The 288358-nt window shown below is 40.3% G+C and overlaps 1 long non-coding RNA gene across 2 annotated transcripts; it reads left to right on the forward strand.

Moving 5' to 3' along the window:
• The first annotated feature begins 100434 nt into the window (after nt 1–100434).
• LOC125884041 (uncharacterized) lies at nt 100435–229500 on the forward strand. Of its 2 annotated transcripts, XR_007448640.1 has the most exons (5): nt 100435–100591; nt 147550–147630; nt 153165–153332; nt 166467–166578; nt 229379–229500. It is a non-coding gene; the product is annotated as an uncharacterized LOC125884041 (long non-coding RNA). The 2 variants fall into 2 exon arrangements; XR_007448641.1 differs by lacking the exon at nt 147550–147630.
• The last annotated feature ends 58858 nt before the right edge of the window (nt 229501–288358 follow it).

Here is a 288358-nt window from a genome sequence, read left to right on the forward strand (position 1 = left end):
TCCTCTGCTGCTGTCATGCTTCTATTGGGAGGGACAAATGCACATGTTCTAAATATATTGGGATACGTGTCCCCCCGTTCTGGTTCCCCAAAATCTTTGCCTATGTGTCCGCCTCTGCTCAACTACACTTAAGAGGAAACTTTTGTACATTTGAATCCAATATATCTATTTGACAGCATTTGTTAGTTACCCTGCAGATTCCAAATATTAATACCCAATATAGATTAATTAATACCTGAAGATATATTGTAAAAAAAAATTAATATATATAAAGTAGTTTATATAGCCTACTTTACCAGATGCAGCAGTAGTGGTTCTTACACCTTAAGGTATCTTACTATATAATGACGAAAACTCTGTCTGTGTGTCTGTTCCATGTTTTTCTCCTCGCTGACTTTGTCAGTCCATGTGAAATTTGGCACAGTGGTAGAGGGTCATGGGAGGATGAGAATGAAGCAATATTACATCAATTGGCCAAAGGGGGGCGCTATAGCAACCGACTGAAATTGCAAACTTTGAATGGGCATATCTCATGCCCCATATGTCGTAGAGACATGAAACTTTGCACAGAGATGCCTCTCCTCATGAGGAACACATTTGCCTCAAGAACCCATAACTTCCGGTTATATAGATTTTCCACCATTTTGGATTTTTTGAAAAACACTTCAAATGGATCTCTTCCTAGGAAGTTTGAGCGATCTGCATGAAACTGGGTGAACATAATCTAGGGACCAATATCTAAAGTTCCCTCTTGGCAAAAGTTGGAAAACTTACTAAAACTGAGCTTCTATAAGGCAATGAATATTGCGGAGGGCGTGGCTCATCACATAAAGGTGTATAACATCTCAAGGGTTTCACCCATCACCACGCAACTTTGTAGGCATATGACCACACATAATCTGAGGGGACCCCTCCATTATTGACCCCATCAAACAAAATGGGGGCGCTAGAGAGCTAATTTCTTATCTAGGCCTAACCGCCACATGGATTTTTACTAAACTTGGTAGATATGTAGAACAGGACACCTCAAGGTGACTGGAGAAATTTAACTCTAATTGGCAACTGGGTGGCGCTATAACAACAGAAAAATGCTTAAAAATGGCTAAAATGTGACCGATTGCTGTGGCTTAGTCATCCCAATGGTTTGGGATGACTAAGTCATGGTATGGTATGCTGTACTCAATGGGTATGGACTAGTCATTTTTAATACTGTTTTTGGGCGCTACTACAGAGTGAGTGTTTTTACTTTTGGTAGCCTTCTTGAGGATAAGTAATACTATATGTGCAATAATCCAGTTGTGCATTGTTAAGATTTATACGTAGGCTTTAATGCATTTGTTTAAAAGCAAAATTCACAAAATTTAATTTCTTGACTAAACCTTAATATGACGAGAAACATGACTATTGTACATTGTTCCAGAGCACAGGTCTTTACAGTCTTAGAATTTTCTGTGTGTTATTTCTATCTTAAGGCAAAGCTAATTTATTTGTGTTGTGCCTTTAAACAACAAGGCAATTTGAAGTGCTTTTTATAAAGTAAAGAGGACATATAAAAGGAAAACAAGGCAATTTAAAAACCTACATATAAAGGACTTTAAAAGAGTGAAACAAAATAAGCTGAATCAAACAGTATAAAACAAATTACAGTGCTGCTATATTGCATTTTGGCTGGAATGAATTTAGTCCCAAAGTAAAACTTAATAAAATGCAGCTGCAAACAGAAAAGTCTTGATTTAAAAGAACTGAGAGTTGGATCAGACTTCAAGTTTTCTGGGAGTTTGTTCCAGATATTCGTTTGTAACAGATGGAAAAGATAAAAACAGAGTTTGAGAAAGACGCACATGTCCGTTTAAGACCAGATATTCACTGCTTGATATATGTGGGCTAATATTCCAAGAGCTGCCAAATACTGAAAACACAAAACTACTGTATTATCCACTAACAGCTTTAATATCATCAGAAGAGTTTAGAGAGAACTGAATGCATTAGTATGGGCTGCTGTTTATTAATTCTGGGGATTATTTGTTTTGGAGTCACCTAGGTGGACGTCTGAGGTGACAGCAGCAGCTGTTAGCAGTTTCAGCGTGGCACAACATACCACGCAACAGTAACAAGTCTGTAGTCACACAAAGGAGTCAGTGAACTATTGTGCGCCGAACAGCAGAACAATTAATTACAGCCAGTGTGGTATGATGTGTAAATGAAATAAATTTCCCATCAAATTATCTGGGGAGATATCAAGCAACTGAACTGCAGAGAGGAGTGCTGAGCATCAGTAGGCAAGGGGAGAAAGTTGGAATAATTGGAACAACGTCGCAGCCATTAAAGAGGGAGTATGCATTAAGAGAGGGGAGCAGGGGCAACTCTGAAAGCTGCATTTTACCTCTGGTATTGTTCATAGTCTATACATCCTCCTACCCTCTTTGATTACTTTAATATTTATAGTGTTAACCTGACTTTAATCAATATTTTCATAATGAAAATGAATCAACTGACGATGTGTCTCAGGGTGCTTTTACATCGTTCATTTGCCCCCTTAGTGCAGTTTGTTTGGGCAGGTAACAACCGGACTGAGACCTTCTTGAAGAGGTGGTCTTGGTCTGGTTACAAACAAACTCTGGTGCGGTTTATTTGTGGTGAGAACGTATTCCGACCTTGATCCAAACCAATTGCAGTCACATTACACATTGTTTGAGCCCGATCCAACTTCGAAGTCGTCGAAATCCGGAGCTTGGGCTGTGACTCGCGGAGTCAGAAACCAACAAAAAAGGGTTGGCATGATACGTGGCTGGTTGTCGTTATAGTTTAATGGCATCCGGAGGCATCTGGGAAACGCAGCGGGACAAGGAAGATAGTTAAGGCAGTAAAGTCTGGGGCAGGCGGAAGGTGGTGGATGGGTCCAACAACCACCGACTTTCATCCAAAGGGAGTGGTGTTCGTGTCTCGTAAGATTCTCAAGCCAAACCCTGTTCGTTTTTCCTGAACCTAACCATATGTGTTTGTTGTTGAAGGAGAAAGAAACATCAGTTTGCAGTTTTATATCGACCTTGTGTGTTGATTTTTAAAGACACTGTATGTAAACGTTACATTTCCTGTAAAAATAGAAGTGTATCTTGAAAGAAGAAAATGAATGTATCAGGCAGAACTTGACACACTGTCCCAGAACATCAACAACCTATGCATTCAGGGTACCTTACATGTCATATGTGGACGTGGAAAGTCCATGACCAAACGTCAATATGTGTCGAGGTCGGGGTGAGAATGTGTTGATTGTTTGGGTTAAACATGAGCATGTTACAGTCCTGGAGGATTATTAATGTGCACCTCCTCCTGTACTGCCTTAATATGCACATTCAGCACATCCAATGCATCAAAACATTGTTTTCTAGTTGGAGCCGCGCCTCGTTTTCAAACTGTATGGTTTGACTAAAATGAACAATGACAGCAATATAGTCCACGATGAGCAGCGCTAACATCAACCTGCGTAGTTGTCCCTCCATTGTGACATTAGAAAGTGTCACATTTATCTTGCAAGTGTACTCTTCCTCAAAGTTTGCTTTACTTCCTGGATTTTTCCCACATGGAAATTCTGACCAATCAAGAGCAGCTTTCTCACACAAGGCATTTGACCTGGTCCGCTTGTAAATGCTGCCGTGAGAACACGAACCAACTCTAGGCAATTATACAACTTTGAAACAGAATTTGTCCCTGATTCAGACCAAAGCAAGACAACTCTAGGTCTGAAAGCACCCTTAGAAAAGTTAAAGTACAAATAGACTAGTTCTTGCTTTAACTTATCATTATGATGTAAATGTTGATTGCGGAGTGTAACAGCTATCGAATAATTACATCATTGGCATGTAGACTGGCACCATATAAGCCTCGCTTTTGTCACTTTCACAACTCAAGGTTAATATGAGTGTTACATTATGGAAATGACAGTTTTGTAAATGTTTATCTTATTGCATGGTATGTTAAATTCCTTTTAGAAAGTTAGCTAGCTAGCATAAATTCCAAACATTAGCTAGTGAACAAAGTCTCTAGGAACAATACCGGGCTTTGAAGCTAACTCTCATAGTGACCAAAAGTGGAATTATGCTGTGATGTGATGCCACTGGGCCCAAAAAACTTTTTCCCATAGACTTAAACTGTGAAAGAGAAGTCTGGAAATCAGTGGATACATTTTTAGAGCGTCAAAAACCCCGCAAAATGACTTGTTTCACTATCAGGATTTGATCCATTTGGTCCGATAACATTTTGAAAGTCTTTGGCAAGCCAGGAGATTTAATTATTTTATCTCCATTCAAATTAGCAGTCACATGTCCCGTCATAAATCTGTAATGTTCTTGCTCTGTGGGCCCCATAATGCTCAAGATGCGGGTTATTTCATACCGCTGAAATAGAGCGATTTTGGCTGCATGTGCCACTGGGCAACTTTTTTAGGAATGAACAGGACCCGCTTTGAATGCCTTATCCAAGGTCTGTTAATAAATCTAAGTAGTACCGCTCATTTTGAGCATATTCCACTTGCGTCTTTGCATCAAGTTAGGATCCATTAATGTTCCCATCATCTGTTGATGGAAAATTTCTAGTGTTACCAGTGTTGACGCTATATATGACCTTGTTCTTATCGTACAAACGTGTGTATTGTATCGATCTTCTCACCTGACTCTTGGTCAGAAAGCAAACAAGCATACTCCTCAAAATGCCTGTCTCACTATGATTGTATGTGCCATCTCAATATCTCATGTGTCACAGGATTGGAAGTACTCTTGACTCCAACTTGAAAATTTTAGGCCATCAATCTCCATTTTATGTGCTCTTTGGAAGTCGCCTGGACATAAAATTTTATACTGTCAAAAAAGAAAATAAATCACATCAAACTACATTTTCATGCCCAAAACTGGAAAGCTGATTGAGACATAAATCCATATTATGCTTAAAAACATTCAAATTTGGTCGTAAAAAAGATATGCTGTTAGACCAACACTGGATCCAGGTTGTCATTTTTCTTCCTACTCAAATGCAGCCAAGCAAGAAGAGAAGCGGGTGTTTCCTCCTGAAGACAGGGCCCCTCGGAGGCTCACGTCCCACAGGGCCTATCTAAGTAGCGTTTTGAGACGAGATGCACCAGGATTTATCCCGAGGGACAAGGTAGCTGGCAGCCCGGTGGACCAACACAAGCACTCTCCCTGGAGCTGTGCAAAACATGCAAGAGCTGTGCAAGAGATGTAAATTGGTTTACTTACAGCGTGGTATATTTACAACATGCTGCTGCTGCAAGAGAACGGACAGGTTGTCACTTATCACACAGGCGTGGCTCAATTTATGGGAGCTTACATTTTTATCTGGGTCCTTACATGTATTTTAATGCTACAGAATTTTGCGGCATGCTCACAAGTGTCAGTGTAAGTATGTATCTTTAGTTAACATGCTGAGGCCTAGTTTTGCAGCCGATGTGAGGGCAGAATAATATTTCTTGTCATGAGGGAATCAATCAAACGCACTCTGCAGTTCCTCAAAGTCACTGTGAGTGGCCTAGATGCAGGCAGGCAGCCCACGAGAATCAATTTACTGCAAATGCAAATAAGAAAATAGGGGTCACTATTTGTAACCTCAAGTAAATAAGGCCAGCGTTGAAGGCACTTGTGCTGTATGTCTTGTGTAGCATCAACTGAGATGGCTGTTCAGCGCCAGAGGAGCATTGATGTGGAGTAGCTGGACAGATATTAATACTTTTCTTCCTTAGCTCGACATGAAGCAGGAAAAGGGTCAAATTAAAGTTTTGATTAAATTCACAAAGAGCTCAATTCAAACTCAAGAGAAGGGCTAATGCCGAAAGTGTTATTACGTTTGTCCAGTGCATATCTATCTGTCTTTTCTCGTGCTATCACTGATTTTCAAAAAGCCCTTTCATTTGCGAACCAGAAAGAGAGGAGCTGCGATTGATTTGGTGACTCGCATTTAGTCCCCGGCGCTAACTTTCCAAGCTATATATCCACTTTGCAACTCACACTTATCATCCCTTTTCAACCCCCTTTAGAAAGTTTTAGCTTTTAAGCTTTGGGGTAAACACTAATTGAAAATAGTTTATTATCATATTAAAGGACAGGAGACACTTTCATGTTGAGGTTTCACAATCTTTGACCTTATCAGCAGCGACAATAAAGTAAAAGCTCTATGACAAGTTGCTTTTCATCTTCGTAACCACCTTTTTCAGTCGAGATCAAGGGCAATAATATTGCTAAGTAAGCTAAGCAACAACGTTTCTCCGGTGTATTGTGGCACAAGAGCTTACAATCAACTCTTTATGAGAGGGAGAGTCCGTTCCATCCACTAATAACCTCCAAATGAGCCGTCTGTCGGTACTCGGTGTCCTTTCAGGTCCCGTCACACCTGTAGTTTGGTAGACTCAGTGCGTGTTTGTGTCACTCTGCAGTTACACCTCCAAAACACATTTAACACACACAAACATTTAACAAATGTAACGTTACATAATTTGGCTCCATTACAACTCACAGGATTCACTGATAAAACAACTGTCTTATACTAAACATGTTTTCAAAAAAATATATAACATGCTAATGTTATTAGCTCAAGCCTATGGCATTTTACATTGTATAAATTAGCCTAGCTGCTAGTGGACTTTTCCTCTTCTCATATGAATCCAGGGACAGCAGCAACATTTAACAAAGGTAGCGTTACAAAATTCAGCTCCGTTACAGCTCACAAGGTTCACTGACAAAACAACTGTCTTATACTAAACACGTTTTCCAAACAAATACAACATGCTAACGTTATTAGCACAAGCCTATGGCACTTTACATTGTATAAATTAGCATAGCAACTAGCAGAGATTTCCTCTGCTCATATGAAGCCAGGATAAATCACACACAAGACTTAAAATACTATTTTTGTGGAGGCTTTATTGTCTTCACAATTTATTGTTTGTTATCTGTGAAATTAAAGTAAATAAAAGCTTTGTTTCCACTGAGGGAAATGGTTTCAGCTTACAGAAATAGACAGGAGGTCTGCGTCACTGCGATGTGTAGTTATATTTCTGGGGAGGTGCACGCCAGGCTAGGGTTCTTAGGGGAGCTTCCCAGTGGGCAGTTACTCTCAGCGAGTCATCAGAACTGTTTGGTCCAAAAATGACTATTGTTACACACTTCATTTGCTTTTGTTAGCACCAAAGAACACATGTCTTCCTTTGTCTCATCTGCTTTCGCTTATCTTAACCAGCAGTGACCACTAACTGTCCATGACTTCTGTTTTGTTGTACTCATGACTCCTGTCTGTATCTCAAATTGCCCCTCTGAGACATCAAACCTTACCTTACCTCACCTCGCCCCCGCACTGGCCTTAGAAGGACTGCAAGCTCATGGGGAGGAGTTTTACAGTTTGATGGCTACAGGTAGAAAAGATCCCCTGTGGCGTTCTGTGAGGCGAGGTGAGGTGAGGTGAGGTGAGGTGACTCATTCTGTGGACGATAAACGAGGCGCTGACTTCCATCTGTGTCACTGGTGATAAGGAAATACAGTGAGTGTTGGGCGGAGCAGTGAGTAACAATAACCCTGCCCACATTTAAGAGTTCTGTTTGAGGTGGAAACGCTAAGCGGACCTAGGGTCTGGGTACCACGCCTGGAGAGTTACATTCGGTTTTCCATTCCGAAAGTGTCTGTTGAAAACATGGCTTTTCTCGTCTTTTGTGTCCTAAGTGATATCTCATGTTTATTTTATTTATTTATTTTATTTATTTAGAGGACAGTGCACATTAATGAACATTGCTGTAAATGTGCTGGTGTTAGCCAAAGGCTAATTTTCAACTGTAGTCCTCCGGCATGATGTTAAAAAGACCTCAGGCCATTAAAAAACACTGTGTTCAAGAACTGAAGAAGTCTCTTGGATGACAGGTGAAAAGTCTTCAAGAAACTTAAGCTAGTCCAGTCGCCTACGATATAGCACTAGGGTTATCATGACCTGAATGACTGAGAATTTGCACCAACATGTTCCTTTGCATCTCTTTGTGGTCATTTTGAGTCTCCTCCTGGTCGGCATTTGTTGATTCAAGTGATAGTTCGCAGGCCAAGCGGGCCCCTGACACTCTGGGCCACTAAGCCTGTGCCAGGTAGGCGTGTTCAGTAATCCATCCACGGACGTAATGCCCCAGAGTTCTGATAAGACAGACCAAACAGCTGAGGTGTGAAAGCCCCGTTAATACCATCTTTCCTCTGCCACCCAGCACATGTATTCTTTTACCTTTAATGACAGTGACATGATCGTCAGTCCCACTGAATCCTCCTGGTCCTCCACACAGATATCCTGATGGTCCACGGCCAGTGATAAGCTGCTTATTCTCCGAGCTAGACAACACAGTGCCCGGAGCTATTCAGTATGCAAACAAACAATTGACATGGCTGCTCGACAAGGTGCCACTGGGGATTCCCCTTCAGCAGGCGCAGCAGGAGCAGGTGTAATGTCAGCCTCGCCCGCGCCTTTAAAAATACACTCACAGACTGATAGACACTACATCTTCCTCCGAAAAAAAAAAAATGACTTCCCCGCAGGCCTGTCAGAGGGCAACAACAGGAAATTTCAGGAGCAAAAAAAAAGAAAATCTAAAAAGCAGGCCAAAAAAACGTGAAAGAGAAATGGAGAGACCTGTTGTTTGTTTTGTGCCGCAGCCTTCACAGATACGGAGCGAAGGAGAACATAATACCAAATGATGCTTGCCTGACGTGCCGTTGTCTGTCTGTCATTGATAAAAGTTGGGGAGCACAGATATTTAAATGTGAAGCCTGGGTGTTTTTCTCCTATCAGGATAACTGTCTGATCGGGATTTGCTGGTTGGAATCACATGAAAACAAATCTGAGGGCTTGTGGTGCTCATGAATTACAGCGACACATTCTTATTTATTTATTTTTCCTTTCGGAGACGCTACAGATCATACCCTAATCCCTCTGTGCTGTCTATGCAAATCACATGTCGCTGGGTTGATATCCATTCTCCTGCTCGGCTCTGGCTGGACACGAAGCTCTCTTGTTGTTTACATCAACTCTGACTCACAGGACTATCGGGTTTATGCAGCCATGTTGTGTGGGAGTGAAGGAGATACAGTAACAAAGCCATCTGAGTAAACTGGCCTGAATCAAACATACTGTATGTGTGCCCTTCATTGCTTTGTGATCCTGACATGCCCGTCACCCCGTGCTCTCCGTGTGTACTCCATGAGGCATAATCAAAGCCAAGAAATGACTTGTAGTAAACGCATAAATGCCAGCGCTCAACTAGTTGCATTATTGTGTGCGTCGCAGCCCATGAATGGTCTTTATATTTGGAAAACCCTCGCCATGTTGTCAGCTCCGATAACCCAGTCTGACGGCTCGAATATATATAAGCTGCGAAGGTTTAAAGGATGAAATGAAGGAACACATCAACAAATCATATTTGACAAGTTTTGTTCTTCCTCCGGAGGGAGAAGGAAAGGGCCTTTAAAGAGAAATGAAATGGATAAAAATACAGATGTTCGTCTCCCTCGGAGGAATTAAGGCTCAGAACTTCCCTCTTTCAAGTCAAACGCAATCTATTTCCACTTTGATATCATTCACTCCAGTTGAGGAAACTCAGAATGTAAACTGACCCGTGTGTCAGTATTATTGTATTATCCTACTCTATGTCTTCCTGAATATAAAACGCTGTGAAAGAGAATGATTGCATTGTAATACATCTCTCTTCTTCTTCTTTTTTTTTTTTCCTCTCACTGTCGTTGGCTCTCGCGCAGCCAGGAGTGGACTTCCTGCTCTATGGGAGTCTTTCACTGCGAGAGACAAACATGATCTCAGCGCCGCAGCAGATGTTTCATCTACAGTTACTGTAAATATGGCATGCGTTTCCAGGATGCAGTAATAAATATTATCAGTGTTATTTGCTCGCTGTAATATGACCTCTTGCAAAGCGATAAACAGAATTTGTTTGTCTCTTTCTTGTTGCCAGGTCTCAGCTTTGTAATATCTCTGTCACATACAGGCCCTGTGATAGTAAATACTGTCTGGTATATAAACACAAACAGGAATTTCAGGATATTTATGGTATTTAAAGGCATTTTTATACAGGCGGGCAGTGTGGTGGTGCCGTGGTGAGCAAGGGGTTTGACTTTCTGCCTTGCTGTACCTTGTAGAAGTGTACTCAAGGGTGTGTTAGTACATAGTGACCTCACTGCTGGGTGTGGCTACAGATCCCAATACGCTATTCAGGAAATCACACCCCATTCTCATTCTGAATTCGTCAAATACCACTGCTTTGTCAGTGATTTCGGCTTTAAACACCAACGCATGATACGCCAGCAAATGGCGCCAGTTTGACACGCCACCAGCAACAACGTCAAATAAGGGGCTAGAGAGGGAAGGTGGATGGGTCCAACAAACCTCCGAGATTCCAGGGGTACAAACTTATCAGGGGTTAAAAAGGTGACCTTGATGAAGTGCACACGTGGACGGCAGGAGGATGGGGGGAGATGCTAAAAATGGGAATCGACACACAAATTGACCTTTTCCACTGTCACTTTCAGCCCTGCCAGGTCAAGCAATGTCGCGTCGATTCATATTTTCATGATCAGTTTAGATGCATCCTGCTATGCCGAGCTGCACCAGAGATGGACCTTCTTCGGGGTAGGTCCAAAGGCCGGGCCGCCCACCCTTAAGGAGGTAGCAATGACGTCTCGCCAACCGCAGCCAACCCCAGACGACCCACTTCTTGCTGATAATACTTACATAATTAGACCTGCTCTTAGTTATGCATGATTTTAAATTCAGGACTTTTGCCTGTCGTGGAGACTAGATCAGTCGCCCTCCTCTACTGCAGTAAAGAATTTAAAGATTGCCTGTTTGTCGCATTCCTGTGGTAAACGCTGCATCTCATTGTACTGACGTTCATGTCAATCTCTCCTCATCCCTTACCTGAGAAGCACCGCTTCTTCTTAATTTTACTTTTGACTTAACTTCCGCTGTGCTAATCTACTTCAGCAATGTGCCACCGCAGACTTGCGCTCTCTTTGCAGTAAGCACGAAATTCTTCTCCATGGTACCCGACCAGCATCACTGATAATCGAGATGAGCATTGCACCAGATGAAGCAAGCTTAATGGTAGTGCCGGCAGACAACAAGGGTCAATCAAAGCATTGCGATACAATTGTTGATGGTCATAAGTTGCAGTACGCCACCGGGCATGGATAGTCGATGCAAAACGACTTGTTTTGATGTTTTGTAGTGACGGCAGTTTGTAGCGAAGTTGGCTTTATTCAGCAAACTGCCATCATTTACCTCATTTACCAATAACCCAGTGACCTTGTTCCACGTAGCAACACAGTAGGCTTTTTACTCTTCACTAACGCCCTACCAAGTATTTCGTAGTTATTTAAACATAAATAATATAAATACAAGGAGGTGGGGAACAAATGTGGCATTGAGAAAAGTCTCTCAAAATAAAGAAAAGTAGTCCTCTGAAAAAGCTCCTTTTTCAAACAACAAAAACCTATTTATTCATTTATTGACCTATATTGACTCATTTATACATTTATGTTTGCATTTATTTACACATTAATTTACTCATTTGTTTATTTCAGGATTTTTGCTAGGTATTTAGACATATAGACAGTTCTTAAAACTAAGTTTGGTGAAGAATAAAAGCCAAAGAGATGAAAACTACAGAATAAGGATGTGGAAATGTATTTCATATATTTTCTATATGTCACTGAAGGCACGACAGTTACATTGCCAATGCATAATAGGTTAAAAACATACAACATTTTCCTGATTTATGGTGACTTTAGGTGTAAACCACGCCCACCTCTGGTCTTCTATCTGAATACAGAGACAGAATTTTTTTTGTGTGTGTTGAACAGATGCAGATAATGACTTCTCTGTACACCTGTAAAGGTGCAACAGCAAGTGAAAACTGCTTTTCAGCTTGGTGTTAAGTTATTCTTATGTGATATAACAATCACATATACGGAAAAACTGCCAGAAAGTTGAAGCTAAGTTCATAAAGTGTTTGAGTGAAAAGAGATGAAATATAGTATCTTGACAATGATTCAGATTTTTCTTCTTGAATCTCAGTAATAGTCTTGCTGAAAACAAAAGTCATCAGTAGGACTCTATAAATATACTTTCAGTCCATGTTTTTGACAATTCAGACTGCTGCACACAGTAAAAATCACACGTCAAGGTTGTATCTGTAGTTTTTTATCACTGGTTGTCAAAAAAACTGTCAGACACTGTCATATAATTACGCCTCAAAAGATGAACTCAAGAGGAAGTAAACCCTTTCACCAATTCAAGTTTTAATTAAAGTAAAAGAGTTGTCTTGATACAAAATTCTGTTTATTCAAACAACAATTAAAACTTTGCTTGTTTACTGTCCAAAAGACTGTGATGGAGGAGGTTAGCAGATGGCAGAACACTCCTCGCTACCTGTATGATTGCATAATGGTATTTTACAGTATGGTGTCGAGGCTCTAGCCAAGCATAAACAAAGCTGTTGTTGCATGAGAAAAGGTTTCACGGAGCCACATGGTTGCTTCTGATACTGGGCCGACACTGAGCTGCTTCACTGAGCAGTAGCTCTGATTCTCAGATTGCTGCAAGACAAACAACCCAAAAGTCAGTGGGATCACCAGACAGAGAAGGAGGGAAATATAGGGAAAGTGAAATAAAGAGTGAGAAAACCCAGGGAGCGACTTCTAAAGCTTTGACTTGTATCTCAGACTGTTACAGTTAAATGCTCAGTGTTTTGGGACAAGTTAACTCCATGAACACCGTTCCAGACTCTAAAGGAAAGTTAACCTTTTTAGGAAGTACACAACTTTGCCCTCTTCATGAGAGTTACATTCAAAGATGAATAACCTACCACTCTTGACTTTGTACGGTAATATATAAAGCTGCAGGTTAGCTTAAATTAGCATAATGAGAGGAAGCATATAAGTATACATAACTACATAAATGGCAATATACCATGTTAATTAGTGAGCTTAAGTGGTGCTGTTTGGTAAATTGTATTACCTTTGGACAAACCCATGCTAGCTGTTTCCTGGTTTCAGGCTTAATGATAAGCTAACCAGCTGCTAGCTGTGGAATTCATATTTACCGTAAAGACACAACAGAGGTATCTTATAACTCTCAGTATAGTTAATAAAATGATTTCCCAGAATATCAAACTATTCCTTTAATAGGGGTAGAATTTTGTTAACTTATCGGACAGAGCTACTGCTAGCTGTTACACCATTTCCAATCTTTAAGCTAAGCTAACCAGCAGCTAGCTGTAGCTTCATATTTACTGTAAAGCCTCAAGAGTGGTATCTTCTTCTTCTAGGTATAGATATTAAAATCATCTGCCAAGATATTAAACAATTCCTTTAAAGGGATAAGATTTTGTTACCTTTGGACAGAGCTGAGCTAGCTATGTCCCCCATTTCCAGTTGTTGAGTTAAGCGAACTAGCTGCTAGTTGTAGCCTAGCCTAGTATATAGGCTTGCATACAGAGACCTGAGTGGTTGACCAAGACCAACTTGCTATTTCCCCCTATTTCCAGTCTTTGAGCTAAGCTAACTAGGTGCTAGCAGTAGGTTCATATTTACTGTTTAAGACACACGAGTGGCATCTTCTAACTCTAGGTATAGTGAATAGAATAATTTCCCAAAATATCAAACTGTTCTTTGAAAGGAATAGGGTTATCTTACCGCACAGAGCTACGCTAGCTATGTCCCCCGTTTCCAGTTGTTGAGTTAAGCTAACCAGCTGCTAGTTTAGCCTCACATGGGCTAGCAAACAGAGACCTGAGTGGTCAATGGAGACATGCTAGCTGTTTCCCCCCATTTCCAGTCTTTAAGCTAAGCTAACCAGCAGCTAGCTGTAGCTTCATATTTACCATAAAGACACAAGAGTAGAATCTTCTAACACTTGGTATAGTGAATAAAATCAATTCCCCAGATATCACGCAGTTCATTTAAAGGCTCAGAATTTTGTTTCCTCTGGACAGAGCTAAGCTAGCTGTTTCCCCGTTTCCAGTATTTAAGTGAAGCTAACCAGCTGCTAGCAGTAGCTTTATATCTTTTCGTAAAGACACACAACTGGTACCTTATAACTCTAGGTATAGTGAATAAAATAATTTACCAAAATCACATGATACCTTGTTATCCTACAGGACAGAGCTAAGCTAGTTATGTCCCCGGTTTCCAGTCGTTAAGTTAAGCTAACTCTGTTAGCTAACGCTGTTAGTTGTAGCCTTATAGGCTAGTGTACAGAGACATGAGTGGCAGACGGTAGTCTCAGGTCTGGCTGGGCCGACTCAAAATATTGCTGGGGGGAAACAGGTTTTGGTGTAACACGCCCACAAAAATATTGCCTACAGGATGCAAACCATGGCAGAAAAATGGCTACATCCCTGCAAGATCAAACACCGCAAAAGTTAGTAAAGGACGTATTGAAAATGGTTGAAAACTGCTACACAGCCGGAGGTGGTAGGGCGGGACTTCAGCGGGTGGCTCGTTCCGCCCAGTGAGAGGCTGATCTATGCAGCGAACTTCCGCCCCCTCAGACTAGGTAGTCGGAGACAAGCTTGCAGTTTCCCCACGTTCCCAGTCTTGAGCTAAGCTGTGTATTTGGTTAATCTTAGTTCTGTTGTTTGATGATGTCGTTTAATACCCACTGATTTGAACTTTGTTTTTGTAAAGGCCTATTTATTTGGGGAATTTTTGTTTGAGGATTTTTGTTTTTGTTTAACGCGATAGTCAAGACAATCAGGTTACAGCGTTATCCTGCAACTCTCCATACATCCTGCAATCAATTTTTAAACCAGCCAAAGCACCTGGATCATCAAACAGTGAGAACAATGAAACCAAAGACAGCAAGCTTATCATATCTTTCATTGTGGCGTCTCTCGGTGGCTATTTTTGAACTCATTTGGAAGTCGTAATATTAACATAGTAAGCTTGGGAATGTTTTTTCCAAGTCTTTGGAATAGCAGTCATTGGCTAGCAGTAATAGTTGTGGTAATAATAATATAGTCAATTCAATTTCCTGTCATTGTCACTTACTAGCACCATGTTTGGCACATCTGTTTGAGTATGAATCGAGTGCAGCTTTTTGCCTAATGAAAAATGGTCCAGGTATTTATATGGTATCTCTGAAAAGGTGTAAAAAATGATTTACTACCTGCAGCAGGAGAGTACTTCCTGTTTGAATATGAATATTACAACACCAGAGGCCTCTGTCTTTGTCACATTCTGAATCTATCAAGTCTACATCAGGCTTGTAAGTGCGTTCTGTTATCAATGTTTAATGTATAATATCTAACGCAGGAGTCATATATGCTCCATCTGAATCTTTACAGCTAAATATTTTAACCAAACAACAGAAGAAGAACAATCACATTCCCTCCCACGTTTTATAGCTGTGATCCACATCATGTCTGGCCTGATAACAGCAGATGTGTTAGTGATTTTATGACTTGATTGCCTTGTGCAACGTCGGAGTTGTCAGGCATTTGTGGATAAAAATGAACATGTTTTCCTTTCCCGTGCATCTCTGATTTGCTGTAAATGCAACTGATGTTTATTTCTTTGGAAATGAGTTATTGGCATATTCTCAAATCCGAGCTTTTCCAATCCCCCGTCCACAGCTCTGCTCGACAGCTCAGCGATCAATCACTGGCAGCTCTCCTCCTTCCTCTCCTGCTCTATCCCCTATACGGTGTGTGAGTCAGCCCAGATTTTCAAGAATTAGAAACTCATATTATCTGGGCTGTCGACACAAAAAAGTGTTTACTTTGCCTTCGCTGCTTATTTGTAAAAAAAAAAACCTTGAGAATGTGGTCAAATAAATATAGAGAAGCTCTCTGTAAAAGGCTGTGTTTGCAGTTTTAAATATGTGTCTTTGAATCATAATGAGTCATGAGGAGAGATCGACGAGCTGATAGTTTAATTTACATTTGGATTGTTTATTACTTCATATGCATGGCGTAAAAAATAGTATTGGATGCCTGCTCTTAGCAGTGGTGAAAAGAAGTGATGAAAAATGATGCAAGGATTGAGATGATTTTCCTTGATTCTACAGACCATTGGGGATTTCTCTCGGCAGACTGGTGCGGAGCTCGGCTTAAATCTAATAGAAAAGTCCTCTGTCTAATGCCCCTTTGGTCCGAAACTGCTGAATAGGAGTGAAAATCATCTGTAAGACTGCGTCTCCCTCACCCACTTCCCACTTTTATGCCTTCAAAATGGTCAGCGTTTTACTTCAAGTGTGTCAAATCTGAATGAGGACATTATTCCTCTTTTTTGAGCCCTACTTTCTTTCCGAGGGCGACTGCAGCGGCTTAAATGCCTCATTAGGCATCGGGGGAAATTTCTCAAAGGATAACAATCATATCCGCCAGTTGGGATTGGTCGGACACCTCGAATGAGATTTATAACTGCCCGCACTTGTCCAAGCGCTGGTAATGAAGTCACTGATGATGCCCGTGAAACAAGAAAGGGTGGCTCGTGATCAAGGAAACAGGAATTCCAGCAAGACTAGACCATCATTATTCCAGTTATCAGCAGTATGGACATGTAAAAAAGAGACAAAATAACATGCTGTTGTTAGGCCCCTAAAAACAGGGAGGAATCCTCAGACTGGGTGTTTCCTCAGTGGGAACTTTATTGGAATGATTTTGACGTACATTTAATTTTCTCAACTGTTAAACTTATCACACTTTAATTTCAATTGCATTGTGATTAAAAACAACACAATAAGCTAATCATGGTGACTTTACATTGTCCAGTGGCAGCCCACAAAAATTTAGATTGGTTTCTTATTTTACAGTCGATATTGCTTAGTATCTGATGTGCGTAGAGTGAAACTGCTACACATTTTGAGTCTCACAACAGTCCTGTTGAAGTGTCTTATTGATCTATGCCGATTCATTAATCTTCAAATAGGTTGGTTGTCCTTTTTCTTTTGACAAATATCCTGAGACCCGACCTTTTGTTTGGGACGCATGTTTAATTGCTCCTAGCTCTTTGGGATTAGTAGGACCCAAGAAGTATGAAAAAATTAAACACTGTCAACAATAATTAAGTCCTAATGTCCTCAAATGAGACAATAAAAAAGTCCCAATGTCCTCAAATGAGACGATAATAAAGTCCCAGTGTCCTCAAATGAGACGATAATAAAGCCCCAGTGTCCTCAAATGAGACGATAATAAAGTCCCAGTGTCCTCAAATGAGACGATAATAAAGCCCCAATGTCCTCAAACGAGACAGTAATAAAGTCCCAATGCCCTCAACGAGACAATAAAGTCCCATTGTCCTCAAACGAGATAGTAATACAGTCCCAATGCCCTCAAATGAGACAATAAAGTCCCATTGTCCTCAAACGAGACGATAATAAAGCCCCACTGTCCTCAAACGAGACGATAATAAAGTCCCAATGTCCTCAAACAAGTACTTCCTAATTAACAGCATCTTAGCTTGTTGCTGTTGCTAGAATTGGTCATTTGTTGCCATTAACAAACTACAAACTTTATCATAACTAAACAAGTTTCAACCATAAAATGTGATCAGGTTTTGGATCTTGTCCACTTTTGTGTCGGGATCAGCTGCAGACTAACTTGGCAGAGCAGAGATGGCTGCCATCTTGTTTTAGAGTGTTGTGCTCTATTCTGACCCACAATCCTTTGCGCAGTTGATGATACATAACAACTGAGCTGCAAACAGATGACAGCTTGATGGCTGATTTGACAGCTGTCAGAAGTTGCTATGACAAAGGAGAGCGCGTTCAAATAACTGATGACCAGCAAATAGTAATAATATGAATATTGATTGTTTAAGTGAACAAAATAATCATAAATATCACAGACAATGAAAAGACTTAACTACAAAAAAACAATGAGAGAGAGCTGAGAGAGTAATTTCACTGTTGCAAATATTATGTTAGAATCTACAATCTGTACAGTCATAACTTTAAAACTGAACTACATACATCACAAAGTCACAACAGCAGAGCTCTTGGGGTTGATCTCCGTCTCTGGCGAACTCCATACATGGCGGTTGTTTTATTTCTACGGTAAAGGATATAAAAGCAAGGGGTCAAAGTTCAGGGCATGATATTATGAGAATTAAAATGTAAGAATGCTTATATAAGTGTAAGTAAAAAGAAAAAGTATGCAATTAGGAACAAACGCACAATAACAACTTCTGGTAAGGCCTCACCCACTCTTGGGTTCAATCAATCAATTAATCAAACCATTGTTTACTCAGGGAAAATTGACTGAGCATTACGATGTTTTACAGCAGCGCCCTGAGTTCACATTCAATAAGCTAGAAGGATACAAATATATAATATCAATCTCAATTAAGTGATAATTAAAAGTCCATAACACAAATAAGTAGCAGCAATGTCTATCAAGTTTTATAAACATCAGTATAAAACCGTAAAAAGAAGAAAAAATTAAATAATAGCAAAAGAGTCTGCTGTAAAGGACAACAATAAAAACAGTAATATGTAGGCAATCATGTCTGTCAATTAACCAAAACAGGAACACTGTAAAACAATAATATCATGTAGCATAGACTTGGAATTATCTACCGATACATACCTGTCGACCTAGTTTAAATCCCACCCACTTCTGGATTAACCTCCCTCCTTCCAAGTAGGGATACAGATGATTTTGTTCAGAAGTTACTGGTGGGTCGGGGTCCAAAAGTGGTTGGCAAGTCCATTCTGAATGGACCGCAAGTGACCCCCAGTTGGTCAAGTTTGTATGGAACAAACTTTATTTTGAAGTCCGGTGAATTTCCAGGACAGAGCCTTTATTTGTGTGAGTGACTAACAGACAGCTACTTGACAGAGACAGCAAACTAGCTCGACGACATGGCCAAACGCAAGTTTATACGCTGAATATTTTACATCTACATCCCAACCCTCACCTATGGTCATGAGCTCTGGGTAGTGACCGAAAGCATGAGGTCGCGGATAGAAGCGGCCGAAATGACTTTCCTTCGTGGGGTGTCTGGGCTCAGCCTTAGAGATAGGGTAAGGAGCTCTGACATCCGGAGGGAGCTCGGAGTAGAGCCGCTGCTCCTTCACGTCAAAAGGGGTCAGTTGAGGCGGTTCGGGCATCAGATCAGGATGTCTGTGGTGTCCCGGGTTGCTGGGGAGAGGGACGTCTAGGGTGCTTTGCCCCGCGACCTGGCCCCGGATAAGCGGATGAAAATGGATGGATGGATGGATGGATATTAAACTGTGTGGACCTTGACCTGATGACTAAGGAGAAATCTGGACCCTGTGGCTGGACCAGTTGGGAACCACTGATTAAAATGGTTAAACAGATGCAGATACAGACAATGGTGTACTCACTCATCCATCGTAATTCCAGTTTGGTTTTAAGCATTTTGATGATTATCAGAATAATATTGTGAATCATAATTATTTCGGCCAGGCAAACTGTCATATGACATTTTCACATCGGCCCATGCCTTTGTTGTATGAAGAGATATCATCATTTATTTAGGATTTTCCATTCTCCACACCTCTGTTGTATCTTAAAAAATTAAAGGTCAATATAATTTACTGTAGTTTTGCCTGTAATGAAAAACCTCTCACTGTTCAGAGGTGTACTATCATTCCTTATTGGACAGTGGCCTTTGATAATAGCCTATACTTTATTGCAAAGGCCACAGGTTCATTGTGTCAAACCTATTTACTGCCCTCATCATGTAAAATAGCAATTTAACAGCCATGGCTCTGCATCAGTGATACTACTGTAAGATATCACTTCCTATAAATAAAGTAGGCAAACTAAGTTGGTATGATTCTGTCTGTGCTGCTGACATTTCGGCCTCGGATACCTCAGTGGAATTTTGGGTAATATTTAGCGGGGCGTTTGATGGGAAGCAGCTCGCCAATTGTCAACAAAACAAAACCAGGAAATAAATTAGACGATGAGGGGTGAGGGGCGATGCAGGCTTGGGAGAGAAGACTGAGTGAAGATCTGCCAGTACGCCTTTGGAGGGCATGGCAAGGACGGAGAGGCGGGCGCCAGCGGTGAGGGCGATCCTCAAACAAACGCCTTCACCGGTGAGGGGATTAAGCCTTGGGCTTTGAAAGTTAGAGTGGGATTGAACTGTGCAGCCCTGTTGAAAATACAGCAGCTTCTTTTTTCTCCCTTGAATGTTCCAGATGCCTCAGATTGGATCTGGTGTATGTTGGTGGGAAAAAAAAAAATCCACTCCCTTTTCATTGAAGTTGTGTGCAGGCAACATTTCCAGCATCTATTGAGGTGCAAATATTTGTATCAAGTATCAAGCTGGAGAATCTCCCTGACCGTGTCACAACATCGTACAGTATGGAAGACTCGAGGGCTTCAATTGATCACACCAGCTGAGCACTGAAAGTACAAGTATCCCATAACCAAACCCTAAGAAACGGGCAGATATGAGACTCCGCAGTGAGCAAGCAGGGGGTAAAATATTCCATACATTTTGCGCAGATCATCCGAAAAGATCATGGATATATTGGATCGCCTTGTTTTCAAGATACACCTCTCAACACAAAGATTAACACAAGCTGTGCTTCGGCGCTATCTCCTATTTCTCACTTTTTTCGCTCGGCACTGAACAGACCTTGCTACAGTGCAATGTTGTGGGGAAAATTGAATGAACAACCCTCCCTGGGAGACTAATAATATCATGGATCCTGAGTGCTTGCTCTCTGTGATGAGGCCTAACAGAAGGCTTGACAGGAGAAAATGATGTGTTGTTCTCTGCTGGGATAACAGTCCAGGTCCCCCTCAGACGATTGCAGCTGAGATATGAAGTGTACATAAACCACAGGTTTTTTGGATCCTCAAGGGTCCGCAGGGGGAAGAGAAAACTCGTAGAGCAAGGGAAATGAGTGACACCGAGGAGCGAATGGGGCTGCTGAGAGACCCTCAAGTACCATGTGTGCATGTGTGCGCTCTGTCACTCTCTATTCACATACAAATAGAAAAAGCACTCACTTCAAAGAGTCTAGAAATTCAAGACACACTTGAAATGAAGTATAGCAAATTACTTCATAAGTTGAATCCTCAACACTTCTATGAATATTTCATCACTGAGCAAATTTTCCTCTTGCAGGAAGGGCTGGGGGTGGGCGACACTGATGGCAGCAACGGTCAAAATCACTTATTACCGATACATTTTTCTTTTATGTTAGATATGTACATAATACTTAAAGCCCAAGGGAGCCTGATTTGTCACAGCTGCTGCATGTGTAAGGAGCAACTTCAAAATAATTTACTATTGAGAGTATGTCTAATTATATTAATTATAAATATTATTAAGAATCGTGTGAAGTAGAAAACATCTACTCAGGATATATCTGATTTGTGCTTTTTATTACATCGGCAACATACAAGCATTGCATTAAAAAGCCATGAGCAGCTCCCAAACTCCCCGACAAGCAAACTCGGACTGTCCTACTGAGACCACTGACTACAATAACAAACAAGAAGTAACAGGTTCACAGAAGTGGTGCTGCCTCTGTAAAAATATTTTACGAACTGATGAGAGCTAAGACATTTAGCTAAAACACACACACACACATATATTAAGTTAGCAACAACAAGAACTAAATCACCAAACCAAGGTAACAGACTGTTCTCCTTCTAAAAACAGCCATATTTATATTTATTGTTAGGCGGCGACCTCTAGTGGCCATATTGATTATGACGAGAACAAAGTCAGGTGACGTTTTATAAAGAGAAATAAAGGTTGCGTAGTGGAGGAGGAATGAAACAAACACATGACTTAAATGCAGCGGACCAGGTTTCCTGTCCCGTGTGTAAGTCCATTTTGACTTATTTTAAATGGCATATGTAAATTAACTTATACAACGTACTCTCATACAACATTTCATATGATATCCTGTGAATTAGCGCCACTCAAACAATGTTACTAACTTAACATAAAGGCACGTACTTGACATAACGTTATGGAGGTTAGGTTTAGGAAAAGAGATATGGTGACAACTTATAATCAGTCAAAGTTCACACATTTCCGAACACCAGTCTCCTATAGGAAAGTCCCATGTTTAGGAAAAGAAATTTGACTTATGTACTTTTACTCGCTGCAAACAAACCTACGAACTTTACATTAAGTATGTAACTTAATGTTAAATTTGTGACTTTACATTAAGTAAGCAATGTGACAATGCCTGACCACGTTTCTTTTCCTAACAGTGACTTACGTAACTTTACTTGTCTAAAATAAACCTATGTAAATTTACATAAAATATGTAACTTTATGTTAACTGTGCAGTGTAATGATGCCCGACCAAATTCCTTTTCCTAAACCTGATGTAACTTTTCTTGACTTAACCCTACCCTACATAACTTTACATTAAGTACTTATCTTTATGGTAATTACGTAATGTGTCAATACACAATCATGTTTTTTTTCCCTAAATCCACAGGTCTGTCACTCAGCGTCATTCGCCACCCTATCCTGCTTCAGTAGAGGAACGCTTCCATCTTTCCTCCCATCAGTGCATTGGTCGGGTGATCTTAGCCTTTCCAAATAGGTGGGTGATACACGTATAACTGCCTCACAATTACATAGGATATGTAAGAATTATGTTGCTTACTTTTCATAGAAAAATGTATGAGTGGTGCATGAGAACAGCCAACAACAGACACAAAACAACCACAAAGAGACACAAAAGTACAATAAAGAGACACAAAACAACCACAGGAGACACTAAATTACAACAAAAAGACATAAAACAACCACAAAGGGACACACAACTACAGCAAAGAGACACAAAATTTCAAAAAAGAGACACCAAACAACCACAAGGAGACACAAAATTACAACAAAAAGACACAAAACAATCACAAAGAGACACAAAGTTACAACAAAGAGACAAGTACTTTAATAAGGAAATTACTTAAAATGCCTGTTCCTAGTGTACAGTGGCACTTTCTCCTGCTAAAAATCACCAATAAAAGCTTCTAAATGCAATCGCACATGTTCTGGCAAGAATATGATCTGAAATCGGGGAGAAAATAAAAACAGGGACAGAGTTTACATGTTGCCCTGACTTTAGCATGTAGCTACATGTAGCAGTGTAGGTCATTTAAACAGCTGAACTAGCATGCCTGGAGCAGATGTAAGTATAAAGAAAACCATCAAGAGCTGACGTCAGCTTCTCTCTAAGGTGCAAAAAGCACTGGAAACAGGATTCAGAAAAGTCTGATGCTTGGGATTCGTGCTCACAGGGATTATTTTTTGATGTTTACCTCATTATTTGAAACTTTGGCCACTTTTGATACAGATATTCAACACTGTAACATTGTTTAAGGTATAAGACAGAAAATTAGGAAAAGCATCATAGGCCCCCTTCAATTCCATACATACGTTGGAGTCACAATGGCTCTCAAAGACCACCATATACAGCTAATAAAGAGTTAGAAACTAACTGTACACCTGCACCTGTAACTGCCCACTGATGAATAAAATAGGTAGAGTGAACACCATCAAACTTTTAGCGAGCCAAATATCCAGATATTTTTCTCAGGAGTTGGCACGACAAACCAAGTATAAACCAAGCAGCTGCCGGGCTGGCAGCTGGTAAAAAACAAGTCCAATGTAATGCCCGTGTTGTTCTGTGTCTACTAAATGTGTAAGCAGGCAGTTGTGTGCTAACATGCGAGCCATAAACTTGATGAATGATATATATCAAGGTGTGCTGCTGTGAGCTTGTTTTGGTCTCTGTCTGCTCCCCGGTTGTCAAAAGTCACCAACAGCAACTTCAGTATATTTTTAATGGAGTCATATGTTTTAAAAATCACCACCGGAATAAAAAACCTTGTCATTAATTATTCAAACCACTGTAGGTGTTAAAACGACACCACAACTGCGTGGCCTACCTTTCGTCTCAGATTTCATTAAGCGATTTTGATGGATAGTTTAAAAGATATTGCCAGAACGCCCCCGTGTTTTTCAGTTTGAAAATGAAAGCAAAGACGGATGACAGCTCAGCTAGTGATGTTTGTTTAGTCAGGTGTAGCAAAGGTTCAAGCATGCTGAGAAATAGATTTTCTCCTCATAGATTACTGCAGTCGCTTTTAAAGAGGACCTATTATGCTTATTTTCAGGCCCATGCTTGTATTTAATGTTTAGTCGCTGTAATGGTCAGAAAACCACTTTATTTTCCTCAGACTGTCTGTGCTGAAACACCTTTATTTACCCTCTGTCTGAAACACTCTGATTTAGTGCCTGTCTCTTCAAATCCCACTCCCAAAAAAGCCCAGTGTGCTCTGATTGGTGAGTGTTTACAGGTCTTCCGTGGCACTTTCAGCTATTAAAAATCAGTAATACATATTCCAGCAGGAGTCTGATCCAACAGAAATTAACAACACCAGCAACCAAGACTACATGTTTCCCTGACGTTAGCATGTATTTATGTTAGCCGTGTACTAGCAGCTGGGGAATATCCGTAACGGAGAATAGCGGCATTTTTTACCGGGGAATGTCTGTAATGAAAAATGAAAATAAAATAAAATCACAAATAAAAACTACAAAACAAAACTGGACAAATTCTGTAAGATCTGAAGTTTAGAGAGAATTTTACAACACTGGCAACCAAGTTTGCATGTTGCCCTAATGTTAGCATGTAGCTACATGTTTGTTAGCACTGTACTTGCAGCCGGGGAATGACTGTAATGAGAATAGCAGCACTTTCTACCCTCACCAATAAAATCTTCTAAACACAATCCGACGTGTTCCAGTGGTAATACAATACAAAATCGTGAAGAAACATCAGCGGCCAAGATTACATATGACGTTAGCATGTAGCTATATGTAGCAGTATACTAGCAGCGGGGTAATGACTGGCGAAAAGTGGCACTTTTTTACCGTGAAAAATACCGATCATAGCATCTAAATACAACTGGACATATTCCAGCAGGAATCTGATCTGACATAGTGGAGTAGTTTACAACATCAGGAACTAAGTTTACACGTTTCCCTGACTTAAGCATGTAGCTACATGTAGCCTATGTTAGCAGTGTACTAACAGCAGAGGAATGGCCATAACAGAGAATAGCGAAATCTGGGAGAAATTAATAACATCAGCAAGCAAGATTTCATATTTCCCTGATGTTAGCATTTTCATATATGTTAGCAGTGTACTTGCCCCCCTATGGAATGACTGTAACGGAGAATAGCGGCACTTTCTAAAGAAATATCAATAAATGCTGCTTAACACAATTGCACATGCTCCAGCAAGAATATGATCCGAAATCAGAGGGAAATTCACAACATTGGCTACCAAGTTTACCTGTTTCCCTGATGTTAGCATGTAGCTAAATTTAGCAGTATAGGCTACGTAATCTAAACATGGGCAAAAAAGCGCCAGTGCCTGGAACAGATGGACCATATAAAGAAATCTGGCATATTATGATGTCACACTGTAGCCAGAATAGGAAGTGTTCAGAACAGTAGAAACCTAAAAATTTTGTTCACAGGGATTACTTCTACCAAAGTTTAACTCGTTATTTAAAACTTTGGCCACGACTGACAGCATTATATATGGGACACAATAAGGCAAAGCATTATAGGTCCCCTTTAAAGTAGTCAAGTGAACACTACTGGATGTACTGTGGGTAAAAACTAAGTTTAATGCTTTCCGCTATGCTGTTTTCTATAATTCTCATTACCTCCACAACCTTTCCTACCTCCTGACCTATTTTCTAGCTTCTGATAATCACAGCTGAATTCAGAGTGAAAAGGGGAAGCTCTGTCTGTGCCAAATATGTGCAAATTAAACAGTTAAGGTCTCCAGAGAGCTCTCTTTAGATCTGTTTAAGCTCTTTACTTACACTTCTTCTCACAGGTAAGAGGTGAATTCTGGGTTTGCCGATGTACAGACTGTGTCAATCTAGTTTTCTTGATTTTAGTGTAAATACAGTAGTCATATCTACAGATATGCCAATAATACAACCAAAACATATCACCTGGCATTTGCCTCACACAAAAACATATGTTCCAGCGCTTTATTTGCTTTTAATGTTCTATTAAGAAACATTTTAGGACGAGCAAGGGCAAGAAAATCAAAAGTTTGAGCTCTGGCTTATCGGCGTATACAAATCTCCCAACTTGTAAATTGGACGACATGGGAAAACCCTTGGCAATACATTAGAAGAGTGTTCAAAGCCAAGGCATCCCATCGATTTGACCTGTGTGGGCCCTGCAAGTGTGAGCCATTAGTATATTCTCAGATGCTGTTTTCAGATTTGTTTGTGCAAACGAGGTCCCAAGATGATTGCGTGGTAAACAGATCCAGGATTTTTACAGCTATCAATCTACGAGATAGCAGGGACACCATAACCTGTCCTTGGGCATTCATGCTTTTCTTACATGCTGCTGTAATAGTCCTCATTTTCCCTCAGTCATTTTTCTGAGTAAAATGTTCCAAACATTTGCAGTGCATTTTCTTCTTCTCTTCTGCAATTAAATTTCCAACAGACTTGTTCGAGAGTGTTTCAAAAGGCTTTTTGTTACACACATAAGAGCGGCTTTACCAGCCATTTTGTCAGAAGTGAGCTGCATATTTATTTTACAATAGGCAGGTGATGAGTGCATCTTCTTCTTGAGGGATTCGTGTTAACGTTAGATGTGCTGATACATTGGGTTGACTGTTGGCTTTCATTTCTTACAGGAAAAGGAACAAGACATAAGTATTCATAGGAATATTGTACAATATTCAAAGATTACTTGGCAGATAATCTCTTGACAAATAAATAATACAGATGTTTACTATTTACAGTACATCTCACTGTGCCACACGTACAGTACACTAATGATGCCTGCTTTTCACAGAGCTTTGAGGCCATTTTTGTTTTTATCTGATCGATTATACAGCCGTGCAAATGTAGTTGTGTAAAAATGATCTCCCATTGGCAGCACATTTGACTTCACATATTTCAATACTTGCAACTCTATGTGTACAGGAGGGGAACGTAACATGGGAACTGCCCATTGGTCTGACAACCCATTGGTTCGACATCCCATTGTTCCGACCATATTAAACCCATTGTTCCGAAGTCCCGTTGTTCCGAAATCATCATGATGCCCTGTGGGTTAAAATGAAAAAGAAAGTGACAAACACGTAAGCTGTGAGCCTGCTTTGCCTCAAGCCTTTCCCAGCTGACCCAGAGCCGGTCGCGGCGCACCATCAAGGTAGAAATACACCCGCCGGGAGCCGTGGACAGTCGGATTAATGGGATGTCGGACCAATGGGCTGTCGGACCAATGACATGGACCCACGTAACATTATATATGTGGTCCTGAGCAGTGGTGGAATGGTAAAAATTTAAGGTACTTGTACTTCACTTGAGTATGTCCCTTTCATGCTACTTAATACCTCTACTGCATTAATTTGACAGCTTTATTTACCAGATACTAGTCGGATTAAGATTTTATGCACAAAACCTATAAATAAACTTTTTGTAGATTAAACTACCTACGAGTATATAATAAAATAGTTGGATTAGCCGCGGCGGCTGGGGTTCGAGTCCGGCCTGTGGCCCTTTGCTGCATGTCATCCCCCTCTCTCTCCCCCTTTCACACTTGTCTGTCCTGTCCATTAAACGCAAAAATGCCCAAAAACATATTTTAAAAAAAATAAATAAATAAAAATAAAATAGTTGGATTAGCGCCACCTTGACCAACGACCAGTTGGACACACCCCTGCCAACTACAACACCAAAGGCCTACTTACATTTATATTACAGATTAGCTATACTAGTATGACAGTAGTAACTTTTACTTTCGATAGACAGCCAAAGTTTGTTTTTGGGGCCCATGTGGGTAGTAAATGGGCTAAAAAAAAAAAAAAAATGGGCCCAATATTGGATTGTCCATGGGTTCCATATGGCCCCATGCCTATTGCCCACATTGATGACTTTACCCAAGTTGGCCCCACATGAGTTATACTAGGTTTACCTGGGTACCAACTGGGTATGGGCCCAAAATGGTGGGTAAACACACCCACCACAACCTTGTCACTGCAAACCTAGCGTACTAAAAATACTCCTTTACAAGCAATTCAAAATGTACAACTAGGGCCCATGTGGGTATTAAATTGGCTGAAAATGGGTCCTATATAGGACTGTCCATGGGTTACAGATTGGCCCCATGCCTGTTGCTCATGAGGGTGGATTTGCCCAAGTGGGCCCAAGACAAACACTTTTCTTGGGCCCATATCTACTTGGAACCCAGGCAGCCCTAGTGGAACCCGTGTAGGGCCCACTTAAGTAAATTTCTTTCATTTTCAGGCTGGTTTTGTGGATTTGGAGCTAAATGTTGTGCCTGGGGAACGTCGTGTATTAATGACACTCGTTACTTGGAGACGTTGGAAAAAGATATATGTTTCTTCCCTGTTCCAAAACCAAAATCAAACCCTGAAAAGTGTAGGGTTAGCTAGCTAGCTACTGAAGATATAGCCTACTGAATGTATACACATGCTGCTTTTGCTTTTTATTGATTATAACAGTGAAACAAAGACCGACCCTGCTGTACAGGAACATCATTCATCTGCACACACTGTGATGCCACACAGCTGGTTCAATATCAGCAAAGTTTCCCTTTATATTCATTGTCTCGTGTGGCGATCAGCAGTGATGTGGTGGTTCACTTTTACACTGTGATCTGTAGCCTATAGTTCGGCTTTAGCTTCTAACTATCTTTGTCTTTTTAACCTGTTGTTGCTGCTGAGTCAGTTTGATATCCTGGATATATCCTTCAAACACAGACTGTAGACCCCTCTGTCTGCTTCTCTCTGGAATCACTCTTTCAGTTTTCCAAAAATATGATAATATTTCTCCAGGGTGTGCAGTTAGTTACAGTGTGGGCTCCATGCTTACTCCGAAAGCTTGTCACACCATCACAAAGGGACAGGGCTTGGCAAAAGTCAATTACAAGAATTATCTAGAGTGCTCATGATCACCCTGGGTCGCCTGGCACAGATTTGCACTCTTACCTAGTGCACTTTTCTAGTTCCCTCTATATTAAGTTTCCCTGCAAAATGTGTTTGCTATTTCAAATTAGTTGTATATAAACTGAATTTTTGGGAGTCTGGGCTTAGTTTAAAGCCTCTTGAGGCCAGTTTGTGATTATAGGCTATATAAAAAATTGACTTGTGTTGCGTGTAAGGGACACAGGCCTCATGGTTTGAAGGCAGCATATTACTGCTGTTTTATTCTTCTGTTTGAAATTATGCGTAACATACTGAATGGAACATCCACATTATGGAGGTGTGGGTGTGTTTGAGTTTTCAAACTGTTAAAAAAAAAAAAATCCTCCAGGGCGTTTCTATAATGGACAGGTCCAGCTGGCTCCTGATCAGAATGTAACCTGTTGTCTTAACCTTCATTAAAACAGAGAAACAGCTGTGTGAGTAAGGATCCCATTTGATGTAGATGAGTCATCTGAACATACAGGGTTTAGAAACTGTGTAGTTATAGATGTTGTAGCTTACAATAATTGTAGAAGAAAAAATAAGATTCAAACAGTTCAGATTCCAACCAAAATCTCATTCTTAAAGTGTTAGTTGTCATCTTGATAAAACAAAAAATAAAATACAAAGTGATTACATTTCAAGACAAATATAGTTCATTGAAAATAATAGCAAATAGACATAGTGTGGACATACAGATGATAGACAAGAATTAAAAGAGAAAAAGACAAAAAAAAGTAAAGCCAGGATGGCCGTTATCACAGTCCTGTAATTACACATATCAGTTGCGCAGTTTCCACGATCCAATATAGGCCTTTAAAATGTTTTTAATTAACCTAATGAAGCCACTTATACCATCTTTTGAAATGTAATTTAACTATAATTTCATACATGGTTTGAATTTCTTCTTCATGTTCCCCTTAAAATTCTGTGTACACGGACGCAATTTCTGTAACAATAATTGAGATGTAAGCTTCAGGGCGTAAACTGAATATCATGTATAATTAGTCTTTACCCAATAATACAAATTAAAAAAGAAAAAGTAATTATTAAGTCTCAGTGTCCTAAATGTTTGATTTGGAGAAAACTTAAAAGTATGCTAAATTATACATGAGTTGTTTTTCCTCCGTGGACAACAAGAACTTGAAAAATCTGACCAAAATATTTATCTAAACAACCTTTAAGTGATACAAAAAAATTCAATTAGTGAAGTCAGTATGTTTGAGATTCAGCATTATTTTACATGACTTCACAGTGTACAACATTTATTTGGCATTCATTATGCATCCGTGCCGGCGATAGCCATGGCCATCCATCTGTACGTCTGTCCCATTTTTGTGAATGAATGCGGTATCTCAAGAGCACTTTAAGGGATTTTTATTTTCAAAATTGACACAACTGTCCACTTGGACTCAAGGATGAACTGATTAGATTTTGTTGGTCAAAGGTTAAGGTCACTGTGACCTCCTCTGCCTCATTTTTGTAAGCGGAATATTTAAAAAATATGGGTAGGGAATTTTTTCACATTTGGCACAAACATTCACTTGGACTCAACGATGAACTGATTAGATTTTGTTGGTTGGTGGTCAAAGGTCAAAGTCTCTGTGACCTTGTCTGTCTCATTCTTGTGAATGTCATATCTCAAGAACACCTTCAGAGAATTTCCTTAAACTTGGCGCAAAAGTCCACTTGGAGTCAGTGATAAACTGATTAGAATTTGGCAGTCAAAGGTCAAGATCACTGTGACCCTATCTGTCAGATTCTTGTGAACATGATATATGCTTTAAGGGATTTTTCTTTATATTTGGCACAAATGTCCACTTGTATTCAACAATAAACTGATTAGATTTTGGTGGTCAAAGGTTAAGCTCACTGTGACCTTGCGTCCGTCTTATTCTTGTGAACGTGATAGTTCAAGAACACCTGTAGGGAATTTTTATTATATGTTGCAAATGTTCGCTTGATCACAACAATGATCTGATTAGAATGTGGTGGTTGTATGTCAGAGGTCAAGGTTACTGGAATGTTATCTGTCTTGTTCTTGTGAACCCGATATGTTAAGAACACCTTCAGTAAATTTCTTTACATTTGGCACAACTGTCTACTTGGACTCAACGAACTGATTAGAATTTGGTGGTCAAAGGTCAAGTTTACTGTGACCTCAAAAAAAATGTTTTTGGCCAAAACTCAAGAATTTGTACACTAATTATGACAACATTTTACAGGAATGTCTGATAGTATAAAATAATGAAAAGATGACATTATTTATCCAAAAGGTCAAGGGTAAACTTCACTTTGACATCATAATGTTCTGCAAAAACACTTTTCTGGCCATTACTCAACACTATATCTCATGAACAGAAGGAGAGCCATTTGGTCAGACACTGAATTGGTGACCCTAATCTTGGGTGTCCACCATGAAAATGTGCTGATTGTATAGATCGTCTGTGCTGCCTGGGGGAAGATGTGTGTGAAGCATCCATGTTTTTAAGAACATGGATGTAAATGTTAAATGCAACTTGACTGGTGCAAGGCGGTAATTCTAGTTCTTCTTGAGTGTTTGGTAACTTGGGTACTAGGCAGGGTCTAACGTAGCTTCAGAACTTAACAACAAAAGCAGGACAACAACCATTTTGATTCCTATCTAGTTACTGTTGCTTCATTTTAGAAAAAGAGTTTGTGCACTTAGAGTGTTGATAAAGACACACTTTGCATGTTTTGATTTTTGGAGTGTCTATTGACCCCGATTTTCTGGCAAGCAAACCAGAAGAAGTTTAGAAGCATAATACTTTGATCAGAGACAGGTGTCATGATGGAAAATAGGAGTAAATGTCATCCAAGTCATGTTTGTGCCAAAGGCTGCTGACCATTCATGACAATAGAGGATCAACTAAAATAGAAAATTGCTGGTTGGTGCATCTGCTGCTGCAGTTTGATTTAGAAGATACTTGTATTTTAATAGGGTTATAGGAGAATGCAGAAGAACACCCTGTGAGACCATATATAATGTCTGAAACTGGTAATTTATTGGATTTTATATAGGAAACCTGCAGGCAGTGTGTGTATGTCTCTCCACACTCTGCTAGTTCCTGAGTCTGAGCGCTGGATAACAAGGTAAAACAGTACAAAGTGGATTGCAGCCATGCAACAACAAACCTGTATGAATACAAGTTGAGGGATTAAATTTTAATATCTATTTTGTTCTCATTATGCTTAGATGTACATCTTTGATAGACAAACGGCCCTGTTACAGACGCTGCTTCAGATGTTTGTCTTAGCCATTTCCTCGCCAATTTCCAAAGCAGTTGGCACCCATCAACATTCTAACAATGTGCCTTGGCACTGAAAAGCCATTTGCAACTATTTCAGAGCTGGAGAAAAAAAAACAAAAAAAAAAAACAAGCGTCTGCTGTTTTTAGTTTCATTCTGTTCTCAGACTGAGCATCTGGAGTTTCTTTTTGAGGAGATTCAAAAACAAATAGACTGTAAGGGCTCCAGAGTTTCAGCAGGTCTCTGAGAGAGCCATCTCTCTATCGCTCCTTCCCCTCCATACCATGCTGTTTATGAAGATTACACTGCATCCAATGTACTTTATAATCAGTATGTTCCTGCTTTCTTCACGTATTTTATTAAAATGCATTATGCAGAAAATAAAATGTATGAAAGACTCACACATGGTAGAAATACAGTCTTAGAAAGGGTTCCGGGAGGATTCTTCCTGAGGGGCTGAGTTTCTACCCAGAACCATTTTTTGAGGAAAGGGTTTTTCAAGGGTTTTGTTGTTGTTGTTGTTGTTGTTGTTGTTAGACTAAGGGTGCATTCTGAAATACTCACTACAAGTTCCGGAGTCCACTCTGGCACAAACTGGACCATTTGTAAATTTGGAGCGCTGTTGGAATGTACCGTTATGTTATTCAGAACACCACAATCTCGGAGCAGCAGAGCTTAGTCTGGGTACTCTGTTGGGGGAGACGGAGCACTGGAATGCTGAGCAAAGGGAATGTGTGATTAATTTAATGGTTTGTTAATTCGCGTAGAAATAGAACGCTCTGTTTCTTTAAACAACAATGCTTTCATTTTAGTTGAGAGCATCAGATTGGAATTACGAACGCAACCTACAGATTCCAAAAAGAAACCAATTTCATCCAAAGAACCCTTTATTGATTGAAGGAAGGGGTTTTTTAAGACTAAGGGTTTCATTAAGATGCTGATGCAAAAAGGCACACTTTAGCGGCAGTATAAGATGACCCAGGTGGCGATGCTCCAGGCTTCTACCACAGTATAAAGAGGAAGAAAGTCCGCATTGGGCTTGCAGGAGTGGAGGTAGATGAGTTCAACAAACTCTGGACTGTCACCAGGGCCCGCTGTTCTTGTTCCAGTGTGAAACAAGTTAATCGTGTTGTTCTAGTAACAACGTAGTGTGGTAGTATGTTTAGCATACTGTTAGTTATGTTTGTCACGCGACATTTTATTTAGTTAGTAAAAAGTATACTTATTGTAAGCTTAACAATGATGTTTTTTTCCCTAAACCAAACAAGTTCTTTTGAGAACTTGGCCCAAGGAAGTAAACCGTCAAACAAAGTTTCTTACCTACGTTCTTAGTTTATTTTTTAAAAGACTATATGCATTTAAAAAGCAGAAACTGTACGTTGAAAGTTTATTTTGAAAATACATGATGTATAAAAGGGCGGCACGGTGGTGTGGTGGTTAGCACTGTTGCCTCACAGCAAGAGGGTTGCCGGTTCGATCCCGGGCATGGGAGCCCTTCTGTGCGGGGTTTGCATATTCTCCCCATGTCAGCGTGGGTTCTCTCCGAGCACTCCGGCTTCCTCCCACAGTCCAAAGACATTGGGGACTAGGTTAATTGATAACTCTAAATTGTCCGTAGGTGTGAATGTGAGTGTGAATGGTTGTCTGTCTCTATGTGTCAGCCCTGCGATAGTCTGGCGACCTGTCCAGAGTGTACCCTGCCTCTCGCCCGATGTCAGCTGGGATAGGCTCCAGCCCCCCCGCGACCCTCAAGAGGATGAAGCAGTTAGAAGATGAATGAATGATGTATAAAATGAGTGTAAACTGGTAAGCCCACCCTTCATGTCCAAAACTCACACAGGAGGGGTACCTAGTGAGTCATAAATTGACACAATGGGCCACTGACCAATCATTGGTAATTGACGAGTTGGGAGTGAGAATGCATTGCCTGGGTGTTTTTTTTTTGTTTTTTTTTTTAGCACTCTTAAGGTTAAGGTTTTGGAAAGAACCCCAAGGCGGGTTTTGGGGGGAACCATTGCACCATAGAAGGATTCTCTGTAGAACTTTTCATATAATTTTAGGTATAACCCTTGGTCAAAGGTTCATCCAGGAACCAAGAAGGGTTCTCCTATGGAGACTAGCCTAAAAACCCTTTATGCTTCTAGTAAGCGCCTTTATTTCTGAGTGTGGAGAAAGAAAACATCTTCCCAACATTTTTGCCTTTGAATCATTAAGACATAGGAGGCTTGCAACATCCCTTTAAACCATCACTTATTAGCAATGCTAATGTGACCCCAAGTGATGTCTAAGTGAAAGGGAATCGTTTGAATAATGCACCTGTGCTCACATCCTCCCACCCAGCTCCACCAAATTTCCACAAAAAGAGCAGTTATGCATAAATGTGGCCCCGTGGGAGTGGTTGCTAACACATAGACACCGCCTCTGTAACCCTGCTCGTCTTGATCTTTCAGCGGGATAATCAGCAAGGTGATTGCCATGAAAAGTGAGCAAACTTCACAGAAGAGTTAAAAAAAAAGTAGACAATCTCTGTTTCAACAAAGTTTCACAAGAAAAATCTTTGCACTGAAAAAAAAAAATATTTGCCAAGATTAATACAAAAATTCGAGTTTCCTGGAAGACAAAGTGAGTTGCTGATTGCCATGCCACACCTTGTCACCTTGGAGTAATGCTCACGTAACATTTCAAAATCGACTTCCACTTCCCATTTTACTCCCTGGTGAGATAACAAGAAAGCAGTTTTCTCAGTCTAATTCTCAACATTACGATTGCTTGTTTTTTTCATTCTGACTCCCTGCTTATCACCTAAAACCAATCACAGGGTGGCCTGATAAAAGGATATAATTAGAAAGTGGAAAAATAACACTCCCGCTCAGAGTGTAAAATGACTGCTCTGTAACCAAAGTGGGCCAAAAGAACACACCTTGGAGCAACAGTGAGGCTGTGTGGATCCAGACTTACCATTTTGAGCCATATTTAGTTGAAATATGGGATTAATTTTTAGGGCTTTTAATGGAGATACACTAAATACACTCTCAGTATGCTCTCTTTGTTTTGCACAAGGTATTTGTGATAGAGGTATTTTTGATTCATTGATACCAACTGTCAGCACATTTTCAAAAGTGTTGCACTTAAGTAGCATTCTCAGTCCAATTTCCAGTATAAAGGCAGGCATTCTACATTCCTGCAAACCACAGATATGTAACATCTGTCTGTTATTATGTAGTGAATATGTCGAAACCTTTCATTCTGTTGTTTAAACAACGCTGCGGTTATAGTGGTTTAAAATACCCACTTTTGGTGGCAGATGTCTCTTAAAAACAACCTGTTATTTTGTTTGTTTGTCTCTGACAGTGGTCTCTAGTGTGCAGCTTTGCCTAGGTGTCATGCCATCCTCCATCCCCTCTACATCTTCATGACAAAGTCAGCTTATATACATGTAATCAGAACTACGACCCTTAAAAAACATTGATATGATGTGTATGAAACGAATAAGTAAAACGTAATCATGGTTTGCGGAAATGTACAATACCAGATTTTCTTGTTGTGACTGGACTGCTACTCTGAGGTGCATATTAGTGTATACTCCACAACATTTCAGTAGGTTCAAACAGTTCATATAATAACCTACGAATTAACGCCCCTCAAAATGCATTGCGTAGTTAATATTAAGGTACATACTTAATGTAAAGTTTGATGGTTTAGTTTAGGCAATTCATTCTCACTCAGACCTTGTCATATATCGACATTTGGTCATAGACTTTTCACACTGAGATACGACATGTTGTTGACATTCCACCGTGTCAAGTTCTGCCTGTTAGACATATTGTCTTTTTCAAAATACACCTTTGTTTTCACAGGAAATTTACCGTTTTTATACAGTCTCTTTGAAAATACACGCATCACATCTGTACAACAATAAGGATTGAGGTTGTTTCCTTCAACAACAAATGCATGTGGTTATGTTTAGCCAACACACATACGTTGTTGGGTTAAAGACAAATAAGTTTGGTTTTACAATCTTTTGGGAAGCATACACAGGCCTCCGGGGTGAAAGTTGGTGAAAATCCACCAGCTTGTGTCCCTCTGCGTTTCCCCCTGACGCCGTGGGGTGCTGTTATACAAAAACGGTGACTGGCCGCATATAATGCCGATGTGAAAGGACGGGTAGACTTCAGAGTTGAACGGGGTTGTGTGGTTAGGTTTAGGAAAAGAAATGTGGTGAGTATGAAACATAAAATGACTCCAAGTTCACACGGTTCCAAACACCGGTCTCCCCTTTTTTTTTTTACGCCCGTCAGTGCTCAGTCACATGAGCAATGTCCACATATTTGGGAGGAGTGCCTTACTTTTTGTAGGAAAACGTACAAACAGTGCATGAGAACAGCTTGAGTTACTAGTTACTTTTTATATTAAGATTTTACGTTCAACTACATATAAAATATAAATACAACACAAAATAGAAGACGGTACAGTGTTATATTAAAGTAGTGGATCAAACTTTATGGCTTGTGACCCTCACAAAAAGTGTCCTGGGGCCCTTTGTTACACTTCAGTTGTGTATGAGTGGCCATTTCCCCTCAAATCTTGCTCGGATGGTTTATTTAAATAGTAGTTTAAGGCCCAAAGAGGTCAAATCATCCAGTAAATATAAAACAAAGCAAAAATACCACTTTGTGTAGCAGAACCTTTTGTTTATTTGCTTGTTTTCTACCCCATTAATCATCATACAATCCCTTAGATTTATCTTGTGCCCCTCTGGAGGGAGTCCAACCACTGGGGTTGGGAACCGATGGCCTAACCTACGGATTAGTATACACAGTAGTTGAGACTAGTTCCACCTTGACCAGCAATATAATGTGATGTCCATTAATATGTCATGGGCCACTTTCGGTAGAACAAGTACTATGCACATTAAAGCTGTAAGATCATTCACCTGATGTATCCTTTTGAATGCAGGACTTTTAATGGAGTGTTTTTACATTGCTGCATTGGTACTTTTAGTTGGGTAAAAGATCATAGTACTTCTTCCACCACTGTAGATACCCTTGTAAGCCAATATAAATGCAGGAAAGCGGTTATGTTAAAAATCCCATGTACCCCTGTGACCCTTTGACCATTTCTCCAAACACCTCAACCTTATGAATAAGTCACATCCGTAGATTTGAGTATGAAAATAGGTGAGCAGAGGGTGACGGTGGCTGGCTGCCAAGTGAAATAGGCTGTACAGTGCTTAAGCATGATGGATTGGTGGCACTAGGCTGGCATAATAGCCCTGTAGTGGACCAGACCCCTGTTCAAAGAACAAGCTTATACATCATGATACTGCAGACATCCAGCTAATACTCAGCCCCCACATGCTACAAAGGTACCGGTTTCTACATCCACAAACTTGATGGATTAAGACAAACAGGTTATTTATGGACTGAGCCAAAGCTTCGGGAGCTTGTTTGTGCCTTGCCCACACATCTGTTTGCTGAAGGGGAAAGAGGCTGGACAGTGAGGACCTCCGAATCTAACATTACCCTGCGAGCAGCTGGCATGAAACAAATCCAAGTCAAACACCAAACTGAAGTTGTGTAAAGCAAGTTGATATGGAAAAATAGCTTTTTGTCCTTTCCTCAACTTAAAGAGATCTTTCTCTTTTTTTCAGTAGACAGTGTGTGGGCTAGATGAGAGCAGTTACAGTGTGAGCTTGTTTCAGCTTGAAAAGCTAAAGGGGAAAGAAATATTTTTACTTTTCCTTTTGCACAAAATGCACATAGCATTACTGTACTGTACACTGATGATCACCGTACTGCCCTTTTTGTGGGAGAGACTGTGTTTGTACCTTTTGTCCTTTGTGACTTGCTATGCGCCAGACAGTGCAGAAGCTAACTGTTGTTTTTCTGCTTCGTTAACTTTTCTTTCAGTCCCCAAAGGAACACATGTCTGACTGCAGAGTTATATTAGTGAATTTACTTACGTTTAACAGCTTAAAGCTGTTTAGCTCTTCTATAATCTGCAGCAAAGATAAAGAAAATGTCTTCCAATGATCCCAATATAACATTAATCGCTAGCTAACGTTAATGACTAGTTAACGTAAATGCTGAGTGGTTGTTCACGCATACTTGTATTAGTTGAATTACTTACCTATTAACACCTAAAAGCTGTTAAGATCCTCTCTAACCTGCTACAAAGATAAAGAAAATGTCTTCTGAGTGCAAAGTTATATTAGTGGATTTACTTATCTGTCTTACCTTAAAGCTGTTATGCTCTTCTATAACCAGCAACGAAGATAGAGAAACAATGCCACAGTAAAACCAAGCAAACATTTATCGGCAGCTAATGTTACTTACTGGCTAACATTACTTGGTAGCTAACGTTACTTTCTGGCTAACATTTCTTGGTAGCTAACATTACTTGCTGGCTAACGTTAATTACTAGCTAACATGAATGCTGAATGGTTGTTAACACATAGAAGTTAAATGCAAGTTGATATGTAAAAAGAGCTTTTGTCGTTTTATAAACATAACAATATATTTGTTTTTAGTAGATACTTTGTGGACTAGATAAGAGCAGTAAGAAATAGGGTTGCAACAGTGTGACATTTTCAAGGTCCGATGACCGTCTCAATATCATAGATAAGCAAATGCACATGGTATGATAACCATGAACGTGTATGACGATATACCTTAGAACCAGTACATCGCTGCAACCCCAGTTACAACATTAGCTTGTTTCAGCTTTAAAACCTAAAGGGGAAAGACATATTTTTTCTTTGACTTTGTCCTAGTTTGTTAGTTAGTGTCCTAGCCAATGTTTTTCTACTTTGTTAACTTTTCTTCTCGTCCCCAAAGGAACATGTCTGAGCACAAAGTAATATTAGTTGCTTTACTTATCTTTAAGCTGTTAAGCAATTCTATAACCTACAACAAAACAGCTACGATAATTGCTAGCTAACATTACTCACTAGCTAACGTAAATGCTGAGTGGTTGTTGACACATAGTATTGAGTTAGAAACAAATATTTATGGTTTTTGAATATGTTCTTTTTTGTCATAAGACTTGGCAAAAATTTTGTAATGTACTTTTGTTTTTTGTATTGTAGTTTTATGCTAACTTTTTCATTAAACATCCGAAGCTGAGAAACTTGCTCTCTACTGTTAGCTATCTGTCAAGCCAGAAGCCACACACCATGCAAGCTCACAGGGTAATGTAATAACTTTTTTGGAGTCAAATTTAATGGCCTGTTGGTATTTCTGAAGTATGAAGAGTTTTAAAAAGGTAAACAGTAGTTAATCCAGCAATTTAAAGTTGGAGTGGTGTCTCATCAAGCTGAGAGAAGAAGCTAACACTACAAAATTTTGGAGATGATAAAGGTAATTCCTTACTAATAATTAATGGGGACCCAGGTTTATTTTCAAAATTAAAATAATATGACAGACTTAGGTTGAGTTATTATCAATTTAAATGCAGCATATTATATGTGGTGACCTCTGTTGTTTTCAGGAGTTTCAGTCTGTATGGCAGAATATATCCATCTTGCTGTTTACATGGAATTTCTTCTTTAGAAAGACTAGTCGTTACACATGTTCAAATCATCTAATTATGGTCATGTGCCTCCTAAAACTTTTCGCTGCCCAACCGACTTTCTAGGCTTTAACTTTCATTCTTATCCTATAATTATAACAACGACCGGCCGTGTGTCATGCCAACATGAAAGTATGGCTTTGTTTTATCGTTGTCTGATGCCGGAAGATGCCCAAGTGCCGGATTTCGACAACTTGACCACCTCCCCAAGTGGACTTTGTCACTCTTTATAATAGGCTGCCTTACCTCCTTCTTTGCTCCCAACAGCATTTTAGCTCATAGTTCCTCCTTGCTCACAATTGCGTGAGTTATACACGAATTATAGTGTCTTATTTTTAGTAGGTATTTAAGAACGAAGAGTGAATGAGAACAGCCAGAGAGAAGGTGTCATTGAAATTTTGAGGTCAAGGATGTAGCAGAGCCTCTTGGTGATCAAAATGACTGAACGTGTGAAGCGCCAGAATGTTTTTATTTATTTGATTACATGTTAGGCGCTGGTTCGAGTCACTGAGTCCCATGATATGCAATTTATGTTCAGTCAGTTGTGTTCCATGTAGAATTTTATATTGAATCTTTTGGATTTTAGCATGTTTACATTACATTGAGCTTGTTATCCTTGTGACATTAGCACTTAGCTCAAAGCGCCACTGTGCCTGCTAGCATGTCTGCAGACTCTTAGCAGTGTTGTCCTCGAGACTGAAACCGCTGGGATGCATTTTATGTGTGGCACTGTTCTTGTTACACTCCGAATGTTTTGCACTGAGCAGAAATCCCAGGACGCAGGTTTTTGAGATGCTGCATGCTTTATCATACGTTCCACTGCTCATGCTTTACACTCATGCATTATTTACATCTAACTCTTCAGACATGTAACAATCTGAATACATGTGTCTGTGTGAAGGAACAAGCTGTTTACACAAACAGAGATGTACTTTATCAAGCACAGGTACAGCTCCCAAGCTTGCCCTTTGGCTGATTTGTTAAGTTAATGAGAGTTTACTAATATGTCAGCGGGAGCCTTATTAATAAAATTGATGGGTCACGCTTCATCTTCCTTCTCCTGATACCTGTGTGAGTTGTATGAGACTTACGATGATGCATTCAGTAGGTGTAATCTTGGATCACAGATCTGGGATCATTTGTGTCATATTTGGAACACATTACATTCTTGTGCTTCTCTTGGAAAATTGGGATTGCCTCGATAAGCATTCTCAACACCTTACCATGATATTCTCATTATTGATTGTTTTTGTCAAATTATCCGAGGCTCAAAATCGCATATAACCATAACACTGAAATGTGGAAGACTCAACCTCAAGTATTTTCGGAGGTGCATTCCTTTTTTCCCCGAGTCCCACATTTGATTAAAAGTGAGACTGCATTACTAATTTGCAGCGCACACATTTCAATGGCATTACGTTTGAAGTGAGGAGGAAAATCTCCAGTTCACTTTAAATCTCTTCGCTTGGTAAACCTTTTGTTTTCTAATAATTTCCACACCAGAGAAGGTGGGCTGAATACCCTAATCTCATAAGCGGCTTAATTCAGATACTGTGACTTCATTACATTCTCTGCTGTTTGTAAACTATTCTCCTGAAAACTGCAAGTTGCTAAGGTTGACTGGAAGACAGGGTGTATAAAAACCGAAGAGAAAGCCTTTGTTTCTCAGACAAAGCCAGGTGTGCAGGTACACCATACTCCAGAGGCTGCAGGTATATTAAAAGTTTGACCAGAGCTCGTAATAAAAAACCTTTGGCTCCCACTGTGCAATTAAGCGGTGGCTGAAACTATTGATTTGATCTTTTGTTTTGTCCATCCACCCACCTGTTACATTGCTCGCTGGGGAATCATCACCAACCACAAACACAGATGCCCAGAGAGAAAAGTGTTGGTTGTGCACTGCAAAAAAATGTCTTTCTTATCTCTCTTTTTTATAAAAACATAATGTTCTGTCCACACTATTTACATTGTGAGGACAGATAAACTAAATATTAGAGGCACATCTAGTGTGTTGCATCAGCACCACAAACCACATCCTCAAAAATGACCATAAAGATGAATCAGTCTGAAATAATTTGAACAAATCTTTGACATTTTAAGCTTCATGAAGGTTAGATTGCATTAGTTTAACAAGTTGTACCCAATAAACTGACTGTTTAGTGCGTATATTTACATGTATAACAGGGGTGTCAGACATATGGAGTCCAATCCGTCCCACTGGATGACTTTGCGCACCTGATGCGCTTGTGAAAGCTAAGGGCACATATGTTCAACATTAGATACAAAGACAGATAGACATGGCCTTATCTCTGTACTGTGTGTTTATTTCATCCGGACTTGTGCATGTTTTCCGAACACTTGTAGATAGGGACAAAACGGAGCAATAAAACGAAGATCATGGAGGTAGTGTAGTTCAATCAAGGTACAACCATAAGAAATGATGATGTATTTAATGGCCAAACAGACAACCGCCATCTGTAACACTGCCTCCATCATAAGGTAAAATAGTACGTACTCCTCCGCTATTGCCTCAGTTATTGTTGTGTGAAACTTTTGACCCATGCCAACATAAGGACGCATGATGGAAGTATTAGGGCAGTGATGTTTACAGAGTTTGAAATGGATGTATCTATTTTCGCATGTAAAGGGAGTATGAATGAGCCTGAAGAGGTGTCAGGTTTTAGGAGCAACTTAAACAGTGAGGGCCCTATTTTACACTCGGAGCAAAGCAGCGCAACTGTCATTGCTAGTTTCAGACTGACGCAGTTCTCATTTTCACAGTCTGCAGCAACATTGTGTAGGTACTTGGGCCAATCTGCGGACCAATGGGCATGTAGGTCTTTAAATGAGGTGTGATTGGGAACATCGCTAGCGTATTACTATTTTGAGGCAGCAGTAAGTGCTTGTACCAGTGACCAACTAAAATCTGATCTAAAGTCAGAATGGCGCAGCACTTTCCTACTATTTAACAGGTGCATTATTCAGATAGGAAGATAGGCCTACATAGGCAGGTTCACAACATGTGTACTCTGCTTGTTACACAGACACAGATGTGCGGATGGGTTGTGGGTGAAATAATGCATCATTAATGAGGAAGATGTTTAATACATTTTCTGAAATGTGAACATAGCAGAGATCAGAGCAGAGCTGCTGTCAGAAGCTAAAATTTTTAATTCTGTTTCCTCTGTCAAGTTTATGACTACAGTTGTTAGTTTTGCTGCATAAATTTCCCAGGATATTTGCTGCAGTGACACTACTGCTCTTACTGCATCACGCTCAGAACCCACCTATAACAAATTAAGGGACTAAGTGCAACCTCTTTGTCCCTTACAATATTTTTAACCACTGTCTTTTATTGTTTTTATTTATTTTGTCATTTGCTATTATTGCTATTGTATAGCTGTATATGTCATGTGTCAGCTGGTTGTCATTATCTGTTTTTAAAAGCACTAAAGGAGTGGCATCTGTACTCTCATATCATTGATATATGACAAGAAAGCTTTCTATTCTATTCCTTGATCCTTACCTGGTGCCCAGATTATGTGTCCTTTAACTAGCAATAATGGAATTCCCTAAATAGACTTGCGCCACGCAGTTTAGACGATGTGCTATAGATCATTTAAATAGGGCCCTGAGTAGCCTACTTCATGTGAAATGCTGCTTTTGAGGCTTTTCCACTCTGATCAGTTTCAGTTCCCTGAAACAAACAATGAATACTTTGTGTGGTCGTATTTAAAGATATAAAACATTGTGCAAAATATTGTTCACCAGCAGCTTCAGTACAAAACAATCTGTGTCAGACACAGATTTGTAAATGGTTTATAGGGCAGGGGATAACTTCACTTGCTTCCTTTCTCCTTCTGGGGGGGCTCCTCTTGATGAGGTGTCAGACGGCAGCTCTGCTCTGATCTCTGCTACATTCACCTGCTTCCTTGATAGCTTTTAGTGTGTTGAAATCGCACAAATTTTTCTGATGACATCCCATGTTTTATATCATCTGTTTTGTAAATGGATGATGGACGTTGTCAGAATGTACTTCTTTACCCTAGAAAAAGGGGGAAAAAATGAAGATGTTATTTTTAGGTCATTATGCAATGGTTTTACTGATCTTGCCCACTTGAGATCACATTGGGCTGTATGTGGCCCATGAGCCAAACTGAGTTTAACACCCTTGATTTATAATAAACACATTATATTAATATATTTAAGATAAATCAGCAAGTTGCATTCGATTCATTGTCATTGTTCAGATATTGTTGCAGTCACTTCCAAGACTTGTACGACTAAAAAAATATGAAATAATTTCTTCAGTTCTTCAAGCCCGAGTCATTTAAATGATTGAGTATTTGATTTAATAACTGGACGGATTTGTTTTCAGTCTAGTGTTTCACTCATTTACCATTTCTGAAGCTTTTTGTCATTATGGGTAGAAACTGTTCTCACTGTTTCACCAACTATTCACAGTGGTGAATGTGGGATTTCAATAAGCAGCTGCAAAGGTGTGACTTTTAATTAATTGTTAATTTGTACAGTTGCTAGGAGTTTTTTGTGCACATGTCTGTGTGTTGATTATAACATTGCATATTGACACTGCTGATACAGAAATAAATAATACTGTAGTGTCAACATACTTGTTATACCAACTTGTGTTTCTGTCGTTAGCTGCAAGAGCAGAAATGTAAATGATAAGCCAACACTAGATTTATTGCTGTTGTGAGTCATTTTGTGTCATTACAAAGCTGATAATTGAAAACCTTGACTTGCTGGCGATGCTATGAAAAGTCAGGGGATCGACAAAATCATTAGCGACTGTTCTTTATTTATCAGAGGAGGGTTTTTTTTAACCTCCCCCAACCTATAAATATTTTTCCTTGAGCCTCCCTGATTGACTGGTGGAAAATGCCTGACCTTCCATCCACCATGAATTAGTTACTAGACTTTTTTTTTAAAACTTAACCTTTCGATGAAACTTAAAAGAAGCAAAAGATGAAATCCTGGAGTTGGAAAAAAGCCCTTTTTTTTACTCTTGTTGTACTGGTTCATTAGTGCGGTTTAATGAATGAATGAATGAATTGTGACTATTTTAAAATCAGATTTGATTATGTTTTTTTCTGAAAGAAGCCTTTTTTTGCAAATGATGTATCCAAGGACCGTCGGATATTTGAAAATCCAATGATAATTTCTGTTTTTACACTTCCTGGCTAAGACAAATGGTGGCGTCAACAGGATGTCAACAACCAACGCACTTTGCACATTAATCGCAACATGGAAAGTCCATGATCAAATGTTGATATGTGACGAGGTCTTAGTGAGAATGCATTAACTCATTTGTCAAAAATATTTGGCAAACAGTGTGGCTAATCAACAATGTCAGGAAATTACTTGAGAAAATATGAAATAGAAAATGCCAAAATACACTGTAGGAGGGCCTTTAGTGTTTTTGTTTGCAGAGACAGAAAACAGCATGGGGGATATAGTTGTTCAACACAATGTTTGGCTGTGTTACTGTAATTAATATAAAATGATTTATAAGTTTATTTTAAGTTAAAGTTGAGATAATTGAAATTAGGTATGTACTGTTTGATATTGGCAGCTATTTGGGGGATTTTCTTACTTTACTGAAAGACTTAATAGGTAGGCTCATGTCTACTTTATCAACCTGATCACTGTGAAGGTTAAAAAAATCAAGTAAATGTATCAATAAATGTTTCATTGCTGTTTGTCCATTAAATTTAGCTTTAAGGTGAACTATCAGAATCAAAAAGTGAATATATCGATATTGGTATCGGTTAGCGGCCAAATGAGTTGTATATCGGATATCGTCAAAAAATCCAATATCACGCATACATACTTCTTAAGGTTTTAAACACACACTGGAGGTTTGATTTATATCTAAACCAAAACTGGATTACGTGCTTCAATCCAACTTCAGAAACCTTTTTTTTTCTTTGAACCACTTATTTTCAAAGTTTGATTGAATCCCATGGCTGATATCTGATCACATTTGCTCTGTACATCTGGGCCAGGACATTACCAACCCTTCAGCCTCACCATGTGGCTGAAATGTCGACACACTACTCCAACTCTTCAAGCTGTATGAAATGAAATGAAATGAATCTATATTTCAGATGAGATGTTTGTAAGCATATGATGTTTCATCTTAGCTGATCTGACATCATGTTTCGTACAGATAGGGCCCTTCGTGGCAGAGACAAATCGTTAGACGAACAAAACACAAACAGGTCTTGAGGCCACTCGTGGTTGATTTGTTTGAAGTTTGAATGAAGAGGAAGAATTTGAAATCCTCGTGCTTACAAGAGGTATGATATTAGCTTTCACCTGCTGAGCTGTGTTTTGTTTCCCAAAGCCCACCCATGCTACACCCAAGGCTTTTTATCCACCAGAATTATATCAGCTAAAGAGGCTGCTGTATAACAAATTGCGTACTCCAGTATAAAATATGAAAGTGGAACGTGTGTCTGCAAAAGCAACCAAACAATCATGAGGCAGTCTCAGAGCAGCTGTGCCTGATGAGGACAGATGTCTGCGTCAGGTTGTAAACGGCTTCTTTACTGTTTACAGCGTGAGCCTGCTGCCTCCTTGCCTGCCCCAGTCATGCATTTTGATTAACTCAGAATGCGAATTGAGTCCTGCCAGGATCGCTGTGACAACCCCGGCAAAGACCTCATGAAAGGGCAAATTGACAGTACTCCAATCACTGCACTTTAATTTGTCAGGTTGGCAAAGGTCATCACTCAGACAAATATAGCTTGTGATACTGAGCCTTGCCTGTGGCCAGGCCTCCCACACACGTCGGTCACACGGAGCTAGAGCGGCTACTAAAACATGATATAAGGATATTCCAAGATGCATAATTGAACAGTTTGCACCCAGCTTGATAGCTGGAAATCTGCTTCATTAATCAACTCCCACAGAGTTATGAAGGCACGAGGAGGGGAGGTTTACGCTGGCACAGAGCAAACATAATGGGATGGCACTGGATGCCACAGACAATATGCAGACTTCAGTGGCAGCTGTTGGCATATGAAATATATGTTAGAGGTTATAAATGATATACATTTTATACATATTGGAGCAACAAACATAATGTAAATGACCAAATGTTGTGTTACTTTTATTTATTATTATCCCATTTAATCCCATTTTTTCCCAGACATAAAACTATCCAAGTCATCTGTCACTGAAAACCCTTTGAAATAATCAATCATTATTTTTTAAATTATTATTTTTTAAATCATGGAAAAGAAGGTGAAAAGTGTGTTTTATGGTCAGTCACAATCTGACTTCTTAAATCCCTTATACATACATATATCACCACTTTGTCAGTGGCCTTTTACAGTCAATCCTTCTGTGTTTGCTGTTGACGTTCTGGGACGCGCTTCCAATACCACTCTAGGGTTTGTTGGACCTATCCACCACCTCCTCCTACCCACCCACGGCAGCATATCATAGCAACGCCAAAGGTTACATCCGTCCGAGTTACATACTGCTGCGAAAACTGGCTTTTGGCGTCATATGTCTGACGCTGGAAACATTGACAAATAATATGGTAAATGGTAAATGGACCTGCATTTGTATAGCGCCTTTCTAGTCATCTAGTGACTACTCAAAGCGCTTTTTAACACTACAAGTCACGTTCACCCATTCACACGCACATTCATACACTAGTGGCCGAGGCTACCATACAAGGTGCCATCTGCTACTCAGTTTTAACACACTCACACACCGGTGGAACAGCCATCGGGAGCAATTTGGGGTTCAGTATCTTGCTCAAGGATACTTCGACATGCAGCCTGGAGGAGCCCGGGATCGAACGGTGCTGTAGCATTGTTCCGACCTCTCATTGTTCCGACCTCTCATTAGTCCGACGTCCTGTTGTTCTGATATGTGATTATACTAGGCTATACTGTATTTGTGTACCATAGGGGATCAGCAACGCAACAAAAGTAGGCTACTGGTTGAGATACAAGTGCCATAGAGGAGAGAGTGAAACACCATAACCTCCTGTTATTAACTCTGGGGTCGGGGTTGTGTGGGGAGCTCTCCGGTGCTGAAAGGCTCCCGGCGGGCGTATTTCTGCCTTGATGGTGCGCCGCGACCGGCTCTGGGTCAGCTGGGAAAGGCTTGAGGCAAAGCAGACTCACGGCTTATGTGTTATGTGTCACTTTCTTTTTCATTTTAACCCACACCATGATCTTTTCCTGACCCTAACCAAGTGGTTTTTGTGCCTAAACCTAACCAGACCTTAACCACAGGGCATCATGATGATTTCGGAACAACGGGACTTTGGAACAATGGGTTTAATATGGTAGGAACAATGGGATGTCGGAATAATGGGCTGTCGGACCAATGGGCAGACCCCGATCGAACCACTGATCTTTCGATTGGTGGACGACCCGCCTTACCTCTGGGCCACAGCCGCGCTATTTTATACATCTTGGAGCGACAAACATAATTCACATAACCAAATGTTTTGTGTCTTCAGTGTTATTTAACAATAATAGCATTTTTCAATCATGACAATTCTGAAATGTTCTCAAAACATGTCAGTTGTATAGCAGGTAGCAGGTTGGCATTCAAACAGACATGTCAACAACGTGGTCTCACAGAAACAAGTGAAACAACCACGAACAACACTACACTATGTGGTGGTACATAGTGTTGAAATTACGTAGTGGCATGATGGAAAAAAAATTCCGATGATAAGTTAAGTTGGATCCTTAGTTTTGCTTGACACAAATTTCCTGGTTCAGCAACGTCACTGCCCATTGGCAGTGGTTAATGTAACAACCACATAGGCAGTGTAAAGAGCAATAATGTCCATGCAGGGAGGAGGTCAGGATGGTGGATCGGTCAACCAACCTGGTCACCCTGCGAAGTTTTCAAATACCAGTGCTTTGGCGGTGACTTCAGGCATCAAACACAGACTGAAAAAGCTGTCCTTTCACGTCGGAATGATACCCGGCTGGTATCAACCACTGACTTTCATGCCGGAGGCCAGTGTATGCTTACTGTTAGTTTGTCAAGCTAAACCCTGTTCTTTTTTCTGAAACCGAACCACATGCGTTTGTTGTTTCAATTTGCAGTCTTGTACCAACGTAGTGTGAATTTTTTAAAAAGAGACTGTATGCAAACTGCACATTTCCTGTGAAAACAGTGTCCCAGAACATCGACAACCAATGTACCCAGGGTACCTTGCATGTCATATCTCACCATGGAAAGTCCATGACCAAACATCAATATGTGACAAAGTTGGAGTGAGAATGTGTTGGACTTTTTGTTTGGAGATCGCTGTTCTTTTCCCATGTGAAATTAAAACTCAACATTGACTTCTTTGGACTTAATGTACCTACATCCTTTATGTAGTTACATCACATTACATGATATAGTTACGTCACTTTACGACATACTTGTGTTCCGTATACTACAAGCATTGGTATTTTAGCCGAAAATACAACCTTTTTCTAACCCTAACGAGTAGTTGTGGTCAATTCACGCATTTCGATCACATTGAGATGGCACTGGATGCTCTGAGCCTGCAGACTGTATGCAAAACTTGGAATATGGAATATGTTGAGGGCTATGATGCGCATGACCAAGGATCTTGTAACGCCTTGTTTTATGTAACAATAATAGCATCAATTAGTCACAACAGTTCCCAAATGTTCTCAAAACATGTTTATACCACGTTGGCATTCAAACAGACATTTCTATATTGAGGTATTTCTGTGATTGTGCTCAGTGTAATTAAATGTGTCTCCAGCTCTACTGGATCAAACATTAAATGCAAAATCACTCATGTCTAAGTGTGCACAAAATCCATGCTGGTGTCCAGCAAAGCCAATTAAACCAGGTCATCTGGTGCATTACTGCCTGTCTGCCAGGAAAGTCGACTTTTAAGAGATGCACACTCTTGCTCTATATGGAGTTTTGATCCCGCTCCTTCAATGTTTGGCTCACGTTCGCGTCTTGGCACTTATGGATTGATATGAAGTCAGCAAAATATTTGATAATGGCCACTGAAGCCAGAGCATATTTTCAGCTGGCTGCTTGTATAGCCAGTCACTATTTCAGACAGGGCGTTATGAATAGTAAATGTTGTCCAGTGCCAAATGTTAATAGAGGTCAGGGAGGAAAACAAACAAGCATAAACAGATTTTAAACAAGAGTAGTGACACCATGAGAGGACAATAAAACAACTGGTATTGATAGCCAGGCCAAGATATGAAGCACTCGTGGTGTAACATGGAGAAAGCCAGGAGAAATAGGGTTTGTATTGGGCACATTATGGTCTTGTCAAGGCTGGAAAAAAATACAGCAGTTAATCTAACAAGCTTCACCACAGATCTTAGAAATTAGCATGCATAGCATATATCCTTGGTGTATGTGTTTGAGTTGCATACTTATTTAGAAGAAATTTAAATTTGCATTCTTCAGTGGCCATGAATTTGGAGTCTGCCAATTGTCCCGATGGCTTATTATTCCAGAGACAGAGTGTTATCACAGAAACAAACGCCCATTACCTTGAAAAGCAGTTTCTCCATAAATAAGTTCCACGTTCTCCCAAACACATGAGCAATTATTATGCAGATCAGACCCTCCTACTATGGGGAAAGCATGTAGTCGTTGCCTTCCTTAGTTGGCTTCAGTAGGTTTAGGCAAGAGGGGTAAAATTGGTTAGGGTTGGGGTAAGAATATCAGTGTGGGCCAGCCAGAGGCAGAGTAGAGTAGACACACCACTGACCGTCCAGCTGCATTTGTGCAACTCAAAGCCAGGTGTTTTGTAGCAACATGCCGCTCAAAGCTGGGTGTTTTGTAGCTACACACTACTGACTTTCTGGAGAAGTTAGCACCATTCAAATGTGGGTGTTTTGTAGCTACACACGGCTGCCTAAACACAGCCTTGGTGGTATTCAAAAGTGGGTGCTTTACAGTGACATACCACTGCCTTTCTGGCCGCATTTGTGCCACTCAAAGCCGGGTGTTTTGTAGCAACGTGCCACTCAAAGCTGGGTGTTTTGTAGCTACACGCTGCTGCCTTTCTGGAGACGTCAGCGCCATTAGAATGTGGGTGTTTTGTAGCTACACACCGCAGCCTTTCTGGAGAAGTTAGTACCATTCAAATGTGGGTGTTTTCTAGTGACACACCACTGCCTTTCCAGCTGCATTTGTGCCACTCAAAGCCGGGTGTTTTGTAGCAACATGCCACTCAAAGCTGGGTGTTTTGTAGCCACACACTGTTGCTTTTCCGTAAATGTTAGCGCCATTCAAATGTGTTTTTTTTGTAGCTACACACTGCTGCCTAAACACAGCCTTAGTGGTATTCAAAAGTGGGTGCTTTAAAGTGACATACCACTGCCTTTCTGGCCGCATTTGTGCCACTCAAGGCCGGGTGTTTTGTAGCAACGTGTCACTCAAAGCTGGGTGTTTTGTAACTACACACCGCTGCCTTTCTGGAGAAGTTAGTGCCATTCAAATGTGGGTGTTTTGTAGCGACACCGCTGCCTAAACACAGCCTTAGTGGTATTGAAAAGTGGGTGCTTTAAAGTGACATACGACTGCCTTTCTGGCTGCATTTGTGCCACTCAAAGCTCGGTGTTTTGTAGCAACTTGCCATTGAAAGCCGGGTGTTTTGTAGCTAAACACTGCTGCCTTTCTGGAGACGTTAGCACCATTCAAATGTAGGTGTTTTCCATCGACACACTGCTGCCTTTTCAGCTGCGTTCATGTGGCTCATCCATGATCTTTGCCAAAGTTTGACCAAGCAGTTTTGTTGCCAAAACAGCCGACCCCTTTATGTGAGTCACCTCAAATGACTAACACCAAACACCATATTTTCCTAACCTAAGCACAATATGACATGTATGGAAGAGATCACATTAGTTTAAGAGAGTGCAATCAGAGAAACTGCCCATTAACCAGTTGGGGGGCCGACCTCGTTAGCCATTGCTTGGTACCATCTGTGATTTGAGCACTGCATACGATACTCTGTGCTGTTATTCAAACCACTGGGTAACCCGCAGGGTCCTTAAGTTACAGGATTACTTGATGCTGTCAGTTTTGAGTGTCTGGTCGGTTGCTGTCACCAAAGCTGGACCCAGTTCAACTGCACAATGCTCCTTCCAAATGCTTAATGTTATAAAGGAACAGTTTTAATCGGCAACAGGTGGTAGCCAATAGTCTTTTGTTGATATTTGTCAGTAGCAAGGTCGGGTTTCAAACCGCTGCCATGGAAAATGCTCACCAAGAGAATGGCTGCACGTATATGTCACAAAACAGCTTCATCCTCTTTTGAGAAATAGAATAATATGCACAGTAGCTGCAGTACTGTTAAAATAAAATGTTCTTCCTCCCACAAAAAGTGAGTCCAGTTCGACCTTAGAAATTATGTTTTCATAGTGTTTGGACAACAAAAAGCTGAGTGTCTTTCACAGTACAATAATTTAATGTAGCGAGTAGAACACAAGTGTGGACATAGTGTTATGACTGTAGCAATGTGTTTCCTTGTCAGGTGCAGCGCTGAGGTTAACAAGGCCAGACCTCGGTTCACGCTAGTCTATGCCTGTTGCCATGGAAGCCAACCTGTGCCTGTGGAGAAATGTTCCCCGAAAATTCGACCATTAGGAGGAGGTAATGATAGGTAGCGCGAGTCCTGGGGAAAAAAACAGTGTATACTTTCTAAGAATAAAGAAGCACACTCGTTTCTAAAAGTGGGTCAGGAGTCACCATGAAATCCATTATACTATTATACAAATGGAAAATAACACATGGGGGAGTATAGGTGCTGCAGAATACAACCATGGGTATCCTTTTACACTTTAACACCGTGGACGTGGCGCCGAAGAAGAACCATTTACTTTGATTTTACACGTAAAAGAAAACTATTGTGTGGTTTGATGGTTAAACATTCATCGCTGTGTCTTTCCTTTTTGCATCTACGACCACATGCTGCTCCCTCTTCTTTACATAAAGGCCGTTCTCCTGTGGGAACTTTTATCTTTCACCCTCCAGTTGAGATTTATAATTTGGATCACAGAACGGGAGATGTCGAGGAGAGAAGAGAGAAATAGAGGAAGGAGTGTGGGTGGTTAAAGACAGATAATCCATTTTAAGGCCTCCCCATAGGGAGGTTCTGTTGTGTTGTGCTGCTTATTTGTTTTCCGAGGAAGAAGTTGCTTCGCACCTCTTGTGGTTCCTGCAATGGGCTCGTAGTGAAAATGACACTGACACGGACGGCTTTTGATTTGGGAGAGGATGGAGGATATAAATTCTGCAGGAGAACTGAGGGGGGGTTTCCTAAGTGAATGTCCCCGTGTTCAAATGGCCTTGCTGGCCCCCGCAGAGTAGGCTATCTATCATTCGGGTCACTCTCATTGACAGCTGTTCTCTTTGGCTCCTATCAAGGAGAAAATGACCACTACAGCTCAGAGGCTTCTCACACTGCTGCTGTATAGAAATGTGTCGGTGTTCACATGTGTGCTCGAAGACTTTGCAACAATGGTCAAAAATTGGCCGTAATTCTCAGCATATCTAATTAGATCTTTGATGAGGGCGACTTAATTGCTGTGGATTTGTGTAATTTCAACTCAGATTGATCTCTCTTTGCATAAAAACCTCTTAATCTTACATATACCATACCAGAAATTTCCACATTTGCATTACTCTGTAAGAGTATCGCCCATATCTTCTAACATCTGAGCAAATGTGTAATAACCGCATGAGAAAACGAGGAGGGGTTCACACACAGCGCTCTTACAAATGCATGAGATCAGTCAGAGAAGCTCTATGGGGTCCGTTCATGCTAGTTCCATGCTGCTTGACCAGACAAATCATATTATAGATCATATTATAGATAGAAATTTATCCTTTCTCAAGCCACTCTCTAGCTCTGAAATATGCACTTTGATCCAAAGCATTAAAGTCTGATGGTGTAAGAGGAATAATTAAAAAGGAAATGGACATACTGGATGAAAAAAGTGGAATAAATGCACTTTGACTGGAATTATTGTAAACGGTAAAGTTGTAATCCTTCAGATTTTCATCACATCAAACCCATGTTTTGACTCTCTTTATGGATTGTACTCGTTCTGCTGTAATCAATAAATTATGGAAGCCCATTTCCACCAGTGTGATGTATCAGTGTGATGTGATGTAAGCCAGCAAGATGAGAAAAGTTCCGGAAATAATGACTTAAGTGGGATTTATATGTGTGCGTCAGCTCTATGCAGAGCCTACAGCTGGCTTACGCCATTGTGAGCATTTTGTGTCACTCTGCAGTTGCACCTCCAAAACACTAGTCGGCAGGGGAGGTTTCTGTGAAGTACTGTGAAGTTTAGTTAATTCAAAACACACCCAAAATACACATTAAACACACATTAAACATGGCTTAATAGAGACAATTTCAAACACAAGTACACAAATCAGCTTCACTGTAACTCACAGCATTCACAGACAAACACTTGTCTTTATCTGGACACATTTTCCCCACAAATACAACATGCTAACGTTATTAGCACAAGCCTATGGCATTTTACATTGTATAAATTAGCCTAGCAGCTAGCAGACTTTTGCTCAACTCATATGAAACCAGGGACAACAGCAACATTTAACAAAGGTAACGTTACAAAATTTGGCTCCATTACAACTCACAAGGTTCACTGACAAAACAACTGTCTTATACTAAACACGTTTTCCAAACAAATATAACATGCTAACATTATTAGCACAAGCCCATAGCATTTTACATTGTATAAATTAGCCAAGCAGCTAGCAGACATTTTCTCTACTCATATGAAGCCAGGGACAACAGCAACATTTAACAAAGGTAACGTCACAAATATCGGCTCCATTACAACTCACAAGGTTCACGGCAAATACTGATATATCCATTTTTTCCTCTACCTAATTTGAGTGAAGGGAAGCACGATATTGGATTTTTGGACGATATCCGATATGCCGATACTGATCTCGATACATCCATTTTTTTCCCCAACCTAATTTTAGTGATTATCAATTTTCTTCTGTAGCGGAATTAACATCATATTATGCATACATACTCTTGTCATGATAGCCCACCAGCAGATGGAGACATGAAATACAATACTTTTCAATATATGTAATATTCATTCACTGTGCAAAATAAGAGAAGGCATGTTGGCCGATTCTCATAGTTCTTCTTAGAGCCGGTATTTGTCGATACTGATAATGTGCCAATATTATGTGCAACCCCCTACACTGTACGGTTATAAACTTATTAGCTATGTAGTCAACCCTCTGTTAACGTAGCGTTGCATTAGCTACCAGCTAACATTTATGTCAAGATATTGTTGCCAAATATGGCAAGAAATAATCTTAAAAAAAAAAATGCAATGTGGACACAGGCCCTTAGATGTTAACTAAAAAATTGCCAAATCCTGATTGGTGCAGGGAAGTCATGACGTTACCTTTGCTCACAAAACCTCTCGTGTGAAATAATCTGTTTTAACATTGACAGATTATTGTGTTCACATCACTCTAAAGCCCTGTTTCCACCGAGCAGTCCGGTTCAGTTCAGTTCAGTTCAGTATGTATTTTTTTCCATTACCACAGTAAAAAGTTGTGGATGGTACCAATGGATCCGTTCCGTACTGTCCCCATGTTTGGTACCCCCTCTGTTGGGGTACCTAGCACACAGATCTGGTACTAAAAGGTGGAGCTGTGAACACTGCAGTCTGATTGGTCAATAGAGGACGGTCACTCTGCTCAGGGCTGAGTTGTGGCTGGTTTTGAGGCTCATGTAACCACTGTTCATACTGTGGAGAGTTTTATTAGTGAACTGTAACTGAACTGAAGACGTGAATCAGTCAACACACCTTAAATTTCACTGTGACAACTTTGACCATTACTTTAGTTAGTAAATAAAAAGGCGTCATGGAGCGTTGCTCCTGTGGGCTACAGCAACACTAAACCCCTGAGCTTGCCTGAGAAGGACTAAATGCACAAACCTGCTATTTTTAAATATCCCATGCAGAGAGACTCTCACTGCAGCCTGTTCTATTTTGTTCTGAAAATGTTGGCGTGCAGCCTCGTTCTGTGGACGATAAACGAGGTGCAGACTTACAGTGAGTGCTGGACGGAGCAGTGAGTGAAAAGTACTATTTGCGGTGGAAACACTAGGGTCTAGGTACCATGTCTGAAGGGTTGTTTTTGGTTCCAAAGGTACCATACTGAAAGTGTTTGGAAAAAACGGGGCTCAACTTGTAACAAAGTATTTCTAAAGTGTGGTATTGATGATTTTAGTCAAGTAAAAGGTCTGAATGCTTGTTCCACCACTGAACAACACATTGTATATGCATGTATATGAGTGTTCCTCCTGTGTGAAGCCATTGTGTGTTCTTTATCCATTTCCAATATCACAAGAGAGCGGTTTGACAGTCCAATTACAGGCAATCAATAATCATTGAAAGTGCGTCATTGTGGCAGCGAGCCTCTCTCCGAGTTATCAGTCAATTTACAGAGTGCAACAATTACACAGCTGTATATTTGTTTGCACTTTGAGATTTCTCATTTTTCATGTACGACTGGAGCCCTCTGAACGTGAACGGCGGCAAATGAATCGAGAGCGGAATGATTGCAGAGCTGTCACTTGATTTGGATTTGTAAATTGTCTCCTCACACCTGTCATTTCAGGTTCACTTGCCTGTTAAAAAACCCAATCAACAGTCTCGCTATACCGTAATTTGTCAACCACGAACACAGGCTTGCTTTGACACCAGAGGCCACTCTGATTGTTCAGCTTGACCAAAACCGGCAATTTCATAAACAAATACATAAGTATAAGCTTCTCAGCGTGACGCTTTTATTATGAGAACGCTACCTACTGTTTATGTTGTCTGCACATTCATTGGAATGTATTTTAAATGTACAATAAAAGAATGAATAGCCAGGGAGGTTATGATATTCTGTTGAGATAAAACTGTGCAGGCCTACATGTCTCATATGAGAAGAGAAGTGTGTGAAGCTTCAGGGTGTAAAATTCACAATAGCCTCAGAAAGTTACAACAAATCTCAGGGGGAGATTGACACTCCCCGGTATCTGCCTGAGTGCCGCCCACATGGCACATTCGCAGGACAACAAATCAAGAGGCACTTGCAAGGACAAGCGCTGTGAAAATGAAAGGGACACATAAAGCCCTGTTCTCTACCAGGGCTGTCAGAATCCACCAACGGAGGTTCTCTTCTTCATAAGCCTGCCTGAGATAAAGTTATTACTTTGTGGAAGGGAATTACTGTAACAAAAAAAAACAAACAAAAAAAAAAACAGAGCCCTCAGGCAGTAAGGAGTTGTTTGTCTCACCTGCGCATTTTGTCTAGATTCCTTCCATTTGTTTCATCTAAATTTGGCCCTGGAGCGATAGCATGTGGTGACGGGTTGCCCTGCGGACAGGTTCAGATAAAAGACCGAGGAGGAGCAGCGAGAGCAGAAACAGCACAGGGGTGATTGACTCGGGATTACCAAGTCAACTAAGGTGAAATTTGTGTCAGTAGAAGGCAGATAAGCTAATAGGCTGGTGAATGAGGAAACGTTTTGGCAATTACAGACACAGAATTAAACAGCATCGATGTGTTCAACATGAATATTCCACTTTAATTGCTTAATATTTCCTGGTGCCTGTCCTGTCTAACTGTGCTCCGGTCTTAGATATGATGTCTAAAGCTTCTCTTCTTTCTCACGCCACATTCCCAGACTTTTTTATTTTCATTTTACAACTTCAAATGATGAATTAAATGACATCATTTGAGGCAATTTGCTATACTCAGCTCCTTTTGGAGCGACAAAAAGGCTTTATTCAACTTTTTTCGTAAATACATCAGTAGGGTTACATTGGTTTCAAGGTATACTGTGATATAAAAGGTGACGGTGATCATACATACATTTTCTTATCTACAATATTGAAAAAAATGCAACTGGACGGTTAATCTTTCCTTAACTGTAGTCATTTTCCAAGGGGAGACTTTTTACACGTGCTTATGTTGACAAATGGTTCATGGGTAACAAGTGGTTAATACATTTAAATTGTTTCAAATTTCAATTATAGTAATAAAGCGTTTGTTTAGCCAAAAATAACCCTTCCATTTTCAATCCTTTAAGGGTCATTCTGACAGATATTAATATAAATTCTGTTATACCGTGATACCGGGATATTTTCTGGGACAGTTACCTTACCGTGAAAACCTCATACCGTTGCAACCCTATACAGTAGCAATCCAAGACCTGTGCTGATGTCGATGGGTGAAATTCCTTTTTGATCCGCCAATCATTTTCTCGATTAATGGTTCGGTTGATATATTGTCAGAAATTAGTAAAAAGGCTCATGACAAACATGAGAAAAGGTTATTTGTGAGGCTGAAACGTCCTGATTTTTTGGCACTTTTAGATTAAAAAACAATGACCTTAAGTTGCCATCCTTTGGCAACACCTGCATCATAATAAAAAAAACATATTTCGTTTCACCATTTCAAAGCTTTTCGTCCGAAGTATCTGCAGCAATAAGCAGTACGGCCAGCACCAAAGAGACAAAATTACAAACTCTAACACTAGATCACATGTATACACCATTTCCTTTGGTTCCCTCATGCATGTCAGGGCCATCTGAATCCAGCATGGCAATGGCGGACCCCGCCACCAACAATGAAAACTACAATAGAGAGAAGTTGTCACTGTACACTTTGAAACCTGGAGCGACATCACTTTACTTGTGCTGCTTCGCAAGTATTTGAACCCTTGAACCCTGAGCTAACTGGTGCAATTTATTTAAAAAACATGGGGAAAAAGGCAATGAGCAACTTTGTAAGACATGTCCCACAAATTGCGAAGAATAATAGATTGAGAAGATTATTTTTGTTACTTTTTAAAATTATGTTTGAGAATTATTATCATTTTCAAGCACTTTTTCCAGGTCATTTCCTTGTTTGTTTGTTTGTTTGTTTGTTTTTTAACGTTCTTTTTTATTTGTATTTTTTTTTTTTTTTTTAAATTTCTTGTTTTTAATTTTCTTTTTTTTTCCCTTTTCTTTTTTTTTTTTACTAATTTCTTGCAATTTTGGGGGGGTCATTTCTTCTTTTGTTGCTAGTTGCCTTTTTCCCATGTTTTTGAAAGAAATCAAGCGAATTTGTTCAGGTTTAAAAAGCTTAAATGACAGCAAATTATTTCTCTGTAGCTTGACTAATTCGTGAAACAATTATTTTTATTATACACAACAAAATTCCATGACTTTTCCAAAGCTTTTTTTAAAATTTGTTTTTATTTTATTTCTTTATTCTTAATTCTTAATATTTTTAATATGGAGGTGGACTCCAGCACATAAAGGAAAATAGCAAATAAGTTAAGAAGGATCAGGGTCACATAATCACAGGGCAGATTCATAATTATGTCGGTTTATCCTCCATTTTGATATGAGTCCATAACCGGTACCAGGGAGATACTCCTTTCTCCTGATTGCCATTTATCTACTGAGCATACATTCATAAGACGTTGTTCCCACCATTGGATTAACCCATTCTTTCAATATCGGGGCCTTTTCCAAAACTTTTGACGATTTTACCAATTCAACGACTTTTCCAGCCCTGGAAAAACAGATTGTGAACTTTGATGACTTTTCCAGGTTTTCCATGACTGTGGGAACATTGATCATATGTGCCAAGACCGTGGCGATTATTAAAAGCAAGACACAGCAGGACATCTTTGATACCACTCAAATCTGAACTGAGGAATAACCGTAACCTTCGTTGTTTTAACTGATGAAACAAAATGGTTGGTCAAGGCCTCTCCAGTGATGAACAGTTGACTAATATAACTTTGATGTTTCTGGTAGTTCATTATCTGCTGGTGTGCTTCACAAGCTCAGAGTGGCCATGACGGATAAAATAGTATACGAGAGTTTGAACAGACAGTTGTAAGAAAAACAAGGCCATTAAACTTCAGGTTGATCATTAGTTCCTATTTACCATCACATCCTCTGTATCTGAGCTCACAGGCAGAGTGATAATCATCGAAGGAAGCCGAGCCACTCCAACGCAGGAAAAAGAAGTACTTAAAGTGAGATGAATATCCTCTTATGATATTCAGTATTTCTCCTGTGACACTTCCACCCTTGTTCAAACTGAAAAGTGGTTGAAAACTTTTCTCCATCCCTTATCTTCCCAGGAGAGATTTACACTCAGACATTGAGAGAGCCTGTCCTGGCCCTGAGGCGCACACTACCTGGTAACTAATGAAAATGAAACATTTGTTCTTTAGGGCACCTCTCAGGCACACAGCCGAGCCTGCTGTTAGGCTCACACTAAAGACTGCACACCCTTTGATAGATTGGCGGGAGGGGGGGCAAGAGCTAACTTTAGCCCTTAATGGTTTGAAATATGCTTGCGCTACAGTTTTTTCGCTGTGAGGCCAAATGATATCCCCTCTCTTGATGATTTATCAAGCCCATTCAGAGCCTTCTCGTCAGGGACAAATTGGCTCCTGCCTCGTGCAATGCCCTTGATGGATAATCGTCTCATTTTTCTTGATTATTCTATCTATATGGCTGTTGCTTAAAATCAAAATGAATATCACAAACATAATGCCCCGGCCATTCTGGCCTCATATATCTTACATTATGTGATGGGGCTGATAATGGTCAGTGATTATGGCACTTCACAAACCAAATTAAGTGACAGCTTATAGAGGTTCCAGCGCAATTTGACCTTTGACCTCGAAGGCTTGGCTCTGATCAAATGTAGCTCCTGAATTTATGGTGACGGCCATAAAAATGACGGCTCAAATTTCATATTTGCGTGCCCAGTTTTGGACTCAGTAGCGGTATTACTGCAATCTCATGTAGGGTTGCAACGGTATGATATTTTCACAGTACATTAACAGTCTCAAAAAATATCGTGGTTTCACGGTATTACAGAATTATTAGCATCAATCAGAATGACCCTTAACCAGTTTAATCCCAATTTTTTCCCCAGACATAAAACCATCCAAATCATCTGTCACTGATAACCCTTTGAAATAATGTCGGTGAAGATTCTCAGTCATCCAGGTCACGGTAATCGTAAGTGCTATATGGTAGACTTGCTTGAATTTCTTGAAGACGTTTCGCCTCTCATCCAAGAAGCTTCTTCAGTTCTAATGACTGGTACGAAGTTGCAGGCTTTAAACCCTGTGTGCAGAGTCGTAGGAGTCACGTGAGCTCTTAGTTTCAGAGTCGCTAAGGTCACCAGCAAGCAAGTCCAGTTGCCTACGATATAGTAGTTATGATTACCTTTGAAATTATCATTTTTTTTTACATTTCTGTGGAAAAGTAGGTGAAAAAGTGTTAAACGGTTGGTCACAATTGTGAGCCGTGGGATCACGTGTTGTATCTGCCATTTACTGACCAAATTAACAATCTCCTATGCAGTCACCAAAATTCTTATATATCCAAGATCAGTTATTAACACATTTAAAACGCACTGGGTCACTGGCAGTCCCCACCATTGCTACTAGATACTATCATATATTCTAGAGTGACTACTTTACATACTAGAAACCGTTAATGTATCACTGCTTTGTCAGTGGCCTTTTACATTCACATATGACATCCCAGGTATCCTTGTGCGTCTGCTATTGAAGGTCCAGGATGCATTACCAATACCATGACATTAAGAAAAGCACATGGTTAGGTTTAGCAAAAAACTTCTTGGTTTGACATTCAGGAAGCGAACACTCTGTTCCTGGGTGAAAGTCCTGGGTTTGTTGGACCCATCCACTATGTATCCTACCCACCCTCTATGGACTTTCCTGTTCCTTATATCACGACGTTACCAGCAGCATTTCAGCGTTTTTAACCTGACCACGTCCAATACGGTATCATACTGCCCTGATAGGTGCCATCAAATCATAATAGCCCCAAAGGTTGCGGTACATACTGACGCATAAGGTGGCTTTCAGCATCAGGTGTCTGACGCCGAAATCATTGACAAAGCCGTGGTATTCGACAACTTCGGAATGAGAACGGGCTGGTGGGGGAGATCATAATCACTGATACACTTGTTCCTGTCATGATCTGTTTGCTTAAGTTCAGCATATGAATTCAACAGCCTGTCTCCCCCTCATAGTCTGTATCTGACCCATCACTATCACAGTCACTGAAGACAGCATCTCTTATGACTTTGAGGGACTCGCTCGCCCACTTGTAGCCTACATTTAACACGAAGGTTCCTACACATGGACACACGCAGTCTGGTCAGCGAGCAAGAGATTAACATTAATGTTACCGACACAACATCACCATAAAACTCTGACTAGCCTACCATGTGCATTTTAAAGAGAAGCCAAGAGACCTGACAACAGCTAGCAAAATAATAGAGTACTGAATGTAGCTCAGAGAAACGTACAGGCATTTAGCAGACAACAGATTAACTCATTTTGCAGCAGCGTCACAGCAACAGCATCAACAGGTATGAAAAATATACAGGGACAATATGTAACATGAAGCCCAAACCAAGCTGCTACAATAAACGAAAAAGGCCAGATGCTAAAATTAAGTTGTATTCCTACATGTTTGAAGTTCATTCTACACCCCCCTGGTGGATCCTGAACATGTAGCTAGCTGCTAGCCTCTGTCGTTGTAACCTAAATGCCAGTAGCTTAGCAGACTTTGCTGCTGAGGTTTGTTTGCTTTCTTACTTCAAAACCTGAAAATGTGCCGATGTTTTCGTTTGCTCATTTCTAACTACTTTTTCTTGCTAACACATAAGATAAGTAACACAATATTGCTAGCATCACAGTTGAGCGCCAAAAATGATTAGCATACACTGACCTCTGGCAAGTGACATGTGCCCCAATCGTCAGCATCCAAATGTATTTGCTTCACAGCGATCGGACACAACCAAAAAATCCATCTCAGGCACATTCGTCAGTAAAAAAGAACCCAAAAACGCAATCTGCTGCTTTAATCACAATTTTATTTTCAAGACAGAATAATAAATCACTGACAAAAATGCACACACTGGGCGTAAAGGATTACAGCTGCTGGTGCCGTACACCCTACACCTTCACTTACACTGCGTTCGAAACCACATTAAAAAAATCCAGCGATTTAACTAAATATGCTGCCATATTAAACTTGATTTTATAATTCTGTGAAGAAACTCCATACTTAAAACAGTTTAAATTGGTGTTGGACAAACCAAAGCTCTCTATTAAATAAGATGCTTACATAAGGTTTTTTTGTTTGTGTGTTTACAGTATTAATATATTTACCTTATGAGCACTTGATAAAATTAGACTAACAAGTTCTCTGTTGCAAATAATAGTCGTGTTTATTTTGCTTTTCCAAGAGGCCGACCTTCCATTGACCTCTATCAAAACACCACGGTGACCCCTCACAATGAAAAACATCATTATGTTTCAAGATGGGAGGCTTCCAGGAGACAAAATATCAAAACTAATAATAACGTTTATATTAAAAAAGTGATGAAAGTGACATGAGTTTACTTTATTTGCAAAGTCATAACGCAATGTCTTTCAATTTAGAGCACATTAATATCTTATTTCATGCTTTCTCTGTCTGTTCCACTGGGCTGCTTTGTCCTTTCATATATTTGTGTTTTCGTCCCAGGCATATTCTTATTCAAAATAGGCAATTTTATTTTGACAGCTATTTGTATGTAAAGTGCGAGAGGGTGGGGGGTAGGCGGCGGTGGTGGTGGTGGTGGGGGATGGTTGGAGGGGGGCCTTGTCATTGCTCCTGTACTTTGCTATTTGCTGAAGCAGCCTTTTTTTCTCCCGGAATAGTCTAAGACATCCTCCCAGTGGATTAGCCGTTATTCCTCACAATACATCCTCAGCAAGGTAAAGTTGAGAAATAGAAAAAGGGAAGGGAAAGCATTTTCTGGCAGCTGACTCACTTTCAGACTACTATTTTCTCTCTGGCGTTATGTCACCTCCATCTTTTTAGAGCTTTGCATTCTATGCATGTACGTCTACGTTTATAATTATTTTCATTCATTACATATATTATGGTATAACACTGAACGCCTTGCCAAGCATTTAACATGCATTACTCTGATTCTAATTGATGGTCATCAGTTAGTCGGACACCGTTCTTTCTCGATCAGCTGGGCAGAGTCAATCAGCCACTGAATAAAAAGAGTATCATTTTCAATTCTACAGCTTCACTATAACAAGCACGCTGACCTCAAGCTGTTTATATCATGATGGGGACAGTATACATTACAACTTGATGTCATATCTCTTGAGAATTGACTTTGGTTTGATTGAAATAACCTCAAGGTGTCAGTTTACTCCAACAGAACTGCTTCTGGAACAATCCAACATTCACACGCACTCCATGCAGTGATTGACCAGCCACATATAGCCCCCTTTTACACTGCCTCTTCAAGGCCAAAAATGTATGACATTATGCTGCCTCGCCGTTCTGTATAAAATGTACGATTGCAGAGGGGGGGGGGCAGAGTTTGACGTCAACAAAATGACGTCAGTATGAATGGGACAGCTGGCATGACGGGTTCATGGGCAGCAAGGGATGGACGTTCTTGTTATTGTGTGATCCTTCCTTGGAAGGACCTGAAGGATCCTTGACTTTGAAAAACAACAGTAGTCTCAGCTAAAACCAACAAACCTGACCATCTGTTGCAGGCCACATTTTGGCCTTCGTCATGGCTCAAAAACTGACATCCATAGAAAAGTTTGGCCTCAATTTGATTCTCAGATGTGTTATGATCCACAAAGTTAGGCACAATATGAGATGAATAAATCACCATTTTTGTTATCTCTGCCGGCATCTTCACTGTAAGGGAGCCAGGAGGGACCATTCCGCTGGGAGCAGCTGACCCGGTTTTGCACGGTGTCATATTATTATAACCTCCCGAGACCCTGCGTCCTCATATGAGGACATCACATTTTGTATTTACTTGACCTTATACTTTATTCTGCTTAACTTAGACCTGTTGTCCTCGTTCGTGGACACTTTTTTTGTGCCATCTAGTGGTGATACACTAATCCATGTCAAAACAAGATGGCGGCCATCTCTGCCAAGTTAGTCTGCAGCTGATGCCGACACAAAAGTGGACAAGGTCCAAAACCTGATCACATCTTATGGTTCAAACTTGTTTATTTATGATAAATAATGTTTGTAGTACATTGGAACTTGATTATCGTCTCGTTGGAGGACATTGGGACTTTGTTATCGTCTCGTTTGAGGACATTGGGACTTTATTATCGTCTCGTTTGAGGACACTGGGACTTTATTATTGTCTCGTTTGAGGACATTGGGACTTCATGATCGTCTCGTTTGAGGACATTAGGTCTTTATCATCGTCTTGTTTGAGGACATTAGGACTTCATGATAATCACGTTTGAGGACACTGGGACTTTATCATCGTCTCTTTTGAGGACATTTGGACTTTATGATCATCTCGTTTGAAGACATTAGGACTTCATGATAATCACGTTTGAGGACACTGGGACTTTATTATCGTCTCTTTTGAGGACATTTGGACTTTATGATCATCTCGTTTGAGGACATTGGGACTTTATTATCGTCTCGTTTGAGGACATTGGGACTTTATGATCGTCTTGTTTGAGGACATTTGGACTTTATGATCATCTCGTTTGAGGACATTAGGACTTCATGATCGTCTCGTTTGAGGACACTTGGTCTTTATCATCGTCTTGTTTGAGGACATTAGGACTTCATGATAATCACGTTTGAGTATACTGGGACTTTATCATCGTCTTGTTTGAGGACACTGGGACTTTATCATCGTCTCTTTTGAGGACATTTGGACTTTATGATCATCTCGTTTGAGGACATTGGGACTTTATTATCGTCTTGTTTGAGGACATTGGGACTTTATCATCGTCTCTTTTGAGGACATTTGGACTTTCTTATCGTCGTGTTTAAGGACATTTGGACTTTATGATGGTCTCGTTGGAGGACATTTGGACTTTTCTTATCGTCTCGTTTGAGGACATTGGAACTTTATTATCGTCTCGTTTGAGGACATTGGGACTTTATTATCGTCTTGTTTGAGGACATTGGGACTTTATCATCGTCTCGTTTGAGGACATTAGGACTTCATGATAATCACGTTTGAGGACACTGGGTCTTCATCATCGTCTCGTTTGAGGACATTGGGACTGTATTATTGTCTCGTTTGAGGACATTGGGACTTTATAATTGTCTCATTTGAGGACATTGGGACTTTATTATCGTCTCATTTGAGGACATCATTTTTTGTACTTAATGGTTGCTGATCCCAGCTAGGAGAAATTAAAATTGCACAGCAAACAAAAGTTTGGGTCTCAGGAGGATAAAGAAATAGTGATGTGTTGATTAGTTCAGCTTCAGGAATAGAGAAATGCTTTGTTAAAGTTGAATTTTAGTCAAAGTAAATGTATCAGTTTTCATGGATCTTTAATTTTCTCTCAAAAGCTGAAAAAAATCAAATCTGTTGGGATAGTTGAAACAAGTGTGAGCACATTGTTTGAAATAGGTGAGGAGTTAAATTTTCTCTCATTATATTCTCTAATAATGTAATCCATCATTATTTCCTGTCAGCTATGTTGGTAAGCAGGATGTCCTCAGCGGTTACTGAACAGATGGCAGCCATCTTAAGGTGCAAACAACCTGCCGCTGAGGAGGGATGAATCCGTGGGTAGCGGCAGAGCAAAAAGAGAGCGGCGGCCAATATACCGAGGATTATGCAATCTGTGGGATATTGTTTGCTGGTGACCGTGATTTTACCACAGCAATTACATTTTCATTAATATTGCAAAGGAACAAACAGAGGAGCTGTGAGAGCAGATCAGTGGCAGACTGAACTTCAGTCGCACTGATGCTTCAGTGTCAATCAATTATTCTGTCTGAGATTTAAATGCCCCAAATGGATTTTGGCGTTTTAGTTTGAAGATTATTTTTTACATCTTTCTGTCTCACTGGAGTGAATCTGAAGTGACAGTTATTGCTGATCACTCAATCTGGAGTCATGGGCAATTACAAAGTGGAAGGAGAAGTTACACATTTTGGGAAATATGCTTATTTGTTTCCTTGCAGAGAGTTAGACGAGGAGATCTTCCAGTTCTTTACATGTGTGGCCGGGGCCAGCTGCCTAATTTTCTTACAAGTAATATTCATACGGGTTTAAATGAATAATTTCACTGTAGTTTGTGGTCTTTACAAAGCATTTGTTTTGTGTGAAAGGAATTGAAGGCCTGTCCCATAAAGACATCTGTGCCAAATATACAACCCAGTCTCACCCCGAAGTTGTTGAATACCAAACGCTTGGGCAGTGACTTCCGGCATCGGACACCACTGAAAAAAGCCATCCTCTCACATCGGCATGAAACACACCCAGTCGCCATGGTTGTGTAACGGTGCCCAGCAGCGCCAGGAGCAAACACAGCAGGACACCAACGTACTTAAAGGGGGTGAAAAGTTCGAGTGGGGCAGGTGGGAGGGGTTGTGGATGGGTCCAACAATCACCAGCCTTCACCTAGGAGGCCGATGTTCACTTCTCGTAGGATTGTAAAGTCAAACCCTGCTCTTTTTTCCGAAACTCAACCACATACGTGTGTTGTTGAAGGACAGTTTGCGGTGTTGTACCGTCGTAGTGCGTTTATTTTGAAAGAGACTGTATGCAAACTCACTGACGTGGTCAATCTATGTGAAACTGCACATAAGCATTGAGGACTGGCATAGGTAGAAGGTGACAAAGCTACCAATGGGTTTGGACTAGTATATCATATCATCTGGGATGGGTTGGTTCTTTGGATTGTGAAGGCTGAAAACTGAAGGATGGTGAACACTGGCCCAACAGCACCTCCAAAGCTCACGAACACGTTATATCTAGTTTGTTTAATGTCAAATCCAGAAGTGTTACATCTACAAGTTGTGGTTGCCAAACAACCAGCACAGGAAGTCACAGAAACAGGTGAAACAGCCCAGTAGGTAACACCCTGTAAATCTGTATAATGTCATGTTTACACTTTGGTTTTTCTTTGGAAAAAAATCCAAGATTCGTGTTTACAGAGACAGGCCAGCTGTTTCAACTAGCTAAGCTAACCAGCTGCTGTTTGCCTCTACATGGTTACTGTATAGACTAAAGAGTAGTATCAGCCTTCTCGTCTACTGTAAGTCTTAACAAGAGAGTGATTAAAGAAATACTTTACCCGCTAAATAAGTAAGTGTATATCAATTAATCACTTTGTGTTAATTCATGAAAAATTGTTGTTTTCCTTGCATGGCTCCACGGTGAACGAAAAATCCAAAAGTAGAGAATTTTTTTGATAAACTAGAGTAAAAAGGGGGCTGAATTTACACTTCTGCATGGCCATCTGCGTGATTGTTTAAGACAAGGTGTTTTAAATTCCATAAAATTTCAATTAGTAGCCCAGGCTATTATTTGCTTAAACCACTGAAATCTACAGGCCTATATTTGAAACGGGCCTTTAATTCCTTTCACGCAAAACTGTTGCTCAGGAAAGATCAGGAAATACAATCAAATTGATGATCTGAACCGGTTTAAATGTTACTTGTCTACAAACTAGGCTTCAAATAATATATCAATCATGAATCATTCATTTGATCTAGCTTTGAGAGACAGCGTTTTGTCACCCTTTTTACGGCACTTGAGAAATATGGCACCGAGCGTACCGACACAACACCACTTTATCCTGTTAAAATGAAAGTCATACCGTGGATTAATGTTTTTTGAAAAACTTTTTTGACCATTGTGATCTGGGGACCCTTACGAATTAAAGAAATATTGATAACTTATGGGGTAATCGAGAAATGGACACATGTTGTAACTTTATGACAGCTTCAGGTGAAGAGACTTGCCACTTTTTCTTTCATCATGGCGGTAAAGCCGAATGAATTACAGTCTTCTCTGGTGCTCATGGTTTCAGGAAAATGAACTCAACGATTGAGTTGTGGAGAATCTATCCAAGCTAACACTGTGTAGCATGTAGCAAGAGTACAAACATTTTAATTTGTATGTGCCATCTAAACAGATGTATAACGTTAGTTCAGGTGGGTAGCCAATAACTCGGTTTTAAACATCCAAAGAACTTCTATGAAGATACCCAGATAGGACACGTACATCTGGCCGACGTCGGCCTGAGGACGACACATCACATAACGTCTGACAAGCGTCGGCCGCATGGGCGGATATCTTTAAATTTAATACTCTTTTGTCCCAGCTCATCAAACGTCTCTGTTACGTCGGCTTTGGGTCGGCCCAGTGCCGTAGAATGTCTGCCCACCTACGGAAGTCGCCACAGAAGGCAGAATTTCATCTCCGCTGAGTTTGTTTGGAACTGAGCTCGCAGGACACAGCATCTCATCGCAGTTGGTTTCAGGTAAGCTAAGTGGAATAAATTGGCAGAAAATAGCTATGTTGTTTCTTCTGTGACCGTTACAAGAGGTTACTGGTGAGTGGCGAGGCACAACTGGGTGTACATAGCTTAGCACATGTCCCCACCAGCTAACGTTATCTTTCGTTAGCTGATAGCTAGTTTAGCGGTTTAGCTCATGTTAGCTAACACACTACAACTGATGTGTTTTCATTTTATTTTCCCTAGTTGACGTTATCTGCTCATCTGGTTATCGTGAGCACTCCTTTTGGGTTAAAGTGGAAGTGCCCGGAGCTGCCACCCGTGGTCCCGCGGCCCCCTGGCCTGACCTCCAGGGCCCTGGACGTGTGCTCAAGTGCGGGTGAGAAGAGCGGAGAGGAGCGTGGAGGTGAAATAGTGAAGTTTAAGGATGCCTTCGGTATGTTGGTAATGTGATTTTATGGGCAATTTATCAGTCGAGGTCTCCTCCTCTGGTAATAGCGCAGTTTTGAAACCACTGTTTTTCCGAGATGAAGGACTGATTGTTGAGCTGCTGTTAACAGTTAACGGAGTTAACGCCGGATCCCGTTATTTAACAGTTTCCACACTGAATGAAGCAGAGTGACGGACCCAAAGCCTTCAGTCTGGCTCAAAGACAGCTGAAATGCTAACAAAAAAAAAAATACAGTGGTGAAGTGGGATTTGTTTCTTGAAGTTATGTGCTCATCATCTTTTCTGTCTCTTGCAGGCTGCCAGGAGAAGCGGACTGGCCGTCAGATATTGTTTGTGGAAATAAAGTTTGTCAAATTGACTTTTGTCTCTTCATTGTGCACACTTACACACGAAATAGGGTAACAGACAGCTATTTTTGAATGTTAGCATTGATTTCTCACATTGAATGGTGAAATATTTGTAGTTTGAAAGGTCCGACCTAAATGAATACAGGTCGTAGTTAACGAAGCATATGAATATTAATGAAGGAGCACCCACTGAGCGCAGCTTCTTTTATTGATTGTTTGAACGTCGCGTGGTGGTCATTTTCGATTAAAGGCCGACGTCTCAGCGACGTCTTGGCAATGAGCAAACACTCTCCCTGCGACGTCTTAACGATCTAAACTTGATACATCGGGCCGACGTCGGCCAGATGTATGTGTGTATCCGTATGTGTATCCGGGTAAACTGCTTAGCAACCAGACCAGGCCTCTAATTGTGACAGGCCTTTATTTGTCACAGCTTGTAGCTACACCTAGCTAGTAAATGGACTTGGATTATGCTGCATGATTTTGGTGAGAGTTTGGTAACTGATGTTTTGATATAGTTTAGATGTTGTTAAACATGGACCCCTATGACTTACACAGGGTGATTAATTGATATACAAATAATACAGTAATTTTATGGGTGAAGTACTCCTTTGAGGTTACTTTCCAAAATAGTGAACAATATTTAAGCATAACCTAAAATACAGCACAATTAAAAGGTTTGCTAGTGTGAGAACTATGATGACATTCCATAGAAACACCTCGGCTTTTGTAGGTTTCAACCCCACAGTCTGCAAAAAAAAACTGAAGGGTTTGTTTAATTCACCACACCAGGGCAATTCAGATACTGTAAGGAAATCGAAAGCACATTAAAACATCCAAACCCTTCAGAGCAGTCTCTCAGATCACACTGATCCCTTCAAATATCTACATTTTTATTTCAGCAGACCGTTGACTTCCTGCTCTCTGACTTACAGCTGTAGTTCATCACCATTACAGTGTTTGACTCCTGAACAAATCCCTACAGCGGGAAACCTCCGGCTGCATTCAGCTCACGCGCCACAACGTGGTCCTCACCCAAGACAAAAATCTTCTGAACCTTACAACGCTCATTCAGCCAGGCGCAGCTAAATAATACCACCCATTAAATTTTCATAGCGCTTTTCTGGGGCCTCCATTTTGTTCATTTTCTTGTTTATTTTTGAGGCAGTAAAAAAAGGAGGTGCCCAGACGCACTCGCATTGATATATTTTTCCCCCCTCTCTCATGTCATGCCATTCAGTGTGTGGTTTCAATTATGCATGCGGTTCTTATCTATGAATGTGTGATGTTTGACTGTGCAGAAAGCACTCAGCGAGCGTTTGTATGGAACACGGCGAGGAGTCTGAGAGCATGCTGCTGCTGACGGAGCAGCGTATTAGGTGTTTAGGAATGGTCACGTTTGTAGTCTGCCAGTTAGGAAGTGAAACAGTCTCCTGTTTTTCCTCACAGTTTAGCTTTATCCTCCACACCGCTAACATTTATTAACGATATTATCTGGAAGAAAAACCAATAAATGTTTGAGGGGATTATTCAAACACTGAAGCGAGGGACTAATTCAGCAGAATTATCTGTGTTTTCAATCTCGGCTTTGTCTTTGTGCGCGCGGGCGTTCATGTTAATGCATGATGACTACAGTACGTTTGCGGGGTGTCCTGTAAGGCTGTGCACACTCTGGGGAGATTACAAGTTTCAGAATAAGCATGAATATTTTTCAGAGTGAGTATGAGGGAATGTAGGGTGGGTGCCGAAGGGTGAAAACCAGTATGTGTGTGTGTGTGTGTGTGTGTGTGGTGTCAAAGCAGAGACACAGTGTCCATAGTGCATTCAGGGAAAGTGTGATGCAGGCAGGGAGGCTGCCCCCTTTTCTCCCGAAGCACTTCCATGTTTTATTTATCAGGGGTGGCAAAGCAAGCGGTGTGTTTAACTCAACAACAACCGCAACAGCAGCAGAAATCTCAGCATGCTTTTTCCCCGGCACCCGACGAGCAGGGGGGAACTTTTGTTTTAGAAACAATGTGCAGCGAAATGTCTGTCCTGTGATTCATTTCCCTCAATAAGCTGCAAATAGCTTAGTGGCGGCTGCTCCGGCGTGACCTCCACCACAGAACAAACAAAGGGAGAGTGAAATATTTAAAGAAAAGGAAATGTCCCTGGTGAATTCAGAGGCAATGAGTCAGGGGTCATCGACTAGATTTTTTTTCAGGGCCAGAATTTTTCTGAGCAGCCAGATTTTTGAATTATATATAAACATGGGCGCCTGATTATGTTTTAAAAAAGTAATTTAAACATATGTCCTACGTTCTACGTCACCTGCACTAGCCAAAATTCATTAAATTTAGAGTTTTAGGAAAACCAAGAATGCATCAAGAACAGTATGACTGGGTGGCCCCTGTATGATAAAATGTGATACAGTAAATCTTCAATTAGTAGCCGGGGCTATTAGCTACTATAAAATGGGAAATACGATCAAATTGTTGTCAACTGCTTGGCAACCAGACCAGGCCTCTAATTGAGACAAGCCTTTATATGTCAAAATGGTTAGCCACACCAGGCTAGTAAAAGGGACTCGGCTTTTAATTGAAGTTTTGCGGTAGTAATCATAATAATCAGGGCTGGACTTACCATTAGGTCCCTAACTAAAAGGGCCCGATCAGTTATAGATCTATTACGATATTTAGATATGAAAAATACTGAATAATGTTTCTATCCTAACTAATTGTACCCCAAAATAACTCACAATAGGCCCCAAAAGTTCATTTTAGAAAAAAGAAACAACTGTATACTTGCCCCTACATTTACCTGACAGATAAATGTTACTAGTTATGTTGCAGATTCTCATTTTTACTCACAAAATATGATACATTTAAACATTTTAAACTGTTATTTATTAAACTATCCGCAGTATGTAAGAATAGCCTATGCTGTTAAAGGTGTTGCTCATAGTGAAAACCACTGAGAGCCATCACCTGATTCTCCAGATTCATTCAGCTTTATCAAGGTTTTTTAGCTCATTGTTTTGGTTTGACAGCCCACAAATCTATTGATTTGATTTCAGGCGGATTTATACTTGTGCGTCAGCTGTATGCGGCACCTACACACATGGCCTATGCCATTGTGAGCATTTATACTTGTGCGGTGATGTGTCTGCTACAGTTACACCTCCAAAACACTGGAAGTTTCTGTGAAGTGCTGTAAAGTTTAGTTGATTCAAAACACACATTAAACACACATTAAACATGGCTTAATAGAGACAATTTCAAACACAAGTACACAAATCAGCTTCACTATAACTCGCAGCATTCACAGACAAACACTTGTCTTTATCTGGACACATTTTCCCCACAAATACAACATGCTAACGTTATTAGCACAAGCCTATGGCATTTTACATTGTATAAATTAGCCTAGTAGCTAGCACACTTCTCCTTTACTCCATTACAACTCACAAGGTTCACCGACAAAACAACTGTCTTACACGTGACACATTTTCCAAACAAATACAACATGCTAACGTTATTAGCACAAGCCTATGGCATTTTACATTGTATAAATTAGCCTAGCGACAAGCAGAGGTTTCCTCTGCTCATATGAAGCCAGGATAAATCACACACAAGACTTAAAATGTTATTTTTGTGGAGGCTTTATTGTCTTCACAATTCATTGTTTCTTATCTGTGAAATTAAAGTAAATAAAAGCTTTGTTTCCACTGAGGGAAATGGTTTCAGCTTACAGAAACAGACAGGAGGTCTGCATCACCGTGATGTGTAGTTACATTTCTGGGGAGGTGCACATCAGGCTACGGCATAGGCTCTACGGCGTAGGTTGCAACATAGGCACTGCAGGCATGTTTCCTTCAGTTATTAATATTTACTAATATTTACTATTTTATATTTGCTTTGTCACTTTTGATATTTGATATTTTTCTGGTAAACGTAGCTGACAGACGGATTTCGAACATCTACTCTGGGGTCATATTTGGAGCTGGTAAATTAAAGTTATTTCCATCTCAGTTGTTTGGGGGGGAGCTTCAACATAACAAGACAAAGAAATACTAGATATTCTCACACGTGTTTCCCTCCTCACAGTTTCTGAATTAACTGATAGTCTGTAGGCCAGATGAAATGCTCTGGCAGGCCGGATGTGGCCCGCGGGCCGCCAGTTGAGGATCACTGCAATAAGTGATTGATTTAGGGTTTATTCTGCAAACAGTTTTATATAATTGTCATCGAGATTGCAGAAGATGTTATGCGAAGCAATTATATGCTCATGAAGTAATTGCATTTCTTTATGCGTATTTGGATCTAATGAGAATCACAGCACTGATTGTGATTATTAACCCTATCATCCAGTTTATTAACTTCTCCTTTGATAGCCACCAAAACAGATAACCCAACTTGCACGGTAGAAAGAAGTCATTTGCTTTATAATTAAAGGCAATTAGTGAATCAATTACAGCTCGATCAAACCTGATGGAAAAGAAAACAAAATGGCACGAGGCACGACAGGCTGTATTTGCAGAAAGGCACCATTATGGTCCCATCAAACATAAACCCCGATAATTGAACCTGGGGTTAAAGAAAAAATCAATTTCTAATCATGCATTGTCATATCCCCAGTGTCCACGCTCGCATAGCACCTATTTTTCAAAATTTCCCTGCCATGGAGGGCACAATGCTGTCTTAAATTAAACTTGTAAATATTTGTCACTTTCAGGCCTTCGAATGTCACATGACAGTGCTGCCAGGAGAGATATATGGCAGCCTATAGATAGGAGCCACTTTTTTCAGAATCCATTACAAACAGGCCCAATCACTGAAATAAAAAAAGCCCTTGAGTTTTGGTCTGTTGATATATGACCTTTTAGTTCAGTCATTTTCCCCTCCTCCCTCCTCTATCTGCTCAATCAGAGTAATTTTCTGATTAAAATGAATTAGATCCCGGTTTCACCCTTGTGGATTATGACATTTTAATGATGCAATTTTGTACTTTTACAACCCTTGTTTATTCCCATCCTAAAAAACTCTCCCTTTTGATATTAGTGTAATTAAAACTAAGAGTAAATAGAGTCACTAATCAGTGCAATTTCCCCTGATGCCAGTTGGTACAAAGGCATCCTATTTTGGTTTTCTGACAGGCTGCAGGGGTGTAGTATGATAAATGGATTAATGGAAAATGCAACGCCTCCTATCCCAAACTCTACACTGAACACAAGTATGGTGTAGGTGCCTGCCTGCTTGTGTTCTTCAGTTATATCACTCTGCGGTCAGCGTGGTCACTGACGCCTTTTGTTGGCGAAGAGATCAAACCTCGAGCTTCTATCTGCAAAGTCAAGGGTCTCCTTTAAATCTGTCGACAATGCAACAAACCAGATTTATGTATTTGTGCAACAGGAGGGAGAGAAATGTAGAATGCTGATATTTTCCAGCAAAAGCACCAGTAGAGGTGGAAGCACTCAGATCCTTTACTGAAGTCAAAGTACCAAAACTACAATGTAAAAATACTGTATTACATCTGATGCATCAGAGCAACCTCTGTGGAGCATTTTAGTGTTTCCTGTTTCCAAACCCAAACCTGTAGGCAGTGGTATGGAAGCCCGTTACTGCCAATGTGATTACAAAAGTCATTATAATTGTTGGAGCCATTTCTATAAGTCCTAGTTCCCCATCATTGTTTGAGTCACTTGAATGCACCACCTGACCTGGCATCTCAGGAACCTTTATCTAAAGTCAGGTGTGCTGAAGTGAGTTTGGACCGTGGAAGACGCCACAGGGTTACAGTCTTTAACTGCCATGTAGTAATTGATGAAATCGTTTGATACCCCATTGATTGGAACTTTGTTTTTGTAAAGGCGGTTTTATTTGGGAAATATTTGTTTGTGGACAATCAGTTCATTGCGTCGTCCTGCAACTCTCCATACATCCTGCAAATCAGTCAAGTCTTAAACCAACTGAAGCACCTGGATCATCCGACAGTCAGTACAATCAAACCAAAGACAGTGAGTTGATCATATCTCCTGTTATGGGCGGTTATTTTTGAACTTATTTGCAAGCCGCAATAATGAACAACTTTTGTATCTTAAAGTAACAAACTTTCTCAAAAATAATGACGAAGTATCTTAAAATAATGACCTGATATCGAACTTGAGTGATGTTCTCAAAATAATGACTTATCCCAAAATAATTACTCAGTATCTCAAAGTTATGACTTAATATCCCAGATTGAGAAACTCTTGAAATAATGACACAGCATCTCAAAATATTGACTTTGTAACTTAAAGTAATGACTTACTTTTGCAAAATAATGAGACACGTTCTCAAAATAATGAGTTATCTCAAAATATTGACCTAATATCTCAAAGTAATGAGGAACTTCTTCAATATCAAAATCTTTCTAAAAACAGTGACTTACTTTTCTTAAAATATTGACTTAGTATCTCAAAATAATGAGTTAAATCAAAATATTGACTTGTTTACAAAACTTCTCCAAAAAAAAATACTTATTTATCTCAAAATGATTTCATATCTTAAATAATGTAAAATAGTAAAATAACAACAAACTTTCTCAAAATATGACTCAGTATCTCAAAATTGTGACTTAATATCTCAAACGAAAAACTCTTAAAATAATGACTTAGTTTTGCAAAATAATGAGGAACATTCTTGAAATAATGATTTACTTATCACAAAATAATGACTTATCTCAAAATATTGATTTAATGTCCTAAAGTTATGAGGAACTTTCTCAAAATGATAAACTTTCTTAAATTAATGATTTATTATCTTAGTATCCCAAATTAAGAAACTTGACTCAGTAGCTCAAAATAATTACTTCGTTTCTCAAAAATGTGACTTAATATCCCAAATTTAACATACTTGAAATAATGAGGAGGAACTTTCTCAAAATAATGGCTTACTTACCTCAAAATGATGACTTTGTATCTCAAAATAATGACTTGCATTTCCGGAAATAATGACTAAGTATCATAAAATAATGACTTAATATCTCAAAGTATTAAGAAACTTTCTGCATATAATAAGAATCGATGCTAAGTTAATTTATTCTGAGACAGTTTCTTAGTATTTTTAAAGAAGTAAGTCATTATTTTGAGAAAGTTTTTTTCCCATCACTTTGGCAGAAATGGGCTCCCATATGGTGGAGCTGGATTTAACTGGATGTACTGATAGGTTGTTTGGTCCAGTGGTTTCCAGCCTGGGGGTCAGGTTACAAGATCAATCTGAGCGGGGGGTGAGACAATTATTGAAGTAGGAACGGAGAACATTGTACATTTTTGGGGAGGAAGGGGCTTGAAGAGACGGGCATTAAAAATAAACTTTCATACAGACAGTATGAGGAACATAGAGTGTTTTTCAAAATTAAAGCCTGTAAACATGTTCTTGTAAAAACCCAAAACACCAGTACAATATGAAGCTGAAAATTAGCACAATAGGTCCCCTTTAAATGATCTGAGGGGTTAAGAGGATAAATCACTTCTTGGTGGAACCCCTTGTGCCATGACTGCTGCACACAGAGTATGATTTCAAGGTTGCTCTACTGTAGCCTGACAATATTAAATATAATATTTTCCTGCTCGAGAAGAGGTTTTTTTGTTATTATTATTTGCCTCTCGTGCTCGGAGAGTGTCCTTGTAGATGCTTTGGTCAGATATGACTTTATTCAGAGTACCAAAACTGAGACATCAAGCGCTGCATCAAGTGATAAAATAATGCGTTTTTGAAGGTGCTTGTGAAGTGCACAGGCTTACATCATCAACAGACGGTCTCATGCTAGGCAACAAGCTGCTCAAAGTTGCCTGGGTAGGAGATAATGACTATTTGCTTTTCCAACAGCTTTTGCTGACATGCCAAAAGCTCTTCATAGAGAGTTTCAAGTTACAAATACAAGAGAAAGAGACAACTGTGGACACCGGCCACCATATGCTGCAGCACTGAGTGGTGTTGTTCAGTTCACCTGCCATTTATTGTGTTAGCTATCGCAGCCTCTTCCCTCAGCCTGTGATGATTCATGTCGTTAAGCACACAGATAAAAAGACTCCAAAGCTTTTCAAGAGCTTTCCTCTAATTTCTGTACTTTGCAGTGCAGGGTGAGGCAGTGCAGGGTCACGGATAACGAACACCCCTTCTATACTTTCCACTTAGTGCCCGTCTATTCCAGCAGGGATAATATATTGGATGATTTGGATTGAGGGAATACTTACAGTGCAGCAAGGGTCAAAGACTTTTTCTTTGGGTTTGCTCGTTATTATTATTATTTTTTTTTTTTTACCTTGTTAGCCTTAACACATGGCCGAAGCCCTGTCAGCAAGACCCCAGTCCGCTGTGATCAATGCCCGTGGATAGTCCGGGAAGAAACCGAGCATGAACGCACGAAAAGGAGCAGAGGAGAAACAGCAAGCTTTGGGGGGAGCCAAGCACTTTCGGGCATTTGCCCCATCACACATGTGAGATAATTGGCACAGGGTATGACGAATGTTACGCTGTTACAGCTCCTCATCACCCCTCCTTGTTATATCACTCACACTGGTGGTGGGTGCACAAAATGTAAGAACCCTTCAACACCCCGCCACTGAAACATAATCAGGGTTTGTTTTCACTCTCATTGTTGGGTGTGATGAGTCATTGGCAGGGCATGAGTTAGATTTACATTAGGGATTTACACAGAGCTTCTATGTAGGTTTTTGTTTTGGTAAAATCAATTGTTTCTTATGTGTTTATTTGTTTGTTTACACTTTTCATTTCAGATTTTTTTAAGAATATCGGACATGTATCCATTCATGACTGAGAAGACTATGTTACAGCCTGGTCTCACTCCCAGGGCATCAAAATACAAAGCTTGGGCGATGTCCCCAGCATCATCATAGTGACATCAGGGACTACCTTTTGTAGGGGTAGTCTCATCTCTGTAGGAGATGCACAGGGCTCTCAAACAACTCAATGGTAAACCCATTCCTTTCATAATTAGACATTCAGAGTAACAGACTTAGTATAAAAAGAGGTCCATTGACGGCATAGGTGGATAGGCCCAACAAGCACAGGACTTTGACTCAGGAGACTGGTGTTTGTGTCCCATGTGGAACTTAAAGTTAACATTCAGTTATTTTGTCACGTGAGTCGTTAGTCAGTTATAGTTTGTTGTTAGTCGCATAAGTCATTAGTCTGTCGTAAGTCTTTAATTAGTCATTTGTCACGTGTGTCGTTAGTCATTTGTCACGAGTCGTTAGTCAGTTATAGTTTCTTGTTAGTCACATCAGTCATTAGTCTGTCGTAAGTCTTTAGTTAGTCATTTGTCATGTGAGTCGTTAGTTAGTTATAGTTTCTTGTTAGTCACATCAGTCATTAGTCTGTCGTAAGTCTTTAGTTAGTCATTTGTCATGTGAGTCGTTAGTTAGTTATAGTTTCTTGTTAGTCACATCAGTCATTAGTCTGTCGTAAGTCTTTAGTTAGTCATTTGTCACGTGAATCGTTAGTCATTTGTCACATGAGTCAGTCAGTTATAGTTTGTTGTTAGTCGCATAAGTCATTAGTCTGTCGTAAATCTTTAGTTATTCATCTGTCACATGAGTCGTTAGTCAGTTATAGTTTGTTGTTAGTCGCATAAGTCATTAGTCTGTCGTAAGTCTTTAGTTAGTCATTTGTCACGTGAGTCATTAGTCATTTGTCACATGAGTCGTTAGTCAGTTATAGTTTGTTGTTAGTTGCATAAGTCATTAGTCTGTTGTAAGTCTTTAGTTAGTCATTTGTCACATGAGTCGTTAGTCAGTTATAGTTTGTTGTTAGTTGCATAAGTCATTAGTCTGTCGTAAATCTTCAGTTAGTCATCTGTCACATGAGTCGTTAGTCAGTTATAGTTTGTTGTTAGTCGCATAAGTCATTAGTCTGTCATAAGTCTTTAGTTAGTCATTTGTCACGTGAGTCATTATTCATCTGTCACATGAGTCGTTAGTCAGTTATAGTTTGTTGTTAGTTGCATAAGTCATTAGTCTGTCATAAGTCTTTAGTTAGTCATTTGTCACATGAGTCGTTAGTCATTTGTCACATAAGTCGTTAGTTATAGTTTGTTGATAGATGCATAAGTCATTAGTCTGTCGTAAGTCTTTAGTTAGTTATTTGTCATGTGAGTCGTTGTAGTTTGTTGTTAGTCACATAAGTCGTTAGTCTGTTGTTAGTCTTTAGTCAGTTGTTAGTCATGTGAGTTGCTAGATGTTATTTCGTCATTGGTCACGCGAGTTGTTAGTCTGTCACTCGTCACATGGATTATCAGTCATTCATTAGCAAGTCGTTCGTTGCAAGAGTTGTTAGACAGTCATTAGTCTTTAGTCTGTCATTAGTCAGTAGGTAGTCACGTCAACCAGGATCTTTTCCCAGCTCTCAAGTACTTTTGTTGCCTAAACCTAACCACCGACCCCTTTGTAGTCACGTGAGTTGACTCACTGATGTAAGTAACGTCAACAATGATATTTTCCCAACCCTAACCAGGTGGTTTTGTTGCCTAAACCTAACCGTCAACTTCTTCTTAGTCACGTGAGTCTCTCCACAACACCTTTTAGTATCTGTGGCGTCTGTGTTGTTAGACAGTCATAAGTCAGTCGTTAGTCTGTCATTACTCATGCAAATTGTTTGTCAGTTGTTCGTCCATTGTTAGTCATTTGTTAGTCATGTGAGCTATCAGTTGTTTGTCCATTGTGAATTATGTGTCATCAGTCAGTTGTTACTAGTCAGTCCATTGTTAGTTAGATGAGTCATTCGTCAGTGGTTAGTTACGTGATTTGTTAGTCATATCAACAACGATAATTTCCTAATCCTAACCAGGTGGCTTTGTTGCCTAACTCTAGCGGCTGACCCCCTCTTAGTCACGTGAGTCCTGCCGACCCCTCTGGGTCAAGAGCCAGTAACCCCATGAGTCAAGATACAACACAAAGCTGCCGCTGACCTTATTATGGTGACGCCAGCATCCAAATATCAAGAGTGCACATTTCTACCATGTACTGGTTAAAACACCTTGGTTGCAAACACAGAATCAAAGGTCATTGATATAACAGAACATTTAAGTATTTGACTTGCAGTATCCTAAATTAATTCCACTTGAAAGTACAGAAAACATACTATTTATTTAATCTTGAGGGTGCACAACCACCATGCTTTGTTGTAATTTAAAACATGTTTCATAATCCTGCTTGAATTTTTAGAAATAATCAAAGAACGTATAGTTTTGACAAAAACAAATCCAGGAAGTCTTGCTTGGTATTAAGTGGTGCAGACAACCTTGGAAAAAGCTCAAGGTACTCCATCTTCAGGTGAAATTAAATCATAAATTTATTCTTTGAGCATATGGGCAACCTATCAGACCATGCCATGGTTTTTCTCTCTATGGTTGTCTGCACCACTTAATATCCAGCAACACTTCCTGGATCCTGTTTGTGGTACTTTCACCTGCCCACTTAAGACCTCCTGTCAGATCAGCGCTCTCCCTTCTATTGAAAACTGAAATAAATTCGACACTTGGCCGCCAATTGGGAAAACTTTTATGTGACATAATGGATCAGAAACCTCTAAGCTCAGGCCATATATTCACTGCACTACCTGTGCGTTTAATGAATTCCACCATTTCACCGCAGCGTGTCGGCACGTTCTGTCATCTGCAAAACATGCCACCATTAAAAAGCAATCATCTGCATGTTTACTAATAGGAAGCCTTTTTAAGGTGAAACACGTGTCGGTGGAGGATGTTTCTTAGAGGACTCGGGATGTTTGAGTCATGTAACACTATGCAGTAGATCTGACAGCTCATGTTTATACATACAGATGTAGAGGGGTTAAGCAACTTAATCTAGACCTCGCTGTAAAGCCTCTAACAATATGTTCCTCTCTCTTTGCTGCATCATCACTACAGACAATGGGGACAAAGTTATGTTGCTGCTTCAGCTGTTCTGTTGCTTATTTATGGCAAATAAATTATGTGAACTTAACAAAAGATCTACAGAGAATAATGTTAAAGTAGAGGCACATGACCAGAGGAAAATACAGCTTTGTGCTGGTTAGGATTTCCCGTTGGGTCCACCACAGGTGCTGCATAGACAAGAGGAGGGAAGTTGTGTTTTTGAGTGAAAAAGAGAAGTAATGTAAAGTGAAGTTTCAAGGCTCATGTCAAGAGGGACTGGGCTGCAGTAAAGACGTATACCAGACTTCCCCTTCAGCACCGTGTATACCTGCCTGTTCTATTTGGGGATGGCTGAGGCACAGGATGTACAGGCAACTTCGTCTGCTGTCTTTTTACCTTTGCTGTTTTCTGCACACAAGCTGACTCAATAAATGTTGACCGAGAACACCCAACTGTTATAAAGATAAGAAGACACGTGGACTCTTTAGAATATATAATGATTCTCTGCATTTATCCAGAGTCATTTATAGCCATGACGAGTATATGTCCAATATGGACTCTCCTTATTGCTCCTTTTTGGTCTTCACCAACTCTTTGAGAAAATATGTGGCTCTGCATCAATTCAGAGCCTACACCGTAACCTACGGCATAGCCTGACGTGCACCTCCCCAGAAATGCGGCGACGCAGACCTCCTGTCTATTTCTGTAAGCTGAAACCATTTCCCTCAGTGGAAACAAAGCTTTGATTTACTTTAATTTCACAGATAAGAAACAATAAATTGTGAAGACAATAAAGCCTCCACAAAAAATAGCATTTTAAGTCTTGTGTGTGATTTATCCTGGCTTCATATGAGCAGAGGAAATCTTAACTTGAGGCTAGGCTAATTTATACAATGTAAAATGCCATAGGCTTGTGCTAATAATGTTAGCATTAGGGTATGGACTCGTTAGGATTTTAACGATTCTGATTCCTTACCAGTTCCTTCTTAACGGTCCGATTCCTCTTACCGATTCCTACATTATATTCATTATACTTGCTATACTTAAACAAGTATATAATAAACACAAATGCAATCATACAAATACAAAAACTTTATTCTAACTGTTGCACAGTACAATTAGATGAAAATACACATTTGTGTGTGGTGTGTATTTCAGATTTAGAGCTTGTATCATCTCCCTGAGAATATATAACAACAAAAAGTGATTCTCTGATTTCTACAGTAACACTATTACCTCAAATTAACCACAGCAATGTAATAAAAAATACTTATATGCACTCATGCTTGGGCACTGTTATTTACGTGACAACACCTGAACAGAACACACACACACACACACACACACATTGGCTGTTTGTTTCTACCTCTCCCCTCGCTGGAAGCATCAGACCTCCAGCTGCCCGCCTCCGCCTTGATTAAACGCTGAAAATAAAATAAAAGAGGGAGACAGGTTTTTCCTATTTTATCTTATTTTCTTATATTTCTCCCTCTCCCCTCACTGGGGGGACCTACGGCCGCCCACTCCCGTCTCAAACACGGAGGTCTCCCTCTCCGCTGAGCACCCATGGCGCACGCCTGGTTTGTTAAATAGCCTGTAACCATAACAACTGTGTGACACAAACTCAGTGCTTTAGTCATTAAATAATGTCGGGCTCGGTCGGGTCAGAAATATGCGGCCCGTGCTGCACTCTAACGAAAATGCATGTGACGTTTTTTTTTGTTTGTTTGTTTGTTTTTTACAATCTAGGAACCGTTTGCAGGAACCATTACTCCAAATGTGATGGAACCGGTTCCAAAAAAGAACCGGATCCGGATCCCAACCCTAGTTAGCATGTTGTATTTCTTTGGAAAACGTGTTTAGTATAAGACAGTTGTTTTGTCAGTGAACCTTGTGAGTTGTAATGAAGCCAAATTGTGTGCCCTTACCTTTGTTAAATGTTGCTGTTGTCCCTGGCTTCATATGAGCAGAGGAAAAGTCCGCTAGCCGCTAGGCTAATCTATACAATGTAAAATGCCATAGATTTGTGCTAAAAACATTAGCATGTTGTATTTGTGGGGAAAATGTGTCCAGATAAAGACAAGTGTTTGTCTGTGAATGCTGCGAGTTATAGTGAAGCTGATTTGTGTACTTGTGTTTGAAATAGTCTCTATTAAGCCATGTTTACTGTGTGTTTAATGTGTGTTTTGAATCAACTAAACTTTACGGTACTTCACAGAAACTCTGCCATCGACTAGTGTTTTGGAGGTGTAACTGCAGAGTGACACGCCACTGCACAAGTATAAATGCTCACAACGGTGTAGGCTATAGCATAGGCTCTGCATAGAGCTGATGCACAAGTATAAATCCACCTTCAACCAAAACAGTGAGCTAAAAAAGGCTAAAACACCTTCACAAACATCCTTAACATTAAACATAGTAATTTGATCCATTGTTAATGTAAAAGTAAATAGATCGGTGCAGCTTTAATTTTCTCTGTCAGCCAGGAGCTCTCACAGGAGAACACTCAGTACATGGAGAAAGCAGGGTGTACACGGTGGCAAAATATTTGCTCACTCTTACCACATTCTGAGTTTCAATGATTAATGTTCAGGACCCGACACAGATGGACTGAATAGTTCCCAACTTTCCTAATCCAGTTCTGACTAAATTGGTGCTTCTTTAAGCATGACGATGGAGTCGAGTAACTTAACCTGCAGTGATGCTTCGAGCGATGGAGTACACAGTTTCTCTTTTTAATGTCCAATCTGGCCATCCATGCATTGTTAGAATTATTCTCAGAAATAATGAAACATGTTTTCCTGGGTACAAAATCCTGTATGCACTCATGCAAATTCCACCTCATCTAGTATTAAAAACGTCCTCTCTGCCAGAATAACCTGTGACGCCTCTCTCGCCGTGGCAGCCACTGTTGCTCCCTCTTCTAACAACTCATATGCATAGCTTGTCTTTGAGGTCGGCCTCTATCATAACCGGAGGGTAAAATCGTCCCTGGAGAAACAACACACACGCTCTGAACTACAATGCCGCCTGCGTACGAGAGGTGCTGATGGAGCAGCCTGAAGAATGAAAAAGCAGATTGAACATTTCAGATGACCACTGCAGCCGTCGATTTCCCTGGTGGCCAAACGATGGCTCGCCGTCAGGCCGGTCGCAGCGCGCTTGCCATGTTGTGAAGAAATGGACACACAATGAGAAAAAGGCATGAAAAGATGATGGTACACTGCTCACATATATTCACAAACTGAGGCTGAAATTAATGAGGTTTGCTAGCATGTCGCAAGCATGGCTGAGGAGCAACTAGCTGGTGTCAGGAGATCATTTATGGGAGGTGTCGACTTCATGGATTACTCTCTAACATTCCTGTAATGGCTACTGACTGGGCGGCCTGCAAGGCTCATAAAACACATCAAATCCAGCACATCTTTTCCCCCCGGTGCTCGTCTGAAGGTGCCATAAATTTGTGGGGTAAAGGGCATGGTTCATCAGATGGCCCTCCACCACAAACACCTTCCCCCACTCTTTCAATCATCCTTTACCCATACAGAAATATAATATATGTATATATATTAAATGTCAATTTATGTACATAAGAAGTAAAAACATATATGTAGATTTATGTACAAATTATGTAAATAGAAATGTCATATGTGCAATGTACATTTCTATAGATGAAATAAACATGTTGATGTGAAGAACACTGATCATTTTGTTACAATGCAGTGCTCTTCTGAGGAACCTTGGGTCCTGGAATTCATGTGGATGCCATCTGACATGCTACACCCACTAAAACATCATGACAGACCAAATATACACCCCTATTGGCAACTGCACTCCCTGATGGCAGTGCCCCCCCAGGCAGGACGATGCACCATGCCACACCACAAAAACTGTTCAGGAATGGCTTGGCGGACGAGACTAAGAGCTCAAGGCGTCAACCTGGCCTCCAAATTCCCCAGATCCCAATTCGATTGAAAATCCATTGGGCATGCCGGTACCTTACCTCACAATCCACAGGACTCAAAGGATCTGTCAACAACGCCTTAGTGCAGGACACCCCCAGAGGTCCTTTGTCCAGGCCTCGATAGGTCAGAGCCAAGTCCGATCTATGATCGGGCCTCTGACGCATGACGCATTGCCACGCTTGGGGGCTACTGTCGTCGGGGGTACTTTTGCACTGAGCAGGGGTACTTGGTGTACAGCAACGTTTAGGTGGGTGGAGTGTGTAAAGGAGCATCCACATGAGGACCAAAGGTTTCCCAGCAGAACATTGCATTGTAATGAAATGATCGATGTTATTCACTTCACCTGTCAGTGGTTCTAATGTTTTGGCTGATTGGTGTATATTAGATGTCAATATATGAAATATATGTACATAATAAGTGAAAACATATATGTAGAATATGTACAATGCACTATTCTATATATGAAATATACAAATATTAAATGTCAATACATAAATTTTCATGTATGAAATATGTGTATGAAATATATGTGGATAAAAGTTCAACACATTTATGTAGATATATGTAAAAACTACTACAGAAGTGCCAGATGTACATATATTGAATTTTATGTATGGAATATATATATATATATATATATATATATATATATATATATATACACGCTATATTGAACTTTGATGTATGACATATGTTTACATAAGACATAAAAAGACATAGTTATATGTGCAAACTATATATGAAACCTATTAGAAATTGTTTTATTTATAAATATAGAATGTATGTGTTCATATTCATATGATATATGTAAATACAATAGATAGGCATGTATGTTTTAGATTGATTGACAGAATTGTGTTTATATAAATATCATCTTATGGTATCTTACAATATATGTACATATATAATACATGCTTATGTAAATATAGATGTTATGCACATATGTCTCTGTCCCAAAGCCCATCAATATATGTTAATGTTAAATATGTAGATATTAAAGGTAGACATATATGTCAAAAACTAATAAGAAAAACATATATAAACATACATAATTTTTGGATATATGTTGTTTTCATAAGCTTGCATATATAAATTAAAATTCATCACAGACATTTTTTAATATATGTACATATATAATATATACTTATACCATAGATATATATATCTATCCAAAGCTCAACTATATATGTAGATATTATGTAAACATTACAGATACACATTTGTCAAGAAATATACAAACATACAGCATCTTGGATATATGTTTTTTTCATACATTACGTATATAAATTAAATACATGTATGGTCTCAACATAGATTTTAAAAGTTCATCATCTAGACTTTTTATATATGTACATTTTTAATATATACATATACTGTAGATAAATATGTTATGCACATATAGATCCATTCAAAGCCCGTCAATATATGTTGATATTATATATTAGGTAGATATTAAAGATACACAAATATGTCAAAAACTAATAAGAAAAACATATATAAGCATACATAATTTTTGGATATATGTTGTTTTCATAAATTTGTGCATATAAATTAAATATATTCTCATCATATATGGTAGCAACATGTAATTCCATTCATCAGATAAAATTTATTAGATATTTGTATACATTTTACTATGGGTATTCCATGTATGTTATAAACATATATCTTAATATATCTAGAGGATGTACGTGATAATAATATATTGTCTTGTATATGGTATCAACAACTCTTGATATAGGTGCATATATGTCATACGTTACATTTCTGTCTGGGTTCATTCCTCCATCCTGGCTGCAATTTACCAAGGTAACAAGTTTCTTTCCATTCAGTTCACTCTTTGTTTTTGCCACCGACTCGTCTTAATTAACTATCTCACGAACGTGGCATTTCAATGTGGCATAGGATCGCAACTGCTCCTGTTTTTTTTTTTTTTTTTCTCCTTTCCTGGTGAATCAGGGCCCGGGGTGGGGAGGGAGCAGTGATAATTATGATAAGTGATTTGTGCCCACTCGTGCAACTCCTTGAGTTAGGCCTCTTTCATGTCCTTCGCTTAGCCGCCTCGCTTGTTAAGTTCTGCTAAGCCTGCATTCTCATAAAGACACCACTTTACTGCTCTAATAACGCAACTTTCACTTTAAATGGATTGCCCTTTTTTTCTTCTTTATACCAGTAATTGGTATTTTACAGTAAATTGGATTGTATTAGGGAGAAGCCACTTGATCTAAACTGAAGATGGGGAGCTGCGCTGGAGTTTTTGGTTTGTTTCAGAGCAATTGGAGAGATAACGGGGGAGAGAATGGGGACAAATGAGAGCAGCAGCATCACCCACTAGGTGGCTATCCTAATGGTTACACTCTGACACCCTCTCTCCGCTTCTACTGTTGTTCTTTTTTTTTTAACTCGGTTAGAAAAAGGGGCTGGCGGGCATGCATTTGATGTGTTAAAGGTAGATGGTTGAAGAGTGCTGACTTTGCATAGTGCTCTAAAGATAGAGGAGGATATATGGAGGCAGGGAGGGGAGGCGGAGAGGAGACTGCTGAACTCCTCCCTCTCTTTCCCTGGACGTGGGCCAAGCTCGGGCCTTCAGCGGGGCCTGTTAATGATGCGCTGTTGCCAAGTGGCAGACTTTTAAAGGCTACCTGCCATATATCTCTCTCTCTATCCGAGGGCTCGGCTGGAAGGAGGTGCGTCTCAGTCCCACATGTCAGCACAGACACTGACAGGTGCCATGTGGCGACAAGTGCCATCGTCAGTACCCATCTTCCTCAAATTGGCCCCCTCACTGAGTATCACACAGTCCGGTGGCAAAGTATATATAACACAGTGAGATACTGTGTGAGCGCTGGAACAGTGTGCCGCGTTTGTCTTCTCGCTTTTCTTCGCACCGGACAGTCTTCGAAGCATCTCTCAATTTTGGCAGCGGTTTCCTCATTGCTCAGGTGTCATTGATGTTTTGGAATGCAGCATGCATATTTGTTTGTATGCATGCTCCGGGGATCTCTCTGTGTTGTGTGTGGTGCATGTGTGTTTGAAAAGAGCCTGAGGTATGACCGCGCTATCTCTTGCCACCCGTGGGAAGAGCCATCAAGTTTAGAAATGCAGTGAAACTCTGAGCAGACAACTCAGCCAATGTTCTGCTGCTGGGAGTGACTCACACAGGTTTGAGTTTTGGAACATTATATTTTAGGAAAAGCTGCTGTACCTCTTCACCACAACACACAGCATATAGTCCATCGGATTTACAGTCATTATGTGGCTCTTTGTTTGGGAGGTTTATGCAGGGGTGGAGCCAGAAACACTGGGGGCTCAGATCAAACATGGGGGGATGTGGGGGCATGCTACGTTTAGGTGCACTATTTTTCAAGCCGCCTAAAAATCTGTACATCATTTGGAAAGAACATGATAGTTGCCAAGAAAAAAAAAGAACAGATCCTGTAGCGCCTACAGCTTGTTTTGTATCTAATTGTTCTCCAGCTGTCTTCATCACTCTGAAACCACAACACAGCAAATGTTGAGGATGACTGATTTTTACTCCTGGTGCATAGAAAGAGGCAAAATTTACTGTTATAAAGTTACATAACATAGGTAGAATTCATACTATAATAATCTGGGCTGCTCTAATTACAAATCAAGGATCTCCAACAATGGAAAGATAATATGGTCCTCAGTACAACAAATATAAAGCCAATAGAAGAACATCTACTCAGCTATGTTACATTTCTTTATGGAATAGCACAGTAGGATAAACAGCATTATTATTATTATTATTATTATTAAATTAAATTGAATTAAATTCAATTCAATTCAGTTCAATTCAATTTGGCAATGGAACAGGCCTTTAATATCAGAGAGGCTCAGGCTTAGTAGAACGATGAGTAATGACCATTCAAGTTTGAGCGGCATTGAATGCAGATACCTTTAAAAAAAGAAAAAAAAAAGCTAAGCTAACACTAAATTGTCATCAGATGATTGCCGAATGTGTTCCACCTCTCCACACAGACTGTTTGCCGTTGCAGATATCTCTTTATAGAGATTAACCAAAATGGCCGGCCCATACGAAGAAGAGGAAGTCTGGGCCGAGAAATAGTTCAATAGTCCATTTCTGTATGTGTAGGCTACAAGTTAAACAAATAAGATATGACATGCTAATTATTGAGTTTTACTTTGGACAGAGTCAAGCTAGCTGTTTCCCCCTGCTTCTACTCTATATGCTAAGCTAAGTTAATTTTCCTTAGATATCAGTGTGGTATAAATATTTGCACCTTACTCTTGGCAAGAAAGCAAATGAGCAAAACATTTCCAAAAAGTCAAAATATCGCCATCGAAACTAAGCTGTATCATTTAGCTAAGTGTGGCTACAGCTTAGCCGCTAAGATGTATTTCTTTGCTTTAGTACTGTATGCTTTATAGGGACGTCAATTATTAACTGTTAAGAGAATATTTTAACTAGTTGTAGAGTAGAGTAAAAATGTCGTGTTTATCTTCAGTTATTTGCAATGCACCGGAGCTAGCTAGCAGCGCCACTCATTAAGCGATAATCGCTAGTAACGCCATCCTGACCCTGAAGCCGCTACTTCAACTTGGCTGCTCGGGGGAGACCGGGGGAAGGTCACCACATTTGATTAACAGCGGTAATTGCGAATGAGCAGCACCGCTAGCTAGCTCCCAACGGACCCAGGTTACGCACATTGCAGAGTAGTCAAGGCTAATGTTAGCTAACCAGCGGAGACCAGTGGCAGGGCAGTGTGCGCTGTTTCTGCATGTTAACGTAGCTAGCCTACTATCTGTCAGCAAATCCGACAGAAAATAAAATAAAAGTCAAGATCAAAAAACATTCAAATATCACCGCCTCTCAATGGATAGTGCTTTGAAACTGAGTCAATGGAGCACTGGTGTAAAGGGAAAGGCCTCCTGTATGTCACGTTATTTTGCGTGTTTGACATTCCTAATGTTCTCCTACGTCAAATTATCATAGCTTTGCAAGCTGCATGCATCCTTCATATATCGCCTATAGGACATGCAAAATCTGTTTTCATGCATTTATCATGCAATTTAGAGCAGCGTGCTCAGTAAGTGGGAAAGTGCATACACACACGAGAAGTGCTTGTGTGGGTTTGCTGATAGAGAAGCGGCTAAGAAATGGATCACTTCTCCCCGTCTCTCTTTCTCTCTCTTATGCTCTCACTCTCTCTTCAATCTCAGTAATGCAGAGAAGAGCCCTGAGCTCTTTTACGTGCAGACACAAGCAAAAAGCTGCATTAAGGGGACAGAGAGGAGATTTCATTGGAGAAGTAAGCTGATGAGGGGGGAAACCGGAGCAGAAAAATGGGGAGGAATTTCTCTGCTTCACCTTAAGAAAGTGAGCTCACTGTCTGTGGGCTCAGCTAATATCACACACATTTAAACGGGACATTAGGAACAGTAGCGAGGTGTAATTGAGTACTCAGACGTTTAATATTCCTAGATATAACCCTCAGCAGTAAATTCTTACAGTGATTCTCTTTCTGTGATTTTTACTAGATTTGGAGGCCAGCCAGAGACAGTAGCTCCCGCTGGCAGAACGCAGCAACATGATGTTTGTCATTTGTTTAATCCATGTAAAAAAACAAAATAGTAAGATGACACATTATGAACAGGCTGGTTCCCCCTGTCTACAGTCTTTATGATAAAGCTAAGCTAACCTAACCCTCTAAATACATTCAAATTGTGCCAATAAGAGACAAGACAGAACCATGAAAGTCATTATACACAGTCTGTGATGACTACTGTTTTCCTCCAGAAGTATAATATGGTGTCTCATATCCTCCTGAGACCCTGTGTCCTCGTATGAGGACATCACATTTAAGTTTACTTGACCTTACACTTAATTCTTTTTAACTTAGACCTGTTGTCCTCGTTCGTGGACACTTTTTGTGCCATCTAGTGGTAGTAAGAGCACAATACACTAATCCATGTAAAAACAAGATGGCGGCCATCTCTGCCAAGTCAGTCTGAAGCTGATCCCGACACAAAAGTGGACAAGGTCCAAAACCTGATCACATTTTATGGTAGACACTTGTAAATGTTACTGTTGTCCGCTTTGGGGACATTAGGACTTTATTATCGTCTCGTTTGAGGACATTGGGACTTTAATATTGTCTAGTTTGAGGACACTGGGACTTTATTATCGTCTAGTTTTAGGACATTGGGACTTTATTATCGTCTCGTTTGAGGACATTGGGACTTTATTATCATCTAGTTTGAGGATGTTGGGATTTTATTATCATCTTGTTTGAGGACATTGGGACTTTATTATCGTCTAGTTTGAGGATGTTGGGACTTTATTATCATCTAGTTTGAAGACATTGGGACTTTATTATCGTCTCGTTTGAGGACATTGGGACTTTATTATCATCTAGTTTGAGGACATTGACATTCAGCATGTTAACATGGCTAGCCGGTTGTCTGTCAGCAAAGCCAACACAAAATACAATAAAAGACAAAACATTTACATGATATAACATTAAAATATCACCACCTATAAATGGATAGTACTTTGGAATGTGGTGCTAAGGCTCACTGAGTCAATGGAGCGCCATATTTAAAGAAAAGGCTTCTTGAATTTCACGTTGTTTTATGTCTTTTTACTTAAAAATTAACCAGTTACTTAATAGATAATGGATGTCTGCCTATCAAAAGCAAAATAAACCAAAACAAATATAGTTTCAATCAATATTGAGCATTGGTCATAAAAGTGTTGTTGACTGGCAACAAGTAAAAAACAGAAACAAGTTACTTACACAAAAATTGTCCAAGTAAAATCCAAGTAGCTCCAAGAGGTTTTTGATTAATGACACTGAAACCAAAGTTGTCTCAGGTCTCTCCTCCATATTGAAAATGGTTAAAAGGACGGTGGTGGAGTGTGGGAGCTCATATAGGTGAATCAGTACTTCTGAGTCACCGGCCCTGTCTTGCATTGTTGCGGGACGCGTGGGAGTGATTCACCATTGTGCCTCCATATCTCTGTTGCCAGCTTGGCTGTCCCTTCACTGCTGATCTGTGAGATTTAGAATTGCTCCCAGAGTGCTTTTCTAATCTTTCCTGTTTCTCTTTTCAGGGGGGGAAATGTAACCCGCAGACAAAATATTTCCCTTTGGTACCTTTAGATAAATTTACTGGCTGTTTTATTCTTTAATACAGTTTAAGAGTAATAAATGGAGATAGTCCATAGCATAACCGACTCTTCGACGGATGCCGCGATAATGAAGACGTCTGTTTCTCTTTTTAATTTCCATTAAGCTCACCATGCACTTCTTCCTGCTCCTTATAAACTTTATTTAAGGAATATAGTCCACTGCTGTGTCAGATGTCAATGCAGCAGATTTTTTTAATAAGACTCTTTAGCAAAGGCTTGTTAATTTCATTAAAATAGAGCTTGGGGGATCTCCGAGACGAGGTGCTTGACATCTTGCAAGCATCACAACCCTGGGCCTCAGTCTGCTCCGCAAGGGGTCTGCCAGCTCATAAAAAATGCATTTGACAATGGACAGTCTGCTGATGAGAGACACTTTCTTCTTTCTCTGTTTGCCTCTCCAAACTGACGTCCAATTAGCTTTGAGAAACAAGCTAACTCGTAGCTGCCATTTAGCCCGAACCACCAACAGCGCCTCCAAGATATCAGGACATGACATAATGAATGCAATCAACAATAATTAGGGGGAATGATGGGCTCTCACTTTGAGGCGTCATTAAGAAGGAAAGGCTGGCGCTGCACTGCCAGTGACCTCTCCCTCTTTAAACACTCCCTGCCATCAGGAAAACGGACCCCCCGCTGCGTCATAGTCTTTCATGTAAGACATTTCACAGAGCTGGGAGAATCTTAAAAGGACTTAACAGAAAATATTGAATGATCCACTTGTTATGCTATAGTTGTACGGGCTGCTTTTGATAGCGCTTTTTTTTTTTTTAGGAATTTTGGATTTGAATTTCTAAGAAACAGAAAGAGGCATAAACTTGTCAACGTAAATAGAAATCACAGGTGACTTCTCTGTAAAAATGAAGCGTAGAATATGAGTCACAATATCACGCTTATAAAAAACAGGACTGATGTTCTCTTAAAGTTAGATAAATGCATCGTGAGCATGGTTTGGGGTTTAAACTGGGTTAAATGTGGCGGAAAAGTGACACTGAATTAACTTTTCTTCTTCATATCCTGATTCAGATCCCAATACCTACCAAACCAGTATGTATAACTCACTGCATGGAGCTCATTGGCTGATTGGGATGGTTTTTATGCGAGGTATCCTGAGGACAGGGACTGCTGTAGCAATAAAAACTAAATGGCAACGTGCCATGACAATGTGAATATAGGCCTGACTACAGTAATAACAGAAACACAGATTTTATAATGTCACTGATAAAAAAAAATGTACTTTAAATGGATTAGCTACATCATGGCAAATACCTGATTAATATTGGATTTTTTTATTTATTTATTTATTTTTTTTAACTACCTTACCTCCTCCTGTTGCTCTTGAAGCACTGCTTTACACTGAAATACACACATTTAATCGGTTTTATTTGGCATAAAAACTGATTTCAAGTTTAAAGGGTAACTTTGGTATTTTGCAACCTGAACCCTGTTTTCACACATGTTTGTGTCTCAGCCAATATTTGGAACAGCAATTTTTGTAACTGGTCCAGTATTGAGTGAGAGGGCTTCAGTTGGCAGCAGTGAAACAGGCTCCAATGTAACCATTTGGGGCAATTGCGCACCCTCTGTGTCCATCAACTGAAAGTGCTTTTGTCACTGACAGGCTCAGGCTGTTATTGTATGTTTTTGACAACATTATGGATTATGTTTTAAAGATTAAGATCATTTTTGTTTGACCTGAAATTGCCATCGCCAAACCCACCAAACGTCATTCAAATAAACAGTGATTTTAGCATGTATAGAGCGAGCATGTTTTTACATCTAACTGGGTTCTATTAATGGTTTGTTTCAACCAAACCAGAGTTGGTGATTGTTGGAACAGTGGAAAAACAAACCAAGGTGGCTTTTGGGGGGGGTTATTTTGTTTTTGATGACTTTAAATGAAGTGTGTTCTATGAGGATAAAATCACTGTTTATTTAAATGGAGTCTGGTGGGTTTGGCATTGGTGATTTTGAGGCTGTTTCTGCTTAAACAAAAAGGATCTTACCTCTTAACAAAAACGTCTATCTCTGTAGGGATCCTTTCCATTATGTTGTCAGGCCTGTCAGTGACAAAAACCAAACACTTTAAGTGAATGTATGTTGACAATGCACAGTTGCCCCAAATGGTTACATTGCAGCCTGTTGCAGATATTAGACACTTACACTAAAACATGAAAAAATAAAGTCCAGGGTGAAAAATACCAAAGTTACTCTTTAGGTTTTTGGACATTTCACCTGCCAAATCAATGGTGGCTACGTTCCAACCAAGCGGCAACCTCCAGGGCTGAAAATGAAACCAACACGAAAAAGCCAAAAGATGCAGTTCCTTGAATGGCCACTTGAGGCTGGCTATAGACCCCCATGTTAAAATGCCCAACTTTACAGCAGCAGTGTTTACAGCTTGGTAGATAAAAAATGATTTGGCTCTCTCAAGCTAATTTACCCATTCCTGACGACTGTACAGTGGGTTAATTTTTATATAACTCACCACTTAAATATTATTAAGGGTTAATGTTGTACATATTAAGGGCGTGGTCGCTTTGAGTGACAGGTGGCTGCCGTCCGTTGATTTGTCAAACGTTGGTTAACATAACCAAGGCATAACCCTAGCTGTACTTACCAAAGACCTACCAATAGTGAGTATCAAACCAGTATGCATAACTTACTGCATGGAGCTCATTGGGGTGTTTTTTATGTGAGGTATCCTGAGGACAGAGACTGCTGTAGCAATAAAATCTAAGTGGCAGCGTGCCATGACAATGTGAATATAGGCCTGACTACATTAATAACAGAAACAGAAAAAAATTGTATCCTACTTGAGGTGGATTTGTTACATCATCTGATTAGTATTGGATCCCTGTTTTGTTAGACAACTCAGGTAACTTAATTTCTGAACACTTACACATTTGCATTTCTCCAGCAGTGTTAGAAAGGGGTGATGTACGAGCACACACTTAGTGATCATCATCTGAAAAGCCCAACATCTCAATTTATGCTTTGTACCCAAGTTCATTGTAAACTCTTACTCAGTGATCTCACTGTTAAGAAGCAGAAAGGACAAAGCTTGAATTCTTTCTTAATATGCAACATGTTAAAGGGTGTCTACTGGTCCTTGAAAAGTCTTAAGTTGTCCTAAATTCAGATTTGATGGGTCTTAAATATTTTTGGTTACATGACCACGAAAACTTCTCCAGCCTGACCTTTTTCTTCGGTCCGTCCAATGATTGTTAACAGTCATTGGACAGATCGAAGAAAAAGGTTTTTATTCTTGCAGTATGAGCATTTATGACAGAGTTGAGATTTTGCTTTATTTTTACATGTAACACATTAAACTTAAACTCACCCTCAATAGTTGTCATTTTTCCTTACTGTTCATTTTGAACTGACATCAGTGTGTTTACTTGAAAAGAGTTCTTAAACGTGTGTACACATAAACATATAATGTGTATTTCCATTGCAGGTTTGGTCTGAAATTTCATGTAAGGTGGTATTAAAAAGGTCTTCAAAAGTCTTACATTTAACTTGGTTATATCTGTAGACACCCTGTGTTAGTCTGAAGGTTTAAAGTCATGGCCTTTTGTCTCTGTCAGAGAAAACTGTGCTGAGTTCAGACTGTTTACTTACAGCACAGCTACACACAGATAACTCAGCCTCCTACCTGCCTCTCAAACCGCATCAATTCATAGACCTTCCCTGAGACGGTCTGGATTTGATTTGAGTCTAGGGGGATCAACAGATCGGAAGTCTGGCGGCAGGTGGCTGCTTGCTCCGCTGCCGTTCAGCAGCTAACAAGAGGAGCTAGCTGCTAACAGCCACCACTACAACTAACGAACTCCACAAATTCCTTAACACCATCCACAGTCAGACACACACGGCTGATTATTTACTGCTACTACTTACAGTTCACAACATGCACCAACCACTGACACTGCTCCAGTGTGAGTGTTTTTGCTGGCTAGCAAAACGTCCTGGCGCAGACTATTTACTGGAGTTAACCAGCCTGTCGTTCTTACAGCATTTGAAGATAATCACAAGCACAGCTGTTCTTGGCTTTCGATGTCCGATAGTCCACCACTAACATTTTCGTTATGTCTCGTCAACAAAAATGAAACATAGATTTCGATGAAGATCTGTTTTTTAGCTCGTCATTATCTTGTTTTTGTCATGGAAAAAAGGTTGTCAAAACAATTTCAGCATAGTTCTCATCAACCAAATTAACACTGAACCACACCCAACAGTGATGTAACTGTCTGCTGCCACACCCTAAAGTAGACTTCTGCATCACTGCAGCAGTGTGAGTTGTTAAACCACCAGAGGTCAGCAGTTGCCACAGTGTATCTTCACATGCTGACGAGTGACAAATTAGAGGAAACACCAATGTAAAGTGTCTTGGTGAGGTCTTGAACCTCTGTCAGCCTACAGAACAGCGTCAGTGCTCCTTCACATCGTTTCTAAAAGTCTCTTCAACTCTGCTGAACCAATATTCCCTCAGTTTTTGGTGTGACGGTGGTGAGTGCATCAGTAGAAAATGTTGCTTCAGAATTTACCCTAAGTGTTCACCGGGGACTGGTGACTGTGAATGATTGACATAATTTTCATAGTCATCAAACCATTTTGCAACCCCTTGTGTCTTATATAGAAGCATTCGCATTGTTTTCCCTTTAATCTGTCATTTGTTTATCGTATGGAAATCAGTCCTGAGGCTGTTAAAACGCTCATAAAGCACATAATTGTACTCCAGGTGTTTTCTGTACCAATTAAAACTTTATTTAGATTGCCCATTAGTCATGAGGAGGAGCTGCATTCATTTTATCTCCCTGCTTTTTTTTTAGTTCATGCACTTTGGGGTAAAGCAGCAATGATTCTGTTTTTGCCTTTAATTCATTTGAGCCAAAGTGAGCAATGAGAAAAAGAGGTTTGAATCTCTCTGACTGGCCACTTCCCTGGACTGACCTTAATAGACACGGGTAGTTTGGGAGAGCAGAACAAAGGGGTAGCCAGGTGAGGAAGGCCAGGCCACAGCCACACTCCCACAGAATTTCAAATAGATGGCCTAACCTGTGGGTGAAAAGGAGAGAGCATGTCCGTGACAGAGTGCTGCTTGATGCTCCCCGACCGGGGGTTTGAGGGTTGATGGAGATCAAGGAAAAAAAAAAGATCCACGGACAGGCTGCACCTCCTGTAGCTGCTCAGTTATTAACGCCTCAAAATGGTCAATCTGCCTTGTTTGTCTCAATAATATTAATAAAAATCTGACTTTAATTCCTCAGATTATACTTTGGATGAGAGATGGATCCAACCTCAACCTGTATGGAGACGAGTGACATTTGGAAAAACACGAGCGTGAGTGAAAGATGTGGGGAGCGAGCTCTGATTAGAAGGCCGTGGGTGTATTCTCACGAGCCCTGAATATGAAAGATGTGCGAGACTGCAACTGTTGTGAAAGAGGGAAAAGTCATTACTTGCTGTCTGAAGTAATTTGTATTAAAAGCAGTTTGCATCTGAATATCTGGGTATGCGAATGCAATTAATGCTAGCGGGTGTGCTATGAAATATGAACTGCGTGGCAGAAAACATTTCCACTGAGACTCGGCTCCCTGAGATTCCGTCTAATTTATGCCGGGGCGAAGTTTTAAAGTCATGGGTTGTTAATGTGACACGTACTCAAAGGTGACGGGTAGGCTTGGCTTCTAAGCATATTATTTCATGTTAACTCCAATAACATGAATCTATTAATTAGATTAGATCAGTAAAAGAAAAAAGATTGATGCTTAAGTGGTATTTCTTCGAATGTAACCACACAAGACGACACTACATTTACAATATGTAATAATGTTCACACGTGCGTCTGACGGGGCGGCTCGTTTGATTTCATTCAGGAAGTTATTAACATGCGGGGATCCTTTATAATAAAGAATTAACTGCCATGTTTCTTGTTTTTTTAATCAACAACTCGACGCAGCAGAAGTTTTAAACATATGAAACCTAACGCAATTACAAAAGGCAAATTAAATGTTCTTTCCAGGCGCCTACTTGAACTCAGATTAAAAAATTATTGCGAGTATAATGGGGGAGCCTTTTCTTTGCATTCGAGCACATATTTCCTTAATTGAATTCAAACTGCGTCTAATATTAACATGTTGCGGGGGGGAGGGGCTTTTATAAGGTTGGAGACGGCTTTTTAATCAGTTTAATTTGCCCTGCTACTGTAAGTATTAGTCGGCATGCACAACACAGGTTTTTGTGAGTGGTGAGCCTGTTGCATGGAGACTTGATTGTTTGATGGCAGATTCATTCTTTCATACATGTGTAAGCTTTGTAAGACAACATATGTATCTCTGGCAGGCATAAGCCTCGAGGGGATCATGTGTTGTGTGTGTATCTGTCTGTCTGCAGCAAATCTCACCAACTACTGGACCAATCAACCTAATATGTTAAAAGTTCTTTTATGACTGTATGTTCAAGGACCTGGTGGTTGCAGTAGCCCCTTTTACACTGCCAGATTTTCGGCGAATGTTGGGCCGTTTTGCTGGTAAGCTGCGAGCATTTAGACACACAGAGCCAGATTGGCAAGTTGATCCGAGGTGTCCAATTTTCTGCCTCGTAGGGTAAACATATTGGTGGAACCTTTTTGGTTTAAAAAGAATGAGGCGCCCTTCCGCCACAGGAGGGGCTGTTGATGACTTGTGGGAGGAGCTGTTGATGACGCCGCACATGCGACCCACTGGCGGTGGATAAACAGGAAATGGCTGATAGCAGGAATGAGCAGCTCGTAGCAAGAGGGACATGCAAACCTGACAGACACTGTAAAGATGAGCATGACATCCACAAGCTCCATTTCCAAATGGTGTGCAAAGTTCAGTTTGGGTTGCTGTATTTTTAGCTTTTCCAAAGCCAGAAACACAAGATTAGAGGTGTTGGATGCAGATTTAACCTTTTACTGTGTGTGATTAAGAGTGAAAAACAAATCAACAAAGACAGAAATATCTATTTAGGAGCTTATATAAAATGACTTTAAGAATATCTAAGTGAATTTAAATAAAAAAGACAGGATTTTTCCATTAAAATATTAAAATAACCATCAGTTTATTATATACTTAGATTCATAGCATCAAAAGGCCTCAAACTGTATTATCTCCGTGTTCAGAATGCCATTGGCTCTGAGAGGTGTCAGTCATCAGCACAACTACTTCCTATTGGCTTGCTCTCTCTCTTAATGAAGAGGGCGGGCTTTTCCTGTCAAGACGGGCTCTCATTGGCTTAGAGTGCAGCGGGACTTCATCACCATAGTTACCTGTAGAAGTCAGTTTTATCAAGTTAATGTGGCGGGATTGGACCGTTTGAAAGGATGACACAGCAGTCTGTGGATTTAATGGATGTAATCAAGTGTCTGGACTAAATATTTCGCTGGATTTGCATCTAATGGACTTTTGCCGATATATCGGGATCGTTTTTTTCAGCGTATTATGGATCGGTGGATTACTTTGAGGCTTCTTAGGTGAGTTGTAACTGTTTGTCGCTGGTGGTCTGACTCTTGATATGACACAAGGAGTTAAGCTCTCTAACAATATTTGGCATGAGTAAATACTTAAAAACAACAGCTGTTTACATATCGCTATTTATCCGTCAAATTGTTTTTATAGTGTGGAGTCCATTAAATATCCACAAATGAATCCTCTGTTTGCTCCTAGCTAAGATGCTAGCTTAGCATGTTAGCAAAAAAATACTGTTAAGTAACTTAGTAATGGTTTAACTTTAAATAAGGTAGTTGTGTACTACTGTATATGAGGCTGCACTTAAAACAAATGATAAGGCAGAGTAATTTAGTTGGGCAATGGGCTGAAACATACACTCACCTATCACTTTATTAGGTACACCTTGCTAGTACCATGTTGGACCCCTTCTGCCTTCAGAGCTGCCTTAATTCTTGGTGTCATAGATTCAACAAGGTGCTGGAAACATTCCTCAGAGATGTTGGTCCATATTGACATGATAGCATCACACAGCTGCTGCAGAGAATCTCCCGTTGACCATGCCCAGTTGGTACTAAGGGGCCCAAAGTGTGCCAAGAAAATCTCCCCCACACCATTACACCACCACCACCACCAGCCTGAACCGTCAATACAAGGCAGGATGGATCCATGACGCCAAATTCTGACCCTACCATCTGAATGTGGCAGCAGAAATCCAGACTCATCAGACCAGGCAACGTTTTTCCAGTCTTCTATTGTCCAGTTTTGGTGAGCCTGTGTGAACTGTAGCCTCAGTTTCCTGTTGTTAGCTGACAGGAGTGGCACCTGGTGTGGTCTTCTGCTGCTGTAGCCCATCTGCTTCAAGGCTGGACAAGGTGTTGTTGGTTCAGAAATGGTCTTCGGCAGACCTTGGTTGTAACCAGTGGCTCTTTTTCATATTTATGGGAAGAAACGTCATGATTTTAGTCAGAGGGGGAAAACTGCTGAGAAGTTCCCGTGTGGCCTACTGTGCATCGAGTTGGAGGTGGTAGCAGTTAGCAGCTAACTCAAAGAAGACTAAGGACTCATTTATGCTCCCTTTACCTACGAAAATGTATACGTCCGTTTCAAAGGATGTTACCGTCACTGCCCACATGCTTCCATGCGTCCTTTACGTTGGCATGGATGTTAATCAATATATCCACCAGGAGGCAGCCCAGAGTCAAACTCAAAAACAAACATGGCGACTGTGGAGGAGACATTGATAATGTACCTCTTGCATAAAAGACAAAAACAGAGGCAGCGTTGTAGGAGGCGGTGGTCGGTGAGGCTGTTAAATACATCGCGACTGGAGGACGGAGAATTCTTTTCTCTAGTACTGCCGATGAGAGAAATTGAATTGTTATTTCTTTTTTGTGTCTCACTAGAACTATGTATTGGGTAGTGACAGCAACACTGCCCCCACGGTTCCTGGTGGTACTGCTCCGTTTGGCCCGTATCCGTAAGCTTTATGGAATACGGACAAAATGAACGCAGAGCACGGACAGAAGGCTCCGTCCGTATCCGTATTTAACGTTGAGCATAAATGAGCCCTAACAGCGACTAAAATTTTCTGCAAATTGGGAAAGCAATGAGATTTGGGAGCTCCTTGCCCTCTGATCAGATAAGAGACAAGTGACAAAACAGCAGACACCAACAGGGAAAGTAAATGATAATGATTGCTGTGGTATGCTACTGTTACTGTTTAGAAAGCGCTGCTAATGCGCATGTTATATGTCACGCTAAAGGCTGACGATGTTGTGTTATGTGTCACGTCCGTCACGCCTTTTTGCATCCACGATGCCGGCATGCTGTTTAAAATCACACACTGGACTGCCGTGATGCTGCCATTGTTAAGTTATGTGTAAAAATGAAAAGGCAGTGGAAGTTAGGGACGTCATAGTGGCTCAGTAGCGTAGACTGACTGATATCTGTTGTGAACACATGAGGTACCTGATGCTTGCAGTGGGACCAGTGAGCTTTTCCCTTGATTTAAATGTCTTCTTCATCAATACTCTGCCGAAATTATTTATGATTATATGTAGCTCTCAAATGCATTACATAGTCCTGTCTACTTCTCTCGGATATTTCAGAAGTATCACTCCAGAAATTTGCTGTTATTTGTTTTGGAATAATTGTCATTGATATTGTTGAAAATACTATATCGAAATGCTGAATGTGAAAGCGTTACAGGTTTGACAGTAACCAAGAGGGGCGGGATTTAGGGAAGGTCAACAGGTATCAAAATCATCATGGATATTTTGTTTCTGTATTTTGGCTGAAATGTGAGCTAAGAAACAAATAAATGCGACCACTTCCATGTCATGCTCCACAGATGTTTTTGACCTAAAATCCATTTCTCCACATGCTTTGTTAGCCATCCAAAAACACAAAGCATGTCTCTCCCCGCCATCTGTTTGCTGAGGTAAAACAAGAAATCTGCATATCATTGAACACCAAAGACATCAATGAGATATGAAATGATGAATCACAAAAACTTCAAGGAGATTAATTAGGCAGTGCGACGCTGTTGATTGGTCTATAAAAAATTAGAATGGTATTTAAGGGCATGTGCAGACTCTCAAGCAATCAAAACATGTCCCGCCATTTATGTGCTCAAGTTTTAAGGGAAAATCAAAGGAGCTGGCGGTGCTGGGGTGCACACAGTGTGCCAAAAAAATCATTTAAATGTGCCGAGTTTAACACACACCCGCTGCACTCAAGCATTCCTGCATGGGCTGGGTCTCGATCAATGAACCGGTGCGTCTTTTGAACACTTTCAGAGCCGGATCACATAACTGATATCCATCATCATGTAACGCAGAGTAACATGAGCTGTGACCATGTTTGTGACTTGGCCAGACAATAATGTGCAAAAATGGACAATCAAGGATGGATTATGTGGTGTTGCCAAGTCTGAGTAGATCAAACATTTCCACCTCAGTCTGCAGAATACCTTCTCCTCATTGGCACGCTCACTCAGTCTTTCTTTGTTTACATATTGTTGTGTACAGACAGTATATACGTTGTTTACTGCACATCAGTTTGGATGCTTTCCACCATTGTTTCAGAATTAGCCTGAAAGTCCTCCCCTTCCTCAGTTGCCTGATAATCACACTAAATTGCCATTTAGTTCTGCTCCATTCATTCATTGTTTAATGTCTAAATAGTGATTGGCATATCCGCCTTGTACGGGGTGTAATCAGAGCTTTATAAGTGATGTAGGCAGTGATTCATAGATGTAGAACCAGGCTACTACTTGCGTTCCAATAGAGATGTCAGCACCAGCCCGCTGTGATCATGTCCAGAGTTTATAGGATGGATAGTTTATTCAGCATCAACAGGATATCACTAAGGGTGCTTTCACACCTGCCCTGTTTGGTTTGGTTCAATCGAACTCAAGTTCGTTTGCCCCTAAGTGTGGTTCGTTTGGGCAGGTGTGAACACAGCAATTACACTCAGGTGCGCACCAAAACAACTGGACCGAGACCTTCTTGAAGAGGTGGTGTCACATTTATCTTGCAAGTGTACTCTTCCTCAACGTTTTGTTTACTTCCTGGATTTTTCCCACATGGAAATTCTGACCAATCAAGAACAGCTTTCTCATGCAACGCATTTGATCTGGTCCGCTTGTAAATGCTGCCGTGAGAACATGAACCAACTCTCGGCAATTCTGCAACTTTGTAAGAAAATTAGTTCCTGATTCGGACCAAAGCAAGACAACTCTAGGTCTGAAAGCACCCTTAAGCCCTTTTCCCACTAGGGATGTCACGGTTATAGATTTTCTTGGTACGATTATTGTCAGAGAAATAATCACGGTTTTACGATTATCATGATTATTATGCATTAATTAATTTCACACTAGAAATGTGTAAAATCACATGACCACTCCTTATAGATCTTTAAGTTTTATTTCTTTCGATGTGCTCCTGCTTTTTCTTTTATCTCTCAACACAACAGTGATGGTTCTAAGTACGTGTGGCGACTATTTTGTTCATGTATGAAAATATAGTAGCCGTACAGCCGGGCTTGGTAAGGTTGGAGTGTTTTTAAGCTGATGTAAAAATAAACGACGAGCATTTGTGAAATCCTGCACTCGTGTGGACGTGAGTTTCTGCCTGTCGTCTCACTCCAAAGAGCCAAAGGACCCAAAACCATTACAACCTCACGCTATGTGCACACAAACTGCAAAACTATCCATCAAAAAAGTTTTTGAGACGTGCCTTAGCTTGTCACGTTGCACTGTAAGCCCAACTTGTATCATACCACTATGCCATTAATTGCAAATGACACGCTAACATATAATTTTTTAATTCAGTGTTACATTAGATAAATTGAGATTGATGTATTTTAACCCAGTTATTGTGCATTTACCTCTACTTGTGAATGTAGCCGGGTGGTTGTCCCGCAGGTGTTGTATCATGTTGCTTGTGTTTGATCCTTTGGCCGCGACTTTTTTGCGGCATGTTTTACAAACTGGAAAGCCGTTGTCAACAATGACCCCTTGGTCATTTTGCGATAGCCAAAATGATAGCACACGGCTGACTTTATCCGTTTTTTTGGGGGGAATAAGTCTTCTTCATTCATACTTCATCACTCGGAGACGCCGCTTGTGTAACTTTGTTTTCGTTCTGTGTGAGTTGCACTGACCTACTGTATATGGTTCCGCGCCGCGGCATAATCTTTGGAGAGTGACAGTGTTGAGGAATCTTTACGAATAATTAACAGTGACGTTTAAAATCGCGGTTAATATTGAAATCAAGTAATCGTGACATCCCTATTTCCCACCGGACAAAAAACCCACTAACATCTGAATTTGGTATTTAATCGGAAAGGTTAACCTAGCATCATGATTTTGCAGTAGTTCCGGGTATTTATTGGCTCCAGCTTCCGATCGGCAGTAATGGCAATACGACAGCCAAGTAGATGCGCTAATTTTAGTGCGAGGTGTGAGGTGACGACATACCACCACAAAATACCGTGCGTTTCTCTCCAAGCAGTGCTTGACCGCCGTAAGAGAGACTAAATAAATAACAGAGAAGAAGTAATTATTGTAACATTCCCACTGGCCTCCATGCTGTTTTCTACTGTTTACTAACCTGTTTTCCAGCTCGTTCGTAACATCAACTGTGACACACACCAAGCGCACACACACGTGAACACGGTCCACAGAGAGGCAGTTAGAGCTACAGGCTACAATGAGGCTAAAAACAGAGTTCAAATAACGTTTTTCCAAACAACTTTTTATGTCGGGGCTTCAGCACACTTGGATCACTACAGATGAGCAGTATGGAGATATTCTGTGGTTTCAATTATGTGTTTTTTTGGACGTTTTAATCTGGGGCGCCCAGCCTGCATTAGGTGGAGTTGTGTTGCTACCCACTCTCCCCTTGGATCTCCGCAAGGGATGTGAGGACTCTAAAACTTCACCTGAGCCTCCCTCGGCGTATGGGTGAGTAGATAATGGCTGAATTTTCATTTTTGGGTGCACTATCCCTTTAACAAAACAGAAAGGCGTACTCATCTACTGTTGAGCCATGTACTTAGCTCTGGTCTACTGGCAATCGGAAAGCAGTGTATCACCTATTTTTAACGAGTATTCCCGTGTTTAAAAAACCTGCGTTCTTCCTTGGACAGTGCTTCACCCTTCCACCAAGCTTCATTAAAATCAGACCAGTAGTCCTTTAGGAATCCTTCTGACAAACAAACCGAAGCCAAAACATAACCTAGTCTCGGAGGATGTTACAAATAAATAAACACAAAATGAGGTATAGCTGCAATATGGCTACCAGAACAACACTATGTTGCACAGAGAGTAGAAGGAGCAGCGGTTAATAGGGGCCCAACAGCTCATTTTAGCCCCAGGGCCCCCCAGCAGGTCAATCCAGCCATGTAAATCACCCACTGCTGGTGTGGTGGGGTCTCACTGATTAAGATGTCCAAATGTCCAGAGGCGAAATAAACGCTTCTCATCTGGGATTTGGTCTCACAGCTTTTTCAGCCCAGGCATGTATGTCTCCATACAGTATGTGTGTACATACATGGTCGTCATCTGTCAGCAAATATTTCTCTATGCTATGTCCGAAATCTGCTGCAAGAATTCAATTTTTTCTAACGTACTCGAGGCAGTTTCTAGACTAATAATAATAATCACTTAGATCAATGAGGTTCTCATAGGAATGAATGGACTCCTGGTTAACTCGCATATGTACACAGAGCTATGTGTGTGATGGTGTGCCTCGGTGTTAACACTGGAGGGTGTTGCATTGATTTCTTTCACCTCAGACCCTCCCTGCTTGTGTCCTAACTGAACGATAATTTATGTTTTGTCAGCCATAAAAAATTGTGATTAGATCGTTCATTTATAAATCACATATAGGTCTCCTATCAGGGGATCTGAGCTCCGACTATTTACATTCAGTCCTGAAATACGTTTTTGTCCCCCGTGGAAGGGGAAATGTCAGACTTTACCACTTTAGCACAGCGGTGTGAACAGCCATTAGCTGCTCACGTCTCTCCTGGCCTCCTGATCCGCTTGCAGCAGACGCATATATCCAAATGTTCATGCATGTGCGGCGGCTGCAGGCTTTTAGCTGAGCCTGAATTCCTTTCCCACAGAAATCAATTAGACCTGTCAATGCCCATCGATCTGCAAGGCGCGGATCGACCCGGCTGGTGAAGGATTAGAGATGTCATGGGGGGAGGTTACTGTCTTAGCGTCGGCGTCTCAGTGAACTTTGACATAACTGCACATCATCTCCTCCCTGCGTCTTGGAATAGCGGGCTTGTTAGCCTTTGCGGTCTCCAGGAAGCAAGCTGCGCTGTAATTGAATAACAGTAAGGCGGCAACATCAGCAAGGCTCCAGAGATGTGTTCCCTCCTCTGTCAATCCACTTAGATGATAAATGGTTCACACAAAAAGGGTTTGGGAGGGTAAAGCTGAGAGGTGCTGTGCACAGTGTGACCAGAGAGAAAAGATACTCAGCTCCCAAGATCAGGATTAGTGTGAAATGACCAAGACAAGAAAATGACAGGAAGCTCTAATTCACTCACATGCAGTATTGAGCATGAACGATGAAAGTGCTTTCATTGAACACACTCATGTTTTTAGTGAACAGTGATGAAAGCATTAGTCTGCAACTTATGAACTTGAGTCAGTTTATAAAATGTCTGAAGGACAAACAAAGCAGATGACAACAGTGTATGCAAATTGTGCTCGTCAGGTTTAACACATGTAAAAACAGATATAAATACAATACAGCTGTACTCCATTGAGGAAGAACACGATTTGATTCTGTTATTACTTGTGTTGAAAGCATCAGTACGGGAGACCGGGTATGGGTGTAACACTTATTGCATTGGCACCTATAACTTGAAGAATTTTTATGTTAGAACTCTAAAAAAAAATCAAACAAAGTCGTTTCATGTGTCAACTACAAACAGCAGTATTACCTGTTTCTTATTGAGGTAATGTATGCGTCTTTTTCTTGTATATTGATTAGGTAATTTGGGGTGTTTTTTGTCTCATTTAGGTAATTGTATAACCCTTAGAGTAGGGATGTTCCGATCTGATATTTTTGCATCCGATCCGATACCGAGTCCTTTATTTTGAAACTGAGTCCGATACCGAGTCCAATCCGATGATTTGTTTTTTATTAAAATAGTATCCAAAAAACTGATCGGTGCTTCAACAGCATAAAATGTAAACCAAGTCAATATCTTCTTCTTGTCTTCAATAAACAAAATAGGCCTATATCTTTTTTAGCGGTTAGACACATGAAATAAATATTTTTCTTTTACTCAGTCAAACCCCACAAAGAAACCATAAAACCCATAAAACAGGTCCCTCAACACCAACATTAAATTGTTTTTACCTGGTTTCTGTAGAACAAAACAATTATACTCAATTTTCAAAAATACAAATACAACAGTAATCAGTTTAAAGAAAGTATATATTTTTTCCACCAAAGAAAAGAAATATTCCGCTCCGTTCAGTCAGTCTAATCCAGTTCAAACAAAAAACTCCACTCCGGGATTTCCAAATAACACACAGTTCACAGTTCACCTCAGTTCAATCCACACAGTTCACTAAACAAAAGAAAACTCCACCCCAGGTTTTCCCGCAACCAAGGACGTAAAGAAAATCCACTGTTGGCTCTGACTCAGTTCAGTTTCAAAACAATAAATCAACCCGGCCCGAACGTTCCAAATAAGGTATAATGAAACGGAAAGTAACCCCCGGCTTTTGCCAACTCACGGGACCGTGTGCGAATGCCGTAACGCTCCAGCGTTGTTTCAGGCGTGGAGGCTCTGTAGGATCCCTTCATATCCATGGCGGAATCTCTGGGTTGAGACCGCTGGCCGGATGGATGATATTCCATGGGGAAGCGCACCTATTTCGCAGACTTTGAGCGGTGTAAAATGCCGTGGTAGGCCGAATACGCAGAGGACTTCTGGCTCATTTCTCACTCACCGGCGACCCTTTGCCATACTGCCAGGAGCGGCATAATGTAGGGGCCGGTCTACCTGGGCTCAGCTGATCGAGCCATCCCAATGGCCGATAGCACCGGTGGGTGTGTCTGGAGGTACCTCAGTGTCTGGAGGTGAGCAAGCCATCAGCTGACTGTCTTATAAAAAAAATATATGTAGAAAATATACAGGATTGCCACACTTTATACATTGGAAAGCGGAGGCAACAGTGAACAACATAGATGAAAAACCTGGCCATTGTTGTTGTTTTGATTCCTCCGATCTTTTATTACCGATTCCGATTTTGTAAAAATAACGTGATCGGCGCCGATACCCGATCCAACATCCCTACCTTTGAGGTAATTTCATATCTTATTTAGGTAATTTTGATTCTTTTTTAGGTATTTAGGTATTTTTTGTCTTACTTAGTGTCTGTTGGGTCACTTCGTATCTTATTTAGGTAATTCAGTGTTTCTTTTAGGTATGTCTTGTCTTATTTAGGTAATTTTGTGCCCATTTTAGTCATTTTTACTGTCATTGAGGTATTTTTTTGTCTTATTTAGACAAGTCTGTGTCTGTTAGGTCACTTTAAATCTTATTTAGGTAATTTCGTGTCTCTGAGGTAATTTTGTGTCCATTTTAGTCATTTTGGCTGTCTTTGAGGTAACATTTTGTCTTTTCTAGGTAATTTAGTGGCTCTTCGGGGTAATTTTGTATCTTAATTGGGCAATTTTGTGTATCTTTCTGGGTACTTTGTGTCTTATTTGGGGAATTTTGTGTGTCTTTGAGGTAATTTTTGTCTTATTTAGATAATTTTGTGGCTCTCTGAGGTTATTTTGTGTCTTAATTGGGAAATTTGTGTATCTTTGAGGTAAGTTTGTATCCATTTCAGTCACTTTGACGGTCTTTGAGGTATTTCTAAGGTAATTTTGTGTCTTTCTTTTGTAATTTTATGTGTCTTTCAGGTTATTTTGTGTCTTGTTTGAGTCATTTTGTGTCTATTCAGTACTTTTGTATCTTACTTAGGTAATTTCTTGTCTTAATTAGGTAATTTTGTGTCTTATTTAGATAATTTTGCCTCTTTAAAGTAATTATTTATTTAGAAAAATGTATGTGTCTTTGAGTTTGTTTGTCTTTTTATGTCTTATTTTTTTTTGTCTATTTTGTGTCTTTTTTTTATCATTTGTGTCTCCTTGTAGTTGTCTTGCCTGCTTCTGTAGTTATTTAATGTCTCTTTACAGAGTCTTTGCATCTCTTTCCTGGTTGGTACGTGTTAATTTGAATGGCATTTTGCAGATGAAGGCCGGGGGGGGGGGCCTGATACTTCTGGCCCTGCCTGGTATGCCCGTTCAGTAATCCATCCATGCCACTAAGCTCTAATATAGGTTATACTGTATTATCTGTCTCTGTGAGCTAAAGCTTGTTTTCTAATTGCACATTACTTCCTTTATCACAAAAGGAGGAATAGATTAGTATGTGTCAGGTAACACTGGACCACCCAGCAAAGCATATATCTTTAAGTATGATTAAAGCAAAGTGAGAAACGTATATATCAAATCTATAGTGGGTGCTGTAATTGCAGGCGGTCAGTGCTTGTGACAAAGTATCACTATGACTGAATTAATGACCGTGCGCTCACGCGTGTCCAAAGTATAATGCTTTAGGTTCACTGACTGATGAGATCTATTACTCCTAAAATTAGGTTTAATGTTCCTTTTGGGCAGTAGGTGATTTTGACCGTCAGGGTATCCGCCTGAGTGGCTCTGCAACAGAGCATTATCACCGCTAATGGCAGACGCGAGCGCAATTCGATGGGCGTATGCATGTACACATATTTGTGCCCAGCTGTGTGTCTGCACGCACGCCGCTGCAAGCATGAGTGCTAACATATCTTGATTGTCAGGGTGTGAGTAGTGTTTATGAGAAATAATAACGCAGCAGCCAAATCCCGGCAGCGTTTAGCTGGGGCATTAATGGAGACAGAGACATTGAACCAAAATGTATTATTCAGCACTTAAAAGCACAGAGCATCTGCTCAAAGCAGTTTAAAGCCCCTGTCCAATTCCATTGCTGCTTAATATTTCACACAACCGCTGATGGGGAGGAATGTCGCTTTAGGAGCTAATAGAAGCACCAGATATTGTGCACACATTGGTGACCTTGAAGCGGAGAGGTCAAAGGGAGCTAAAGCTGTTGTGTTGTGTCACTATAAAAAAGGATTTGTTCTGCCATAGCCTTGGACTGAAAATATTTCTTTCAGTGTCAAAATCCACTTCTCTTCCTCTCTTATAAATGTTTTTTCATCTCTGCAAGTAAAAGACAACAGTGCGTCTTGTATTATTTCTATCTTCCCTTTTTTTTTTTGCAGGCACACACACACACACACACACACACACACACACACACACCGTGTCCCTTTGTCTCAGTTCCCAATCTCAGAGCCCACACAAACTGACGTCGCTTTCATTCGAGCCGACCTACAGTATTTCTATTGGATGACACAGCAGCACCAGCAAACAGATTGCAGCTGCGGGAACATATCAGATATCTCTAGGAATCTGACATTTATGGGTCTTGTTTTTCTTCCCCATTTTGCATAGAAGCCATTCAGCTTTCAGTGTCCTCGCATCACCCCCTGACGCCTGTCAGAAAAAGTTGGGAGGTTTTGACTGAGCCGTTGGTAGATTTTAAGAAAAGCTGGCCAGAAAAAAAAGGGGACCTCATTCCATTTTGTGGCGCTGACCAATTCTGTGCCCTCAGGGGGACTGCAGGAGAAACGTACATTCCCACTTGTACTTGACTGCACATTGCCAGAGGCAGACACCTCCACTCTCAGCATCATCTGACCTGCAAACTGCCAAATACCAACTAAAAGTTGGAGTACAGCTCTTAAGTGTTTTTGCTGGAACATGTTGTTAGAGCTTGGTTTGATTCATAATCAGGTAAGACAGCAGAAATGATGGAGAGGAATCGTTAATGAAACTGGGCAACTTATTACTGGCTGCTCAAATAAAACAGGTACAGAAAGGAGAGTTTATTTCATGTGCAAAGTAACTTCAGACTTGATGTGAACTCAAAAGTCTTCAGATTTCTCAAACTTCAGATGGGTGACTCATGATGGTTGTCTGTAGAAGAATGGCAGTCATGCATTGAATAAAAGATGGAGGTGTTTATTGTCAGGATATGCATGTCTGTGACTCCTCTAAATGTCACTGTAATGCACAGGGGCGAAGGCATAGCATCCGCAGTTTGTCGTAAACCTTATTTTCTAAAAACATATTTTAAAAGATCAAAGTCTTGACGGTTAAGTAATGAACCAATTTGTTCTCAATCTGCTGGATACTGCTGCTTAGTCAGTGATTTAGGTGTCAGACACCAACGCCAAAAGCCACCTTTCTCGGTGGCATTATACGCCATCTGGTGGCGTCAGTTTGTAATGCAGCTGGAGGGAACCTGTTGTGGTGTTATGACGTGCTGCCGGTTGGCTGTACTGCACCTGTTAGTGCAGTTTGATACACAAACAGGCAACGTCAGTTCATAATGTGGTCGAACAGCACCAGTCGCGGCGGCACGATACAACTGATGGCGTCAGGTTGATGTGCTGTCAGTAATGATGTAATAAGCAGCTTGAAAGTCCCTATAGAGTGGAAGGGGTGGTAGATGGGTCCAACAAACCTCGGACTTTCACCTGTGAGCCCACTGTTCGCTTTCCATATGGATGTCGAGCCAAGCGATGATGTTCTTTGCAAAACCTAACCACGCGCTTTTGTTGCCTAAACCTAACCACATAGTTTTGATTGACATCCCGGTGTTGGTTGCAGCATGCCGGAACGTCAACAGCAGACGCAGGAGACTACCTAGCGCATAATATGTAGTTGTAAACGTGAAAGGCCACTGACAAAGTGGTGAATTGTGGCAACTGAACGTGCTGGATGGGCCAACCTCCCAGTGATTAAAGTTTTTCTTAAATAGCGTTCATAATGGATGTAAGATCTGACCAAGGTGACATCTTACGGAGTTGAGCAGTCTTAGTGAGTAGCTATTTCATTTTTCAGAGTAGCAAGGAGGTAATTAATGCCAATCAAAACACTGACTTTTAAACCATAATTCTTATTTAGTTTTGATTTCCGAGGGCTAAAAAGTTGAGCTGTTATGGTTGAGACACACCTGATAGCAATATTCAGATTCAGGGTTCCCGCGAGTCCTGGAAAAGTTATGAAAACAGGACATGATTTGTCCCAAATCTCAAGAATCGGTGAGTAACATTGGGCCATTAGCAAAAAGAACGATGGATCGATGATAACGAACTTTTCAGGACTCGTCCAAATGCACCAGCAGGATTTTAGAACCATTATTTTGTTGGTGTAGGTTTTTCTTCATTGTTGTTCTAAGTGTCATTACGAACTCTGAGCCAGATGAGTCAGACATAGTCAGCCACAGTAGGAATCATGTATCAGAGAAGAAAATAAAAGGCCTGAAAGGAAGGTGTGACCTTTTTCTGAGATCCATTGATTTTGCATAAATAAGTGTCTTTAAGACTAATGTTGTATAAACTATTATATTAAGACAATGTCGATTTGTTATTTTACATTTTTGTTAATAGAGCATATTAGAGCATTTTTATGTGAAGACAGGAGTTTTGCTGATAAAAAGACCTGCCTCTGGAGGTGAATGTTAGTGAATGTCTGACAAATCCATCAAACCTTTCCAATTTAGTGTGTTTGTGGTCCTGAGTTCTCAATGTTCTCCAGTTAAATATAACAAGAAAACTTTTATGGCCTTAATAGGTCTAGTGAGCCCCTCTACAGTCGAGCTGCTGGAGCTTTAGACTATTTTCAGGGCACCATTTTTGGAATTGGTTTTTGCAAGTGAGCATTTATTTGTGAAGCACTTCTCAGAGACAATAATGACACTGATACTTTCGGTAATGGCGATGGTTCTAATTACTTCTTATATTGTTCTTATGTTCAACCCCTAAAGCCTGGTGCTTTGACTTAACTACCAGCCAGGAAAATTGTATTTGGTTTAGAAAATACAAACACCTTACAGCTGTTGTATACGGAAGCCCAGAGAGGCAAGTGTGAAAATCTGGGAATCCATTTTCTAAGTCTGCTTTAAGTTGTTTTCCCTCTTGTGTTAATGACTCAAGAACAGTCAAGAAAATCGTATTTGTTTCAAAAATTGTATTGTTTTTAAAAAGATAAACACCTTAAAGACCCCTCACTATGGAAACCCTGAGAAGCAAGTAAGAAAAACAATTCTGGTTATTGACTTTCTGAGTCTGATTTAAATAGTTTTCATGTCTGTGTTTATAAGCTTTTTAAGTTACTTTTTTTCATCTGTTAAAACAGGTGAAAAAAGTTGTATACATTTTCATGTATTTGTGTTTTATTACATGTCTAGCCAAAGAAAGACACGACCGTAATGTTGCATAATTTGCTAACACATGAAGAGTACATGAAGAAATCAAAACTCACTTTTAGTCTCAGAGCATCAAATATAGCAGCTTGATCAGTGGCTGTGGATGTTTGTTTCGGACGCACAAGGCACCGTTTAGCGTCTGTATAAGACGGGTAGGCAACGTGCGTAATAATGTAAAAGTAATTTCCTTTTAAAATGTCCTAAGGACGAAGAACTGTTGACAACGTGTACTTTGGACATACATCACATACGTCATGTGACGTGGTTAACTTACCTAGGTAACGTAATAAACATCCTTACTTTAACCCAGGGGTAGGCAACCTGTGGCTTTGGCAAAAAAATTACATAGAAATTAATAACGGCTATTTTGTTTAACATTTTAATCTTAATTTTTCATTGTCAAAGGCCTGTGTGAGTTTTATATTCTCAATTGTAAAAATGTGTTGCCTATGTACAGAATACAAAAATAATTAATCAACTAAATATGCGTCATACGGCCTCATATCGCTTTTTCCTATAAATTTTGTTAACCTCTATTGCAATGGCTTGTCTTGGATCTCCTCACCTAAGCCAGCTATGGATTCCAGATTGAAAAAAGGCTTGTAGGACAATAGAAATATACGTTTGCTTTTACTGCCAACCCTTCGACGTTAAAGTACCAAACAATCATAAATAACCCACCATGTGGTAAAACACACTAATAAATGCTTATGTAGATCTATTAGTAAAGTTGATGGCCGACTTTGGACTTACAGTAACCTTCATTATAAGGCTCAATATGTTCTGCGGCTCCAGACAGATTCTTTGAGAGCTTTTTTGGCCAAAAATGGCTCTTTTGATTGTTAAGGTTTCTGACCCCTGCTTTAACCCAAACGGTGATGCTTTTTCTAAACCTAACTTAGTGTTTTTGTTGCCTAAACTTCAAGGGGTTTTAGTGACGAAACCTACATATCCTGTGGACATGGGAGTTTATTTTGAAAAGACACTTTGCATGCAAAGAGCATAAACTGACAACTGACGCTTTTAACATGGCACTCTTTTCCCCACCTGTTTTACGCCAAAAAAAATATCCTGGGGGCGTCGGTAGCGTAGTGGATAGTGCCGGCTTCCCATGTACAGAGGCATCGCCTTGCTGCAGCGGCCGCGGGTTTGAATCCAGCTCGCGGACCTTTGCTGCATGTCAGTCCCCACTCTCTCTCTGTCCCCCCATTTCACTCTCTGTCCTGTCAATAAAGGCAAAAAGCCCATAAAAATAATCTTTAAAAAAAAAAAAAATCCTGGAAAAACCTTTTTTCTTCCACCTGTTCTTAAGTCAAAAACACAGGAGAAAAAACAGTTTAGATAAGACTTAACCAGAATTTAGTTTTCTCACACTTGCCTCTCTGGGCCTCTGTACACCACCCAAACATACCCGCAGCATTAACGGACCCAGTAATTAAAAATTCTCCTTCGCATTTAAAACAACCTTCATTGTTTATAAATGAAGGGCTGTATTACAATAAATAAAATGTGCCCATAAGTCACTTAACTGCCCTTGTGGTTCTTCAGGCTCAAATGTAAGAGCTTCCCTACAAGCATGCTGGTACTCTTTATTCTTTTCAATGTGAAAATCAAGAATGGATTTCCATTATCTGTAACAAATAACATTATTGTATTTTGTCACACTTGTGAGGAAATTCTTAACTTTAATTTCAGTAGCTTTGTGTTGCAACACAAAGATTTAGCTCTTTGAAATAACTGTAAATATTTCCTGAGCTTGTATGAGATTGCTGCAACAAAGCAGCTATCGAGAAATATTGACCATTACAGTGAAGAACACTTTGAGATCCAATTTGGGCATACAATATCCTGATGAATGAGGGCCATTATGTGTGGCAAACTGGGTGGAAATGGCAAAAGCAAAATGTGATAAAAGCTGCGGCCTTTAGAAACACTGCAAACTCTGATAATTTCCTGAGACTGGACGAAACCCAGACGCAGACCTGCAGACAGATAAGTGCTGTGGACATTGGTATTAATGCTGTGTAGATACTGGAGTTAAAGGATGTCCTCATCGACAGTTTTTAGAGATTTCACCATCAACTGTGATCAAATATTTAGGACACCATGTGGACTGGATTAGAAATCTCACCTCTAACCTTGGAGCTCTTCATCCGCTTTGAGATGTTTCACTCAGAGTTTTTGCAAGTCAATGTTTTACTAGGTCCAGAGTCAACACAGGCAAGCCTGTAGCCAGGTCCTAAACTTTGAGTTTTTGTAACCTAAACGGTTAATTATGTTCTTTTCAACCAATGTAGAATTTAAAATGTTGGATTATTAATTCAGAAATGGATTTTGGGTCGTGTAAAGATACAGTGACGTAATGGCGTCCCAAGTAGGGCTGCCACGATTAGTCGACTAATCGATGACTAATTGACTATTAAAATAATCGGTGACTATTTTAGTAGTCGACTAATGGGTTTGAGTCATTTTTCATAGAAAAGTACTGTAAAAGTACCCCAAAATACTCTTACTGCAGCTTCTTACGTTCAGATATTGGCAGCTTTACACACTCTCCCATGACGGTGAACTAAAACCTTTTGGCGTGAGTATGAAACAAGACATTAGATGACGTAATTTTGGGGTTTGGGCGAGACAGACCGACATTTTTCAACATTTTAACACATTTTTCGATGAAATGATTGGTCGACTAATCGAAGAAATAATCGACAGATTAGTCGACAATGGAAATAATCGTTAGTGGCAGCCCTAGTCCCAAGTGGAGAATTAAACCACACTCCCTTTGTGTGTGTTGTAATCCGTGCCCTCTGTCTAAGAGGTTAGACGGTGTGGCCACATGTGCATGTTAGTGCATGTGAGCCCCTTCCTTCATATCCCACAGGCTCACTAATTGCCGCCACTCTGCACTGTGCTCATACAGTGGTTCCTGCTGATACTGGATAAGCATTGTTGTGGAAGCTTAGCACCCATCCTGCGGCACGTCATGTGAGGCACGTCAAGGGCACACACTGGACAGCGCTGAACAGTGCGAGCATTTCACTCGCATTTGCGACTAAAAATAGGTGTGTGCAAACTGTAAAAAATGTTTAGGGGCACATGTGCGCATAAAAAAATCAGCCGAAGCAGCCTATATTTTTGTCAATAAAAAAATATGATAATCTAACCGCAAATGTTGGAGGAACTCCACCGCCTTTCCTCTTCCCTCTTCCCTGTGTGACACAGTTATGGGCGGTTTTCCAAGCCACTGTCGGTAGCATGGAAATAAGTCAAAGTGTGGAGGAGACGGTCCGGGAAAAGCGGTGGACCTCCGGGGAAGCCTGCTCCGTTCTCTCCGCAGTTAGGGACTGTTCGCCATGGTACTGCTGCTGGGCAGGGTGAAAATAAGTCCTGCAGAGTTACAGAGGACCTGGAGAATGTTTTAGGATAGTAATAACATTATATAAGATAATCATATTGCAAAGATAATATATATAAGATAATAACATTAAAGACAAAATTAAATTGCAATACTTTATCAAAACTTGATGATTATACCTTTCTGTACATTTTGTATACAAATTCATTAAATAATTTTGCTTGTAAATGTCTATTTGCATCATGTTTATTTCGGAAAACACATTATTTGATCAATTTACATTGTGCCCCCAATTTTCTTTGTGCACTCCTTACTTTTTCAACTTAGGAGCACATGTGCTCCTTGGGAAAAAAGTTAGCGTCAAGCCCTGCTGGACGTGTCTCATTGCAGCTCGTCAACACGACTGCGCAAAGTTATTCCTACTTTGACCGAAAGATCTTTATTTCCTCCCCCTCTGCGTTCGCTTAAAATCATGTGTGGACAGCCACTAATTAACTTGATTTCTTACCCTAAAGAGCCAATCTCCCGAACTACGACTCATCAGGAAGTATCTTTTTGGCCATTGTCTTTATAATGACGGGATTGTGGGTCATTTAACATAGGGCATTTCTTGATCTCAATAACTAGTCCCTCCTCATCCATTCCATGCCACACAGGAGACAGCAGCAGAGTTCTCCTTGCATCAGTGGTGAGGAGAGGAGTCGAGCTGCCATAGGAGCGGAGGAAAGAGCTGCTACGGGAGTTGAGTGAGTTGGGGGAAAATGCATTTCATTTTGGGAGTGGCGAGGCTGGAAGTAGGACAGTGGTGTAAAGTACGACGGGGCGGCAGTTGCAGGAGCATGAATGCCCGTCTAGCCACCATCGGTGTGGGGTTGTAAATTGAAAATAATAGGAGTATAGTTTTTGATGCACGGTGTTCATCGCTGGCGTGTTTTGGTCTTCAAAACTGTTGCTGTTGTCAGCACTGTTCCCACTGTTAATACAATTTGCTGCTAGTTCAACCACCTCCATGCTGAGAGCCATGTGCAGACAATATAGATATGCTCTGAATGTTGCATACAGCTCCTTTAAGTGACACAGCGTAATACATTTTTAGCAAACCTTTGGTTGTGGAAGCTATTAGCCAACATGCTAGCCACAACTGATATGCCAGTCAGTAAAGTCATAGGCTATTCATGCTAGTCACAATAACTATCTAAGCTTTTTTTATACAGTGTATACAGCATACTTCCCTTTGACATTTTGTTCATGAGATCGTGCATCATTGTATTCAATAATAAGTTTTATTGAACCTGCAATCACTTTTTGGCCACTTGAGGGCAGCAGAAACAAGCTGAACATAACTTTGACATGTCATCACCTTTTAAAGTTGATATGGGGAAAATAAGACCAGCACAGTTTACTACAGGTGGAATGGCTGTTCAAACAGTTAGACCCAATTTTGACACCAATTCCAGTGTGGTGAATATTTATAACCAGTTTCATAGAGCGCACCAGCATGCCTTTCAACAGTTTGGTCCTATTTCAATGTTCATTTTAGTCAAGACTTTTTAAAATTCAGTCACATCAATTAACATCAAATCAGCATGTGACAATCCTCCGCGATCGAGGGAAAAGTTTTCTGTTTTCGTCAATGTCGGCTTGTAGATCATTCAGATTTTTTTGTCCTCTGCTCCACTTTGATCTGAAATTTCCCTTCCGCTCCCAGTTGGAACGCAGTGCCAGTTGTCACCTTCACCGTGCATTTCATTCCCTCTAATCAACCACACCTGGCGATACACCTGGCACTCTTGTCATTAGAGAACTCCCTGATTGCGCTGAGCTCCCGGCCCCCTTGTGTCTGATTCAAATCTTTTGTGCAGCCGGGCACACGCGGGATTAGAAACTGTTAGAGATTAACTATATCTACAACTTGAATCCAAGCTGGGCAACACTGCAAACGCTGTTTTTCTTCATGTGTTGAAGCTGTAAAATGGTCAAACTTGTGTTTTCCTTCCTCATTTTCTTTTTTTTTCAAATGTAAATCAAGAGACGTGTGTTGTGTGGGCGCAGTTAGGGGCAAATTAACCTCGGAGCTAACACACTTAAGGATCTCATTAAGACAGCTGCATGGCGACAAGAAGTCGTCGAGAGGGAATCTGGTGCGTTTGAGCTCCTTCCCACCTTTCTCTGTTTGTTTCCTTTCTCTCCTCTCTCTCGGATGAGTCTTCTCCGCTTCCATCAGACCAGGGGAATGAGACGACTTTACTTGAGGTAGAAGTTACCCGCTAAAGAGGCCTCAGGGAGGAGGAGGGAGAGAATAATAATGGTGGGATGCCGCTGTGTCTTGAGAGGGCTTCCCGCTGAGAGAGGAGAAAAAGAAAGACGCTGTCTCTTCCTCACACCCCCTTGACATGCAGGAGTGAAGGAAGTAGGAGAGTGAGCTGGAGGGGAAGGAGGGCAAAGGGAGGGTGAAGGAAGGAGGGAGCCAGAGGCTTTACGAGTGTAAGTGCGAGTGTTTTGGGAGGAGGATTGTGTGCCCTGTGCCCTCATCAACAGGTCTCCTTATCCACTGGGGTCCGACGGCTCCACTGACACAATGAATAATTCCCCGTGTCCTCTGGCCCTGCCGGTGACCTGGCAAAGAGGATATAATTAATGCATAGGCCGAGCTGGCTCTCGACCGTCACAGATGAGACGGAGTAGATGCAGATTTGGATTATTAGATAATATTGTGAGGAGGACAAAAACGTACATTCATAGCTGCTTCTTTGTCTCAGCTGTAGTACTTCCACAAAAAGCCATTGTTTGGTATGCACACCAGTAAGTGCTTGCATATGCAGACTGCGACAGTTAGTTTAACGTGCCCAATGTCATACAGATATCCAGCAATGTCAAGATTTGTATTTCTCTGTGTTTCCAATTTCATGAGACAGTGATGCGTGACAGCAGTGACAAGAACTCCAAGGTGCCGCACTGCCCAGGTATTCACAGAGCACTGCTGACTTGGCTGTTGAATTTCGCTTTTTTCCCCTCTTCCTATTTCACTTTTTGCAAAGCTCTCGCAAATGAGATTCCACCTGTCAACTGAGTTTGGGATGAGAGGGCAGGGAGAGAAAGGGGGGTGGGGGAGTGGAGGGAGGCTAATATGAAAGCCAACAAAACCATCCTCTGTTTCAGACAGTTTAGTGGTGTTATGGGCAGTGGTGGAAGAAGTGTTCAGATCTTTTACTAAAAAATAAAAAGTAAAACTAAATGTACCACAGTGCAGAAAGTAAATGCCATGCATTCAGCAGTTTACTGAAGGAAATGTACAAAAGTATGAACTGTTAAATATACTAAAAGTGCAAAAGTATTTATTATGAAGGATGACCCACTTCTACAGAGCCCTGGAGTCCCAAAAGGTGACATCTTTTTATCTTGTGAAGCAGTTAATTATCTTGTGGGACAAGTTGTTATTTTGTGGGCACAAGTTAATTATCTTTTGGGAAAGAGTCATTGTTTTATGGGAATAAGATAATCATTTTGTGGGAAGCAGTTAATTGCCTTTTGGGAACAAGTTATTTATCTTGTAAGAACAAGTTAACTATCTTGTGGGAACAACGTAATATTTTGTGTGCACAAGTTAATTCTCTTTTGGGAACAAGTTATTGTTTTGTCAGAACAGGTTAATTTTGTGGAAACAAGTTATCTACCTTGTGGGAACAAGTTTTTATTTTGTGGGAAAAATGATAATCTTGTGTGCACAGGTTAATTATGTTGTGGAAAGCAGTTAATTGTCTTGTGGGAACAAGATAATATTTTGTGTGCACAAGTTAATTATCATTTGGGAATAAGTTGTTTTGTTGGAGCAAGTTAATTACCTTGTGGGAACAAGTTATTATTTTGTAGGGGTGTAATGATACATTGATCCACATCGATACATCGATTCATTGATTAACGATCCGATTATATCGATGCAAAATGAAAACATCGATGCATATCGTCATCTTAAAGATACACATTTATTTTGAAATTCACATAGCACATCTGTGTCACCATTTCTGGGCAAGCGCGCCTCCGCTCAAACAACAAACAGAGCTCAGAAATAAAATGGTCAAATCATATTCTAGTTGTTTTTGTGAGTTGATGTAAATGATTGTGTTAGATGGGCATATGATATCGTGCCATATTAATCGCAGGCTCCTGAATCGAATCGAATCGAATCAAAATTGTATCGTGACAGACTTTGTGATATCGGCAAACATCGTATTGTCATCCAAACATATCGATATAATATCGTGTCGTGATGAAGCTGGTGATTTACACCCCTATTATTTTGTGGACACGAGTTACTTATTTTTTGGGAATGATTTACTGTGTTGTGGGAACAAGTTAATTATTTTTTGTGAACAAGTTAATATTTTGTGTGCACAAGTTAATTGTATTTTGGGAACAAGTTATTTATCTTTTGGTAACAAATTATTGTTTTGTGGGAACAAGTTAATATTTTGTGTGCACAAGTTAATTATATTTTTTTGGAACAAGTTATTTTGTATGCATAAGTTAATTATCTTTTGGGAACAAATTATTGTTTTGTGGGAACAAGTTAGTTGTTTTGTGGGAACAAGTTAAGTACCTTGTGGGTACAAGTTGATATTTTGTTTGCACAAGTTAATTATCTTGTGAGCACAACATTTGTTTTCTAAGATAAGAACTTGTTCCCACAAGATAATTAACTCATGCACACAAAATGAAAATAAAAAAATCACCTTTTTGGACTTTAGGGGCTTCATATAGATGAGATCAGATAAATAGATTCTTTTCTATTTCAGACTATTATTGGATTATAATTGGTGATGCATTAATGTGGACAACACTTGAATATTGCAGCTGGTAAAGATGGACCTTATTGTACTTACTGTATACACTGTAAAGTCTCATGTCTGTCCATAATAATACATTGAAATGTATTTGTTGAGTATATTTTGTATTAGCAATCCAAATCTGTGAAGTAACTGGTAAAAAAATGAGAGTATTATATGAATATAATGGAGGAAAAAATATAATATATGTCTGAGCTGTAGTGGAGTATAAGTAAAAATCAGCATGAAATAGGAATATATAAGTTAAGCGCAAGTAGCTCAAACTTGTACTTAAGTAACTGTCTGTGGTATTTTGTCACCACTGGATGGTGATTGACAGTCATAATGATGTTCAGAAATTGCTATCTATCACACTGCTGCTGTCAGATATTTGTAGACACTAGTAAAATAAAAAGATCTATTTCTTGTTTCATACCCACTGTAGAACTGTATGACCTTTGACCTTCGGCAGTTTAACTACAGGGCTAATTCTCCCTCTCTCTCCGTCGTCTTGACACCGATCACCCCGCTCCTCCAACCAGCAGGTGAAAACAATCCTTTTTCCTCTTCTCGCTCCATTTCATTCGTTATTATGTTAATTAGATTTTCCCTCCAAAGTCAGCTTTGAATTGGGTATGTCTGCCGGTGATTAGCTTCTCTCCCGTCCTCCGCTGTGAGTTGAATACAGTATCGGGGCTGCAAAACGGGCGATACAAGTGAGCGTCTGCAATCCCACCACCAGCCCTCCCTCCCCCAGAAGGCTTGCCCTTGCACATGTCCTGAAATAAGAAAATCTTATTGATGTCTGAAATATAGCTGACCCATATCTGCGAAGAGAGATCGGGGTAGTATTTTGCTTCAATATGTTTTCCTTTCAACCCTCATGCATGCAAATGACGGCCCATTTGATAAATGCTGAGAAGGAAGAAAAAAAGAAAAAGAGCACTCGCTTATCTGTTCATTTAACTGCTGAACTTTGAGAGTGCAGCTGGTTTGCCCAAGAGAGTCTGGGCTATTTGATGATGTTTTGAAATGTATTCACTTAAATTAAATGCAGTGCTAGTTTGAAAAGTTTGGAAGTATTTAAAGGCAGTAAAAGATTGCTTTGTTCGGAGCGTCTGTCCAACCCACCTGCTCTCAAATTTAAACAGGCGGGGAGTTCAAATCATGTCACACATAGCAGCAGTTCTCGAGGATGATTCATTTCATTCATCAATTTATGCTTATAAAGGGGCTGCTTCATGAGTTTTACACACAAAGGTTACTTTACTCATCACTTTAAGTGCTACTCAGCATGTGAAAACAGTTTTATGATGTCTTCTGTGGCTCTGCAGGGGAGCTTTTCGAAGAAGAGATAAACTACAAAGTCATGACAGAAGGCCTTTGTTACACACTGGGGGCATCAAGCTTGAAAGACCTGGTTATTTACAACTCAGTCTCTGGAATAAGTGTTGGCAGTGTATCTATCTTCAAACCATGGATCTGTAACATTTATACATTGTGATGCAGCAGGTATGTTGAGACTTTACATTTATGCAATGCTGTGGTTAACGTGGTTATGTTTAGGCACTAAAACCACTTAGTTTTGGTTAGGAAAAGATTATCTTTAGACTTACAACAACCAGTCACCGCTGGAAATACAGCCGATATCACGCTAAAAAACAGCTAGTTTTGGTCGCACATTCACTGCTTGAAATTCCACTGATGTCTCGCTATGAAACTCCCGCTTTTGGTGGCACAGTTGCCGCTGGAAATTACGACATTGTTTTGCTTAAAAAAAGACAAACAATTTTGAGGCTACAGTTGCTGCTGGAAATACAACCAATAACAGGCTCAAAGACAACCAGTTTTGCTGCTGGAAATTCAGCCAGTGTCTTACTAATAAATGCATGATTTTGATGGCACAGTTGCCGCTGGAAATGCAGACAATGTCTTACAAAATTGGTGGCAAAGTTTTACACTTGAAATGCCGCTGATGTCTCGCTGAGAAACGCCCGCTTTTATTAGCACATTTGCAGCTAGAAATGACAACAATGTCTTCCTTAAAAAAGACAACCAATTTTGATGGTACAGTTTCTGCTGAAAATACATTTGATATTGCACAGTTTTTGACACACATTTGCCACTGGAAATGCCGCCAATATCTCGCTAAAAATGCATGATTGTGATGGCACAGTTTCCACTGGAAATGCAGCTGATGTCTCACTATAAAACACCTAGATTTGATGGTACAGTAAACACCTGGAAATACAGCTGATATTGCGCTAAAAAACCCTGAGATTTGGTCAGTTATTACGCCGCTGGAAATGCCCCTAGTGTCTTTTTTTTGGTGGCACAGTTGCTGCTGGAATTGCAGCCATTGTCTTGCTAAAAAAAAAAAAAAAAAAAAAAAAAGACAAGCAGTTTTAATGGGACTGTTGCTGCTGGAAATGCAGCTGATATCTCACTCAAAATCAACCTGGAAATTCTCCCAATGTCTTGCTAAGAAATGTACAGTTGTAGTGGCAGAGTTGCTGCTGGAAATACCGCTAGTGTCTTGCTAAAAACAAATTGTTTGGATGTCACAATCACAGCTGGAAATGCCACTGATGTCTCACTACAAACAATGGACTCTACGGTTTGTCTCGAACAGTGGCCTGCACCTTGGCAGCCATCTTTTCTAGGTGTCATGTCATCTACTATTCTCCTCATACAACGTCCTCCTCCATCCAGCATTCATGACCGATACCAGGCACTGAAAGTCAAGATAGTTCAGCTTCTCCTGCTTCAGTTGTAACCTTTTTTCACCTTTATAACCGAGTGACCTAACACAGAATCTGCTTCTCTGAACCAATACATACATGTTATTACATTGTTAATCCATCCTGGTTCCAATCTACAGTATAATGTCCATTATAACTAATGTTATTTTCCTTTATCCAGAAAAAGTCCAGCCCCCAAAATCTGTAAAAATATCAAACAAACACACAGAAACAGCAACTTCTACTACTTTGTGATGCCATGTCACAAAGGAGAGGTAGAAATACACCTACTTCAAAAGTTAGGAGGTTTGTTAAAGCTAAAACCTGATTTAAAGTTGTTTTCCATCCTACTTTATGGAAATGCAACATTTAATTCCTGTAGTACCACCCCTCAAAGAGCCAAAAAACTCTCTGCAGAGGACTCATTTTCCTAAAATGTCTGATTTGCATTTCCTGACATAGAGGGACATCTAGTGATAAGCTCTCACCCTTACTCTGTCCTCGTGATGCTGCTGAGTAAAGACAGACGGGCGTATGACTTCGGACGTTGCGTTATTGCTCCACCACTTGCAGGCAGCCCAGATGCTAGAAAGCTGTCGAAAGTGGCCTGATCCTGGTTTGGGGTTAATTAAACTTGCAAACCCTGCGGTGGGGACGGGCTTCCAAGGCCAGGACTGAAGAGGACACAAGCTTGAGGTCAGCAGGACCTTGTTAGGTGGAGCACGGGCTTGACATAACAGCGATGGGAAATGGTTTGTAAGGTTCAGAGAAGGGGCAGAACGGATAGGCCACAGCTGCACTCTGGGAAGGTGAAAAATGAAACTGCTTCGGCTAAAGCGTGGGAGTGTGGATGATCCAGCCGACGCGCAGGTAGCGTCGCGAGACAGATGATTGCCAGCAACCCCCTCCTTTCAAGCTGAATGTCGGTGAGAGAAGCATGTTGGATGAGCAGCTGTACAGGAGCTTTCTGCTTCCTGCCAGCTTGTTCAGCAAGGTGACCTTAAACTAGTTTGGCGGTGGTCCCAAGGCCCAAGCTGTGAATCTCACAGGAGGGTTTAGTGGCAACAGAAATCACTCTGCCACTCTTGCCAACAATTATGAGAGCCACGTCTGTGAACTCACCACACTTTTTACTGTCCGCAGCCTCTCAGCGAAAATGAAACAATACGCCAGAATGACAGTGAGAAATTACACCTTGGGTTTAATCTTCGTTTTGGCCGGCGGAGGATATCGCCAGCATCTGCAGTATGTTTTATGGCATCTCAGGCCCCATCCAAGCCTAAAATAAATCACCTTCAAACAATTGACAGGTGTCTGCAATTTCACGTGACATGTAGAAATAAATCAGCTAATTTTAACAATCATGTGGCTGTTAAAACTTTTTAAATGGCTTTGTTTGATGTGCAACCTCTGCGCATTGAATTAACACTTGTGGCAGTGTTGCAACTGTGTGATTTTCTCACCTGAAGATCAAGAGGTGCTTCACTCCCAAGTCGTCTCATTAGCACCCAGTGCAGGAATAAGGGTAAGAAGTGACATACTGTATAGTGGCAGCCATTATCATAAGCTAATAGGTCTCTTCTGACATTTTCAAGTAACTTCAGGCATGGAGCCATAACTACTGCGAGAATAAGGACTTAAAAGTGAGCCTTTGGGACCTGCAGCCGATCAGTGCGTCTCTATGCATCAAGGACCCCTGTCTCAAGGGTGCTCTATTTTTCGCCAACAGAAAGGTCTTTGTGTTCCAAGTCTCACTTAACACGGCGCATATCTTACATTTCCCAGGAAGACTCCCTACAGTAGCTGCAGTTAGTTAGATTGGATATTCTGAGGTTATATCATTATCACTTTATTGTGTGTGTGCAGTTGTAGACTTTATAGGACCAAAAGTTCTCATAAGAGTGTAAAGATGCAGGGAATCTGCAGTAATACAAATTTTGCTGGATATATAGGAACATCTGTATGAAGTCCCAGCACTGACAAAATTTAGTGAGATTATTCCAAACACTGCGTAGAAGTGGAGTTCAGTTTGTTTGGCAGTATGGTACCAGATCTAGAAAATGTGAAGGATACAGCATACAGATAACATTGTGGCTGGTGCAGTAATCTGAATTTATATTGTATTAGCACTTGTTGTTAATTATGTCATCAAGTCTTTTCGAGATACTAGTATGCAGGGATGGGAAAAATTGATTCACTTTATTATCATGATTTTTCTGTGGCGATTTTATCATCAAATTTTTTAATGCTTGGAATTGATATAATTTAAATGCAGAGGTGAAAAGAATTATAAAATAATAATAATAAACTTTATTCATATAGCACCTTTCATACAAAAAAATCAGCACAGAGTGCTCTACAATAAGGGCAGTATAAGTGTAAGTGCTTCTCATGAAAAGAAACATAATGGGCATAAAACAGACGAGGCAATTCAATATGAAAGCACATTTAAAAACAGTTTACAACATAGGTTAACTGATTCATTAAAGACATTGCTGCTTTTATTGTGTTAATCTACTAATAATGTGACATAGTTTCAAGAAAAACAAAGCAAAAGAGAGAAAGCAGACAATTGCGGATGGTGAAGACAAGGGCATTCAGTGCAGACTCTCTACTGCACCAGGAAACTTTCTGTTGCTGCTGTTACACAGGTTAGATCCAGTACACCGTGAGCCTGCTTTCGAAGACCTATGGCTGCTAACTGTACGCTCTGTCTCTGGAACTTCAGCTAATATGTTCCCATGGTCTAAAATAGTAAACATAAAGCGCAAAAACAATTGTAATATTGTATCCCAATAATTAAACATTGGAAAAATATTGAAATGGCACATTAGTATCATGATAGTATGAAATCGGGAGATAAGCTCATTGCCCCATCCCTATTAGTATGTTATAAATGCATCTTGGCAATTAATTCAGGACAACAGAAAAAAAGGAAGTTTGTTATAAGGGTAAAGTATTAGTTAATGATATTTTTTTCTCTTTTCTGGGTGAGCTTAATTCAGCAACCTTTTGGTTAATGGCCAAATGCGCAAACCAGTTGTGTGGATCATGGCCTTATCTACTTCTGGGATATAATAATTGTGAAAATTGGAAGTGTTCGTGAGGGATTGATTGATTTTTATTTGTGTCATGCACACTTACATGTGCCCAACCCTCATGGGTTTACAATCCAAAATATATATCATGTAATTGCTCAGTCCAGAGACAGAATACTCTGCCTTCTATCCCAGGCCTGGCAAAGAAATTCAGCCACAAAAAAAGGTTCCCTTTCTGAAACAAAACTCAAATTTTTCATGATCATCCATTCAAAAGAAATCAACATAGATAGAAGTCAGCTAACTGAAAAGTACATTCCCTATGTCTTCATATAGAGGACAGTAAAACAAGAGGTGAACCTTATTCTCAACTTCACCTAAATTACACAACATTTTCTGTCCTCCTCTGGGGCGGCGTTGAACCTTCCAGTCTTTAGGGCTAATGGTGATGTTCCTGAGTGCAACTGTGCGCATAGACATCGTTGTCTTTTGTTTAGATTATACTTTATGTAAGGTTCTACACTGTAGCTGTTCTTTATGAGACAATAAGTTCATAGTTTTGGTTTATACTATGTTTCAACAGACCATTTTTTGCTAAACGTGAAACATCTCACTCCTAATCTCCTGATTATCACAAAGTAATGTGCTCTGGAAAATAAATGACAAATTGTTCAAATGAAATAATGATTTCATTTCATTACCCCAGGTGTGACAGTGGGAGGTGTCCCAATTAAAAATGTTTTTAGTGAGTTCCTGATCCGACACCTTCACAAGTCTATTCCAAAACCGAAGCATTGACATTTATGCCTGATGTTGGAGGTTCTTATCCCATATCTCCACTAATGGCCAAACCTTAAGTAAATTTATGGACGCCCAGCCATGACATGTGCTTGTCCAGTGTCAGACTAAGGTTTTATACTGGTCAGCATAACCAAAATTAAAAACAACTTAACTTCTTTCCATTGATTTTCCTCTGAAATGTACTATTTGAATTGATAAATACATAATTGATTAAATATGTGCCAAAAATTGGAAGTGAGGCCCCTCGGAAAAATTAAACAAGCTATCGAAAGATAAACAAAACAGCAAGGGAAATGAAGTTTTAATTACTCATCAACTATAATGTCATATTTAACCAATATTTAATCAATAGTTTATAGTTATCAGCAGTTTTATACATCCAGTAGTTATGGAGCAACATAAGCCTTCGTTTGGAGTGATGGTTTGGCCACCTGAGGAACATATGTCCAATATTCACTGTCTTTTAACTCTGTTTTTGGTCTCCACTTACTCCTCAGGGAAAGATGTAGCTTTTTAGCTGCTAAATGTTGGGCTCCGTAATGCGTAGGCGTGAGGTTGTGCATGTTTGCGCCATGTGATTACATGGCTTTGACGTGGCTTAATGTGTCAAGAGAGGAAGTTTGAATTGCTGGAGGAGGATTATCCTCTCCCTCTCTGTTTGGCTTGCCATCCTAATGTGACCTTTAGGAGAATTCCCCATTAACCAGAGGGAGGCACAGAGCGCATGTTGTGCAAAGGCCACTGCGAGGGAAGTGCAGCACCCGAAGGGAGCAGAGGTGTGACAAAAACCTCACTACAGACGCCTTAAACTGTCGGACCACTGCTGTTGATTCATGTGGAGTGCGTTCTCGGCTTCACAAACCTGTCTGGATTGAATATACAAGGCTACGAGGTGCCTTTCACATTGATTCACAAGTTTACTTTTGAAACTGCATGCCGCCAGAAATATGTATATTGTAATTACAATATGCTCTGTAATTATTGTTATCGTTGCTGGCAAAAAGGTGTTTTTTTTACTTCGTTATTTATATATTTTTATCCATAATCTTGTCGAGGCAATAGAGTGGAAGGTCATTTTGCTTCAGCACGTCTTAACCTCAGTCAGAAAGTCCTCAGCAGAAGCAGAGATAAGCAAAACAATTCTAAGAATTACCATTCTTATAATTCAAGGTAATAGCTTTTTCATCTCATTTACATCAGAAAACAATTTTTTGCAGCGTGTGTGCCTGTTTGGGAGAAACACCGAAAACAGAGAGGAGGGGAAAATAATTAAAACTTGAGGGAAATTTAGCTTTTATCTGTGTTTTTTTTTTCCTTTCTTTCGTTTTTGGTTGATGTTGTTTGGGGCTTAAAAGCCGCCTTGTCAAGCTGAAAACAGAAATGAATGTGTGTTGAGTGAGTGCGATTTGTTTTTTTGATGTTTCCCAATGAATAAAGCAGGTGTTAACAGCAAGAGATAGATGAGGGAGAGTGCATTGGTGGTTTGGGAAAATGTGTAGCCTCCTTGTCATAATAATTATTAGCTGATGAGTCGTGTACTTTTTGTGAACAGTGCTAATTCTGTTTGATCCACCTGAGAAGCAGTGCGTTCAGTTATTCATGTGGAGTTTTGTTGTGGTTTATGAGATGAAATGCGCACAACTTGTAGGGGTTTTACGTTTGACCGCTGTAAACATGCAGGACGTTTACATGCACAGTTAAGTCAAGATACAGTTAGAGCTCGACTAGGTCATTTAATTGGACTACTGTCCTCGTTCCAGTACACAAGCACAGGAGGGGAATCGATTTATTGACTAAAATATGTCCGCTTCCGCTACGATAGGTGGTGATATGCCCCCTTTCAGCTTGTTAGTATTGGACCTTTTCACGGTTGATTATTACGTCACACACCAAACACTCGACCAACAAGTTCGGTTAGCTAGCAGCAAACTGGTACCACGGTGGACAACTTTACTGCTCTGTATATTTTTTATGCGCTGTAACCTCTGATATGCATTTAATTCTTTCGACTTCCGGGTCAAAGCTTGGGGCAGAAACTGGAGTGTGTGCAGAGCGCTTCCTCCATTTTGGGTCTGATCAATCTGGAAATCCATCGGTAAAACAACAACCAAAAAAAAAAAAAAAAAGGATTTTTTTTCCCCTTCCTTTACCTCTGGAGGCACTGCCCGTAGTTTTTCGACTAACGGAAGTGCAGGGGCCTCTGGGATCGCTCAACCCCTTCACTTCCGGTGGTGCTCTCAGGGAATTGCTGTGTTGATTACAAATACTTCCAGGTAGAAAACCAGCAGAGTTTAGCTATATATATATATATATATATATACATATATATATATATATGTATATATATATATATGTATATATATATATATATATATATACACGTCACTATATCACCGTTTAGACTAATCTGATGTTCGTAAAGTTTATAAACACAATGATTGAACAAACGTTACTATTTCTGTGTGCACGTTTTGTAATTAATAACATGGTTATCGTAGATTAGCTGGGCTAACCGTTACCTGTTAACCCCGTTAGCGGTGTCTGTAGCAACTCAGTAACTCAAACGGTCCGTGAAAATTTTTTTTTTTCCAGCGGATATCTTAGTTACAACATGATTGAGCTAGCAAAGCAGTTTTGTGTTGCTATGTGTGGTATTTATTCAGTTTTGGGAAATCACAATGTCTAGAAAGCATCAGTGGCTGCAGCTGACGGGGACAGCTAACAGCAGCAGCAAAGCTAACATCAGGACGTCATCTGTTAAAAGCCTCCTGTTGTCGGATACGACATGAAACTACTCCAGTTAGCTCAGTCATGTTGTAACTAAGACATCCACTGGTAAAAATATTTTTTTCACGTTGACGAGATGGCATTTTGGGTGGAGCGGTCGCCATGGACGCGGAGCTTGCTGTTTCTGTACACATTTCCTGGGGACACCTGCACGTCTCGGCCACGCCCCCTCCATTGTGATTGGCTTTCACACAGGGCTGCCGACAGATTCTACAATGTAAATTGCAGAATCTGTCTTGAGAGATTAGGGTTTGATTGACTGTATACATGCAGGAGGAGTTTGACTCCCAATCACATTATCTAGGTGTGTTAGTCCGACTTTGGAAAATTCGATCAGGTACTTTAGCTACGTTAGAGACATGACTCTACATAGCATGCTGGTCGCTCCACCACTTCAGTCAAGACTGAGATATCTTAACGACTATTGAATGGATTGCTAGAAAATCACATAGACATTTATTGTCCCCAGAAGATGAACTGATGAACGATAAACTGGTAAACTAGTGGACAGTTTGCCATAAACTTTGTGTTCCCCAGAGGATTAATCTTAGAAAGCTTCAGACCTTGGCTTACGCCACTGTGTCTTCAACTACCTGGAAAAGGCGAGTTTGGGCGCAGGGTGCCACTCTTGTGTCTCTCTTGTGCCAGCTTTTAAGAGGCCTAAAACACCTATCATCCCATGTGGCAGATGTAAAGCTCTGGGTAGCCGACATTTGGTCGCCTGTTAGGGGGCAGCCCCAATATACAGTGACATATATACTGTGACAAAAAACAGTGTTCAGAAGCAGCAGGCACATTATGTGAGCACACGTGAACCTGCACGTACTGTATGTGCCACGTTTTTATCCTTTCTTTCCCCTCCAGTTTAAACTTGAGTCTCCCATTGTGGCTGAATCACCTTAATCAAGCACTATTGTCAGATGCACAAAGGCAGTCACAGACATTCACACATAAACACATCCTCACACCTGCTCATTATCATGTAGACTTCATCTAAAACGCAGCCACTTTAGCTGCATCAGAACCCGGTGTTAAGCGCTGGTGCGAACGTGCAGCCTCCCTCGCTTTTAAGAGGTACCTGCTCAGAGCGGTGACTGGAGTCGGCGTGTGATTGGACAGCTTGTTCCAGTCTGGAGGAAAACAAGAGGAGGTGTGTTGGACGGAGAGATAAAATCAGAAGAATAAGTAATACTTTCAAACAGAAAACATGGGTTAGAAAGCCATAAAACTTGACAGTAAATTCTGGCAACAAGCCTGTAAATTGGATTAAATTAATTTAGTTTGTTGGCTAAAGTATGATTAGGATTAGTGGTTAAAAATAAACATGGCTGAGGACACTGAGGTCATATCCTCTGTATTTTTTGTGGGAATTTGGACGTTCTAAGGACCCGTGGGGAGTTGACATTTTATTGGCTGTTTCCAGTACTTTAACGCTCAGTCAGTATATTGAATTTTGACAACTTTCAGGCCAACAAATGAACAAATACTTCAGCCAGAATTTCTTTTAGTCCAGTGAAAAACAAACCATATATCATCAAATTTAAAATTTTAGGTAAACATAAGATTAAAGGGGCAATCCGTCAAATTTTCACATGCAACATACATTTCCACAGTTTGCAGCTAGCTACTGAAGGCGCTGTTAGAGCAGCAGCATTCAGAAAGGAACTACAGTCAGTTGCTCAAGTGTCTACCCACTCCTCTGTTTTCTGTTTTTTTATCCATTTTAATAAGTATATTTTCAGATCTGTTTCCTTAGCGTTAAGCTAGTGATATCTCTACAGAGAAGCAGTTGTGAAGCAGTGTGTCTTTTTTTTCCACATTCAGTCAGCCTACGACTACTCACTGCAGGCGCATTTTTCTATATGTTTCCACTCCTAGATTGACTATGGAGTGTGCCAGGGCTGACGTCAAAACCCGGAAGTTTAGCATCACGCTGGTTCCCAGAAGAGAAAGTGAATGTGATTTTTGCATTGCGTTTTGGATTATGTCAGAAAATAAGCTCTGTGGCTAACACAAGTTTATGATACTTACAGGTTTTGTTCAGTGAGATAATCTTCACATATGAACACCTTTCATACCGCATTTGAAACATTAAATGCGATCGCCAGAAGTAAAAAGCTAACGTTAGGCTTTAACGGACTACATGACTACTCCACGGTCGCATGACTCTTGACGTCACCGCCACTAAGCTTTCAACTGATTTCGGCCGCTTTATTTTAAAAGCATTGTATAATGGGGAAATCGGACTGTTTAAGCTAAATAAGAAGCTGTAATGGCGGACTGCCAGCACTCTCGCCTGTTTGGGAGTGATGACGTTTAATGTCCCTGACAGGGTTTGTAGTCGTATTGAGCAACTTGTTAGCAACCGCCTTTTTTACGACACGTAAAAGCTTCAAAATTCACAAGCAGGGTATTTACTGACGTGTTTTATGTCGTAGAACAAAACCTGAAACTCGCTTAAGCTTTTGTTAACTACAGACCTTATTTGAGGCATTTTACCAAAATCCCATTCAACGTATTGACTTTTAGACGAGAGAACCAGAAGTGCTAAAAGCACTAACGGAGTTCCGGGTTTACTGGCACACTCTATTGAGGCTTACAAACCATTTACAAATCAAACGTTTTGGCAGCGTCTTATCTTAATAGAATTCCACAAATAATGTTTTAAGATAGTAGGGGAGTAGTCTCCTGGTTGACTAGTCGATTATTTGGTCGATATGCTCTCGTCCGACGAAATTCTTATTGGTCGAATAATCGCGTGTTGCTTTCATAATGAGAAAAGTGCTACATCAGTAGCTTTCCAGGATAAATCCATTATGTCCTGCAGCGGGGGGACAGGCTAAGTTACCTGTGAAAATGGGGGTATTTTCAAAACAATGTTCAATATCTTAAATATGACCACAGTAAGTATTAATTGTAAGTACAGAGAACTGTATCCTCAGAAGCAGCATTTCACATGAAGAAAGCTACTCACTGTTAAACTTAATCCTGAAACCTGGCACCTCTTAGCCTTCACAAGTGCATCACAAAAGGTGTGCAAAGTCATCCGGTGGGCCTGATCGGACCCTTTGTCGGTATGGTGCATTTTTGAAGAAGGTCCCTCCTTTGTTTAAGTGACATTTGCTGTACTTCAGCCATGAGCTGTGCCTTTTTTTGATATTATAGTAGTTTATGTTTATGATCCATATCACTAGATCAGGGTTTTAAGTCACATAAATAAATGACATAAATTAAATTAAATGACATTGAATTCAATTAATGAAAATGAATTTGTCACAAACTTGAAGGCAGGACATTTTTTTCATAGCTGAGGGGAAATTCAGACCATTTTATTTAACTGTTACTTTTGTCATTTGGGGACTTCTACCTGGTGCATGGTCCACATTTTAAAGGGGAAGAATACTCAGTATTTCTTTAAAAAGACCCTGATAATAAATAAATTCTTCTGGATGCTTATTTACTTCTTCCATGTCAATAATACAATATTTTAAGAATTTAGAAAATCCCGTCTGTCCATTTTCTAAAGTTCATCACAAAGTAAAATCTAAAGAACTGGGGCAGTAAACACTCTTTAAATCACCGCACATTCTCTACAAATGAATTAATCCTTTAGCTCTGACTTACTTTACACACCTATAAACACCGGTCCCTCTCAGAGGATAGTGTTCGCATTGATTCGGTCTCGGATGTTGTGTCGCACATCCCAGGTGCAGCGGAAGTCTTTCTGCAGAGCTCTTATCTGGAGCAAGATTACGCACAGTGACTGAAGGTGTGAGACATGCCCTTAATCTATGTTAATATTAAAAGCCTGATAAATGTGAGAAGGGCCTCAAATGGGAGTTGGGATGATTAATACTGTTTTATTTATGGCAGTCATATTCTGTGGTGTCTGAAATATTGTCCCGCATAGATCACAGCAGCTAGAGAAGAAAAGCAGGGCAGCTGATGCAGTTAACTCCACTCGGTGTGTGTTTGTGTTTTATTTTATTTTTTTACATGAACCACTTCAGTTGGAGAAGAGAGGCTATCAACAACTTTTTGTGTGTATTGTGGAGAGCAGGAAGTGCGATGCTTTGGGCTGCGGCTGACCTCTTTGTGTCTGGGGCGATCACTGGAAGTTACCTGGAGAGTTGTGCGGAAGTCTCATCATCTGCACGATGCTGCTGTGAAAACATCTGTGCGAGACAAGATCCCTCCCTCGGTTGTCATCCATCTTTCTTCCTTCTGCTTCCTTGTCTTTTTCCATCTTTCCCTCGGCATATACGTAAGGCTCCGCTATGGAATTACGGGTATCGGAGGTGATACCTCAGACGGCTGATTCTGCCTCATTGCAGTCAATTAGCAGGTGGAGTCGTGATTGTGGTTGGAGTCTTGAGGCCACGTCCGCGCTGTTTAGTCATCTTTTCAACCAGTTTGGTCCTAACATCCACCCTGATAAAGAAAACTGAGCTTTTCAAAAACACTCAGGGTAAATCTGAAAATGCCACTCTTGTGTTTTGATGTGGACGGGAAAGTTGAGATATTTCGGATGGTGACACAAGCTGGAAAATGATTTGTGTGGTTGGCAAACACTCGTGTTGCTCTCCAACAAGATGAGAAGTAAGACAAAAGGGAATTTTTAGAAAACAGTCTGAAAAAGCTGGTTTAGACTTACCCTGTTTCAGTGACACTCTAAAAAAAGACTCATGGGGTTTGTGGATAACACCTGAAATAAAGATTTTTCTCAGCATAATTACATTTGTTACATTTAAGTGTCTCAGTCAGTTGACAAATTATTCTAAGAAGTTGGTGAAAATCAAAGCATTCTGACGTTTTTGTCTGGGATGGAATTAAGATAAATAAGTTAGAATATCTTAAATGAAATGTCCTCAACCTTTAAAGCTGTAAAAAAAAAATACTGCTGCAGAAATACAAGTTTGTTAATGTGTAGAAATTATTTGTTGTAGAAGAAAAATCATGTCTAAATGAAACTTCAGCACTCACCTGGCCTGACATTTTAGTCAGTTGGCAACTTATTTTAAGAAGATGGTCAAAATCAAACACATTTTTGAGTTGGATGGAATTAAAATAAATAAGTTAGAATATCTTAAATAATTTGACCACTAAATATCACTGCAACTTTTGGATGAATATTTAGTCGGTTCAACTTAATTAAGTTTTTCAAAGTCAAAGCAAACCATGTTGGTCGTACTTACTGAATTGAATTTATCAGATTATAAAAGACTCATTAGACTGACACAGTTAAAATCAGGAAGTTTTTCAAGATAAAGAAATATAGCATTTGTTTCATTGAAGTGTTTTAGTTATTTGACAACCTATTTTAAGAAGTTGGTCAAAATCAAAAACATTTTTGACAGTTTTGAGTAGGACGGAATTAAAGTAAATAAGTTAAATACACAAATAAAATATCTGACCTCTAAATATAAACGCAACTTTTGGATTTTAGAGCGCACTCTAATAAAGTATCTATTTGTTCAACTTAAAAAAAATTAAGGTACCAATCAGCACAAATGTTTTCAATTAGTTCCAACTCTGTCATTATTGAGTCACGCCTAAGATAAATTTATAATCTGACAAACTTAATTCATTTAGTACAACCAACATGATTTGCTTTGACCTTGAGAGGCTTAATTTAGTTGAACCAACTTAACATTTATCTAAAAGTTGTAGTGATATTTAATGGTCAAATTACTTAAGATATTCTGACTTATTTATTTTAATCCCATTCTACTCAAAATTGTCCAGACTGTTTTTTTTTTTTTAAATTTTGACAAACTTCTTACAATAGCTGTTCAACTGACTAAAACACTTTAAAGTAACAAACTTATTTTTTTATGCTGAAAAACTTCTTTGCCTTTAGTGTCATCCACTTACCCCATGAATCATTTTTTTGTGTGTGAGTGTGTAAGTCTTTTATGAACTGACAAACTAAATTAATTTAGTACAACCAACATGATTTGCTTTGACCTTGAAAAACTGAATGAAGTTGAGTCAACTTGATATATTATCCAAAATTGATATTGAAGAGCTCTACCATCCACAGTCAGACACACATAGCTGCTTGCAACTCGCAACAATGGCTGACGCTGCTTTGGGCTAGCAAAACATCCTGGGGCCGACTTCTAACTGGCGTATACCTCCCCTTTCGTCCTCCGAGCTCTTACAGCTCTTACAATATGATATCCCACCAATGATATTTTCACTTTGTCTTGCCTCATAAACGAAAATGAAACATACATTTTGTCTTTTTCCTTTTTTATTATTATCAAAGACCTGTTTTTAGCTTGCCAGCGTCTCGTCTCCGTCGTTGATAAACATTTTTCATCGTCTCCACACTAATAGGCTAAACATTGCAAATGTAAATGATACAGATGTGGAGAAACACACATGTACAATACATTTCTCTACCATAATGATAATGATCAAACCTTTATTTACTAACTGGTGAGGGGTTTCATTTGCAGTTAGCAAGACTGAACTTTCTTCCTTTGTTGATCTCTTTCATATAAATTTACCATTTCTCCTTCCTTCTTATGTCGATGTGTGTGAGGTCCAAATTTAGAATCGACATATAGCATCCCTCATGTGACACGAGACACTTCCATCTGTTATCTAGAACAAGAGCTCCTACCTCTGCTCTTCATTATTCTAATTTGTCAGGGTTTTTTTTACAGGTACATGCAAGTTTAATTTTATGAAAATAAAAACCTGACTGTAAGAGCATTACAGTTCCCTGCTCGGCTTGACAGACGTAAGCAGAGGGATGGAAAGTGATGATACGTGTGCACCTTGTTCCTGTGGGTGAAAGCAAACCTGCAGCTAAGCCTTTTCTAAATTTGGCCCTTACGCAAATAGACAGAGGGAGAAGTGAAAGTAGGTAAACTCATGAGAAAAACATCGACAAGGAAAAAACAGGCAGAAAAAATTAAAGTTTTAACATGTCATACTGATTTCGAAACAAGCTGAACAGTTGTTATTGAATATGTTTTTCATGTAACTGTGAAACAATAAAAAGATTAAATTTAAAAAAACATGCAATACCATGTATTGTAATTCATTTTAATTAAATATAGCCGGGCAGGGTTGGTCATGTCATCAAAGTTTGCCACTGTCATACTTTGCTGTTTATCTTTTATTCTTGTTTCACAGCCAATTAAAAGTGTTTGTGAATAATTTTCTCTCCATCGCCTTAAGTAAAAATACCACAAGAAAACACAGGCTAAGATCATGTCAGTCAGACGCTGAAAAACAGATTCAGTTCATTAAGCAAACATGCCGACCCCATAAATGATGCACAAGTGTTGGTGGGTAACAAACAGAGAATGTTACCTCAGATTTCCCCTCAGATTAACGAGGGTCGACTCAAACATCATAACTCTGCATCTCGCAAATATATTGAACATTAATTTCAGAGGCAGTTTTTGTGACAAACAACCAAACAGTATTACACTTACTGCGTCTCAGTCATGAAACGTGAGCAGAACTAATGTGTCTAAACTGTTAGTTCATCAGTATGTTCGTAGCTCTGACACAACTGGACACAACTGACGTAGTATGAAGAGCAAGAAAGTCTACGTAGAAGTGGATAGGTCAGATAAAACCAGACTTTCCGAGGAGATTGTAGATAGTGTCTTGTGTGAACCAAAAGTCCATGTTGTTCTAATGTAATTTTACGAAATGTACGTACAGTTTTCACACGCTGGCACCACTTACGTGATTTACATGAAAAATGTACTTACTTTAACTCAAAACATAATCTTTTTTCTAAACCCAATCAAGTAGCATTGAAACCCAAACCCAAACCATTTTGATGACTAACCACATGTTACGGTGCTTTCACATGATTGCTGATTTGCTGATGCTGTAGCGTTTGCCGTCGGCTTCACTCAACGCTGATTATAGGCATGCGCTGATGGCTGATGGAAAGCACTGCCGTAGGCGGAATCATTGGCCCTACATGGAAGGGTCAGCATCAAATGGGGTCGAAGTTCAACAAAATGGAACTTTCGGCGTCGCGTCAAAACGCCGGTGAAACCCACAACGTGATGCCGAAGTCGAAAGTACCCTGACGTCAGTGTTAACGCCAGCTTCCATAGGAAAATAATGGCACAGTGGGCATCAAGAGATTTTTAACACGGGTCATGTGCAAGTGCCTTTAGTGTGTTTAAACTGGGCGTCACAGTAGTGCTTTTTACACAAAGATCATGCTATAGAAACACTACAAAGTCCCTTCTGTATGCCTCCTTTACATTTTTACACAGAGCCAAACAATGGCGACATCACACCGCTCCATCCCATCCTCTCATCCGCTGCTTGGAAGATAAGACGCTCCAGAATCTCATTGTTCTCCTAATTTGTGGACTAAGTCAATCCAGACCGCTGTTGTTCTTCTTTGAGTTCTCCGCTAACTGCTACTAGCTGCTTCTTAGATCTCCCACAGCGGGTCGCACGCATAACATGTCATCAAAACGTGACACCCATCCAGCCCATGGCACTTTCCTGCTGGCTGTCCTGTTAAAACAGACACCATTTTGGTGCTGTTACTTCCTCTGATGGCGGCTTAAAGGTGAGACCACGCTGTCCCCAGATTCTTGTACATAATGTACAGCACAAGAAGCAGCGTAATGCAAAAAAGCAGTTTAAAAGGGGCCTACCGAGATGCTAGATGGTAGGGCTGCCCCCAAGTAAGAATATTCCTAGTTGACCGATAGTTGTCATTCAGGACCATCAGTCGACTAGTCACCCGCATGTTTACGATATTAATATTTTGGGCGGGGCAACACAATGGTTTGAGTTGAAGGTGTGAGAAAGAATAGTATCAGTAACATTGTTAACACTGTGCTACATTACAGAGAAATACAAAACCGTACAAATGAACCTTCATTAATATAGGCCTATATTTTATCTCCAAGTGCACGTTACACACTGAGCGAGCCGCCTGTTAATGACGCTGTGGGCTAATGGGCATGTAGCTACTTCCATGTTTCAGATGATACGTCATGTTTGTAGTCGACCAATGAAGATGAGTTTACATATCACCTTGGGTTCGTCCTTCACCTTCTCAAAATGATCCCACACTTTGGATTTCCTGCCCGACATGTTATTAACTAGCCTGTGGAATAACCACAGGTACCAGCCCTGGAGATTAACCTGACTCCTGTCTGACTGCTGAGCGAGGCCACTTCCTGCGTCTGTCCTTTCAAAATAAATTCCCACATGGTCAAGTCATATAGGTTTTGATTTATTCTCACTGATAGAGTTTAACTTTCTTTGTTTTTTCCTGCAACTAAGCGACCAATGAAATCTTGCCGACTAATGACCTTTCTGGTTGGCTAACGTTTGGTTGACTATTAGGGGGCAGCCCTACTTAACTAAATAGTAAACAATGCACATTTATGTTGTTCATGAGAATTTGTATAGTTTGATTTTGGATTACTATTCATTTTATTCATTATTCTTATTTTTTTTTTTATTTTTCACGTGTTTGAAATATACAAACCAACTCAAACCTTAAGGCTTAACATTAGGCCTCCAAGTGTAATTTGGAAAATGCAGTAACATAAGATAAAGTGTGCAGGCTGCAAACTTTTTACCACCTCGCTCCATGAGCACACACTCCAAACATCACCTGCTTTGTCTTTAGTCACAACACCTCAGCCCGACAAAACCTGTCTTTCACTTTGTATTGTTAGAACATGTCAATCAGCGGTGCATGAAATAATCCCGAGATACTTCACATTAATTTGCACCTGAAATGATTATATTTAGGAACTTATGGCAGCTCCAGGCATTATGTTATATAGCACTTTAATGTGTCTTTCCTTTCCCCCGCCGTGATGACTTTGCACCATAATTTAGATGTTGCCGCTGTTGTTTATCTGTTTTAGGGACCCTCTGCGTACAGCCGCTGCACTTTGTGGGAAATGCTAATGTATGTTATTGATTTGTCTCGTTTTTCCACTTTAAGTCATGAATTTCACAGTGGTCTTCAGCTCCTCTCGAAGCGCACCAGAGCACTTAAATGAGATTGTTTAAAGGAGGAGATATTTACCTTGGAGTCGTGCCTGTTGTTTCCCTTATAGCAGCTGTGGGGCCTATTATACGTGGGGATATGTTAAAAGTCTGCTCAAAGTGCTGGACAAATTTTGGATAACTCCTCGCTTTGAAGTGGCAGTTTTCGGGAGGGATAAATCTCCGGGATTGGAGGCTGTCAAAGTCAACGCCGAACGTGATAATGAGACATTTTGGCACCGCTTCCTCCTCGCTCCTCCAACAAGTGATCAGCAGCTGTGTGTCACGCTCGCACATGCACGAACACACAGTCGCAGAGGTAAAAAGGGCAACAGGGATGACTGAAAAGACTGTCTTAGCAGTTATGAAACCAAGTGCAATTTACCACACAAAGTCTCGACAAGACACTTTTTTTTTTTTTGGTGGTGAATGGCCCTCCTCTATCACAATGTCTACAACCACGCCAGAAATATGGAGATATCCTCACCTCCTTGTTGATTATTTTAATCGAATCCCCCCTCTCTGGGATTTCACAGAGGCTTATCAGGAGGCAGGCTGGCTGGGAATCCGTCTTGCTCGGTAAGGTGTAGAGTCTCGGGGACACAACACCTTTCTGAAGCGCCACACAAAAGCCCCCAAGCGCTGCTGAGAGTGGCAGATATCACCGCACCCCGCAGCTCCACAATCACAAATACATACATTTAGTCAAAAATACAAGGGACTTTGCTGTTGGGCAGATAATGACACTGCCAATCCTGTGAAAATGCATGACTGAAGGAGAAGGAAAATAACCAAGGTTACGGAAATGGGAAATATTGTCAACAGAAAATACACAAATATGTCTTTTTCTTCCCGGAAAACCAATGATCTTCAAATATTCCACATAATTTGCAATATAGCACGGTGTGTCTGGACAGGCAAGGCGTGCTGTTTATCTGTTGTATTGACATGGTTCAGCAGTGACACTCACACCAGCCAACAGAAATAACAAACATTAGGCCCCATGCAGCAACACACTCTTCAATTTATCTTATATTTTCTCTTAATTTTGTGTCGAAAGAGAGAATAAGAGAAGTCAGCTCCAGATGTGCCGAACGCCCTTAACCATCCAACTCTGCTCTGACCAAGGTGTGCTGAATGATGAATCCCACTTGATCATAAATTATAGGTACATGGCTGATTGTTTATTAGTAAGGATGCACAGTAATAGCGGCACATCATCAGTGAACTATCAGAATCAGCCAATATGCTTTTTCTTAACTTGCACAATGAATGAATATAACATATATTGAATAATATTGTATTTCATGTCTCCATCTGCTGGTGGGCCTTCATGGTAAGAGTATGCATGTATAATATGATGTTAATTCCGCTACAGAAGAGACTTGATGAATTAGATAGGGAAGAAGTGGATATATCAATATCTGTATCGGTTTTTGGCCAAATCAGTTCTTATATGTCGGCATATCGGACATCGTCAAAATCCAGTATCGTGCATCCCTATTTATTAGGGGTGTGACAGTACACAAGTCACTGTTCGTTTTTTTTTTTTTTCGGTACAGTAATGAAAAAAATAGACAACTATTAAATATCTTTTACTTATTGGTAACCTTATTAAAACATACCACCACAGCAGTTAACTCTTTATACCCTATTTTTGAATGAAACAAATATATATAAAATCCTGCTTTTTCACTTTGTTTGAATGAAAATAGAAATATAAAAGTGAAAAATAAAATCCTGCTGTTTTTTTAACACATTTTTGAATGAAAAATATAAATATACGTTTCTGCTTTAACAGTTTTACTCAATTAAAATAAAAAGTATAGTGCAGCTGGTCAGCTTTAAAGCCTGCTCAGATTCAGTTTTACTAGGAACTTACTTAGCTTTCCCACTTTGTTAAAGTGCAGTAAACAAAACATGCTTATATCTAAAGTGCAGCTTAAACAATTTTACTCAACTCCAGTGGCGTTGGTTATTTCTTTAGCGCGATGGTCAGGGAAAAGCTCTTTCTTTTTAAACGACGATGATATCGTAGTTTGCACCAGATTGCTTTTTCTAGTCGTGCCGGTTAACGTTCAAACTCGCTGCACAAAGTGAAGGCGGAGATTTATGGTCAGACTCGGTCCGTCACTCAATTATGTCCGTCGGGGAACGAGATTTTTTTTTTTTTTTTTTTTAAAGATATTTTTTGGGGCATTTTGAGGCTTTATTTGATAGGACAGACAAGTGTGAAAGGGGGAGAGAGAGAGGGAGTGACATGCAGCAAAGGGCCACAGGCTGGAGTTGAACCTGGGCCGCTGCGGCAACAGCTTTGTACATGGGGCGCCTGCTCTACCACTAAGCCACTGGCGCCCCAAGGGGGAACTAGATATTTTAAATGGTTCGGCTCGCAAAAACGGAATTAAAATAAAACAAAATAAAATAAAATAATATCCTGCGCCCAATAATTCGGTACAGGGTCGTGACGAACCGAAAGTCGCGTACCGAACGGTTCAACACAAATACATGTACCGTTACGGCCCTACTATTTATCAAAAAAACAAAACAAAAAAACAAACAAACAAACAAACAAAAAAAAAAACGTGATTATATGATCGCGTGATTTAACGCAAAATCAGCCAAAGTCCGCATATTTATGCGGGGGCTGCAATTTTTCAAAGATGCCGCACTTTCACCACATAAATCGCCGATTTCCACGTCACATATATCTTGGAAAGCTGAAATATTAATTGGAGGGGTTTTCCTTGTGAATGCTCTCTGTAATGTACAAACAGCTGTTATGTCTGTCTGCGGCTTGCTGTGCGCGTCACGTAATGAGACAGAGCACGCACTGGGCAGAGTCGGTGTGATGTTTCTTCGCTCTCACTCCTGTGGGGAGGAGGGAAGAAATCTTCCAGTGAAATAACTCTCGATCTAAAAGAGCTGGTTATGATTTTAGGTGTGAATGTGGGATTCGGCCTCAGAGTAGCTGCGCTCCCGTCATCTCTGATAACGAGACAAGACGGGGAGACTGAAAGCGCACATAAATCTGTCACTCTCTTAGCCGAAGTCAGGGCTAAGAGAAGTGCTGCCTTTAATGACAGTAGTTTGAGAGAGATTTGTGACAGAGGCTCGAAGGGAGGTTCTCCCAGAGCGCGTAACACCAGGAGTAAATCCCACTGCGGTGCCAAAGAGCGTGACAGGTCTCTGTCGTCTGACTCCTTTCAAAAAGCACTTAACCAGCGGGTGCGCAAAAACAGATCTCTCTCCATAGCCTTCATGACATAATATATATTTTATTTATTCATTTTTACAGAGGTTGTAGCCTATTCCTTTTGTAAAGCTACAGAATTTGTTTGACTCAGCAATGTTTTGTAAGTTTGAGCCATGTGTTTATTAAGGTCTGAAATAAAACAAGATGAGAACTTAAATATTCCCTGCACTTTCTGTGATGTAGTATGCTTGCTTAACATAGGAAGTAATTAGAAATGACTCTTTACATTAAGGTAGTAGCCTAGTGAGAACAGGGTGTTGGGGGAATCACTTTTTTTTCTCTTTTTCATCAAACCGCAGTTTTTGCAAGTTCCCGCAATTTTTGCAAGTTCCGCAATTTCATCGCATAAAATTGCATAAATATCCTGAATATTCCATCGCATTTATTAAGAAAACATGCCGCATAATCAAGGATTTTTGCCCGCAACAATCACAAAAAAACTCCCCATTTTTCTGGAAGGACTGATTTATTAGCTTAGGTAGCGTTGTCTAATCAATATAGGGCAGGTTTTTGTCATGTGCAGATAATCTGACACATGCCCAAGAATTGGAGAGATGACAAAAAGGGCTGTAAGAAGGTCAGCAGTAGTAAAATAAACTTACTGTCAAATAGATTTAAAGTTAACTTGTGATTCTCCAGAGTGTCAGTACTAAAATTACAGAAATTTTTAAAAAAAAAAAAAAAAACTGTTAATACGGTTTCAGCAGGAAAATGGAGGAAGTATTCAGATCTTTTACTAACTACTGTAGCGTTGCAACGCAATGAGATTTTTATGGTACGATAACCGTCTTAGAAAATATCGCAGTTGCACGGTATCATCGTATTACAGAATTCATATTGTTATCAGTCAAAATGGCTTTTAAAGGAAATTAAACTGAAGGGTTTATTACTATATTTGAAACTTGAAACCATTTTTAACCTTTTGAAACCTGAGCAAATTGGCTTGGTTTCTTTCAAAAACATGGGAAGAAGGCAGTGAGCAACGAAAGAAGAAAATTGCAAGAAATGATTAAGAAGATAAGTTGGAAAAGTGCTTAAAAATTCTAGTAATTCTTTAGCATAATTTTATATATGTAATAATAATAACCATGTATATATTTTTCCCTAGCTTTTTTCTTTTATCCTTGTTTTTTAAAAATAATTTTCTAAATCTATTATTTTTTTGTTATTTGTGGAACATTTATTATAAAGTTGCTCTTTTTTTTTTTTTTTGCATGTTTTTGAAAGAAACCACACCAATTAGCTCGGGGTTCAAAGGTTTGCAAAAGGCATCTGAAAGCAGCACAAGAAAAGTGATGTAGTACCAGGTTTCGAAGGGATTAATGGAAGAATGTGTAAATTGTTTCCCTTTTGATAATAAATAAAATAAGGCTGAGATTTTGTGTCCAGTAGTTTTTTTGTGTGTCATAGATAAGCAAATGTATATGTTACGATAACCATAAATTTTGATACTATAGTATACTTGAAACCAGGGTTGAGTCCGTATGAGAAAAAAAATGGTCTGGTTTTTGTGAAAAACCGAATCAAGTCGGTAATACCGGATTTTCGCCACTTGGGGGCGCAATTGACTCATTTAAAATAAAAAACGACCATAGGACAACAGAGTGACAGTAACATGTTTTATTCCTTATAAATAAATTTGCAGGTGTAGCGTACTCAATCAGTGCAAACAAGGGTTGCCTCCTTCGTCTGGCTCAAAGCCAAAGTGTTGCCATATTGGCGCATTCTTTGGTTTCTTCAAGTCTAAACTGTCCACCATTATCGACTCCCCGTCACTGCTAAACATTGCTACAGTAGAGGCCTCGGCGCATGCGCACTCGCACCCCCTAGCTCAGTCCCCGCCCCACCCCCACCCCCCTCTCTCTCCTGTTCACTGTGTGCTTGGCGAAGAGGCAGTCACAGGTGCCCACAGACTCGGGCGTACTATAAGCAGAGCGGACTCCGCGAGGAATGTCCGCAGTTATTCTTATATGTTATACAGTCCAAGACGGAGTACCAAACCGAATTGGTATTACCGAGAGCCGACCCAACCCTACTTGAAACCGGCACTAGACATCAGCAACACATGAATGGCTGATATGCAATACTGTTAGGTGTAGTATGCGTTTGTATGGTGTATGTTTTTCATTTCCTCTGGACTGTTATCGTATTGTATCATATCCTTAAATTTTGTTTGGTAGTAAAATTGGGTTCACGATATTTTAAATGTCTGATGAGGTTAGATTTTCACATTGTGTGGATGTTGACATTATGATGTTTTGCAGGGTTTTGGAATCCATACCTTGTGACTAAATGTAACTAAATTTCAAGATGACGTTGGCGTGGAAAGGTTTCCAATACGAAAGGTATGAACATGACATTATAATATGGTTTATTTGCAAAACTCTTGATTTGTAAAGGAACTAATTACTAAAGGACAAATAATTGTAGTGGAGTTAAAAGCACAATACTCCCTTCTGTCGTGTTGTGCAACAGAAGTAAAAAAGTCATTACATTAAAATACTCAAATACTGTAGAAGTACCTCAAAATATACAAACGTTATGTTTCTAAAATATGAAACTAATTTTTCCTTGCGTTGGGCAAAGAATTTGCACTTGTAAAACGTTCTCCTACCTAAAAGAAGAGCAAAAAAAAAAAAAAAAAGAAAAGGTACAAACAAAATCAGACCACCAATCCTGCATACGAACGGTTGGTGTAACGCTTCCTGCATGAGGCCTATTGTTTGCTCTGACGGTCAGAGTTTCTGTGCAGATTGAGAAATGGCCTTAAAGGCATAATGTACACAGACAGTCTGCTACTGTAGGCTGTCCATGGACAGTTAGAGGCAGGAGGAGATTTTCGCTGAGATGGTAAAGCAGAGAATGGGACACAGTGAGTAATTGAAAACATCCCAGACAGGATGTGGTTACAAGGGAGATAGATTACACTTTGTTGAAAAGGATGTGAAGGAAACTAATGAGTCAGTATTTCAGTAATTGTCCTCAGCTAAGAATAAGCATCGACTCAGACAAGCCTGAGACAGTGGGCCTCTCTTTAGACGGCATTTAGATCACTGTGTCACCAAAGCCTAATTGCAAGGTGACCATTCTATTTGAGAAGCTAGACACTGACGCAGGACTCGGATGACGGGTGACTCGGTGCAGCTTTTAATGAGCTGCGCTGCTGTAAACACGCTTTCATGCTTTTCAGTGGTAATTATCATAAAAGAAAGAACCTTAAGGCATATGTTAATCCTTTTTTCACTATTCTTATGCCGATATTGTTTGTTGCTGTTCGTGCTGTGTGCCGGTTAAATCAAATAAACTGTGAAAGTGTCCAAAGAATAGTGTAATTACTCTAACTTTGGCTCGGTATTGAATTATTCCTTTGAACACAACATAATCAAATGGAAGTGTTGGTTTCTCCAAAGTGGAACACACACCGACATTTCATGTGTCAATTGACTCCCACAGTTTAGACAAGACACATGCAGACAGGAGAGTTAGTCAAGGCACAGCAATGATGGTGTGACAGTTTGTGGAGCCAATGTGATAAAACTGCTGCTTTTCTGGAGAGCTGATGTGCGTCAACACTCAGTGACGCAGGCAACCCAATCACCAGAAGAGAATGTTTTATACGCAGCATATCAGTATTTCTATGGTGATGTAGATCAGTCTACGTGTATATGAGCTGACTTTGTCACCGGGAGATGAAGGGGATGGTGGATGGCGTGAGACCTATAGACAGCTGCGAGTTTTTTTTTAACGAGATGTCACGTTATGTCAAGTCATGATTATAGCATAGCGTTAGTTCAGGCAGGACACGATGTCAACCTCAGCTCACGTCCTAGCTACATCAGCTGATCTCAAACAGCCCAATCAACTGACGGAGCAGCTGATGGAAGGGAGTCAGTTGATAAATCACATGATTCCTTTCTATGCAACCAACTGGTGAATCTCATTCAGGGCAGGGTTCAACGCTAAGGTTTTTTTTTACTTGCCCTATAAAAATTGTTTAATTTAAGTGGCTATCAATTAACAAAGACTGCAGTTATTTTTATGTTATGTAATCTTTATTCACACTGTATTTATTAATTAAAACAACATGTCATGTATTGTAGCTTAATTCCGACACAAATATGACAGTGTCAGGGCTTAAAGTGAAAAATTTGTCAGTCGTTCTCCGTCTATAATTTTGCACCCTACTTGAGCCATGCCCACCTCTATTTATTTTTCACCCCTCTCTTCAGTTCTGCTGTATTAACACCGGGTTTAATATACTTTGCTTCCATCTCTCTGCCCTGCTCTACTCTACTTCAACGCTACTTAGCTCTCTCTCTACTCTACCAGTAGACTACCACATCCACCTGTTGCACAAAACGCACACAGCAGTGTTTCCCCTAGGATGGAGTTGTAGCAGCGGAGGTGAAGCACACGCATGAAAAATAATTTTCACATGCGTGAAACTTTTTTGTATGCTTGCAAAGCACAGCCTGCTGGGATGTTTCTATGTATCTACTGGCACCAGAAGAGCTCTTTAGGACTAAGTACATACAGTACATGTGTGCACAGTCATGAGCAGGTGAAATGTCTGTCTAGCTTACATATGAGGTGTCTCAAGATTTAGGAACATACGATTTTATTGAATATAATAAAGTAAAAAGTCACTTGACATGCTGCTGTTTTGTGCTATGACCTATTTAAGTGCTGGAAGTTGTTATTTACGTGACAACACCTGAACGCAACACAAGCTCAGCATGAGTGCCGTGCTGAGCTGCTGTGCGAGCAGCTGTTTGTCTGTGCGTAACAGCAGTCTGGTGGTTATTTACACACTGTCCATAACAATAACTTTGTCAGCTGACAAACTGCACTGGGCTCGGGGTCAGGTTTGGTCAGGAAAATGCGGCCCGAGCTGCTCTAGCGTGCTCAGCTGTGTGTGTGGCGGAACTCTGCTGTGTGTGATACAGAGAGCAGAGGAGAATTGTTAATGCGTGATCATGTAGAGACAGAAATGACACAATGGCATAACACCATAAATAGTATACTGTTATGTTATTATATGAAGCATCCGTCGCGCAAAATAATATCAATGGGGGCTGTGGGCAGGACGTTGTTACACAGCTGAGAGACTGCTGCATCAGACCCGAAGAGCACGTTTTAAAATACATTTATTTTATCAATTAGTTATTAACTTTTACTATTTTTAGCAACTTGCCTGATTGGGCAAGTGAGTTGTTAGTTTACATGCCCGACCGTGAGTTTTACTTGCTCCGGGCAATCGGGCAATCCTTATTGTTGAGCCCTGCAGGGTGTTCTATTTAAACAGTTTTCATGTAGGCGCATGGAAGGGCAGAGAGTTGTGCTCTCTCTGCTTCAGGCTTACCTAGCTTGTGCGTGGATGGGCAGATATGTTTGCTCTCTCCACCTTAGGCTTTCCATGTAGGCGCATGAAAGGGTGGCGGGGTTTGCTCTCTCTGTCTCAGGCATTCCTTGTTTGCACATATAAGGGCAGAGAGTTGTGCTCTCTCTGCCTTAGGCTTACTGCATAGGCCAAGGAAAGGCAGAGGGGCCCCAGAACAGAGCCCTACCACCAAATATAATACTGCAAATAGAAATAGAGTTTTCTTTGACTAAAGTGGTCCCGACTGAACTGTGTGGGGCATTTCCATACGCAATCGTGGCACTAAAACTTGTTATTTTGGGGTCATTTACCACTGTGATTGTGCCAACAAAAAAAATAGTATTTCAATCCAAAACACGACCTCCTCCTAACCATAACTAGGTGGTTTCTGTGCTTAAACATTACCACGTGTTAACCACAGTGTTGTTTAAACAAAAAGAAACTTTAAGTTTCAAAACACCCACCAATGAAATGTGCAAATGTTACATATCCATGGTTTGCAAAAATGTACAATACAATTCAAGTATCCAGGCGACTGGATTGAAACATGACAAGAGTTTTTAAGGAGAATTCAGGACATGTCCATCTGTGTTTTTAGCGACAAAAGTAGGCACTTCAAGCCAAAACATGGTGTCTTACTAACCCTAGCTAAGAGGGTTTTTTTTGTTTGTTTGTTTTGTTTTGTTTTTTTGTGCCTAAAGCATAGGCTCTGCTGAAAACCATTTCCCTCAATGGAAACAAAGCTTTTATTTACTTTAATTTCACAGATAAGAAACAATAAATACTGAAGACAAGAAAGCCTCCACAAAAATAGCATTTCAAGTTTTGTATATGATTTATCCTGGCTTCATATGAGCAGAGGAAATCTCTGCTAGCCAAGGCAATCTGTAAAGGCTAATTTATACAATGTAAAATGCCATAAGCTTGTGCTAATAACATTAGCATGTTTGGAAAACGTGTTTAGTATAAGACAGTTGTTTTGTCCGTGAATCTTGTGAGTTGTAATGGAGCCGAATTATGTGGCATTATCGTTGTTAAATGTTGCTGTTGTCCCTGGCTTCATATGAGTAGAGGAAAAGTCCACTAGCTGCTAGGCTAATTTATACAATGTAAAATGCCATAGGCTTGTGCTAAAAACGTTAGCATGTTGTATTTGTGGGGAAAATGTGTCCAGATAAAGACAAGTGTTTGTCTGTGAATGCTGCGAGTTATAGTGAAGCTGATTTGTGTACTTGTGTTTGAAATTGTCTCTATTAAGCCATGTTTAATGTGTGTTTAATGTGTGTTTTGAATCAACTAAACTTTACAGCACTTCACAGAAACCCCACCACCAACTAGTGTTTTGGAGGTGTAACTGCAGAGTTACACAGACACACCACAGCACAAGTATAAATGCTCACAACGGCGTAAACGTTAACCACAGTGTTCTAACAGCATAAAATAAAAAACTGAAACGTATAGAAACATTACAGTTTCAACCTTTCTGCTACATATGAAACATATATGTAATGTAGCACATCAGTGGTTTCCAGGAACAGGAACATAACATTTATTCTTGCCATTGGTTTGGTGATATATAATGTACTTATTTCATCTGACACTATTTGACACTAGATTTTAATATACATACTCTAATACCAAGGACAAGACATTATAAGGATTTTCCACACATGCCAGTGCAAGCCTATTACTTAGGATTGATTTCTCCTATTTCTGACATTATGTAAATATTCTGCCTTTTAGTCATTTTAGTCCTCTGTATGCTGAAAGTCATTTGTCACTGTGAAAAAACAAGTTTGGTTCCTTATAAAAGGAAATAACAGGCCACAACATGCACACATACATAAGTACATACAGAGAAGGACTAGACCTTTTTACTGTTTAGCAAATAAACAATCCAGGATTTATGACAACCACTCTGACAAATGTATCATGACCACTTTGACACCTGCAGCAGGAAGTATTGTAACAGAGTTTAGCCGCTTCCAGCAGCCCGTTCAATGGAAATCATAAGAAACCGTGATAAAAAGCACTTTGCAGGCCAAATCAATTGATTTTTATGGTGCTGGAGAGATAGATGAAGGGATGTGTGCGCCGACTGTGGATACTGATGAATTGCCGGGGCCGAGTGGATTTTCACAACACCTGACAAGATCACGACTCGAGATTCACCACTTTCGATCCCCTGCGGGAGAAATTGGTGAGGCGAGAGGGAGAGGGAAGGAAAAAAAAAATCCAATGGTCAAAATGAAGAGATAAATCAGAGGGTGAAACAGTTCTAATAATGGAAGCTGGTTAAACGTCACTGGCTGAGAGCAAGCGCCATTAAACTTCTGATATCCTTACATGACAGATGAAATGGTGTGAAATACAGCCGCTGCCTCCTGTCATAACCTTGTTAACACGTTCTATCATGACTTGGTCTTGCACAAACAGCCGTTTTGAGAAGATGTTGACCGCTGCACCTGATTTTTTCATCCCTTTTCTCTCAAACCACAGGTATTATGATGCTTGTTAAAGAAGAATGACACGGTCTGGCTCCAGAAAGGTCAAGGGCGGCTCCAGGATCCAATCATCAGCGTCATACAGACAAAATTACAGCCATGAAAGAGGGCAAGATGTAACGGCTGGCTCACCATACTGTACACTGTAATCTACCATGTGTAGGTGAGTTTCTTTCGACACGTTTCTACTGTCTGAACTTCCTCCCAAAAAACAGTCAGAACTCATCAAAGTCACCACGAGGTGAAGCGCGCAGGCAACTTTGAAGCATTAGCAAATTAGCCATTCAAGATGTATGCAAAGGTCAACATTGGTCAGGAAGGGGCGGTCAGCGCAAAGCGTGATTCATGACCATCATTTGTGTTTGAAAAATTAATAGAGGGTGCCTGATAAATCATCACCCGGGCCATCCTTTGACAAAATCACTGAACTGCCATAATCCGGCGCGCCCTCTGAATGGAGACACATGCTGACTGCAAGGTCAAGATGGATGAGAGAAACTTAAGCACTTCTCAGTGAAAAGAGGACACAGACAAGGTGGTGTGTATATCGCTCAATAATGACATTTAATATCGACTACTTGTTGCCAATCTGAATAGGTCTCTCGTGAGCTGGACCTTGAGGAGAAGAACAAATGTGTACTCTAACACGCACTTGACCCAGAAAAACGAAAAGAATGTCGCAAATGAAGCGTGAACTAGATGTGGAGTGTGAGCCTTTTATTGCCTGAGACTTCAGGTGGCAGGGAAACATCTGAGTGCATCTGGCCTCTTTAGTTTAATGTGAGAATATAGTGGGTTTGGGATTATTTAAAATTCTACAGTGGTTTCATAGTTTGGCATTTGGAGTAATAGTATTAGTATGAGGGGGATACTTCTGCTTTCGAGAAATAAAACTGGGATTCACATACACAGATGTAAAAGTGTTTCATCATTTATTTTTGGTGCATATAGTATTGCTGCAACCTTAATTGTGGTCAGCATGTCAGCAACAAACAAGGACTTTAAGGGCATTAAAGCTGCCAATCTGACAATCCGATGTCTCAGCTTTTCAGGCCACTATCCCAGGAGGAAAAACACTGATGTCTATTAAAAACAAGCACTTTTCAGACCACAGTCCTGGCTGGAAAAGCAGGAATGTCTCAGGAAAAACAGCTGCTTTCAGGTTACCATCCCGCCGGAAAAACAGTGATGTCTTGGTAAAAATCCAGCATTTTCAGGACGCTATCTCATAAAAAAATAAACACTTTTTGGAGCTACAGTCCCAGCTGGAATGATATTTTGGTTAAAAACAGCTGCTTTTTGGCTCGCAATCCCTGCTGGAAAAGCAGCAATGTCTTAGGGAAAATACAACTGCTTTTCAGGCCACAATCTTGACTGAAGAAGCAGTGATATCTAGGCAAGAAAAACAGGGCTTTCAGGCCACTATCCTGGCCAGAAAAACAGCAATGTCTTGGGAAAAATGAGCGCTTTTGTGGCTTTTTGGGCCACAATCCTGGCTGTAGAAGCAGTGATATCTTGGTAAAAATCAAGTACTTTCAGGCTGCTATTCTGGCCGGAAAAGGAGCAAGGTCTCAGTAAAAAACAAATACTTCAAGGCTACTATCCTGTCTGGAAAAACGGCATGTCTTTTCAGGACACTAGCTTGGGAAGTAAAACAGCGAGTCCTTGGTGAAATCAACTGCCTTCATGCACCTACCCAGCTGGAAAAACAGTGATGTTTTGGTAAAAAAATCAAAAGCTTTTTAGGCGTTAGTCCTAGCTGGAAAAGCAGGAATGTCTTGAGAAAATAACCGCTTTCAGGTTACAATCTGGTCAAGAAAAACAGCTTTGTCTTAAAAAAATCTAAAAATCCAGTGCCTGCAGGGCACTATCCCAGCTGGAAATACAGTGATGTGTCATTAAAAAAATGACCACTTTTTGGGCCACAATTAGTGTTGCTTGCGTCAACGAAAAGTATGACTAAATATCGTCGTCAACGAACCTTTATCACGTGACGAAAACAAGACGAAGCGCAACGTAAATGGTGGTCATGTGACGATAACTATAATTAAATATATAATGCAATATTGTTGACGAATAAAAACGAGACTAGATGTGGTTTACAAAATAAAACCTCTGCTAAAATGTGTCTTCATTTTCTTTGACCAAAACAAGACGAGACGAAATAACGTTATAATGTTTAGTTGCGTTATTATTATTATTTTGCAGTATTTCTGTTTCCTGTGCGTCGCACTGCGCAGACGGATTACAGCCGTGACGATATACAGTACAACATCACTCTCTCTCATGTGATATTGCTTTTATACAACAGTTCAACAACAGCTTAAACAGCAATGCTGAGTAAGGAAATGTTAACAAAAGTTAATGAAATAAAGTATTTAAGTATGTTATGTAGCTCCGCGGAAAAAAAACAGTTCCCCCAGTCTGTTGCCAGGCAACGCGGCACACACGCCAGGAACTCACAAGCTACTTTGTATTTACATTGATCTGCAACTGCGTAACTTCGTCCAGTTCGGGTGATGAAACGTTGGCAAACCTGGATGTTGGCATGGGCAGATTCAGCTTCCACTCTCCCTCATCAGTACCTCATCAGATGATCATTGATAATTCCTGACCGTTATCGCATAATTTTTGCTCCTCTCCAGTTTGTCGAGGTCAGCTGATGTTACACAAACACACCTGGAGGTCTGCACAGAAGAGTCCTGGCTTTCCTTTTCCACGTCCTCTCCTGACGACCTCTCATAATTTAATTCAAATGTAATTTTGGGGAAAATATCCATCTTCGTGGTGTAACACTAGTGAATGCCTCTTGTCCAATCAAATTACTCAGTCGGAACTAACTGTTGTATAAATAAATATATATTTAGCTCTAACTGGGAGCTAATTTAGAAAAGAAAATTTTGGTTTGGTTATACTAAACTAGGTACTTATACTATATTGACTGGGTATAATAGAATTGCATTACTGAAAAGAGACTAAAATACAATTTTCATTGACTAAAACCAGACTAAAATGTCATCAGTTTTCGTCGACTAGAACGAGACGAAAATAGTCATGGATTATTCCGACTAAAATAAGACTAAAATGCTCAGACTTTTAGTTGACTGAAACTTGACTAGACAAAAAAGAGTATGAACGTGACTAAAACTAATAAAAACTAAAATGACAGTTTGACACAAAGACTAGACTAGAACTAAAATTAAAACAGACCGCCAAAAACAACACTATCCACAATCCTGGGAGGAAAAACAGCAATGTCTGGGTAAAAAACAACTGCTTTCAGGCCACTATGGCTGGCTGGAAATGCAGTGATGTCTCATTAAAAAAAACAACCATATTTTGGGCCACAATCCTGGCTGTAGAAGCAGTGATATCTTGATTAAAACAACTACTAACAGGCCGCTATCCCTGGAAATTTTTGTGCCACAATCTCAGCTGAAGAATTAGTTAAGGTGATAAAACGTCAGTGTTGTGTTTACAGTCGTGTTCCACTGTCCTCAGGTGGCCATTAATGGTGCTACCCTCAGGTCTTGAAGCAGTAATGAGCTGTTTTTGTTCTGTGATGTCTCTCAGCAATGATGGCAATTGCTGCTAATGCTAACTGCAGAGCCCTACATTTATTCCAAACAGAAAATGTAAAAGCTTTAAGCAAATTAACTGTGAATAGAGCTGAATTACACTCAGTTTGTGTTTTCCAGTCAGTGATAATGATACACTGTGGTGCAAACAGCAATGACTGTTAGCGATTTAGCACTCACACACACACTCCACAGTTTGAATGTGTGAAGTTATAATAAGGACTTTACAGATTTGTAACAGACAGCTGCCCTACATAGTCACTGACACAGCAAAAAAAAAGAGGAGAGAAATGCAAACACAGGTTTTTAAATGACAAAGATGCGCTAGAGGCTGTCCGAGCCCGATGCTGCAAATCAGGTGGCGGGGGAATGCTTCCTTTGTAACAAAAGACGAGTTATGTTCCATGCAATAGCAGCCAGAGGGCAATGTCCGGCGCCGGAGCTCAATATCTGCTGTGTAACATGTGATTCGCCTATCTCCCACAGAAAAAAAAAAAACCTCGACACAGAGGCTCTGCCTTCACAGCAGATTAAACTTCAGTGGTGTTGATGCTAAGCCTGGACTCAATGCAATCTTCTCAATGCCAAAAGACGTTTGATTATGGTTTAAAATATTGAAACAGCTTGAGGATTGCTCGGGTTATCTTGCTCAGCACACGCAAAGTTGGAAACACCACTGGCGAGATTAGATAAATAAAGTGCCCCATGTTTTCTCCAACTATTTAAATGTAGTAAACTACTACTTTTCCACTGTACCCCGAAGGATGTGCCAAATACTCATTAATGAGTGTAAACACACATATACTCGTCGGCTAATGCGCACCTGCAGCCTCTCCAGAACCATATGCATATATGAGCGCGTGCACACATGCTCATATTTATCTCTGTCTCTTTCTCTCTCAGTTTTCCTCTGTTTCTAAAATAGGAATATCAGTGATGAGCAGTGCAGCTGGAGACAATAAACTGGTAGAAGAACCAATTACCAGCAGGTGACAAGCTGGTGGTTCAGGGCTTTCAACATGTCATTATCTGCACATCGACATTTCCAAGAGCCCTGACAGGCCATTTCTGAGGCTGCCATGGCAAGCCGCCATGATAAACCCGGGGAGAGGAGAGAGAAGGGGAGGGGGACCAAAAGCCACAGTGAAAGAGTGTCTTTCCACATGCACTGTTACTCACTTTCACACACACACAACTGTGCAGGTGCACAGATGTAACGGCGGCCGGGGGGGAGGGAGCTACTATGGCTAATCAAGGAGTGTGACTTAGAACAAGAGTGGATGTAACAATAATTGATAATTAAGGACACTAAAAACAAGTCTAAAAAGATCATTACAACCTTAAGGAAAATTAAATGTATGAGAAATGTGTGCCGTAAGTGACTCACAAACACATTTTATTTTTTAAGCACAGTGAATTTCCAGTACAAAGCTTTTATTTTGAAGTGCACTTTCCTGCTGTAGAGTGATTGACTAACGGATAGCTTCTTGACAGAGACAGCAAACTTACTCCACAATATGGCCGAATGCAAGTATGACACTGAATGTATTAAACTGTGTGGACCTTGAACTAATGACTGAGGAGAAATCTGGACCCTGTCGCTGGACCAGCTGGGAACCACTGGTCTAAACTCTCCTTGAAAACAGTCTTTAAAGGAACAAGAAATATGTCCTTGATCAGATTTGCAGGCTGCTTTTGGGAGCCTGAAATTCCTGATTTTACGCCAGCTTTTCTATAAAGTTGCGATGCATGTTGCTATACGTACTGGCAACTGATCGCCAACTTTTGTTCAGTGCAGTGCTGAAAGACCGTCTCTATAAGCTGCTCTCCTCCTGGTCTCTCTTACCAGTTAGCATGAGCTAACACAGCATAACGTGATCTCATTCCTGCTTGTAATATCCTCCTGAGACCCTCTGTCGTCGTGTGAGGACATCACCTTTTTGGTTTGCTTGATCTTGTACTTCATTCTACTTAACTCAGACCTGTTGTCCTCGTCTGTGGACACTTTTTTTGTGCCATCTAGTGGTGGTAAGAGCACAATACACTAATCTATGTAAAAACAAGATGGCAGCCATCTCTGCCAAGTCAGTCTGCAGCAGAAAAAGTGAACAAGGACCAAAACCTGCAACAGCAACGAGCTTAGACACCAGTAATTAGGAAATTCTTGTTTTAGGAAATTGGGACTTAATTGTCATTGAAATTTTTTTTTTTTTAACTTATCAGGTACTGCTGATCCCAAATAGCGAGGAGAAATCAAAAATATAGCCCAAACAAAAGTTCGGGTCTCAGGAGGATATTTTGCCACACAAGCCCAACAGCAGCGGTTAACATCCCACACCGAGCCATTAACCTCACACTGACACCAAGACGGCTTGACTCTGTTGTTAAACCTGTTGCTAACCGTTTGGTAGTGTTAGCTGTGTGATGCTAACAGTTAGCCTAGTGCTTGGGGGTGTGTGGCTTTGTCCAGGGCGCATAGCTCCGAACCTGCGGCTTCCACCGGAGTCCTTAAGCGTGATTCCAGGCAGGTGCTCTGGCTAACACTGGCAGAAGTGCAAGCTAGCTTGTAGCTGCATATTGTAGCAAGACAACAGAAATCACAGATAAAAGTTTCAAAAATGTCTACGCATTTGGACAATGCCCCAGTCTTCTGAATTTTGGTGGAAATGTTTTCCCAGGCCCAGTTTTTCCTCTGGTTGTCGTTATAAGTTGCGAGCACCGTATTGAGACACCGGCATCTTGTCTTCTCGCTGCTTCTGCGATCCCCGCTATTTGATCAGCAAAAGCCAGGTGGCAACTGCCAGAAGTTTAATATGCCAGCCTCATTTGAAGCTGCTTCCCCTCTGCCACCTTCCCCTCAATGACTGGAGGTGGCAAGTTGCCGCGCTGTCATGTGAAAGCTCTTTAACTGGTCTAATACAAGGTCCTTGGAACAGGTAGAGCTGGAACAGGTGCACGTATTTAGCTGCAATCAAGCCACTGTCTAGCAGCAGGAAGTGAAACATCAAAACTGGCAACACATTTCAGACTAAAAGCATGCAAATGAAACCAAATACAGCTACTGAAACCATCTGAAAAACTACAAATAAAATCATGCACTATAAAATAGCACACAGCAGACATACAGATATGAATACAAGAACACAAATCAAACCAATATCTCCATCGTGTGACGCATACACAGACAAAAAAAGATTTGTTTTCTTCTTCTGGCCAATTCTTGACACATATAGATATACATAGACGCAGCTCTTCTGTTCCTCCTCCCCAGAGTTGCAGAGCTGCTCAAAGATGATTCCCTTTATATGTGAAATGGTAATTGTATTTCTCTAATCTAATCCCATTAGAACCCCGTACCTCCTCTGCAAACTGCCCCGAGGCAATTACACAAAATGTCAATGAATTAAGTAATAGCTTGGTGGCAAGCCAGGGGTGCTCACCGTTGATCACGGCTGTCAGCACAAAAACGCATCTGTCAACAGCAAACGCGCACGCCCGGGTACACACAGCCTGGGCACACACTCACACACACACATAGTCAGTGGTGTTGTTCCACGAGCCATTTAACCTCTCTGTAGGACACACACTCGCACATTGTTGGCACTCCACAACCCATTTAACTCCTGTCCAGAACACACGAGCACACCCACACACACAAAGGGGGGAAGAAAATGCAGCTGGTGAAACCGAGTGTGTTGCTCTTTGTGGTGGGAATGTGTCTCTGTCCCGGAGTCGTGCCGGCTTCGTCTGTGTTACAGATAAGACACCAAACAGGGCAAAATATTCTCTGGACTTGTTTAGCTGCAGGCTCGGAATACAAATGCAGGTAATCTGTTTGTAACCGCTGCATACAATAAGGGATGTCGGCTATTGAGGCTACTTTACACAAGCGTTTGCACATAGATCATGCATTAGTAAGCACTCGGCTGGATGGAGGAGGCTTTGTATAAATGATAGAAGTGATTGTGGAGCACTGAATGGAGTCTGATTGAAAGTGCATGTGTGACAGTGAACAACAGGATTATCACAGTTGATGTTGGATGAGCAAACTGATCAAGCTGAAAAATTTAAACATGTGTTTCAGTGTTAAGTAATGTGGTTTGTTTAGTATTTAAAGCTACTGTTTGGTCATTTCTGACCTGTAGTGTGTTAAGTTCTTTAAGGGGAATGTTTATGCTAATTTTCAGCTTCATACTTGCATGTTGGGTTTCTATCAGAACATGTTTACATGCTTTAATGTTCATTTTTCTTCACACTGTCTGTGCTGGAAACACCTGGATGCACCCTCTGTCTTAAACACTCAGTTTTAGCATCTGTCTATTTAAGCCCCCCTCCCGAAAAGCCGTCTGCTCCGACTGGTCGGTGTTTCCGGATCTTCTTTATCTTGGCGTCTCTGGAATAACTACACCGGAGAATGGCAGCACTTTTTACCATGAAAGATCAACAACAAAAGCTTCTGCATTACAGTCGTCACAATGTCACATGTTCCAGCAGGGATATGATTCGGAAATGTGCAGAAATGATCAACATTGGCAACCAAGATTACATGTTTCCCTGATGTAAGCATGTAGCTACATGTAGTAGTGTACTTGCAGCTTAAGAATGACTGTAACAGAGTATAGTGGCACTTTCTACCATGAAAAATTACCAATAAAAGCTTCTAAACCAAAATCGTAAGAAGCAGACGTGTTCCAGCAGAAATATGATCCGAAATTGAGTAGAAATTAACAACATCTGCAACCAAGATTATACATTTACCTAACTTTAGCATGTAGCTATATGTAGCAGTGTACTTGCAGCCCAGGAATGACTTTAACAGAGTATAGTGTAGGCTGACCAAATGTCCTCTTTTGCCTGGACATGTCCACTTTTCACGTCCCGTCCGGGGGTTTTTTATGAACTGATGATAATGTCCGGTTTTCCGTGTGTTTGTGTGTATGTGTGTTAGAGTGTGGCACGGGCCGCATATTTCTGTCCGAACCCGAACCGAGCCCGACATTATTTAATGACCAAAGCACTGAGTTTGTGTCACACAGTTGTTATGGTTACAGGCTATTTAACAGGCCGGGCGTGCTCAGCGGAGAGGGAGACCTCCGTGTTTGAGACGGGAGCGGGAGGCGGGAGGAGAGGGAGAAATAAAACAAAATAAGATAAAATAGGAAAAACCTGTCTCCCTCTTTTATTTTATTTTCAGCGTTTAATCAAGGCGGAGGCGGGCGGCTGGAGGTCCGAGACTTCCAGTGAGGAGAGAGGTAGAAACAAACAACCAATGTGTGTCTGTGTGTGTTATGTTCAGGTGTTGTCACGTAAATAACAGTGCCCAAGCAATAAACAGGACAGACAATAGGATTTTATTTATTTTTACACTACATTTTCACTGAAAGCTGACAGCATCCGACCCGAGCCCGAATACAGTTTATAGCTACATTTCTGACCAAACCCGGCCCGACCTGTCGAGTACCGTCGGGCTCGGATCACCACACTCTAGTGTGTGTATGTGTCCCTATTGGGGCCTATTTGAATTTCTGTCTTTGAGAGATATTATTTTGTAATATAACTGAATTTTCTATCCATATAAAATATAAATATATTAAAATGATAAGGCATCTTTGAGTAAGCTGCAAGTATCATTTAAGTAGGCTATGTCTTGGCTGGCCGAGTGTCCTCTTTTTTGGAAATCGAAATATGGTCACCCTAGTATAGCGGCACTTTCTACCATGAAAAATTACCAATAAAAACTTCTTAACCAAAATGTAAGAAGCAGACAAAAGCATGGAGCTACATGTAGCAGTGGACTTGCAGTCAGGGAATGAATGTAATTGAGTGGCGTTTTCCACTGTTGAAATTCAACAATAAAAGCTACCAATCAAAATCTTCACAGGCGAACATGTTCCAGCAGGAATATGATCCAAAATCAGGGAGAAATTAACAATGTGAGCAACCAAGATTACACATTTACCTAATGTTAGCATGTAGCTACATGTAGCATTGTATGTAATATGAACACTTGTAGTAGCTGCCTGGAGCAGATGACCATATAAAGAAATCCGTTATGAGCTGATGTCAGCTTGTCTCTAAAGTAGAAACAAAAGGTTAGAAAGAATATTCAGTCTGAAGCCTGAGGTTTGTGCTCACAGAGATTACTTTTACTTACTTTTACCTCATTATTTGAAACTTTGGCCACATGTTATACAAACACCTGACATTGTGCCATTATATATTTGACAGAAAATAAGAAAAAGAATAACACGTCCTCTTTAATGCTAATGTAAGCACCTGTTGAATGTAATAGTCCTCTGACTTGTGCTTTAGCCTTGCTCTGGGCTGCACTGCCTGCGTCCCCTAAGTGTTTGAATGTCTCCACCAGCCACTCTGTTCAATTCAATTCAATAATCTCACAAAGCCTAGCAGGGCAACTGAAAAGCAGACAGAGCACAGACACCATTATGTTGCACGCTTATTATTTTTCTACTGACTCTTTCGCCTATTGTGGCCTGCAGAGTTACAGAAATACAGACAATGCTCCAATGTTTCAGAACGATGTAGAGACACAGAGTGAAGGACTTTGAGTTGGTACTGTGGCTTGTAGATACAGATTTTCAGAAAAATGTATTTCTGTCATTCTCCTCTTTGAGATAACTTGCTTTTATTGCCATCAACACTTGCAGTGTGCATCATGTATTCTGAATGATACTGTAATCTCTGTGTAGAGGCTCAGGTGAAATGTGTTCAGGTGTTAATCCAGAAGTATCCGTTCGACTCTGCAGGTGCAGTGAATGTGTCTGAATGTCAGGCTGGGTTCTGCTATGAAATTGAGTTAGTGGCTCTGTGAATGTGAACCACTGAGGTGGGGTGGGGGAAGAAAGGAAAAAAAAAAACCTTCTTAGCCAGCAGGACGCCTCTACTTGAGCACAGAAGCTGTCACTATTCATGAAGGTCCGATTTGGGCAAAGAGAAACAGAGAGGGAAGAAGAAAACAGCAAGCAGTGCAGATTCAAATGACAAACTTAAGAAATTACTTTTTTGCCTTTAGGAGGTGAGGAACGAGTCACTGGTTGTTTATCTATGAAATGGTGCTGCACACCAAAGTTCCCTCTTTTTTATATATATATATATTTTTTTTACACCTTTTAGACCTTATAGTTCTTCCTTTAACATCTTACTTCATGGAGGAAGCAGAGACGCCGATAGAAATCTCACAGACTGTTACTGGCTGTCGTACTACAGCAGCGTGGTTTGAAACTCTAATTTTGGTGTAAGCTTATGTATAGTGGTTTGTGCCAGAGGTGGGACCAGGTCACTGTTTTGCAAGTCACAAGTAAGACTTGGCACTCAAGTCCCAAGTCAAGACAAGCATTCCCAAGTCAAGTCCTGAGTCCTAAACTACTCATAATGCGCTCTTGCCACAGAGTAATTATATAAAATTCACAAATATCAGGGATGCTTTGTAGCCTACTATTAATTTGTTTTGTTGGGAGTTGTTTCGTCTCTGTTTGTAGTCTCTGACCTCCACATTTTGGATACGGCAGTTCTTTTTTGGTGACCATTGCATAGTTTTTGCATGTAACAAAATTATCTTTGGTAACTATCATTTTGCCCAACTGGTGCTTCTTGCAAACTAGGAATGTCAGTTATGGTTAATTTATCTTTTGACAGCCTGACACCCATTAACCGATGACGAACTGGTTTATATCTAAGAAGAAACACAACAATAATGTTAGCTACAAAAGGTCTTTCCTTTTAGTTTGGTGCTCCATTGACTCAGTGAGCTGTAGCGCCAGATTTCAAAGTGCTATCCATTTAGAGGTGATAAAATCTGAATGTCTTTTGATGTCTTTTAATTTATTTCTGTTGGGTTTGCTGACAAACAGCTAGCTCGTGCCCACTGCCCACCATCCTGTCTCCACCGGTTAGCTAACGTTAGCCTCGACTGCTCTGCACCGCATAGATTCCACTCTGCCGGTTCAGGAGGTAGTTAGCTAGCAGCTCCGCTCATGTGGGGATGTTAGGGGGTGATCACACAGAAATGAGACGCTAGAGACACGGACGCTTCAAAGACACTTGAATCGCTGGAAGCGCTTATTCCATGCGCACTAGCTACTGGTGTCTGACGCTCAAAAAGTTGAAAATATTTTAACTTTTCAGCGTCTAAAAGGAAGCGTCTACAAAAACACGCGTCTAAAAAGACGCTTGAATAGAGTGTGCCAGGGCTGACGTCAAAACCCGGAAGTTTAGCATCACGCTGGTTCCCAGAAGAGAAAGTGAATGTGATTTTTGCATTGCGTTTTGCGTTATGTCAGAAAATAAGCTCTGTGGCTAACACAAGTTTATGATACTTACAGGTTTTGTTCAGCGAGATAATCTTCACATATGAACACCTTTCATACCACATTTGAAACATTAAATGCGATAGCCAGAAGTAAAAAGCTAACGTTAGGCTTTAACGGACTACATGACTACTCCACGGTCGCATGAATCTTGATGTCACCGCCACTAAGCTTTCAACTGATTTCGGCCACTTTATTTTAAAAACATTGTATAATGGGGAAATCAGACTGTTTAAGCTAAATAAGAAGCTGTAATGGCGGACTGCCAGCACTCTCGTCTGTTCGGGGGTGATGATGTTTAATGTCCCCGACAGGGTTTGTAGTCGTATTGAGCGACTTGTTAGCAACTGCCTTTTTTACGACACGTAAAAGCTTCAAAATTCACAAGTAGGGTATTTACTGACATGTTTTATGTCGTAGAACAAAACCTGAAACTCGCTTAAGCTTTTGTTAACCACAGACCTTATTTGAGGCATTTTACCAAAATCCCATTCAAAAAATGTATTGACTTTTAGACGAGAGAACTGGAAGTGCTAAAAGCGCTAACGGAGTTCCGGGTTTACAGGCACACTCTATGCCGGTCAGACGTGTTGTATCATAGGAAAACAATGGTTTTACTGGCGTCACGTTTCTAGCGTTTCATCTTGGTGTGATCGCTCTCTTACAGGAACTTTCCAGACTCCCCGGTGAGCAAATGGCTTCATTTTGAGCCACAAACCCATTTTAGTGGGTGCGTTCCGAATTGCATACTTTTCCTCTTTACTTTTAGTTGGTAGTGCAGCTGCAGTACATACTGTTGCATGCATTATGCACGTAATCGGGACATACTTTTTATTTTTATTTTTATTTAACCTTTATTTAACCAGGCAAGTCATTAAGAACAAATTCTTATTTACAATGGCGGCATGGCACTGCTGTCTAACAAAATTACGCCCTGAACCTTCTTGCTTTTATATTGGTTACCATGGAGATAAAAGAAAAACACCACTTACTGAGTTTGCCAGAGACGGCCATCAACCCTGAGAGATCAGCTGTTTGTACTGCATATAGTTTACCTTTAAAGTTATAACTACACAGGCTGTAGATTCTAACATATTATATTCTCCACAGTCAAGTTACATCTGCATTTCTCTGTCATTGTTATTTCATTGATGCTTAAAAGTGCTGTATGTAACTCTGGAGAAAGATACCTACACTTTGGGTTGGTAGTTTGGTCCGACTATTGACTCAAAGTGTAGGTATTTGACCACCTGGAAATGAGACTCAACAATCAGTTATCTTTCTCCAAAGTTACATACAGCACCTTCAGATTGAGTTTGAAATTGAAATTGACCTGAGTTGTGAGTATCAAGTAAACACAGGTCAAACCACAGCACGACTGTCTTCTTATAGATGCTGGTTTCATCTACGCAACACCACTGCAGATACTGTTTGAAAACAGACATCTCATCAGGATGACTGACAGCTGTTTGGGCAGAACTTCGTCCGGCGAAGGCAACATGAGGTGGGTATACCAAACCAGCTCTGGCCTCCAGGCAGAAAGTTGCATCCTGTAGCCATAAATAGGTAATGTGATACGGGATGGATCAAGTCCCAGCCGGTCCAGCGTTACATCACCGTCTAATTGTTTTATATGGACAGCAACAAAGTCAAGGTTACTCACCAGCTCCAGACTGTCATGACACGGAGCTGCCATTTTATTTACAGTGTGCAGGCCAGGAAGCATCAAATGATGATGAATGCACAATGCACCTAACTAGTGAGCAAAAAAGTTTTTCCCTCTCAGCTGGACTGCTCGTGTCCAGGATTTAATTTGCCTTTCTGGCTCATTTGTTTCATTTCCTGGTCGTCAGCTAATTTTTGGCACCCGCCTCAGCAGAGGATTTGCTGTTTAACGCACATTGTTTATCACGTCTGCATATGCATCTTTGCCTCGTGTTTTTTTTTTTTTTTTTTTTGATCACAGCAAAAGAGCAACGGAGCACAGATGACACCATTTCCTGCCCAGTGGCACCATCTGGCTGCGGAGGATTCTCTTAATTCTCGTTCTTATCCTCCTTGCTTACCTCCTGCTCATTCCTCTCACCATCCTCTAAGAGCTTCCTCCCTGGTCATTTCTCTGGCTTGGTAAACATCCTTAGACAGCACTCACAGTGTGGTTCTCAGTCCGTCTTCCGCTCTCTCTGCCTCTCTCCCGCTTTCTTCCCCACACTTTCCCCGCATGCCTCTCCCTCAGCGTTCCTCTCCCTCCCTCGCTCCTCTCTTTTTTCACCCCCGTCTCTCTGTTCGTCGCTGACAGCTCCGCTCCTCAGGAGCACTGAGGGGAGCAGAGAAAACAAAGATTTGGTTCAGTGGCTCTGATCTTGATTTTCTGCAGATTGGATGGAAGATTAGGAGGAGCTTTTATTCATACACCACACAATCACTTCCCCCTGCAACTGCAAACCATGACTGCAGACCACAGGGGTTGCAGCTATCAGCACAAATGTGCCATCTGTGACAAGGCGTCTCTATGTTTTCTACCTAAAACCATGACTAGTCGGGGAACACAGTGTACTGAACAGAGGTCCCAGAGAAACTGATGTGAAATGCAGGATGGGAAGGAGGGTGAAACAAAGGAACAGTGAGATGCACATAAGCCTAAAGTAAACTATCACAACAGGTGAGAAGAAATGAATCAATTCTGCTGTGTTTTCTTTGTGTTTACAGAGTTTTGGCTCCGCAGTAGAAACAACAATTAACATTTTGACAGAATCTAGCTGTAAATATCACATCAGCATTTAAAGTTTTAGATTTTAAAGTCATTAAAGATCAGGAGCTAGTTGTTTTCTCCATAAGTACGACACTTATAACTTAATTTTCCCTAAGCTGAGGGACTTACTTAAGGGTGTTACACAGAATCCTTGAGAAATTTGATCATTGCTTAGTAAGATTTTGTGCAGTAGTTTAACTTAATTTAAGGGTGAACATTTCAGGAAAACCTGAAGGAACAGATGTGTTTTGTGCAACTGATTTTACTTTAAGAAAACCTTAACATGGACTTTGAGGAAAATCTTACCTTTAAGGTGTTTTGTGCAACCGGCCCCTTTGACTTTTTGTGAGAATTGTAGATCGCAACCAGCTGAAACGTCTCCCATGTGCCAAGCTTGAACTCCTGGTTATGATTCCTCCAGTGTTCTTTGATTCAGAGGTTTTTACCGGGAGCCGAATCGCAGAGGTCTCTTCCTCTCCAAAACAAATTGACTCTGTGATTAAACCCCCTAAAAACACTGCATAAAGCAGTTTCACGTTTAAAATCATTGTTTTTCTGTTGCTGTTTTGCTCGTTGGAGACAGGACGCTAGCCCTGCATCTGCAAGTGTGTGCTCACCTTTTATCTCTGATAACTTTAGATCCAGACTTTCAGGAGATTTGAACCGGGAGCCGAATTATCCGCAGAGGTCTCCTCCTCTCCAAAACAAATGGACTCTGTGATTAAACCTCCTCAGAAAAATGCAATAAAGCAGTTTCACCCTAAAAATCAGTGTTTGTCTGATGCTGTTTGGCTCGTTGGAGACTGGACGCTAGCCCAGCACCTGCTAGTGTGTGCTCACCTTTTTTCTCTGATAACTTAAGATCCAGACTCTCAGGAGATTTCTACTGGGAGCCAACGTATCCGCAGAGGTCTCCTCCTCTCCAAAACAAACAGATCTGGTGGTTAAAAATGGTTGAAACTGTTCTGGGCTACTGTAGGAACATGGCGATGCAACATGGCCATCTCCACAGGTGAAGCACCGCTCGCTATGTAGATATCAACAGCTCCTTCTAAGGTAACGAAAACACAATTTTTATTTTTAGGTGATTATACACTAAAGAAAACTTACTTATTATTTAAAATTACATATCTGCCAGTGTACTATCCTAAATCCAACACACTGGACCTTTAAACTGCAGCCGTGGCCTTGAAAGGCAAATAAATGGTTTGCAGGGATCCACAAGCCCTCATTCTCTGACAGAGCGCTGCACACTGAGAAGATGAACTGGAGGAATAAAGGGAGCTCAGCAGTAATCTGGAGGTTTAAGGGGGGGAAGACAAGAGAGGACTTTGTTGTGACAATAACAATAGATATTAAGGTATAAAAAACTTTTACCAGTTTGTGGATATTTTCTTCAATATATGTGATTTAGCTCGATTCGAATCAGCTCTGGTGCTCTGTGCCGCTCTCGGGTGACGGGCGAAGACTCGAGAGGGCACAGCGAGCACAAAGCGGTGAGCCAGCTCACTAGTCATTGATCATACCTCTGCGTGAGCTCTGCTTTAGTTGCCGCATTCCCTGGAAAGACGCGGGGAAGTTTTATTTTATACCTTCATAGGTGGCGAGAAAATCACATCATGACAATTTTTTCCTTTTCTTCTAAGGCAGAAACAGTGAGAGGGAGGAAGAGACAAGGAAAAGAAAGCAGGCACACTCTCATCAGGCAGGGCTCTCAGCCTCTCCTCTTTCATCTCTCCGGTTTTATTTCTGCTTTGATTTTAGATTTTTGTACACCCTCTCACATTCTCAAGAGCTGGAGATCCCATAGCCTTGGTGGGCAAGATTACAGCAATAAAACTGTGTCTCATAACACCGGCGATGTGGGTAAAAAAGGAAGTGAGGCTGTAAGTCAAAAGAGCTCTGACAACAGTAGTTGATTTGTGGCTTTATATTCAGGAGGGTAATTTGATCTGTTAATTTAGCACTTGTACCCATAAGAGCAGGTCCTCTATTTTCTTTGTGTAGCCGACCACCAGCAGGTTAACATTTTACTTTATTTTAAAATGTTGGTTCATGACCAAATCTTTGTAAGACACCTCCCAGTTACTGATAACTGATTGATGCGGTACTGTAAAACCATCTGATCACCACAGAATAGCTGCTGAATGTTTCCAGGTTCATTCATTGCTTACAATGCTAACTAGTGCAGCTAGTGCTAAACAGGAAGAGCCAAAAGATAGATGATGGGCAGAGCAGCATGAGGTCAACACTGTAAAACTTCAATTAATAGCCCGGGCTATTATTTGCTTAAATCACTGAACTCAACAGGCCTACATTTGGGGCAGGCCTTTAATTCCTTTTACACAAAACTGTTGCTCAGCAAGGATGGGTAATATGATCAAATTGTTTATTTCAACTAGCATGAAAATTATTTCAAAATCAGGCTTCTACAAAAATGAACTGCTTGGCTACCAGACCAGGCCTCTAATTGAGACAGGCCTTTATTTGTCACCTTATGTAGCCACACCAGGCTCGTAAAGGGACTGGGCATTTAATTGTAGTTTTATGGTACCTGCTAATCATCCGCATGTTAGCTTTGTCATTGGCAGCATGTTAACATGCTGATATTAGGTTTTTCCAAGCCTTGCTCCTGACTTTCCCAGTGGCCATTCATGGTATTGCAGTGAAAAAAATCCCCTGTGGCCAAAAAAGCATTTTTGCACGTGTCTAAAATTGTTAACAGGACACCTTGGACTCTAAACAACTTCAGTGATGACTCTTTCTATTATGAATTTTCCATCCATGGAGTCTTTAATTTCGTAAAACTTTCCTTAAGATGAGAAAAGCGATTTAAAAATCTGTGAAGTCATCACAATGTGAAGTCTATAAGCTGAGCGGGGAACTCGTGTGCAGGGCCAGCCGGAGAAACATTGCTAGAAACTTTCTTGGTATATGTGCGAGGCAAGCAACCCCATTGGATTGAATAGGCACCAAATTGGGGTCTGGTATCTGTTTCTAATTGTACATCTAAGATTTAGCCCCACAGAGCTGCTAGCATGGCTGTAAACTGTTTGTCTTCACTGTGTGCGCTTCATTCCCTGTAAAACACCTGTTCCACTTTCAACAGGTGCCTAATCCGCCACTTACCAGCCTGTTGTTACAGTGACATCAGCATCTTAATATTGGCATAAGTAATAAAGCAAACAAGGGGCTGAATGCTTCAGCCTTGTCAAGCCAACAGCTACCTGCTGTGTTTTTGGGGAGCGCCCAGCGTGGCGCTTTCCTGAAAAGCCAAAATCCGTCTCTAAAGCGCTTGAAAAGTTTGAACCCCTCTGATTGTGAGGCGAGGCACACGCTGCATGGTAATCTCAGAGTTTTAACAGAGGAAATGGACAGACAGTTTCTAATCCAGATAGAAAAGGCTGGAGGCATTTACAGACAGATGAAAAACAAATGGAATGAAGTCAAAGCAACAGTGCAGCACCATGTGAGCAGAAAAATAATGATAATGCTCAGATTTTGTTCTGATATCTTTGTTGAGGCTTTGGCACGGCCTGCCCCCCTGTATCTCCAGCTTTCATCAATTTTAAATAACAGCACAGGCGTCAGACTTTTAATTTAATTCATTTGCTGACTTCACCGCACCACTTGGACATACACATAAAAATGCACCCAACTCGTAATCTCCCCTGGGCCCTCAGCAGTGACGTGACCTTAACAATACAATATATCTGACTTTGAAAATCAAATTACACGTGCATTTCACATAAATATACATTCACATCAGTGGCAGTTTGGGGAGAAAAGAAATGGGTCGTTTACATTTTCTCTATTGATTTCCCCAAAAGTGCCCTGGCAGCAAATCAACTTCCACTGCTCTTGGTCTCTCTACTCTGTGTCACCACTTATAGAGAAAAAGAAGTGGGCTGTTTTTCACTCTTGCTTTTATTTCATTATGAATTCAGCATTTTTGTCCAATTGGGGAAAAGACATTTTAATAGTTCAGAAGTCATTCTGGGAAGTCAGTTATCTCCCAGTCCTCTCTTCTCTCTCTGCTTCCTGGCAGTAATCGTGTCCAGGACTAATAGAGGCCCACATTAGCACGTTTATACATTATTAATGCTGTATTTTTTGGAATGCACTGTACACATGAGCTTTACATAACATGCACCTCTGAATTGTACCTGTGTTTGAACAGATGTCCAGTGTCAGGTATGGCTAACAGCTCAATGTATTCTAATACACTTCCTGTGACATCTAAAGAATTAGCACCTATGAATGGCGTTGTCACAGTATGTACTTAACATAAAGTTAGGTACGTAACATAGTAACGAAGGTTAGATTTAGGAAAATAATCATAGTTGGACATTGTCCTGTTATGTAATTAATGTAAATTTACATACTTAACATAAAGTCATGAATATTAGGATTATGAAAAGAGTCATGGTTGAGCATTGGCGTTATGTATTTTGAAGAATGTTAGCTATTTAATGTAAAGTTGTGTAGGTTAGGTTTAGAAAGGTAAAGTTACGTACGTTAGATTTAGAAAAAGAATCGTGGTTGGGCGTCAGCATATTATGTATTTAACTTATAGTAACATACTTAAGGTTAGGTACATAACAAAGTTACTAAGGTTAGGAAAAGAATCATGGTTGGGCATTGTCACGTTATGCATTTAACGTTAAGTCTTGTACTTAAAATAAAGTCATGCATGTTAGATTTAGGAAAGGAATCATGGTTGGTCTTTGTCACATTACGTATTTAACAGAAAAGTTACATAATTAACGCAAAGTTATTTAGATTAGCTTTAGAAAAGTAAAGTTACGTATGTTAGTTTTAGGAAAAAAATCATGGTTGGATGTTGTCATGTATTTAACGTAAAGTTACGTACTTAACATGAAGTCATGTATGTTAAGTTTAGAAAAAGAATCATGGTTGAGCATCATCGCATTATGTGGTTAATGTAAAGTTATGTACTTAATGTAAAAATATGTAGGTTTGGTTGAAGAAAGTAACATTACATAGGTTAGGTTTAGGAAAAGAATCGGGATTGGGCATAGTTACATACTTCACATAAAATTAGGTACATAACATGAAGTCATGTATGTTAGGTTTAGAAAAAGAATCATGATCACATTATGTATTTTAACGAAAGTTACGTGCATAACGTAAAGTTACATAGGCTAGGTTTATAAAAAACATCATGGTTGGGCATCATCTCATTACGTAGTTAATGTTAAGTTAGGTATTTGACATAAAGATACATAGGTTAGGGTTAGGAAAATAAAGTTTTGCACGTGAGGTTCAGGAAAAGAATCATGGTTGGGGGCTGGCACATTATATATTTAACGTAAAGTTACGAGCTTAAAATAAAGTTACATAGGTTTAGGAAAGTAAAGTAACGATTAGGTTTAGGAAAAGAAATGGGGTTGGGCGCTATTATGTTATGATTTAACATACCATTACATACTTCATGTAAAGTCACGCAGGCGAGCGTTAGCAAAGTAAAGTTCCATAGGTTAGATTTAGAAAAAAAAAAATCATCGTTGGGTATTGTTGAAATAATGAACATAAAGTAAAGTTCCATAGGTTAGGTTTCAGAAAGGAATCATAGTTAGGCGTCATCACATTATGTACTCAATGTAAAGTTCGTACTAAGCATAAAGTTATGTAGCTTATGTTTAGGAAAAGAAACATGGTTGGGAGCCATTATGTTATGTAACATAAAGTTATGTACTTAATATAAAGTCACACAGGTTAGGTTTAGCAAAGTCAAGTTATGTAGCTTAGGTTGGGCTTCAGCCTGTTATGTACTCAACATAAAGTCGTGTATTTAGCATAAAGTTGCGTGGCTCAGGTTTTTAGGTTTAGGAAAGGAATCACAGTAGAGTGTTGCCACATTACACAGACCTGCCAACCTGTACGTATTTTGCGTACCAGGCACGCATTTTGACATCAAAGTACGCTGGTACGATTTGATGCTCTAAAAGTACGCATATCACTCGATCGCACATTTCGCCGGTTTAAGTGTATTTGTCTATGCAAGATGTCACTCAAGTTGATACCCGGTGAATATAGGTGCATAGGCGGAACGAAAAGATTTTGGCCAATCAGATTGCTGCATATTGCCCCCCCGCCCTCCCATCCACGGCTGACTAAGAAAGATGCACTTGATTCAGTTCCATCCAGTTAGACAGTACACTGTCGCCCTCACCGTCAAGATAGATGAACCCTCTTCGCCCACACCTCTGGGTAGTCCTCAGTGATGACTCTATCAATTCAAACAACGCTGACAGGTAAAATGACGTAAGAAATGCAAAAATTGAGAGCTTTGAGAGCTTCTGTCTGTAAGCAGTTAGCTTCTGTCTGTAAACAGTTAACTACAGTCTCATAGCAGTTAGCTTCTGTCTGTTAGCAGTTAGCTCTTATTAGCTCCTCACCGTCAGCTCAGACCGGAGTTACCGTGTGTTCAGTTCGGTAGACGGTAGCACCTTCTCACGCTCGTTTAAGAAATCTTACTCCACCACCGAGTCCTTTTTTATTTATCTAGTGTGTTAACTCGTGTGTGTGTGTGTGTGTGTGTGTGTGTGTGTGTATGTGCGGGCACGTGTGTGTGCGCACTAACGCCAAACTCACGCATGCGATACAGAGAGCAGGGGAGATTGTAAACGCACAACCATGTAGAGACAGAAATGACACGCGGTCTGTAAATAAGATAAATAACATAAGGCTATTTAGTTTGTTTAATAAAAGGACAAGGTATAGACCTGTTCTATAGGAAAGGTTACCTTAAGTGACTTCTTTGTGATCTGGCACTATATAGAAAATAAAATTAAATAAAATTAACTTGACCTTCAAGGGGGGGCAGGGCGAGGTGCCCCCCTACTAAAATGGTAGGGCAAACACTGAAGTAAATAGTGTCAAAGTCGCCTGTCGTCGATACATTGCTGGTGAGAATTGTACCAAGGTAAGCAAATTGCGGACAAATTTACATTCAACTGTGTTATGAAACCATGTGCCCTGCCTGAATAACTATAACACACTTATGATAAAAAGACTTTTTGTTTGATGAGTCTGCTGAATTTCTATAAGAAAAAAACAAGGCAATAAGAAGAGAGTAGTTCTAATAGGTGTCGTACTACACAAGAACATGATGAGGAATGCTAATGTAATGCACTTGTCTATGATCTATCATCTATTTCTGTATGAAATTGCATGAAAATAGGATTTCGCCATGTGATGTTTTAAAATTTTCTCGGGGGAGAACCCCCCCGAATCCCACTTGAAATCTTTCTTTTTATCACAACAGGACATATTACTGTATTTTTTAAGCAGATGATCAATACTACCATCAGATTGATGAAATTGACCTTGATCTGTGCCATAAAACAAATATTGGGCGTCTACGGACGTATGTGGGGCTTAGGCCTATAGATATGAATATGTAAACGTACGCTCGTTTCTTCTGTTTGCCACATGTGCATATTGACTTTTATGGTAAAAAAACAAAAACAAAAAAGTGCCGCCGTGTCTGCATATGTTCATGACCACGCACAAGTGTCTGGTAAGGTGGTACTCATAACCTTTCTTCAAGGTTGGCAGGTCTGATTACATATGTAAAGTGGTGCACTTAATATATGTAGATTATGTTCAGGAAATTAAAGTTAGATAATTAAGGTTTAAGGAAAAGAAAAACAGTTGGGCATTACAACATACTTAAAAGAATAATGGTGACTACGTACCTTGGAATAACTTAAAATTCACTTGGTTTCGAACATCGGTCTTCGTTAAAAAGTCCTGTGTTCGTTTGACCCATCCACCATTTTAACCTGCCTCCATATGCAGACTTTTACTCTTTACACTACTTCCTTCTTTTACTCAGCCCATTGGTCACGTGATCACAGCTTTCCTGATTACATGGGTTATATACAAATTCTGGAGCGTTACTTTTCATTGTACAGCCTGAACAACTTATGCTTGAAGAAATAATCAACTAATTTTGTTGAAAATAAATCAGTTGCACTCTGGTAAGATTGCACTGCCTGACCTACTTAACAGTCTGAGCACCAAGCCCACGTCTGTGAGTGTATTTGTATTAGCACATATATCTGTACATGCCCATTTGTGCAGCATCCCAGTCCAGGCCTGTTCGCTTGGTACGACACGTCTGACCTTGGTGTCCTCTCCGCTTGGCACTGAGATGAGAACCCTGTCTAATCACACTGAGCCATGCCTCAGCTCCTGCAGGATTTGGCTCGCCACCACCCTGACAATTTTTGACTCCACATGGCCCTTCTGTGGCCCGACAGCTAAATACCAACACATGCTGCTATCAATAGCGTTAAATGCCAATTACATGCTCTCCCCCAGACTTTACTGGCAATTAATGGCAGTGGAGCAAAGCTGTCCTGTTACAAGTTTAATTGATGTATGCACGGTCCTGTTGTTGTTGTTTGTAACCTTGTGGCAGACAAGTGGAAGTTGAAGTCATATTTAGAGACAAACACAGTAAGGGACTGTAGTGAAATTATTGGGGGAAGCATAGAGGTTGTCGAATCTTCCCTTGATTTATGAAACAAAAATGTTTCAGTAACAGTTTAGTATAAGCTGCCACATATGTGACAACAAAATGACAATGTAAAAGGGTTGCTTGTAGTTATGAACCTACAGAGAATTATCCAACCCAGTCACCAGAATAAATGTTGGCATGTGCGCTCCTGCAAACTACAGTTATGTTACCTTTGTACATTATTATGTAGCTTCACATTTTGATAATGTGATAAAACATTTGGCTATGGTTAGGAAAAGATCAGGTTTGGCCTAAAATACCCAGTTTGGGGGCACAATCCCCACTGGAAATGCAAGAAAGTCTTGTTAAAAAAACAATCACTTTTAGTTGCACTATCCAAACAGGATACGCAGCAACATCTCGGTAAAAAACAACCGCATTTTGTGGCACTATCTCGGTAGCCAATGCAGCTATGTCTTGAAAAAACAGCAACCATTATTCTTGGCACTATTCCGTCAGGAAACGCAGCCATGTTTTGGTAAAGAAACAAACACTTTGTGGCACTATCCCTGCTGAAAATACAGTGCTGTCTCGGTTAAAAAAAGAACTGCTTTTCTCGCCACTGTCCCGCAGGAACCGCAGCAGTGTCTCCTCAAGAAACAACTGCTTTTTGTGGCACTGTCCACTGTGCAGGAAATACATCATCTTCTTGGTAAAAAACATGCTTTCTGTGGCACTATCCCATCGGGAAAAGTAGCTATGTCTCAGTAAAAAAAAAAAACAAACACCTTTTCACGCCAGTATCCCAGCAGGAAACGCAGCAGTGTCTATCAGTGTGTTTCCATTAACCCTAGAAATACGCAAAACCTAAATATGGCAATAAAAAACTGGTAATGGAAACACCTACATTTTGAAAAAACTCTCAGATATCGAGAAAAAGTTTTTACGCTCTCATGAGGTGGTTTTTCAGACGTGTCAATAAAGAAGTATATCGCAAAAGTGTAATGGAAACACTTTTTCGCAAATATACGTCACCAGATACGACATTGGTGAATTCCTCGTTCACGATCCTCTCCCAGAAATCCTTGTCCAATCCATGTCACTGTAAGAAACAGCTGCTTTTCGTGGCACTATCCCGACTGGAAACGCAGGATGTCTTGGAGAAAAACGGTCATTGTCCTGACACTATACCATCAGAAAAAGTAGCGATATCTTGGTTTAACAAAAACAAACGTTTTGCAATAACCTTGCTGAAAATGCAGCAATGTCTTGGTTAAATAACAACTGCTTTTCCCGCCACTATCCCAGCAGAAAACTCAGCATTGTCTCTGTAAAAAGACAACTGCATTTTATGGCACCATCCCTGGAGGAAACACAATGCTGACTCGCTAAACCATTTTTGTTTTTTGCTGGTCTCAAACATTGGTCTGCAGCTGGACAGGTGTCTTGTCTAGCTACCGCGCCTCAACCATCCTGTCCACTTCCTGATGACAAAGTCAGCTATTATACTACTATATGTTGATATGATACATATGAACTGTACAAATGTAACGTGTCAGTGGTTTGCAGAAAGGTACACTGCCAACATTGCCTTCTTATGACTGGATTATCCCCCGAATCAGCACCCCTCGGCTTTACAGAGCTCATTGTTAAGCTGTTCGGTTACTCAACTGTTTTGGTTCATTCTCACAGCTCTTATAGCATCCTTTTACGCTGAAATAGCTCTAAAAACTCACTGCACACTACCTGCTCACCACCAAACAGTGAAAAGACACAGTTAGAAACCAGTCTGTGAACATAGTGGAGCATCTAAAGAGTCACATATATCTCCCTCAGGAGTTGGTAGAGACAAAAAACAGAGCAAAAAAGAGGATGAATATTGGACTTAGATGTTTATAGAAACATGACTCCAAAGGAATGATAATGTTGCTCAGTAACTGATGTGTAAATGTTTGCTGAAAGGTTTGCCAATGTAAGTGGCCAAAAATCATTTGTTGCAGATAGATGATGAACTGCTGTTTTCTGCATCAGCTGTTTGGTGGAGCGATTTTAACTTTCTATTATGAAAAGATAACTAAACTGAAAGAATGAAATTAAATTCAGTACAAGAAAAAGATAAAACATCCCCAACTGCTCTTCAAAAAATGAACATTTGCATAACCTTCCCCCTTTTTCTGACCCACCACCCTACTCTGATCATCTTTGCACATTCTCTAAATAATCTTTTTAATGCAAGTTATCACTTGGAAATTAATACTGACAATTAGTCCTATTTCAGTGCTGAACCCATTCAGGTACCCCCATTATTCCAAACTAATGGCACTGTTGGTATTTAAATGAAATAAAGAACATTTCCCTGCTGCAGCCTGCACTCAAAACCAGCCCGTCTACTGCACCCGAGAGGGCCAAAAATGGAACAAGATGCTTTTGTTTCACTCCAAAACAAAGCAATCATTCAGAGATTGATCTAATGCTAGAATAACTGCTGGCACTGCAAATGTATGACGGCTTATTTCCCCACTTCATCACTCCATGGTCAGTAAAGATTGCATCGGACCAACAGCGTCCTCCTAAGGACACGGAGGTGTAATTGGCTGATTGGTTGCCTCAATTGAATTCAGCTCTGGATGTTTCCATAGGTTAGGATCAGACTAATGCGAGCGTGAGGGAAGGCGGTGCAGTACAGCTGACACAGCCGGAGCAGCTAAACAAATACAGTGGTAGGTAAAAGGCAGGGAAGACAGCGTTAATGTCTGGCTGGATGAAAAATACAGCAGGTGAAGCAGTGCGTTTTACCTATGCCTCAGTAGTCAATAGAGTAGAGCGTGATGGTAAATTGAACAAAGCTGAAAAGCGCTGACCAATTCGCCTGGAAATGTTTTCTAAGCGCTCACAGTTTCATAAATTTATTACAAAATATCTTTCATCCATGCATGATTTAACAGTGCATTGATTCATCTGCACCTTCTTTTCAACTGTGCAATCTGGGAAACTAACCAAAGCCATACAGTCTGTCATTCACTCAGAACTGGCTTGATCCAGACATTCACATAACAATGCCTAACACGGTATGTTGCTGGTGGTGGTGGATGGTGGTGGGTGGGGGTAGAGTGTGGGAGGGGGAGGCAGAGACAGCTTGGAGAGCGCTGATGAAAAATATGGGCAGTAATAAGGAACAATAACAAATGCTGGAAGGTGATGCAGACTGCACCGTGAGCCAACCTCCACTATTTGCTCCGGGGCCTGGCTGGTCTTCGTGCCAGTTTCTTTGTCTGTCTGTGTTTGGGAGAGAATATCATGTCAAACTTTCTGCCAGAATTTGATGATTTAGCGTGTCCTCAGTTAACAGCAAATATGGTTAAAGCAATGAGTGTTGTTTGACTTCCTCTCCTAAACAAAAGAAAGGGGATAAGAGAGCAGCATGTGTTGGTGCTGAGGGATAGCTGCGAGGGATGAACCCCGGTCCAAATATGTTAGTCGGGAAAGCAGAAATAATTCTATGGAAATGGATATTTATTCTACCTGAAGCTGCTCGTTATTATTTAGGGGAAAAATTGGCATGTTTTTGCATCATGTTTTTGGATTCATATTATGCTGGATAGCCACAAGATGACGGACTTCGATTTTAATCATTTAGTTTCCTACACATTAAAAAGTGATCGCTGTATTCTGATCACCACTGAGGATTACAGCACAGGGCTTAGCAATACACCACCACTTTATTCTTTATTCTAGCTGTATGTGTTATTTCCTTCATTCAGGAAACTCAGTCAAAGACAGTTCTACTTGTATTTCTGTCAGTAGAGTTTTGCGGGGATGACGGTTTTCTGTAGACCAACATGAAAGTTAGCATTGTCCCGTTCCCTCGACAAAAACCCAGTGAGGTTTTATTTTCCATTGGAGTTTGGATAATCGCAATAAGTAAAGTAAACGTGTTGTTTAGCAAGACGATCCTAAAAAATGAACACCATTTTTAGGATTTTTGTAATATAAATCCGTACTAACTGGCTAAATGGTAATTAGCATTCACTTTTAACCCCTTTACTGGGGAGACGCCCCCACAAAATACTGTATGGGCTCTAGTTTCCTGGCGCAGCGCAGGGTGGTTCAGGGTGGCGAACCCCGCACAGAGCTAGTTTCGAGCAACGCAACCTGAGGCGCGCTCAGTTTGGTAGTTTGGCAGACTGAGGTGCGCTGAGATGGGTGTGGCGGCGCAGCAGGGGGAGGTGTCGACAGATCCAGCTTGGCACAGTGACAGTTTCGTGCCAAAAGGCTTCGCGGAAGGTGTCTACTGTCAGCACAGGCGGAGCGCAGCTGGTGTAAGCCGAAGTTTGGCTGACAGGCGGACAGTGTGCACACGTCACCAAAACCTCACAGGCAGGTTTCCAGAATATCAGGCACATTAACGATGCAATAAATGCCCAAAAACCACTATTCAATGCAACTATCTGCAATCAGCACATAAATGTATCTCTATATTGACTGTTCTGTCACATCTGATGTCAGATCAAAGGATTGGTACCGTTTGGCACATTTGGCATGCGTAATGGAAACCCAACCTGATTTGATTAACACAGCTGCAAACTAATGAGTTCACACCCCTCTCAGCCAACCACAAGCAGCCGCAGCATCAGATAGGGAGTATATATTCAGCATCTGTCATCTTAGAAAAGTCAGAAGAAAAGTAACCTTGAGTTACAATTGTGGTGACCTCCTCCCAGGCTACCTTTGCATCATCAGCCTGTGGAGGTCTGCTCACAGTCCCGTATATTCGGACACTGCGAGCTTGGACCTCCCGGACCAAAACATCAGTTTCCTCCTGGGAGAAGTTTGGCCATCTGACGCTGCTGCTCTCTTCTGCCATGGCGAATTGAGTAAACTCTCATTACGCCTTCGCGCGGCGCATTTCAGGGCGAGGAGAGGGGCTCATTTGATTGGTGTGATGTGTGTAAAACCCACTCCACGCCTTCTCTCCTCCCTCTTTCCGACGTGTGCAGGTAGGAGGGACGGAGGTGGGAAAGAGGAGTAGCTGCGCCAGCGCGCACGGTGTGCCAAACTTGCAAAATCCGCCTGGCCACACCCAGTTGGCGAAGTGCAGGTGTGCTGCGCCCCCGCCTCACCCGGTCTGCGAAACTAGAGCCCTAAGTCTCCACCAGAGCAGCGCCCGAATATTGTTCCATATGAGTCTTTGCAGATTTTGAGAGAGATAGAATTAGTAAGAGATACTAATTCAGCCCCTGCCCCTACTCCAAGTCCCGACCTCTTAGATCTTCAGAACAATGTCTTTTAACTGTCTCACGATCAAAGCTGGTGGGTAAGGGAGATCGTGCCTTTGCAGTGGCTGCTTCAAAACTGGTTAATTGTGATGTGTTTTTGTTTGCTAATTTTGTCACTAAAGCCTGGAAGAGAAGGCAAGAATGTTTGTTTAGCCAGTATTTGTTTTTATGTCTTTCTTTCAGTCTTACCTTTGTGAGAGATCCACGAACTTCATTTATTTATTCTGTCAGCACAGGAGCAACATAATGCTATTTGCTCAGCAGTGCAGTTGGGGGTGCACTTGAGCTTTTGAGGATGTATTGAGAATCACATGGTTGCTTTTTGTCTTATTTGTGCTTTAGAAGCTATGTTTACCATAGTCACTATCTTGGTGTAGCGTGACAGCATGCTAATGTTTACTAAATACAGCTAAACACTCCATACAGCTGAAGCAAATGGGAATGGCATTAGTTTTGCAGGTGGGAAACTAAGTGGTGGACCGACCAACTGGCATTAGCATCCGCAGAGCCACTAGCATGGCTAATACTGTCATTACTGCCACCAGCAGCCATATCTAGTTAAGGGTACTTCCACACCGTTGGACTGTAACACGGACTCAACTGAGCCATTGTACAACTGGAAGTAACTTTTTCTTTTACTGACACCATGTTATTGTCCTCCAGACAAAGTGTTTGTAATAGCTGCAACAATGTGGAGCTCAGCATTTACAGAAAGTACTGTATTTTCCTGGCACAGCGCAGCACTGTCTGCAGGAGGTTGTTTGTGAATGTGTGTGAATTGCCGCTCCATTATCGTCACGCAAGTCCCCCCAAAACAGCGGTGTCATCTGTCTTATTAGCACATGTGTGAGACGGGTCTGGAATCAGAGGAGAATCCACTCAGCAAGAAAATAATAGGGATCGCGGGCTGTCCTCTCGGAGACGCTAAACAAGAGGTGAAAATGCGGAAGCGGTGTACAGTTACAGTGTGTCGCTCCTAAAAAGCCACAAAAAAGAGACGCAGGAAAAACTGCATGCTATTAGAACATCAACTGCCTCCCTAATATGTGGATGTGACCTACAATGCAAATTTGCCGACTTGAAAACTAACCCATTTACAACTGGAGGCTCGCAGACATAACTCATATTTGTTCTTGGGACAACAATGACGTGAGGGGAACAAGATAAGGAGGGGGAGTTAAAAGGCGAATCCGGATTGTGCTTTTCCACTTGGTGAGGGTAAATTATGGAAAATCAGCTTACAGTAATCCCGGCACTCGTTGAAGGGGGATCATCCCAGGCGACTTGACACCATTGTGCACTTTTGAAAATGATGTGCTTGTTAGCGAGGAGGCATGAAACACACTCCGACTCATATTTGCAGCTTCATAACCATTAGTGGAGCCTGTTTCCTGCCCTTTCTGCATCGCTCGTGTTTATAATGAACTTTGCATTCATGTGCCGTGGCTTTGTCATCTGAATGCAGGACGCACACACACGGTGGATAAAAACAAATTTAACAGCAGTGATTGTTTGTGTTAGTCGCCATACTGCCCAAACATCTGAATTCATTAGCTTTTGTTGCGATGAATGGACAACCTGTGTAAAAATGGCTGCCTCCTGAGCCTCCCCACAGTGCCACCGATGTTCCTGAGCCCCCCTAAAGCCTCCCGCCAGATGTTGATGCTTGCTTTGCGACGGAAGGCGAGTCATGGTGTCAATTAAAGGGCCACCATATGTCTACACCTAGGGCGCATTCTCACTAGGAGTGTTTACAGCATTTTATTCAAAATGTGCAACATCAACTGGAACAATTATTGTTTGGTTCATTAGAAAAGGTGAGAACGAATATTTTTCAAACTGAGATTTGCAGGAAATAAAACCCCTGCTGAGATGCTGAAAGAATTCAGAGCCTCTTCCAACCAAAGTGCAAGAACAGTTGGTGTGGAATGACAATATAACTTTCCCAAGTATGAAAAGTTAACAAAATACAGTGGCATATGTCTTGATTAGCAGGAAAGATGGTGGTTTTTGTCCACCCAGTTGCTAAAACTTTGTTTCTTTATGTTTAAACAACGCTGTGGTTAACGTGTGGTTAGATTTAGGCATAAAACACTTTGCTTGAGTCAGGAAAAGATCATGTTTTGGCTTAAAACACCGGAAACACATCAGTGTCTCTGTTGTTTAAGTTTCCAACAGTGGTCTGGAGTTTGGCAACTGCCCAGGTGTCATATCATCCACCATCCCCTCCACCTCAGCTTATATACTAGGTCACTGGTTCCAAACTTGTCCAGCCATAGGGTCCAGATTTCTCCTCAGTTATTAGCTCGAGGTCCCACAGTTTAATAGGACTAAGTAACTTAAAAATAAAGTGTGTTTTTTACAGTCCAACATTGTCCTCTGGTGAGTGGAGTGATTTTAATCGTTATGTTCTTCATACTTTATCGAATTGGACCAATTGGAATCTGCAGTCAAGGCACAAACTAACATCTCTTTATGTGTTCTTGAAGTTATAGTCCTTAAGATTTCAGTCTTGGTTGCTATTGACACACCTGTGTTTACTGGTGGAAACAGCACCAACATTGTAGGAAAAAAATATAAGAGAAACTGGCGTATCTGTTTACAGTGCAGCCAAACAAACTTGTGTCATTTTGATAAAGACGCTGGACAATAATTGGCCCCTTTTTTTAACATTATGCCATTCACGGAAAGTGACTTGCTGCTTAAAAAAAAAAAAGGCAGAAGAGGGCCATTGCAGTTGGCTTTAATAAGTGACACATACTGGGCCCTATTTTACACCTGGCGCACAAATGTCATTGCTAGTCTCAGACTGAAGCAGTGGCCATTTTCACAGCCAGCAGCCACATTGTGTAAGAAGCAAATGTAGTTGGGCCTGTCGGCGCCAATGTAGGTCTTAAAATGAGGTGTGGTCAGGCATGTTGTTGGCGCATTGCTATTTTAAAGCAGGAGTAAGAAATTGCACCGTAGACCAGCAAAAACCTGATATAAATTTAGAATGTTGCAGCATTTTCCCGCTATTTAAAGAGCCCATTATTCAGATAATAAGACGCACCTTGATAGGCAGGTTCACAAAGCGCATACGCTCTGCTTGTTACACACAGGGAGCAGCGTGAATTCATTGATTATACCATAAGCTAAATGTTAAATTTTGTTTTCACTTTCAAGTTTCAAACTATAGTTTTTAGTTTTGCTGTTTAGATATCTTTCAATATGTGCTGCAGTGTAGGGGTGTAACGATACATCAATCCACATCGATACATCGATTCATTGATTAACGATCTGATTATATCGATGCAAAAAGAAAACATCGATCCATATCGTCATCTTAAAGATACACATTTATTTTGAAATTCACATAGCACGTCTGTGTCACCATTTCTGGGCAAGTGCGCCTCCGCTCAAACAACAAACAGAGCTCAGAAATAAAATGGTCAAATCATATTCTAGTTGTTTTTGTAAGTTGATGTAAATGATTGTGTTAGATGGGCATATGATATCGCGTTGCAGGCTCCTGAATCGAATCGAATCAAAATCGTATCGTGACAGACTTTGTGATATCAGCAAACATCGTATCGTCATCCAAACAAAACGATATAATATCGTATCGTGATGAAGCTGGTGATTTACACTCCTACTGCAGTGACATTTCTGCTCTTACTGCATTGCTCTCGACAGAAAACTGCTCGATTCGTCAAATTGCCCAAACCACGATGTAAATATCAGTGTGCCAGGGTGTTTTTTTTTTAGGGAATGGGAGATAATACTCTGGTTGAATTCATGTCACGCACAAAACACACCTATGATTAATTAAGGGACTTAACACAACCTCTTTGCCCCTTGCGACTTACTTTGCGCTAAGATTATGTGCCATTTAAGTTGCAAAACTGGAGCTGGACATGCCCTAAATGCACTACTGCCATGCATTTTAGAATTGAATTGAATCCTGTAAAGGTGTAGCGGACTCCGCCACGAGAAATGACACCTGCTAGAGGTAATCACAGAATTTAAACACACTGAATAGGTACATAAATTGCAGACAGTAAATGGCATTAAAAGTGAAGTTTGATTTCAAGAAAGGAAAAAGAAAATGTTTTCACTTAAGCTCAGGCAAACGAAGAGAAGCCACAATTACTCACAATTACTGGAAAATGTATGTGTATAGACTCAGTGTAACTGTGTTTTCTTGCTATGTATCATAATCTAACTTGTCAAGACAGATAGACATTAAATAGATTACTTAATAATTTAGAGAACTAATGCTTTTAAAAGCACAGTGGTAAAAAAGACATGGTATTTACTGATGTAATCATTAATACAGCAGCTTGATACAGATCATGTTCAGACGTTGCTGTTGGTGTTTATATTCAGTATTTTCACTGCTTTGATGGCCGATGAGGTAAAAGGATATTTATGTTACATTAATTCCTGTGCCACAATGTGCAGAGATCTAAAACCCTAATCTGTCTGTAAATCAGCAGTTGTCCGTCCCTTGATCATTTAAGTGCATGCTTGATTTTTCCTGCACCTGCCTAATGCATGCTCATGCTGCATATTTCTGGAAGCTCCGGTCTCATTTTCCTTATGTGATAAAAGCCGTACAGCATCAGCACTAACACACAGACAGCCTTTCCCCCTGGGCTGTTTAATCTACCTGCAGAGTTTGTAGATAACGGGAGGCATTTCAAACCACTACGTTCATGTAGAGCAATGCTTTTAAACAACTGCTTCTGTTGTTAATTTGGACTTTGTAACTACATACTGGATGTCTATAATTTTCCACATCTGCTCCCTGTTAAAGACAGAGATTATTCATTTTTATCACAGCCCATTTTAATTTAAAAATGGGAACAGAGATTAACATTTATTTCGGAGTAAAAGTAAGCTATCGAACACGCTTCCCTTTTAAAAAAAACTAAGCTGTTGGCAATTTTCTTTTTTCCCTCTCTTTCCCCTCCAAGAGTTTTAATCAAGAAAATGTCTCCAAGTAATTATGCCAAAAAAACAACCCAAGAAAAACAAGGAGACTTTATGAGTGGGTTAATAAGCCACTCTCTGCTGAAAGGTGGGAAGTGTCGCCTGTCCAATTACAAGAGAAGAATGGCTCGGTGAAATCACTTGACACATCCATGCACTTAAAAGTAAGAGCTGAAGAAACCAACAAAGTAAAGCAAACTACTTGGAAATCAACAAGATCTTGATTTCCTCTCCAGTGGATGGAATTAATCTTACTGTCTGCAAATTCATTAATGATAAAACAGTCTATCTGCTGCATCAGCAACAACCAACTGATTTACTTTTTCATTACATAAATAGTAGTAGTACTAAAACAGCAGTGGTGGATTATCAGCATTGTTTCCTGTGGATCTCTAGTGCATATAAATCATTTTAAATCCAGTGTGTGAATGGCGGACTCTGCCACTAACAATGGAAAATAATCAACATATCCTAATACAAAGGTTCTTATCATATCCTCTGAAAATGCAGACATAATGTTTCGTATGATGTGCTGTAAATTAGCACCCAACGAATTAAGTTGCGTACTTTGGTTAAGCTACGTAGGTTAGGTTTAGGGCTGTGTTAGGCAACCTGCGGCTCTTTAACCCCTCTCCAATGGCTCTCTGTGTCTTTGATCAAAAGTTAGGCTACATGGAAACTAATCATGGTTATTTTTGAACATTTTAATTTTCATTTTTCATTGTTGTAGGCCTAAAGTGACTCTTAAATCATCTAATTGTAAAAATGTCTAAGGTATAGACCTACCACAAATTTAAAAATTTTTTAACATTTCGTCAACTAAAATGTGAGTGATAGTAGGGGTGTGCCATATCATCTCGTTCATGATGACACCAATATATATTTTAGTATCATATAAAAAATTCATATCACGACACTCACAACATTTCGACTTGTTGACATATTGACGTCATACTGTTACCCACGGCAACAACAAGCACAGCTGAAAGCGAAATTATTACCAACCCCGTGGTGGTTCCAAAAAGAGGAGCAGCTTCAGTAGTGTGGAATAAACTGTGGCGTCCTGAATGTTTTATGAACAGCGCCGGACTTCAGCGTAATGATTTGAGGAGAAATGGCAGAGCATAAAGGTCCAGGTGGAGAAAAAACCCAACTCAGTCATTTAGGATTTTACTAAAAGAAGGAAATCACCTGTTGATTCATATATATGTAGAGCCCAGGGTACATTTTTTGTATTTGGGAGCTGTTTAAATGTGTAACTTGTGGTAGATTTTATTTAGTTGAACTATTATATTGTATACAGAATCTGAATCTAACTCTGAGTTACTGTTGTTCACAAACTAAAGAAATTAGACATTATTTTGGTTTAGTTTTTACGGAATATTTGAAGGCAAACTGAAGAACTATATCACTTATTTCATTGTAATTCTATAGTCTTAAATTAATGATAAAATATCACTTTACTAACTTGTTTTATCGTCAAGAATATTGTTATCGCAAAAATACCCTGTAATATTGTGATATTATTTTAGGGCCATATCGCTGAACACTAAGCTATAGCTTTGTCTACAGCTTGGTGCTATTTCCTTTTAAATGTTGCCGCCCATTAATAGCGGTGGCTTGTCTTCTCATTAGTGAAGCTAGCTGTGGATTTAAGATCCAGACAGGTAAAGTCTTCGAGGGAAATGATGAATTCAAAAGTGCATAGACAGATTTTTGTACTTAAGCTGAAAGGTACCAAGTATTCACGAATATCTTGCAGCAGAGTTGCCACCTAATGGTAAAACTTATAGATGATGAGAGCTATTAGTAATGTTGATCTAATCTAAACTTAATAAGGCTGTGTTACCTTTATTATAAGGCTCAAATATATTTTGCAGCTCCAGACCGATTTAATTAATGTTTTTTGGACCATAAAATGGCTCTTCAGGTAGTAAAGGTTTAGGGACGTACCTTACAATTGCTTCAAGTTCACGAAAGATCTCGTGGTTCCGAACACGGGTCTATTGGGTGAAGTCCATTGTTTAGTGACCCATCCATAGCCCCAACCTTCCATCTGACAGGCCATGTCCTTCTTTATTCTTCACTCCTGTCAGTGGGTTAGTGGCGTGATTGCAACCTTCCGAAATACATGGATTATGCACAAAGTACTGACATATGATTATGTGGGAAATGTACAAATTTTGGTGCATTGCTTTTCATAGGAAGATGTACAAACTCTGCATAAGGACAGCCTCAGATAACATGTAGAGAAGTAATTACAGATTGTAAATACATTAAACAGATTTTTGGGGAAAATGCAGCCCATAAATAGTATCAAACACTTGGTTTGATTTAATGAACATCTTACAGATTGCATCTCTAAACTTGTGTACGTCATTAGAGCTGTGTGCACTGTAAAAGTCTATAATCATTTCTAATGTTTGCTTCACTCTTATGATATATTTCAAAGGGAGTTTCAGTCTATCTCTCTGCCTGTCCCCAATTGGGCTGTTTGCTGTCGCTTACTGAAAACTACAACCCTGGATTTAAAAAAAAAAAAAAAAAAAAAAAATCCCTTTTCTCTTCTAAGCTAATTAAAAAGAGAACAGATTCCTGGAATGCTTCTTGGGGATAGGGGAGCAGCGAGCCCAGGCTTTGGCTGGTTGGGAATAGGAACAGGGATTTCCAGCGGGTATGCAGTCTGTTCTCGCGAAGCCCCAAGACGCCCGGTTGACATTGAGGTTTTGACCTTCATCAGGATGTAGCGGAGGAATTATGGGTGAACAGGTCTCCACGGCTCATGTTAGGAGTTGTGATGTGTTTACGTGATGATGACGATGGTAGTCATGGTGATGCAGGTAGTGATGGTGATAAAAGATGTTGGTGATGGCGGTGATGATCACATAGTCACCGCCAAAGTAGTGGGGATGTGGAGCTTTGTGTTTCCCTGGTGATGGTTAACACAAGCTTAAGAGACTTAAGTGTTCTAGGACATAAAATACGTTTGTGAACGCCACACTCCTGAATTTTAAAGCCTTTGTGTGCCTTAAATAGGGGCAGCTGCTAACAAGCAGCTAAATGACAGCCTTGTTGTGGTGGTGCTGTTAAGGGAGAGGTCTGGTATTTTGCACTTTGTGCCCCATTTCTGGGTTGTTTATGATGAAATTTTCAGAGAATTTGTCTTTCCCCTGCCTGGCGTAACACTGCTGCCTATGGCCATGTGTATATCTGTCCTAAAACCACCCTAAACGTTCGCTTTCAAAGCCATGAAACTCACAGAGTGGTCAGTGGTGTTCGTTGATGTTCTGACGTAAAAATCGTAGCAAACTGTGGTTTCTGTGATGATTTATTTGACATTTTGTCTCCCCCACTGATTTTCTATAGGAAGCCTCATTGTCTGTTGGTAGTAATCCGCCACCGGAAACGGAAAGGGGGTTGTTTACGACAAGGTTGTGGTTCTAAAGTGCCGGCTCGATAGTGCTGTGTGCGCTCCTGGAGGAAGAACAATAACGAAAAACTTTTATAATAAGTTTAAACAACTGCACAATGGATTACTCGCTTGTAAACAACCTCCGCAGTACGATGCCTTTGAACACAACGCCAGCCTTCTTCTTCTGCTTCTTCTTTGTGTCCCATTACATTGCAGTGGTTTCCTGCCGGTTGCCGACACCCACACAAAGGAGCATTATCGCCATCAAGTGGGCTGGAGTGTATAACGCCTCACCCCCAATTTCTACCAGATGCGTGTTGGTTGCATCTCTGCTCCGGCACGGCAGCGGAGCCAAAAGGATTCAATTCTAGTCAGTGTGTGTGCTTCCACCGGCTGCAGCTGTGATGCGTTCCGGCTCCGTCTCAGCTCCGGCACTCTGGAGCCCTCTGCAACAGATACGCAAGACTTCTATTTTTGCTGGACGCTGGAGCACAACGCAGCAATTCAGCACAGAGCAGATCGTGCGGGGCAGGAAGTTGTGCATAGAAACAAAATAAAACATCCGGTTAATTTTCAAAATAAAATACAGTGTTCACGGCGGATCATATTTCATGGAGGTGCACCGAGATGTCTTCTGACAGAGCTGCACCGCTCCACACAGCAAAAACATGCATCCAGTGGAAATCAGGCATCAGGGTCAAACAAACGATCAAGCGGAAGTTTACACACGGGTGTGAGGCGAACACCACTGACCACTCGGTGAGTTTCATGCCTTTGAAGACGAACGCTTAGGGTGGTTTGAGGACAGGTTCACACACGGCTATAGGCAGCAGTGTTAAGCCAGGCAGGGGAAAGCCAAATTCTCCCAATTCTCGTCACTATTTTGGTCTTAACCACGCTATTTCATCATAAACAACCCAGAAATGGGGCTCAAAACACAATATACTGGACTTCTCCTTTAAGTCCCGTAGTATAGTTCGTTTATAGCCTGTATATACGATAGCTATCATTAGCTTTGTACTTCTGGTGATAGGATTGTCCCTTCAAAAATCATTAATGTGAAAGTGCCAACCTTTTGTTTGCTACAGAGCTTATTTTCTACAATAATTAAAAATCAAATGCATATCTATTATATCTAGATATTCCTGACACTCAGCAGCTCACACCGAAACACTCATTCAGCCATTTTTCTACAACTGCATATACTTGTGTTACACATGAACAGTGTCAAGAGCAAATTTAGATTTTAATTCTAAACTTAGTCATACAGTGGCTGGAGTCTGTAATTAATCACTAAGTCACTCACCACATGGGAATACATTCTCCAGCATTTTCCTAATGGCCATCAAGGCAGCAGAGAGTTGACGTGTAGATGCTGCTGCGTCACGCATAGAGAACTGGCAAAGATTCAGAGACACTTGTTTTTAATGTGGCTGGCTCACGTTCAGATTTTACAGTCGGGACAAACAGCAAGCAAAACTCCGAGTATACGCTAACCGAGGCAGTCCAGATGCTAATACCTCAAAAAGTTACCTTGGGTATCTCTGGCAGGTGACTTTGATGTATCTTATCCACCAAAGACAAATTTTATCGGCATTTGGCACCTGACAGGTGGTAATGTCAGACTGGCTTGTCGGTGGCAGATGGGTGGGCTTCCAGTTTGTCAGATGACCACATCCTCTCCCTCTGTATGGCTCAGTGAGGCGTTATATGTTATCCCCTTCCTGCTGATAATACTTTCCTTCCTCCTGCTCTCTGCCCTGTCTCCTCTCACTTCTTCCCTCTCTGATCTCCTCTCTCCTCTTTATCCTCCTCCTTCTGCACTCCCTTTTTTTTCTCTCCCTCCCCTGCAGCTCCTATTTCCAGATCTGTGTGTGCACGGGTCAAACCAGTCAGTATGGAAAGTGGGATCTGACAAACAGCTTGTGTGCGGTTGGTGAGGAGGGATTAGCTCCTGTCAGGCAGCCCGTTTTGGTTCACAAAGACAATTCTGCAGTGTCCGACACCTCCACTAGGGGCTGCCATCGCAGGTGTGGATTGATGTATGAGGGGATGTGAATCCATTTACTCTACATTTACTCAGGAGTTCAAACAAAGAAAGTAAAGCAGCTTCACTTTTCCTTCACTTCTCCGTAAGTCCTTCACTCTCTCCATGGATGTTGTTTTCATATAACACAGCAAATGTGCAATTTCTCAGCTCACTAACACATTACCTGAAAGGGTAAAACGCTCCTGTGTTTACAGTTTTGCTTACAGCACCTGTTCGGCACAATATTATAGCACCTTCCCTTCTGTTTCTGAAATGAAGAAGTGTGTGCGAGCAATTAAGCCGCATGTGAGAGACAAGATTCCCTCTAATTCCCTTACATTTGTCACAGTCAGAGGCGTTATTTTAAAAACACACGCCACTCGATATTCCTCTTCCAGAGCGGTGATCTCTGTTCATTTCCACAAGAAAGTCACATAAAGGCATCTGATCCACATGCTTTGCCTCCTCAGATGGGCCTCTTAACACCTCATGAATTGCTGATGCATTGCAGGTTTAACAGACCGGCTCCAGTTCTTCCAGTTATAATGCCTTTCAAATGCTGATCCAGGATGCCCTTGCCACAACAGAACCAGCAAAGCCTAGAAAGCCTCAGGACAGAGTGGGCTGCATAAGACACTAACAGAGAGCAGAGAGGAGAGCAAAGCTCTATTGGATAACTGCCTGGCTTTTTCCACAGCACTTGACCCTGGCACATACACCTCCCCTCCTCCTCCCCGCACCTCCTCCACCTTCTTCTTCCTCCTCAGCACCGGCAAATGAAGTGTCCCCGCTCTCGGCTCTGATCCTGAGAACCTATGACAGCCAAAGCCTTCCTGCTCTCTGAAGTAAGCCCTGGCAGCGATAGGCTAGTTTACTATTCCCCACTCCAGCCCGAGCTGCAAGGCATGAACACGGGCGAGACAAAGCCTGTGTGACTGCGGTGAATAGAAAGACGGAGGGAAATAGGAGGAAAGGAAAGAGGGGTGCTTGACCTTATCTGTCAGAGTGTAACTTCGAGCGTACTTGAGGTGAGGAGCGCTCCACTGGCGTGCTGGGATTTAAGACAGGAAGGAGAAAGAAAACAATGAATCAAGTGAGTTTTAGATAATTGTTTTAATGTTCCAAAAAATGAAGATGGCACCTCTCATAAGTCATACGCAGTAATGTAACACCTTACCGCTCCGAAATTCAGTAATCACATTACAGTTGCTAATCAAACAATTAAGTCATTAGTTGGGTCACGTAAGTTCTTCAGTTATCTGACAAAATATTTCGGAGACTCTTCCTCACGAGGTATAACCTGTTTTAGCAAGAGCATAGGTCTGCATATGGACAGTAGGGTGATGCCCCTAACAGGATTTAGGGAGGACCACATTGTCCGTACCAGTATTTGAGCGAAACTGTTTACTCTGTGCACGAAAATACGGGGCAAGTTGTGTCTCATATTGACTCAGTATGGGACAGTGCATTATATTTTGATTGTGTGTAATGCCTGATCCATAATAGCCTATTTTTTATATTTTGAACTGTCACTTATTGCCTCAAGTTTGTGTTCTCCTTTTACCAGAGTGCAGGAAGTGACATTTTTGACCCTCAAAATTTAAATCTAATGTATGAAATGAAACCTAGTGACAAGCACATCAAATAACCTGGACTATTCTACTATAAACCATAGTTATATGACGTTTTTAAGGGGCTGTTTTTCCCTCAAAGTCTGTTATCATCTTGTTGTTAGGAAGGCGAGTCTCTTACATTATTTTTGCCACTTGATATATACCTTGAGGCTATCGATATTGGTGCTAGGCGGTTTTAGGAAGGCGAACCCCTTATATATATATTCATGTAGTTTAATTTCAAGGCAATTAAAGGCTACTGCGGCGTCGCTTTGAGTCTCCTGATCCTTGTTTTGTGCTGATATGTGGGCAAAGACTGTGCATCTCAGGCGATGTTGCGGAGTAATGCAAAAGTAATGTAAAGACAAGTGTCATGAGTTACTTTCTACAGGGAGTGAAGTGAAAGTAAAGTAATGCATTACTTTATAGGAGCTACAAATCATGTGTAACATGACTTTTATAGAGGTACGACCCCAACACTGATAATAGATGCTTTATAACCAATTACTACTTTTTATTGATGTTAATAAATCATATATTATTGCTTTATTGATCTGTTATAAGCCATTAATAGACACAGATTTGCCATATTGTGGCTGATATATATCCTCCTCTAACCTTTTTAATTCATCTTGATGGCTCACTGGAAAGTGGTAAATGTTTAATCAGCAACTTGTTAACTTTACTGTTAATTGAATGTTAATTAAAACACATTAACATGTAGTGTTCTCATAACCTGGCAACCAAAAGCTTCTTACTGATAAATTAATAATTCACTTATGGTCGCTTGTTTTATTTATGTTAATAAGTCATTTATTGATTTAATTGATTTTCAATAAGCTATAAATAGAAGCAAAATTTGTCATTTTGCTACAAATTCCTGTGGTTGATGTTTATTCTTCTCTGATCTTTGTAATTCATTTTGACAGTTCACTGGAAGGTGATAAACCTTTAATTAGTGGCTAATTAACTTTACTGTTAAATGTGAAATAAGTGTTAATTAAATGTTTATTAAAACACATCGACAAAAAGTGTTCTCACATCCTGGCAACCAAAAGCTTCTCATTACTGAATTAGCACTGAACTTGTAATCGCGTATTTTATTCATGTTAATGACTCATGCATTGGTGCTTTATTAATCTGTAATAACCCATTAATACAAACAAAATTAAAGATGTCTGAGAAATCCCTGTGGCAATGTATATCCTCCTCTGACCTTTTTGATTTATCTTGATGGCTCATTGGAAGGTAATAAACCTTTAATTAATGACATAATAACTTTACTGTTAATTGTTTATTAAAGTTATTAACAAAGAGTATTCTTAAAACCTGGCAATCCACAGCTTCTTATTAATAAATAAACTGAACTTGTGACCGTTTGTTTTACTTATGTTAATAAGTGATTTATTAATGCTTTATTGATCTGTTATTGATCTTTAATCTGATGTATATCCTCCTCTAACCTTTTAAATTCATCTTGATGGCTCACTGGAAAGTCAGAAACCTTTAATTTACAGCTTAGTAGTTTTATTGTCAATATTAAATTAGTGTTGATTAAATGTTTATTAAAATGCATTAACAAAGAGTGTTCTTTCAACCTGGCAACCAAAAGCTTCTGTATGATAAATTAATACTGAACTTGTAATCACTTATTTATGTTAATAAGTCATTTATTATTGCTTTATGAATCTTTAATAAGCCATTAATACAACCAAACTTCGCCATGTGTGAGAAATCCATGTGGCGATGTATATCCTCCCCTACCTCTTTAAAATGAATCTTGATGGCTCACTTGAAGGTAATAAACCTTTAATTAATGAATTAATAAACATTAATAGTGAAGTTAGTAAGTGTTAATTGAACCTTTATTAAAGCTTATTAACAAAGATTGTTCTTGCAACCTGGCAACCAAAAGGTTCTTAATGATAAATAAGTATTTAACTTGTGACTGTTAGTTTTATTCATGTTAATAAGTCATTTATTGATGCTTTATAGATCTGTAATAATCTTGTTGTCAAAAATCACTTTGATTACTCGTCAAATGCTTAAATTCTCCTTAATGACACACTAGAAGGAGGAAAACATGATGAATTGTTTATTAACATTATTATTAGTGGTAATTATGTCTTATTTTAATGCAGTTTAAATGTTAATTAAAATCAATTAAAACTTTTTGCGGTTGTTGACTTTCTAACAATCTGGCAACCAATAAGTTATCATTTTGACGCTGGCCTGTGAAACATTAATGAATGATTTATTAACCATTAATAAAACCTCTATACTGTAGGCTACCATTAACTTACACCTTGTTACAAAGACGTACTGAATTGTGAAGTTTCTATTGAAAGGTGCTCTGCAGGTGATCCATCCACTGGTCTGTTATGGTCCAGTCCAGAGTTTCCACCCATTACAGCCTTTGTAGCCTTTACAAGGCCCCTTACAAACAGATTATCATCAATCCACAGCGGTAAAGCAATCATGTCTCTCTAAGACAGATTGCTCTGTTAAGGTGCTCCATAATTTAATATCCCTCTCGTTCTTCACCTCCCCTCGTTCTCTCCCTCCTTCCCTTCCCTCCATCAGCCTGGCAAAGTCATGCTGAGTTCCTTAAAATGTATTAAATTATGATGTGTCATGAAACTAATTCTCTCCCCGGAGTATGAATCACATGACGGATCCCTCTCCGGCCTTACCTTTGACACACTGTATGCACATAGCGCGGTAATAGATTAAAATTAGCCTCAAGTTCCTTAAATTATTGACCCTGGGCCCGTTTTTCGCCTCCTGTCAGCAATCAGTTTACGGGGAGGTGTGAGTGCTAATGCTAAATGGAGGGATGGAGGGAGGGGGTGGGGGCACTTTACTTCACCTTGCTGTCAAACCGGCCCGTTAGTCTTTCCTAAAGACTTCTGTTGAGCATGTGGGGAAATGAATGGATGAGCGGGAGGTGGGACTTAAGTTTCGGCATTACAGCACTACATCAATGAAATGGCTTGTTGGTGCACTCTTAATAATGTACCTTTAAAAATTCATGGGGTGGAATTTGAATTAATTCAATTTTTAATACCCACCATTTATTATTAAGCCTTTTCCAATGAATATTTCACATTCTAATCTTATTAACAGGACGGAGTGTTAAGACTTTCTTTGCCACACAACAGATATTCCTTAACTTGTGTTTACCCACCATAAACCTATTCTGGGGTGGCCTCCGAAAATCCAATTGGACGAAATGAAGAAATTAGTATGCATGGTGCTCAAATTAAAAAGGACATTTTTGCAGTTGCTCATTTGTATGCTTTATTAAATTTGACGCGTGCTCAAGTCAGTAAGAAATCCTTGACCTTCAGTGTCGCCTATATACACCAGATGATGTGTGTATAGCTTGAGAGTAAGTTATGCAATCCTGAATGGGATCTATTTGAATCCAAATGTCTCTTTAGCCACATATACACTCCAGCTAACAGGCCACCAGGCTCAATTTATGTGCTACTGTTTTATTAATTCCTAACAACCTGCAGCAGAAACAGAAAAGCAGTGTTTTCTTTTCAATTTTCCCTGACTTGCCTCTCTGTGTAGACCCCGCACATCCCACAGGCTGTTGTTATGGATCTCTGAGTGTTTTCGCTCATTTTTTTCCCCCCTCCTCCTCCTCCTCCTCCTCTCAAGCGACACAATATCTTTGTTTACGTGGTTATATCCTCCTAGAGGGTCAGATCACCTGCGTTTGTATACACAGGTCAGATCCGTGGGGAGTTGTCACCGGCTCTCAGTGTCTCTAATGAACTCCAGCCGTTTGACTGACAGATGGGTTATAGGCCAGGAGTAGACTGCGGTGCAAAGTGCCAAGCTGCTGTGTGTGTGACTGATTGGATACATGCTTAATGAAGCGACACGCACACACAAGATACACAGTGTCATAGATCTGTTTGGGGGCATGTTGGGGGGGCTGCGGAGAGCGTATGTCACATGTAAATGTTTGTGTAGTGGTATTTGCAAGCACGGGAGCGAGAGCAAGGATGCTGCTCTATTTACAACTCCGTCCAGTGTGAACTGTTGTCTGTTGAAGTGATTTTCAACCACTTTGTACCGCAGGGGGTGCTTCTGCAGTTGCCAGGGGATACGTGGAAAGATTGTGGAGTAGCTGAGCTAATTTGAGAAGATGAAAATTTCTATTTGCTAGAAAAATATATCCACATATGGAGTCGGCTGTAACACTTGAGCACTGTGTGAGAGTGTGTGAAAAATAGCAACAGTAACAAGGCAGCAGAGAGGTCTCAGTGTATTGGATAAAAGGTTGTAGTAGAAAACTAACGTGAGAACAGCTGAAATAGTGCAAAGTTAATGGCAAAAAAACTGTAAAGTAATGGTTAAACAGCTAAAATGGTAAGCTCAACGTAAAGGCTAAATGGTTGAAATGGCTGAACATTGTATTTAAGCAGCTAAAATGGCTAAAAGTAATAGTTTAACAGTTAAAATGTTAAAAGTCAACAAGTCCCCTCACTCATGCGACCACATAGGTGTTATGTTCCTACCTCTGAATACGACCCACAGGTGCGTTTCCTAAATTAGCCCACCCACCAATGGACAACAGAAAGCTCGTATATGTACGTTATTGTTCACAGTTTAAAACGCTTGGGTAATCTATGTTTGTGACTAAGTTTATGTATTGTTGCATATCTCACCTGAAATGTGTAAAATAACTTAACATGCTATGCTACTTTGTAGAATAACTTTTTGTTGACTTTTGGTTTCACAAAGGACACAAACTTAAGTCCCCTGGATTAAAGTCCTGTGGTGTTTGTCCCATCAACCTGTCGTCCGTCACACCAGAAGTGGACTCTCTTGCCCTTTATACTACATGGCCTGTCGACTTAAATATGGAAAATATGGGTTTTAATTTCTGCTTGTTAAAACCTATGTTGTTGTATTTTTATAAGTGGACAGTCTCTTAAAAGAAATGGTTCAACAGCTGTAACAGCTAAATGTAGCCCAATGATAAACAGTTGAAATAGCTGAAAGTCTGTTTAGTGGTTGAACAGTTTAAATAGTTATTCATTATGGTTAAACAGATGACATAGTTAACTAAAAGCAATGGTTAAAAAGTTAAAATAGCTAAAATTAGGCCGATCCTAATTGTCACACAGTTAAAATACTAAGATAAATGTTGAAACAACAGCTGAAAAAGCTAAAACTGAGCCCATCACAATGGAAAAACAGTTGAAATAGTTAGCTGAAAGTTGGAATAGCTAAAAGTAGACATAGTAATTGTTTAGCAGTTAAAGTAGTTAGCTGAAAGTAATGGATAAATCGTTGAAACAATTTGTTGTGGTTAAACGTTGAAATAGCTAAAAGTCAGCTGTCCTAACGGTTAAACAGTTGAAATAGTTAACTAAAAATAAAAGATAAACAATTCAAATAATTAGCTAAAAGTTTTGGATAAAAGAATAGAATAGTTAGCTTAAATTAATGTATAAATAGTTGAGACAGTTAGCTAACAGTAATAGATAAATGCTTGAAATAGTTAGTTAAAAGTAATGGATGAACTGTTGAAACTATTAGCTGTAGTTAGTTATACAGTTAAAATAGCTAAAGGTCAGCCTGGCCTAATGGATAAACAGTTGAAATAGTTAGCTACAAGTAATGGATGAACTGTTGAAACAGTTAGCTAAAAGTAATGGATAAATAGTTAAAATAGCGAAAAGTACCTATAGCTATACAGCTTAGCTATACAATTGAAATAGCTAAAAGTCAGCCTAGCCTAATGGATAAACAGTTGAAATAGTTAGCTAAATATGGTGGGTGAACTGTTGAAATAGTTTGCGAAAAGTAACGGATGCACTGTTAAAACAGCTGGCTAAGAGTTGTGGGTAAACAGTTGAAATAGTTAGCTAAAAGTAATGGATAAGCAGTCGAAATAGTAAGCTAAATGTAATGGATAAGTAATTGAAAAGTTAGCTAAATGTAATGGATGAACTGTTTAAACAGTGAAAAGTAATGGATATTTAGTTGAAGTAGCTTCACGTAATACATGAACAGTTGAAATAGTTAGGTAAGAGTGATGGATAAACAGTTGAAATTGATTTGAACAATACTTAGAAGTGTCCAAGCAAAGTTTCTGGAGTGGACCAACAGGAGCTAACCCGCAGGCATACGTAATAAGCAGTGTTTGTCACTCACTCTCACTGCCAGAGGGGTGAGACGAAAGACCCGCACTCCAGCTTTAAACAATTGAAATAGCTGCTGAGTGTTCTGACCTAAACATCGGCAGTTTGAATGTATGGAAACATTATCAAAATCCAAAATTAGCCAACATCCACTTTCATGTACTTAATTGCTTTGCATGACACCATAAATCAAAATCAGTTACGTTAAGTTAAGGTACTTGGTTAATTGGATGGGGTTGTGGGGTCAGAAACCACCAGTCTATGGTATGTGTATGGGTTTTTTTTTTACAGTGTTTTATGCAGTCATTAGTTTCAAGAGTATTATCTGTCGAGGTTTATTCCATGTATGTAAATGTAATGTAAAAACATTAAAATCAAAGCCAACCACCGAGCCCCAGACTGTAGCATTATATCTTTACAGTATACGTTTTACAGCATGAACTTTGTCTTCTCCGTTTAAATGCAATCTAGTTGGACGCAGAGGACTGCCCTTGAAAAAGCATCACTCATATTCTCCATCAAAACAACTCTTTTGGCAGCCGACTCAGAGGAATCCAGGGCAATATAACAGAAAATAGTCAACATCTCATACTGTCGCTGTCCTTCTGCAATGCTTTTTTTTTTGTTTGTTTTTCATTTTTCTTCTTTAATGACGAATACTCGAACCTCAGGTGTGTAGTACCTCGATCTGTGTGGCTTTGTTGTCTTGTCAGTGTCATGACTTTGAAGTCATATTTTACATTGCACAATGCTCACTTCCTTTCTTTCTGTTTTTTAAAATATTTATTTATTTATTTGCCCCTGGCAGTCCAATATCATTATTTTTCCCCCCCTGAATGAAAAAAGAAGGAAATGACGGTGATAAAAGAAGGAAAAGAGAGAGAAAGAAATCTCGCCTGTGCCAACTTTTCCACCAATTCTTGACTCGTCTGAAAACTCAGTTACTCTTTCAATTATTCTAAACTAGAAAGATCTCTCCAAAGAGGTGACAACACTGACAAAGCTAGTGTAACATCTATCAGCTTGGAAATAATTTGATGTCAGTCACTTTTTATTTGTTGCATATCGAGGATAGTGGTGGCAGAATTGATTCGCAGTGACACATTTTTCGAGGGGGGGTAACACAAAGAGAGGAAATGAGAAAAGGTTGTGATTTACCATGCAGTGATCCCTTTATTCTGTCCTTCAACTTAATTGGAGTGCCCCAGCTAGCGCCTTACATAGCCCATCAGATTGTTAGCGATGACAACAGTGACTTCTCATGTTGTATCATTAAGGTATTTATGTGTCGCCCCTCAAGTCAACACTGGTTGAATTCCACAAAATGGCAGCTGGCGTGTGCAGCGACTCGTCGTTTTGGGTCCGACTGACAGGAATCCGGCGCGTGCGACATTGCAGCAGATTTGTTAACAGCAAGCTCCCAATTTTATTTGATGTAATCCTGTCCCACTTCATTGTGGGGATCTGAAGCCGGAGCGGGAGAGACGGAGCCGGAGAGCTTATCTTTATGACTGTGTGTTGCAGTTGGCACCAGAATCTGTGGCGTGATATTCAGTGGCGGCCGGTGAGTCACACTGCGCCAGAGATCACTCCCGCTGCTCTCCCAAAACAAACTACAGACATAAACACACGTGCACGCTCACAGGTGCCAGGGGTGGCCCCGCAGATGCACACATACAGTAAAAGCACACACACACACACTCCTTCTCTTAGTCATGAACGCAGCGTACAGTATACTCCTCGCTCTAATGACTCTGTTTCATTCTCTGTTCATGGCTGTCCGACTCTGACTGCTGCTAATGCTGCTACCGCTGTGTTAACAGCAGATAAATGGCACCGCTCATTTTCTAGATTACATTAGATCTCCAATCAAGAGGTAATGGGTGTTGTCATGGCAACCACATCCAACAGGCAGTGGAGGACGTGGTGGGGGGAGAGAGGAACGAGCAAGGTTGAAGACTCCAGATGTACTTAAAACAAATGAATCATGTACTGGATTTTTTTTTCGCCTCCACTTTCCAATTTAATTCCCGCTCCTTTGTCAGAAATGAGACGAGTTTTACTTCAAGTGTGGCGTTAATGGGTTTTTCTTTAAACTCCTTTCTTTGATTAGATACAGAGAGGAGAATTTAAAGGTTTGGTGTGAGGATATAGGGGGATATGTTGGCAGATATGGAATATGATATAATAAGTATGTTTTCTTTAGTGTATAATCACCTGAAAATAAGAATCAGTGTGTTTTTGTTACCTTAGAATGAGTCATTTATATCTGTATAGGGAGCAGGTCCTTATCTACAGTTGCACTTCCATGTTTCTACAATAGCCTAGAACGGACAAACCAAACACTGGCTCTAGATAGGACCATTTGCGTTTTTGCATTGGCCACCAGACAGCCCCAGTTGGCTTGTGCCTCCCCAGTGGTTGGCCTCAGTTTTTGGGCCTAATCAGAGCTCTACTTCAGTGTTCATTGTTCAGGAGGTTTTTACTGGGAGCCGAATTATCCGCAGACGTCTCCACCTCTCCAAAACAAACAAACCAGGTCATTAAAACCTCTAAAAACACTCAATAAAGCGATTTCACATTACAAATCAGTGTTTCTCCAATGCTGTTTGGTGTGTTGGAGACAGTCCACTAGCGTAGCACCAGCTAATGTGTGCTCACCTTTTTTCTCTGATAACTTAAGATCCAGAGTTTCAGGAGATTTTTATGGGAGCTGAATTATCCACAGAGGTCTCTTCGTCTCCAAAACAAACTGACGCAGTGATTTAAACCGGCAAAAACACAAAATGAAGTAGTTTAATATCACGAATAAGTGTTTCTTCTATGCTGTTTGACACGTCACAGACAGGCCGTTAGCTTGTGCTCAGCTTTTTTCCCTGATAACTTCAGATCTAGATTTCCAGGAGATTTTTACAAGGAGACGAATTATCGGCAGAGGTCTTTTTGTCTCCAAGACTGACCGACTTGGTGATTTAAACCAGTAAAAACACTGAATAAAGCAGTTTCACATTACAAATCAGTGTTTTTCCGATGTTGTTTGGGTCATCACTGATGGGCTGCTAAGTGCGGCTTACTACCACTCCGTATGTAGGTATAAACGGCGCGTTGTAAGGAAACGGAAACACAGTTATAATTATGTTTCAGGTCATAATTCACGAAAGAAATGTTTGCTATATTCCATTCCTGCCAATATATCCCCCTAAATCCTACACTGGACCTTTAAATCAGCTGGTCTGTTTGTTTTGGAGAGGAACAGACCTCTGCGGATAATTCGGCTCCCTGTAAAAACCTCCTGAATAATGAACACTGATGAAATTCTAACCAGGAGCTCAAGCTGGGCACCCATGAGAAGTTTCAGCTGGTTGCAATGTGCAATCCTCACCACTAGATGCTACTAAATCCCACACACTGCTCCTTTAAAATATGTTTATTTCCACCTGGGTACGGCTGAGAAACAAGACCCGAGCTGTTATAATAAAACCTGAGTGATCTCTGTAGGTGGGATATAAAGTAATAACCAGTCAGACAGGTCACAGTTGCTCGTTACATTTCACTCACTGTGCATGTACAGGCCTCACAAACACATGCACACAAATTCTTGTATCTGGGGCGAGCTGTTTAGCATGAAGTGTTGAGTCTCATTTCTTTTCATACTTTTTAATTCTTTTGACAAACTTCCACCCCTCTGGATATACTTCACTGACAAACAAAACACATCTGAATACCTCCTTTCAGGAAGAGCCTCTTTTATTTCTGCACTTGCACTAACCCTCGCAGATTGACTCCAGGACAAAGATCCAGCACACATCGAACTGACAGCATGAAAGGCTCGATAATTTTTGCCCCAGAAGATACTGATACATTTTATGGGATTGCTTTGTCTCACATGACCTGATGTAATGTGACAGGAAAGTGCGGTGTATGAAACAAGGAGTGTGTTTGTAATACAAATGAGATGTCTCTCTGACTCTCTCTGGATGTCTGCTGTGATTTAAAAGAACTGATGAAAAAATAAGTCAACATGAAATGTTGACTTAAGGATTAGTAAGATACCTTCTATTCCTCTCTTAGTGATCTACACATTATTATATAGAGCAGAGGTCCTCAGTGGTTTCCTCTGTCTTATTATCACATTACAGTCACAACTATGACTCCATTTACACCTATTAACATCTTGACCCATTATCTGGATAGTGATGTCTAATAAGGAGCAGATAAAGGCCTGAAATGCCTTTTAGGCAGGCTGATTCCTCCAGGTCTGCTAAGCTAGTTAGCTTTCAGTAGACACATTATGTGTTTTCATTGGGTTAGATTCAGCTACAGCTTTATATTTAGTGATGTAAAATAACAAAGTCATGATGCTTTTGTAGTCAAAATGTTTTTCAAAAGAAAAAGCACCAAAACTGGTTGCGTTTTAGCAAGTCATCGCTGTGTTCCCAGCGGCTTCTTAGCCATCACACGGGTGTTTTTAGGAACCTGTCGCTGTTAATCGACTGGAGTAAGTACAGTGAAAAGTGGTTGGTTTTTTTACGAAGACATCGCTGTGTTTCTTGCTGGATTGTGCCCATAAAACTAGTTATTTTAGGTCAAAATGTGATCTGTCCCCAACCATTATCAGGTAAGATACAATAGGATAAGATAGAACTTATTACAGCAGGAAATAGCTGTGCAGCACTTGCAATACAAAGTTAGGAGTACAGTATAGATACAAAGAGTGCAATATACAAGGACTAAAACATAACATAGCAGATAAAACAAATGTATAGTGAATATAATGTAAAACTGAAGGAAAACAGGAAGGTACAAAATGTAAAACTAGCTAACAGTGAGCAGTAGAAGTAACAGTAAACTGAATGTTTTGTTGTTTATAAATGACCAAGTTAGCCACAGTGTTGTTAAAATATAAAAAAACGTTATGTTGTGTTCACACCGGGCGCAATGCGAATTCAACCGTTGCTTTACTCACGCAAGTTGAATGCTAGAATATTTTGTGTTGACTCGTGCATATGTGCGTGGAATCGATGAATGAACTTCCGATGAATGAACTTCCTATGCGTGATCCCTCCCCAGAGGATCTTAATGCTGATTGACTATCGCGATGTGAATTGGTCACTGAAGTTCAGATTTTTCAACTCTCTAAAGTGAATTAGTGTATGACGCAAAATCGCGCTACTTGCTTATTTCCTGTTGTTTAATTAGTGTATTTTAGCGTCATTGGCATTGTGTCCGTCATTTTCATTGCACTGCCCGGCAGGAATTCACGTCTAATCGCGTCTTAACATTGACTTTACATGTCATTCACTCGCGCAAATCTTTTTATTCGCACCCATTGTGAACACAAACTTTCAGCTTATCCACTACAGAATAACATATAACATAGTAATGGTTTGCAGAAATATACCATGCGAACATCTTTTCTGGTGATTGGGTTGAGTGATTTATTTTTAGCATTAGCTGCAGCTAGCCCACCATTTAACTTTAATTTATATAAAGGCTAGCCCTCACTTAAGCTGCAAAGTTGTCTATGATAATTTTACATATATAATTCTGTGGTATGATTATTTTTATCAAGCAGATACTTCTGGTCCTTGATAAGGATTGGCTGGTTGGAAGGTGTTTCCAGCAGCTTATTAGCTGCCAGACATGGGTATTTTTTTGGCAACCCTTCATTGTTTTTTTCCAGTGGGGATGTGTCACCAAAACCGGGTATTTTTAGCTGAAAATAGGATTTTTTCCCAACAACACTCACGTGGTGTTTGTGCCTAAACCTAACAACACATTAACCATTGCCTTTTTGAAACATAAAGAAGCATTAGGTTCAACATATCTGCTACAAAATAATGTACAAATGTAACATAGCTGTGATTTGCGAAAATGCCATCTTAGCTTAATGTATGCTTAGCTTTAGATATAGCTAGCCCACCAGTTAGCTTTAGCTTTTAGCTTTTTTGTAGACTAGCCCTCACTTTAGCCACATAGTTGACAATCTGAGACAATTTTACATGCAGGGAGACGTTTTACACGTACTTCCATTAACAAAACGGTTTAAGTTTTAATTATAGTAATAAAACATTTGTCCAACCAAAAATAACCCTCCAGTTTTCATTCCTTTAAGGGTCATTCTGACCAATTAACTGTTGTTTTAAAATGTCAGATTGTTTCCTGAATTTTGATTCACATAGTGTGCTAAACACTGACAAGTGGTTGAAAGAGATGGAGAGTCCACGCTATGTTGTGCCAAAAAACACCCCTGAGCTGTTGTGAGATCACTCTACACTATTGGCTCTTCAGTGGCAGTATTAAAGGTATAACAGAGCAGCAGAGAGAATCTGGGGTTGGCTTTCACTTTCACTATTGCTAGCACTGTTGTTCACAAACAGTAACCGACAGTTCCTGCATAGTTTCCTTGCAGTTGCAGTATCTGGCTTCTGCTCGTATTGTGATCAGGTCTTAATATTAAAAAACAGAGGAGCTGACAAACTTGTTAACACAAGTTCAAGGGAAGCAGCTATTATTCTCGTTTCCCCTCCTGTTTTTTATGGGTCAGACCGCTTTATCTGTGTTTTTGTATAATATTCAGAGATGTTTTCCCCACTCAAGCGATCGTTGGAAACAACTTCCTTTGAAATACTCGAGCGTCTGTGCACTCTTTCTTTCATTAACACCATTTCCAGACCTTTGAAAAGCCATGACATTTACTTTGCTGTTTTCACCCAACAGACCGTGCTGGCTCTTTAAAAAATTGGGAGCAAACTGCTTATGTCTTTGTCAAACACAGGGGCTGAGATTCAGCGCTGCCTCTGACATCTGACGTGTCAAACTAAACTACATCGCTGCACTGAATTTTTCATAATTCTTTTTTTTTTTTTTTTTCTCCGCTAGCAAACCAACAACAATGCAGTTTTCCTCCCCACCCCTCCCACACAGTTGCAGCTCTCTTGTTGTCTTCCTCTATCACAGTTGTGAGGAAAATATCACCTCAGGTCTCACCTTTCAAATGTTGAGGAAAATGCTCACAATCCTGACAGAAGCTCTAAACAGCTTGCCCCCCTGTAAATATTAAGCTTTGTGTGTGAGTGAGGAGTCTGGGAGGCAGCCATCACAGAGCCGCAGGGTAAACATGCAAACCTTGATTAACTCGTGTAGCGCCTCATTTTTTATTTTTTTTATTTTCCCTAGGAAAGCACTAACTCTGCTGGCTCATACTTTTATACATAGCTTCTTGTTTGTTTTTGTGTTTTTAGGAATTGCTGTTGATGTAAATTTGTGAAAGAACAGGGAGGAGAGTTTGTGGAAATCTTCTCTCGTCTGATGTCATGAGGAAGTTAATGGTGTTCCTAATAAACTGTCAGGTAGATAATGGAGTATGATTTCAAAAGGTTTCAGGTAGACTCCAGTGTAGCACAGTCACTGTGAGAGGATGTTATTGGTGAGAACAGACTGTATCCAACATCTACACCCAACTCAGAGCACAAAATAAACCCAGAGAGGGAACACAGCGTCCACAGAGCTGAAGAACTCTCCGAATAAAGAGACATTATGTTTGTGTGTCTGCCATTGTGAGCTCTCATGCCTGCTTTTGATTGTGTTTGCGTATGTATGTGGTACTGTTATGAAAGTTTCACTCTAGGTTGACATGGTTTCTATAAAACATCAGGGGCCAGTTGCACAAAGCACCTTGAGTTCAGATTTTCAAGTCCAAGTTAAGGTTTCTTGGAGATAAAATCAGTTGCTCAAAACATCTTTAAGACTTGTCCTTAAAGGAGCTATATGTAAGAAATCTAAAGCAAATAGTCATAAAATCCTCCTAATATGTCACAGAGACTAAGGAATAATGTTCATATAACATACTGATCTCACCGACAACAATATACAGCCAGAATATTCCCATTCAAAAAACATTTTTAGGGTCCGCAAATCATGTTTATGTTTTGAATTTGTGTTTTGGCCTGTTGCGCCACCCACTGCCGTCTACCAGTCACACAGTCAGTAGAGTCTCAGCATCAGTTACAGTTACGACTGAGCTACAGCAGCACGGCAAGCAGCATTAGCAGTGTCCCGGTACATAGCATTAGCAGCTGGCTCATCCTCCGCTGTATCCCGGCAGCAGCGTTAGCAGCAGAGAAGCCGGACTTGCTCGAACGGTCCGCTGGAAAACCGAAGATCAAGAACGCGGCGACGCAGCCCTGCCACAGCAGCCACCCGTGGGCAAACAAATCAGTCTCCAGCGTGCCGCTGTCCAGCAACCTCGAATCTGTAGGGGAGGGGGGGCGGACACGACTCCCTGCAGCATTTTGAATTTGAGTGCAGTAACCGTTTTGGCCACATTCTTACATACAGCGTAGGGCTGGGTGATAAATCGATTTTATCGATTAATTCGAATTTGTAGTTTAGGCCGATTTGTTTTAATGAAAATCGAGTTTCTCTTTAAAATTCGCCACCGCCGCTCCACCCTGGGTTCTGGTAGTTCAGATTGGGCTCACACCCCCCCCTCTCCGCGCACTTGATACACAAACAACATGGCAGCGAGCGCTGAAGAACTCGTTCTCAAGAAAGGGAACGAGTTCTTCAGCGCTTTTGTGTGCACACCTGTGTATGTGTGTGTGCGCGCATCAGGGCCGAACTCCGCCGTGCGCGACATAAAGAGCAGAGTAGGATTTTAGACGCGCACCGTGTAGGGACATAAATGACATGCCGTTGTGTAAATAAGATAAATAAGTGTTACCAACGCCAAGCTGGCAGACCCCCGAACCATGGTAAAGGGACCTTTGAAGACCATTCGCTCCTGTGTTAGCTCGTTGTGGCAACAACACATAAACAACGGGGCTTCGTCTGCGTGAAAGAAAGGCACTTTATTTTCAGCACTGCAGGGATGATGCACAGCCTCTCTCATCAGTGTCTGACTTTTACATAGAGGGAAATAACTCAAAAACAGCATGCAGAACTGCGTAGGCTTCTTCACTGGGGCTGCTCGATGTAAACAGCATAGCACATGCTTCACTTTCTTCCTGGGGCGCATCCGTCTGACGTCACACACCACACCGGGAGCACTAATGTCTCATACCTCCAACATCAACTCCACACGCACACACACACACACAAGCCACACACATCAGGCTCAGCCTGTAACATAAGGCTATTTAGTTTGTTTAATAAAAGGACAAGGTATAGACCTGTTCTATCGGAAAGGTAACCTTAAATGACTTCTGTTGTGATCCAATATAATGGTAGGGGAAACACTACCATATGATAAGAAAGGGGTCTGGTGGAAAGCGATCACAGATGCAGTCGTGATGTATATTGCAAGAGCTATCGTGCCCATATATGGGCTACTGTGGAAAAGCTGGGGTTAATTCACATGCTGAAAGTTTTGGACCCCAGGTATGTGCTACCAGGCCAAAAATATTAACTAGGAGGGGAAAAAAATCGATTTAAATCTTGAATTGGATTTGTTGTGAAAAAATCAGAGATTTTTTTTAGGCCATATCGCCCAGCCCTAATACAGCGCCTTTAAGGTTTCCTTAAAATGTTTACCAGCGTATTATACCAACATTTCTAAAGTGACGTCGTATATGTGCTGACTTTGTCATCAGGATGTGGAGGGGATGGTGGTTGGCGTGACACTAGATGCCTCTCAAGCTGCAGACCACAATTTGAAAACTTAATTTAGTGACAGGCACCTGTGTTTTCTGCTGCTTTTTAGCATTATAGAGATGTTTTTTTGGAGACCCTGGCTCTTTTTTAAATGTCCTTTTAGCCTCCGAACTTTGGTATTTTTTCGCAACCTGTCAGTTTTTCCATCGGGGTTAGTGCCACGAAAGCAGATGTTTTTTAGCACTGAGACATCGCCATTTTTTCCAGCCAGAATTGTGCCACGAAAAAAGGTATTTTACCCAGAACATTATCTTTTTCTGACCATGACTAAGTCATTTTTGTGCCTAAACCTCAACATAACATTTCAACATATCCACCACTAACTAATGTACACGTTATGTGTCCATTGTTTGTGAAAATGCACATATTTCTGCCGATAGGGTTGCTTTGCATGCGTTAATATCTTGTAGCACCCAATGATGTAATCATTTTTTGAAAATATAATTAAATTTTCACTTAAATCTGATAGAAAATACAATAAAACCCAATGATGTAATAATTTGACCAGTTATCATAGACTGCAAAAATAATGGACGTAGCTAGCGTGACATCACCCATTGGTTTGTGGACTGGCATTTTTAAGCCTTGTGTTTGGAATTTCAGCCGTTACCTGCAGTGGTTTTCAATTTTTTTTTTGGTCAGGCCCCGTATTAAAATCCATGAGTGAATCCCCCTATCATAATCCGTTGTGGTGCAATTGATTAAAAGTCATAAAGTTTCTACTTTTCAATGTATTTACGTATCCACGTTAGCATTTTTCAGAATTTTAAATTCAATTTAAAACCCTTTTTGAATTCAGGAAGTTTGCAAGATTGAGCAAAGCAAAGGAGACACTTAAATAAAAATAACAGTTGACTCGGATAAGTGAATTTCACGGAGACTGGATCGACTGTTTTACCTTTATCACTCACTTGGGCAAAAGTAGCCACCTAAGAGTCACTCTGGTTAATGGATGATCCTTGCACAATGACTAGTCAAATGGGCGGGTTCATTTCCCGTTGATAGGGACTTTAGTTTAATGTGTCTTGCCTGATAACAATGTAACACCTGCCATCTGTTGTAAATTTAAAATTCTACATAAAGCTGAGAGTATCTGTAAAATGTTAGGACGTTTTATTACATTGTTGGTCTAATGATTGCATTATTGGGTTTTATTATATGTTTAATCAGAGTAAATCCAGATTTTTTGGGTGCTACATGTCTTCCAAACTTCAAGCTAAGCTTCTGCAGTTGATAACAGACTCTTGGTCACAAACTCAGAGCCTGCAGACGAATTAAAGATAACCCTGTTGACATCAGCAGACATTTTCTCAGAGTTTAGAGTTTGAAGAGCTCCCTCAAGAACCACAGAAGACTTTAAGTAGGAAGTACTTTGTGACAAGTAAACTGAGCTTGTGTGTAAAACTGCCTCTTAAATACAGAACATTTCAATACATATATTAACTCTTATGCTAATAAGTTCAGTTATAAAGTCTGTCACTGCATGACAGAATAGAACAAATGGACGCAATCATCTTCTGGTACAGTCATTGAATCAACATGTCAGCACGTCACATGGGGACCTGATGTTTCTAATCTGCACTGTCAGATCACAAATGAATTTCATAGCAGTAAATGTGAAACAGGACCCTGTAGCCATATATATCTCTGTTTTTCTATACATATGGCAAGGCTGTTGCTGTTTTCTGATTGAAACCAAAGAACCAGGATGTGACGCATGTAATTTAAAGGCTGTGAGTTAAACAGGCTTTTGACATACTTATCTATACCGCCCACCCACATACACACATAGGCATTAACGTATTGACATACTTTGTCACATCTTCTTTGTCTTGAAGGGACAGCTGTCAAAACTTTGTATTTCACTGTATGCTATTTGTTTGTGAGACTAGTAAGTTGCTCTCAGATGTATTATTAAGATGTATTATTGTTGATTGTGCCTAGTTCATGATTTTACAACAGTGTCCCTTGAAGCTTCTGGGCACAAACACAGCAAACACACAAGTAAACAATACGACTCCAGGTGTAGATAAATAATAGACTTACTGTGCATTCACACCAAAAGCGTCATGAGCGTCATAAGCGGCCGGCAGCCATTCATTTTCAATGTACGCTTGCTACAAAGGGCATCAGGGGCGTCAGCTGCAGCGAGCGGCGCGATGCCAGCGACCAGAGCGTCAAGTAGAAGTTGAGAGAAGCTGAACTTTATGCAAATGAGCAGCGCCGCTGCTGAAGCAGCAGCCAATTGCAGACCAGGATTCGGGTACGGAGGTCTGGGCTCTCCCGGAGCTGTACGAGCCGGTGAAATTCACCGTGGAGTTGCCGAGTTTGCAGGACTCTGTAGACTCAGACGGCCCGACGGCTCCGGTCCCTGTGTTTCCTCAGCAAATACGCCGATGCAGTACAAAGCAGGCTTCCGAAAGTGCGATTAAAGAGCTCCCACTTATTTACCACCAATTACATTTCTCAGTGGTCCTACGTGCCAACAGGAGAGCAAAATCATAATTATAAAGGACTCTATATTGACTGTGTTTATTAGCGTTATTTTAATTGTGTAATGAAAGTCATGGATAATACAAAGTGAAGACATATATGATATATTTGTTCATCCTTGTAAAGTGAACAGCCGTGTCAGCCTTGATGGACACATCTGCAGCAGCCGGCCCCGCCCCTTTGGCCGCTGCAAGCGCCTGCTGGAGCTGCTGCCAAGCAGCACGATGCCAGCGACCTGAGTGACTGCTGGCACTCAGGTCGCTTTTGGTGTGAATGTACCGTTAGACTTAGACTTGGAATTTTGGCCGACGCCATCTTGGATTTTTGGAGCCAGAAGTGACCATATTTGGACGAAAGGGTGAAGATAACACTAACGCTAGCTGCTAGCTTGGTTAGCACAGTGCATTTACAGCAAGTCCCAGGAAGTGCACCGGGCTTTGAAGCCAAATTTTTGAAGAGGCCAAATATGGAATTACAACATCTGGGTCCATCACATTACACTGGGCCACAAAGACCATTTCCCATAGACTTACATTGTGAAAGAGATGTCTGCAAATCAGTGGATAGGTTTTCTGAGCATCACAACCTCTGCGAAATGACTCCTTTTACTATCGAGATTAAGCTGTTCGATCTGATAACATTTAGGAAGTCTAGAAGAGCCACAAGATGAAATCATTTTGCCCCCATTCAAGTTAGCAGAGGGCTAAATTAGGAGTAAGCTGCTTGGCTTCCGAAAGTCTGTAGTATGCCTACTCTATGGGCCCAACGATCAATTTTATACCCAGGAAGTCCAACTCTTTTGGCTTCATGCACCACTTAGCAACTTACTCTTGAATGAACAGGGCCCCATCTTGCTGATTTACAGCTATGGTTTACTGTGATAATGCTAATGCTAATGCTAATGAGAGTCTTTTTGGACAATAAAATGCTGGTGAAGACTTTTTTAGGTGACCAAAACGTTACAGTTAACTTTCATGAACTGAAAACACACTGAAAAAGCGACAGCTATTTGGTGACACTATGGTGACGTTACTAAACCAGTGTTGTTGCCATGGTAGCGACTTGTCAATGGATGGCACCTAGCTGTTACTTAGGCCCTGTCTACGTGTATATAGATATTTTTTGTAAACACATATTTTCCTTACATTTCGGCCTCTCGTCCACATGCAAACAGAGTTTTAGGACACGAAAACAGAGACTTTTTAAAACGTCTTCCAAGAAGCAGATTTTTAAAACTGGTTACTTTGTATCCCAGTAGGTATGTAAACTTGAGCGTTTGAGAAACGTTTGCACATGCCCATTGATTCTTTGTATAATGAGTCTACCCTAGAAACAACAACAACAATGGTGGCCCACCGGTTTGCTTACGTTCTGTTCGCATTACTTTAGACTTTACTACCTGCTGAAGACAATTAATGCCGGTGAGTGTTTGGGGTTGCGTTTGCCTTCTAGTGTGGACGAACATATTAGAGACCAAACCTGTTTTTCGGACTAGGCTGTAAACATGTTCATTTCTGCTGTATTGTTTGGCATTGTTACACGAGGGTCTATGAGGATTGACTCACTCTTGGAGTCACCCTCCAGTGGTAATTAGAGGAACTGCAGGTTTTCAGCACCTCTTCGTTGGCTTGATCTTTCAGCCCTGGAGGTCGCCGCTTGGCTACAACTGACAACTGACACTATCTTACATGTTCATTGGCCACCCAGCTCATCAAACCTGGCCTGAACAAAGAGTTAATATTTATCGCCTGTTTTGAAATACCTGCCCAACGATTCCTTTAGAAAAATGGTTTCATAATGGAAGCCCAGCCTCTTTGTCCCCATGGAAGAGAACAATACCTATCTTCATTAATTATGACTTAATGAAATACAAAATTGCCCCAGGTGCTGTTTGACTGACAGGTATTCTTACAACATAGGAAAGCCCCCTGAAATGTATATAGGCTTCACACTACAATGTTACCCTCTAATTGGCAATTTACCACCCGCTCAATAGTCAGGATTGCTTTCTCAGTGTCTGCGGAGGTATTAGCAGTAGTGTTTCTCAACATCCAGATTAATTTCTTAAAAGCCGGCCTTTTAAAAAAAAGTGTCTGGCTTGCAAATAAAGGGATGTGATTTAAGGGGGGAAAGTGCTTGTCTTGGAAGTATTGTGAAAGGGCTTCGAGGAAGTGAGGGAGAGAGGGTGGGAGAGGGAGGGGGGGTTGATGGAGAGAGGGAGAGATAGGAAAACAGAGAGAAAGAGGCAGAGGCCGGGAGCATTAAACCCCAGTGAAATAAATTTGCTTAGCAGGTACTTCTGTTGGAGTCGCCTCCACTGAAAGAGGAGATCAGTCTTGCCCGTTCTGCATTGCCATTTCATCTAAATCCCTCTCTCCATTTTTTTTTTCATGAGCTCGGGAATCTGTCATTCACAGGCCATTCATTTTTAACGCACTCGCCATTAATAGACACTATAAATACTCCAATATATACGGTTTATACACCCAGCCAATTCTGACGCCTCCACTGCAAACACTTCATGGGGAATGAAGCTGAAATAATAACTTGATTGATGGGTTAGACAACAGGAAATCAAACAGTTTTGATAAACAATAAATCTTTTAAAGCCCCCCTCCAGTTTTAAAATATGTAAAAATAGGAATTAATCTAATGTTATTTTGTTTAACATGGTTTTAAGCACATTAAAAAAAGCTTGGAGATAGGTCTGGCTATAGACCCTTTCAGTGTTTGTAAACAGCGATGATGCATTCTATGGGCGGAGCAAACTGGTGGCAGAAAGGGACAGTAGTACTGTCAGTAGCTGTGTCTCAATTCAGGGGATGCAGACTTCGAAGGCTGCATTTGAAGACCGATGGCGACACATCGGGGCGACTGAGGGTGTCCAATTTCGAAGGCACCTTCAAATGCTGCCAACCAGAATTTGAAGGATGCAACGGATGAATCTTTCGTGGCCCAGCCTATCCCAAGGTACCTTGCCAGAATCAGAGTCAGGGTAGTGTTGTGTCAATTTGCGCACTGCCATTTTGCACTCACCAGAAGTGACGGCGGCTTTTCTTTTAACTGCCTCTTCCTCTTGTTCGTATTCTTTTTAAATAGTGAATTGAAAACAGGCGTTGGACCACTATCTCCGCCCACACATAAGCCAGACCAAAGCCACAACCTCACTGCTGATTAAAATGTGCTGCCGTAGCTAGGAGCAAGTTAGCTAGCTAGCAAATACTAATGTAAGCTAGCAAGTTAATGTTAGCACTCGCATTATTGTTCACGGAACGAAATCAATACAGACCCAACAAACATTACTGACGGCTTCTATTCGACCACAGTATTGGTACTAAGTGCAAAAAAACGTGTGCATCGTACCATGTGTATAACATGGCAGGGTTCATTAATAGCTAGCTCAGGCTCCTTGTTGTCCTGAGCCGCCATGTCAAAAGTTGAAAATTTTACTATGTCACAAAGATGGCGACTGTTTTGAGTGCACCATAGTACACTGAATTTCTTGTACTATGCATTGTGAATGAACTTTGCACAGTTGTGCACTCAAAATATTAAGTGTTTAATACAGAAGTGTGTGATTTGAGATAGACTGTCAGATTTTAGGGAGGTGCACAGACGTCACCTCCTTCATAGAGGAATGTGAAAACACCGCTCTAGTGACAAACTTTTCACAGATACAAGTCAGTATAGTCAAGGTCAGACATTTAAGGGAACATAAAAAGAAGAAAAACACATGTTTGAGTGAAGGGGGACTTAAAATTCAAACAGGAATACTAAAGATTTACTGGTATATTTGTTTGATGGTAGTAAAGTGCTCCAATGTCAATGTTTGACGGTTTTCTGGTTGGACGTAACGACATCTGAATACGCAACCTTGGTTCTGAGAAGCTACAGTAGCCTTTTTCCATCATTTTATAGACTCAAAACATAATCAATTGGAACAATTATCAGCAGGTTATTGAAAATAATTGTAAATTTCAATTTTGCACAACCTGGGTTTTATTCAGAGTTTTTCCATCACTCCTATCAGTACTAATATCATTGCACTCACCTAATTAATAGAGATCAAGAGCTGCTCAGGTTAGCCAAACTTATTAGGGGGAAAACGAATATTAAAACTCTCAACTATCTGTAATTTGCCAATTACCTTCAAATAGAGTGGCTTATTTAATTTGCAAACTGAATTTGCTCAGACTTTCACATATTACTCTGTGAGTACAGCGTGTATCATCACTGCTAGAAAAGGCCCACGCTACAAAGATAAGACCCAAGTTGTATTACACTGGTATTTCTCTGTATATAGGTAAGTATGACTGTTCAGAGTTCAAGTAGTGATTTCATACAACTTTTTTCATATATAGAACTGTACTCCCCAAGACCCACAAACAGTCTTTGATGTGTAAAATAGGTAAACAATGACTACAAATATACAGTTTGTTAGCCATGCATATCATATCAGTTTCAGAGACTCTTGAATAATGACTTAAATATATAAGATGTAATATTCCTGCCTTAAAATTTCTAAAAAAAAAAAACAAAAAAAAAAAAACTAGGCTGATGTTATATATTGTAATTATCCCAAACATTTCCAACAGTCCACTGGCCTGACGTGCACCTCCCCAGAAATGTAACTACACGTCGCAGCGATGCAGACCTCCTGTCTATTTCTGTAAGCTGAAACCATTTCCCTCAGTGGAAACAAAGCTTTTATTTACTTTAATTTCACAGATAAGAAACAATAAATTGTGAAGACAATAAAGCCTCCACAAAAATAGCATTTTAAGTCTTGTGTTTGATTTATCCTGGCTTCATATGAGTAGAGGAAATCTCTGCTCGTCACTAGGCTAATTTATACAATGTAAAATGCCATAGACTTGTGCTAATTACGTTAGCATGGGGTATTTGTTTGGAAAACGTGTTCAGTATAAGACAGTTGTTTTATCAATGAACCTTGTGAGTTGTAATGGAACCGAATTTTGTAATGTTACCTTTGTTAAATGTTGCTGTTGTCCCTGGTTTCATATGAGTAGAGGAAAAGTCCGCTAGCTGCTAGGCTAACTTATACAATGTAAAATGCCATAGGCTTGTGCTAATAACGTTAGCATGTTGTATTTGTGGGGAAAATGTGTCCAGATAAAGACAAGTGTTTGTCTGTGAATGCTGCGAGTTATAGTGAAGCTGATTTGTGTACTTGTGTTTGAAATTGTCTCTATTAAGCCATGTTTAATGTGTGTTTAATGTGTAAACTTAACAGCACTTCACAGAAACCTCCACCACCAACTAGTGGTTTGGAGGTGTAACTGCAGAGTGACACAGACACACCACATACCACAAGTATAAATACTCACAATTCACGTCATGTGTATTATGACGTCAATATGTCAGCAAGTTAAGAATATTTAATCAGAAAAAATATATATTTGTCATTGTTATATATTATTATTTGTAATACAGTAATACAGGTCAGTGAACTCTGCACCATTCATGTGCTGAGGAAATTTTTTGTGGCAGTGGATGACATTATTTATATGAATGATACTAGAAACAGTACTATACTGAGTGAAATAATCATTCTGATTGTCCTTTTAATGTGGGTCCACAAATTAGCTTTGCTAATAATCTCTAGTTAAAATAATTTTCTATCATCTGATGTGATATCTGCTGGAGTACTTGATGCCCTTCACTCCACTAAAACTCAGATAAATCACCAAGTCCTGCTGTGAAAATCCAAACGACTTCAGCCAATTCCCATCCCTCGCTGGTTGTTTGTTAGCAGTGTAAAAACTTTTTTTTAAAGCGTGCGGTAATTAAAAGGAGGGGGGACGTGGAAGTACACTGCGATCTCCCCACTAAATTCTCTGTAATGGTGAGGTGAGTCAGTCGCCTTAATTAGCTTAGTCTTTCTCTCCCTCTCTCTCTGGTGGAGTCATTAATGTCGACATGAACATTTTTCTCTCATTTGAATGGGTAAATAATGAAAGCGGAGTGACAGTCGGGGGGTGAGCTAGTCACAACTTTTTAAAGCAGCAGGAAGGCAGCAATTAACAGGATCTGACAACCCGGAGGGACACACAAACACACACCCAGGCGCACGCAACACACACTCCAATACGTCCAGTACATACTCACATACAGACCAGCATATTCCTTTAATACCTGAAGAAATTAAAATGCAGCGTGTCACTTCTGATTCACCTTTGTCGGAGGTGTGTATTAAATAATAGAAATCACACTTGCACAAAATCTATCCCGAGCTCATTTTGATGCTCCGCGGCGTGTCACTGAGACCTCAGTCTGGACTTTCTGTCAAGGTGACACACCTCAAATCAAAACAGCATCCATCCCATCAGAGAGATAGATGGACCATTGTTCAATTAGCAAATGAAAGCTGTAATTGTTTGGATGCTGCTCTCCTCCGTAAATTTAGCAGTGATAATTAATTGTAGCGAGTAAAAACACTCATCAGGGAGATGAACCATTAGAGAGTTAGGTAAACAAACCCTTATCTATTACGGGTGAGTGGCTGATAAGGATTGATGAGAAAAAGTTTGATTTTCACTCCAAAAAAAGAAAAAATGTAATTGTTAAAGTTTCCTGCACTCGATACGAATGGGAAGCATCTGGCCGAGGGTCAAAATCTGAATGAGTCATCACAATCTAGATTTAATTACATGAATGCAGTTGCTGTTTTTCTCTTTATTTTGTTGATGATGAAATGGTTGAGTACAATATGTTAACAAATCATCAGTTAAATATTATCTATCTACTACTTTAAGGAACCAGATAAAGGCACTTTATAGATACAGAATTAAAGCCGCAGTACGGAAAATTTTAATGACATCAAAAATAGTTCTTAATACTATCTATGGTGGGCATTTTTTAAGCAACAGCCATTTATTGCACAAACAGTCTGTAATGACTTCTCTTTTTCGTAGTTGTACTCGTTCTGGGTGGTGGGGTCCGCCATACCCATGCTGGATTCATATTAGGGGGTGGGGGAAAAATCGATACATCATAGTATGGCGATATTTTCTGTGGCGATATTCTATCAGCACACAGACCCAAAGTATCAATCTTGTATTATATATATTATTAATTTTTGCAAATACACATTTTGATACAACTTTTCCTACTAAAATTAAAAAATCAATTGCTTTTTCGGTCCACTAGATGGTGCTGATGTTTTTCTTCTGGTGAGGTCAGCAGAGGTCTCAGTCAGTGGCATTAGGCAGGTAGAATATTAAAGATGGAGGCACCGGAAATACTATGAGCACACTCCACCATCCAGAGATAGTGTTAGCCACTGACAGCCGAGCTAACGCTAAACCTGCTCTGCTGAAAAATCAACCAACACTGGGCACAGTTAGCTTAGCAAAACGACCATCCAACTCTGAGAGAGTGAGGAAAATAACCCAGTCCATCACCTAATTCATGAGCAAAGATCTGCGTCCATACAGCGCTGTTGAAAATGAAGGCTTTCTTTACATGCTGAAGAAACAATGCATCTATGTAATCCAGCTTTACTTTTTGTAACTGTAACTCAGTGTCTACTGTTCACTCCCACAGTCGTATCATAGCTGTCTTATGTTAATGCTATCGTCGCTGTAGTTCATCAAATTAGTCTACAAAACATTTTTTAGCATTTCCTCATCAGCAGATTAGTTTTAAATATTGCAGGTTTGTTTGGCTGCACTGTAAACAGAACAGATCACACCACTGGTGGTAACCGCAATTTAAGTACGGTGTATAGCAGCGGTGATTAGCCAGTGGGAGATGAATGGACTGACATGCATTTACATGCACATGCTGCCAACCTGGCCACCCGAACAAAGAACAAACAAGCTCAGATTATAACACACACACAGGGAGTGTTACATCATGCTTCGCTCAGGATGCCATTACTCCACCATATCTTTACTTACCAAACAGTAGTTTGCCGCGATATTGATATTAATGGCATTGAAGCTTGTTTTTGATAGTGTTTGTGGTGGGCATTGTTTTCAGCAATAGCCATTCATTGTAGTTTGTAAATATTCGTCTGTATAGTAGTTTTCATTGTTTGTGGCGGGGTCCGCCATTCCCTAGCTGAAGTCAAATTGCCTTCACACGTATTGGGAGTGTTAGCAATGCATGCATGCGATCTAGCAGTAGTTTTCATAAATGTGTCTCACTGTCTACTTGAGCCTCTTCTTTTTGTTCTGAAAATGTCAGCATGCAACTTTGTTCTGTGGACGATAAACTAGGTGCAGACTTCTCTCTACGTTACTGGTGATAAGGAAAAAGAGCTAGTGCTGGATGAAGCAGTGAGTGACAGTAACACTCACATTTAAGAGTACTGTTAGCAGTGGAAACACTAATCAAACCTAGGGTCTAGGTACCTTGTCAAAAGGGTTATTTTTGGTTCCAAAGGAACCATACTGAAAGTGAATCCACTGTATTTTTACACAGCAGACAGTTGTTGCTGAATATCCTGTAGAGCTTCTTGAAGTATTTGTAATGTTGACGACTAAGGATCCATTGATTAATTCCTCATATCTCCTTCCTCTGTTAGTGGTGCTACATCCACTATCAGCGCTGTATCACACTGCTTAGGGTCACTGCTTACTTGTCTCGGTCCTCCCACATTCATTATTCATTAGAGACTTACCATAATATAGCTAACAACTGTGGGTGAGACGATCGCTTAATACATGCAAATGTGAAACCACTGTAGTGAAATTCAATCGTTCTGCTCTGCAGCCCAGCCATGATGAGCAATTAGCACATGCAGTGTAATTCCACCACCTTCTTTCTTTCCATTGTCTCGTATGCATTCAGATACAAGTCATAAAATGTAGTAATACTTAGCTCGCGCTGTGATGTTCAGCCAGAAGCTCCTTTTAACAACAAAGCAATCGTTTTTTCAACATGACTCATCAATTCTCCGCCCACTCCCTTAAGCCAATTATGTGTCAAGGTGTTAAATTGATTCATGCTCATTAGCCCCAACGTAATATATGTTGGTAAAAATTAAATATTCAGGCGCCCAAAAACTGACGCACCTCAGCAAAGTGTGTCACCAGGAAAGAAAGAGGGCAGAAAGAAAGTTGAGTGAGTGAGCGATGGGTGGCAGAGCCAGAGGGAGGACAAAACAGAGCGTCGAGGGAGGAAAAATGGAGGAGTAGATGGAGACTGCCTGATTGGAAAATGGATCGGTGACAAAACGCCACAGCTTGGAGCTAAGATTAGGATTCCATCTGTCTTGAATGAAATATTCAAATACACGCTGGCAAGAGGAGGCATATTACTAAAAGGATGGATGTGGAGAATATGTGAAACAATGACAGGCTCTTTACATCCAGAAGGGTCAGCGCTCACCCAGACTGTTATTTAGCTTGGAGTAGGAGAGCTCATATGCTCCTGAGGCGTATGTGCTGTTGCATTTGTGAAGATAGTGATAGGAACAAATTAATATGTTGAATGCAGTGTTTCAACAAACAGAGTGACACAGTGAACAGTTGATTATATACATGGGTCCTTCTGAATCAGTCTTGTACTCCATGTCTGTTGTTTCAGGTACTGGTGAGAGTGAAAGCCAATTGTGCAATAAAATCCATGCAAATAAATCATGGTTAAGGTAAAGTCGGGGTTAAGCACTGAAAGCCAATTGGTTAAAATTAATACCAATGTCAATGTGGAAATTAGGGTTGAGGTTTGACTAAGCAGTAAAAAATAAAGCTTAGAAGGATAGACAAGAGTTAGAGTTATGGGGCCAGTATGCTTTATCAAAACTGGTAGTCGGATTCGTGACAAGACCACAGCGCTACAACGATGAAGTCCGGAATCAGTCAGTAAACAGTGCAAGATGGCTACGGATGAACACCAGTTGTTTGAAATGGCTTTGGCCGCTACAGTGAACGAGTTAGACTTGGCTTTTTCTCTAAAAGAGGAACAGAAGATGGCGCTTGAGTCTTTCCTTTGCAAGATGGACGTTTTTGCCGTTTTGCCGACCAGATACGGCAAGAGTCTAATCTACCAGTTAGCTCCGCTGGTAGCTAAACTCTGGATACGTCACCCTGTGTATTGTTCTGATTGGTCGTAGTGTTATCCAATTGCGTGCAGTGATATTTACAAATGCATGCTTGGTGCTGCCCCTCGAGTTGGGCCATTTTCATTACTCATGGCCAGACCCTAAATCTTTCTAGATTTGGGTCTGGATTTCCAGGCTAGTTATTTGGTACAATCATATAAACTAAAGCAAAATAGCCATCATGAATGTACCTTTTGTGATTTCACTTGGTGTGTTTTGTGCCACTGGGTCAGCTCATCTGTTGTTTAACAACATTCAGTCAGTGGGTAGTTGCTCATGTATGACTCGTCGTTCGGCTCATGGGGTGCACACTAAGTGAAAAACTGAACGATGGTTGTGCTGAACGAGAGTCTGGAGCCGGGGCTCTTGGAAGTTTACCTGGTTCGTATGCGCAACTACTCATGTACCACACATACTTCTATTCCACCAACATGGAACCACTTACGTCCAGGTTCTGCATCTAATTATAATAATAATAATAATAATAATATATTTCTGGGTGCCTTTCATGACACTCAAGGTCGCCTTACAGAGTAAACTACAGAGTAAAATACAATAAAATACAAAGTACAAGATAATTAAACATTTAACAACAAACAAACAAACAAATATCAGTTTAAAAAGCAAACAAAACATTATGAACCATTCAGAGCATTTTGACCAAAAATACGTATGTTCAGAACCCGAAAAGTTGAACTTGATGAACGAACCTTGACAAATGAACCTTGATGACATCCATAGGTGTGCTATATTTTTCGGACTTTAAAGGGGGGATGGAGAAGGCGACAACGGAGAAGTAAGTTAGAAATCGTCAGTAAACTATTATAAGATATTTTAGATAATTACTATTGTCATTAGTGGTTAGCCCATGATTTTTTGTTTGTGGTAAAAACAGATATCCTGTAATAACAACCAAAGTTTGATATTCTACGATGTTGTGCATTGTGTGACGCCCACCATAGATGATGGACTCTTGATCACAATGGTTATGTGCAAAACTGGTGGAAACACTAGGTAGCACAAAGGTTCCGAGAGTCCTGAATGGAACAGGTGAAAGAACCAGCGGTAAAGTGCCTCTCAACTAATCTGATTAGACAATGGGAGAAAAAACACCAATGACGTCGAGTGCTTTTGGCTCTGAGTTGAAGTTTTTTAAACACCAGAGTTCATTTGTAACCGGACCAAGACCACCTCTTCAAGAAGGTCTCGGTCTGGTTGTTTTGGTGCGCACCCGAGTTTGATTGCTGTGTTCACACTTGACCAAACGAACCACACTTAGGGGGCAAATGAACTTCAGTTTGATTGAACCGAACCAAACAGGGCAGATGTGAAAGCGCCCTTAGAATCTTGATTGGCACCGCAGGAATCCTCTGTGAAGATCCAGCTAACTAGACCTCCACATCCTTTCTTTCCGCATTGCTACATAGAGGGCACATTACTTTTTGATGTACATCATGAGGTGCAGAATTGTCAAACATGGATGTCACTCCACTGATACTTAGCTGCTCTCTGAACATGGCCGCTGCCGCTGGGCAACATCACTTACAAGTAAAAGTTTCACAATTACCAGTGAACTTGATGATTTAGAAATGTGACCTCCTTGTCTGTTTCGTGCAGAACAGTCACAGTCCTCTCAGTATTTCACTGGAATTTACTGACGAAATGATTTCAGCTTCCTCCAAATGCTGAGTGGCTAGATGAGCCTTCTGAATTTGCAGCCGAAAATCCATTAAAGCTCTCATTAATAATTTCCACTGCAGCCTTCATAATTCTTGACATGAGGGAGGAGGACGAGGGAAAAGGTGCCGGAAAAGCCAACCAGACTCCTTTACAAAAAAATACAACCCAAAATTACTAAAGTGCTGACTCACACGAGTGCGGTGTTATCAGATGACCTCTGTTTGGCAAAATATGGCGAGTAATTTGTGGTGGAAATCTGACTGCAGGATTAGGAACACAGACGACCTTTTGCAGTTATTACAAATCACAGGAGGACCCAGAGTAATAAAAGGCCTGTATGAAAAGGACTTTTGACTGGCAAATTGAAGGGCACCCCTTTACAAGAGATTTCTCAGCCTCAGCATTAGTGTCATTGTATGAGACATCACCGCCCGCACCTGGGAAAGTGTTCGGTGGCTGACCTCTGACATCCCTGTGCAGTATGAAAGTCAATTTCCCTATGAGAGGAGAAGGAAGGTGGGGTTAGTTGGGTGATGATGTGAAAGACTGCCGGTTAATTACTCCCACAAAGACGTATAAAAAGCCTCACAATGTTTTTTATTCACTCCAGTTGTATTTGTACATGCTCCCTTTGCTCCGTCCTACTCATCAAGCGTTAAAGGTGGACTGTGGATATAATGATTTGCATGCCTTAAAGTAATTTAGCAGTGACCTTCAAAGAGAAGGCAAAGAGTGCAAAACAAACAAGACAATCAAAATGTCAGCACTGTTACGGGAGATGGGATGTCATTAGGAAATGCAGCATAGCAGATCCACCTTAATTCCAAAGAACGGGAATCTATCAAACGAGCGGTAAGCTTCATTACGAAGCAATCAGATGAGATGCATTTCCATCAGAAAAGATGACACTGTATGAGGAAATGCTTTGGTGATATTTTAAATGTCATAACATTATTACGTCTTCGATAAGGCTTTGCGTGGGGTTGATGATCGAGGATGAAGAAGATTATCTCCTGACGGAAATAAGCTTAATTTGTTTTGTTTTTTTTTTGTTTGTTTTTTTTAATGTGGCCTCCGCCCAGTCACCAGAATGCGTGAATGTTGGCAAATTTTTCTAAAAAGAAATATTTTTACATTCATATGTGGCATATGTGAAATAATTCAGATTGCATATACATGACCTGAGTTTCTCACTGAGCAGCAGACTACTGTTTGTGACAAGCTCCAACCGTATGTGGCAACAAATCCAGTTATTTTTGAATGAGATATCGGGACACTTCCAGCAATGTTTGTGGCAACCAAACTGGGTATTTTTTAATGGGATGTAGGGATATTTTAATCCATGTTATGGGCAACAAAACTGGGTATTTTTTAATAGGATGTAGGGATATTTTAATCCATGTTATGGGCAACAAAACTGGGTATTTTTTAATGGGATATAGGGATATTTTAATCCATGTTATGGGCAACAAAACTGGGTATTTTTTAATTAGACATTGGGACATTTCCACCTGTGTTTGTGGCAACAAAACTGGGTCTTTTTTAACGATATGTCGGGACATTTCTAGCCATGTTTTTGGTGCCCAAACCGAATAATTTAAAAGACAATTTGTGGCTACAAAACTGTGTAGTTTTTAATGGGATGTAGAAATATTTTAATCCATATTATTTGCGAAAAAACAGTATTTTTAACATGACATTGGGGCATTTCCAACAGTGTTTTTGCTATTAATATCAAGTTTTTCAATGAGACACTGGGACATTTCCAGCCGTGTTTGTGGGGACAGTACTTGGTATTTTCAATGAGACATCAAGAAATTTCCAACTGTTTTTTGCAACAAATCAGGTATTTTGAATGAGACATTGGGACATTTCTAGCCATGTTTGTAGTGATCTAACCAGGTGTTTTTTCACAAGTCGTCAGGACATGTCCAGCCTTGTTTTTAGCACCAAAACCATGTATTTTTAAAAAGGCATTGAGCCATTTCCAGCTGTTTCTGGCAAAAAAAATAGGTGTTTTTTATCGGGATGTAAGAATGTGTCAATCCATGTTTTTGACAGAAATTTTTTTTAACAAGACTGGGAGACATATTTGGCCACGTTTGTGGTAATCAAACCAGAATTTTTTTTAACATGATGTCGGTACATTTCCAGTTGTGTTTGTGGTGACAAACTGGGTCTTTTTTTATCAAGAGGTAGGGATATTTCCAACCATGTTTTTTGTGCCAAAACTAGCTTTTTAACAAGACATTGAGACACTTAAGGCAATATTTGTGCTGACAAAACTGGGTCTTTTTTGACGAGAGGTAGGGATATTTCCAGCCATGTTTTTTGGAGCCAAAACCAGGTATATTTACCGAGACATTGGGGCATTTCAAGCCATGTTTGTGGCAAGCAAACCAGGTATTTTTAACAAAAAGCTAAAACATTTCCAGCCATGTTTTTGGCGACAAAACTGGTTATTTTGAAACGAGAAGTCGGGATATTTTCAGCCATGTTTTTGGCACCCACACTGGCTAACTTTAAAGGAGATGGCAATATTTGTGCCCTCTAAACGGGGTATTTTTTAAAGAAACCTAGACACATTTCCAGCCATGTTTTTGGAGAAAAAAATTGAGTATTTTTAACATGACGCTGTGTTTGTGGTGACAAAACTAGGTATTTCTTAGTGAGAGTTTGGGATATTTCCATTGTCATGTTTTTGTCGTCAAAACCGGGTATATTGTAATGAGACATCAATGTGGGCAACTCACCTTAAGTCACCCACCAGCAGAGGTTTTATTGGTCCGGTGCAGCACAGTGCATTCTGGTAGAGGAAAAATGATAGCCTTTTTCCTGTTTTCTGTGGTCATATAACACCAGTTTAAAAAGTACTTGCATCTCTCTACTGCAGCCCAAGGCCATCTTTCCAGCAGTGACATACTTCTTTAACAAACAAAAAAAAACGCCCTGATGGCCTGACTCTGATGGCTGTGTAATACTGTGCCACATTAAGCACGGTTGATGTGAACATTGTGTGTGTTAATTTAGAGACAGGTCAGGAGTAGCAATTAATTAGCACGGTTGAAGGGCTCATTGAAATTAGTACATTTTGGTCAAGTGGTTTGAAAAGTTTCAACACTTTGTTGTTGTCTTTGTTTTGCTTGTTTGAAACTGAGCTTTTTATTCCCCCATCCCACATGGTGAATGCAATTAGACCAGTCTGCAGCAATAGATCACACGTAGTTGAATTATGTCAAGGTGAACAATTATCATTTTGAGACGAATAAATTAGAAGAATGTAATTAACAGCCCATATTGAGTAGATGCCAGCCCCAAACTCTGGTATTTCAGAGTTGGAGATTTAATCACGGCTCGGCCTGGTTTGAGAGACCATCGCTTTTATTGGTTGTGACAACACGCGGGGAGGAGGGTGGAGCTTGCTGCGAAGCAGAGCAACGATGCAAGTCGCGGTGTCAACCTGCCGCCTCCTGAAATAGCCCAGACAGCAATCACTCACATTTGTCCTGACCAAGGTGAGATAAAGCCGCGGCGGAGCCAGCTCTGGGGAGAGTGTACGACAGGAAAGTGGACTTCCATTACAACTTGTATCACCTGTGAGATGGAGGATACAGATAAGAGAGCTACATTTTCTCTCTTAATTGTTTTGCTTTCCTCGCACTTTGATGTCGGCATTTGAAAATTGCTTTTTTTGTGTGTGCCCACGTCTTTGGTCTCTCCCTCACGTCTCTCAGCTCGCTGTGAATGTTTGCACCTGTAGTGCTTCTTCAGCAAACCAAAGTCTTCTGAGGGAACAAAAAAGGGAGGCAACAACAAGTAAACAAACTCTTCATTAATGTTTCTTCAGAGTTTCTATCTCTGATGGGATCCCTTTGTTCGCGCTCCCAACGCTCCTCAGAACACGACTCTTTAATGTGAAAAGACGCTGATATCAGTGTCACGAAACAAACAAGCTGATGCTTAATTTGATCAGACCATTTATAGGCTGAATCTAACTATCTAATTAAGGTAGCGTTTCGGTTCAAAAGAAAGAATGGGTGTCATTATTCTGCAGCTTTGGAGTTGTTGTCCTTTATTCTTTTCATGATGCCAAATTAAGGGAACGGAGGGTTTAATACAATACTTAAAATGAGGGATATTGTTCCATCAAATGTTACTTGATTGCCTTTATTGCCTCGCAGTGTTTTTTTTGGAGCAAACTGAGCCACTGAACTGTAAGTGCTCGGCGTTAACAATGCTTCAAATGAAGCAAGTGAGATTCCTTTCACTGAGTTAATTTGAATATTCACAAAAACTGCTGACAAGATGCTCCGACGTCACTTGAATGAGTGGAGTTGGCCAAGTGGAAAAAAAACAAATCTCCAAAAGCCAGAAATATATCTGACCGGGCATTATTTATTTATTTGCTTATTTGCAGCGCTTGAATGAGGATGGAGGAGAAAGTTAAAGGTTTGAGACAGAGTTATGTTTGGAGGGGTGTTTTGTCCTTGGAGAAAATGCAGCGTACGATACAAAGAATGTGGAAACAAGACAGGAAATGAGAAAAAGGGACGAAAAGTATCTCAACAGTCCCCCCAGGCCCAATGGAGCACTCTCCACTGCCCATGATCATAAATCCAGATCTGGGCTCTATATGGTAGCTCCGTGCCTACAGCATCCACATGATTCCTTTCCCCCCTTCTCCCTTTCCATTTTCTTTTTTACCTGCACTGTACCTGTTGGAGGCAGCAAAATATGTCCTACATATCAGCGAGGGGGAGAAGGGAGGGGAGCCGCTAGGAGGCCAAGTCACCGCCAACTCAAAGGATGTTGATCACTTGTGTCTTATCGCAGGCAGAGCCAGGCCACCCCTTGTGAATTAAAGGAGAAATAGTATCTCGCTCCCTCATTTTTCACCACCCAGAGATGTTCGGTTGCTCCCTTTCTTCCGGCTCCTGTGCCAGAGAGATAATCCGGGCCCATTCCGAGCAGCAGAATCCATCTTTCTCGGGGTGTTGGACCGCTAGTCCTTGGCTTCTCCGAGGTCATTGGTGCCCGAACTAAACTGAAGAGCTCCCAAACAGAACCCCTCTTTTTTTTCTCCCAGTAAATGCTGTTTTTTATTTGTACTTTGCTTCACACCAAAAGTTAAGGACTCCTAAAACACTGACTCTTTTAATTAAATGCCCTAAATGATAGGGTGTCTTGTCTTACACGTGTGCCTCTCCAGCTTTTCCAAAAGAACATGTTCTTCTTTCACATTTCACAGATTTCACACCTACATGCAAAGGCATGTAGAACTCATTTGTCGACATTATTTCATTTCATTTAAGGATAAAAACACCTTCATGTCCTGCATTTGTAGAAAGTTTCCAGGAGTGATTTATTCTTTAAAGTCACACAGAAATTAATTTTTTCTTACTTTTTATTTTTTGCTGAAATGGTCTTTATTTGCCATGATAGCGCCCTCTACAAATAAAATCACCTTGAGATTTTTTTCACCTGCTGAAATGACTGATGCAGTTGCCTCTTCTTTTGAAAATCAAGGAGAATCAAAACTTCAGTTCAACGTTAAATACAAATCCAAGATCTTTTCTCCTTTTTGAAAATCTCTGCCTTAGAAATATATAATTTTGTCTTTTGAGCTCTGCAATAGAAATGGTCCTTCAGTGCTGACATTTTTCAAATTCATACATATCCCATGTTTTTTTCTAGGGCTCCCACCCCATGACCAGTGCACTGACAGGAGTAAACAAGGAGGCAGTCCCAAGTGGTCTTGTAAGGAGGTGAGGGACTTTCCCCTGGAGACGCATGTTCGGAACTGTATGAACTTTGAGCCATTTTGAGGTACATCCTCACCATGTTTCTTTTCCTAAACTTAACCTTTGTAACCTAACGTTAATTGATTCATGAAGCATTTAGTAGAATACATTGGCTGAGTACTCGAATTAAATGAGTACCCAGAACGGGTAATGTACTTTCTAGAGATGTACCGATACCACTTTTTCCTTGCCGATACCGATTCTGATCCCTGAACCTTAGCTATCTGCCGATACTGAGTACTGATCTGATACCAGCGTGTAAAATAAAAATGGATGGGATATGACTTGTATGTCTCAACTCCTAAAACTCTATGTAAAATATTAAGAAATAAATACATAATAGTAGAATGAATGCCATAAAACTTTTTATTATTATTATCCAGTGTTGACACAGATCAAGACACATGTTATAGTGCAGCCACACAATTTTTTATAAAGACATTTTAAAGGCTACAGTAGAATGCTTTTTAAACTCCGCTCCGTTTCCATTTCGTTTGCCTGTAGCATGCGTAATGACGTGAGGCATTACGTGGTATCGGATTGGTCATAGGCTGTACTCGCCGATACCCGATATCGCATTTTAGGCAGTATCGGAGGCATTTCCGATACTGGTATCGGTATTGGTACAACTCTAGTACTTTGTACAAATATGAATATCATCTGAGTAAAATGTGCCTCTTTCTGTACGCCTAATGAAGGAAACTCCTCATTTGGGTAGCTGCGTTCAGTCTCTTAGGCCTCATTTTCACCGCAAGCGATGTGTTCCCCAAGCACTCGCTAAGCGATCCACAAGCGTAGCGGCAGCACAGAAACCGAACAGAAGCGTTACACAGTGGTCGCTGCTGACCTGTCATAATACAAACCACACCCGAACAGTTGGTGACGGTAGTGCACCGTGTTTGCAAATCTCCAATAAACCCCAAGGAAGCAGAAGTGAGTTTGGACCCAAAGCCCAGGGTGAACAGGTTCGCACCAGTGATTATTCCAACGCTTGGAGAATTAATATTTAGCACTACAAATGGGCAAGTACATGAAACATGTGCCTGTCAGGTCTCGCTTGGTCAAGGGGGAGATGTCTACGGTGGCCAGGAGAGGTCACAACACATGCTAACTTGTGTATTTGTTTAATACCTCGACCATTCGCTTGCGACTTGCGCAAAAAATTGGTATCTCTTCTATTTTCGAGCTTGCTCGCGAATGCAGCGCAACTTGAGCAGCACGTATAACGGATGTTGTCTAACCTGTTAACATGCTTGCCGAAATGAAAACGTGAGTAAACAGTGACCGTTCGCGAGCGCTACGCGAACGCATCGCTTGCGGTGTAAATGAGGCCTTACTCTTGTGAAAGTAAAAATGATCTGAAGCTCAATCCTGGGGCTTTTCTGGAATCACTTTTCGAGTAAACAGTGAATATAGTAACTTCTTATCAACCCCCTATCAGATCCCACCCACTTTCAATTTAAACCCCACATCCTTTCAAATTAACTTTTGCCCATTTCAAGTGGTAAAACATGATATTGCTGGTTGAACAGATACAGACACAGATAACAGTGTGCTTGCTCATCCCAACTTACTGTAATGTTATTTCTTGAAGAATCCTGAAGCGTCAAATACATACATACATATATATATATATATGGCGTTTACGGGAGCCAATTTTAAAGAATTAAACATACTTTGGAGTACGGAATTGTTACTGTTTGTGAATAGTATCGCCAGCAAAAGTGAAAGTAAAAGCCATCACCAAATTCACTCTAGTTTTGAAACTGAACTTTGTCCCCTTGGTATGTTTGTGGGGGGTTTTGGCGCTGTTTGCAATTTTCATAGGTTCTTTTTGGTAGTGCTGTTTACTGTTTGACACCTGGACGCTACCTTTTCATAAAGTTCCGACCTCACCTGTGCGCTTTGCCCGGGAACATCTCGAATACAGCAAAATAAAACTGGGAAATCCCAGCAGAGGGCAGAGTCTCTGCAGATAAATAAGACTTCTAACATTAGTGGGTCATAAGTGAGGACTGAGAGGGACTACTTCTATGTTGTTTTTTAGGAACATCCTGCATAGTATGCCTTTAATCACTACCTGAGGTACAGTATATCACAGCCATGAGGAAGAAATGTGATGTGCCTTTAACAAATCAATAAAGTGTCCCATCTGTAATTGAATCAGTGATTTCTATCAGCTGTGAGCCGCCCTAACTGTCAGTTCAGGTTGAAATACACTTGTAGTTATATATAAATACGGGTATTGCTCTAATTCCTGTCATTTGCGGTTGAAATCAGCTGATGTGGTCAGTGTTTTTCTGAAGGAGAACTTGTGCTGTGCTTCAAAGGCTCTCATAACAAGTTGCAGTAGGTCGAGGGAAGAAAGAGTCCATTCACTTCCTCTGAAATTACCGCTGGGAACGTCTAGACTACAGGTACCTCAGCAGTGAGCTGACCTGTACTTCTTATGAATGTGGCAGATTATTTTTTCATACCCTGAGAGTGCAGTTAGTGCACTAATGTAACACAGCAAGTTTTTATCCCTCAGCATCGATCTCTTGCTTGTTACAACCCATGATGGCTCATTCCTTCAATCATTTCACATGTTATAAATATAGTAGTTAAAGGTTCTGTATCTAACTTTAAGAAAATCCTAGTTATAATACTTCTCTTCAAGGGCTGTAAAGTGAACAGCAATCAGCATCCTGTTGCTCATGCTTCAGTGTGCATAATCTGTAGCCATGAGCTAGCATCAGCCAAAATGGCGACAATCACGTCATTATGTTGATAGAAGGCTGGAAAAGAATCCTCATCCTATATTTAATTTGGACCGTTGCATCCATGATGCTAACTAGCTTAGTTTGCAAATTACTTTATCAGCTAACACTACGAAGAAACCAGCACCATGTAGAGTAGCAGCTACATGGCTAACATTAGCTCAGGTTACAGTTAGCTTGTTGGCCTCCTCTGCATGGCTCTTAACTGGTAGTAAAAACATTTTACCGTTACATCACTTATGATTGGCTAAAATCATATCGTTTGTCATGATACATGAGTTAGTATTGTGTATCAGGTTAGCTTGGGAAGTAATTTTGCCGCTAGTCAACTGATGTAGCCAACTAGCTGTGACTAAGCTAAGCTGCATTGATCTGGAGTTGGTTGCTCAAGGTGCTATTTTACCAACCCTGGAGTCTGGATAATTTAAATTAAGTAAATCACTAAGGAGAGTATTTTGCTTTGTTGGCTAGCTAGCAATTTATCAGCGTTAGCAAGCAAGCTGCCATTAGCTAACATTAGTCAGCTAAAACCACAGTGGTTTAAATATATTTCACATGTCAGTGCTTCCTGTAAGGTTTCCATTTGATGGATTTATTGTTTATCAGACCACAAATGAGACAAGAATTAGCTAGGTAGCACTCAAGGTGGTCTGGAGCTCAGAATGGATGTATTAAAAGAACTGAATACAGCGTGAATGCAGGGCCCTGTTCATTCCTGTGAGGGTTTCTTAAAGGGAAATTTCGGTTTATTTCAACCTCTCTCCTATCGTCCTAATTTTGTTTCAAGTGACTAGTGACATAAAAATAATAGTTAGCATGTTAGCCGTTAGCCTAGATACAGCCGGGGCGCATAGCGTCAGACCTGTTAAAACGTAAGTGAACAGGCAACCTTCAAGTGCAAAGTTAGTTCACTAAACAAGCTTTTTCTCCACAAAGACTGCCTCATATCGTTAGGATAAATGTCAGAGAACATATAGAAAATGACATGTAAACGTGTTGTCTTATTTTACCGGTGTGCTGCCATGTTTGTTTATCCCTCTAGCTCTGCTTTCCAAAGCACAGCCGAAATATCGTGAGAACAAGCAGCGATCTCATACAGTGCCTGAAATCTCGCGAGAACAAGCAGCAACAGCTGGAAGGTAGAACCGGACAGTAGCCTGAAAAGTTAATTCATTTATTTTATGAAAGATTTATAGAATAATGGCTGACTTTTTGCCAGACTTCGACTTTGTGGAGGAGGAATTTGATTTTGCAGAGTTTGATGGCCGCCCTTATTTATTTGAGCCAGAATACACTGACGAAGAGCTTCGTGAAATTGAAGAACGGAGGAGGAGAGAGAGAGGCGCAACAGGTAGATGACAAGAGAGGAGGAAGGTAAGACAACACGTTTACATGTCGTTTTCTATATGTTCTCTGACATTTATCCTAACGATATGAGGCGGTCTTTGTGGAGAAAAAGCTTGTTTAGTGGACTAACTTTGCACTTGAAGGTTGCCCGTTCACTTACGTTTTAACAGGTCTGATGCTACTATGCGCCCCGGCTGTATCTAGGCTAACGGCTAACATGCTAACTATTATTTTTATGTCAGTAGTCACTTGAAACAAATTTAGGACGATAGGAGACAGGTTGAAATAAACCGAAATTTCCCTTTAATGGTACACAAAGCCAAAATGGTTCAACTGCTGCATATAAAATGACTTGGATGATCCGAGGATTATCAGTACTACTTCTGCACTGTGCGGCCCATAGAGCAAGCAAACTAGTTACCTGCAGCGGCCAAGCAGCTAACTTCTGCTGGCTGAATGGCTAACTTTAGTGCTCTGCTAACTTGAATGAGCATAAAACAATCTAATCACATGGCCTGTTGTAGACTGTGTGCCGTCTGGCCATGTTATTAACTCCAAGAGGTTCTGTCCGGCCCCATTACAAACTGATGCTGCCCAGTGGCTGACAAGGCGGCAATATTTGACAACTTCGAATGAGAGCAGATATTATATAGCCCGTCCGTCTTGCACAGTTGACCTGTTGCTTCCATCTGCAGAACACCAACTGGTCTGGATTTTTATTTATCTATTGTTGCTGTAGAGCACAAAGGTTTGTTTGTGAATGATATATGACAAACCACAAGAATTGGCTGGATATTGCTGTGTGACTAGCTAAGCCTCGTCCTTGCCTTCTCCTCTGACAGCAAATAAAAAAGTCAGACATCCCAGAATCCTGGATATCAGCACCTACGAAGCAGATGAAAACTGCCAGGATTGTGTGGGCGAGGGAGGTGGGGTGGGTGGGGAGGGAGGGGAGGAAAGAGAAGTAAATAAATAGCTCGAAAAAGATATTTTCTTCTAAGATTTTCTGCGTCTCAGAGAGGCGACACACTTTCTTTGTGAGGGGAATATTGGTGTGACTTGACAGGAGTTTAAAAGATTTATGAAACACACACCGAGCTGGTTGTGTGTTCCTGTACGTGTACGCTCCTGTAGTGAGGCGGTGATGAAATCTTCTCTTCCTCCTCTCTCTGTATTCAAACTAAGAGTCTGGAAACTTGCGACTGTAGCTGCTCAAACATGCAGGTACACAATGTGAAGGCAGATTACTTCGAACTTGTGCCTGCATGTGTTTTGCCACTTTCTATGCTTGGCTTCAGCCGAGTGCTTCCAGGCCACTAATTGGACAGCAGACCATGCATGCTGAATGGCATATGTTTCTGCCTCTAATGACCCTCCTGTAGTAGCTCAGTGACAGGACAGGAGGAGAAGAGGCGCCGCCATCTGACATGTAAATATGCCAGAATCCCTCCTCTTCGCCACTCTTTGATCCGGCATTTTGTTGTCCAAATGCTGCCACGACACCTCAGCCTGCAGGAAACTGACACAACCGAGAGTCCAGTGTGGAAGTGAGGTTTTTATTGTATTCACTCCGTCGGGATGCATTTCACAGGGTGTAATCAATGGCACTTGATGGAAAAGGATCCCAGCGCCGCTCAAGAAATTTGGCCCTAAATTAAGAAGATATCCATTGTGAGAGTTTCAGCGACGGCCCTCCCCTGCTGCGATTTAAATGTTAAGTGTGGGTACATTACTGAAGGTCAAGAGAGTGCCCACAGTGAACAATCAGAAAGAAAAGGACAGAAAGAGGGGGAGAATAAAGATCTTCAGGATCTGAAGGGTTTCCGTCTCGTGGCTTTCGGGGCTGGCTCAAGGATGAGGACGACCGCTTCTTTAATTGGTGCTCCAGATGTTTGAAGATTTCTCCATTAGAGCAGTAAAAGACACTTCATAAGATTAGCCGGGGCCTAAAAGGACAGTGAATGACTGGAGGAATGATAATAAAGGGTGCTGATAAAGAGAGGGGACTTTGTAAAGTTACCATCACTAGGTGAAAGTCTTCTTTCAGAGTGGGGGGTCTTTTATATGTTTCAGCACTACAGAACATTTCCACTGTGGAACAGGTTCAATGGGCTCGACTTTACACAATGAACACGAGCTGAATCTCCCCGCAGAACGTTCGGGAAGTGTCACACTGACAAAAGAACATCAGCATACGTGAACAGCACCATCAATCCAGCTCTCTGTCCTATCTGCAGTGGTGAAACATAACTTTACTGAAGGACTAAACTACTACTGCCTAAGTATAAATTAAAGGTACTTGTCCTTTACTTGGGTATCTCCATTTCATGCAACTGTATACTTCTACTTTGGGCCGGCGATATAGTGATTGTACTCGTTTTACTATGACTTGTTCCACATGAGATGTATAAAATTGTTATATTGCAAACATTGAGTATAAATTGTGATGTCATTTTTTCCCCAAAAGACAAAAAACACTCACAGTACAAAGCTGTTGGTTTGTTTCACACTCGCAGAAGATTAATCTGCACGTTTAATGACGCTGCTCCAACAGTTTGACTTTTTGCTAACTGACATCCAACTGTTGACCTGAAGCTCCAAGTTCACACAAAAACATTCAAGACTACTGGTCCGAGATGAGCCAGGTGCTTGGAAATAAAAACACAAGTGGTTGGTTCTGCTTTGATTCGCTGCATATAACAGTACTCTTAAAAACTGTAACACTATAACAGTACTTTATTTAAATTTAACTTTAACTTTTTTATTTAATTTTATTGTAACAGTCGCTTTATTATAGCTACTTTACTTAACTTTATTATAAAAGTACTTTAGCTTTATTAAAACAGTATTTTATTTAACTCTATTATAACAACAATATGTGCAACTTCATTTTTAGAGTTCTTTATTTAACTTTATTATAACAGTATGTTTTTAAACTTCATTATAACAGCACTAGTGTTTAACTTTATTATAAGGTAACTTTTACAGTACTTTATCTAACTTTATTATAACACTACTTTATTTAACTTTATAGTAAAAGTACTCTTATTTATTTTTTACTCTGTGACTTATAATAGGATTTAACTTAACTTTAAAAGTGCTTTATTTGACTTTAACTGTAATGGTACTTTATTAAACTATATTGTACCTCACTACTTTATTTAACTTTATCATAACACTACTTTATTTAACTTTAGTGTTACAGTACTTTATTTAACTTCATCATAACACTACTTTATTTAACTTCAGTGTTACAGTACTTTATTTAGCTTAATCATAACACTACTTTATTTAACTTCAGTGTTACAGTACTTTATTTAGCTTAATCATAACACTACTTTATTTAACTTTATCATAACACTACTTTATTTAACTTTAGTGTTACAGTACTTTATTTAACTTAATTATACAATAATTTATTCTGAATTATTATTGTTTTTTTATGTGACTTTTTTAAGGACTTTGTTAAATTATATTAATAACAGTACTTTTATTTAACTTTCTTTTACAGTACTATTTATTTAACTTTATTATAACGCTACTTTATTTAACTTTATTGTAACAATTCTTTTTCTGATTTATTATTTACTCTACGTACTTAATAACTTAACTTCAAGAGTGCTTTATTTAACTTTATTGTAACAATACATAATTTAACTTTAACTGTAATGATACTTAATTTAACTATATTTTAACAGTAAATTTATTATAACAGTACTTTATTTAACTTTCTTTTAACACTATTTTATTTAACTTTATTATAACGCTACTTTATTTAACTTTATTGTAACAATTATTTTTCTGATTTATTATTTACTCTACGTACTTAATAACTTAACTTCAAGAGTGCTTTATGTAACTTTATTGTAACAATACATAATTTAACTTTAACTGTAATGATACTTAATTTAACTGTTTTTTAACAGTAAATTTCTTATAACAGTACCTTATTTCACTTTATTGTAAAAGTAGTTAATTCCACTTTGCTGTAACAATAGTTTAACTTTATTGTAACAGCAGTGTATTTAGTAATTTAGTATTTTAGGAGTCTACAGTGGTTAACAGGAAATTTCAAAAATATTGAGATACATGTCGTGTATCACAATAAAGCTTACAACTATCACAATATTATTTTTAGGCCATATCACCCAGCACTTCTTCCACTACACTACATTTCAGAGGCAAATATTGTAGTTTTTACTTTTATCACTCATCTCTTACCTGTCCAGTGAAAACCATGTATCTCCAGTTGATTTTAAATGTTTGTGACAAACTGAAAGACGAAGGGGCAGCACGGTGGTGTGGTGGTTAGCACTCTCGCCTCACAGCAAGAGGGTTGCCGGTTCGATCCCGGGCGTGGGGGCCCTTCTGTGTGGAGTTTGTGTGTTCTCCCCGTGTCAGCGTGGGTTCTCTCCGGGGACTCCGGCTTCCTCCCACAGTCCAAAGACATGCAGACTGGGGACTAGGTTAATTGATAACTCTAAATTGTCCGTAGGTGTGAATGTGAACGTGAATGGTTGTTTGTCTCTGTGTGTCAGCCCTGTGATAGTCTGGGGACCTGCGGGGGGGACCAGCCCCCCCGCAGGTTAGAAGATGAAGATGAAAGACGAAGTGTTCCTTTATATGTTGGGAAAATTCTCCTTACGCCAAATAAACTCTTAAAAGTCTTGGATCAGCTGGAAAATGCATCATCACAAAGCTGAAAACAGGGCTGTTTGTCTGACATAGTGAAATGTTTTTCAAGGTTCATGGTTCTCACAGGGCAGCGACACAACAAACACATGATGATCTTATAAAATATGATGCATTTCTGTAGATTAAACTACCTGACAGTGTATGGAGGAGGTAAAACTGTGATATTAATCCAGAAACATCAGGTATACTAGTAAAACACTGATAGGAAACAAAATTGTTTTACTTTTGATTCTCAAAGTGCATTTTGTTGATTTGAATTCAGGACTTTTATTTGGCGGGGAGTATTCTCCCAGTGTGGTGTTGCCACTTTTACTTCTAAGTGCAGGATCTGAATACTTCCCCCACCACTGCTTATCTGTATCAGCGAGCATGTCCCTACAAACTGCTCATGCATCACATGTAATCTCGCACAAGGACGTATCTCGCTGTCAGTCAGCTGCTGCGACGGAGGCGTTGTGTTGGCGATTCGCTCTGGGGTTTTTTCCGCCGTGAACGGAGCCTTGTTGTTTCTCGAAATCAGAAGTCCCAGACTGAGATTACACGAGCAGATGTGGCGAGGGAGACGAGAACCTGATGGGAAAGAGAAGCAGGCAGCAGCCAGACAGATTTGGTGGAGAATCCCTGATGCGTTTGTGTCCGTTCAAAGAAATAGTATTTACATAGAGAAAAATATACCGTGAAGATGGAGAAAATGTAACTTCTAAAACTTTACTGATTTCTATCCATGTTAAAGATATAAGAAGCTATATGTAGATAAAAAAAAATGAGTCATTTATTTCAATGGACAGGGACTAGTACCCCATTGTTTCCCTACAGATGTTGGATTTTCTCAAAATCTGTGTCAAAAACGAACTTTAAGTGAGAAACAGAATGAAAAACTCATCGGTTTATTCAGCTTGTGTGTGTGTATTCTAATCCTATGTATGATTTAAATCTATAATCACATAAATATTGATCAACACTGAAAACAAGAGAGGATTATTAGTCGTGTTACCACTGTATCAAAGAACTCTTGCTGTTTGGAGAGGTTTTTAGGTGTCGCCCAAAGCAAGGACACTTTGCAGGTTAAAGGAGTAGTCAGAAGTTTTTGTTGTATTTCCACCGTCACATATTTGGTCAGTAAAGTCTGGACATCAATGTTGGTCAATTCGTCCGTGGTTTATCACATTATTTTCTTTACGAGCTGTTTGTGTTTTGTGTTGTCTGTCGCAGTGTTGTGTTCATGAACGCACCTTAAGAGTGTGCTCATTGGACGTGCTTGTAATTTTGGTGAGTGGAGAACTGAATGCATCATTTTGCAATTTATGAAGTGGAACGTGAGTTTCGTTCACTTTACGGCCTAAAACGCAGTGTTTACGTGGACTCAGAAGTCTGAAAAGTTCCTCTGCCTGTTAATGACACTGTGGGCTAATGGGCATGTAGCTCCTTCCATGTTTCAGATGATACGTCATGTTTGTAGTCGACCAATGAAGATGAGTTTACATATCACCTTGGGTTCGTCCTTCACCTTCTCAAAATGATCCCACACTTTGGATTTCCTGCCCGACATGTTATTAACTAGCCTGTGGAATAACCGCAGGTACCAGCCCTGGAGATTAACCTGACTCCTGTCTGACTGCTGTACATGGACACTTCCTGTGTCTGTCCTTTCAAATTAAGTCTTTCATGTTTTTGTTTTTTTTCCTGTGGTTAAGCGACCAATGAAATCTTGCCGACTAATGACCTTTCTGGTCGACTATTAGGAGGCAGCCTTAATTAGTAAATAAAATAAATACGTGTCTTTGTCCTGGTGGTCCCGTGTAAGTTTACTGCCTGTGTTTTGTCGCTGTAACAAACCTACATGAGACTTTCAGGAAGTTCTCCTCAGCTGCAGCTCAGTCAGGAAACACCATTCGGGAAATTTGCACTAAAAAGCCACTAACTCTGTAAAATGCCAACACGATCTGGCAAATTCAAACTCACATTAGGTTCAGATGAATTCAGGCATGAGGAGCTGTTGGAAGGTTTAATCTGAGCAAAACAAAAAAACAAAACAAGTGTGTTTCCAGAGACTGTTTCTTCCAAACAAAAGCCAAATAAAAGACTCACAAGAACAGTTTGATCCACACCCATGTTAGCTTAATAAATCTGTCTCTTCCCACGAAACACGAGTGCTTCAAAAATTCATATGCTGATTGCACACTCTGCCAGATAGGCAGATACACTTGACGGTCAAAGGACATGGCTGTCATGTTCCCCGAGTGCGTCCTGTTGATTGACAGCCAGATAGCAAAGTGGCAAGCAGTCCGTTTGTCATTGTACCATGTAATCAAGTCTTTACCTGGTGTGTGTGAACTGCTGCTGGGTGGTTATTGGCAGCACGCTGTTATGACACTTTTCTTCTGTTCCCCTTTCATCCCCACCTTCACCCTTCTATGTTTATTTATTTACACTTTTATTTATTTATTTTTACGACTTTTTAATTTCGGAGCTGCCTCACATTGCACGCGTCAAAAAATGAAAAGAAAAAAGAACCTGCACATTCATCATCTTTCAATTTAGAGCCTTGAGATTCACCCTTCAAGATGCACTAATGCCCCAACAGGGATACAGATATTTGCATTTTGATTAGCGGGGGCCAACGTCTCTCTCGTCTCCAATCCCACCCGGCAACGCTCAAGACAGTGTAACCGCAACCGCACAGATTGAAACTATACAATTAAATAATGAATGTAATGGGAGAGATGTTTGTGGGGGGGTGCTCTGCAGACCTTTGAATGCCACGTCTGATGATTACTTTGGAGTAGTCGCTCTGCGTCGATAGAGAGCTTCGGAATCTCGTCACCCTGATATTTTTTTTTCGGAATCTGTGACACCTTTTATTGTTCGACTGTTAAAACGGGGGAAGGGAGAGCCGTTGTTTGAGCTGTCTCGTGTCACTCATAAAGAGCGCGCTATAGGGAAAAACTCAAACCCAAACCATGTGGGAGTAGTTTATTGCTTGTATTAGTAAGAGCTCGCCTTTGATGTTCCATCTCCTACAAGAGCTTGGAAGGCGAGAAAGGAAAACAGCGAACGAAATAAAACAAAAGTTTTCATCTCCCTCATGCCTCGCCATAATTCAGCGTGCCAGAGGATCTGTGCGCTGTCTCCAAATGTTTTGTTTGTGTTGCATTAATTTCACAGGGAGTCTTGTGTGTGTAGAGAGAAAGAAAAAAACATCTCCTTCCAATCAAATCTGCCTGACAAATGGGCTCGTTTGAGGCTCTTTGCTTGCGTTTATTTCCCGACCAAAGTCATGGGAACCGAGCCACACTCCTAAAAACGGGCTGACCAGCCTCTGCAAGGTCGCCTGAGTGACAGATGTCAATCAAACTCCCACGCAGGCGACTGTAATCGAGGTGAGTACGGTTGTGTATCAATAGACGGAGAGAGAAGTCATACATTACCATATGTTTGCATAACCTTGGGGCTCAGTCACCTTGGAAAAGACAGCTGTTTCTCAGCTTGGATGCGCCGTCATCATGAGATAAGATTTCAATTTAAGTAACAGGAGGTGTAACTGTGGAATGTGTGGAGCGAGTTTCATGGATTTTCCTTTCAGTCTGGTGCTATTAATAACATTTATTTTTAATTAAAAAAGCTAAAAAGAGTTTTGGATGAACTCCTCTCCCTCTCCCCTCCTCCTATAAGGCCTTTCCGGTTGCAGTTGCTGTTTGTCTTGGGGCATTGTTTTATTACCTTCAAAACTCTACTGGGAAAATCTTAAGACAGCGGTTGCCGAGCAACAAGGACCTGACGGTTCCGCCACAGGAGCAGAGTGAAGAGCGGCCCAGAGCGAAAGGGAGGCAGGGAGGAGGGAGGAGGGGAAGGAGGAGAGGTAACACTCAGACTGGAACAGCAGTAATATCGACACAGCTGGAGCCGCGGGTAAAGACCTAGTGAAGCAGCAATAGCGTGCTCACCTGTCCCTTTTGAATCGCCAGTGGAGGCAGTGTGAGGCGATAAGATGAATGTGAATCAGTTTATCTGGGGTTATATTGTGTGTTTATCAAAGGCCAAGTGCTCTAAAATCTGTGATCCAGCTGTGAGTACAGAGGAGTGAGGCTGCAACCAGCAGTTATTTAATTATCAAATGATGATTTCTATGAAATTCACTACTGAGTGTTTAATGGAGCTCTGTGCAGCAGAGTTTATCTATGAGCCTGTTTAGACTTGGTATTAACATGCATTGCGGTGATCCGAACACAAGTGGACAGCTGAGACACATCATACCTGCTTCTATCATGTGTCTCCAGCTGGCTACTTGTGTTCAGTTTTTGGTACGTCCACACTTTTGCTAGCTGCTCTGTAGCATGTTTGCTAGTCACGTTAGGAGTTGTGTCAGTACAGCTGAAGATATGGCTGTCTGCTGGAGTCAATGTGCCTCTTCCATAGGGCAAAACGATGGATGGTCACCAACAGGTTAGGGTTAGGGCTAACCCTAACCCTAGGGCAATAACAAAACTATAACGAACTATTATATTATTATATTTGCATAATTACTAATAAAATTTAAGTAATACTATTACAGTTACTCCAAAACTGAACAACTTGTTTGAACGTCATTTTGTCATCACATCACTACTGACTTGAAATACAACAGTCGCATCAGCGGACTCATTTTTGTATCCGTCATGTTGAGCAGGCACGTCACAACGCAGCAAGCTAATTTGGAAGATGGAAACGTTTACCTAAGCGGCTGGAAATTTCACATTACTTTGATTGTGTTGGAAGGAAAGATGACAAGAACACTGTTGCTGCAGGTAATCCAACTAAAACATTGTGAAAAATATGCCCTCAAACCTCCGGTCTGAAACACCTTGGCTATTATGACCGATAGCACCACAACATGAAGCTCCAGGAAATACACCCCACCAACAGTGAGCCCTCTTTGGCAGCTGAGGTCGGCTGCAGCCCTACACTGGCTAAACCTAAAGTGGATTTAAACCATGGACAGCTGCAACTACAAAGAAGTGATGAAGCTTGTGGCAGGATATGTGGTGGATGAAATGTTGCTCCATGAGAAAAAATTAAGTCTTAGTCACACATACTGACGGTTACCCTGACATTCTGAATATACGTATTATAAATATTGAAGGGGAACCTGTCCCCTGCATCCTCCCTAAAATCTACGCCCATGCCGGTATCCACTGCCTAGCCAGTGGGACACACTCACAAGGACTCACATGTACTAACATGCACAAGACTTGCTACCACAACAAAGAAGAGAGAAGCTCGAATTTAAACACACACAGAGGAAGCATGGCTTTATTCTCTGCTCAGGACGCTAGGACGTTATTATGCTGACGCGTCTTAAGCTACAAGATCTGGCATGATCCTGGCCAAATTTGGTTATTTGAGGAGAAGCAATTGTTCTCGAAACTGGTTGTCTGAATAACAGGGAAACAGCAGCTTAAGTGACAGGAAACACCTTTTAATGTGTACTGGAAAGCTGTACTTGTGCTACTTGTTTGTCAGACGCTATAAATTGTCATGATATACTAATTCTTTGGCTTTCTCGCAAGTAAACCTTCAAATGTGTAACACCATGTCTGAGCCTCTCTTATTTTAAGTCTTGTTTGTGCTACAACATTAACAGAACCTTCAAAGAAAAGGTTTAACATTTTCAACATTATTCACTTGCTTGCAGGGAGTTAGATAAGACGATTGATTGAGCAAATGAGATACAACATGTTAATTAGTGAGCTTTGGAGGTGCTGATAAATGGATTTTGTTACCTTGGACAGAGCCAGGGTTGCTGTTTCCCCTTGTTTCAAGTCTTTGAGCTAAACTAACTGACTGCTGGCTGTAGTGTTACATTTACTTGGTGGTGCTGATCCTCTTAGATAAGTCTTGGCAGGAAAGTGACCCAGCTTATATATCCCAAAATGTCAGACACTTCCTTTCAGATTTAAAACAATAATGACAAATGGCCATCGTAAGTCCCAAGAGCCTGAGGTATTATCTCACAGTTCTTTGGTTTGTCTGACCAACAGTCCAAAAGTCAAAGATATTAGATGTACTTTGAAGAAAAAGCAGCCAGTCTTCACATTTACGAAGCTGAGAACATTTAATATTGATGGTTAATGGATGAATTAGATAACAAAGAACATGCAGATTTGTCAAAGAAAGTCTCGAACCAGATATTTGAGGTTTTCATGAGAGGTTTTACTCAAAGTGCCCTTCTTCTCTTGTCTTTATCCACCCAGGCTATCACCCTTTTGGTTTGAGGAAAGTTTGATGAGCACCGGCCGGTGGGCAAATAAAAATCTGAGCCCTGGTTACAAATTGAGGTCAAACGAGGGTATAGAGAATGCATGTTTGCCTGTGTGGATGATTGTGTTTGTGGGTGAACCCATTTAGGCCTTATCTGTGTTTACATGCATTCACTTGGATGCATTGCCTTAAAACAACAGCATGCCTCCTCCAGGCATTTGCACTATTAAAGTGAGGATGCACAAGCTGCAGTGGAGAGTGCTTTGCTGGCACCCCACCAGATATTTAATCATAATTAGCCAAACAATTACTGGGCTAATTGTTATTGGTGAGATATTGGAGCGCAGAGAGGAGAAATGTCAGGTTTATTGGCAGGGGATCTTCATCCTCTGGCTTGTCTTTCTCTCACTTCACTTTGGAGCGCCGACCCCATCCCACACCTCTTCCAATTCCTGCAGTAACACAAACACAAACTCTCCGAGATATCACCCCAAAAGACAAACGCGCGTCTGTATATCACTGCCGCTCGGTCGAGCTTATTTGTGACCGTTCTCCAAAGGGAAGAAGAAAAGGAGAAAAGGCCACTTAAAGGCCAACGTGAATGGCAAGGCCTTTTGAGTATCAGCATTGTGCTTTACAAAAAGAGGTCAGACTCGAAACTGCGAGACTGATAAGTGCGGGTGTTTCAGGAGGGTCACGCAGTGCTCGGTGAAGTGAGGCCTTTGCTTTGGCTATTGATAGCTCCACCAATACGCCTCATGCAGAGCGGAAATTGATGTTATCTGGTGACTGTGAACCTTCTCAATGACTGACTCACCAGCAGCGTTTTTCCCAAATAGGTAGTAATTGTTTTTTATGTAATATAACTTTGACACTTACAGGGGACCTGTTATTCTTTTCTGCATTTTCTGTGGTATACGTAGTGTTACAATGAAGGATGTTCTTAATAATCGTGGTCAAAATTTCAAATAATGAGGTAAACATATGTAAAGTAATCCCGTGAGCAAAAACCGTCCTGAATACTCTGTGTCCAACATTAGCTGACGTCAGCTTGTTTTGGATTTTCTCTATAAGTGCATCGGCTCCTTGCATGTTACTGCAAGTGTTTGCATTATATACACTGCTACATATGGCTACATGCTAACGTCAGGGAAACATGTAAACTTGGTTGCCGATGTTAATTCCCTGATTCAGGTTAAATTTCTGCTGGAACATGTCTGGTTGTGTTTAGAAGCTTTCATTGGTGATTTTTCACACTAGAAAGTGCTGCTATTCTTGGTTACAGTCATTCTCTGGCTGTAAGTACACTGCTAATGTACTTGTAGCTACATGCTAACGTTGGAGAGACATGTAATCTCGGTTGCTGATGGTGTTCATTTCTCCCTGGTTACGGATCATATTCCTACTGGGACATATCCAGTTGTGTTTAGTGGCTTTTAATGGTGATTTTTTTTTTACGGAAAAAAAGTGCAGCTATTCTCCATTACAGTCATTCCACAGCTGCAAGTACTCTGCTAATGTACATATAGCTCAATGCTAGCTTCAGGGAAGAGTGTAATCTTGGTTGCTGATGTTGTTAATTTCTCAAACTGAGATCATATTCTTGCTGGAACATGTCCAGTTGCCAATAGATGCTTTTATTTGTCATTTTTAACAGTAGAAAGTGCTGCTACACTCCGTTAAAATGATTCCCTGGTTGCAAGTACACTGCTACATGTAGCTATGTTTACGTCAGGGAAACATGTAAACTTGGTAGCTTATGTTGTAAAGGTCTCCCTGATTTCAAGTCGTATTTCTGCTGGAACATGTCCGGTTGTGTTAAGAAGCTTTTATTGGTGGGTTTTCACAATAATAAGTTACGCTATTCTGCTACAGTCATTCCCTGGCTTCATCTACATTGTTCACATACATATAGCTACATGCTAACGTCAGGGCAACATGAACTTGGTTGCAGATGTCGTAAATTTATTCCTGATTTTGCAATCTGTTCTTGCTGGAACATGTCCAGTTGTGCTAAGTAGATTTTATTGGTGATTTTTCACAGGAAAAATGTGCAGCTATTTTCCATTACAGTCATTCCATGGCTGTAAGTACACTGCTAACGTACATGAAGTGCTATGCTAACATCAGGGAAACATGTAATATTTGTTTGCTTATGTTGTTCATTTCTTAACTTTGGATCATATTCCTGCTGGGACATGCCAAGTTGCATTTAGAGGCTTTTATTGGTTACTTTAATCCATAGTAATCGCAGGTATACTCCGTTAAAATGATTCTCCAGCTGCAAGTGCACTGCTACATTTAGCTACGTAATAACATTAGGGAAAATATTGGTTGTGTTCGTAGGTCCAAAGTGATGTTCTACACTGAAATGAGAGTGTTGTTGTTTGAAGAAATGGAGCGTTCTGTTTCTACATGAATTAATGAACAATTACGATAATGAAACATTCACTCTGCTTGGTACTCTGCTGCTCCGTCTCTACATACAAGGTGGCCAGTACGTTCTGCTGCTCCCAGAGTGTGGTATTCTGAATAACCGAACAGTACATTGGAGTGAGTATTTCCGAACGCACCCTTGGTTGCTGATGTTGTAAATTTCTTGCTGATTTTGGATCATATTCCTGCTGGAACATGTGTTGTGGTGTTTAGAAGCCTTTATTGTTAATTTGTCATGTTAAAAAGTGGCGCCAATCTCTGTTACAGTCATTCCCCCAATTGCAATGGCAGTGCAGAGATGCGGAAGACCCGGAAATGCTGACCAGGAGGCTGGGCTTTTTCAGGACGGGGGCTTGAAGAAACAGGCGCTAAAACAGAGCGTTTTAGACAAAAGGTGAGTCCAGGTGTTCCAGTACAGGCACTATGAGGAAAATATAATGCTTTTTGACCATTAAAGCATGCAAACATGTTCTAGTCGAAACCCAAAATACAAGTATAAACCTGGAAATGAGCACAATAGGTCTTTTTTAAATCCCATAACTTCTTTTGTGTAACTCTTGTTTCCTTTGTTTGGTTTTGTTCCTTTGTAAACAAACACTAAAAAAGTCTTGCACACAATGAATCGATTGTGTTTCCTGTACAACAGAAGACTTGAAACAGAAACTCTCTATTGTTCTGGCATATCTGCATTGTTGTTTTTTTCCCCCTTTCATAAATTCTGCTGAGCCCTTACAGTTTACAGTCACTTTGATTCTGCCTCCATCTGCCGTTCCCATGAAACCCACAATTGCTCATCTATTCATTTTGTCAACAGTCTCTTTAAGAATCGTCTGTGTGAGACGATGAGCCAAAGCAGACAGAGTCAGAAGAGATTTGAAACATGTGATTAATTCATTTCTTGTTGTTTTGTGGAATGGAAGATGACAAGGGCGTGAGATGACAGTTTATTAGATGGATTTCCTTCCTTTCAGATTACAGGCTTGCTGTCATTAGCCTTTTGAAAAGTCTGTCATTGGTCTAAAAGCTTAATATTCACTCTTGATATTTGTGTGTGCTCTTCCACTATGATTTAGGGTGCAATTTATACCAAAATCAGACTATTTGCAATTGAGATTAGAGCGATGCGGATGGCTAAAGCGAGCTGATGGAGGCCAAATGCCGATCTAAGTCGGAAATGTGTGATTTAATCTTGATTATGAGTTAATACACCATATGCTTCTTGCAATTAGCTGTCCGTGGATGACCCTCCTCTAATTTGTTAAGAGTTCAATGTAGCATAAAATCTAGGGCAGGTCATTCCCAAGTGTTTAATCTGTTCTTGGGTAAGGTGGAAGAGGAGGAGGAGGAGGAGGAGGAGGGGGGTGGATAGTGACGCTAGCCACACATGGGTAATTAGCTGGGCGGATCATAGATGAGAGGCCGTGCTCCACTGTGCTAACACCTTCAACTCTCCTACAGTGTTCTCCTATTCAGGCCCTTATAATGAGCTGAGCGAGAACAGAGCCGACGTGCACAGTGTTAAGAAAGGCAGAAGAAAAGTAAAAGAAGCAAGAATGCACGAGGGGTGGGGGGGTGGGGGGGTAGAACATGAGAAGGGCAAAGGAGATTTGCAGTGGAAGATGAGACATTCTCAGAAGACCAAAGGAGGCTCTGCAGCCTTTCAGGAACAACTGTGTGAAGTCCATTCCTGTATATATCACAGCCCAAATGTTACAGTTTTGATCCTGGGTATCAGATGGATGGTATCAGCTTGCATCTTTGCATCACGGCCTGATTTTACATACAACAAATAATGGCCAGGAAGATTTGGATCTTATAAGCAACTGAACACTTAAATTTAAAATGTAGGTATGATTAAACTTAGAACACCCACATGTTTTATTTTAAAAACTATGTGCCTGAATGTATGGTCTGATTTCGCCTCTATAAAATTTTCAGTAGTCAGATAGTGAAATCTTATAACTTTCACAAATTCAAATAGAAAGTGGCCAATGTTCAAACGCTTAAAGTGCTAGGTAGCCTACCCCAAAGTGGTGTTGCAGTGATTAGCTGCAGGGCTGTGAGGAGTGTCACTTAAATGGTCCATTTGTGGAGGCATGCAGGGTGGAGAGAAACAACCTCCCCATCTCAGCAACTGAGTATTTGGCTTGGTAAGTTTGTTTATGTTGTCCTAAAGCTCTGTAGTATTCCTTTTGACTATCATTACTGTGGCATCTTTACCGCCACACAAGACACACGTATCCGCACACCCAAACAAAGTGAGTCCTCTCCTTCGTAGGATAGTGCACACAAGGTTTTCAAGGTCCAGTGTGTAGGCTCTCAGCCAGATCCACCCCTCCCTCCTCCATAGCTTCACCCTCTCATCCAAATAAAGTCATTTCTGGCTCCAAAAAAAAACCAAAAAAAAAACAGGATGGTGATGTCCGAGATGCCAAACATGAGGGTTCACCCGACTGGTGAGGTCATGGTGGCTACGTCCATCAATCCATCTGTTTTCAACTGAAGCTGGGTCACAGGAGCAGCAGGCCAAGCAAAGCACCCCAGACGTCCCTCTCCCCAGCAACGGTTTCCATCTCCTCCTGGGGGGAACCCCAAGGCGTTCCCAGGCCAGATGAGATATGTAATCCCTCCAGCGTGTTCTGGGTCTGCCCCGGTACCTCCTACCAGTGGGACATGCCCGGGACACCTCTAACAGGAGGTGCCCAGGAGGCATCCTGATCAGATGCCCGAACCACCTCAACTGACCCCTTTTGACACAAAGAAGCAGCGGCTCTACTCCGAGCTCCCTCCAAATGTCTAAGCTCCTTACCCTATCTCTAAGGCTGAACCTAGCCACCCTTCTGAGGGGACCTACTTTGGCCGCTTGTATCCGCAACCTCATTCTTTCGGTCACTACCCAGAGCTGGGACCTAGATAGACCAGTTAATCGAAAGCTTTGCCTTCTGGCTCAGCTCCTTCTTCATCACAACGATCCGGCGCAGCTCCCGCATCACTGCACTAAACCGCTGATCCATCTCATGCTCCATCCTACCCTCCCTCATGAACAAGACCCCAAGATACTTGAACTCCCTCGCTTGAGGCAGCAACTCTTTCCTGACCCAGAGGGGCAATCCACTGGTTTCCAACAGAGAACCATGGCCTCAGACTTGGAGATGCTGACTCTCATCCCAACCGCTTCACACTCTACTGCACACCACCCCACTGGATGCTGGAGAACCACATCATCTGCGAAAAACATAAACACAATTCTGAGGTCCCCAAACCAGACCCCTTCCTGTGCCTCGAGATCCTGGCGACGAATGTCACAAACAGAATCCGCAATAAGGGACAACACTGGCGAAGTCCACTTCTTAATATAGTCTATAACTAGTCCTAGACAATTTCACCAACTGCATTTCTTTATGTTGGAATTTTTAGATTTGAATTGAGGTTATTTGAGCAATCTGAACAGAGTGTTTGAATACTGAGTACTTGAATAGTCTACCCATACATTTAAGGACCCCATAGATAAATCCATTGATTAGATTCACGTGATGAAATGTCATATCTTTATGGCTGTTATTTGCCCCCGTATATCTGCACTGCTTTCCCTCTGAAGACTTCTGAAATGAGTGTTAGAAGGTCGACGTACTCCCTTCATCATTTCAACCTGCTCGATTGATTCCAACAATTACCCACAACAACACACCTCACTTAACTTTGTTGACCTCACCGACGCCTGATGACGAAAATTACCAGAAAACATTCAGAAATCTGCAGCGATCACACTCTCAAACCTGTCCTAGGAGTGTAACACCGGCAGCTGAGCCCCCACCCTCCTCCACACACACACACACACACACACACACACACACACACACACCCTTAATCAAGGTTGGAAGATGCATTTGGTGAATTCAGAATTTCAAGCACCTCTCTACTCTGGCAGTGTCTCGACTTTGCCTGATTAAAATGATAGAGGGGCTGGAGAATGTTTGATCTCCAAATCAATTTACATTTAAGATTCAATTTTGCACCTGCAAGACTTTGATTTTGGAACTTTACGCTTTCCCCAGTCTTGCAAGGATGGAGATTAATCTACACCAGCTGTTGAAGGAAATATTGTTGATTTTTTTCCCCCCTCTCTCTTGCTGCGCTCTCTCTTACTCACAAATAAATTCAAATAAATTCTCACAGATGTATCACGCCGTGTGATATATGAAACTACTTCCTCTTAACGATTAAAGACCTGCCTTGACAAATTTGTTTGGCTGAGGTGCGATATCTTAGACTATCTCTGCTGTTTACGCCTAATGTGCACAGGGACACACAGCAATGAGAACATGAAACACACGCGTTCACAAAAAGAACAAACAGGAAATCCAGGTCCTTTGAAGCAGAGGGGGAGTTAGTTATTTGGAGAGGGATAAAAAATTCAAAGTGGTGGGATGGAAATCGATGCTGAAAGGTGAAGAGAGAGGAACTCTGGGTGCAACAAACAACAGGACCCCGACACTAAATCACAGCTTACAGTCTTAATGTACACCTCCGGGGGGAAATATCTGTTTTAGAACATTCTCAATGACTTATTGATCCGGGAATTAAATTACCCAATCCCTTTCCCCTTTATACAAGCCCACGATATTAAGACATGTTTGATGTTTGCATCCTTTTTAATTAAAACGGCTCTCAGGGGGCGAAGCGTCAAGAACTCTGTTTGCTACAATTGTCCATTTTTTAATCAAGGTTCACTTCACTGTTTCATGTGATGATGTCAATGATTAATAAATGCAGGATAACTTCACTGCGAGCCTGTTTTGAATTACTAAAGAGGGAAATGTGCAAAATATCCGCTAGAGTCTTTTTCTCTAATCATGGAAATCAGAATCATCAGAATCAGAATACTTTATTGATCCCAGGGGGGAAATTGTGATGGGGTAAGATGGGGGAAGATGCCCCCACCCCTTTAATGTCTCCCCTATCCAATATATGGCACTAAATCTACTCTCGGCACATGTATTAAACGGCTGTTCTCTAGTGAATTATGACATTTCCTTCGAAATTGCTGCATTCTTGATCATTTTTGGGTAAACTGATCTAATTTTTTTTGTCACTGGAAAATAGTGATCTATGCATTTATATTAAGTTGTACATAAAAGCTTTGATATATCTATGATAATATGAGATTTGTGGGGAGAGTCGTCTAATTTGTTTTGAAAGAAATAAAGGTTTTACTCCTTTACAATAAAACCCCTTGGAGCAAGACAGACCTAGAGTTGTCTTGCTTTGGTCCGAATCAGGGATTAATTCTGTTCCAAAGTCCAAATTGCCTAGAGTTGGTTTGTGTTCTCAGCGGACCAGATAAAATGCCTTGTGCGAGAAAGCTGCTCTTGATTGGTCAGAATTTCCATATGGGAAAAATCCAGGAACGTTCGGATCGAGGTCGGAACACGTTCTCACCACAAATGAACCGCACAAGAGTTAGTTTATAATCTGACCAAGACCACCTCTGCAACAAGGTCTCGGTCCGGTTGTTTTGGCACCTGAGTGCGATTGCCGTGTTCACACCTGCCCAAACGAACCGCACTTAGGGGGTAAGCGAACTTGAGTTTGATTGAACCAAACCAAACAGAGCAGGTGTGAAAGCACCCTTAAATCAGTCTTTAAAAATTGCTGAATATGCTCAGTATGTTTACTATTAACTATTAAAAATATATCTCTTATGCTACATTACAGTGCCTATACCAAGTATGTAAAATAATGCAACAATGTACACCACAATACGTACATTTTTTTTAATGTTAAATATACATTCAAGAGTGGTGTTGGTGAGAATAAATTAGGATACTGACTGATTTTGCACAGTTGAATAATTGCACATAGCACTGCTGTAATTATTGCGCCAGTTATTGTACAGTTCAGACAGTGTTACAGAGAATTGTTGTACCTTTAAGTCTGTATTACACAGTTGAAATGTAATGGATATATTATGGAAGTATAACTGCTGACAGGTGAGGAAACAGGAAAAGTGGCGACCATATATTGTGTTTTATCATAATACATTTCTGTCCCAGGTGTCATTAAATTGAGTTAATCACAAAGCTTTATTTTCCATCACAAGAAGCACACAGAGAGAAATACTGCGGACAAATCCAATTCTTTGACATTTCTATTTAAGCCTGGTGAGTTCTGACATTGACACGATTTACTGATTTTCTTTACATTAATGTCAAGGATGTTTATGATTGATTTTTACATTTCCTGCCATCAGATTAGAGGCTGAAGCTACTTTGGAGTAAATATTCCTGTCAAGTTGGCCTGACAGTGATTTGATTTGCAGTTTCACTGGGAAATGGTGGTGAATTGTAAAAAATATCATAAAATATCAGACTAAAAGATATATGGCCATGCCAGATGCTTTGGGAGCCTTGAGCTAAATGCTAACGACAGTATGCTAACGTGCAGAATGACAATGCTATCATGCTGATGCTAAGCAGATGCAATGTTTCCCATGTTCATCATCCTAGTTTACCGTGTTAGCATGCTAATACTTGTTAATTAGCACTAAAGACAAAATACAGCAGAGGCGGATGGGAATGCCAATAGTATTGCAGGTATTTAGGCATAAACCAACCATGGTGAATAGGTTAAAAAAATATATGTTCACTAAAATACATTCAAGAACGCATCAATCATACATAACACAAACAAAGGTAAATATAGAGCATGTCTTAATGACGGCATGTATATTTTATACAGTCATTGGCTTTATTTCCCAACTGGGATGTGGAGATTTATTTGCTTTTCTTCTTATTCCTTGGACAATTGTCTGCTGCATTTTAAAGAGTTCCAGAGAAATTATGTTTGAAATGGGAGAGTGCAGTGAGTTATCTGGAGTTTATGGGGGGTAAACATTTGGTATAGTGGGGATATGAAATATGAAATGTCAGGGGATCTCCAAAATCATTAGGATTCATTGTTTGTGGACCATGTCATGCACCAATCTATGTTTTATTACTAATCTACGGAAGTTTAACAAAACAGTGAAATGTGGCACTCGAGGAAAGTTCAAGGGATCATTAAAGTCATTAGGGTGTATCCTCTGGGGACCAAGAACGTGTAGCAAATTTCATGGCAATCCATCAAATAGTTCAGTCTTGACCTGGGCCAGTCGCTAGAGAAAACAGTTTGGCATTGTACATTTCTGCAGACCACTGTTTGAGACCAACAAACAACAAAACCATATTTGCATTGCTGTTTTCAATGGCCTTTTAGGCACTGAATGTTGGTGTTTTTTCAGCAACCCGTTGCTTTTTTTCCAGCGGGATGTCACTGCATTTTCAGCAGGGAGAATGCCCTTAAAGGCATTTGTTTTTTTATGGAGACATTGCTGCATTTTTAGCTGGGATGTACTCACAAAACTGGGCATTTTAAACCTTTGCATGGATTGATTTTTTTTTTTTTCTTTTTTTGCCAAAACTTAATTACACGTTAACGAAAGTATCGTTGAACATAAAGTTTTCACGTATCTGCTACGAAACAACATGTGTTTTTGAGGTTTGCGGAAACGTACCATGGCAACAGTTTTTCTAGGGATTGGGTTGCTTGCCCAAATTGGCAGACCAGCCAACCAACAGAAAGAGCCATGTAGCTAGCATGGCTAAAAATGCTAACTATGTTATTCCATGGTTGTACACACTGTATGTAACCAAAAAAGTAAGTTTGTCAGTCTATGTATTGGCATTGGCAACACTGTTTACTTTGTAATGATAATAGGGCTGGACCTAACGATTATTTTCATTGTCGACTAATCTGTCGATTATTTCTTCAATTAGTCGACTAATCATTTCATCGAAAAAATGTGTTAAAATGTTGAAAAATGTTGGTCTGTCTCTCCCAAACCCCAAAATGATGTCATCTAATGTCTTGTTTCGTACTCACGCCAAAGGGTTTTAGTTTACCGTCATGGGAGAGTGTGTAAAGCTGCCAATATCTGAACGTAACAAGCTGCAATAAGAGTATTTTGGGGTACTTTTATGGTACTTTTCTATGAAAAATGACTCAAACCGATTAGTCGACTACTAAAATAGTCACCGATTATTTTAATAGTCGATTAGTCATCGATTAGTCGACTAATCGTTACAGCCCCAAATGATAATGTCCTAAAAGACCAAGATCTGTGAAAAGGAGAACAAAGAATGTTGGAAAATTATTGAGTTGTTGAGTGTTAATGACTAAAAGGTCAGGAGGTAGACATGAAGAGGCTGGCCTGATTATGGCTGTGTCGTAAGAACATGGGTTCTCAAAATTAATCTCTCAGAAATGTACTCAGAGCTTTATGAGTTATGGATCAGGGGCTAAACGTCTGACCAATACCAGTATTTTCTTTTCTCTCTAAGGTGCCATGCCAACCTGACCACTGTACTTTTTACCCAGAAGAGTCCAAGTTTGACTTAAAGGTAGCACCAGAGAGTAAGAATACACGGTCACTATAGGCTAATAGGTTAGTCATTGAAGGGAACAATGCGATGGGGTTTGCTACCATGATCAAAAGTATCACCATTTTATATTAGACCACAGCCAGTCACCAATCTATTATGGGCATTTCAACGTTGTTCCCAATTTACAGAGTTGCTTGGAACTTGAAATGTATGTCTTTTAAATGTGTATCAATCCATGAACTTTAAGGCACCATGGCCTGAACTGAGCACCAGTCTACGCTGGCTTGAACTGTCTCTGCATAACTCTATCCGTTGATGACAAGCTGCTTCAGTAACCAGCTCATTCCTGTTTGTCACACTGTGAAATAAAAGTGTTACAAATGCAGCAATTTACATACTTTGGCTGAGGGCTTTCAGATTTTGATTTAATAATGAGGAATAATAAATAAATCACTTCTGCATCCTAATTGGTGAGTTTATAGAGTTCTTGCCAAAGTTTAGATAATTAACAGCTTAACTGGAGAACGACAGAACGACTTTGAATGAGTCATGTTAAGTGTATTCTAATAAATATAACAAATTCAGAATGATGTAGAAGCAGGATGCTGGATCTGACCTGGAATAAGGGAAAGTAAATAACAGAAGTTATCCCCTATAAGACTACCCAACCGTTATTACACAGCAGTGTTGTTACCCAGTACAGCAGCTGGTGTCGGACAGTCTCACCCTGTAACCACCAGACCATAATATACAAGAACCTATACACTCACTGGCCACTTTATTAGATACACCTGTTCAACTGCTTGTTATAGTAAATAGCTAATCAGCCAATGACGTGGCAGCAACTCAGTGAATACAGACATGGTGAAGACGAGCTGCTGAAGTTCAAACTGAGCATCAGAATGAGGAAGAAAGGTGATTTACTTTGAACGTGGCATGGTTGTTGGTGCCAGACGGGCTATTTCTATTCACTGTTTTTACTATTTTACTATTTGCAGTCTGCTCTTTGAATCCTGCCAGAGATCAGTGTATCCTTTCTCTATTTGTCATTGTCATTTGACAGAAGACAGATTGCCCTTCCCTTTTTGAGCAATCATTTCCAAATTGATGTGCAGTATATCTGAAGGCCAAGCAGGACAAGTGACAACAGAACAATCAGCCTTAAGGGAATTATCGTGACGATTACTTTTGAAGCCATTTTGCAGAGCGGATAAAGGCAGGGACAGCAGGGGAAAGAGTGTATGAGTACACAGAACGCAATGCAACAATGGTCGTTAGGTCAGATTTAAACTTAAAATGCATCTCAGCATCCTGGGACCCCTTAAGCATATTAAGGGTTCCCATTAGTGTTCCCTAAGTGTTTTAACAATAATAATCACCAGATGAGATCCAATCCTGTGCACCAGAGGTAGACTGGGACCAGAAGAAATATTAATTTTTTGGTCTTTATGCTAAGCTAAGCTTCTGTCCAGCTACATGTTTACCGTACAGTGGTACCATTGGTCTACTGAACTCACTCTTGTCAATCAAAGCAAATTCTCAAAATGATGAACTACTGCTGTAAGGGTGTGATATGTAGTACCCCCACATTTTCTTCAAGCCCACTACTAACAGCAGGGCAGGAAAAGGCAAAATTGGACCAAAATGCTGAATCTCTGAGAGCCAGTCAGAATAACACTGCTATCTTATAATGCTTACAGCAGTTCTAACAAGCCCATAGTAGCAAGAAAACAACCATTTTGATTGTTTCTTGGTACAGTTTGTATTGTCATTGCACTGTATGTGCTTCATGTGAGTCGTTGTCTAAAAACATTTTGGCTTTGGACTTCGGATTATCTGGCTCTGGACGTAATTTGGTTTTGACCAACATTAGGATGGAAACGATTAAGATCATAGACAGCTGTAGACTGACCTGAAGTTGCTGACCTAACCACACCAGTCTCCTGAATTTCAGACCTTGAACTTTCTGATCTGGGGCATATTTTTTGGTCTCACCTGGACCTTGACCAAACAGGGCTGGTGCGCCTGCTGACAAGTTTATACCCCTTTTCACCAGTCATGGGCTGGCTTAGTTTGGTCTGGTCTGATTTGGTTTGGTGTGGTGTGGCTTGGTCTGGTCTGGTTTGGTTTGGTCTGGCTTGTTCTGGTCTGGTCTGGTCTTGTCTGGTGTGGCTTGGTCTGGTCTGGCTTGGCCTGGTTTGATGTGGTGTGGTTTGGTTTGGTTTGGCTTGGTCTGGTGTGGCTTGGTCTGGTGTGGCTTGGTCTGGTGTGGTCTGGTCTGGTCTGGTGTGGCTTGGTCTGGTGTGGCTTGGTCTGGTCTGGTCTGGTCTGGTCTGGTGTGGCTTGGTCTGGTGTGGCTTGGTCTGGTGTGGTGTGGTGTGGTGTGGTCTTATGTGGTTTGTCTTGGTTTCGTTTGGATTGGTCTGGTCTGGTGTGGTTTGGCTTGTTTTGGTCAGGTTTGGTTTGGTTTGGCTTGACGTGGCGTGGCTTGGTTTGGTTTGGTGTGGTTTGAAACAAACACTTTCAATGGACGTGTATTGACAGTGTGAACATGCCCAGAGTGATTACATTGCAGCCCGTTTCACGACTGCTGCCTTCAGTGCTCTCGCTCAAAACTTGACCAGTTTCAAAAAACTAGTTACTCTTAAGTGCATAAAGGCAAGCGTGGTATTGATTTTCTTATTTAATATTTGTCAAGACAGGAAATAAAGAAATTGTTTGACATTTTGGGGAACATGCTTAATTGCTTCGTGACTTACTCACTACTTTATTTAACCTCATACCAACAAAGGGTATCATGTGACCGCGGTTGACTCATCACCAACCCAAAGCCATGTTTTCCTCCCTTTCTGCTGACATGGGCAAAAAATGGATTTCAGGTGGGAGAAAGAAAGAGACTGTCAAGGATGAGAGGGAGTGTCAGTCTGCCAAGATCAATAGGTGAATCAAAACCGCTGCTGATGTTTCACTCTTCACTATCCCTCTTTTATGTATTCACCTTCTTCTTTCTCTATCAAGTCTTTCTTCATCTGACGCTGCCAGGAAGCCAAAAAATGCTGACAAACAGTTGTCTGGGCAATTCCAGCATCTTTATTTGCACTCCATCCAAGAAAGAAAGAAAAAAAAATCTGCAACCTCTAGCAGCCTTACACCCCCTCTTAAACACTTTGTCTCTCCCACACTCTCGCAAAGCTCCGCTCCACGGGTGATGGAACCTTTAGTGTTGCTGACCCTGAGCTGAGGGACCTCGCTGCCACCACTTCCCTTTAGTCTCATCTTCAAACTTTCTATTTCCAACTAGCCTTCCGCTTGTCCTCCTACACTGGGAGCTTACTGTTTGCTGCAGTTTGGTTTGTTTCATGCTCTTTTAACGGATTAATTGTGGGCATGTGCTGTATTTTTATTGTTATTCCTATTAAAAAAGATTCCCGCTTTTGTGTTGGGGAAAAACAAATGAAGATTTGCAGCTAAAAATTGACGCACACCTACTTTACAACAGACTACAATGGCGTAAATATAGACTCCTGCCATTGTTGCAAGGCCCTTCTTGTCACTACAGTTGGAAAGAATTAATACTCGGCTCTAAACCCGAGGTGTGTGTGGGAGACTTTAACAATACTTGATCTGATTTTCTTCAGGGAAGCAACCATCATAAGCTCCATGCCAGAGCCTCCCCCACCGGACTATTCAGGCTAATGTTGATCTTTTGACAAATGTGCAATAACAGCGAGACTGCTTTTCAAATTGAAATTGAATCTGTACAGAGATGAGTGGAACAGGGGTGTCGGCCCAGCACAAATAACTTAACTCTGTCAGTTGCTCTTGGCGAGGCTGAATTCATTTGAATCTATTAGAGAAGAGAGCAGAAGAAGAGACACACGAGGACTACACTCATACTTTCAATGCCTCCTAATGTCTATACAATGAAGGGCAAAGTTATTTTGTACACGAGTGAAAATTTTTCAAAACAGAGCTGAGAAGACTTTGCATATTCTGACAACAAATGGTGGAGGAAGCACTCAGATCTTTCACTTGGTAAAAATAGCAATGCCATAGTTTTAAAATACTTTGTAGCAAGTAAAAGTAAAAAAAACTATACTTAGGCCCATTACGTATTTTCAGTCCTACCCCTCGTTATCAAGTGCCACATTGTCCCTGAGTGTTAAAGGGTACTGGTTGAATTCTTCAAGAACCTGCTATGTCATCAGTGTGCTAGCATTTTTTTTCTGACTCTTGTTATTGGAGTTTTCAAAGTTAAACATACATTGACAATAGTATAAAAGTGGAAACTGAATTTCTGATACAAATATATAGAACATATTCAACAAACCAAAGAAACTCTTAAGGGTGAGTTGTCATACATGTATAAAAAAGACAAGCTTGCAAAATATAGTTTTTACAGATAAAATTAATCATTTTATTTTGGAAAGACTGACAAGAAAACAATAATTAGAATCACCATCAACCTGGTCTTTCTCCGAACTCATCGAAATCTGGCGCTTGGGCAGTGACTTGCAGCGTCAGGCACTGACTAAAAAAGACGTCTTTTAACGTTGGCATAATATGTGGCTGATCGTCGTTATACTTTAATGCCACTCTGGGGCGTCTGGGGGAAATGTGGCGGGACAAGAACAGAAGTTAAGGTGGCGAAAGTCCAAGTAGGGCAGGCAGAAGGGGTGGTGGGAGGTCCAGCAAACACAGACCTTTACCTGGTGGAGGGGTGTTTGCGTCCTGTAGGATTTTAAAGCCAAACCCTGTTCTTTTTTCCTGAACCTAACCATGTGCATTAGTTGTTGGGAGGAAACAAATGTCAGTTGGTGTTGTTGTACTGTATGTACTGTATGTAACGGTTAAATTTCTTAGGAAAATGGAAGTGTATTTTGAAAGAAGACAATGCATGTCACAGGCAGAACTTGACAATTCAAACTTCACAATTATTCCACTATCAATCAATTGAACAAGTCATCAAAAGACTAATGTAACCTGTGTTCCTACCCTGCCAGTCCGCACTGATATTCAGGCGTCGTTTTTCATCATGTGACATGGAAATGTGTCGAAATGTGGGGCTGTCATACACAAATCAGCAATAACAATGTAACGTTACACTATCTTTTTTGTTGTTTTTTGTTATGCTTCTTATGATGATTGATGGTTACCGTAATTTCTTATACGAAGAAAATAAGGTTGTGCATTTCTTTTGTTGCTTGTGCACCCAGCGGTTTTTCATAAAGCTTGGTTTGAAGCACGCTTTTGAATTACCTACATTTGGAGGGCTATGTGGCCCTAAACTTCACCGTACCCCTGCATTTAAACAACAATCACCATCAATGTAGGGGCAAGCGGTGCACTGAGATTGGTCCTTAAAGTACCAAAAGTAACTCATGATGCAGAAAGACCCATTTCAGAATAATGTATATATTGGATTTTAATCATTGTTCACCACTTTAATGTTGCAGCTACATGCTCATTAAAGCACAAGTAGAACAATTATACATAGTATTAAGTAAAAGTGGAATTATTAAAATTAATTTATGTTTTCATTCAACAAAACCCAGTAGTGTGCTTGGAACTCAAAATGTCTTTACTTGTAACTTACATAGTTTAAAGTGTGACTAATCCCTCCATAGCACTGTGACTGCAGTGTTTTTAAAACCCACTCTGTTCTTGGCTCTTTGCCTGGAAAGTTCATTTCCCATCCAGCGACATGGACTAATCCACGCCACGCAGAGATCAAGTATTCTCACACAAAGAGCGGCAACTGAAACAGCAGTCTGAGCACCGACTTTCTTAAAGATTTACATTGTATTCAATTGATTTATTGTAATTTAATGTAACTTATTTAAGTTTGTTTAAATTTGTTTTTTGTTAGGGCTAACATGTCTTCTGTCAGACAAGAGGGAAGGAAAACATCCAAATTACGCATGTAGGTGTTGATTTTAGTTCACATTTCTGTTCTTGTATGTAAAATAATAATAAATAATGTATTTATTTTATTTTTTTTCAGAACATATTTAATTAGATAGTACCTAATTTGCATATTGAAACATGAAATGTTAGAAAAGTTGTAAGACATTTTTTTTAATGTACATATCAACTTCATATTGCTGTCTATATTGATATCTCTACTTATTGTGTTGTATTTTTGGTCTAACAATATAAGAAATTTTACAATACATATCTTTAAAGGCAATTTTCTCAAAATCAGTTTTTTTCTTTCACTTCAATAGTACTTAAATAAACCAAACTTTCCAATTTTATTCTAACAATATTCTGAAGGTTTTTGCAGAAAGGTTTAGTCACATATTATTTATAGCCTGATTTTATATAACATTTTATTCCTAAAAACACAGCAAAATTGTTTGTTTTTTATGGCTGTTGACAATGTTTTCTGATTTATGGATTGATAAATAGAGAGATCAAAAATTAAAAAACCATTGACTTCAATTCGTCAACAATAATAAACAATCATTTTTAACCTGATCCAACGTTCAGATTTCTGTTGTGGAAATGTATGCAAATTTAATGCATATTTTATTAGACAAGACAAATGCCCCATTTGTATATTTAAACATAAAATGTAAGAAAGCTTGTAATACATAAAATAATTGTCGTAATTTCAGCAATCAGTCGGGGAAGTTTCGTGGTGGTTCTGTTAGTTAAAAGTTTTACCTTATTTGACTTATTTAAGTTCAATTCAATGTATTTGATAGTTTAATTGTGGATACAATTTTGTATTGTCAATCTGAATCTGTAAGGTAATTAGTTTCTAAAGGTATTGAATAAATGTAGTGGAGTGAAAAGTACAATATCTGTCTCTGAATTGTGGCGGAAGTACAAAGTAGCAGCAGGTAAATCAATAACTCAAAATTGTAAATGTAACTTTCCGGCACTGCTAACAACAACTGCATCACAAAATATCAAGATATGTATTATGGATTTACTGTATATGACAATGACAAGGATACTGCATGCAGGTAATATATTTTCACAGTAGATTTATTACTGGCTGTAACACATTATAGGCAATCATAGGGACAGCATTACCATCAGAAGCGTCTATACTGCACCATAAAGCATTTTAAATGTAGAACCCGAGGCAGACGTATCACAATATGGCCTTGAGTTTTGAATCGGACTGGCCAACCCCTACACATTATAGTTCACAAAACCACCATTTGCTCGTATCATAGAGTTTTAGGAATATTTCATGTCTGCAAAATTTTACATAAGTTTCTATCTACATAGAAAATTCTTCATCCACGATGAAAATATTGTATTTACCAAATTCTCACCACCTTCACCATGAACCTCTAAACATAGACACACAGTATTTCATAGCCTCTTTTTTTTTTTAAACATAATGTTTGAAAAGGAATTGGCACTTCACATACCAGCTCATACATTTTTATTAAAAATTCAACATCTGAATGAATTATTCTGTATCTCATCATCCGAAAAGCCCGAGGAAACACCGATGTGGTATAATGCTGCCCTCAAGTGCTCCCTGTGTGCTCTTCTTACCGAGGCTGTAAGTTGTAAATGCAACTTATTGTATATTCAGATGCCTTTGGTGCTGAATAAGGACGAAAAAGACTGAGGGAGGAAAAATGTTCTTTTGTGGCTTTTGTGCTTATAATTTAAGTCATGTAGAGATACTGTGCTGAAGCATGAGATTGCATGACACATCATATGCTTACATTTTCTAAGCTATGTCTCCTATCACTGATGCATGTAGACTGGTGCAGTTTGGCATGTTGTTCTACATAAACAAAATGAAGGTCCAAAATGACAAAGTACAGCTGCTATCAAACTACTCCAGATATATGTCAAGATTAGTCGATAGCATGAATAGCATACCTGCTCTGCTCCTGAAATAATAACGTTGGCTAAAGTTAGTAACTTGAATTATTTGTCAGTTTCCATTGTCGCGTTATAGGCAGCATACTAGATTATGATTTAACAGCCTGTTGAATCAGCTGAGTTTTATGCCACAATTTCACAAAAACAGGTTGCAGAACATGGGGTAGCTATAACGTAGCGTTAACGCAACAGTTTGTGTTGCATTTTGGAAAATACATTTGTTTTCTTTCTTGATTAGACTTACAGTGTTAGAAACTTTACTTTCCTAAACCTGACCTGCGTAACTTTACTTGCCTAAAACTAACCTACGTAACTTTACTCTCCTAAACCTAACCTGCGTAACTTTACTTGCCTAAAACTAACCTACGTAACTTTACTCTCCTAAACCTAACCTGCGTAACTTTACTTGCCTAAAACTAACGTACATAACTTTACTCTCCTAAACCTAACCAAAGTAAATTTACTTGCCTAAAACTAACCTACGTAACTTTACTCTCCTAAACCTAACCTGCGTAACTTCACTTGCCTAAAACTAACCTACCAACCATTATTCTTTTTCTAAAATTACCTTATTTAACTTTACTTTTCGAACCTTAATCTATGTTACTTTACTTGTCTACACCTAACCTACGTAACTCTGCTCTCCTAAACCTAACCCATATAATAACTTGCCTAAACCTAACTTATGTAACTGTTCTTGCCTCAACCTAACCTAAATAACTTCATTCTCCTTAACCTAACCTACGTAACTTTGCCCTCCTAAAACTAACCTAAACATTTACTTGCCTAAATCTAACTTATGTAACTGTAGTTGCCTCAACCTAACCTACATAACTTGTCTAAACCTAGCCTACGCAACTTTACTTGCCTAAACCTAACTTATGTAGCTTTACTTTTCTAACTCAAACCTACATAACTTTGCTTTCCTAAACCTAACTTACTTGACTAAGTCTAACTACATTTTTTTCTCCCCTAAACCTAACCTACATAACCTACATAATTCCTTGCCTAAAGCTAACTTATGTAACTGAACGTGCCTCAACCTAACCTACATAACTTAGCTAAACCTAACCTACATTTTTTTCTCCCCTAAACCTAACCTACGTAACTTTACTCTCCTAAACCTAACATACGCAACTTTACTTGCCTAAACCTAACCAAGTACGTAACTTTAAGTATGTAACATTATTCATGGGGCACTAATTGGTTAGATATCATACAATCCATTGTATGTACATTTTCATATGAGGATCTGTAGATATATGGAGGGGGACATAACGCCTTGAAATTTACACCTATACTAACAGAAGATGAAAAATGAGCATGGGAGCATTTTTTTCCTCCAAATATTGTTTAATAGAAACAATTGAGGACCACTTCTAATTGAAGAGTCTATGTTTCATTCCCATCTGAGTATGTTGAGTTATATGACCACCCAGCTACTTCTCCTTCAACACTGGATTGTGTGGTAATTTCCACATACACAGTGTTTATATTTAAAGATTATAATTAGCTTCTGGATCAAAAATAATGTAAACTTGCTTCTTTTGCCTCTCATTTAAAATCCAACTTCAGGATACTCGTCGTCCGTCTTTGTGGATTTCATTGGCAAATACTTGCATGGCTTCAACCAGTAATGAGATATACAGCCTCTATAACTCTGTGGGAACATTTATGGCTTCTTACTCACTGTGTATACATTAAGAGACATTTTTGCCCAACCTGTTTACATTTTCCCCACATCATTAAGTCATCCTTATGGTCGTATATATTTTCATTGCTTTTCTGATGGTGGCACACACTTTCTTTTTTCTCATCCTTTTCCCGTCTATTGAATTTGCATTTCAGAGATCTTATCTCTTAGATCTGTTCCAATATTGCTCCTTTTTTCTTTCACCCTAAAAGAGGAATTTAAATGCTTTGTTTGCCTTTACGGTCAGAGTGTTTGCACCAGCAGTATGTATAGATCCATTTTTGTCATATAATTAGAATTGGGAATAGTATTTATTAGATTTAAGTATAGTGAAAGCCAAACATATGGTTAAAAGGAAATTGATACGAATCGTGACTAAATGTAGTCAGTAAATCTGTGGGAAATAAAATAGATTCCAAAGCAATGATAGGTGAACTTTAAATTTAACACAGAGGCACCTTCTCACACAGATGGTTTATCTCGAAGCAATGGCATCATAATCCAATGAATGGATTATAGTGATTAGGTTCCAATTGTGGAGCTAAAAACAGACTGCGCAGGATTCCTCTTGACAAAAGTGTGTACTCCTGTGAGGCAGAGCGAAATCCGTGCCCCAGTTTAGGATTCTTATCAAATTTAGACAACCCTCGTCACATCAAGCTTCACTTGTCGCTTTGCAGGGCCCTGCTCGTCGGTTTTTCCAGATGGGACCAGGATGGATTTCATCTTTTGACCTTGTCACCAGTTCGCACATGACCTGCACTGACCTGAACCTCTGTCAACATAAGCTTTGTCTCTCCCAATCACCGATGTTGTCTCTGACTGACAGACATGGTTGATGAAGCTGAGATGAATCAGCCGTTATTTGACCACGGATCATAGATGCTATGGCTGGTCCAGGATGAAGCACCGCAGTCTTGCCCCTGTCATAAAAAGTGACAGCTTCCTTTGATCAAGGGCAACAGGACTACCAAAACTCCTTGCTGTGCCAACAACTTTGCCTCTATCTTTGGGACACGGGGGTCCATGTGTGCTGTGAGCTGTCGGTTTGATGGTGCCCTGGGCACTCTGCAGGACCCGGGATCCACACGCTTTGCACAGAGTTGTCACTCTGTCAGAAAAATGTACCGCACAGTCCTCATGAATGGTGCCTTCTGCCATATTACCATGTTTTTCATCAGACGCGGTTCAACTCACACGGTTTATGGAATATGTTCAGTGGGTTGTGGTTGGGGTCAAAGGTCACAATGAAAGTCATTGCAGCTTATCTTGATCTGTGAGCACTGACTTCTAAGTCCTGAGTATTTCTACAAAAACAACTCTATTTCTTCATCATTGCTGACCTAATATGACATCCTTAAAGGTATAATACGGAGCATATTCCTAAAAACAAGACTCAAACAGAAGTCATCTCTCTCAGTCATCACTTATGACCCACAAGAAGTCTATGGCTTTTTTCAGAGACTCTCCCTCTGCCTGTATGTTCTTATTCTATTCTTATTTCCTGTTCTCAGGACATTTATGGGTGTTTATCCCCATTGTGCTCAGGTGAGGTCAGGGCTTTATAAAAACGTAAAAACCAGGTGCCAGACTGTAAGCAGCAGGCATCCAAGAGACTGAGTGCTGAAAAATACAAAAATAGTGAGGTGACATGCCAAAAGAGAGTGAATTGGGGGTTGGCTTTTACTTTCATTTTCTCTGGTGAGCATGTTAACGGACTGCAACTGACAATCCTGCATAGTAGGGGACTCAAGTTCTTTTGCCCCCTAAGTGTGGTTAGTTTAGGCAGGTATGAACACAGGAATCGCACTTCTACCAAAACAACGAACTGCACCAGACTTTGTTCAAACCAGACTGAGACGGTCTGAGAATTATCTGAGTCTCTGTCTGGTTACAAACAAATTCTGGTGCGCTTTGTTTGTGATGAGAACGTGTTCTGACCTGGATGTGAACCAACTGCAGTCACGTGACACATTGTTTGGGTTAAACATGAGCATGTTACAGTCCTGGAGGATTATTAATGTGCACCTCCTCCTGTACTGCCTTAATATGCACATTCAGCACATCCAATGCATCAAAACATTGTTTTCTAGTTGGAGCCGCACCTCGTTTTTAAACTGTATGGTTTGACACTTGTAAATGCTGCCGTGAGAACATGAACCAACTCTAGGCAATTATACAACTTTGGAACAAAATTAGTCCCTGAGTCAGACCAAAGCAGGACAACTCTAGGTCTGAGAGCAGCCTAAAATGTGTACATATGTTTCAGCATCATTGGGAATAATCACTTTGGTTCTAAAATAAACAGAAATAACAATTTGCACCTAATGAGGTGTGAGTTGAGCATAAGTAGGGGATACGTTTTGCTTATTGTGATGTAATTTCTTGGAGTATCTTCAAATGCTTTATATCCCTAAAATCTGTACAGCCTGAGCTAAAAGGTTATGTTCATCGATAAACCATAATAATTGATAAAAGTATTGAAATAGTGTCCAAAAAAAAAATATCAGATTTTAAAAAATAAAAACACAAAACATATTGATCCACAAGATTTCTAAACATAGAAACATGAACAAAATATTTCTAAACATTCCATAAGCTATCTGAAATATATTCATTGTTTAATTCTTAAAACTCATTTTTATGACCAGAGTGCAAAGGCATTTCGCACCACAAGTAACATAGTGCAGTGATGTAATTATGAGCATACAACATGATGACACGGAAGACGGAAGCCTTAGCTTCCTGCTACAGAAAGAATGAATGTTCTGACTATTTTGATTTTTATTTTTGATCAGTATATACATGATTATGTAAACAAAGATCTCCCGCAGCTGTTACGATTAAATTCCTGTGGAAATTTCAGCCCTTTGGCATGAATTACCGCACTCCCGCAATTTTAACAAAAGTGTATCATCCAGCAGGTTAGACCTTACATCATGCTAGCAATTTTGTGAGATATTTTGAAACTTGTCTATCATTGTTAAAACACAAGAATCATGAGGCCTTGGACTTTAAAATCAGTTTGAATGATACTTAACTTAACTTAAATATGCTTACCATGTATTCCATGAGCTTCTGTCCATTGTAGGGTAAGTAAAATGGAGGACTCTTCAAATATTTGTGGCCACATGCCTCATTTTGTCTATGGTTGCCGAAAAACAAGGGGTGGCTAAACTTCCTCGCAGGCTCAAATCACCCCGCTCTCCCACCTTTCATATACAGGGGTGAAGGTTTTGTTTCAACATGGGGTGGCACATATAAAATGGGGGGTTTTTGGGGTCCCTGGCAAGAAAATCTCAAGAGTCAAACACTTGATTTTCTGCATTCCGGTGAATCTCTGTGCACCAATTTGTGCCGTTTTGCATCAGTTTCTAGTGTAAATGTCCTAAATTTTGTCAAAATAAATGACCTCTGCTAATTCCATGTTTTTATTGAGGAAGGTACAAATGCACATGTCCAAAGTAGCCAACTGCCTCCCCCCTGAAATCTCCACATATGATAGTATATGTTTGACAGATTAAGATTTTTTTCCAATCAACTAAAGTTAACTTTATACCTGCAGTGAACCAGTCTCTACAAACCATAAATAGGCGTATTGGGGAAAGAGAAAGAAAAATATTGGGGAATGAAATGGAGAGGGGGATAAAAAGCATAAAAAACCCATATAGGAAATGTTCCCACCTCTTGGTGCTGCAGTGTGCACCGTCAGATTCTTCACCCGGGGACTGTGGAGCACTTAACTCCGTGCTGTCGTGATTTCTCCAATTACGGGTGACAGCTTCCAATCCGCGTGGGAGGTGGATCACCTCTGGAAGTGCCAGGCAGAATACGAAGCGCACCACAACATTAATAATTCACCGGAGGTACATTCATATTCAGTCTAAGCGCTGCAGTTTGGGCCCCATTAGTGATAAAGGCGAGCAGACGCTCCCTTATACCTTTCAGCTTGATGTTCAATCGCAGGTATAAAGCCCACATGTTTGATTTTTTACGAGTTGAGATGCTTTTATTTCATTGCCTCGCACTGGGGCAACCATGGGAACAAACTTCATGAATGTTCTTAAGATTACAGACTGCTGAGGTACTTTAAGGTACTGCTGGGAAGTTTGTTATAGTGTTAAATCTGCTGCTAAAGAACACAATCAGTGCACATTGTTTTTAATCTTTGTTCTGCTTAAAGGTTCTGTATGTTACTTTCAGAAATCTGTTATTGGTAACACCTCTCTCTGAGGCTGTTAAGTAAACTGCTATCAGCATCCTCCGTAGCTGCGAGCAGCACCTGCATCGGCCACCACAGTGACTAACAAGAGACTGACCATGTTTTTCCAGCATTATGTTGGAAAACAATTACAATCATATCTAAAATAGCATTACTATCTTTATGTTCCCGTATGTCATTTGGACCCTTAGCTCCATGATACTAACTAGCTTGCCGTTTGCAAATTACTTATCAGCTTATGCTACAAACCAACCAACAGCTAATCCAAACCAGGCCTCCAGGAAATGCGCTGGGCTTTGAAGACAATATTCATATTGGCCTAACAGTGGAATTACACCTCCCGAGTCCATCATGTGATGCCATCGGGCCCTAAGAGACTTTTCCCCATAGACTTACACTGGGAAAGAGACGGCTGAGAGTCACAACCACCGCAAAATGACTTGTTTAACTTTCAAGGTTCAATCGATTCTGTCCGATAAAGTTTGGAAAGTCTAAAAGAGCCCTAAGATTTAATCATTTTATTCCCATTCAAGTAAGCAGAGTGGTAAACTAGATGTAGCTGGATCGGATGGCAGATGGGGAAGCAGCACTGATCATGCGGGGAATTTCATACCACAGAATTAGAGCTTTTTTGGCTTCATGCGCAAGTGAACAACTTTCATAGGAATGAACAGGATCCTGCCTCCAACGCTGTATCCAGGTCCTTTAATAAATCCTTGATCCATGCAACGTAGGTTAACAGCTAGCTGGCTAACCTCAGCCTAGGGCACGGTTAGCTCGTTGGCCGCTAACCTAGCTGTAACTTAGCTTAGCTGCATGGATCTACCTTTGGTTGCTTCACAGCTGATAAAACCAGCCCAGGGAGTCTGCATGAATTATCTGACACACAGGCTCTTACTACCTTTGCTAGCTAGCAGCGTGTCTACATTAGAAAGCAAGCTAACGTTAGCTAAAATTAGCCAGCTAAAACCCCAATATTGCAATATATTTCACATTTCAGTGTTTCCTATGTTTGTTTGTTTTTTATTATTTTTAATTATTATATATGACACTAAATTTGATGGATTTACCGTTTATTAGACAAGAAATGAGACGAGTGTTAGCTAGCACACACTGCCGTCCTTCCACTTCATTCCCTGCAGTTCGGAGATTACTTTCCTTGGAAGAATGTGGACAGAATTCAGCTAGTGCAAAACTCATTTGTAAGCTTGGTCCATCTGTGTTGTGATGGGCACCAGGTGTCTGTTGACGTTAGCGGGCTCTATTTCTTAGCTAACGTTAGCTACACACTGTAGCGCTGTAGCAGAGCTTCTCAGTTAAGGGTAATATGATTGTTTGGATTTTTCCAAAACATTTTGCCTGAGTCCTTTACATGTAATCAAGTCACCAGGCTGTTATATGAAACCAAGGAAGTCAGTGAAGGTCTCAGCTTTTAAGTAATGTTATAACCTGTTCACCCACTGGTAATGAAAAACAGTATCTATAAAAAAAAAGTCACATACAGTACCTTTAATTATTCACAAAGAGCAGAGAGTGTAGACATACAGAATAAGTGAAGGAAGTAAGTAAGTTTGAGAGACTCAGTGAAGCCAATCCGCCGCTGGTTGTGATAACTGCTAGCATCCATGCCAGACGGCAGCAGTGCTCTGCAAGCACATGGTGTACCCAACCAACTGCCTGGGCTCAGCAGGCTACAGCACACACTGCTTTCCCTGAAAAAACACCTCTTCTCCGGAGGAGCAAAATAAAATGGGCTGAAACAATACAGAGCCGGCATGAAAAATGGATTGCATGTGGGTGCGTGGAGAGGGAAAAGCTGGAATGGAGGTCACAGCAAAGCAATGAGCCTCGGTCGAGACAAGTTTTTAAACAGCTTCGAATTGTAAGTCTGAACTGTAGTAACAACACTTGTGAAGCAGACTTGCAGGGGGGGGTGCACCGTACACCTGGGAGTTAAACTGGGATTTAAGGGAGCCTTGATTCACTGGGATTGGCAGGTGTTTGAATGTGCGTGGGCGGCGGCAGCAATTACAGGGCTGAGGATTATGTTTTATAAATGGTGTATGTCAAGACATTAATGATCTCCTTTGGAAGTGAAGGTGTTCACCTGTATTCTAGCACTTTACAAAAATAATAGGTCACGATGGTATGATTCATATACACCAGTGTTTCAGAATACAGTAGTAACTTTGGAGCTATTTAGTCTTCAGTAGAAATTCAGTTGTAACTCAGGGTCAGTGTTAGGTGTTACCATGGATGTAGTGGCATCTACATTCAGGTGTGAATTTGTAAAAGAGGAAAAAAATTGCACTCTTGAATGGCTAACAATAGACTTTATTTCACAGCAGACATTTTGACTTATCATAATAGGAGAGCAGGTATAACTAATGACATTAGTTCTGTTCTGTTCAAGTGAGTATGACTCAGTAAGTCATAACAGGGAGCCAGTGTGCACAATACAGCCATTATTAGTTTTATTATTTGCACCTCTGCTTGTGTTTTTTACTGTGACAGGTCAAAATGTGTTCTGTGAAGAAAAAAAGGTCTAAGGCTGTGGCGTACCCTTTAAAAAACTCAACAGGAGTAAGTTTTCATTACATTCTATACAACACCAGGCTGCTAACATGATTTTATAAAGAGACCTGGATACAGTGTTGGAGGCGGGGCCCCGTTCGTCCACATGAAAGTTGCTCAGTGGCGCATGAAGCCAAAATGTTCAAACACTGGGTATAAAATTACCGAGATGATCGATGCTGCTTCCACATCATTGGGCCCATAGAGCAAGTGCACTAACGACTTCCACTTACCGAGCAGGCTACTTCTGGTTCAGCGCTCCGCTAACTTGTATGGGGATTAAATGATTTAATTTTGCAGCTCTTTCCGAATCAGTATTAATTTTGACAGCTATTTTAGAATTAGTTTTAGTCTTGAGACGAAAGAGTCGTTAGTTTTAGACACCTTTTAGTTGTTAGTTGGTTTAGTTGTCCTGCCGCCTAACAGTCGACCCAACGCTAGTTGACCAGAAACTTTTTTAGGAGCTGCGCCTTGTCAAAATAAATCAAAACCTACATGACTGGACAATGTGGAAATTTAATTTGAAAGGGCAGACACAAGAAGTGGCCACAAGTCAGGTTAATTTCCAGGGCTGGTACCTGTGGTTATTCCACAGGCTAGTTAATAACATGTCGGGCAGGAAATCCAAAGTGTGGGATCATTTTGAGAAGGTGAAGGACGAACCCAAGGTGATACGTAAACTCATCTTCATTGGTCGACTACAAACATGACATATCATCTGAAACATGGAAGTAGCTACATGCCCATTAGCCCACAGCATCATTAACAGGCGGCTCGCTCAGTGTGCGACGTGCACTTGTAGATAAAATATAGGCCTATATTAATGAAGGTTCATTAGTACGGTTTTGTATTTCTCTGTAATGTAGCACAGTGTTAACAGTGTTACTGATACTATTCTTTCTCACACCTTCAACTCAAACCATTGTGTTGTCCCGCCCAAAATACATACTTTAGTAATTAAATTAATATCGTAAACATGCGGGCGACTAGTCGACTAATGGCCCTAAATGATGACTATTGGCCGACTAGGAAAAATCTTAGTCTGGGGCAGCCCTAGTTGAGTCATATTGTCATGAGACATTAGTTGTGAGTCAGCCATGAACTCTCATAACTGCTGACCCCCTACGTCAAGATACAATGCAAAAGGCTGCCCCCTGTAGGCCGCAGTGATATTTTTTTTTCCTAGGAGGGTGAAGGCATGACCTGCCCTACTCTGCCTTGAAGCCATAACACAATAGTAGTGAACACCCCACGTAAAAAAATACGCCCCTATTATTTTCAATATACGACCCAATACCAGCGGCAGGTAGATCTGTGTCGGCACTCCTGGATGCGGTGCGGAGTTAAAAGCATTTTCCCCTACTTGCTCTCTGCCTATACATAGCAGCTACTGTAGCAGCTCTTTCTGTCTGTTCCAGTGGCAGCTCGACTCCTCATGGATGCATAAAGAGAACTCTACAGTTGTTGCAGGGTCTCGTGTGTGAGGAAGAATGGATGAGGAGACATTTGTTGTTGAGGTCTCGAAATACCCTGAGCGAAACGGCCCACAATCCCAGCTCTTCAGGTGAGAAATCAAGTTTTTATTTACATGATTTTAAGCTAATGCAGAGGTAGAGGAAGTGCAGATCTTTCAGTAAAAGTAGTAGTAACTGCAGCGGTGCTGGGGTCTTTTCAGCTTTACCTTGCCTCTGATTGGCTCACCCTGACAGTCTTACCCCAGCTCTACCCAACCTCACTCCTCTTGCTCATACCTATCATGCCTCCACCCTTCTGGCTTCTGCCCAAGCGTCAAAATCTGACGCTACAGGATGAGATCACATTGGAACATGGACATGCTGTTAAACTCTTCCAGTACAAAACTATCCCCATAAGAAACTGCCAGCATTAGGATTCAGTCAGTACAGCACCAACACCAATAACTAATACCAACACTGCTTATCAATATATCTTCAGATATTTTTTACACAAAGACAGATATGCTATGAAAGTAACTGATGTGAAATTAATGTAAGAAACTGTGCCAAAAAGCATGAGTGGAGCTTTTAGGGGTCTGGAAAGAGTCCAAAACAGACAGTCTGAAGCAACACCCAAATTTATGGGTTGTTGTTCTATTCGGCTGCCAGTGTTACTATATTAAATATAAATCAAAATAACTTTATATGAACTTCATTTATGTAAAAACGTCAGTGCATACACAACACAGAACTGGACAAACAAGAAACAAGTCAACTGTTATACATAAACATTTCCATATCTGTATTCTCATTCACTTCTGTGCTTTGCAAACTCGCAGCATTTTACTTTACCTGTCCACCATAAATCGCATTTCGAGAAGGAAATAACACCATATTTCTGTGTCACTTAGAAATGAGTAATCATTAGTGAACGGCTGGACAAGTATGGACAAAGTTTATTATACACAGCTGGTTAGCAAATTGAAAATGCCAACTGGCCGTGTTGAAGTTAATCAAAGCAACAGAGCTTCAGCACTGACAGCAGGAGTGACTGCCCAGAAGCTTGTTGGTAGAGTTTAAGACCTTTACCTGGTGCAGAGTCGAAATGATGTGTGTGCCCCGCATATGCTTGATTACAGAGCAAATTTGAAGAGTTAAACATGATATATTCTCATCCACTTGACACTTGAGGTGCATTTGAACAACTTATACGAGTGTCTCGAAAGTGTGTTCCACAGCAGCATGTGAATCCCAGGGCCAATAAAACCGCAAAGCTCCCTCACAACTGCCTTTCATGACATGAGCTCATGAGCTACTTTTTTTTTTTCCTGAGACACTGCAGAAGAGCAAACAACCGCTGTGATATCCTCATTCATCAGCCCAGAGAAAGACAACACTTGAGCACCCCTGAGTCACAGATAAGTGAATTCTGAAACCTTGTTTTGCTGTGAACAAACAGAATAAGTCATCCAATCTGCTCCAGTTTCATCTCAATGGGATCGTAGTAGTTTTTATGGCAAATTCAACTCCACGGTGGGAATATGAGCACAGTTGGAATGGGGAAGAGAGAGCTCTGACACCAGTTGCTAAATTATAGGGTTTTTTACAGTATGCACGAGCCTCTGTGCACCTGCAGTGTATTTTTCTTGAAAAAGTCCTCTTCTGTTTTGAAGATGTCAGCCGGAAATATGTAAAATCAGAGCAGATCAAAGTTGTTTTTGCAGCCATGCTAGCAGGGCGGCTCTGGGGATGCCAGTGTTGGTCAGACTGCTTCAGTCCAAATTGAATTGTCTCAACTATTATAGCGGCTAACCCTAAACCTAGCATCATTTATTTGTCACAGCTGTAGTCGTCAATGAAAAACTTGCACGAATCTGTGTCCATGAACTGTTCAAAGGTACAAATCTTTACCATGACGTTAAGCAATGTGTACCTGACTTGACGTCAAAAAACTGTGTCCCCACCCCGTCTAGCAACACCTGTCCCACATCAAATGGTTCCTACCTATGTTGACAGACACCAGTGACAATTCATTGACCCCTTCAGGACCAATTAGCAACCTGCACACATTTTACACCATGGATGGCTCCTACAACTATCATTTGATGGATTGCCATGAAATTTGGTACAGACATCATTGTTCCCTTCAGAGTAAAATGCGTCAGTCCGTCCTGGAAGAGTGATCCCTCCTCAGCTGCATTTCCTAAGGTTTAAAGGTTTTTTGGGGGGTAGTTTTTCCTTATCCGCTGTGAGGGTCCAAAAGACAGAGGGATGTGTAAAGCCCTGTGAGGCGAATTGTGATTTGTGATATTGGGCTTTATAGATAAAATTAAAATGAATTTAGGGGAGTGATCACTTTTCATTTCATCGTCATCACCTTAAATGTAATATCTCAAGTACTTTGGTTATCAGGCTTATCAGGGAAATTTCAGTTTATTTCAACCTGTCTCCTGTCGTCCTAAATTTGTTTCAAGTGACTAGTGACATAAAAATAATAGTTAGCATGTTAGCCGTTAGCGTAGATACAGCCGAGACGCATAGTAGTGTCAGACCTGTTAAAATGTAAGTGAACGGGCAACCTTCAAGTGCAAAGTTAGTCCACTAAACAAGCTTTTTTTCCACAAAGACTGCCTCATATCGTTAGGATAAATGTCAGAGAACATATAGAAAACGACATGTAAACGTGTTGTCTTACCTTACTAGTGTGCTGCCATGTTTGTTTACCATCTAGCTCTGCTTTCCAAAGCGCGGCTGAAATATCGCGAGAACGAGCAGCGATCTCATACCGTGCCTGAAATCTCACGAGAACAAGCAGCAACAGCTGGAAGGCAGAACCGGACAGTAGCCTGAAAAGTTCATTTATTTATTTTATGAAAGATTTATAGAATAATGGCTGACTTTTTGCCAGACTTCGACTTTGTGTAGGAGGAATTTGATTTTGCAGAGTTCGATGGCCGCCCTTATTTATTTGAGCCAGAATACAATGACAAAGAGCTTCCCCACAGAAGAGGAATGCCTCTGTTGCAAGGAATGGGACCGGTTGCAGCCTTATTTTCAAGGTCTGGATGTGACCGAGGACGAGACACCTCCACCTGGAGTAGTATCCAGCTGGGCTTTATCTAGAGCTCACGAGATTTCAGGCACGGTATGAGATCGCTGCTTGTTCTTGCGATATTTCGGGCGCACTTTGGAAAGCAGAACTAAATGGTAAACAAACATGGCAGCACAACGTTAAGGTAAGACAACACGTTTACATGTCGTTGTCTATATGTTCTGTGACATTTATCCTGACGATATGAGGCGGTCTTTGTGGAAAAAAAGCTTGTTTAGTGGACTAACTTTGCACTTGAAGGTTGCCCGTTCACTTACGTTTTAACAGGTCTGATGCTACTATGCGCCCTGGCTGTATCTAGGCTAACGGCTAACATGCTAACTATTATTTTTATGTCACTAGTCACTTGAAACAAATTTAGGACGATAGGAGACAGGTTGAAATAAACCAAAATTTCCCTTTAACTGGTCGTTATGAGTGGTGATACGCACCATAGATATGGGTGAGTAGGGGCCGACCTCACTTATAGGTTGAGAATGCTATTATCAGGATGGGTCACACCAAGGAAACTATAACACAAGGAAAGGCTGTGATGTCCATGAAAGCATTTGAATTTTTCATTGGAGTTTGGCGGCAATTCCATTCCTCTCCTTTAATGACGAACAGAGACCAATAACAAGGAGGCCACGCCCATTAAGACTAAAAAAAGTCAGTCAGAATCACATAATGTGTGTTTTTTAATTTTGTGTAAAGAATTTTTAGTCCAAGTCAACACATATATGATGGGTTATAGGTATAGTGTCATTAACTCCAATAGAAGTGCCACCAAACTGTGACTATGGTGTAAAATCCCAATGCTGTCACTGACATCATGACCTTTCCTTCTTGTATAGTTTCCCTGGGGCAAACACAGGACTCAAACCAAGAGACCAAAGTTTGAGTCCCACGTGAAACCAATTGTATGCCCTCAACCGAACCATCTCGTTTTGGCACCTACATCCTAAGGAAAGTGAATCCTAAGAACTGAATGTCCATTGAATGCGCTGATAACGGCCTTCTGAACACCAGCAGGTGTAGCAGGGCCTGTACTGACTGATATCTATGAGGCTTCTAACCACAGATAACAGCAATTTAATGGGCTGATAACATCTCAGTCAGGTCTAAAAAAGTAATATCCCATCAGCCTCACCTGGGTTTCTTGTCTAGTACTAATAAGCAGACCCATACGGGATCTGTGCCTTCAGAACTTTGGAGATTATCCGCAGATTTTAGGAATATAAATGCCCCTGGTAAAACTCAGAATGTTGTCACTGTCTCCTCCATCTCTTTGTGCATGTGTGTGGTGATCGTGTATTGTATTCAGTTAGTAATAAAATCAAAGTTTGTGAGATAGTATTAAGAATTAAGAAAGCAGAAGTAATCAGAAATAAGATTTACTGTTAATAGATTGTCAATAGATTGACAAATTATTTTATGATCTCTCTGCTCCATATCAAACGTTCCGTTTATTTGGCCATGTGTCCCGCATTTTGTTGATTGACTTTTCCCGAAAAAGGTTTAAAATTTTTCTTCACGTATTCATGATTAAATAAAATTACCAATTCAAAGTTTCTATTAAAATCTACCAAGTAGGGGCGTTGGTGGCTTAGTGGTAGAGCAGGCGCCCCATGTACAAGGCTGTCGCCGCAGCGGCCCAGGTTCGACTCCAGCCTGTGGCCCTTTGCTGCATGTCACTCCCTCTCTCTCTCCCCCCTTCATGCTCATCTGTCCTATCGATTAAAGGCTTAAAAATGCCCAAAAAAATATCTTTAAAAAAAAAAAAAAAAATCTACCAAGTAGTGTTTTAGCTTACTTGAGGTAACTTTAGGTTATAATGTAGTGTTTGAGGTTATTTTTGTTTAAAAAAACAGTTAGCATAAATCAAAATTTGTCTATCACATTACGAGCAAAACAATTAAAAGAAAAAAAAAAAGATTTTCATTTTGGATCACTGCTGAAAAGAATTCAATAATCTGCAGATTCCGCTTGGTCCTGCTAATAAGCCATTGTTAGCATGCTAGCACACTAAATTAAGATGACAAATATAGTTAGCATTATACTTGCTAAACATTTGCCTTTTCGGATTGAGCATGTTAGTAATGCTAACATTTGCAGTTAGCGCAAATAACCACTGTACCTAAGTAGAGCTAGACTTTCAGTCAGAATTCTGCATCGGGTAGGGTTCCCGTGGGTAGGTCCTCGCCAGGTAACCCGCAGAAAAGGTGCTTGGTGGTATTTTGTCTACTTTTTTTTTTTTCCTTTTTAATCCTCCTTCCTTTTTAAATATGATAGCCACTTCAGTTACGTGCAATACTAAGAGGCACAATAACTGTGAAGATGTGCTGCTCATTATTGTGAGAATAAGCCAGAAATATTCATTTGAATTATAGTTCCTGAATTAACTTTGTTTTAAAATATGTTTTAGTTTCACATCTATAACATGACAAACCTGCTGCCTAGCTTAATTATTCGAACAATGCATGGTTATTATTTGATTTGCAGTTTTGAGTCAGGTCATAGATCTTCTGTCAATGCGTCGGGCCGGGCTGTGTAACTAGTTAGTCATATGTGTGGGTGGTGGAGTGGGTGCGTTATTGCACATGGCAGCGCCGGTTTAGGAGCAGGTCTTGGACAGGACTCTGGTCTCAGTAGGGTTAATACTCTAACTAAACTGTAATGGGAACATGATGAATGAATAAGTGACATATTGGTGGTGCGTTTTGCTTGCTAATTTATTCTTTCAGGTTTTACTGGCCTGTACGATTGCACTTTAATTAATTCCTAATGTCGTAATTTGACCTAATTAAAGCTGCTCATGACATTGTTAATTAGAAAAACCAACAAGATAAGAAAGAGTGATTAATATACTCTCAGTCTGGAATCAGTGTTGTGATCTGACGTTAATAAATGGCCTCAGTGTGCAATGTTTGATCTCTCTCTCTCTCACACACACACACTTTCACACTCTCAAGGCTGTAAAGTATTGAATGATTTGATATTGATAATCCTGTTGTTTACAGTGGCTTATAGCCGTGAGGCTGAAGAGGAAAACTTGATATAATTTTCTTATGAGCACTTAAATCAAAAGTACAATATCCTCATTAAGATTAATGTTCTCAAAGTGACAGTTAAAGGTTCTTTATGTAACTTTTTACCATTATTAGCGTTAGTTATTTTTCCCTGACTTTCTTGGTTACCTGTAGCAGCCTGTGGCCTAGGGGCTGTATTTATTGGGAAAATCCGAAGTAGTAACAAGTGCCTCATTTCAGTTAGCACTAACAATGTGCAATAGTAGCTAACGTTAAGTAAGAAATGGAGTCCGCTACGTCAACGAACAACCGACCCAGCTCGACACATGCTGTGTTTACATTACATACATTTTGCAGTGGCAGCCTAATGGATACAGACCTTTAGTTAGCGCCCTGTGGCCAATGGTGGCCCTAGCACATTTGTTGCCCAAGGCGGGCAGTGAGGCGGAGGGTCCGTGGGCTGTGCTTTTATGTTAGAGGAAGCACGTTTTTCTGCATTGGGTTTTGGATTTTTGCAGAAAACTGATGATGTAATTTGCAAACACCGAGCTACTTAGTACGATGGAGCCAATAGCTGTGTCTCAATTCAGGGGCTGCAGCCTTTGAAGACCTCATCAACAAAACCGAACGGTCTCCGAAATGGGACAACCTGGTCTGCAGAGGATTTTCTGATTGCATCACCAATCATTCTTGCCCTCTCCTGTTGGCATTCCTATTACCTAGCCTGGCGAGAGAAGGAGTAAGCTAGTAAGTTAGTTAGCCCTAAATCATCGACCCATAGAGTATTATTTCACTTTTATTTTATTTTATTTAATACTTGAGGAGATGATTCACCACCGGAGACATCACCGTTTGATATACAATTTGATATTTGATATTTTAGGTTTGAAGGCGTCTTGTGTTTAATAACATTTGTATTGTTAGCTATTCCAGTGAGTTGAAACCCAGTACTTGCATTTAAATGGGACGGCCTTGGTTGCTCTGATGTGACGTAGTCGGTCTTCAAGCTGAACTGAGACTCCAAGTTACATAAAGGAACATTCCAGATAGTAAAGTCATTCTAAATATGATTTATGATTATTTTCCAGCATTCTCTCAACATGATGAAGGTCAATCGTGGTAATTTATGTGATTCTCACTGCTTTGGCTGATGCTCAGGTGCTCGCTCAAGGCTAAAGAGTGCCGGAGCACAAGCAATAGGATCTTCAGAGAGCGGTGTCAATAATAACAGGGGTTTTCTGTAAGTTACATACAGAACCTTTAACTTGGTATTGAATTGCATGTAGCATTCAGTTTACATACTGTGCGAGGCTAAATACTTTGAAAAAAGCACCACACTGAGATGTTTGAGCGCGTGTAGGCTTGTAAAAAGAATCATTACTAAGTTTAAAGGAAAGTGATGACATTCGCCTGTCAGCAGGTGAGTGTGAGCTCCATGAAAGGCGTATGACCTTTTCACACAAAGCCTGCTCTCCACTTAGGAAGAAGTGAAAAGGGTGAAGAAATTGCAAGAGGAAGAAATATATTTCATTTAAAAATTATGAACTCCATATCAATGGTGGCTGCATAGCGACACCTGATTCTTAATAACATGATTTCTTCAAAGGTATTCAGCAAATCGCTGCACATTTACATTTCAAAAGGAGAAAAATTGCTTTCATTTCGCTCACTCAGTACCCCCCCACACTCCCACCCCTCCCCCACCTTCTAAAGGTGACTTTTATTTCTGAAAGTGTGTTTTTAAGAGTTTATCTTTAAGTGGGTTTGTCGCCGAGTGATGTCACATCAGCATATGTTTTGGGCTGTCTCTGGAAATGTCCTTGGGAATCATTGCAAAGTAGTGACACAAATTGGTGGCTTTTACATAAATGAGTATTGGTTCGAGTGGGGTTTTTTGGGAGAGATTCAAAGAGAGGCACGACTACACAGTTTCAGTCAGGGCAGCATCGTTTTCAGTGTTGCTTTTTAAGATCTCACAGCATTTAATGTTTCTTTTTAATGAGGATTCTTTTGACAGAGTGTCTATTTGCACCCAGGTGAGAACAGTCACACTGCAGCTATTAGACTATTTACACCCGTCCCTACCATGTGTTATTATGGATCCTAGTGTGTGCTGTGAATGGCTACAACTATGGGTCCTGATTGGCTAGTACTCATGCTGATGCATCAAGTTTGGAGGAGGTTAGAGTTTGGGCACAGAGGTCATGGTTTGGGCTAGTACGAGCCAATCTCAGATATTCCCCATGATTAAAATGGTTAAGTTACAACAAAACACTCACAAATGTACTGCCAGAAAGTCAAGTGATGCAGTATAAAGAGCGATACAGTCCATGATGGTAGTAAGATGTGGTGGATGAACGGGTCAAGTACAGGACTTGTACACAGGAGACATGGGCTCAGTCCCAATACATCCCTTGCCCTTACCGCTTGTGCTTTGTTTCCACTTATGGAGACAAGTCAAACTAAAATGTATTCATTCCCATGAATCTCGGTGATATCTGATATGCCAGTGAAATTCCTCCCCGTTGTGATATTCTAGTCCAGACTTCGTCATGAGTACGTACAAAAAATGTAATTTTGCGCTGGATTTCGGACAGACTGTATGACATTGTGGCTGCTAACTAGCTCCAATTCAGTTGCCTGTGTTGATTTTCAAGTGAGTTTGTCTGATTAAAAAGAACTTTATTATCAAAGTGGTGGAAGGTCAAGATCACTGTGACCTTGCGTCCATCTCATTTTCATGAGCATGACATCCCATGAGCGCTTTCAGGGAAATGTTTTCAAATTTGGCACAAAGGTCCACTTACTCAATGATGAACTGTTACTCATTTTGTGGACATGTTGAAGGTCAAGGTCACTGTGACCTCACGTCCATCTCATTTTGTGAACCTGATATCTCCAGAGCACTTTGAGGAAATTTCTTCAAAGTTGGCACTAACATTTACTTAGACTCAAAGATGAACACATTAGAACTTGGTTGTAAAAGATCGGAGGTCACTGTGACCTTGAGTCCGTCTCCTTCTTGTGAAGGTGATAGCTCTAAAACGCCTTGAGTGAATTTCCTCAAATTTGGCACAAATGTCCACTTGGACTTAACAATGAACTATTTAGAATTCGGTGGTGGAAGGTCAAAGGTCACTGTGACCTTGTATTATTGTCATTCTTGTGAAAATGATGTCTCAAGTAGGCCTTGATGGATTTTCCTCAGATTTAGCACAAAAGTCCCTTTGGGCTCAGGAATCAACAGATGATCAACAGATTAGATTGAGGTGGCCTTAGGTCATAGGTCATAGGCCAATGTGACCTTGCGCCTGTCTCATTCTTGTGAACGTGATGTCTCACAAGCACTTTGAGAAAATGTCTTCAAATCTGGCACAAACATCCACTTGGACTGTGTCACTTTTTAAATAAATAATAAGATTCAGGTGGTCGAAGGACAAGGCCACTGTGACCTTGCATCCGTCTCATCCTTGTGAATGTGATATCTCAAGAACACTTTGAGAGAATTACCTCATTTTGCACAAATGTCTAATTGCACTTAATGATAAACTGATTAGAATTTGGTGGTCAAAAGTCAAGATCACTGTGACCTCTCAAAATGCATTTTTGGCAAAAACTCAAGAATAATACACTATTATGGCAAAATTTCACAGAAATGTCTAATAGGATGAAGTGATGACATTTTATACCCAAAAGGTCAAAGGTCAACTTCACTGTGACATCATAATGTTCTGCCAAAACATTTTTGTGGCCTTTATTCAACATTTGTGTATGGATGTAAACTGTAAGAGCAACTTGATTGGTGCATCGACGTATACAACCATGAGGCAGTTATTCTAGTATTTTAAATACTCCAGAGTTTGTTTGGTCCAGCAGGGCCTTTTTATTTTTACTCATATGTCAATCTTACATCACAGCTCTCATACAGTACATCTCGGCCTTAACTCAGTGCATGTTTCTGACTCCACTACATCTGTTCTGATTACATGTGGGCTCCCCGTGCTTGTGCCAACTGCCATACTTGAATTCACAACACACTTTCAAACAAGTGGCACCACGGTTTCTGCACACACCTCCTGTGATTGCTTGAGGTTGAAGGAGGTATTTAAAAAAAAAAAAGCAGAATACATTTAAAAGAGTAATTAATCATCTTAATCACATGGATGCAATCCCCCCAGTTTGGTATTTGCCTCAAATGCCGTGAGCTGTTCATCAAAGCCAGCCATGTAGGTAATAACTTCCTCAGTGCTTTCACACCCTTCCTAAATTTGCATTTAGATCGCAAGATGATCCCAAGCAAGCTCTTCATAATGTCCATTCATCCCTCTCTAAAGCTGCAGCCATGCGGTACGCCACGCTGCATGGATGCATAGAGTGATACAACAGTAAGTATATAAATGTTGATTGATTTGAACTGTCTGCTGCTGGTGCAGAATAAGAGGTCCTATTGTGCCTGAATGATGAGCACCTTCCGAAAGAAAGTCCCTGTGTAAATGTCACCAAGGCAATTCCTTTTATTGTTCTTGATAAACACATTTCATCTGATTTTGAATGATTGAAAGTGTTTACAGAGAGAGGAAACAAACGAGAGCAGCGTAAATCTGGAAGAATGCAAGCTTGAGTAAACAAGAGTTGGCAAGTGGCTGCGAGCAGAGGGGTGAAAGAGCACGATAAAAAACGCTTTTATGAATTAAATAATGACATGTTCACCATAAAGAGAAGCAAGCAGCTGCTTAGAGGGAGCAGTCAACAGGGAAATCACCACTTTTAATTTCATCTCCGCCAGTTAAACACATGCGCCTCACTTCCTCTTTTCTCCTCGTACTCACACAGACGCACACTGGGGATCCCGCACTGTTGTAGGTCGTTACAGAAGGTCACAGTCATGGGCCTGTGCCAGTTTAAGGATTGTGCTGAGATGTTGTGTGAAAATAGTCTGATATGCTGCTGTTTGTGAACACGCATGATATTACTGGAATCTGATGCTGTCTTCAGTTCTGAATGATAATTATACAGCTTACTCTCCAGGGTTAATTTTATAAATAGAAGTGTTAACTCAAATAAATTGCCTTATCTTACATCTGTGTGGAATATTAGCCTTGGTTTTGTTAACAATGTGTGTTAACAATGTCTTTCTCAACCGCAAGTAAAACCAGGTCTTTGTGTGAAACAAAAGGCCTCATGTTGCCAAATGTCCTCATTACGTCTATGATAGACGTAGGCGTTGGCAAAGTAACGTTAGATACACAGAAGAGGAGAGCGAGTGTAACGTTACAACCATGACAGTCAAACGCAACCCCGGAGTTGTAAAACTCAACTGGAGTCAGTGATGACTGATGAGTTTTAGAATAAGATTACGGTGCTAATGTTAGATAGTAGCGATAACGTTACTAGTAAGTGGAAACGCACAAGGAAGATAACGTTAATGTTTCAGAGGCTAACGTTAGCCATTAGCAACTGGATGCTGTCTTGTCATATAACGTCATATGTTATATTAGAGGCAAACTAAACGTAACGTTACCTGTCTTGCACAGTCAAACGCAACCCCGGAGTTTTGAAACTTATCCGGGATGTTACGCAACCAGTTACGTCAGGCAGAGGCCTCCACGTGGGGAAGACAGACAGGACACTCGGCCAATCATTGCATTCAGTCTGAATGCAATGACTGAACCATATGAGAATGGTACAATTATGAGTTTTTATCTCCAGTGGAATTCACTTTCATTTTGGTGTGCCATCAGCTTATTAATAGCATTTTAACCTAAACAAAGAAAAGCGTAAAATTTCCAGAAAGGTAAGTGGTTTTTGTTGTTGTTTTTTTGCCCTTTATTTATAGTTTTTCTGTTTTGTTTTTTTGTTGTTGTTGTTGTTGTTTTTTTTGGTCTGTTATGTTTTGTGCCTTCGTCGATTTTTGTGGTCATGTACGATGGCGGCGCAACAAGCTCAGCACAAAACACGGTCATATTATCACCTAACAAAGTTGATGTGCGAACCAGTTAGCTAACAGTTCGTCCAACAGACACGGAGCAACATTAGCATTTATTTCGAGTTGTGCTTCCAGCTAACACTTAGCTCTGTTTTGGTTTTCACCAACTCCTGGGTGGAAATATCTGGGGGGTTTTTAGCAGCTAAATGCTAAACTATATTCACCAGCTAGCCATTTGTTGCTAAGGGCAGGCTAAAGGGTGTAGTCTAAATTATTTTCACAATGACAGACTTTGGCATAAAATGTAGACGTAATTGACTGTATGCCAAATAACAGTTACGTTTTCCATGGTTAAAAACAAAAATCCCTACTACTAAATATGACTGCTAGCTAGCTAGTAGCATGTTAACCATTGTCTTTAAGCCAAATGTGTCTGTGGTTGCTTTAGTTATGTCAGTGGTTGGCGTTGATAAAAAGAGATGGGCACACCTAAAATACACATTAAACACACTTGGCTTAATAGAGACATTTTAAAACACAAGTACACAAATTGACTTCATTTATATCTCACAAGATTCACAAACAAAACACTTGCTGGACACAGTCGCTAATACAACAAGCCAACGTTATGTAAATTAGCCTAGCTGCTAACGGTGAGTTTTTCTCATTATATTACCGTAGCAATGCCCACATCTCCCATCCTTTGCCATCCTATGCCTTGTGCTAGACTGAGTAGTTTGTAGTTTGCAGGTAAGTTTGCTGTTTTATGTTCCAAAAGGCAAACGTTGATTTCTGTTGGTGTTTAAAATGTGCGCGTTCAAAATATGGTGGTTTATGCAGGTATTGTCATTTTGGTGTTTTGGTGTTTATAATTCACACCATTAGTGAGTTGGATGTCAGCTGTATTTGCACAATGACATTAGGATGTAGAACCACCTGTGTATATAAAACACCATAAAACTTTCCAGTTGAGCTGTCTAGGTGTCTTAAAAGCTAAATGTGCCACTGGAAAGCTCAGGGGTGGTGCTTTGTTTCTCATCACTGCGGCAGCAGAAGGCCATTGCGGCAGCTTGACTATAAGTGAGGTTACAATTAACAGACAAAATTAACACGTTATGCTGGGACGTTGATGACATTGTGATTAACACGTTAACAGTGACAGCCCTGATAGAAAGTAAAGGTAAAACTATAAAATCGTACACTTCTCAGGACAGCTTGCATACAAAAGTATAGGGTGATGCTACTGCAGTAATGGTGGCTTGTTTAATTCTGTTACTTCCCCAGACTCGTCTATAGATTATCACATTTTTGTAGATGGTGTTTGCTAATACCAAAAACACCATCTCTTTGTTTACCCGTTAGCTTGATGAACTCAGGATAATGTACATTTTCTCCAGCCTTAATTCCACCCAGTGCAACAATTAAGTCATGTTATACTCCCCCCTCTGTTTGCTCTGGTTTTCTTCCTTTAACAGAAATACTGTTCTCACTCTAATTAATTACAGTCAGTTCTACTTTACTGTTTTCTTACATCTGTGTTAAGATACTGTCGATAAAACCAAGCCCTGCTCACAAAGATTTTTTAAAGTAAACACCTCCCTGTGGCTCAAGGTATAAAATCTCCTCTACCAGAAGCAGGCCTGCTGCCAGATGGGTCCAAGGGTACAGATGACCCAGCCCAAGGCTAAGACAGGTCTATTAAAAGATCTATGGTTAACCCTTAAATGGGATCAAGTACAACAATTTGCTTACTGACTTAAATCACTGAAAAGTTATATATATTAGGGATGTAACGATTACCGATATTACGGTAAATTTCTAAATTTTTACACGGTAAGAATGACCGTTTATGTTTAAATTAATTGCATTATCGTGGTGGATTATCAGGACATGTAATAACAGCCTCATTCAAGTCTCGCGATGCAGGCGCTGCGTGAATGCGTACCATGTGTAAACACAAAGAATGAAAACATGGTGGAAGGTGGTGATCGTGGCACTCAGGACATTTTCCCCCCCAAATAAACGCACAAAGTCTGAGGTCTGGGCGTACTTTGGGTTTCTGAAGAATGCCGAAGGACAGCTGGTGAAGGACAACTATCCTGTGTGCAGAACATGCAGAAAGAAAGTTGCTGTGAAGGGTAGCGACACTACAAATCTGCTGCTCATCTCCATGACCATCATCCACAGCTTTACAGCCAATGCAAGTTATGCTATGCAAATGTCAGTTATTGTGTGAAGGACTTCGGTTTTACTAAGATTGTCATAATGTGTAACTCTCGACGTATACGGGACATTTGAGCCGTATCTGTCCTCCTAAACGGCGACTAGGTTTTCCGTTTTCGTTTAAGACACTTAGGAGCTAATACTAGCTGAGTAGCTAATAGCCGTATTAGCAGCTATGTTGCTAATGTTAAATGTTTCAAAACGAAACGGAGCTGTAAACACTGAGCGGAGCCGACAGAATATAAACCGACATAACATAACGCTATTTGAGATCAACTATGATTGAATCACTGTGATTATGGTTATTGTATGGCGAGCTAGAATCGATATAGACGGCCAGTTATGCTTTCTTGACATAAGCTCACGGAAACAACATAAAACGCTGCTGTGTTAACCTTTGACCGAGAGCATGCACTCCTTTTCTCATACAGGTAATCCTCTCACTCACATGCACACTTCTAATGTGTGAATTATTCTGTGTAATGATGACCATTGCCCTTAGGGTTTTTTGGTTTCTCCTGCACATTTGTGATATCTAATCTATATATTGTATGTTTTTTGTTCTAATCTTGCATTGTTTTGTTTTATATATATTTTTCCACTTGTGCTAATAAATAAATAATGTATAAATTGTTTACATATTTTGCTGACTGTTAAAATGCACCAGACAAGCTTTGCTCCTGTAATGTGTAATGTGTAACATATTTTGTTAATTTAAAATAAAATGTTCTGTTGCTGTGCCAATCCCTTGCCCCTTTAATGTGAAAGTTTCATTTTAATATAAGATTTTGGCTGTTAACATTTTAGTATGATAAGGAAGTTACAAGATTTAGTGAAGTTAGTTCAATGTATCTATTTTTTGGACATTTTACAGCGCTTAAAAAAAATATCACAATATTATCGTTTA

Source organism: Epinephelus fuscoguttatus, linkage group LG23 (assembly GCF_011397635.1).
Source record: "Epinephelus fuscoguttatus linkage group LG23, E.fuscoguttatus.final_Chr_v1".
In the NCBI taxonomy this organism is placed as follows: domain Eukaryota; kingdom Metazoa; phylum Chordata; class Actinopteri; order Perciformes; family Serranidae; genus Epinephelus; species Epinephelus fuscoguttatus.